The 239,012-nt window shown below is 37.5% G+C and overlaps 21 protein-coding genes, 2 long non-coding RNA genes and 6 pseudogenes across 39 annotated transcripts; 11 read left to right on the forward strand and 18 right to left on the reverse strand.

The window, feature by feature from the left end:
* Positions 1 to 1,460: 1,460 nt before the first annotated feature.
* LOC103926711 lies at positions 1,461 to 2,829 on the reverse strand (annotated as a pseudogene).
* Positions 2,830 to 7,392: 4,563 nt separating this feature from the next.
* LOC103926716 (alpha-1,3-mannosyl-glycoprotein 2-beta-N-acetylglucosaminyltransferase-like) lies at positions 7,393 to 12,913 on the forward strand. The gene is made up of 18 exons (XM_009335532.3): positions 7,393 to 7,719; positions 7,867 to 7,917; positions 8,276 to 8,363; positions 8,491 to 8,553; positions 9,294 to 9,405; positions 9,513 to 9,558; positions 9,663 to 9,725; positions 9,815 to 9,881; positions 9,954 to 10,022; positions 10,117 to 10,186; positions 10,308 to 10,369; positions 10,826 to 10,916; positions 11,018 to 11,111; positions 11,636 to 11,698; positions 11,806 to 11,844; positions 11,924 to 12,094; positions 12,318 to 12,446; positions 12,546 to 12,913. The coding sequence occupies exons 1-17, from the start codon at positions 7,651 to 7,653 to the stop codon at positions 12,432 to 12,434; spliced, it is 1,335 nt and encodes a 444-aa protein (XP_009333807.2). The 5' UTR covers positions 7,393 to 7,650; the 3' UTR covers positions 12,435 to 12,446; positions 12,546 to 12,913.
* A 523-nt stretch (positions 12,914 to 13,436) lies between these two features.
* LOC125470310 lies at positions 13,437 to 19,867 on the forward strand. The gene is made up of 3 exons (XM_048569203.1): positions 13,437 to 14,356; positions 18,805 to 18,922; positions 19,335 to 19,867. The coding sequence occupies exons 1-3, from the start codon at positions 13,785 to 13,787 to the stop codon at positions 19,815 to 19,817; spliced, it is 1,173 nt and encodes a 390-aa protein (XP_048425160.1). The 5' UTR covers positions 13,437 to 13,784; the 3' UTR covers positions 19,818 to 19,867.
* A 6,593-nt stretch (positions 19,868 to 26,460) lies between these two features.
* Positions 26,461 to 31,207, forward strand: LOC125470311 (annotated as a pseudogene).
* A 341-nt stretch (positions 31,208 to 31,548) lies between these two features.
* On the reverse strand, positions 31,549 to 32,053 carry LOC125470313. Its single transcript, XM_048569206.1, has 2 exons — positions 31,817 to 32,053; positions 31,549 to 31,773 (listed from the first exon to the last, which is right to left on the reverse strand). Exons 1-2 carry the CDS (start codon positions 32,051 to 32,053, stop codon positions 31,549 to 31,551), a joined length of 462 nt encoding a protein of 153 aa, XP_048425163.1.
* Positions 32,054 to 38,810: 6,757 nt separating this feature from the next.
* LOC125470315 lies at positions 38,811 to 49,661 on the reverse strand (annotated as a pseudogene).
* On the reverse strand, positions 43,212 to 44,968 carry LOC125480780 (trihydrophobin-like). The gene is made up of 2 exons (XM_048591887.1): positions 43,739 to 44,968; positions 43,212 to 43,565 (listed from the first exon to the last, which is right to left on the reverse strand). The coding sequence occupies exons 1-2, from the start codon at positions 44,448 to 44,450 to the stop codon at positions 43,525 to 43,527; spliced, it is 753 nt and encodes a 250-aa protein (XP_048447844.1). The 5' UTR covers positions 44,451 to 44,968; the 3' UTR covers positions 43,212 to 43,524.
* A 1,300-nt stretch (positions 49,662 to 50,961) lies between the features above and the next one.
* Positions 50,962 to 54,501, reverse strand: LOC103926709 (receptor protein kinase CLAVATA1-like). The gene is made up of 2 exons (XM_009335527.3): positions 51,870 to 54,501; positions 50,962 to 51,481 (listed from the first exon to the last, which is right to left on the reverse strand). The coding sequence occupies exons 1-2, from the start codon at positions 54,463 to 54,465 to the stop codon at positions 51,165 to 51,167; spliced, it is 2,913 nt and encodes a 970-aa protein (XP_009333802.3). The 5' UTR covers positions 54,466 to 54,501; the 3' UTR covers positions 50,962 to 51,164.
* A 15,750-nt stretch (positions 54,502 to 70,251) lies between these two features.
* Positions 70,252 to 77,474, forward strand: LOC125468943 (alpha-1,3-mannosyl-glycoprotein 2-beta-N-acetylglucosaminyltransferase-like). Of its 5 annotated transcripts, none has more exons than XM_048565762.1 (13): positions 70,252 to 70,571; positions 71,396 to 71,572; positions 71,661 to 71,880; positions 73,966 to 74,095; positions 74,347 to 74,769; positions 74,867 to 74,928; positions 75,386 to 75,476; positions 75,579 to 75,672; positions 76,197 to 76,259; positions 76,367 to 76,405; positions 76,485 to 76,655; positions 76,879 to 77,007; positions 77,107 to 77,474. In XM_048565762.1, the coding sequence occupies exons 5-12, from the start codon at positions 74,756 to 74,758 to the stop codon at positions 76,993 to 76,995; spliced, it is 651 nt and encodes a 216-aa protein (XP_048421719.1). In that variant the 5' UTR covers positions 70,252 to 70,571; positions 71,396 to 71,572; positions 71,661 to 71,880; positions 73,966 to 74,095; positions 74,347 to 74,755; the 3' UTR covers positions 76,996 to 77,007; positions 77,107 to 77,474. The 5 variants fall into 5 exon arrangements, with proteins under 5 accessions (XP_048421719.1, XP_048421730.1, XP_048421737.1 ...); XM_048565773.1 differs by having other exon boundaries at positions 74,347 to 74,723; XM_048565780.1 differs by having other exon boundaries at positions 74,347 to 74,705.
* Positions 77,475 to 78,344: 870 nt separating this feature from the next.
* On the forward strand, positions 78,345 to 79,319 carry LOC103926724 (ESF1 homolog). Its single transcript, XM_009335540.2, has one exon. The coding sequence runs from the start codon at positions 78,345 to 78,347 to the stop codon at positions 79,317 to 79,319; it is 975 nt and encodes a 324-aa protein (XP_009333815.2).
* A 1,677-nt stretch (positions 79,320 to 80,996) lies between these two features.
* On the forward strand, positions 80,997 to 85,693 carry LOC103933518 (annotated as a pseudogene).
* A 341-nt stretch (positions 85,694 to 86,034) lies between these two features.
* Positions 86,035 to 86,539, reverse strand: LOC125470325. The gene is made up of 2 exons (XM_048569233.1): positions 86,303 to 86,539; positions 86,035 to 86,259 (listed from the first exon to the last, which is right to left on the reverse strand). Exons 1-2 carry the CDS (start codon positions 86,537 to 86,539, stop codon positions 86,035 to 86,037), a joined length of 462 nt encoding a protein of 153 aa, XP_048425190.1.
* Positions 86,540 to 93,405: 6,866 nt separating this feature from the next.
* Positions 93,406 to 96,065, reverse strand: LOC108865506 (annotated as a pseudogene).
* Positions 96,066 to 98,273: 2,208 nt separating this feature from the next.
* Positions 98,274 to 101,980, reverse strand: LOC125468951 (receptor protein kinase CLAVATA1-like). The gene is made up of 2 exons (XM_048565787.1): positions 99,182 to 101,980; positions 98,274 to 98,793 (listed from the first exon to the last, which is right to left on the reverse strand). The coding sequence occupies exons 1-2, from the start codon at positions 101,775 to 101,777 to the stop codon at positions 98,477 to 98,479; spliced, it is 2,913 nt and encodes a 970-aa protein (XP_048421744.1). The 5' UTR covers positions 101,778 to 101,980; the 3' UTR covers positions 98,274 to 98,476.
* Positions 101,981 to 111,402: 9,422 nt separating this feature from the next.
* LOC103933521 (probable protein phosphatase 2C 27) lies at positions 111,403 to 121,498 on the reverse strand. Of its 4 annotated transcripts, XM_048565795.1 has the most exons (6): positions 121,340 to 121,495; positions 120,336 to 120,760; positions 120,040 to 120,234; positions 119,728 to 119,933; positions 118,524 to 119,105; positions 111,403 to 111,634 (listed from the first exon to the last, which is right to left on the reverse strand). In XM_048565795.1, exons 2-5 carry the CDS (start codon positions 120,612 to 120,614, stop codon positions 118,547 to 118,549), a joined length of 1,239 nt encoding a protein of 412 aa, XP_048421752.1. In that variant the 5' UTR covers positions 120,615 to 120,760; positions 121,340 to 121,495; the 3' UTR covers positions 111,403 to 111,634; positions 118,524 to 118,546. The 4 variants fall into 4 exon arrangements, with proteins under 4 accessions (XP_048421752.1, XP_009341484.2, XP_009341485.2 ...); XM_009343209.3 differs by lacking the exon at positions 111,403 to 111,634 and having other exon boundaries at positions 118,330 to 119,105; positions 121,331 to 121,498; XM_009343210.3 differs by lacking the exon at positions 111,403 to 111,634 and having other exon boundaries at positions 118,330 to 119,105.
* LOC103926723 (probable protein phosphatase 2C 27) lies at positions 111,611 to 113,633 on the reverse strand. Its single transcript, XM_048569243.1, has one exon. It carries the CDS (start codon positions 112,172 to 112,174, stop codon positions 111,611 to 111,613), a length of 564 nt encoding a protein of 187 aa, XP_048425200.1. The 5' UTR covers positions 112,175 to 113,633.
* LOC125468092 (probable protein phosphatase 2C 27) lies at positions 112,267 to 113,154 on the reverse strand. The gene is made up of 4 exons (XM_048569248.1): positions 112,954 to 113,154; positions 112,658 to 112,849; positions 112,399 to 112,452; positions 112,267 to 112,305 (listed from the first exon to the last, which is right to left on the reverse strand). The coding sequence occupies exons 1-4, from the start codon at positions 113,152 to 113,154 to the stop codon at positions 112,267 to 112,269; spliced, it is 486 nt and encodes a 161-aa protein (XP_048425205.1).
* Positions 121,499 to 129,431: 7,933 nt separating the features above from the next.
* On the reverse strand, positions 129,432 to 131,241 carry LOC103926722 (probable protein phosphatase 2C 27). The gene is made up of 4 exons (XM_048569258.1): positions 131,200 to 131,241; positions 130,512 to 130,568; positions 130,063 to 130,268; positions 129,432 to 129,873 (listed from the first exon to the last, which is right to left on the reverse strand). The coding sequence occupies exons 1-4, from the start codon at positions 131,239 to 131,241 to the stop codon at positions 129,432 to 129,434; spliced, it is 747 nt and encodes a 248-aa protein (XP_048425215.1).
* Positions 131,242 to 134,238: 2,997 nt separating this feature from the next.
* LOC125468962 lies at positions 134,239 to 138,328 on the reverse strand. The gene is made up of 2 exons (XR_007251303.1): positions 138,010 to 138,328; positions 134,239 to 134,474 (listed from the first exon to the last, which is right to left on the reverse strand). It is a non-coding gene; the product is annotated as an uncharacterized LOC125468962 (long non-coding RNA).
* Positions 138,329 to 151,390: 13,062 nt separating this feature from the next.
* LOC103933524 (glutamate receptor 3.2-like) lies at positions 151,391 to 155,717 on the forward strand. The gene is made up of 6 exons (XM_009343212.3): positions 151,391 to 152,177; positions 152,325 to 153,664; positions 153,882 to 154,156; positions 154,267 to 154,298; positions 154,382 to 154,776; positions 155,021 to 155,717. The coding sequence occupies exons 1-6, from the start codon at positions 151,829 to 151,831 to the stop codon at positions 155,555 to 155,557; spliced, it is 2,928 nt and encodes a 975-aa protein (XP_009341487.2). The 5' UTR covers positions 151,391 to 151,828; the 3' UTR covers positions 155,558 to 155,717.
* An 822-nt stretch (positions 155,718 to 156,539) lies between these two features.
* On the forward strand, positions 156,540 to 157,862 carry LOC103926707 (homoserine kinase-like). Its single transcript, XM_018642405.2, has one exon. It carries the CDS (start codon positions 156,562 to 156,564, stop codon positions 157,669 to 157,671), a length of 1,110 nt encoding a protein of 369 aa, XP_018497921.2. The 5' UTR covers positions 156,540 to 156,561; the 3' UTR covers positions 157,672 to 157,862.
* On the forward strand, positions 157,695 to 158,789 carry LOC125468969 (annotated as a pseudogene).
* Positions 158,790 to 158,814: 25 nt separating this feature from the next.
* Positions 158,815 to 163,579, reverse strand: LOC103933526 (monosaccharide-sensing protein 2). 3 transcript variants are annotated; one of them, XM_048565804.1, is made up of 7 exons: positions 163,440 to 163,579; positions 162,463 to 163,204; positions 162,137 to 162,359; positions 161,278 to 161,844; positions 159,923 to 160,854; positions 159,646 to 159,833; positions 158,815 to 159,437 (listed from the first exon to the last, which is right to left on the reverse strand). In XM_048565804.1, the coding sequence occupies exons 3-7, from the start codon at positions 162,213 to 162,215 to the stop codon at positions 158,993 to 158,995; spliced, it is 2,211 nt and encodes a 736-aa protein (XP_048421761.1). In that variant the 5' UTR covers positions 162,216 to 162,359; positions 162,463 to 163,204; positions 163,440 to 163,579; the 3' UTR covers positions 158,815 to 158,992. The 3 variants fall into 3 exon arrangements, with proteins under 3 accessions (XP_048421761.1, XP_018499579.2, XP_048421763.1); XM_018644063.2 differs by lacking the exon at positions 163,440 to 163,579 and having other exon boundaries at positions 162,463 to 162,566; positions 162,754 to 163,327; XM_048565806.1 differs by lacking the exon at positions 163,440 to 163,579 and having other exon boundaries at positions 162,137 to 163,327.
* Positions 163,580 to 176,165: 12,586 nt separating this feature from the next.
* Positions 176,166 to 179,199, forward strand: LOC103933528 (mitochondrial phosphate carrier protein 1, mitochondrial-like). Its single transcript, XM_009343216.3, has 6 exons — positions 176,166 to 176,595; positions 177,360 to 177,709; positions 177,787 to 177,830; positions 178,306 to 178,520; positions 178,612 to 178,736; positions 178,824 to 179,199. The coding sequence occupies exons 1-6, from the start codon at positions 176,458 to 176,460 to the stop codon at positions 178,879 to 178,881; spliced, it is 930 nt and encodes a 309-aa protein (XP_009341491.2). The 5' UTR covers positions 176,166 to 176,457; the 3' UTR covers positions 178,882 to 179,199.
* Positions 179,200 to 187,340: 8,141 nt separating this feature from the next.
* Positions 187,341 to 190,206, reverse strand: LOC103933530 (TMV resistance protein N-like). The gene is made up of 4 exons (XM_048591903.1): positions 189,314 to 190,206; positions 188,077 to 189,183; positions 187,702 to 187,948; positions 187,341 to 187,607 (listed from the first exon to the last, which is right to left on the reverse strand). Exons 1-4 carry the CDS (start codon positions 189,386 to 189,388, stop codon positions 187,555 to 187,557), a joined length of 1,482 nt encoding a protein of 493 aa, XP_048447860.1. The 5' UTR covers positions 189,389 to 190,206; the 3' UTR covers positions 187,341 to 187,554.
* A 10,704-nt stretch (positions 190,207 to 200,910) lies between these two features.
* LOC103926719 (disease resistance protein RUN1-like) lies at positions 200,911 to 205,990 on the reverse strand. The gene is made up of 6 exons (XM_009335536.3): positions 204,979 to 205,990; positions 203,596 to 204,697; positions 203,199 to 203,501; positions 202,187 to 203,086; positions 201,441 to 202,089; positions 200,911 to 201,288 (listed from the first exon to the last, which is right to left on the reverse strand). Exons 1-6 carry the CDS (start codon positions 205,491 to 205,493, stop codon positions 201,050 to 201,052), a joined length of 3,708 nt encoding a protein of 1,235 aa, XP_009333811.2. The 5' UTR covers positions 205,494 to 205,990; the 3' UTR covers positions 200,911 to 201,049.
* A 3,646-nt stretch (positions 205,991 to 209,636) lies between these two features.
* On the reverse strand, positions 209,637 to 210,238 carry LOC125480792. Its single transcript, XR_007261057.1, has 2 exons — positions 209,978 to 210,238; positions 209,637 to 209,703 (listed from the first exon to the last, which is right to left on the reverse strand). It is a non-coding gene; the product is annotated as an uncharacterized LOC125480792 (long non-coding RNA).
* A 6,120-nt stretch (positions 210,239 to 216,358) lies between these two features.
* LOC103926704 (calcium-dependent protein kinase 26) lies at positions 216,359 to 220,674 on the forward strand. 3 transcript variants are annotated; one of them, XM_048565832.1, is made up of 9 exons: positions 216,359 to 216,649; positions 217,036 to 217,927; positions 218,206 to 218,349; positions 218,440 to 218,592; positions 219,132 to 219,247; positions 219,408 to 219,575; positions 219,708 to 219,932; positions 220,159 to 220,325; positions 220,452 to 220,674. In XM_048565832.1, the coding sequence occupies exons 2-8, from the start codon at positions 217,153 to 217,155 to the stop codon at positions 220,291 to 220,293; spliced, it is 1,716 nt and encodes a 571-aa protein (XP_048421789.1). In that variant the 5' UTR covers positions 216,359 to 216,649; positions 217,036 to 217,152; the 3' UTR covers positions 220,294 to 220,325; positions 220,452 to 220,674. The 3 variants fall into 3 exon arrangements, with proteins under 3 accessions (XP_048421789.1, XP_048421784.1, XP_048421796.1); XM_048565827.1 differs by having other exon boundaries at positions 216,360 to 216,649; positions 217,080 to 217,927; XM_048565839.1 differs by lacking the exon at positions 216,359 to 216,649 and adding an exon at positions 216,774 to 216,795 and having other exon boundaries at positions 217,080 to 217,927.
* Positions 220,675 to 221,568: 894 nt separating this feature from the next.
* Positions 221,569 to 227,749, reverse strand: LOC103933534. 6 transcript variants are annotated; one of them, XM_048565863.1, is made up of 7 exons: positions 227,368 to 227,748; positions 226,253 to 226,893; positions 225,675 to 225,875; positions 225,207 to 225,309; positions 224,359 to 224,410; positions 223,440 to 223,558; positions 221,569 to 222,615 (listed from the first exon to the last, which is right to left on the reverse strand). In XM_048565863.1, exons 1-4 carry the CDS (start codon positions 227,609 to 227,611, stop codon positions 225,265 to 225,267), a joined length of 1,131 nt encoding a protein of 376 aa, XP_048421820.1. In that variant the 5' UTR covers positions 227,612 to 227,748; the 3' UTR covers positions 221,569 to 222,615; positions 223,440 to 223,558; positions 224,359 to 224,410; positions 225,207 to 225,264. The 6 variants fall into 6 exon arrangements, with proteins under 6 accessions (XP_048421820.1, XP_048421823.1, XP_048421815.1 ...); XM_048565866.1 differs by having other exon boundaries at positions 224,293 to 224,410; XM_048565858.1 differs by lacking the exons at positions 224,359 to 224,410; positions 225,207 to 225,309 and having other exon boundaries at positions 221,569 to 221,953; positions 222,513 to 222,615; positions 227,368 to 227,749.
* Between the last annotated feature and the right edge of the window lie 11,263 nt (positions 227,750 to 239,012).

Raw genomic sequence — 239,012 nt, forward strand, 5'->3', positions numbered from 1 at the left:
ATGTGATAATCAATAAAAAGAATGATCATCAATCATAGTTTATAAACCTCAAATATAAGTTCGTAATTATGAAAACATAGTCAAGTCTCTAAAAACTCAGAAGGAGTCACCCAGACATCCAATGGCTTTTCCAATTCAAACCACAAAGATTCTCAAAAGCTATCGTTCATAAATACACTAAAATCTAGGGCTAAAGGGACGCAGTTCGACCGAAGCCTACATAAGTAACCAAACAGGAAGTGGCCCCTCATAGCGAATTAACCAAGCAGAGCCACCCCTGAGTAACCATGTAGGTAGTGACCCCCCATCGCGGATTAACCAAGCAGAGTCAGTCCCACGAATTTGTTAGGCAGTGATCACCCATCGCGGATTAATCAAGCATGATCACCCCTAAGTATGTATGGCCACAAGGATCGCCCATCGCAGATTAACCAAGTGCGATCCATAAATAATATGGTCCCCCATCGCGGATTAACCAAGCAGGACCATCCATGTACCATTGCTACATGGTGCAGACTCGGTGTCACCTAACCCCGTGACACTAGGGTAACGGTCCCCTACTAGCCTTCGCATTTCTCAACATTTCAAATGTATATTTATAACACAATTCATAAACATTTCAATATGCACATCAAATCACTTTTTTCACAAATATTTCCAATCTAGGAATCAAATCACATTTAATAAAAATAGATCGATGGCCAATTATCTAAATCACATTTTAACAAAAAACACATTTATAAGACCAAGTCATATCCACAAAGGATACTAATATAAGAAAACAAGGTAATAACCATATCACATATATTAAAGTCACTCTCCAAGACAAGTCCGCAAAGCCTCACTGAGTCTCTAATAATACTAATTTTAGTAATTCAAATGGTTAAGTCAACTCTCAGTCAACGGTGGGATCCAAACCCTAGTAATTTAATCTGGAAGATTCGCACATCGTATTTCGGATCCGTAACTTTCTAAGGTCCACATTATGCTCATAGAACAACATGCTAAATTCTCATCAAGATCTGACGGCCTGATCTCCGCCAATTTCTAGAATTAGGTGGCGGTCAACAATTAGTTTTACAAACGTAGAAATTCAATTCAGGAAAATCCGTACGTCGGATTCCCGATCCGTCAATTTCTAATGTCCTCAAATATTATGTGCTATAACGCATTAAAGTTTGGAGACGATCCAACTATCGGATCATCGATTCAAAAAATGATCAAGTGATGTATCATAATGAAACTAGGTTATCAAATCATGTTATTCAGATATCAATATGAAATCAGGGCATCTAATTGGACTTAGAAAGACATCGTCGGTCTACGTTAAACTGTATAAAATTCTACAAACATCACACCTTTAAATAATTTGCAATCAAACCGTGATAACAAATCTTTTAGTTATACAGATAGAATCATTCAATCTATGCTAATCAAAATACACACCAACTCGTATAATCCTAATATACTTTGGCAGCAAAGATCTCTAGCAGAGCAGACCAAGTTCCTGAAACCGCAAGAACAACCCCCAACACCAAAATACTCATATCTGAGCACCATTGTCCCCACCCCATCTCTCCCTTGAACACGATCAGATGAAACAGAGTCGGCACAACAAACCCTAATGCACAACACACACCACTCCCCACCAACGACATGAAATCCGTGAAATTGGGGACCGACAATGCTACCAAGCTCACTGCCAAAACCAGCACCCATCTCAGCCACAAGCAAGACCTCCCACCCCAAAACCGCCTTTCAACAATCTCATAAACCGGGTTCATCATTATAGGCAACGTGAAGAACAGATTCACCACAAGGCCAAGCTTCACCAGGGTACTAATCAATCTCGCACCATAATTAGCCGTGATCATATCCTTGGTTTGTTCCCCAAATGCAAAGTAACCAAGAGCTCCAAAGCTTCCATACATCAGAGAAATGAATGTCATTGTCCAAGCAAGAATCTTCCCAAACTTGTCCTTGTCTTTCGCCTCAGACTCCAATGGCAGAACCATCCCAAACCCTTCGAAGGAGTAGACCGCCACGCCCAGCCCGTAAAAGAACAGAGAAAGGTCTCCAAATGCCTTCACCTCTGGCATTTTTTGCAACATAACCACCACATCCTTAACCATCACAACCCCCATTGCTCCGAGATCAATCACATCAGCAAAAATACTCAAAGGGGCCAAATGGGTCAGCGTTGCAATCGAATTCAACCCCAATTGGAAGGGAAAACACCCCCAACTGTAGTAGCTTTTGGGTGCCAACCCCAATATCTTGGGTGTCAAATCGGATGCTGTGGGTGCATTGAGCAAATGTGCTAAAGTATTACCAATGAAAATTATATACCCGACGCAGAACCGGGCCTGAGCGAGAATGATCAGAACATTCACCAGCAACCGCCCCCAAATGTCGCAAACGGCGAAACCCAATCCCCAAAAGACGGGATCTTTGTGAACCCATAGGAAGACTCGAGCTTTCTTCTGGTGTAGACCAGCAGCATCATGCAATGGTGGGTGAGGAACGCGACGAGGAGGAGCGTGAGGAGGCTCATGAGCCACCCGGTGCGCTTGAAGGAATACGGCAGACCGAGAACACCGGCGCCTACAACGGCGATGAAGACGTTGGCAAAGGTTTTGGATTGGGAAGACAATGGCTTGGTGTCGCCGATCAGCGGCGTGTTCTCCGTCGGGGGCGGCAGCCTGAGACGCTGGGACGACGAGGTTGCCTCCTTGTCGCCACCCATGTTAGGTTGATCCTTGTCTTGATTCTTAACCCTCAATTAACAAAGATCAATATTAATAAAAGTCGAGAGCAATTCTGGAATTGTGTTTTGATTTGATCGTAAGTTTTTGTGGAAGTGGTGTGGTGGGGGAGAGTTTTGAAAGATTTATTTATACGTTTGGAATTTGCCAAAAAATTGGGGAAAAAATAAGAAAAATTAATGTAAATGATTTAAAAAATTTTGAATTTTAAGGAAAATAACAAAAATATTGTAAGTAAATAGTATCAACATTAACTTTTTAAAGTAAAAATATAATTTTTTTTTGTTAAAATAATCAGTACTCACAACTTTTCTTCCAAAAAAAATATGGGAGAGTTACGAACGACAGTAATGTTGCTTAGTTTGTTTTTGTTTTAAATTTTTACCTGACTGCTGTACTGGATGTTTTGTCTTTTTGATGGTTAGGAAGGAAATTAATTATTTTTTAATTTAAACGAGAAAATAAGGGCCCATGATAACTGACAAGTAACCAATTATTAGCAAACACAATTTATAACTGAAAAACAAGTCTCTAGCAACTTGATGATGCATATATCTTTTATATCAAAACAACCAATTAACCTCTCCAATCGAATGGTCCAGAAGATCGGATGGCTGAAAATAATTCGAAAACCATCTCATACTGAGGACTAGGCCAGAGGGTTATGAAATCTGAGAGGGCTCCACGGAATCAAAGAGGGTTAGAGGGCTGGCTAGAATTCAAATTAATCATGTCGGTTAAAACCGACAGGATTGATTTGAATTTTTTTTTTACAGTTTTATTATTATTTTTTATTTACGAAAAGTTTCCTATAACTTCTATTTTTCATTTTTTTTAATTCTAATTTTTTCCTATAACTTTTATTTTACAAAATTTGTAGTTTTTAACAACATTTAACAAATTATTAAAAACATTTCTAGTTTTTCATATTTGTTAAAACAAAACATTTAACAACATGAAACTTAAACAACATTTAAGTTGTAGTTTTTAAATAATAAATTATGTTTGGCCCTATGGCCTTTGGTTAGAGACGATTTTTTGTGATAGGGTTAAAACGAGCCATCTGGCTCTTGATTGGAGATGGAAACAAATATGGTCTTGTATTATTCATATCTTGGAGAATCTTCAAGAGCCAGAGGGCTAAAACGAGCCTTCTGGGCAGCCATCGGTTGGAGATGGCCTTAGGTTGTTGGTGTGGGAACACTCTTTAATCCTTTGACCGGATTGAAAGCTTAGGCAAGATTTTTGCACACTATCCTTAGGTTTCCTGTACATTTTATTCTCAGTTCAACAAAACAAAATATCTTTGTTTGGGCCAGCTAAAATAAATAAAGAAATTGTTAAAGTTGCTCTCTTTCTCCTCCAACCTTTCGTCTCCCCAATCAATGAACTCAAACAATCTCTCTCTTCTCTACCATGTCTTGTCTCTCTTGCCCAATGAATCTAGTGAATGAAAATACTAATAAGTCGTAACTCTAATTGACCATATGAATAATAATACTATACTGTAACACTAATCGGCCATGTGATCGTAATTATGTTTGCCTAAAATATTGAGCAAATGTTGAAAAAGGGGGGCAAATTAGACCATCAACCATACAAATTCAAACATTTACATCTGAGTGTAGATAACTCAACCAAAAAGACGCTCATGTTCTCTTCCCTCTTCGCGCATTTGCACCTTGACGAACCGGTATGTCGATTCATCATCTCCTTCTCCAACCCAGCTGGCGGCTGGTTCATCTTCTTCTCCAACCTAAGCTCTATTATCTTCTCTTTCTTTCTCCCTCCCTCTCTCTCGTTCTCCAGTCTCAATCTATCATTTGTTTTTTTTCGCAGATTAGAATCTTTTCTTCCTTGTTTTGTGTCTTCAATCTAGTTAATAGTATTATGCTTTCTCAGATTTGTTTAATTGATTGTATAATTTCAGTTTGAATATAAATTAGGTTTACTATTTGCTGCGATTTTCTCAATTAGCATTTGGACTGTGGAGTCTAGTTTTGTTGTGATTTCTCCTCTGTTATCAGCAGCTTTTGTTTTTGTTGCTGTGTGGGTTTTATGATTTCTCGCCTTTAGGATAAGTTTGTGTGGAATGAAACTTTGAATTTGGAAAAAAGAAAAGAACAAATTGGTGGTCGTTGGATTGGCTTGCTGCTTGTTGGATTATAATTTCTAATCAGTTTCCCTCCCAAATGTTGGCGTTGGCATGGCTATCTGGAAAAATATTGGTGGTTGTGAGGGCTTTTCTACATCCTCAATTTTGTAATCATTCAACTAAATAATATCAACATTAATTTTTATGAACAAAAAATAACAACAATTTGGAAAACTTCTTATCCGGTATGGTAGCAACACAGGACAAAATAGTTAGTTGTTAGTCCGGTACTGTACTAAACGACTAATTAATTTAGGCATTATTATCTGGTGGCAGATTATCATATCCAACTAAAATAGTCAGTATAGTCTAAGTTGTCAAACAATGCCTTATTATGCTTGTCACTGACGGTTAATATCAACAAAAAAATTGAATAATGTTGTTATTCAAATGTATGCGTGCATTAAGGAAACTAGCATTTATGAGTGCCTGCAGAAGACAGTTTTTGAATCACGGCGTGCTACGCGCGACTTATACGTCTTAAATGTATTTATATGCGTGAATTGACAAAATGAAAGAAACCACTCACAAACCAATCAAAGCAGCAAAATCACATAATAAAATAGGTCTTTCAATTTCCATCTACGTTCTATTGAATTTACATTAAGAATAGAGAAAATAATATTTAATAAACAACTGATTGAATCATATTATTGCTAGCCTATTGTGAGGCTAAGGCCACCCCTCCCTCTCCCTCTCCCCTTTAGAGCACTTCCACCGTGTGCTCCAGCCCGAGGGACAGGCGCAGGAACAGGGCCAAAGAGCCCGAGTGATGAAGTCCAGCGTGTGCTGGCGAGCAAGCCCGAGCAGGCCCGAGCGAGAGGCCAGGCAGGAATCGACAGCCCGAGAGCCTGAGGGTTGTGTGACGTGTGGCTGATGTGTGGCATCGGTGCATGCACCGACCTTGCATCTCCCCGTCCTCCTTCCCCTCATTTGACCTGGATCTACACACCCAAACCCTCAATTCCAACGAAAAACATCAACTAAGCAGAATCAATTTCAAAAAATTAAATTAAAATTTCCAATAAAATTGCGGTTCTAAAACCACCGCATATAGGATCAAATTCGATCGGCAGCAAATAAATCAAACCAGAAATTAAAAAAAAAAAAGAATCATCGAATTGCCGCTATGTGTAGAGAGAAGGGAAGTGGAAGAGGGAGGGAAGGGAATGAAAGCAGAGAAGAGGAGAGGAAGACAGAGATTGGGGAAGAAGGAGAAACCGAGGAGGGAGGGAATGAAAGCAGAGAAGAGGAGAGATGATGATGGTGGAATGAGGGAAAAACGTAAATGAGGGGAAGAAGGGAGAGAGAGAGAGAGAGAGAGAGAGAGAGAGAGAGAGAGAGAGAGAGAGAGGAAGAAGAACCGGTCAAACAAAAAAAAAGGGAAAGGGTGATGAGATGTTTGATGGATTGGATGAGAAAAAAATTAATATTTTATTATCCATTGCTAGAGCTATTCAAGTGCAACGGTGGAGATGCAAAAGGTGATTACTGTTCATTAAGGGCAATTACTGTTCACTAGGTGGATTAAATAGTGTATTGCCTGGGGGGAGGGTTCCCACACTGGAACTGCTCTTAGTGTAGATAATATTGTTTGTTCAAAAAAAAAAAATCATTTGAAAACTAATTTAATCACATTATTATGTGCGTACAAAAGACTTTTTTTTTATAACTGGTATTACACGTCTCTTAAGATGTTTTGAACGTGTTTAAAAATAGAGAAAATAATATTTAATGAATAGCTGATTGAATCACATTATTGCTAGCCTATTGTGAGGTACTAATTTAAAAAAAAAAAAAAAACTGTACAAAAAGAATTAATTATTAAAAAATATTGTTAAAATGACAAAAATACCCCTACATTATGTGGTGCATTATTTTGGGTTGCTTTTGAAATTTTTTATTTTGAGGGCATTTTTTGTCCAAATTTTTTTGGTGAAACTTGTGACCCCGAAAGGGGTTGTTGGCATTATATATAAAAGATTGAGTTTCTAATCAAAAGATTGTGACGAAGATGAAATTAAGATCCGTGTTAAGTTTTTCCTATGCCTTGTTTTATAAAAGACTTCACATATTTTGTTTATGTATGCCAAACAATAACACAAATGGATTGGCTCTTAGTTCAATTTAGTCTGCAATTCTCACATAGATATGTTTACAGAAATGTAAAGACTATACGAAAATGAAAGAATAGAAAGAAAATTATGTTAAATACTTAGCAAATATCCAACTACAAAGCAATAACCTGAAAGAAATGAAAAATACAAAATATCGGGCAAGTTTAAACATATTTGAGCTAACTTTCTTGCCAGCGGCTCGCGCAACTAGTTATTGGATCGGGGTGTGTCATAATCAAATAATTAAAAACATTTATCCCCAGCTAGGGGTCGTAAAAAAGGGACCCATTGGGCCTTATTAAACTCAAAGCCCACTTTACCTTCTTTCTTTCGGCACAAAAAGGCCATTTCACATTTCTGGTCCCAACAAAGAAAAAATGGGACACTGTCGTCACTGAGAGCACCGTGCAAGAACAGCCGGCGCAGGTTAGCAAGGTCATGGACCTTGACTGGCAGTAAAGTAAACGCGATCAAAATTCACCAAACACCAAAATTTATGAAGAAAAGTCTCTGCAATCCTTAACCCTTATAATTCCATCTGATTCAAATTCGTACGTAATTTCTGAGATCGGAAGCTCCCGTAATTTCTTTTTTCGCACCAAAATTAAACAAAATGAAGAAAATTCTCTGCGATTTTCGGTTCCTCCTGTTTCTCGCAGCTGCGGCGTTCATCTATATCCAGGTGGGCTCCCCAAAAACCCTATTTCTCTCACAAATATTTGGAATTGAAATGTATGTGGAGTTCTTGTTGTTGCTGTTGCTGTTGCTGAAAGAAATGACTGAATCGATTTTCTTCTACTTCGTGTTTGGTGTTTCTGTTTGGTTGCAGATACGGCTTTTCGCTACGCAATCGAAGTACGCTGATCGCCTCGCCGATGCGGTATGTCGAAATTATGAGTAGTTCATGAGTAATTCGTCTGCAATGGGAACTCTTTTCATTTATTCGTTTGATGATAATTTAGGTGCACATTGTTTAGTAGGATCAATTTCTGTTGTTAGCTTATTGCCTACTTAAACAAATTGAGCAAAGGAAGCAGTTTTTACACAATTTCACATCCATATTGTGTAATTTTTGATGTTAAACGTTTCTTTGTATGTCTTTCTTAATGTTACTTTAAGACCAACCAGATGGGTCATGCTTGTATTTCAGAACCGCAAGGCGTATTTATGCATTGGAAGCTTCTACGGTTGAAAAGTTGGTTACTTTATCTTGAATGACATCTGTTTTTGTTTTGCAGATAGAGTCAGAGAACCAGTGTACATCTCAATTGAGGACTCTTATTGATCAAATAAGCTTGCAACAAGGACAAATTGTTTCCCTTGGCGGTGTGATATATTTCTAGCACATGAGTCTTTTAGATGTTTGTTTATACATTATATTGTGCCCAACGATGACATACTTCTTTTATTCCTTTTTTTTTTAAATTCTGACACTAGACTGCTGCAATTGTAGAAGAAAAGCAACGGCTAGAGCAAGAGTGTGAACAACTGAAGGTCCTAGTTCAAGAACTTGAAAGTAGGTGGTTATTAGACAAAATCTTTTTTTTTTTTTTTTTTTTTTTTTTTTGAGTGAACTGAAAAAGCACCCCCATTTGCTTGTTTTCTAGTCTTGGAAGATATGTTGTGTGCTTTCAGGCCATGTATATAGTAATAGTCTGTTAGAAGAAGAAAAGCATGGGTTTCGGTGATTCATGGTTTATACTATATAATAATATAAAATCCTTTCCGTAAACCAGAATTAGGCTACTTGAATGTATTTGAAGTGGATTTCATATAACTATAGATGATGAACCATTTCAAGCCCATGTGTTTTGTTCTGCAACCAATTTAACTAATTATATTAATTAAACTTTTAGATTGAAATCCCCTTTCTCGTTTCAGTATGATTGAGCTGTTCGGCAAATTGCAGATACTTATTTTTTGGCCATAATACATTCCAAAGAACTTAGTGTTGACTATCACTTACAGAGACAAAATGCCAACTCAGCTTTAGTCTGTTGAGATATATGGTTATGCGGTTAAGATAAAAGCTCAGCTTGTAAGGAAAGACACAGCAGCTATATAAGCTGCTATTCTCTGTAATAATTGGTGCGAAGCATTTCATTCATACAATACAAGATTACATTTTTCCTTTGTTTTCTCTCTACCTCCATAGCTTTCTTGTTCTTTAAGCTTGCTACTATAACTTTCTGTATTCTTGTTCTATATCGTCAACACTTAGAATTATTCTTTTGTCACCCTTTTTTTTTTTTTCAGGAAAAGGCCTAGGTCGGCTGATTGACAAAAACCAGGTGCCAGTGGCAGCAGTTGTAATTATGGCATGCAATCGTGCTGATTATCTGGAAAGGACTGTTAAGTCTGTTTTAAAGTAAGTTCCTTGTTCTTGTCACATAAAAAGTAAGTTTCGTACTTACACCGCACATCACAGTTTTTAGATTTGTACTGACTCACTGGCCTAATTATTCTAATATCCAGATATCAGAGTTCCGTTGCATCAAAATTTCCTCTATTTGTCTCCCAGGTATCATGTGTTTAATATATGGTAAAACATTATGGATGTCATTGTTATTTTTTAGATTTTATCTAGGAGAGAATCAATGGCTCAACAGGGTTCATTTTTTTTAGGACGGATCGCATCCAGCTGTCAAACAAAAGGCTTTGAGCTACGATCAGCTTACCTATATGCAAGTAAGTTGTACATTTATAATCAAACTGTGTATCCTTGATGTTGGAAGCACACCAGGATAGCTATCAACTCTGACTTGAATGAATTGCAGCATTTGGATTATGAACCAGTTCATGCTGAAAGACCTGGGGAGTTGATTGCATACTACAAAATTGCACGTAAGGATTCTTTGCTGCTTCAGTTATATTAGCTTCACTACTACATCTCACTATTATATCCCGCTTTTTTAGGTCATTACAAATGGGCACTGGATGGATTGTTCTACAAGCATAACTTCAACCGCGTAATCATACTTGAAGGTTAAAACAGAATATATTTTGGATCTTTTTATTTTATTTTATTTCATTTTATTTCCACTATAAGTATGAAACAATCCATCATCCTTGAACACAGATGATATGGAAATTGCTCCCGATTTTTTCGATTATTTTGAGGCTGCAGCAGCTCTTCTTGACAAGGATAAGTATGTCTTCTAGATGAATCTGAGGTCTTATGATTTGAATACATATTATATAAATGTTCTGGACTCCAGAAATTCTGACTTTTCCTCACTTTTTTTTATTTTGTATATTGAACTGTGGTAGGTCTATCATGGCTGTTTCCTCGTGGAATGACAATGGGCAAAAGCAGTTTGTGCATGATCCTAGTGAGTTCTTGTTAATTTTTCAAGTTAGTCTTCCTAAGATTGGAATCAAGCATAATGCAATATTTATTTTTTCAAGACCAATTACATTAATTTAATAATAAGATCACTATCCGACACCTCCTTTTTGTTGTCCTTCGTGACTGGATAGAGAAAATGTTTTTGTTTTTGTGGGAGAACCAATGCTTATTTAAGCACGGTTGTTCAGGTTCCTGGCTCATGTAGGTTTGTAACATATTGCTCCTATTTTTAAGGATTGACAATGATCTTTGCATCTTGGTCTTCTGCTACATTATCTAACCTTATCAGTTAACACATTACATTACTATCATCTTACCAACAAGTGCATGCATCCTCAGTATTTTCTGCCGATGTTTGGGCACAAGACATTGACAGCTATCAGAAATAGAAACTCAGAGCCACTATGCTTTCTGATCTGCTATCTGATTCACTGTGCAGAAATACTTTATAGATCGGATTTCTTTCCTGGACTCGGGTGGATGCTGGCTAGATCTACATGGGATGAGCTATCACCAAAATGGCCAAAGGCATATCCTTGTTGCTGAAATAGTTTTATGTTGATTTACACTTCTCTATGCTTTTAGAATTTAGATCCATATCCTCTAAATGTTTTCTTTCACAATGCTTCACTTACTGGGATGACTGGTTGAGGTTAAAAGAAAATCATAAGGGTCGACAATTTATACGGCCAGAAGTGTGCAGAACATATAATTTTGGAGAACACGTATGTATTCTTACTTTTTCTTGTTCATTGCTTCCCAACCTCAAGCGTTATATAGTGCATGCAGTCATGTATTTATTTTTGTATAAATTCAGTGATTTAGTGTATTGATTTCTGCACTGATTTTATTTAATATATCTCCCGGAAGTCAGGAAATCTTATCTTAAAGTGGTTCTTTGTTCCTTGAAACTGCAAACATTGTCAGGAGAATAAATTTCATAAAATTCTGAGTTATCTTAAAGTGGTCCTTTGTTTCTTGAAAATGCAAACAGTGTTAGAGGAACGATTTTAATAAAGTTCTGAGTTAAAGTGGTTCTTTGTTTCTCCTCCCATCTTTATATTGCCGTATAATTTCTTTTAAGTAATCCCTATATAGTTGTTTTGCATTCTGATTAACTTAATCTAAGTGATTGTCAAATGTCAAGCGCAATGGCTTGAGAATGTAATAGTGCTAGTCTCTTCCCCCTCCCTTGTAGGATTGTGAAATTTGTCATGCTTCAATTCTCATGTCTTGTAATTTTATGCAGGGTTCTAGTCTGGGACAGTTTTTCAAACAATATCTTGAGCCAATCAAGCTAAATGATGTCCTGGTAATTACTAATCTCTCTTCTGTATCATTCCATCTAATCTAAGTTTGTACTTATCGTTATTCAACATTTTCATATTGAATTACTCTTTTCTACCTTTTGCTTCTAAGGTTGACTGGAAATCAATGAATTTGAGCTACCTGATGGAGGTAATGGATGCTTTAATACTTTGGTCAGAATGCTCTTTCTTTTCATGTATAATCAATACATTTTTCAACCCGTTTGCAGGACAAGTATATAAAGCACTTTGCTGACATTGTGCAAAAAGCTAAACCTATTCGTGGATCTGATCTTGTACTAAAGGCACGCAACATTGGTAGTGATGTTCGCATACAGTACAATGACCAGCCAGACTTCGAATACATTGCTGGCCAGTTCGGTATTTTCGAAGAATGGAAGGTGAATTTTCTTTTTTATTGTACAACTTTCCTCCAATTATCATTGACATTAGGAATAACGCATTTGATTTTATGAGACTGCAGAATCTTCGATGCGATAAGTCCTGTCGTCCATTAAGTATGCAAGTAGCTCTGGAAATAAGATGCTCTAAGTGCCTGGCTTTAAACCCAGTTGTTAAATTATTAATCTGGAGTTGTTTGTTTGTGTTTCCTTCGTTTTTCAGGATGGTGTGCCACGGACAGCATATAAAGGAATAGTTGTTTTCCGGTACCATATCCCACAACGTATATTCCTTATTGGTCCAGATTCTCTCAAGCAGCTCAGAGTTAATGATTCTTGAAGCAAGGTTGAGGTTAGTATGGTTCAACTTGCCGCTATTTCTCTGCTCAAAGTTCTGAAGTTTCACAAATTAATAGTATCTGAGATTTTTCTTCTCTTGGTTACCGGACAGAGTTCACAAGGAGAAAACATTGTTTCCAGAGTTCAAGATTTTGAGGACCATGCTCTTGAAGCACAAACGCAAACTCATACCAAAATCGATAACCAATGCTAACTAAACCTAGATGAGAGCCAGGTGCGTTTTTCGTGATTTGAGTTCTGCAGCCGGCCATGTCTTCAGTCTTCTGTAATTTGAGTTTTTTTTCGGAAACTTTACCGAGTCACCACATTCAACATGTAGCAGTCTCCATATTCAGTTTGCCCTTAATAGATACCATTCCCTTCTGAAAGTGTATTGTAATCCTAATTCTTGAGATGTATGATATTTTGACAAAATGTACTCATATAGTAGCATACAGAAGTCCAAAATATTACTTTTTATTTCTTTGTTAAAATTATTATTTATTTTATTTTAACAGACTTGTGGACTAATAGAAAAAGTGTCATGACCTACTTTTGTTAATTTACTAAATTTGTAAAAGAAAAAGAAAAAGACCATTTCGTACTCAATTTTTGTTAGGACAAATAATATTTTACATTAAGAGAGAAGGAGGGTTTGAAATTGGAACGCAATGCCCTAATCACGAGGGCTTCACCACTTATCCAAATATATTTTAACCGAGTAAAAATATTGTCTATTCCATTAAAAAACATTTTTTGGTCAAAATGGTTTTTGAGATGGGCATAACTCTTTATTTTTGTCCCTAAGTATGTCTGCCCTCAATGAAAAATTTTCGTAAAATAAGGACCAAAATGACAAAAAAAAAAAAAAAATCGTCAATTTATGTCATTTGATCCTTATTTAACGAAGATTTATTACACAAGGATTAAAATGATTGACAGTCGACAAACTCAGAGACCACTTCTAATGATCTCAAATCTTAAAAACTAAAGTGAAGAATTATGTCATTCTCAGGAATCATCTTGGCTAAAAAAACCTTAAAAATAAATTGAATTTAAGAAAAATAAACAAATAAGATGTCTCTGTTTACGTACTCTCCTGTTTCTTAGGACATCAGTTTCCCAATCCTATTGGGATTAGGAAAAAATCCTAAACCGCCGTAAAATGAAAGCACCGCCAATCCCAAACCTCAACTATAAATAGAGACTTTTCCCTTCCATTAATTACATTACAAGCTACAATTTCCAGTTCATTCGCTTTCCGCATTCGATCACTCTGTCAAGTAGTAGTTGCTTAGAAAGCAAGTTAGGGTTTCCAAGTTAGAATTCTACGACTTTGGAATCGGAAGAGATGGCTGCTCTAGTTACGCGTCCTGCCAAGACGGGGCAATTCGACTTCCTTCAACTCAGGCAGCAACTGAAAGATCGCATTCGCATGAAGAAATCAGGAGGCTCTGCTGCTGCTCAAGGCTGCTCGGTTAATAGTACTACCGAAAACTTCGGATCCTTTTTTGGTCCCTCAGAGCGTGTCATGGCCAAGAGAGTGCACGAAGAGATGAAGGATTTTGTGCCGGAGTTGAAGAAGTTGGCGTCTAGGGTTCTGAATTCCGGTGACAAGGCTAAAAGCACCGCAAAGAGTCCTGCCCCCTTGAGCAAGGCATTGAAGTGTAAAATCATCAAGGAGTCCCGGGATTATTCCTTTTTGCAATCCGACAGTGCAGAAATTCCAAAGCCGTCTAAAGGAGAGCCTGAAGAAGTTGGCAAGAGCAAAACCTCCTCGGCAAAATCTGAATCCTCTTCAACAAAGCAATGCAGCACAAAACCAATGCCGAAACAAAAGAAATCCGTCTCGAAACATCCAATCAAATATCACGTGAAGGAGGAGCGTCCGGAGGCTGTGATTGGCAAAGCCTCCTTGGCAAAGTCAGAATCTTGTTCAACATGAAAGAATTTAAGCTAGGATTGTAAACATAGATTGTATAAACTCAACTCAATTAATTATGAGTGAGGTATGGACTTCATTATATAGAGATTACAAGATGAGGTTGGTTACATATCATCTGATTACATTTGAAATTCAAAACTAAGTTACACATGAGTTTTAGATAAGGAAGAAGTGTGATTCCTTGCTATCTGTTGAAGAGGTTGAAGAGTATCCAACTTGTGTGGCTGACTTGGAGAGACGTTTACCATGCATTTCGGACGTGGAGAGATATCTTGAATAGTTGGTTTATCACGCCCCCGCAAGCTGAGTGGACGTTGACAAACAGGAAGCTTGGAGATGAGATAACTAAAACGAGCTGTGGACAAACCCTTGGTTAAGAGATCCGCGAGTTGGTCAACGGAAGAACCATATCCCACAACTAGTTCTTTGCGAATTACTTTTTCTCTAACATAATGATAATCAACTTCCACATGACGCATACGAGCCTGATAGACTGGATTGGAAGCTACTGCCAAGGCACTGATATTGTCACACCACAATTGTGGTGGATTTAGAGGGAGATGAAGATCGCGGAATATGTGGCGGAACCAAGACAAGGTGGCAGAGGTATAGGCCATTTGGCGATACTCAGCCTCTGTACTTGAGCGAGACACACCTCTTTGTTTTTTAGAACTCCAAGAGATCAAGTTATCCCCTAGAAAAATGCAATGGCCACCAGTGGAGCGACGATCATCGGGGTCACCAGCATAGTCGGCATCGGCAAAGGCTGTGAGGGACAACGAACTGGGTTTGTAAACGATACCGTGATTATGAGTGGCTTTCAAATAGCGAAGAATGCGCTTGACTGCAGCCCAATGTGTAGTTGTGGGTGAATGCATATATTGACAGACTTGATTTACAGCGAAAGCAATGTCAGGCCGTGTGAATAAGAGATATTGGAGAGCCCCAACAACACTGCGAAAATTTGTACCATCATCCAAGGGCTCACCCTCATACAAACTAAGTTTGCGGCCAGGGAGGGCTGGAGTAGACAATGGTTTGGCGTCAGCCATGTTAGTTCGTTTGAGGAGGTCCAGGATATATTTTGACTGGGTTAAATACATGGCCGTCGGTGTTCTCGTAATTTCCATTCCCAAAAAATAATGCAAGGCCCCAAGGTCCTTCATTGAAAATTTGTTTCCCAATTGATGAATCAAGGTGGAGATGTGAGATGGATTATTACCTGTAACAAGGATGTCATCAACGTATATGAGTAAATAAATAACAGTAGTTCCATTGAAGTAAATGAACAGTGAAGAATCTGCCATTGATGCATGAAACCCGAGCTCTTCCAAATGTTGAGAGAAACACTGAAACCAAGCACGTGGAGCCTGTTTTAAGCCGTATAAGGACCGTCGAAGACGACATACATGTGCTGGAAACTGTGGATCGACAAAGCCAGAAGGTTGGTGCATGTAGACTTCCTCAGTTAAGGAACCATGGAGGAATGCGTTTTTGACATCAAGCTGGCGTATTTGCCAATTAAAATGAAGAGCCACGGAGAGAATAAGTCTGATGGTTGCATGAGTGACGACAGGACTAAACGTCTCGCTGTAATCAAGTCCTTCCTGTTGACGAAAACCATTGGCAACAAGACGTGCTTTAAACCTTTCAATGGAGCCGTCAGATTTACGTTTAATACGGTACACCCATTTATTTGGGAGAACATTCATTGTGGAATGAAAAGGAACCAGGGACCACGTTCCTGTTTGTTGCAGAGCATTGAACTCTTCTGCCATTGCCATACGCCATTCAGGGAACTTATTTGCCTGTGTAAAACAAGTAGGCTCAACAAGGTCATTAGTCACATCAGAAATAAGCGCATATTTGGGATTGGGTTTTTGAATGCCATCCTTTGAACGGGTGACCATGGAGTGAACAGGTTGACTGTGGCGTGGAGAGGAAGATGAGACAGGAGCAACACCTACTGCATTCGTAGAGGATAGAGGTGGGGAAAGGACAGGTATAGAGTGTACAAGTGAGAGGGGTGATTGGGATGGAATAGGATTATTTAATATAGGTGAAGAGGTAATATGTGGTGGTGTTGATGATGGAGTGGAAGGAATGGTGGGGTTCGGATGTAGTGGGAAATTAGGTGGAATAGGGGTAGGTTGAGTGGAAAGTAAGGTGGGATGGTGCGGGTTTTGGGGAAAAGTAGGAGAAAAAGGGTTAGGTTGAGTGGAAAGTAAGGTGGGATGCGGATTTGGTGGGAAAGTAGTGGAGCTAGGAGTCCTAGGGGGATTTATTAAAGGATGGGAATCAATGGTCAGTATTGTAGATGACGGGGAGGAGGAAGGCTTTGTAGAAATGGATTCTTTGTAGGGGAAAATGGTTTCATCAAATAAGACATGACGTGACAAAAATATGCGACTGGTGGACATATCTAAACACCTATAACCATGTTGATTTAATGAATATCCTAAGAAAATGCAACGTTTGGAACGAAATTGTAACTTATTAGTATTATAGGGACGAATATAGGGAAAACATGCACACCCAAAAACTTTAAGAAAATCATAGTTAGGAGGTTTGTGAAACAACTTTTGAAAAGGAGACTCATCATGGAGAACTCTAGTTGGTAAACGATTGATCAAATAAGTTGCTGTATGAAAAGCATCATCCCAAAATGAAGTAGGTAAGGATGAATGAGCAAGTAGGGTGAGGCCAGTTTCAACTATATGACGATGTTTTCGTTCAGAAATGCCGTTTTGTTCGGGATGATGTGGACATGTAAAGCGATGGAAAACTCCATGTTGAGTTAAAAAAGTTTTAAAAGTATTGTTGACGTACTCTCCTCCTCCATCGGTTTGGAGTGATTTTAGTTTAGTATTAAACAAGTTTTCAACCAGTTTCTTGAATGACACAAAAGTAGAAAAAACATCGGATTTTAATTTTAATGGATATAGCCAAGAGTAGCGGGAATAATCATCAATGAATACTACATAATATTTAAAACCATTTATAGAAAATGAAGGTGAAGTCCATACATCGGAATGAACCAATTCTAATGGAGACAAAGACCTAGAAGTTGACAATTGAAAAGGTAACTTGTGACTCTTACCCATGGGACATGAGTGACAGAACTCACTAGTGACAACGCCTTTAATGGGCAATTTATTCCTAGAAACCAAACTTTGTAAAATATGAGAAGATGGATGACCTAACCTAGAGTGCCAAATTGAATTGGACACTCTAGTACCTAAAAATGCAGACACGCCTTTATTTGTTGATGAAACACCAGAGAAGGGGTAGAATCCATTTCTACTCGGGCCTTGTAAAAGCATCCTCCCCGTGTGAAGATCCTGAACAGAATACGAATTAGGATATAGGGTTAGAGAGCAATTATTTTCTTTGGTAAAGCGATGGATTGAAATAATATTGGTGGATGCATTTGGACAAAGTAGTGTATTAGGTAAGCTAAAGGTGGAGTGAGGTGTACGAATGCAAGTGGTCCCTATGTGTGAAATTGGCAAACCTGTTCCACCAACTCCATTGACTTGGTCCATGCCATTATAAGGATGAGTATTCGAAAGACTGGCAGAATTATTTGTGATGTGAGCATTAGCCCCTGAGTCAAACAACCACTCCTGTATGGCAGGTGCTGTGGCAGAGGCAGAAGGTGCCGTAGCAGCAAACGCTTGCAAGCGAGGTGCAGGAACGCGTCCCTCATAAGACATGTTTAGGCGGTTGAAGCAGTCGATCGCAGAATGGCCATGACGACTGCATATTTGACATTGAATGCGTCCAGTAGTGAAAGGACTGTGGGAAGGAGCTGGGCCGAGAATCCCATCATTTTGGCGAGAGTGGGAGCCTGGGTGAGGGTTGGACCCGTGGTGAGAGTGGGATCCTTGATTAGAGGGAGATCCTTGGTGAAAGTGAGGAGAGTTGCAGTGGCGATTTGAAGAGCCACGACCACTAGGAAAATGACTACGACCGCGAAACCCAGTAGAGGAGCCTCGACCCCGAAAAGATGCAGGTGCACGGTTGCCATTGCGGCCTGCTACAAGGGCAGTGAGGCCGTTGTCAGTACCAAATGCAGTATGCATTTTCTGTCGTCTTTCAGCGCCAAGGAGAAGTGCTTCCAAAGCACTGTAGGTAATGGCCTCATCACGAGCTTGGGCGGAGGCAACGGTGCTTTCATAGGCAGGGCCTACGTTGTTGAGAATGATGGCAACAACATCGGAGTCTGAAACAGGAGCACCAGAGAGAGAGAGAGTATCTGCGAGACAATTAACTTTATCCAAGAATTCAGAGATGGAAGAATCACCTCTGTGAGTATTCATCAACTCACTGCGGAGTTGGAGAAGGCGACCGGTTGACTGAGAAGCATATCGATCACGTAGGGTTGTCCATGCAGAATGGGAGCTAGTTTTCCCAATTAAAGCAGCAAGTACGGTAAGGTGAACAGAAGAGTTGATCCAGGACATAACAGTGGCATCCTGTTGGATCCAAGTATCGAAGTCGGGATTGACTTTGTCAGTGATGTTGCCATTATCATCTTTCAAGTATGCTGGAGGACACAGACTGGTTCCGTCGACAAAGGAAACAAGATTACGACTGCGGAGGAGAGGTAGCATTTGGGCGTGCCAGAGGGGGTAGTTGGTACGATCAAGTTTGATCGTGAGAAAGTTGGAGACATTTGGGAGGGGAATGGGAGAAGCCATGTGAGAAGAGAAAAAAAATAATCTGTCGTTAGACTTTTAGCTCAGAGATACCATGAAAGAATTTAAGCTAGGATTGTAAACATAGATTGTATAAACTCAACTCAATTAATTATGAGTGAGGTATGGACTTCATTATATAGAGATTACAAGATGAGGTTGGTTACATATCATCTGATTACATTTGAAATTCAAAACTAAGTTACACATGAGTTTTAGATAAGGAAGAAGTGTGATTCCTTGCTATCTGTTGAAGAGGTTGAAGAGTATCCAACTTGTGTGGTTGACTTGGAGAGACGTTTACCATGCATTTCGGACGTGGAGAGATATCTTGAATAGTTGGTTTATCACAACAAAGCAACGCTTGAAGCAAATGGAGCAATCTGTTGAGCTGAAACGCACAGCAAAACCGATACCAAAACCGAAACTATCCGTCTCAAAGAATCAGGTCAAAGACCGTGTCAAGGAGGAGCAATCACTTGATGTTTCTTCTGTGATCCAGGCGATATTTGGGCATAACCGCAAGCGCCCTAGGGCGGATGATGAGGATGATGATGGAGATGATCGTGCGATGGTGTCCAGTTTTGATGACATTCTGAAGGAAGAGAGGAAGAGTGCAAAAATCGCTAGGGAGGAAGATGAAAGAGAGCGGTTGCTGCTCGAACAAGAGGAGAAGCAAGAAGAAGGATTAAGAGCAACAAAGAAGCTGAAGATTAAGATCAAATTATCCAAAACATGATGTTGTTCCATTTAGATTTTGGAGATTTCATTTATTCAGATAATTGGATTTCAATTCCTTAATATCAAGTTCTTTTAAGGAAATTGATCTTAATGTAAGATTTTTAAGGAAATTATTGATAAGAGTAGAAGTTTCGAGTATTTTTATTTGTGTTTATTGGTTAATGATTCGGAAAAATCCGTAAATATCTGCCCTTCATCACTTTTTTTGGGTCATTTGTCCTTTGTGAAGTGAACTAGTTGCTTTTAGAACAAGTTAGGGTTTCAAAATTTGAAATTTAACTCTTCTTCGGATCGGAAAACATGGCTGCTGAAATTTTGTATCCTGCTGGCGTGGAGCAGTTCTTTCTCCAGCTGAGGCAGCAAATGAAAGAGAGCATTAGAGAACCTAACATGTAAAAATTAGGAGGCTCAGCTGCTGATCAGGGCTGCTATGTGTTGGAAATTCAAATCAAAATAGGTTGCTATTGTTGAAAATCAATGTCAAAGTTAGGCATTGAAAGTTAGGCAATGTTAGGTATGGTTGAATAAAAATTATTAGGTGCAATTAATGTGTTTTGTGTGGTAATAAATAATCTTAGTTTAATCATTTGGTTTGCTATAAATACCCAAGTTCTCAAGCATTGTAAATCATCCCATCCTAATCCCACTTCCAATTGTGAAGAAGCTTGTAAGCTTTCTTATTCCAATAGTTTGTAAACCTTTTCATATATCAAAGTCCAAGTGTTTAGCCAAAGCTTGTTGCTTCCCTCCTTTCTCTATTTCTTTCTTTGTCCAATTTTATTTGAGAGTGCAAAGTGAAAGAGGTGTGATAGAGTTTGTAAACTTATCACCCACATATTTTGGTATTGAGTTAGTAAACTGTCAAATACCAACAATTGGTATCAGAGCCAGAATACCATTCTGGCAGGTGCAGCAGTTATGGCGTCCAACTTAGTGCAACTCCAAGTTCCCACATTGAAGAAAGAAAATTATGAAAGATGGTGCATCCAATTCAAAGCATTGTTTGGATCACAGGAGCTATGGGAAGTTGTCAGTAGTGGGTATGTTGTACCCACTGCCGAGCAAGAAGCCGTATATACTGCGGATCAAAGAAACACTCTCAAGGACTTACGAAAGAAGGACCAAAAGGCGCTGTATCTTCTATACCAGGGTTTGGAAGATTCAACGTTCGAGAAGGTTGCAGAAGCAACAACGAGCAAGCAAGTATGGGATACACTCAGTACAATCTACAAAGGAGTAGATCGAGTCAAGAAAGTGAGGTTACAATCACTTCGAGCAGATTTTGAAACTGCTCATATGAATGAAGGGGAGAGCATCTCCGACTATCACTCAAGGCTCATTGTGATAGTAAATCAGATGAGGAGAAATGGCGAGAGACTCGATGAAGTACGAGTTGTGGAGAAGATACTCCGGTCACTCACATCTAAGTTTGAGCATGTGGTGACTGCCATTGAGGAATCCAAGGATTTGGAGGTGATGAGCGCAGAAGAGCTACTAGGATCCCTCCTAGTTCACGAGCAACGCATTCAGAAGAATGCAAGCCCCACAACGCTAGAGCAAGCTTTGGAGTCAAAGTTGAATATTGACAAACCAAATAAAGGTCGTGGGCAGTGGAACTCACGTCGTGGGAGCTCATCCAACCGTAGCCGAGGACGAGCCCGAGGAAGAGGTCGAGGCTATGCACAAAATCAAGGTCAGTCTCAGGAGTGGAGATCTACTCGAGGAAAGGCGCATATCCAGTGTCACAACTGTAAGCAATATGGACATTATGCCAATGAATGTTCACATAAAAATGGTGAGCATGTCAACATGGCAGAATCAAGTGGAAATACAGATGAAGAACTTACAGTCTTACTAGCACACCATGATTCCAGTAGCCAACAAGATGTTTGGTATTTGGACTCTGGTGCAAGTAATCACATGTGTGGAAAGAAGGAGTTTTTTGCCGAACTCAAAAAAGGGGCCTATGGATCTGTAAGTCTTGGTGACTCCTCAAAGTTGCCAGTTGAAGGCAAAGGGAAGATCAAGATCATCCAGAAGGATGGAAGAGAAGAATACATCTCCGATACCTACTACATACCAGGTATGAAGAGCAACATTCTGAGCATTGGTCAACTGCTCCAGAAAGGGTACATTATACATATGGAGAACATGCTTCTCACTCTCAGGAATGCAAGGAGAAAGCTTATTGCACGTGTTCGAATGTCAAAGAACCGGATGTTTCCGTTGAATTTGAACACAAAGATTGAAAGCTGCAACATCGGTGTAATGGAAGATGAGTCATGGAAATGGCATCTTCGATTTGGCCATCTTAATTTCAATGGCCTAAAGTTGCTGTCAAGTGGAGGAATGGTTCGTGGTCTACCCCAGATTGAAGCCACACGCCAAGTATGTGAAGGTTGTGTGCTTGGCAAGCAAACACGACTATCGTTCCCTGTTGGTGATACATGGAGAGCAAAGGCACCACTGCAGTTGGTGCACACAGATATATGTGGTCCATTGGATCCCATGTCTTATGGAGGTAATAGGTATTTTATTACCTTCATTGATGATTTCAGTAGAAAGACTTGGGTCTATTTTCTCAAGGAGAAGTCAGCTGCCCTAAAAATTTTCAAGGAGTTCAAGGCACTCACAGAGGCAGAAAGTAACCACAAGCTTGTGGCTGTGAGATCAGATAGAGGTGGAGAGTACACCTCCAATGCTTTCCAAGCATACTGCAAGGAGCAAGGAATTAGGCATCAACTTACTGCTGCCTATACCCCACAGCAAAATGGGATAGCCGAAAGAAAGAATCGAACCATCCTTGACATGACAAGGTCCATGCTTAAGGAGAAGAATTTGCCAAAAGAGTTATGGGCAGAAGCTGTAGCTTGTTCGATTTATTTGTTGAATCGATGTCCAACAAAGAGTGTCAAGAGGATGACACCACAAGAGGCTTGGAGTGGATACAAGCCGAATGTTACACACCTAAGAATTTTTGGGTGTGTTGCATATGCTCAAGTTCCAGAAGCCAAGAGGAGGAAACTTGATGATAGAGGTGAGAAGTGTGTGTTTGTGGGCTATAGTGAAGAGTCCAAGGCATACAAGCTCTACAACCCACTAACTGGCAAACTAGTGGTTAGTAGAGATGTCATCTTCAGTGAGGAAGAGACATGGACGTGGAACAACAAAGAAGTCAGTAAAGAGAAGATCGTCTCCACTGATTTTGAAGAACCAGAAGTTGTACCACCGATTGAGCAACAGCCTGCTCAAACAATCACAACAACTCCAGTGCACAGAATTGCAAGGAGTGGTCCTACATCTAGTGAGGAAAGCAGCTCCTCAACTCCAGTGAGGTTAAGGAGTCTCACAGAGATTTATGGACAAGAAGAAGAAGAAGAAACCAACCTTTTCTGCTTGTATGCAGACCACGAGCCTTTCTCATTCAATGAAGCTGTGGAAGAAGATTGTTGGAAGAAAGCCATGGAAGAAGAGATCCATGCCATCGAGAAGAATGACACTTGGGAGCTGACAAAGCTCCCACCAAATCAGAAGGCTATTGGTGTCAAGTGGGTTTACAAGATCAAACGCACTGCAGATGGGAGTGTGGATCGATACAAATCAAGGCTTGTAGCAAAGGGCTACAAACAGAAGTATGGAGTGGACTATGATGAAGTCTATGCTCCAGTTGCGAGACTTGACACGGTAAGATTGCTAATCTCTCTTGCCGCACATCATAAATGGAAAATTTATCAACTAGATGTCAAGTCAGCCTTCCTTAATGGAGTACTTGAGGAAGAAGTGTACGTGGAACAACCGGAAGGCTTCCAAGTACAAGGAGAAGAAGATAAGGTGTATCGTTTGAAGAAGGCTTTGTACGGCCTCAAGCAAGCACCACGAGCTTGGAACTCAAGGATCGACAACTACCTTCACCAAAATGGATTTCAGAAATGTCCATACGAGCATTCAGTTTACATGAAGAATGGTGAAAAAGGGGAGTTCTTAATTATTTGTCTCTATGTAGATGATTTATTGTTTACAGGAAACAATGAGGCAATGTTCCATGAGTTCAAGCAATCCATGTTCAGTGAATTCGAGATGACTGACAATGGATTAATGTCATACTTTCTTGGCATAGAAGTGAAGCAAGAAAGTGATGGTATCCACATCTCTCAACAAAGGTACATGAGAGACATATTGAAGAAGTTCAATATGGACAAGTGCAACACTGTCAATACCCCAGTCGCAACTGGATTGAAGCTGTCCAAAGGAGGAGAGGGTGAGTTTGTAAACTCAACAGTGTACAAAAGCCTCGTTGGAAGCCTAAGGTACCTTACAATCACAAGACCTGATATAGTTTATGGTGTTGGACTCGTGAGTCGATACATGGAAACACCAAGGGAGTCTCATTGGCTGGCCGCCAAGAGAATTTTGAGGTACATAAGAGGTACTCTAAACTATGGTCTATTTTATAATTTTGGTGAAGATGCAAAATTATTTGGTTATTCAGATAGTGATTGGGGAGGTGACCAAGATGAAAGGAAAAGCACAACTGGCTATGTGTTTTTTCTAGGATCAACAGCTTTCTCATGGACTTCAAAGAAGCAATCAATTGTTGCTTTGTCATCATGTGAAGCCGAGTATGTTGCTGTAGCCTCAACCGTGTGTGAGGCAATTTGGTTAAGAAATCTGTTGAAGTCAGTGTGTCATCCACAAGTGGAATCGACTGTGATTCATGTAGATAACGTGTCTGCAATCAAACTTGCAAAGAATCCTGTTCAACATGGAAGGAGCAAGCACATTGATACCAGGTTCCATTTTCTAAGGGACCATGTGAAGCAAAAGACAATTGAACTTGTCTACTGTCACACCAAGGAACAAGTGGCAGACATCTTCACAAAGCCATTGCCAATTGAAACATTCCGGCTACTGCGTGAAATGCTAGGAATGAAGGCGTTTTGATTTGAGGAGGTGTGTTGGAAATTCAAATCAAAATAGGTTGCTATTGTTGAAAATCAATGTCAAAGTTAGGCATTGAAAGTTAGGCAATGTTAGGTATGGTTGAATAAAAATTATTAGGTGCAATTAATGTGTTTTGTGTGGTAATAAATAATCTTAGTTTAATCATTTGGTTTGCTATAAATACCCAAGTTCTCAAGCATTGTAAATCATCCCATCCTAATCCCACTTCCAATTGTGAAGAAGCTTGTAAGCTTTCTTATTCCAATAGTTTGTAAACCTTTTCATATATCAAAGTCCAAGTGTTTAGCCAAAGCTTGTTGCTTCCCTCCTTTCTCTATTTCTTTCTTTGTCCAATTTTATTTGAGAGTGCAAAGTGAAAGAGGTGTGATAGAGTTTGTAAACTTATCACCCACATATTTTGGTATTGAGTTAGTAAACTGTCAAATACCAACACTATGGCAGTAACGATAACAAGAAATTTCCTTTCGACAACTTTGGATCCCACTTTGGCCCCTGGAAGCCTGTCATGTTGAAAAGATTGAATGAAGGGATGAAAGCTTTCATGCCGGAGATAAAGAGGGCGGCATCTAGCCCTTCAAATTTGGAGACTTGGTATTCCTCCTTGCTAGAAGTACTGGACCAAAAACCATTCTTGAACGATAATCAGGTTAAAAACAGTATGATTAAGGAAACATAAGGACGCAATCATAAGCGACATAGGCAGGATGATGACAGCAAGAACTGAGAAGGAGAGTGGCAACAATCAAGAAAACTCCATCTTCATCTTGTTCCAGCATTCCTTGTGCCACAAGCAATGTTGATGTTAAACAATTGGAAAAATGTGGAGGACTGTTTCGTCTTAGATTTCGACCCATCTGAGCCGCTGACTCCGCTATCCAAATTATCCGTGATTTCCGATGATATTTCTGTTGTTGGTGGTAGAGGGCGGGCTGCTTGTAGAGATTACCGCATTCAAGGCACCTCTGTGTGAAATTCCTTTTCAGAACAACGCCTCATGAATGCTACCGCCAAATGTGCTGCTGCTACGTTTTTGATTCACCCGCTCCGTGCGGGTTTTGGAAACCAACACGTTGTCATACTTCTGAGCACATTGGTGACTGGAAGCCCAGAAGGAGGTTGAGGAACAGCAAGTGACCCGGGGACGGCGCCGGCTAAGAAATGAACAAACTTGTTCATTAGGCCAAATACATTGCAGTTAATGGTGGTAAGGTGCAAGTAACTTTGTTTATACTTCTAATATGTATGACTTCGGAAGATGTAGTAGTAGTTACTACTGAATTTCTTTCTGATATATATGTCCAATCGAATTCGATTTGTTCAGTTGATCTTACTATAAGCTTTGTGTGTAACGAAACTATTGACGTAAGTTGTCTATTTATTTAAATATTTTTGTCTGTAAAAATAAGAGTTATTTTTGTTCATCTGATCGTTGGGAGCGAGTTGGTATGCTTTTTTATTGTTGAAAAATTGTGCATAAGAATCAAATTGAAAATCAAGAAGGCAAATTTGAAGGCAATGCCTGAGGACACAGTTATTTTTTTTTTTAACAGAAAAAAGTGTGCGTGTATATATATATATATTTATATACCAACCTATTACGACATGTCGTTCTAAGAGAATTGAAGTCGTCTCGCTCCTAAAACCCTAAACCCTCCTCTACACAGTCCCCTTCGGTTCCGTTCCCGCCGAGCTTTTAGCAGAAGCAGCCATGGCCTCAATCCTCTCCAAGAAGCAGAAGCAGAAGCAGAAGCAAAAAGCCACCAAGCTTTCCGACCTCAAAACCCTAGGGAACGAGCTCCTCTCCTCTCGGGCCCACATCAACAACCTCCCCAAGCTCCTCTCCTTCGTTTCCCCGGCCTCGCCGCCTCAGTACATCGTCGAGTCCCTCCTCTCTCTCCAGTCATTCTTCACCCCTCTCCTCCCCGACCTCCCTCCCTCCTCCTCCAAGCCCTCCGCCTCCGATGGCTCCCACGACGACCCCGACTTCATATACCGGACCTGGCCCCGCTCCAAGTTCGACGAGCTCGTTGAGGCCCTCGTCGAAGTCCTGCTTTCTACCCAATCTGATGAAACTCTCAAGGTCGCTTTTTGATTTTTTGAATGTCAGTTCTTTTCTCTTTTGTTTTTGTACAAGTATGATTTCAATTTTAGAATTCGATTCTCTGAATGTGATTAGGAGGTGGTGTTGGACACGATAATGGAATTTGTGAAGTTCGGAAATGGCGGAAAGGTTCACTCTGCAATGTACCATAGACTGCTTCGTAGTATTGTAAGTTGTATTGATTCTCCAAAAGCTTAGTTTGAGTTTTATTTTTCATATTTCTCTGTTGTAATTTCAATAGTAAGTTATAATTTTTTTGTTATCGCTGATAGGTTTACACTCGTCAGCAGTTGATTTGTTGTTAGACTTGCTCTCATCCGGTAAGATCACATTCCGTTAATTTTAGGAATTATGATATTTCTTAGGAACTTCTATTATTTGTTGGAACCTTTATTGTGGAAATTTGTGGTACTGGCCACTTAAAAAGTGTTGTAATTGTTGCATCTATTTCTTGCAGTTATTTTACCTACATTAGCTTGGAAAAGCTTTCCAAAGTTCTGGATGCAAATGGGATTTCTGGTACTTTCTGCTGTGTTTCTTACAAAAACTTATGTTTTTCATCTTTTCGAGTGAGGGTAGTGGCAATGTTATAGTTAACTTAGTTGGTTTGTTGATTAGTTAACTTAGTTGGTTTGTTGATTAGTTATCTTAGTTGGTTTGTTGATTTCTATCTCCCTCTTAGAGGATAAAAACGTCAAGACAGACGGTAAAGATGGGGAGCATCCTATTGAAAGGTTAGTATAATGCTATCGCTTAGGAAATTTCTGTTCTCTTATTCTCTCATTGAACTTCTCTTGTTAAGAGATGTACATGACCCTAATATAGAATGTGTTGCCTTCTGTGATCTGATTGAGTCGGACATAATGGCAAGTGTTGAAGTTATTGTTACATTCTGCATATGCAGATTGTTGACAATATGTGTAGATGTTTTGGTTTCAGATCAAGATTTCTTGGAATTAAACATTTTACTTTTACGTTACTTGGATCTTTGTATGCCTCTATGTAATATTGGATTCTTCTTTGACTCAAAGTCCATTTTCATCTGTGCTATTCTTTTATTTTGTGATTGAGTCAATGAATTTATGTTTAGCATGCATACGTGTTGGATTCTTTAATATGTTGATGTGTTAACTTATTAGCTTTTGATGGCTAAAATTATTTACTTGCAGCATGGATCAATTAATTCACAAGATTCATTATTTGATATCACACATCCCCTCTCTGGAAAGCTCAGTTGATAAAACTGATCATGAGATCTGGAGTGGATCAGGTTAGTGTTCCCTGCCTTCTCACTCAGTAATTAAGCAGTTGAACTCATACTTTGCTTCCTTTTAATACTTTTTCTTTTGGTGGAGGACTTTGTTAATGATGATGGATAAGTTAATCACCTACCGAAACGGAAAATAGAGTATGCATCAGTTAGTCAATCCTTGCTATGGGCTCCAACATGATTATTGCCCAACATTCTTATTTAACTTAATGAAATGTAAAGATGCTATTTTCAGTTCATTTGACTGTATAAGTAGTGGAATGAGTGAGTAATACATGGATAATTATTTCCATAAACATTGGAAGGAAGTGTTATCTTTCTTTTCTTTTTTTGTATGTTTCCGTGATTAAATGATGGCATGAGAGAAAAGTTTCTTCAAGTCCTGACAATTTACTGCCATTTCTGCTTCAAGACGGTTCTTCTAATAGACTATTCTCATAGTTTCACCATACAAGTACACAGTGATGTATGTGAGTGAATGTGTGGTTTTCCTGTATGATTGCTTAGCATTTTTTTTTATTTTTTATTTTTTTTTACTTTTTTAGAGTATCTGCATGCCTTGTCTGAATTTCATACTAGTTAACATGGTGATAAGTGATAACTATGAGCACTAGTTTCTTCCCTGTTTCCTATTGTATTTCATCTTTTACTTTTGTGATCATTTGAGCTTTTAAGTTTTCTTCTTTTATCGATGAGATTTTTGTATAAAGGTGAATATGAAGACCTTTCTGGGAATCTGAAAGCAGATGGTAAACAGCACAAGACTGAGAAGCATAAGGATAAGGTAATCTAGATGTGTCAATTCAACTATCAAAATTAATTGTGTATTCCCTTCACTAAGTTCTCATCTATACTTTTCTTATGATATTAAAATTTTAGATTCCTAATGATTCACAATGTCTTCAGGTGTTGTCTGCAGCCAATATTGCCAAAAAGATGAAATTAAAATTTACCAAAGCATGGTTATCATTTCTAAGGTTACCACTTCCAGTTGATGTGTACAAGGAGGTAAGACTCATACGCGCTACTCCATTAGTTCTCTCCCCTTGTATCTGAAGCTCTTCACATCTCAACTCTAATTAGAATTATACTTGTTTTCTTTATCTGGAAAGCTGTTCTAGTATGTAGAGGCAGTATCTGCTTTATGGTACTGCACTTCTCATGCGCTTTGGTTTTGTGACTTCTGCCTCTTGAGCCTCTAGCAAAAAGACTAAATGTTATTTTCCTCTAGTTTGTCTGTTAAATACGTTTACCTTGCAGTGATAGTTTTCTGCTTTTATTCTCTACTATTTTCTGACCAGGCTGTGTTTTGATGCTCAGGTTCTTGCTACACTCCATAAGGCAGTCATTCCTTTTCTAGCTAACCCTGTCTTGTTATGGTAAATTTACTTCCGAAATGTGTTTTATTTATGTTTTCAGTTTGTCTTTTGTGACTTTGATTGTAGTTCATTTCTTGACAGCATGCTGTGACTTCTCTATAAAATCATATGACATCTCAAATATTTACAATGTGCAGCGACTTCTTAACTATATCGTATGACATTGGTGGTGTTATCAGCGTCATGGCTCTTAGCAGTCTTTTCATCCTCATGACGCAACATGGTTTAGAGTACCCCAACTTCTATGGGAAACTTTATGCATTACTGGTTCCCTCTATTTTTCTGGCAAAACATCCATCGAAGTTTTTTCAGGTAATACTAATCATTACTGCAGTAACAGTTGGTCTAAAGTTAAACTTCTATAACACAAGCCATATAGGACTAATTGGTTTTGAATATTCAGATTGAACGAATTGGTTAATTTACAATTGTTCTATTTGATTTGCAGCTTGTAGATGCTTGCTTAAAATCGCCACTTCTTCCTGCATATTTGGCTGCGGCTTTTGCCAAGAAATTGAGTAGGCTGTGAATTTCAGTTCCTCCGTCTGGAGCGTAAGTTATTATTGCGCTGGTTCATAATCTTCTACGGAGACATCCTTCAATCAATTGCTTGGTGAATCGGGTATGACAACAATCTTTAATTGTTTCTTTGTCAATGAATTTACCATCCTCTTGATCTGAATTAGTGAGTATTATATTTGTTTTTCTTGTTTCATTCATGTATATGAGGAGATTGATGTTTGTGCAGGGAGGTGGCGGTGAAACTGTGAAAGATGATCCAGAAGCAGAACAGAGGGTTGCTGATGGCGCGGATGGCACTGTAACTGGTTCGGCAGATAAGTCAATAAAAAAATCAGGCATTGATCCTTTTGATAATGAACAAACTGATTCTATGAAATCAAATGCCATGAGTAAGTATTTATTTCCCCCCAAATGTGATTACCTCATACCAAATCTTTTCAATTTTTCAGCTTCACTTATAAAATAACTTTTACTTGTTCATCTCTTTTTGAACAGGACGTTCACTGTGGGAGATTGATACCCTCCATCACTACTACTGCCCTGCTGTTTCAAGGTTCATGGTCGAGTCCTGATCATGTGTGATTATTGTATGGTCATTTATACCTTTTGACTTTTCCTGATATCTATTTCTTTGCTCTTAGGTTTGTTTTGTCACTCGAGAATAATTTGACAGTTAGAGCCAAAACTACTGAGATATCAGTTGGAGATTTTAGCTCAGGTTCATATGCGACAATATTTGGAGAGCAGGTTTGTTACCTTGTCTTGGAATTCCTCGAGTATATATTAGAATTTATGCATTCCTGAAATTTTTCGTTAAAAGTAAAAAAATATAGTGGAAACTGGTACTTGCATCCCAAGAAGTTAAGTTGTAGAAAGCTACTGTTGGTATGCCTTTGATGGTTTCATTCCGAGGCATGTTAGTTCACTGCATTGACTCTATATTGCAGGTGAGACGAAGAATAAAGTCGGCTCCACTAGCATACTACGAAGCAGCTCCGACCTCTCTGTTCTCAGACTCAGAGACTCAGTTTCTCGGTTGGACGTTCAAGTCTGAAGACAGTAAGCGAAAGAACGAAAGCGCTGATGAGAATGGGAAAATAGATAAAGAATGCGACGATAGTCTGGTAAAACGACAATGAATCAAGTGCTGTTAACCAAAATGTACTCTCTCAAGGCGGCAGGAAAATGCTCGTGAATTATAAGATTGATTTCAAGCTACAACGCAAGAGTTATAGGTCTAGATTTTCTTCACTTGAAAGGTGCAACAAATTTCGACCTATTTATTTGATTGACAAGTTATCCTTGTACATGTATTTTTCTTGATGTATCCGTTGTACCTTAAAATTCCACCAAATTTAATCATTTTTCATGGCACAGTTCATCCCTTTCTATTTTTGTTAAAACAAGTTTAGCAAATCTAATTAGTAATTTTAAAACATTTTTTGGTATTCCCTAATTATATCTCCAATCAGAAAATGCAACAGAAAATGCAACATCAGCTTTTGGAAAATTTGGTCTTAATCTTCAGCTTCTTAGCTGCTCTTAACCTTGCTTCTTGCTTCTCATGTTCGAGCAGCAACCACTCTTTTTCGTCTTCCTCCATAGCAATTTTTGCACTCTGCCCTTCTTCCTTCAGTATGTTATCGAAACTGGACACCATCGCAAGATCATCACCATCATCGTCTGCCCTAGGGCGCTTGTGATTGTGTCCGAATATCTCCTGGATCACAGAAGAAACATCAACTGATTGCTTCCCCCCTCACACGGTCTTTGACCTGATTCTTCGAAATGGATTTTTTCGGTTTTGGCATTGGTTTTGCTGTACTTTTCGGCTCAACAGATTGCTTTGTTTGCTTCAAGCCTGTTTGCCTCAAGCCCTGCTTTGTCGAAGAATATTCTGACTTTGTCGAGGAGGCTTTGCCAATGACATCCTCTGGACGCTCCTCCTTCAGGCGATAATTGATGGGATGTTTCGAGACAGATTTTTTCTGTTTCGGCATTGGTTTCGTGCTACATTGATTTGTTGAAGAAGGTTCTGACTTTGCCGAGGTGTGTTTGGTTTTGCCAACTTCTTCAGGCTCTCCTTCTTTGTGCACCGTCCGATTGCAAAAAGGAGTAATCCCGGGACTCCTTGAGGTTTTTACACTTCAATGCTGTGCTAATAACAGGGCTATTTGCAGCGGTTTTAGCCTTGTCACCGGAGTTCAGAACCCTAGACGCCAACTTTTTCAACTCCGGCATGAAATCCTTCATCTCTTCGTGCGCTCTCTTGGCCATGACACGCTCCGAGGGGCCAAAGAAGGATCCAAAGTTGTCGAAAGTCAATTTCTTCTTGTTATCATCAGTAGTACTATTAACCGAGCAGCCATGAGCAACAGCAGAGCCTTCTGATTTCTTCATGCGAATGCTTTCTTTCAGTTGCTGCCTGAGTTGAAGGAAGTCGAATTGCTCCGCCTTTGCAGGACGCATAACTAGAGAAGCCATCTTTCCGATCCCAAAGTTGTAGAATTCTAACTTGGAAACCCTAACTTGCTTTCTAAGCAACTCCTACTTGAAAGAGTGATCGAATGCGGAAAGAGATAGGAATTGTAGCTTGTAACGTAATTAATGGAAGGGAAAAGTCTGTATTTATAATTGAGGATTAGGATTGGATGTGCTTTCATTTTACGGCGGTCTAGGAATTTCCTAATCCCAATAGGAAAATGGGAGTGGATTTTCCTAAAAGGAATAGGAGAACGTAAAATAATCATCGAATCAAATGGATATAAACAAACTACATCTAGGTCTTTTTATAACGTTTTTCTATTTAAACACCACAACAGGAAGTGATTTGTAGCTCACTCGATTAAGAACATTTGTATTTGAACCCAAGTTTTTCTATTTGAATCACCCTTTTTATAGTTTTGATGAGTTTAATGTAGATTATTCTATCGTCGGTTAAAAAAAATAAAAAAATAAATTAAACACCACCACCTTTCTTTTTTGAGTTCACTCCAATTTCAATCTACACCTCATTAAAATTTTGAATTTTAAATTTTTACAAAAACAACACACTTTTCACTAAATTACCCTGAAATACGAACACACCACTCCCACCAACAAAAAAAGAAAAATGACAAGACTGCTCCACACCCACCACACCAGCGTGTTCATGGTGGCACTAGGTCTTGATCACAACAAAAGAATATGAGATTTTTAAGGATGAATCTCATTTTGAGGTCCTCATGTAGTAGCCTCCCTTGCTTGCTTGGAGTTTCGGACGTTGGTGTTTGGGATTTTTAAAGATCACAAATCCTATTAAACTAGAATGTTCCTTCCAAATTGATTTGTCAATCAATCCACTCAAAGACGTTAAGGGGCCGTTTGATAATCATCATTCAAGAGAGTAGGATCTTAAGACTACACACTTAGGAGCTGAGAACATGATCGTCTCTAAGATTTCGGGGCCTTGTGCCAACTTTTCATGTTCCTTTTAGTCTTTTGTCGTTATAGTCTTTATTTATCTTCTCTTTTTGGCTTTGGCCCTTGATTTGGTGCCCTCGTCTGAGTTTTTGTCTTAATTTTATGAGTTTGTCTCAAGTCTGGGCTTTCATGTCTCTTTCTTACTCAGTTGTCATTTCATGTCAGTGATGTCATAAGTCTTCAACAATCAACCTCTGCTACTTAACCTATCGAAGGCCTCTCTTCAGTAGCGCACTTTGGTGTTGTGTGTTGTTTAAGTGTTTTTAGGACTATTTGGTAAGATCATGGGAGCACTCAATGCGCAAGTGGCTTGCTCACCCCCATATTCCGTTGATGCAATTGTTTTGTTGGTTTGTTCTCTTGGTTGTGGTAGCCTTGCGATCGTGGTGGAACTAACTTGTTAGACGCTGCTGTTTCCTCTCCAAATTTAGAGCATCTCCAGTTGAGTCCCTATATAGGGACAACCACCGTATAAAATGAGTATAAAATAAATATAGGGACAAAATGAATCTCCAATGGATCGGAAAGTGAGTCCCTAAAGTATAGGAACTTGCCGGATACTTGGTGTATGTACCCATATTTAGGGACTCTATATGGACTGAAATGGTGGACCTAATAGGACAATTTAAGTAAAAAAACAGGCATGGGTCCTAGTCACATGGCATTGTCTTTTTTTCTTTTCTTTTCAACCGTTTAAAATGGAAAGGTTCAAATTGATTCTTGCTTTTCAAATTTTTTTACCATTGAAAGATTAACAGTTCCAATTAAAAAAACCGTTTCAATTTAGGTTACTCTCTTATGTTAGTTTTCAAATTCTTTTGTTTTCTCTTTTCATAATGCTTTTGTTGAAATATTAATATTTTCAATTTGGGTTACTCTTTCATTTTGTTCTCTCATCATTCCTATAAATACCAAATTATCTAACCAAAACTTACCACAACTTCATCTCAGATACTCAGTTCACTCGTACTCAATTCACTCATTCTAGTTACGTTTTTGTGAAGAAAAAAATTAGTGTTAGAATTTGAATTTTTTTTGGTTAAAATATTCACAAAAATATGTTACGAGAACATAATGTTAACATAAACAAAAATGTGCACCTAATCAAATTATCACATAAAATTGTAAAAACCTCAAATTTAGGGATTCTACTATAAGGACTCTCCCATTTGAGGCAATATTCCTTTAGGGACACAAAGATTCCCTTCCTTAAATGAGTACTCAAAGGTGGTGGTAGAAGTCCCTAAGACCATCTCCAACCTTTGGGCTAAAAACCAAATTTTTTAGCCTGGAAAATATAGTTTTTAGCTAAAAAATTTGGCTTTTAGCCCAGAAACAACTTTTCTGCTCTAATCATTCTGGCCTAAAATTTTAGCCCGGGATTATTAAAAAATGAACTTAGGCTAATTTTTTTTTCTTAAATTTACTTTAAAAAAAAAAATTATGTAGACTATCACAAATTAATTTTATGAACATTTTAATCTAAAAATATTTAAATTCCGATAAATATTGAAAAATCACTAAATCGATACATGAAACTCATGAAACACTATGGAAGAATATGAAAATCATGATAGAGATGAACACAAATTACATAAAACACACAAGACACATATAACACATGTGAAACACATACAAAACACATGATAGAGATGAAACACACACAGAACATATGTGAAACACATGACACACACGAAACACATACAAAATACATACAAAACATATGAAACGCATGAAACATAAACCTACGCACATGAAACTGAAACCTTCAATCATCCTTTATATAAACACAAATTGAATATCAGTCAAGGTTCTAAAAAACGTTAGGCGCTAGTCGGGTGGCAGGCTAGCGCTTAGCGCCTATGCATCTAGGCGGCTAGGCGGATTTAGGTAAATTTCTTGTATATCTTGTAAATAGGTGCATATTGACACTTACAAAAGATTATACTTGTATGAAATCCATGGATAAGATAATAAAAGAATGATGAAATGCAAAAAGAGTATCCAACAAGTCCAAAATTTAAAAACACATTAAGCATATATGCCATATAACCATATTGAGGAGTATTGTAGGATGACACATGTACAACAAGTTCACAATTTAAAACAACATAAAATGGAAAATAGGAGGAAAATAAGGAAATTTAGTAATGTAAGATACTTATCTTTAGCATCCCGGAATTTAAGTTGATACACAACACACCTATTCTATAAAATTAACAAAATTTCAAGGTATAATTAGAACTTAGACATTAAAAAAATTTCAAAAAATTTCAAAAAAAAAAAAAAAACCACTTAGCCGCCTAAAGTCACCTCAATTTTTCTAGCCGTTTTGCACAAAATCGTCTCGGTTCCAAGGCGCTGCCTAGGGCGTTTTTTAGAACAGTGATATCAGTTGATCACACAATCTTTCAACCTTTAATCATCCTCTATATTCACCAATCTTTCAATTTTCAAAGTGTTTTTGTTTCCTAAAAATCCTCAATATCTTATCAATGAGTGATAGAAGAAGACATAGCAGGGCAATATAGATAACACAATACCAAGCAAGCCTTGACATTGAGGATGCAGAAATGATCAACGTAGAAGCTGAACTTGCAAACTCCCTTATGCAATATGAGCACCATGCCTAATCTAGCTATCGTGGTTCTATCATGAGACATTCATTTGTGCAGCGTAATAGAGAAGAGTGTCATGACCGAATGATGAAAGATTATTTCATCGAGCGTCCAAGATTTCCTGCTCATGATTTTCGGAGACGGTTTCGGATGAGGAGAGAGCTTTTTGAAAGCATCTTGAACGCAGTTGTCAATCACGACCACTACTTTGCAAGAAAGATAGATGCCGTAGGCCGACAAAGTCTATCACCTCATTAGAAGCTCACACATCTGCATTTCGGATGCTAGCTAATGTGTGCTCTACGGGGAATGCAAAGCTGACCTCTTCCTCTCCCACAGTTTGAACAAATACATAGGTATGTATAGAGTTTTTTGGTGAATTTTGAGTTAAATATATTTTTTTAAATTATTTTAGCAGTTGGATTTAAATTTGGGTCATTAAATCTTTTTTTTTACCGTTAGATTTGATTATATTCGATCTCAACCGTTGGATTCAATGTATTTTAAAATAACATTTAAAAAAAAAAATTGAATCTGGACCGTTGATCAACCAACGGTCCAAAAATGTCAGTCGGCAGATGAACAAAAGAACCGTTGGGCTCATGATTGTGGCTGACAGTGGGTCCCACCCTGTCGGGTGCTGAAAGCTTCAGCCCACGTGGGGCGAGTTGAGCGCATGACCGGGCCAAGATTGGGCGAGTCCACGCACATGTGAGCTAAATCTTGGGGGGAATTTGGCTTGGGTTTAACTTTTAGCATTTAGCTCAAAGATTTGGCTTGGATTAGATTGGGTTGGGGGGGAGGGGGGGGGGCGGAAATAAATGAGGTAATTATGAGCTGACTCTTTTTTGAGTTTTTTTTACTGTATTTTCTTTCTTGCAATTGGGTTTGTATTTAAGTTGTGGCCTGTTTTTTAGATCTATTTTTCTTGTACTAGTCTTTTCATTTAATATAAGTAACTTGGTTTGACAAAAAAAAAAAAAAAAAAAATTTGAACGAGGTGGCTAAGGAATTTGAGCTATTATTTTCGGTACTTGTTTAAACCAAACTCCAAATGATTCGTAGAAGGATGAAAAGTTAAAAATAAATAATAGAGCAAGTCACGATGATCGAATACGTGACCGTTTCCATTATATAACAAGTAAGCAAAACTAGCTCTGCAAGTAGGATATTTTGATAAGAGTTTTTACAGTCGGATAATGTTAGGGAAATCAAAATTTTAAACTCAATGATGTATCATTAATAGGAAATAAACACGTTAATCAATACTAAAGTAATAATCTAGTCATCAACATCCACATCATTTAGTTTGTAAAATTTAACTTAAAAATTCGGTCTTCCTAACATTATAACGCCAGAGTCGTCCACCAACATGAATGCGGGCCTCCTCGCTCTCACTAAAGCATTCAAAGTAGAGCATTATTGCCATTGAGGATTTGTTTCATCTCTCATTTTCACTCAATTAGTGATATAAAGGTTGATGTTGGATAACGTTCTAGACTCACCGCACGATGTCAACAAGAAAACAGAAAATAAATAAATAAATTAGGCAACAAGAGAATAAAAAATTAAAGAACCCCCAATTTTTAATTTCAAATAAAAGAACTCAGAGAAGGCGGGAGAGAGCCGGAAGTGGACGGCGGAGCTTGTAGGAATCACAGCTGATAGTTAGAAATGAATCGTGGGTTTCTTTACTTTTTTTTTCTTTTTTTTTTTAACAAAGAATATTATTTACATTACAGGAAACGGGTGAACTTAATGTGCCACTTACTCTTCGGGGTCCCGGCGGTCGTCTTGCTAGCCCTGAATTAGAGTCGGCTCTGATCATGTTTAAATAGAAAAATTATTTTTCTTTTGGGAAATATACAATCAACACAATTAAATTAACAAAATTGCTAAAGTTATTCAAGAAAATGTGCTAAAGTTAGTCCAAGTCATTGAGTCAAATCCTATCCCAACATGCGATCTTTAACAAACTTTTAAGAATTCCATTCATGTATACCAAAACTTTACATAAAGGGAGGGATGCACGAGTATCATGTGTGAAAGCGAAGTGATTCAAAACGAGATGTAATCAAATGATGTTACCAAGACACACATCAATGATAAACATAACATTGTTGATCATCTCCTTGATATAGATAGACGTTAGTCTTCACTATGGTAAGAGAGACGTAATTTTACTATAATTGTGATCAATTAGAAACAATAACCTAATTGATATTTGGAGACACTACATAAAAAGTGAGCAATAGCTACCCGTGGTGCAACTATTACCTACTTTTTGACTTTTTTTGTCATGTTCACCACTCTATCTAATTAATAAAGTAACGTTACATTCATCACATTTTATATATCACATCCCTACTCTAATAAAGTTATGACCCACTAGTAGTCTAGTATGAATACGTCTCACCTAAATTAGACGTTAGGAATGTAGTACAAATGTGTACAAAATGAAAGAATAAAATGCACCTTCACAACTCAACTCTGTTGAATGAACAAAAATAATCACTTTCACAACTCAACCCCGAATTTATTGTTGTGGATTCACTCGCCGATGTTACAATCAAACTTCCATAAGAACAAACTGGGAAAATTATAATTTTGTGCTTCAAATGTGTGAAGAGAATGAATAATATTTATTTTGGACCAAAAAGAAAAGAAATTAAAAATTTCAAAAGAAATATCTGAATTCCATTGCATTATATTTTTTAATAAAATTTTGTATTGTGGAGACTGATACAACAGTGGTACAAATTGCAAATTTTATCTTTAACAACTCCAATTTAACACACTGATATTCTATTGGTAGCCTTTTTATCTTTAACACCTCCAGTTTAACATCAAAATTATGATTGACTATGCTTGGAGAAGACTATGTAGGAGGATTACTGATCAGGGGAACTACTTCCCTCATCGTAGGTCTTGCAGAGCTGTCGTTGTCGACATACAGCATTGCCAGTTTGAACAAATGTATGACAGCCGCCAAGGGGTATCCGGCGAGATTTGGATCCACCACTGCTATTACCGATGATGAACTGGACAACGACTTGGTAGTTTTCCTCACCCAACCCACTATGTTTATAGCGTCTTCATAGTTCATCACTGCTTTCCTCCCTGTTATGAGCTCCAGCAAAACCACACCAAAACTGCACACGTCTATTTTCTCATCCACTTTTAGCGTATAACCGTACTCTGTAAGTTTGCACCATCATATAACAAAAAATTATTGTTAGTGGAAGTGGACCAAAAAACAGGTCTAGCTAGATAGATGCTCGACTGACAAGAAACTTGATTATATTTGACGTGTTTTGGTGAAGGTAGGGGCTTTTATAACCATTTCATTTACATCTTTTATTTTTATACAAATGAAATCTGATTTTAAAATCAAGTCAGAAAGTAAAAACTCACAAAAACATATTTTAGATTTTGGTTTTAAGTTTTTATTTTTCATATTTTTTTTATTTGAAAATTAAAAACTGTTATCATACAAGTTTTGATTATTTTTCGATTTTAATGAAAGAAAAAACTAAAAACCCTATAAACTGAAAATTAAAATAGTTATCAAACAATTCTTTAATTAATTAATCGAAGATGAAATAGATTACGGACCTGGGGCGATGTAACCGAGAAATTTTTAGTTGTGACGGGAACACAAGTGGTACACCACGTGTTTTAATAGGAATGGAGGGAAAAATTATTTTTTAAGTTATTAACTTTTTAGCACACATATTCCACCATTTGTTTAGTGACACGTAGTGTACCACCCTGTGTACCGGTCACACTGAAAAATCTCTCGATGTAACCGAAGGAACCAGCAATTGAGGACATGCAATCAGCTGCTACTCCATGAAAGTACTTGGCGAGCCCAAAATCAGCAACATGAGCCTCAAAGTTTGAATCCAACAAGATGTTATGGGACTTGACATCTCTGTGTATAATCAGGGGTGAACAGTCATGGTGCAGATAACACAATCCCTTTGCAGCCTCCACTGCAATTTTATACCTCCTCTCCCACTGCCACTCCCCTCCATTTCCCCATGCAATATTTTTCCCAAGCTACCATTAGGTGTTGAATTAATCACCTTGAGCTTGAAGAGTATCAATGGAGTTTTAGAGAGAGAGAAACTGTAAGTATAGAATGTAGAGAGAGAGATAGATCGAAGAGAATGAGAGAGAGAGAATTGTACTGTTTGTTATTGCTTATTTCTGAATGGATACAAAGCTCCTATTTATACACCTTTCACTACTTGTACATTAAGTAACAGATCTTTAACAAACTAACAACCACACTACTTAATCTCTTGACAGATGGCATCTTCTTGACCATTGGATAGAACTTGCTTATCTATAGCTTTACATCCCCCCTCAATCACAGGGTTGGTAGAACCAAGCATGAGATTGGCACAATGATATTGGAACAAGGATATAGATAAGCCCTTTGTAAGGATGTCAGCAAACTGGTCAGTAGAAGACACATGATGAACAACTAAGTCACCTCGAACTACCCTTTCGCGTACAAAATGATAGTCAATCTCAATATGTTTTACCCGAGAGTGAAAAACGGGATTAGACGACAGGGCTATGGCAGATATATTGTCACAATACAACGTTGGAGGAACATGTAAAGGAACCTGTAAATCACACAGAAGTTGTCGGATCCAAGCCATTTCAGCAGCAGCTATAACTAAAGCTCGATATTCTGGCTCAGTGGAAGATCTAGAGACAGTATGTTGTTTCCTGGAAGCCCAAGAAATTGGACTTGTACCTAAGTAAACAATATACCCGGAAGTCGATCGACGGTCATTGGGATCCCCCGCCCAATCAGCATCACTATATGCTTGTAAGGACACTGTGCCAGACTTAAAATGAATACCATAATCCATTGTACCACTGAGATACCGGAGAATTCGCTTTACTGCAACTACATGAGAATCCATGGGATGGTGCATGAACTGACAGCATTGATTAACAGCAAAAGCAATATCCGGCCGAGTGAAGGTGAGATATTGCAAGGCTCCTACGACACTGCGATACTGATCAGGACTATGATAGGGCTGCCCGGCTTCCTTGAGGAGCCTGTGAGATGGGAGACAAGAAGTAGCAAAGCTTTAGCATTTTGCATATCAACCTTTGCCAACAGATCCTTGATATATTTTGATTGTGACACAAATAAGCCATCAGACTGATACTGGACTTGTAAGCCAAGAAAATAACTGAGTTGTCCCAGATCCTTCATATCAAACTGTTTAGTAAGAGCCAAGATCACTATGGAAATAGCACTTGAACTACTACCAGTGATAATGATGTCATCGACATATAGTAATAACACTACAATACCATGCTCAGAATGTTGCACAAACAGAGAGGGATCGGTAAGAGAACATTGGAAACCCAAACCGGGAAGAAAACTGGTGAACTTCTCATTCCAAGCGCGAGGAGCCTGTTTTAAACCGTATAACGATTTTTGGAGCTTACAAACATAGTGAGGTGGATGATCAACACTGAGAAACCCGGGATGTTGAGCCATATATACCTCTTCATGTAAGTCACCATGCAGAAATGCATTTTTGACATCCAATTGACGCAAGTCCCAATGAAACTGAGCAGCAAGAGCCAGGATTAAACGTACTGTAGTTGGTTTGACCACTGGACTGAAGGTCTCACTATAGTCAATCCCCTCCTCTTGGCTATAACCCTTGGCAACCAAACGTGCTTTGTACCTGGAAATAGATCCATCAGGATTCTTTTTAAGGCGATAAACCCACTTGCAACCAACAAGATTTTTGCCACTGGGAAGAGGAATAAGATCCCAGGTCTTTTGCAGATGTAGAGCAGTGATCTCTTCTTGCATAGCTGCTTGCCATTCTGGTATTTTACTAGCAGCTTTATAAGTGGTAGGCTCAATAATAGACGGCTCACAGGAAAGGACAGTAGCTGAATATGCTTTCCTTTTAATAATCCCACTCTTAGAACGAGTTTGCATGGGATGAAGATTGATGGAAGAAGCTGGAATCACCACAGTAAGATTTTCAGATTGAAAATCAGGATCAGCAGGGATTGGGGACTGTGCACCTGTGATAGAGTCTGGAAATAATAAGGGTGAAGCTTGGGATAAGGTATTAGTGGCAGACATGGTAGGAAATGACTCTGGAGTGGAACGAGGTTGATGCAAAGACTCTGACGTTCTAGTTCAATCAGTGAAGGACTCTGATGCTCGAGGTGGGACGAATGGAGATGATGCAGGTGATGAGGATGAATAAATGGAGGGTGATAGTAATGTGGACTCAGATGATGATGGTGGACTTGAAATGACGGTATTGTGTTCTGTGAGACATGGAACAAGATGTGAAGAAGGACATTGGGAAACACTCGCCAATGAAGGACATTTAGAAACCAGAGTTATGTAAGGAAAAGTAGATTCATCAAACATAACATGCCTGGACACATAGAACTGACTTATGTTTGGTTGAAAACAAATGTAACCTTTGTATTGGCCTGCATAACCCAGAAAAATACATTGGGCAGTTTTGGGTTGGAGTTTATTAGTAGTGTAAGGTTTCAGTAAAGGAAAACAACTACAGCCAAATGTTTTCAAATGGGTTAAGACAGGAAATGTACCAAATAGACGAAAATAGGGAGATCGCATAGATAAAGTGGTACACGGCATTCTGTTGATCAAATAAACTGCAGTGGTACAGGCATGAAACCAAAACTGAGAAGGTAATTTGGAGGTATGGAGAAGAGTAAGGGCATTGTCAACAATATGCCGATGCTTTCGCTCAGCAAGGCCATTCTGTTCAGGGGTATAAGGGCAAGATTTTTGATGAATTATACCTTTGGTAAGTAAAAACTGTTTGAACTTATGACTAGAAAATTCACCGCCACCATCACTTTGAAAGACTTTAATTGCACTGGAAAACTGAGTAGACAAGAAAGCATGAAACTGCACAAATGTTTGAAACACCTCACTCTTATTCATTAATGGAAAGATCCAGGTAAACCTGGTACATTCATCAATAAAGGTAACATAAAACCTGAAACCTTCTATGGACAATGTAGGAGATGGTCCCCAAACATCACTATGGATGACTTCTAAGGGTTGTACAGTCTTATTTGCAGGAAAAGTAAAAGGCAATTTAGTTATTTTGCCCTCTAAACAAGAGATACACACATGCCTAGATTGATCTAATGCAATTGGAACCTGAGATTGATTCAACATTCGTGCAGCAACAAGATTTGATGGGTGACCTAATCTGTTGTGCCAAAGAGACATATTGACATGATGACCAAGAAGACAGTGGTGTTGTTTAGAGAAGTGAGATGCGTGATATGCTTGCTTGAGGAGGAATTGAGGTATGTGAAAAGGAATCGGGTACAATCCAGCTCTACACAGCCCCTGAAGAAGTGTTCTCCCTGTGATCTTGTCCTGTATCCAGAAGCAAAACTCATCACATATAAACCTGCAATGATTATCTTTACAAAGCTGATAGACGGACAACAGATGTTGGGACAGCTTTGGAACATGTAGAATTTCTTTCAACTGAAATGCATATTTAGGAGCCCTTAAAGTAGAAGAGCCAGTATGCGATATTTCCAAACCTGAGCCACTAGCTGTGGTGATAATATCATTGCCTGTGAAGGGAGTTGCAAGATTGAGATTGGCCAAGTCAGAGGTCATATATGATGTAGCTCCAGTGTCAGCCACCCAAAACTGTTCATGTGGGGCAGAAGGTTGATAAGTGGCATTCATGGCAGTGAGAGTTGGAGACGGTGACCTTCCTTGATAAGAAAAGTTAGCTCGGTGATAACATTGAATTGCAGAGTGACCAAATTTCCAGCAAATTTGACACTGGATGGAGGAGGACGAGACTGGTGTAGGAGAGTGCCTTTGAAAACAGTCAGAAGCAATGTGGCATCGTTTGGCACAAATCTGACAGATAGGCACGTCATTGCCATGCTCAGAGCAAGTAGACACATGAGATCTGGCAGGACCAAGAATACCAGGACCAGGATTGTAATGAGGACCAGAGAAACGTGAAGTCCCAAAATTATTTCTACCGCGAGATCGGCCTCTGAAATTAGATCCTCGAAATCCGCCAGAATTGTAGTTATTGCCACCATGAGTATAGCCGTCAGAGCTATAGTGTTGTCCTCCATTGATAAAACCTCCAGAACTAGAGTTGTGACCACCATTATTGGAAGAATAAGAGCTTCTAATGTGATATTGTGATGACGGATTACCAGTGGTAGGAGAAGAATCCTCTGCAAGTAATAGCCCTTTCCCATTAGAGCCATGTCCTTGAGCGAGCATAGCAGGAACAAAAGAACTGGAGAGTGTAGAGTTTTCAAGTGCAGCTTCCTCGGCAAGCAACTGAGCTCGAAAGTCTTTAAGTGAAATAACATTGTCGCGCCCGCGAATCACTGTTCTAAAGGTATTGTACTCAGAAGATAACCCTTTAAGAGCAATGATAACAATATCATCATCATCAAACGAGACACCAGCAGCAGCCAAATGATCACGAGCATCCTTTATCCGTTAGAGATACTGAGAAATTGAGTCAGTACCCTTCTTAATATTCTGAAGCTCAGTTTTCAATTGAAATATTCTAGCTTTTGTGACAGTGGAAAACCGATCTCGAAGACTCATCCACATTTCACGTGCATTCACACAGCCAATTATACAAGACATGCCAGTAACAGATAAGGTTGCAATGATAAGCTGCATCAAAGCACAATCATGCATCTTCCATATCTGATATGCTTCAGTTTCAACACCTTCAAGATCCGGATTATCAAGAAACCCAGTAGGACACTGTCGAGAACCATCCACAAAGCCAAGAATCCCATGACTTTCAATAAGCAATTGCATCTGATAATGCCAGACTAGATAATTTGTATCATCCAGTTTCACAGTCACAGAAGTGGACACAGTAGGGATTAAATTCGTAATTGGAGATTGCACAATTTGTAGCTGCGCAGCAGTCACCATATTTTCACAAATTGTATACGAAATCAGAATTTCTTGTAAGAATTAGGGTTTGAAGACCAGTTTTGATCAATCTTGAGACGAAAATCAGAGGCAATTACACAGAGAAGATTTTCACAGAGAAAAATTCACATACACAATTCATCAAACACCTGATGTGCAAGGATCAAGCGTCGAAATCAAGAGGAGAAGACACAGATGCTATAGCACTGTAGAAGGAAAGATGCATACCAGATAATCACAACCATGAATACAAAACCAGAAATCGTCAGAAATTTGTATCTCAGAAGGCGGAAGCAGATCAGGATCGAAGAGACACCACAACCGGCGATGATACCATGTTGAATTAATTACCTTGAGCTTGAAGAGTATCAATGGAGTTTTAGAGAGAGAGAAACTGTAAGTATAGAATGTAGAGAGAGAGAGATAGATCGAAGAGAATGAGAGAGAGAGAATTGTACTGTTTGTTATTGCTTATTTCTGAATGGATACAAAGCTCCTATTTATACACCTTTCACTACTTGTACATTAAGTAACAGATCTTTAACAAACTAACAACCACACTACTTAATCTCTTGACAGATGGCATCTTCTTGACCATTGGATAGAACTTGCTTATCTATAGCTTTACATTAGGCATGTACTCGTACAACAACAACTTAGAGTCCTTCTTGTTCGACATGTATCCCAAAAGCCTCACTATGTTTCGGTGTTTGATTCGTCACAGCGTCTTAATTTCCGCTGCAAATCCATGATCCGTTTTTGCTGTATTACTTGATGATCCTACTAGCTGTTTGATTGCTATGACGAGGCCGCTTGGCATGGTTGCCCGGTAGACAACCGTCACAACCCCAGCACCACCTTTGCCTATAATGTTCTCTTGCTTGAAGCACTGTAGCAAGTCCTCGACTTTGAGATCGAGCTGCTGGAACAATGTGAGCCTCCAACCGCTAGATTTTTGAATATTTCTTCCTGTACAAACCTTTATCAGTATGAATACAGAAGTAGGATAAGTAGGGAACCGAGAACCCCAGGTAGTCCAACGATGATCGTAAGACCGAGACTGGAGGAACCAAACACATTGTGGTCTTGAGATTTCTTGTCAATGAAGGAACACGGGCGTGAGACGTTGGTACAGAGATAGGGGTTCCCACGAAACGAGGCAATGTCCAGAAAATGACCCCTGGTTGGGATTCTAACGGTGAAATTGTTATAAGTGTTGTGCCTTGGCCCGTTCGTTAGTGCGGAACCGAGATCCAGATTACAACCTCACCAAAATCACACACAGTTGAACAAAATAAAATACAAGAAATAAAGACATAGAGAAATTTACGAGGTTCGGCAAAAAACTGCCTACGTCCTTGGAGAGATATTGCTCTTCACTATGAGAATAACAGTACAAGTATACATGAGTTAAATCGACATAACCCAATCCCATATCCCTTGTACACCCACTCACAGAATTTTCCCAAGAGCCTCACTCTACCCCAAGAGTTCTTTCACTAGAATATTTTTCACTCTAGCTCTCTTGATTTTCTCTCAACCCATGTCCATAGTAGAGCCAAATGCTCACACCATCTCTTTGGATGCTTTCCTTCTCTCATCCGTATCCTTGTTTTGCCAAATGCTCTCTTTTTATGCTTTTCTTAATCCAAGCCTTCTCCCACAAAACATGGCTTTGAAAAAGCCACAAAACATGGCTTTGAAAAAGCCACAAAACATGGCTTTGAAAAAGCCACAAAACATGGCTTTGAAAAAACCACAAAACATGGCTTTGAAAAAGCCACAAAACATGGAGCAATTTAAGCCACAAAACAAGCCACAAAACAAGGAAACATTTGGCCATTATCCAACAATCTCCACCTTGGCCAAATTGTACCAAAGTCCATTGGCCTTACGTACCAGCATGCACACTCTGAATCCACCTCATTGGTCCTGTTCCGATTCAGTTACTGCCAATGCATGTGCAGCTGCTGCAAGCTAAAAATCACCATTTAGCTTCAGACAGGATCTCAACACATCCTCGTCTCCTCCAGCAGGTTTTCCTCTTCTTCATTGTCTGCAACCTGGAAATTCGTCAGCGCGCCTATTTCCAGCAACAACCCATCGAGCCAGACAAAATTCCCACACTTCCTCCTACCTCAGGACCTTCTCATCACCTGTGAATCCCATAGCTCCACCTGCTGCAAAACCCCTGCAACACTTGAGACTAAACATCACCAGGATAAGTGTTGCTTCGAGTACCTAGAGGGCATACTCAAAGTCTTCCACCATAAACTTGCTAACCCGGCCTTGCACCCGTAGCACTGTGGACCCTTGCCTCCAGAACCGGATCCGAACCTGCTGTCTCTCTCAGATCCTCTTTCCAATTTTCTTCCACGATTTCAACCTTGAATAACTTAAGCAGTCTTGTGCCCACCATCATCCATGGTCTCTTGTGTGTATCATTCCACACCAAAGAAGCTTGCACCTGCTCCAAACTTACTGTTTCTTTCCTTGCAGTAAAGTTTCACAAGGTTCTCGTACAAATCTGAAAGTGAGGTAAGAAGAAAGAGGCCTTTGTCTTCTTCCTCAACATCAACTTTCGCAGTTGATCCAAGCATCCCTAAACACGGCTTCCATTTCTTCAGGCTTCCATTACTCTCCTTTACCAAGAGCAAAACCGCCTCTCCCTTTAAACTGCTCAACTGAAAATTCCATGGTGTACAACAAATCTGGACCTCCCACGAACCAAAGCCCCCAACGATGCTCTGATACCAATTGTTGTGCCTTGGCCCGTTCGTTAGTGCGGAACCGAGATCCAGATTACAACCTCACCAAAATCACACACAGTTGAACAAAATAAAATACAAGAAATAAAGACACAGAGAAATTTACGAGGTTCGGCAAAAAACTGCCTACGTCCTCGGAGAGATATTGCTCTTCACTATGAGAATAACAGTACAAGTATACATGAGTTAAATCGACATAACCCAATCCCATATCCCTTGTACACCCACTCACAGAATTTTCCCAAGAGCCTCACTCTACCCCAAGAGTTCTTTCACTAGAATATTTTTCACTCTAGCTCTCTTGATTTTCTCTCAACCCATGTCCATGGTAGAGCCAAATGCTCACACCATCTCTTTGGATGCTTTCCTTCTCTCATCCGTATCCTTGTTTTGCCAAATGCTCTCTTTTTATGCTTTTCTTAATCCAAGCCTTCTCCCACAAAACATGGCTTTGAAAAAACCACAAAACATGGCTTTGAAAAAGCCACAAAACATGGAGCAATTTAAGCCACAAAACAAGCCACAAAATAAGGAAACATTTGGCCATTATCCAACAATAAAAGAGATCCAAAGTTGTAAGGGTTTCCATGGCGGGTATTCCATCAGGTATTTGGCCAGTGAGTTGGTTCCGAGACATATTTAGAAGAGAAACTAGTTTCAGCTTCTCTATCCCTCTTGGGATTTCGCCGACCAAATTGTTTCGACTCAAATCAAGGGACTCTAGAGACGAACAATTAGAAACAGAAGCTGGAATTTCACCACCGAGCTTGTTGACGCTGATGTTGATCTTTGATAACACTGTCAAGCTGGTATTTATGTGCTACATCAGCGCTTAACGGAATTTTTAACAGAATTTTGACGAAATGACCACATTGATTTGCGACATCTATTTTCAAGGACTACATTGATTGATTTTTAATTTTAGAGACCATCTTGATGATGAGGGTCAATTTTAAAGACTATTTGTGATATAAACCCAAAAAGAAATTGAAGAACCCCCAATTTTTATTTCAAATTAAAGAACTCAAAGAAGGCTGGAGAGAGAAGTCGTGGTAGGAGCTTGTAGGGATCATAGTTAATGGTTAGAAACGAAACGTGGGTTTCTTAACTTTTTTTTTTTTCCTCTTAGTTTTTTCAATAGGGGTAAAATTGTATTTTAAAAGATAAAAAAAATAATGGATGAACTTGGAGCATCTTCAAATGAGATGTCAAAAAGTCCATATCAACATTAACAGTAAAAAATGACATAATCAATGTTCTCCAACCACAATGTCAATTCATATGTGACCTGACATGTAATAGCAGAAGGGGGAGTTGCTGTCAAATTTGACAACAGCTTCAAATATGTTTTTTTATGATTTTTATTATTATCTTTTGTTTTAAAACTACTAATTATAATTATAAAACGTAAATAATGTAATAAATAATAGTTTAAACTTGACATATCGGGATGAAGAACAAAATTTAAGTGAAAATCAATGTGCCACAACCTTCAAATTAAATTTTAATGTATAAAATTTGACATTTCCTTTTCACTTAGTAATACGGTTTAATGGTATTTTACTTGTAAGTGAGATGTCTTAAGTACGATTCTCGCTTAAGGCGAATTTGAACCACATTATTATGACTCGCCCATTGTAAGCCTTAGTCGATTCTCTCATCTGCTTAATATAATAATATCGTTTATTTAAAAAAAAAGAATTTAAACAAGATGGTCTTAGTTGGAAAATGTCATAATGGTATGTAAATAGAAACATAACCTCATATTAATAGAAACTTAATAATTACGGTGCCCTGATTTTCTGGGGACCTAGGCGGCCATCTTGATAGCCTGAACCAGTGCCAGCTAGTGTTTAAGTAGGATTTTTATTTTTTTGGGAAAATATACAATTTATTTTTGTAACACAATTAACTTAAGATAATTTCTTAATTTCTTCAACAAAAAAATGCAATAATTTTTTTATTAATTTGTAAAATAAAAAAAAAATAAAAAAAACTAATACAAAAGGTTTCATTTAATTAAAAAATTAATTTATGGTCCAATCATGTTTCTTGTCTAACTGCACTCAACTCTGGACAAAATTGAGTCGTGGCTAAGTCTATTCAAGTAAATGTGCTAAAGTTAGTCAAAGTCAATGAAGTCAATCCTATCCCCTGAAGCATATTACCCTGCAGCATCTAGGACGGGATCTTTAACAAAACTTTTAAGAATTCAATTCATTTACACCAAAACTTTACGTAAAGTAAATCTGCAAAACTTTTAAGAATTCAAACCAAAACTTTACGTAAAGGGAGGGATGCAATGTTTTCATGTGTGAAAGCGACGTGATTCAAATACGAGGCATAATCAAATAATGTTATCGAGACACACGATAATGATAAATATAACATTGTTAATCATCTTTATGATATAGGTAGACGTTAGATTTGGACTCATTTTTACTGAAATTGTGATCAACATTATGATCAATTAGAAACAATAACCTAATTAATTTTTGGAGACACTACAAGAAAAGTGAGCAATAGCTACTCTAGTTAGTGACTACTGTGGTGATTGTTGCTAGGTGATAATGGTATTGCCAATGAGGAAATAGTGATAAAAATTCAAATATATCTATATTGATTCATTTGTCGCCATTGTGGTGTAACTATTACGTACTTGTTAGTTTTTTGTAACACTCATCACCATAGTAAAATTACATTCACCACATTTTGTATATACCACATCCCAAATAGAGGAAAGAATCCACTAGGCCACACATATATTAGACATTAGAGGGATGTAGTACAAATAAAAGTGTACAAAATGAAAGAATTAATATAATGCACCTTCACAAAACAACTCTGTTTAATGAAAAAAATTAGTTACTTTCACAGCTCAAATCTATTTTTACTCCAACAAGTTTTGGTAAAATGCCTATGGTACGTAATAATATTTACACTACAAGAAAAAAAAGCCTTTAAGGACTAGGGTTTTCATCACAAATGTATTGAGGCAAGAACCAACATGTGCTTTTTTTAAGGTGAACTAACATATGTTTTGTTTCATACAAAAGGTTTCAGTATTATTCGTAGTGATACCATTTATTCATATATTGTACCTTAATTTTTAAAGTTTTAACGTCATTTTACACATTCTTCAACAATACCAGTTTAGACAATTCAAATATATGAGCATTATTCTGCTACACTACAACTCGCTCAAAAATTATAGTTCTTTAGATCCTAAAAACATATCTAAATTAAGGTTGACTATGCTTGAAGAAGACTATGTAGGAGGATTACTGATCAGGCAAACGACTTCCCTCATCGTAGGTCTTGCAGTGCTGTCGTTGTCGACACAAAGCATTGCCAGTTTGAACAAGTGTACGACAGCCGCCAAGGGGTATCCGGCGAGATTTGGATCCACCACTGCTAGTACCGATGATGAACTGGACAACGACTTGGTAGTTTTCCTCACCCAACCCACTAGGTTTATATCTTCAAAGTTCATCACTGCTTTCCTCCCAGTTATTAGCTCCAGCAAAACCACACCAAAACTGTACACGTCTATTTTCTCATCCACTTTTAGTGTATAACCGTACTCTGTAAGTTTGCACCATCATAACAAAAATATATTATTGTTAATGGAACGAAAAAAGGTCTAGCTAGATGGATGCTGGACTAACAAGAAACTTGATTATATTTGCCATGTTTTGGTGAAGGTATGGGACTTCTGATAACCATTTCATTTACATTTTTTATTTCATATAAATGGAATATGATTTCAAAATCAAGCCAGAATGTAAAAACTCACAAAAGAAGATTTTAGATTTTGGGTTTTAGTTTTTATTTGAAAATTAAACAGGTACCAAACAAGTTTTAATTTTTTTGATTTTTCTATAATGAAAGGAAAAACTAAAACCCTAAAAATATAAAATAGATGTCAAGCAGATCCTTAATTAATTAATCGAAGATGAGATAGAATACGGACCTGGGGCGATGTAACCGAAGGAACCAGCAAATGAAGACATGCAATCAGCTGCTACTCCATGAAAGTACTTGGCGAGCCCAAAATCAGCAACATGAGCCTCAAAGTTTGAATCCAACAAGATGTTATGGGACTTGACATCTCTGTGTATAATCAGGGGTGAACAGTCATGGTGCAGATAACACAATCCCTTTGCAGCCTCCACTGCAATTTTATACCTCCTTTCCCACTGCAACTCCCCTCCATTTTCTCCATGCAATATTTTTCCCAAGCTACCATTAGGCATGTACTCGTACAACAACAAACTAGAGTCCTTATTGTTCGACATGTATCCCAAAAGCCTCACTATGTTTCGGTGTTTGATTCGCCCCAGCGTCTTAATCTCCGCTGCAAATCCATGATCCCTTTGCCCTCTATTACTTGATGATCCTACTAGCTGTTTGATTGCTATGTCGAGGCCGCTTGGCATGGTTCCCCGGTAGACAATCCCAGCACCGCCTTTGCCTATTATGTTCCCTTGCTTTATGCACTGTAGCAAGTGCTCGACTTTGAGGTCGAGCTGCTGGAACAATGTGAGCCTCCAACGACTGGATTTTTGAATATTTCTTCCTGTACAAACCTTTATCAGTAGGAATACTAGAAGCAGGATAATTAGGGAACCGAGAACCGCAGGTAGTCCAACCATGATCATAAGACCGAGCCTGGAGGAACCAAACACATTGTGGTCTTGAGATTTCTTGTTAATGAAGGAACACGGGCGTGAGACGTTGGTACAGAGATAGGGGTTCCCACGAAACGACGCGATGTCCAGAAAATGATCACTGGTTGGGATTCTACCGGTGAAATTGTTATAAGAGAGATCCAAAGTTGTAAGGGTTTCCATGGCGGGTATTCCGTTAGGTATTTGGCCAGTGAGTTGGTTCCGAGACATATTCAGAAGATAAACTAGTTTCAGCTTCTCTATCCCTCTTGGGATTTCACCAACCAAATTGTTTCGACTCAAATCAAGGGACTCTAGAGACGAACAATTAGAAACAGAAGCTGGAATTTCACCACCGAGCTTGTTGACGCTGATGTTGATGTTTGATAACACTATCAAGTTAAAGATTTCCTCAGGTATTTTCCCAGAAAATCGGTTCATCTCCAGCGAGAGAGTTTGTAAGTGGTTGAGGTTTCCAATTGCGGGTGGGATCCTCCCGGAAATCTGATTCCTAGAAAGCGAGAGGATTGCGAGTGTGCCCGCTGTCATTTGTGTTGGAAGTTGACCGGACAGGCAGTTATCATTCATCTCAATCATGCCCAAGCTCTGCAAGTTGAAGATCCCAACAGGAATAGTCCCGCTGATTCTGTTTTTCATCATTCGGATTTTGACAAGAGACTTGCATTGGCCGAGCTCCAACGGAATGGGCCCAAAGAAGTTGTTATCCGTCAGAATCAGCGTCCTCAGCCTCCCGCCTAAGCACAGATTCCGAGGAATCAACCCGGTCAGGTGGTTGCTGGTGACATCCAAATCCGTAAGCCTGCCGTTCTGGCCAAGACTTTCGGGCAGTTCGTATGTAAAGTTGTTCTCCCACAGCTGAAGAATCTCCAGATGAGGAAGATCGCCGATGAACTTGGGTATGGGACCGTAAAGGTCGTTCCTGTACAGATTTATTAACCTAATGCTCTTCATCGCTGAGAAACTTTCGGGTATTTTTCCAGTGAGTTCGTTTATGGAGAGATCCAAGTTCACGAGGTTTGCCATGCTCGAAAGCTCCGGTGGTATAAAACCACTGAGCTGATTTACTTGTACAAACAACAAGTGCAAATTCTTCAAAAGGCTCAGACTCGTGGGAATCTTGCCAGTGAGTTTACAGCTTGCCATGTCGAGCACTTTCAGCAACCGCAGGGACGCAAACTCCGGTGGAATCCCACCATCGTAACTGTTATAGTACCCGAGGTACAATTCTTTGAGGTTCTTTAACCGTGCCAAGGTGGCCGGGAGCTTCCCGGTGAGCAAATTGCCGTTGAGGCCTAAATACTCCAAGCTCCGGATATTGGAATAATTTTCGGGAATGTTTCCCGTGAAGTAGTTGCCTCCCAGATGAAGATGTTTGAGCTTTTTACAGCCGGCGGCGAGCTCCAGCGGCAGCTGTCCCGTGAAGGCGTTATTGTAGGCGTCAAGGACCTCAAGCTCCGTCATCCCGAGCGTGATTTCTCCGGGGAACACGCCGCTGAAGAAGTTGTTTGAGATGTTCAAATGCTTTAACGCCGTCAGGTTGGCCATCTCCGTGGGAAGCCTCCCCGAAAGGTTGTTTTCAGCGAGCTTGAGGTTCACGAGATTGTTTAGAAGGCCGATCTCTGCTGGAATCGAGCCTCGATCCTGCACGGGCGGCATATTTGAGACGTTAAGAGCAACCACTCGTGATCGCTGGTCGCATGAAACTCCAGGGAACGAGCAGTAGTGCTGGGCGGAGGGCTCCCACCCGGTAATATTCATGGCCTTCTTGAGCTTCAGTAGCGCGTCGAGGTCGCCGGCGCACGGTGATGATGGGAACAAAAGGAATATGATGAAGGAAATGTAGGCGGATCTTAGCATCTTAATTTTTTTGTTTTCCATCGTGAATCACTGATCAGTGGCCACTAGCTAGTTGGTTCTTCTTAATCTTGATTAGTTTATAATTTATGTTACTTACATGCAAGTTATATATACTAGCATGCAAGCGAGTGTGCATGAGATATTTTTTGAATCACGGCTAGCTACGATCGAGTTACATGTTTTAAATGTATTTATATGCATAAATTGTCAAAAGGAAAGTCAAATATTTAAAGTAAATGAATAATCTTAAATTATGCTAGAAAAAACCTCTCATAAACCAATTAAAGCAGTTGAATTCACAAAATAAAATCATTTCTATGGAATTTACATTAAGAATAGAGAAGATAATATTTAATAAACAATTGATTGAATCATATTATTGCTAGTCCATTGTGAGGTTAAGCCTACCCCCTCCTAGATAATATCGTTTGTTTAAAAATAATAATCATTTGACAACTAATTTAATCACATAATTATCTGCCTGCGAAAGATCTTTTTTATAACTGGCATTACACGCCTCTTAAGATATTTTGAACGTATTTAAAAATAGAGATATTGAATCACATTATTACGAGCTTATTGGGAAGTACTAATTAAAAAAAAACCCACGAAAAGAATTAATTTTAAAAAATACTATTAAAATGAAGAAAATACTATTGTCATATTTCATGTATTATTTTGAAATGCCTTTAAAAAATTTTATTTTGAAGGGCATATTTATCCAAATATTTATATTAAAGTTTGGTACCACCAAAATACTATTCAGCTTTTTCATTGTCTTTATATGTAGAAGATGGTAGTACTTTATATGTGACGGGAAAGGTTGTAAGTCTGTAAGTGGGTTGGTAGGAGTAGTACAAAAAAGATTATTATTATAACTTCATTGTTTTGGCCACTAATTTTCACACTGCTGGTCTGATTTTCACACTGAAGTCGGTCAGTATATGGAGCTTTTGCTCGTGTTTCATCTGACATTGCCCACTTTAATCTTGGTAGACCCAAATTTTTCATGATAAAATCCTTGTCAAGATATTTGAGGCTGCCAATTTGCATGTTGGAAGAAAGAGAGAATTGGATACTGATTAGTATTGGCTGATTTAGAGACTTCTAAAGCAAAAGATTCCAGTTTGTTTAGATAGAAATAGCGGATGAAGTGCTGTTTGGATAAAAAGTTACATCGTTGATCCGTATAATCAAGATCGTTGAGTGAGCATAATTTTAGACCGTTAGATGAAGAAGTTAAGATAAATTTTATTATTAAGAAACAATATTATAGTTTTCTATCATAATGATTATTTTTTAATAACAAATTATCTTAAATTGATATTTTCTTGTCCAAGATAAACGGAATGCAGAGAAATTAGAGTATAATCCTTGAATAAGATCAACTTGTGATTAATACCTGGTATAAGATTAAGAATTGAATTTAGTCATTTGATCCGCTTTACATGTCATCATGCATATTCTACGTCATATTTACCCATTTTACATTGATCTTATGGTTTTCTTTCTTCCAATTCTATCCCCTGTGAACAATAATTGTTTTTATGAGAGATGTTGCAAAATTTATTACTCATTTGAAATTCAAATATTTGCATTTATTTATTACTCATTTGAGAAATTTTGTAGAATTTATTACTCTTTTGATATAAGCTGATGATCCTCTCTCTCCCTCTCACTCTCCATCTCTCTCTCACTCCCTCCCTCCCTCCCTCCTACAAGATAGCCACCCATACTGCTCCATGGCGTCGGCCAAGGGCTCACATTATCTCCATAAACTCCTTTTCAGTCTCCGAAATAAAATATTGGACTTCATGAATTTTATTTTTGCATCTTCTAGTTTGAATTGCCTCAAAAAAAATTCTAATATATAATCTGAATGGAACTTTCCATTTAGTGATTGTTATACCTAAATATATGAAACCTTTTTTCCATTTTTCACAAAAATAGTGATCTCAACAAGAAGCCTTTTTTCGTATAGCTACATCATACTTTTGAGAACTATACAGGTACATACATTTTGGTACATATATTTCGTACAATGTTTCGATATATATGTTTTGGTACATATATTTCGGTAGACATGCTTCGGTACATATGTTTAAGTACTATATTTCGGTACATTTATATACTTCGATACACATATTTAGATACAATTATAAAATAATTGTTTGGTATGTACTTTTTACTTTGCAACTTGCATAACGATGACTTTTATGTATTTTGCATTTTTTTTCTTAACGTTTCTTTAATACTTTTTTGTTATGGTTTTCCATTCAGGTACATTTATTAATAGAAGAAGTCAAGGATGATGGCAAAAAATCTGGATCAAATAAATCAAAATTTTAGTTTGACAAAAAAAAAAAAAATCAAATATTTAATATGGGCATTTTGGGAATGAAAAAAAACGAATTTAAGTATCTAATAACTATTAATTATGAATTTAAATATAAATGCTTATGTGAATATCTAGTCAAAGGACTATAATTAATATTTAATCTTACCTTAAGTTTTAATTGAATTTCAATCTTACCAAAAGGATTAATATTCAATTGCCCCATATCTCTAACCTACAATTCAAATTAATTGGGGATATTCGGCATAGGGGCGTTGGCAGACTCACATGGCAATGTAGCTATTGATGGATTAATTTCATGCAATTAATCCATGCATGGGGTAAAGGTGAAAATAGTGAGATGGTGATATGATGTGATGTGATTAGGATGATTGTATCTAGACAAAAAAGGTAGTAGGCTTCAGCATATGGACATGTCGGGAAAACAATTTAACAGAAGATAGTGACGTTCAGTCAGATATGGTGTATTTAAATATTAAAAATTTGTGGCATAAGGAGACTCATGTATCACTTCTTGGTAGTCGTGACACATCAAAAGACTAAGGGATTATTTTCTAGGGAAAGGGATCCTCTCCAGGTCATTTTCCATCTAATTCACCTAGTTCAGGATCCGGGCCGCTGAAATTTGATCCAACGGTCTTGAGTGATGCTTTATTCATAGGCCGGAGGTGGCGAGCGTTAGATTTACAGGTACTTGGTGATGTCATGTGTCGATCCTGGACGTATGTCAGGATCGGGGCGTGACATTAAGATTCTAAAACCTATTTACTTTGATTTCATCATAATAAGGTATACACAATCATCACCACTACCAATCTCACCATCATATTATGGTGAAATCAAACATCATATCATGGTGAAATCAAACTAAACTAATCTAAATGATACATGTAATATTCTATTAAGTCATTCATATAGTTATAATACGGGTTAATTATACATACATCCTCTGAGATTTTTCATGTTTTCACAAAACCCCATAAGGTTTTCCATATATCACAAGCATCCCCTAACGTTTTAAAATCATTTCACAAAATTCCTTCTGTTAGGGTTCCGTTAATTTTATGCTGACATCAGCATAAAAAAAATTAAAAGGACAAAATTGACCTTGTATATTCCAGTTAGGAATATGATATTCCACTTGTAGCCAAACACCCCAATTAACCTTGCAAATGACTGACATTTTTTCCACCGGATATTTTTCTCCCCAAGGAAGATTTTGGAGATGTTGAAAACCGAGTGCCGATTGGGATCTTGCTAACCAAGTGATTGCTTGAGAGGTTCAAGAATGCAAGGAAATGGATTTCACCTATAAAGCGTTGTTGGAGAAGTTGAGGATATATAATGATCTAAATGCTCCGACATCCATATGTATTTGACCGTAAAAAATTGTTACCTGAGAAGTCAATCGCGGTGAAGATAGAATCTTTTCCTGGTCCATTGGCAAATCTTTGCTCACAATTGTTACTGAGCTCCGATAGTAAATATTATCATCGTTTCGATTCACATACAGAAGGTGATTTGCATCATCTTGGTTAGCCATCATAGCCTTCCATATTGTCAAAGACCCTCCTGATATTTTACTATTGTCAAATATCATTATGGTTTTTAAAAGATAGGTCGCCATACATTATTTTAACTAGGGGTGGTTCGGTATGGGATCCCATACCGAAACCCTTGTCCCGATTCCCAAACCGAAATTTTTGGGAATCCCAAATTCAATACCAATTCCAAACCAAATTTTCAGGAATCCCAATTTTCGGGAATCCCGAAATAATTTCGGGATTTCGGGACAAATCGGGAATCCCGAAATGCTTTAGGGCTTTTGGACTAAAATTTGACATATTATGTTTTTGGGCTAAAATTTGACATATTATGCTTTTAGGCCCAAACTGCCAATTTGTTATTTCTACTAATTTGCCCACTGCCCACTGCACAAATTTGATATAATTTCATAAATTAAGTTTCAATCTACCCACTACCCATTTGTGCACAAAGTTTCAATAATAACAAAGTTTCAATCTGCCCACTATATATGCATCATGCATGCAATAAAAATAAATTAGGTACCAAACCCAAAAGCAAAAATAATAGTTACAAGCCAAGGTTTTAAAATAAATAAAGTAACAAACTCAAAAGCAAAAATAGTAGTTACAAGCCAAGGTTTTAAAATAAATAAAGTAACAAACCCAAAATCAAAAAAGTTAGTTATGAGCCAAAGTTTCAATAATTAAGTTACAAACCAAAAGCTAAAAAGCAAAGCTTAAAGTCTATAAATATTGTTGGCCTCTTCGGCCCTTCGTCCCCTTGATCTTGTTGATGCTTATGGTTGCTCCCTTCTTGTTGGTACTTGTACTCTTCCCCTTGATGTTGATGATTGAGTCATTCCCCTTGCAATGGGTGGTCGTGGAGGTAGTGATTGATTTTGAAGTTGTTGAACTTCAACTTGGAGTGGTCGAGGAGGTGGAGGTGGCATTTCATTTTCTTGTGTTGTATTCTCCTCACCTCCCAAATTAGCCGTGCCTAAAACAATAAACCACAAATCATTTACATTGAATTATAGTCTAATAGATAATAAATACTAAGAAATTAAAAGAGGAAATTAAATTGTTTACTTACTTCTTTCTAAGCGTTCAAGCTCCTTGTAGAAATGGAATTCGTCAAGTGTAGGCTCCTTGTAGAAACAAAATTCTTTTCCTCTAAGCCAATCACTAGTACACACTAAAGCCTCAACCGTTTTAGGTGTTAAGGAAGTTCTAAAAGGATCAACAACTCTCTCACCAAGACTAAAGGCATTCTCACTAGCAACTGTGCTACTAGGAAGGGCCAAAACATCCTTAGCAACTTTACTAAGAGTTGGATATTGAGCACAATTTCCTTTCCACCAATCCAAAAGATTGAAACCCTCATATGTTAGGCTTTGATGTGGATCATTGAAGTACATATCCACTTCATTGGCTATCTCATTTTGTTGTGCCTCCGCTCTCTTTCGTTGGATCTTTTTTGTCATCCTTGAAGCAACATCAATATCTACAATCACACCCCCCACATCATCTAGTACAACACTTGATCTTTGCTCCACATTTGAGGTAGCACTACTACTAGTACTACTAGTACTACTACTACTAAGGACCACTGCCTCCTTGTATGCATTATACAACTCGGTTACATAGCCTTTAACCCTTACTTTCTCCTCCCTTATTTTGTCCCATCCATAGCCGAGCTCTTCTAGATTTGTCTCCAACATATCAAATTTGTACCTAGGGTCGAGTACTTGGGCTACAAAGAGAATATGATTCACCTTTTCAATGTGACCCCAATATTTGTCAAACTTGAGCTTCATTGAGGTAGCCACACTTTGCAAAGTGGCATTAGAGGCGTTTAAAATTTGTTCTTGTATCTCCACTTGCAAGGCAATCACTGTGCTAAGTATTAAGTGTGACGTTAGAGTAAGGGTTGCACTCAATGTCAAGGTGGCATCATAAAACTTTTTAAGAAAGTGAGCAAAACTCATCGATCTTTCCCAATCATCCACCTCCGGAGGACCCACCCGCTTGGTCTTTGTTATCACCCCATCAACCTCTTTCGAGACCTCCTATTTAAAGTAAGCAATAAAAGAGTCACACTCAAAGGCCATCTTAAAGAACACTTCTTTAAACTTGAAAGCACTATTAAGCATCTCATATGTGGCATTCCACCTTGTGACAACATCACAAGGGATACTTGACATCCTATCAAATCTCAACAAGACACAATATTCCCTAAAAGACTCCAACCTTGCCGGGGATGAGTGTATAAACTTCACACAATTTCTTATGGCATCAATTTCACAACTAAGCTCCGTCATTCCATCCTTAACTATCAAATTGAGGATGTGACAAGCGCACCTCATGTGCAAGTGAGCCCCGTCAAGTAAAAGAGTACCATTTGACTTGAGTCTTCTTTTCATGTATGCAATGGCGGTGTCATTTGCACTAGCATTGTCAACGGTAATGCTAAACACCTTGCCAATGCCCCAATCATTCAAGAAAACCTCTAGACATCTTCCAATATCATCACCCTTATGAGAAGTAACTTGGACAAAGTTTAGGATCCTCTTATGCAACCCCCAATTAGTGTCCAAAAAATGGGCCGTGATGACCATGTAGTTTATCATTTGAATTGAGGTCCAAGTGTCGGTTGTAATACTCACTCTCAACCCCTCAATCACACTTTTTATTTTAGCCTTCTCTTCAACATACAACTCCAAAACCGCTGCCTCCACCTTATGCCTATTAGGAAGTTTGTATTTTGGATTCAAATCACGAATAAAATCTCGAAAGTCTTCTTGATCAACCACCCTAAAAGACATCTCCGCTATTATAATCCACCTCACACATCTCCTATCAAGTCTTTTTTTATTGAAAGTGTGAGTGACAACCGGACCTCCCATCCTCGCTTGTGTCAATGTAGGTTGCTTCGGATCCACATTCTCAAAGAGACTAGAACCTGGGCATTTCCTCAAATGCTTAAGAATTCCCGTCGTCCCATGAATTATAGGGTGTGCCGGTACTAAGAGTTTGCAATGCTTACATTCGGCCATGAAAGATTTTTGCCCATTATTATCGGTGATCATTACCCTCTTAGCATCATTCCACGCCGGACTTGGACCCTTTCTCCTATTGCCCTTTTTTCGAGGAAGACCCTCCCATTGTCTCACTACTTCTTCTTCTTCTTCTACTTCCTCTTCCTCTTCCCCCTCTTCCTCATCTTCTTCTATTTGTTCTAATGCAATATCCTCCTCCATATCCGGATCATCATCCCAACAATCTTCATAATAATCATTATGCAAATAATCTTGAGGTGAGGGAGTGCCTAGTTGAAGGGTACCAATAGGTTGGGTTTGTTTTCGTTTTCCTAATACCGAGACCATAGGTGTACTAGATTGGCTACTAGACCCGTCCATCCTAACAAATAAAATAACAATGCACATTAATATATCACAACCACAGTTCAGCATATATCCAAATTCCAATAAATAAATAAAATAAATGGTTCAAAAATCTGAGCATTCAACATAGAAAATATATGGTTGTGAGAAAAATAACTCAAAATATATAACAGAAATCAAAAGAAATCTGCCTATTCAATACTTTCATGTATCATTCAATAACAAATAATCAATCAAATTGAATATCGTCTAGGCATCCATAATTCATCAAATAAGCAGTTCGCTACGAGAAGATTAACATTGATTTGTTCAAAGACTCTTTATAATGAGTACTGTTTAGAGATATTTTTGGATATAAACAGTATACATATTACCGGTCTTTATCTCATATTCCTTCGCAGTGGTTGTCGCAGTAACATAGATATTATCTATATTTGGTCTTCAAATAAGCATACAAAACTACCTCTATCCGCATGCAAACTTAAATCTTTGGATTTTCCTAACTTGTTTCGCAAACAGTTGTAACACTCGTACTACTCGCAATCACAGGACACACGATGACAAGTGAAAAGGTAAGAGAGATTTTACATATGTTGATACAGGAACATACTGGAGTTGTGATGGTATGCAGAAGCAACAGACGCTCGTGGAAGTTGCTAGGTGTGCAAAGCCATGAATAAGTTCTGCTTACGGGCATGCTCTGGAATAAGTCGGTTGACTATGTTTGTTGAAATTCCTTGAAGCTCTATCAAAGAGAATATAATGAAGCATAAAAGGAGCATTAGAAACATGGAAACCAAATGTAAAAAATTCTGGTGAATGCAAAACTGCACGTTTGTAGAATAAGAATAAAAAAGGACATAATCGAGCCTTTTTATTGACATTAGATTAAAGAACTTGCAATTATCATAATTACCATGAAGCGGATAAACTTACAACGCCGTCTTAAGAGTAAGCTCGTTATAAAAACAATTTTGCATGCACACTTGGGCCTAAAAGATTTGAACCCACCTCAGAAAGCATAATACACTAACAGCACCAGTACTGTACACACATATTGGAACTTCAGATTTGGAAGGGCCGCAATAGATATTGATACACATTTGAGTTCCTGTAGCCTTCAGCACAACCGCGTGTTGCAATTGCATGTTTAGTCCTCTGCTTTAAATATATAATTCTATCTATTTGTAAGTTAAAATTTAAGGGAAAGTTGGGAGACCATCCCAGAATTCACTGAAACTTCAGATTAACCATATTAACAATAGGGTTGCAGAATTGATTCATTCATTATAACAATCAAGATTAGCGTTCGTGCTTAGGGTTTAGAGATGTTAACATTATCAAATCTCAAATCCGTATCTCCTCTCCGTTGTTTGATTAAAAGGCTTAGACCTAGCCTTACACAACGACATATACAAATTGGCCTCTGAAAGAACCGACACCAAGTACGAAACTTAGAAAAACGTTACAGAAGTAAGAATAAATCTATCTGCAACTGGGTAACTGGGCAACTCCCAAACTCATCCCAGCCACTTAATACAGCTAACAAACAGAGTTACAAACAGAGTTACAGATGAAGAGCTCATACAAAACTCAATACAACTAACAACTTAATACAAAAACTCATCCCAAAAGCTCAACTCAATACAGCTAACAAATAGAGTTACAGATGAAGATGGAAGAAATGTATAAGTTATTAACACACACAAAGAAAATTGCCAACGGCATAAATTAATTACCTAATTTGGGTGAGAGTGAGACTCGGACTCAGTGCTAGATTGAGAGTTCTGTCTGTGAGGGAAAATTGCCCGAGAGAGAGAGATCGCAACTCGCAAGTCAGAGACGATTCGTGAAGGAAGGTTGGGCCGCTGAAGAGTCAGAGACGATTCGAAGGAAGGCAAGCTAGGTGGTGATTCTGGTGAAGCCGTGAAGGAAGGCTGGTGGCAGTGGCACACGCACAGCGGCTGCGTTTTCAACTTCAAGCTCACAGACAAATTGAAATGGGTGATTCAGTGATTCTGGTGAAACCGTGAATGAAGGCTAGTGGAAGTATGGAACGGAAGTGAAAATTGAAATGGGGGATCTAACCTAAAAACAAATGAACGGCACAGATTAAATCTAAAACAATGAACGGTTGAAATAATTCTCTTATAATTAAAAAATAATATATATATATATATAATATTTATTTCGATTCGGTATGGGAATACCGAAAAAATGGAGATGCAATACCGAATCCCATACCGAAAATTTCGGGAATTTTGGTTTGGGATTTTTTTGGTTTGGGATTGGGATTTTTTCGGTTTGGTTTGGGATTTTTGGGATTTTTTTTTTTGGTATTTTCACAACTTCTTTCATGGCTGTTATGGTTTTTTTTCCTCATGAAATAGGGTTTGTGAAATGATTTTAAAATGTCGAAGGTGTTTGTGATATGTTGAAACATGAGGGGTTTTGTGAAAACACGAAAAACCTCAGGATACACATAAAATTTTTGTTTTCTATGTCTCAACCTTCACTCTTCTTTCTTCTTTGCTACCAAAAAGATGATTTTCTTGTACCACGCATAGGATTTTTAGAAATGGATCAAAACTAACATGCAATATAGAGGTTCTGCTTTTCACTTGCTTATTGATTAGATTACAATCTAAGCTTGAGAAAAGTATCCCACGAGCTGAAAAAACATAGCTAAGAAAAGAAAGAAGCTCGTTACTTTGCTTTCATTACTAGTTGTGAATTTACTCGGAATAGCAATTGGATAAAAAGATATTAAATTCATAAATTGTACAACATGAAACAACAAATAAAAATGTTGTTTTCTTAAGAAATATAATGTTAAAAAGATCACTAACGATTGAAGTCAAATACAATTGTGGGTGAGTCTTGCTGGACTCGCTTTTGGGGCGAATCCGGCTACCATTCTCCCTTGGCAAATGGTCTTCCCAACAACGTCATTATCAAATCTAATCATCAACCTTCATTTTTGGTTGAGCCAGTGGCAGTTTTGAAATATCACGACAATACAGTACCCTTTTCTCACAAAAAAAATCAAAAGGAAAATCGATTAACGACCATCGTTTTTTCCCTCAAACTGTTGGCGACTGTTAATCGGAGTAGAAGGGCAACCAAATCCCCGCTGTCCGTCGTCGTTTTCTAAGGCATCGAAATCTTCGTCCTCCGAATTCGTGGTTTTCTGATTCTCCTCGGCGCTCCTCACGCGCACGGTAGCCGGAGCGCGCGGCGCTCTCGATTGATTCCATGGTCTGGTCTTTTGCGAATCGCAATCCGACGGTGGCGATGGCGTCGGCGCAGAAACAATCGGCGAATGTGGATCTCTTCGATGCGTATTTACGACGAGCCGATGTGGACCGCGATAGGCCGGATTAGTGGCAGTGAAGCCGTCGCTTTCTTCCAGGCGCTCCGGTCTCCCCAAACAGGTCCTTGCGCAGGTAAAAAATGGGGGTTGGTGGTCAATGTTGAGTGCTATTGCTTGGGAGTTGGTCGGTGTTAAAGTGATAATAACAAAGAAATTAGAAAATTTGATTAGTTTTGTCTTGGTTGTGTTGGGACTTGATTATTTGGGATTTGATTATTTCTTGATTAGGTTTGGGATTTGATTACTATTTGGTATAATTGGGTTTGGGATTTGATTATTATTCGGTTTTGTTGTTGTTTAGGATTTGATTATTTTGGGTTTTTGGCCACGGGAATTGCCACATATAATTGAAACCCACAATCCTTGCCACATAAATTACACTTTCATACGAGGGAGGGGGGATTATGGGTTTCAATTAATATATGTGTCATCCACATCAACACTTAACGAATTAATGAATGGAAAATATAACAGATGTATTATTTTGAAATAAAATAGTACTTAAGGTATGAAAGTAAAATGTTTTGAAGATGTTGTAAGGAATTGAAATAGACCCCAAACTTGAGGTATGAAAGTGTAATTTACCCTTTCAGTTATTATTATTATTTTGAGAAAATTCAGGTTTTTAAAAAAAAAATTAAAAAAATTATTTTATTTGCCACGTGGCAGACGTTTTGCAGCCACGTCAGCATTTAACGGATCAATGGATGGAAATGTAAATTATTTTGAAATAAAATAGTAGTTAAGGTATGAAAATGAAATGTTTTAAAAATGTTGTAATGAATTGAAATAGACCCTAAACCTGAGGTATGAAAATGTAATTTACCCTAAAAAATTAAAAAATTAAAAAAAAACTAATGAAAATAAGTTTTAACGAAAATGATAAAAAGATGTTGTAAGTGAATAGTATTAGGATTAATTTTTTATAGTAAAAATATGATTTTTCGTTAAAATAAACACTATCAAAAGTTTTTCGTTGAAGTTTTAAAAAAAATATGGTACTACTTTAAAATTTTCTTTTAAATATATGCTTTAATTAAAATAAATATTTGTCCAAAACATTTTCTGTAAGGCATATTTCAATAAAATATACACACAAACGAAGCTAAGGTAAATCATCAGAGATTAGACAAAAAAAAACATAAAAAATGTAAAGGACGAAATTGCTCAGCACTTTCGTTGCAGAAGCCATGCGTGTTCAGACGGAATAAAAGGTTATAATATATCCTTAGTGGAGGATCTCCGTCGGAAAAGTCAAAGATGAGTGAGAGACAAACAATCACAAAAGTAAAATATGGTGCACATGCGATGAGGGCTTCTTTACGCGTTTTACGTACAAAGTTTACGAATATTTTAAGTTAATTGACAACAATTTCTTTCGGTAAAGTCGACAAAAGGGGCACATGGGATGGGCCCTCACTTCAAGTGCTTTACCTTTGCATACAAAATTACAAATTTTTTCAGTTAGTTAATGAACAATTTCTTTTAAGAAATTTCCAAATACTTTCTATTGAGTATTTTTTTTAATTCCAAGAAAAAATAAAAAACAAATAAATTTCAAACTACAAAATCACGGAAAGATGTCATTCATTGAGAATCCTCATATTTAGGATTATGGCTTGCCTTCCATTGCGCTCAATGCCATTAAGATGTTTTTATTTTTAAAAAATATCTTCTAAAAAAATCATGGAGGGTTAAGAATATAGATCTTCACTATTAGAGATTATCTAAGATTTGGAATTATTTTTTCAACCACATGTGACAAATCAACCTATTGAGTTATTAATAGGGAACTATTAAGTATCCAAGATCTCTTTAGTGTGATTTTACCATCACACAATCATTACCACTAGCATGCAATTTAATCTCAACAAGGACTAACCTACACAAACAATTCACCGTAGCATCTAGGTGGTGCACTTATTAGTGCATCGATAGTTTAGAATGTCAAGGTGGCATAAGTAAGATAAAACCAATCTGAAGCTTATGAATTTTTAAATCAACAAGTGCGCAACCTATGAATAGAAGGATTCAACTAAAACATTATGAACTGTCAACTTATTTGTCATAGTTGATTAACTAAATGACATTAGTTTTAATTGATTTTTTTTTTTAAGAAACGATATTTTCAAAGTGATTTATAGTTGAACGACTTCAACTATAAACACGAAGTTTTGTGAATTGAACACGAAGCATCCTCCTCAGCCTTGAGAAGGCAAGCATTATTCTACTTTGACATGGCCAAATAAAAGAAAAGAAATTTACACACAACAAAAAAGTCACTACAATAGTTATAGTAAGTCAATCACACACTATTAATTAGGTCATAAACCTCATGGTAATTATATCATAGACTTGTGCACAACTAACAGCTTCATAGGCCATTGACTATAATTAAAACCCTTTTTTTTCTTTTTTTTTTTCTTCTAAAAACTAAAGGTTAGATTTGGAGAGATTTTTTCGATTAAAAGTTGGGAGAGTTCACTTGAAAGTTCGATTAAAAGCTGAGAGAATTCACTTGAAAGTGAAAGGTCTTAAGTTTGATTCTCATCAAAGGTGAATTTGAATCATATTATTACTAGCGCATTGTGAGGCTTAGCACACTCCCCCTTATCTTAGTGTAGATAATCTCATTGTTAAAAGAAAAAAAAAAAAAAGGGATGGTGGCTTATTACTCAATCATAGGCTTGATTTCCGATGACAAGAGGCGCAACTACACCTCCTTGCGTCTCTGTAGCCTCATCGGTGCTTCTCAACAAGCCAAAAACATAATAAATTTCAAAGTACGACGTGTCAAGCAAGGCACTCAATGTTCAAACATTATCTATGCATCATGCCAAACCAAAAACAAAATAAAATCACAAAGTGTCAAGCAAGCTCCTCAATGGTTCAAACAATGCCCATAAACATGCCAAACTAAGAATGAGGCATGATAAATTACAACATACCATTGAAGCCGAAAAATGAACCCAATCAAATAGATTGTGCCATCCTATCCTATCCAAGCAAATCACCAAGTGTAAGAACACTCCTAACCTACCACAACAACTATCACTGTTATTAAACACCATTTTCCAATTCAGATGACGACTAAAATAAGAGATACAAATACAAGTTCGTGATTCGTAAATGTTAAGTCAATGCACATGCTTAAATGTTAAGTTTCCAACTACCAAAATCATGAACGAAAGTAGAAAATGGGGCACATGGTATGGGGCCTCCCTTTAATTACGTGCTTTTCGTACATGTAAATTTTCTCAGCTAGTCGGTCACCAATTTCTCTTAAGAAATTTCGAAGTGCTTTTGATTGAATACCTTTTTATAATTTTTGAAAAAAAAAAAGAATTTTATATTACAAAATCATAGAGGGCTAAGAATATAGTAGTTCACTACTAGATAAAAGTCAAACGGTTTATCTTACCGACACCGTTCACTCATCTATCCATTTTGTTCGTTCATGATTATGTTGATTTTTTTTTTCCAGGTTAAATGTGTTTTATTCATGTGGTTAAGACTGGTGTATTCAAGTCCTGCAACAATGCGCATGCATTTTTACTAGTAATTCCTAAAAAAATAAAAACAAGTGAATTTCACACTACAAAATCATATAGGGCTAGAAATATCTCTTCACTATTGGAAATTGTCATTTGTAATTGTCTTTTTAAGCACAAGTGACAAATTAACCTATTAGATTATTAATGGGTAACAATTAAGAGTCTAAAACTTATTTAGTTTGATTTCACCATAATAAAGTATACACGATCATCACTACTACCAATCTCATCTTCATATTATGGTGAATTCAAACATTATATTAAAGTTAAATTAAACTAAACTGATCTTAAGAATTATCCATTAACAATTGATTTGCCATGTCTATTTTGGAGGCTATCAAGAGATTACAACAGAGTTCAGAATTCTGCCTAAAATTATGTGCCTTGGCCCAAGTTAGAGATCATGATACACTCCATCTCTCTCTTTAGGCACTAAACTAAGCAAAGACAGAGGTAGAAATTGGGAAGCAAGGGAGGGGAGAGTAGTTGCCGAGACTAGATCAGATTTAAGTTCTGCAATTGTATTATTTGACTTGACTTGACAACTTGCACAAAGTTAATGAAAATTTTATGGTGCTCCGAGTACGAAGCCTCCAAGAAAATATCCAAAGAGATGATGAAAAAATGAAATAAAATGAATAAGAAAGACAAATTAAGGGCACATCATCATCATCATTTCATATCCTTTATTTAAATAAATAAACAAGCACCAAACCCCACGCGGATTTTAAAATTTTGTTAAATGTGTAGGACATGTTAAATTTTATTTACATCTTTATGTTCAATAAGAAACAAATGATACGTGTCATAGAGTATATTAAGCCGTTTGTATAACAATACGAATAAAAATATCTTGTTTTCTACGTCCAACTTTTCACATTATTATTTCATACTTCACTCTTCTTTCTTCTTTGTTGCGAAAAAGATAATTTTCTTGTTCCCATGCATAGAATTTTTAGACATGGATCAAAACTAACATGCAATGTAGAACTACTTTTCACTTGCTTATGGATTGGGTTACACTCTTAAGCTTGAGAAAAGCATTACACGAGCTGAAAAAAACATAGTTAAGAAAAGAAAGAAGTTAGGTACTTTTCTTTCGTTACTGGTTGTGTACTTACTCAGAATACCAATTGAATGAAAATGTATTAAATTCATGAATTGTATGACAAGAAACAACAAATGCAAAGATTATTTTTCTTAAGAAATATAAATATAAATTATAATTTTCTTATGTAACTTTTATTAACAGTGGGACGTAAGGAACACTAACAATTTAAAATATACGTGGCGCGTGAGTCTTGCTGGACTTGCATTTGGAGCGAGTCCGGCTAGCATTCTCCCTTGGAATCGTCCTCCCAACAAGGCCATCATCAGATCCAATCATCAACCTTCATTTTTGGTTGAGCTCAATTTTCATCATTGACAACTAGTTGGGTAATACATAATGGGCCGGGCTCATTAGAGCCAGTGGCAGTTTTGAAATATCACAACAATACAGTACCATTTTTGTCACAAAGAATCAGAAGGAAAAATTGATTAACGACCATCGTTTTTTCCCTCAAACTATTGGCATCTCTTAGTGTCTCCGTCTGTCTTCTGATTATCCTCCTAATCGAAGAAGGGCAACCAAATCCTCGCTGTACGTCGACGTTTTCTAAGGCATCGAAATCTTGGTCCTCCGAATTCGTGGTTTTTTGACTCTTCTCGGCGCTCCTCTCGATTGATTCCAAGGTCTGATCTTCGGCGAATCACAATCCGACGGTAGCGATAGCGTCGGCGCAGAACCAATCGGCGAATGTGGATCTCTTCGATGCATATTCCGACGAACCAGTTTGGACCGGCTGGATTAGTGGCAATGAAGCCGTCGCTTTCTTCCAGGGCTCCGGTCTCCCCAAACATGTCCTTGCGCAGGTACTCTCTCTCTCTCTCTCTCTCTCTCTCTATGTATGTGCTTGTAGATATATGTATAATTGGATGAGTATTGTAGTGTGTATGAGTATATTTGTGTAATTATAGTGGTTGATCGGGATTTGATGCTGGTGGAAATGTGTTCCAAATCAATTGATTTTGAATTTGTAGTCTAATTGTAGTTGAAGTAGTTAATGCGAGCTCGGGATGTCGTAATTCTCTGATCTAAGCTGAGATTTTTATTTCGTGTTGGTATAATTATAAATGTGGAATTGATGTTAAAATGGTAGAAAATAAGTAGATGAAGGACATATACCACAGATAGTGAGGTTAAGCGAGTTATGTTATCAGTTCATTAATTTACTTCTGGTGTGTCCGTTCGACCTTATGTGGTAAGCAGACTTTAGAAATGTGTTATATGACCCAAGAATTGACCTAGGATTGGTTATTACATTACAATAATGTAGTTGTAATGTAACTGAACTGATGCATCTTTGCAAAACTTGTACTATCCCTATCCCGGAGTTGAAGTTGTTTATTCTTCGTCTTCTGGGTGGTGGATGATTGACAATGTTTAGTTTGTGGCATTTAGCTTGAATTCCTGAACATAGCAGGCTAGATCAAGCATATTTTTCGGTGAGATGCTTTGCCGCTGGATTGTCATTCTTTGCATGATATTTTTGTATTTTGATGTAAAAACTTACTTGATGCCAAAAATATTTTGTAGATATAAAATTTTATTTGTAATTGGGAGTATTTTTTTGCCGGCCAATTGACATACAGTCATCCATAAATACTATTCAATTGAGTCATGTCTGAATGTGCAGTCTAGATTGATAGAATTACTACCCATCATGCCACATGATCTTTGATGGAGCGGTTTTGGGAGGGACGCCCTCTTCCAGCAGTGCTACCAAGCAATGTTATGTTTGATTTGTCCAATATTTTTCAACCTGCAAATAATCACTCCAATGCTGGCAATGTAGCCTGGAGACCTGCTTCTGGTAGTCATCCATAAAACAATTCACTTTTATTTTTTGAAACCATGTCTTTCTTTGATGGAGAATAGTTTCTTATTTTGCACTTTAAAAGGCTTTCAACAACAGCTACCGATGCCCGGTCCTGGTGCTTGGCACATGGCAACCCAGCTGGAGGAAGGCCACCAAAGCCAGTTGCTCCTTCTCATGCTGAGGAAAATCAGCAGGAACCTAGAGTACCAGAATTGGAGAAACATCTTGTAAATCAATTGAGTACAAAGTAGGTTAACTCACTGAACTCAAAGTTCAAAGAAGCAACCGAAGCTGATAAAAAGGTACTTAGAACTTTTTTGTATCCCCAATTTTTTCAGCTTGAGAAGCAAAGTTATGTGTGCATGTTTCTTCCTGATAAGCGTCAAATCATAACAAATATCCCAAAGACTTGGAATTCTTGTGGTTGGGGGTTTTACTTTGTTCTTAATATCGCTCATTTCCGTGGAGAAGATTATGATCAAGTAGGGAGACTGTTCGGGTTTTGAAGCTCACGATCAGTTCTTTTATATTAGTAATCTTAATGATTGGCACTTCATATGTTTTTAGTGCATTGCAGTCATTATACTTTCTTTGTGATTGTGGGGGACAACTTAAACGAAGAGATTGCTTTTTGTTGAGGAGATTGGGTAGGCAATTAAAGCATTCCTTCTTATGCACCATAATGGTGATGAAATAAAGATCCAAATTTGGTTGAACGGGAACTGGGGCATGGGAAGAATTTACCTTGTGTATGAATTTATACCACTTTTTTAGAAGATAACTAGAAAATGAGCCTGTGCGGTGCTGTGGGTCTTAAAATGTCAATCCAAGTACGTAGAGTTGAAGAACTAACAATTGCAGCAACGTTGGGTTTTGCAGTGCCAAATTCGATTAAGTAATACTCCTGAAATTATACATGATTGGCATCTTACATCATATATACTAATTCTATTTACATCCTTGGTTTCATGAAAGGGAGTTGTTAATGATACTGTAAAAAAGTTATTGCATTGTCAGCTGAATACGTATTTAAAACAAAGCAAAGTGCAAAGACACAGTTTAGTAGTCCAATGAATTAAAAAAATCAGAAATGTGAGTTCTAATTGAATTCATTCACAAACAATTACTAAATTAATTTGAAAATTAAAATGGGTGTATCCACAAACTGACCATCCTAAATCTCCTGCTTAATTCTGTGAGCCACATTGTTTGATATCTGCAGTCCATTGTCATTCGGCTTGACACATGTTTGAGCAGGGGACTCCATGAAAGCTACAATGTACATAAAATGTAATTATTACTAATTATAAGTAATGTAATCAAACATACATAAAATGGTATGATCTAGTTTTATTCCTTTCCACAAAGCTCTCATGTTCGACTCTTTTGAAATGTTGAGTTCGATACAAATTATTAATGATAGAAATACTCCAGCATCCTTTGAGTTTAAGTAATACTACTTAAACATGTTAACACACCCATAAGCTGACTAATTCTAATTAGTATTTGATGCAATTTCAATATATTAATATGAAGAAGAACCAACAGAGTGAGTAAAAACAAATTCTTAGAAAAAGAATTAGCTAATTAACAAGTACTAATCAAACTGCAAAAGGAACATATGAGTTTTTCTGGCTTCAAAGTTCAAACATAGAACCAACAGAGTCAAAGGTCTTCATATGCATTATGAGAAAAAACTCGTTACGGTATCAGAAATCATAACTTAAAGCTAAACTAAAAAAAGTAAGAGACACACATTTGATGTTCTTTATGTCCATCTAAGAGATGGGCAAGTAAATTTTGTGAAGAAACACCTGCTGGTTTGTCCAACCTGAGAAGATATTAAGTTCTCATTGAAGATTCATTGTTTGAGTGGTTTATTTATTTAAGTGATTTCTATTTTTTTCAAGAAAATGATACCGCCATAAAAATAAAAATAAAAGAAATAGATAACAGCGCAATCGAATCATTTTTTTATGTCCTATACAGTCTGGTAGAAGGTGCCCGAGTCAAAACAAAATGGATATTTGCACACATGCTTGCTCTAAGGACACAACGATTTCCAACTTTAGTAGAATCACATCCAACTCTATCAATTACTTCTGAAATAGTAAAAAACCATGAAATTGTGCAGTCACTAAAGACCTAAATACTGAAATCGCAGAAGAAAAACAACCCAATTCATAAATTAATGAATGAAAGGAGTATAAAGTTCAATTATAAACTAAGAAGATTTCTCATAAGAAAATTTGTATACAATAATAATTTAGTCCTTCTCAGGCTTAAAAATACCATGTACTACACACATTAATGTAATCAATCGCTCAGATAATTTAGGAGGCGAAAACCAAAAGCTAATTTTTTTTCATTTCATGCCTTGAAAACAGATTCTTCAGTCTATACAGTCCAAAAGGATATAATACTACCTGAGGACCCTCAGATCACTTTGAAGTGTATCCCAAGTGTGAAGGCTGTCAGCGAAATTGAACTCCTTGGTTATGAGGAGGGCGATGAAATGTAATTGAAAGCTTACAGTGTACAAATCAATTATTCAGAAATATAATTGAAAGCTTACAGAGGAAGTTTCCAGTTTCTATATGATACAAATGCGAATTTCAAGATGCTGTTGGACTTGGTTAAAGATAAGAAATATGACATTACACACACTTGTCCACAACATTGTGCTTTGTAATGTAAAAACAATACTAAAATAATAAGAGCCTTGCCTGTTTGTCAGTCTTATTTATTGAACTTGCCACTCTCTTCAGCGCCGCACAGCCTTCAGCGCCGTGCAGCCTTCAGCTTCAACATTACATTGCATTGGGAGTTCTGGCAAAGATTGAAGCCACTTGCAGTTGACTATGTTGAGTTCAGACAACCGAGAAGCTTGTTTGATGCTTGCAGGTATGCTCCTAATCTTGGTTCCAGACAGATACATACGTTTCAATGAGGTTGAGCAAACGAGACCACCAGGGATTTCCAATATACCGCTGTCGCTGAGATCTAGTACTTCTAAAGAGGGAAAACGTTTAGAGCTGGAAGGCAATCTTTCAAGTTCCCGACAGGCTTTAAAGTTGAGACGTTTAAGTTTGGTTAAACGGTAGATACTTCTACCAACAACCTTGAGGTGCTTGCAGCCACTAAGGTCTAAAGTTTGAAGCCCAATTACATTTCGAAATGATGAATCTGAGGTCTTATGATTTGAATACATATTATATAAATGTTCTGGACTCCAGAAATTCTGACTTTTCCTCACTTTTTTTTATTTTGTATATTGAACTGTGGTAGGTCTATCATGGCTGTTTCCTCCTGGAATGACAATGGGCAAAAGCAGTTTGTGCATGATCCTAGTGAGTTCTCATTAATTTTTGCAAGTTAGTCTTCCTAAGATTGGAATCAAGCATAATGCAATATTTATTTTTTCAAGACCAATTACATTAATGTAATAATAAGATCACTATCCGACACCTCCTTTTTGTTGTCCTTCGTGACTGGATAGAGAAAATGTTTTTGTTTTTGTGGGAGAACCGATGCTTATTTAAGCACGGTCGTTCAGGTTCCTGGCTCATGTAGGTTCGTAACATATTGCTCCTATTTTTAAGGATTGACAATGATCTTTGCATCTTGGTCTTCTGCTACATTATCTAACCTTATCAGTTAACACATTACATTACTATCATCTTACCAACAAGTGCATGCATCCTCAGTATTTTCCGCCGATGTTTGGGCACAAGACATTGACAGCTATCAGAAATAGAAACTCAGAGCCACTATGCTTTCTGATCTGCTATCTGATTCACTGTGCAGAAATACTTTATAGATCGGATTTCTTTCCTGGACTCGGGTGGATGCTGGCTAGATCTACATGGGATGAGCTATCACCAAAATGGCCAAAGGCATATCCTTGTTGCTGAAATGAGTTTTATGTTGATTTACACTTCTCTATGCTTTTAGAATTTAGATCCATATCCTCTAAATGTTTTCTTTCACAATGCTTCACTTACTGGGATGACTGGTTGAGGTTAAAAGAAAATCATAAGGGTCGACAATTTATACGGCCAGAAGTGTGCAGAACATATAATTTTGGAGAACACGTATGTATTCTTACTTTTTCTTGTTCATTGCTTCCCAACCTCAAGCGTTATATAGTGCATGCAGTCATGTATTTATTTTTGTATAAATTCAGTGATTTAGTGTATTGATTTCTGCACTGATTTTATTTAATATATCTCCCGGAAGTCAGGAAATCTTATCTTAAAGTGGTTCTTTGTTCCTTGAAACTGCAAACATTGTCAGGAGAATAAATTTCATAAAATTCTGAGTTATCTTAAAGTGGTCCTTTGTTTCTTGAAAATGCAAACAGTGTTAGAGGAACGATTTTAATAAAGTTCTGAGTTAAAGTGGTTCTTTGTTTCTCCTCCCATCTTTATATTGCCGTATAATTTCTTTTAAGTAATCCCTATATAGTTGTTTTGCATTCTGATTAACTTAATCTAAGTGATTGTCAAATGTCAAGCGCAATGGCTTGAGAATGTAATAGTGCTAGTCTCTTCCCCCTCCCTTGTAGGATTGTGAAATTTGTCATGCTTCAATTCTCATGTCTTGTAATTTTATGCAGGGTTCTAGTCTGGGACAGTTTTTCAAACAATATCTTGAGCCAATCAAGCTAAATGATGTCCTGGTAATTACTAATCTCTCTTCTGTATCATTCCATCTAATCTAAGTTTGTACTTATCGTTATTCAACATTTTCATATTGAATTACTCTTTTCTACCTTTTGCTTCTAAGGTTGACTGGAAATCAATGAATTTGAGCTACCTGATGGAGGTAATGGATGCTTTAATACTTTGGTCAGAATGCTCTTTCTTTTCATGTATAATCAATACATTTTTCAACCCGTTTGCAGGACAAGTATATAAAGCACTTTGCTGACATTGTGCAAAAAGCTAAACCTATTCGTGGATCTGATCTTGTACTAAAGGCACGCAACATTGGTAGTGATGTTCGCATACAGTACAATGACCAGCCAGACTTCGAATACATTGCTGGCCAGTTCGGTATTTTCGAAGAATGGAAGGTGAATTTTCTTTTTTATTGTACAACTTTCCTCCAATTATCATTGACATTAGGAATAACGCATTTGATTTTATGAGACTGCAGAATCTTCGATGCGATAAGTCCTGTCGTCCATTAAGTATGCAAGTAGCTCTGGAAATAAGATGCTCTAAGTGCCTGGCTTTAAACCCAGTTGTTAAATTATTAATCTGGAGTTGTTTGTTTGTGTTTCCTTCGTTTTTCAGGATGGTGTGCCACGGACAGCATATAAAGGAATAGTTGTTTTCCGGTACCATATCCCACAACGTATATTCCTTATTGGTCCAGATTCTCTCAAGCAGCTCAGAGTTAATGATTCTTGAAGCAAGGTTGAGGTTAGTATGGTTCAACTTGCCGCTATTTCTCTGCTCAAAGTTCTGAAGTTTCACAAATTAATAGTATCTGAGATTTTTCTTCTCTTGGTTACCGGACAGAGTTCACAAGGAGAAAACATTGTTTCCAGAGTTCAAGATTTTGAGGACCATGCTCTTGAAGCACAAACGCAAACTCATACCAAAATCGATAACCAATGCTAACTAAACCTAGATGAGAGCCAGGTGCGTTTTTCGTGATTTGAGTTCTGCAGCCGGCCATGTCTTCAGTCTTCTGTAATTTGAGTTTTTTTTCGGAAACTTTACCGAGTCACCACATTCAACATGTAGCAGTCTCCATATTCAGTTTGCCCTTAATAGATACCATTCCCTTCTGAAAGTGTATTGTAATCCTAATTCTTGAGATGTATGATATTTTGACAAAATGTACTCATATAGTAGCATACAGAAGTCCAAAATATTACTTTTTATTTCTTTGTTAAAATTATTATTTATTTTATTTTAACAGACTTGTGGACTAATAGAAAAAGTGTCATGACCTACTTTTGTTAATTTACTAAATTTGTAAAAGAAAAAGAAAAAGACCATTTCGTACTCAATTTTTGTTAGGACAAATAATATTTTACATTAAGAGAGAAGGAGGGTTTGAAATTGGAACGCAATGCCCTAATCACGAGGGCTTCACCACTTATCCAAATATATTTTAACCGAGTAAAAATATTGTCTATTCCATTAAAAAACATTTTTTGGTCAAAATGGTTTTTGAGATGGGCATAACTCTTTATTTTTGTCCCTAAGTATGTCTGCCCTCAATGAAAAATTTTCGTAAAATAAGGACCAAAATGACAAAAAAAAAAAAAAATCGTCAATTTATGTCATTTGATCCTTATTTAACGAAGATTTATTACACAAGGATTAAAATGATTGACAGTGGACAAACTCAGAGACCACTTCTAATGATCTCAAATCTTAAAAACTAAAGTGAAGAATTATGTCATTCTCAGGAATCATCTTGGCTAAAAAAACCTTAAAAATAAATTGAATTTAAGAAAAATAAACAAATAAGATGTCTCTGTTTACGTACTCTCCTGTTTCTTAGGACATCAGTTTCCCAATCCTATTGGGATTAGGAAAAAATCCTAAACCGCCGTAAAATGAAAGCACCGCCAATCCCAAACCTCAACTATAAATAGAGACTTTTCCCTTCCATTAATTACATTACAAGCTACAATTTCCAGTTCATTCGCTTTCCGCATTCGATCACTCTGTCAAGTAGTAGTTGCTTAGAAAGCAAGTTAGGGTTTCCAAGTTAGAATTCTACGACTTTGGAATCGGAAGAGATGGCTGCTCTAGTTACGCGTCCTGCCAAGACGGGGCAATTCGACTTCCTTCAACTCAGGCAGCAACTGAAAGATCGCATTCGCATGAAGAAATCAGGAGGCTCTGCTGCTGCTCAAGGCTGCTCGGTTAATAGTACTACCGAAAACTTCGGATCCTTTTTTGGTCCCTCAGAGCGTGTCATGGCCAAGAGAGTGCACGAAGAGATGAAGGATTTTGTGCCGGAGTTGAAGAAGTTGGCGTCTAGGGTTCTGAATTCCGGTGACAAGGCTAAAAGCACCGCAAAGAGTCCTGCCCCCTTGAGCAAGGCATTGAAGTGTAAAATCATCAAGGAGTCCCGGGATTATTCCTTTTTGCAATCCGACAGTGCAGAAATTCCAAAGCCGTCTAAAGGAGAGCCTGAAGAAGTTGGCAAGAGCAAAACCTCCTCGGCAAAATCTGAATCCTCTTCAACAAAGCAATGCAGCACAAAACCAATGCCGAAACAAAAGAAATCCGTCTCGAAACATCCAATCAAATATCACGTGAAGGAGGAGCGTCCGGAGGCTGTGATTGGCAAAGCCTCCTTGGCAAAGTCAGAATCTTGTTCAACAAAGCAACGCTTGAAGCAAATGGAGCAATCTGTTGAGCTGAAACGCACAGCAAAACCGATACCAAAACCGAAACTATCCGTCTCAAAGAATCAGGTCAAAGACCGTGTCAAGGAGGAGCAATCACTTGATGTTTCTTCTGTGATCCAGGCGATATTTGGGCATAACCGCAAGCGCCCTAGGGCGGATGATGAGGATGATGATGGAGATGATCGTGCGATGGTGTCCAGTTTTGATGACATTCTGAAGGAAGAGAGGAAGAGTGCAAAAATCGCTAGGGAGGAAGATGAAAGAGAGCGGTTGCTGCTCGAACAAGAGGAGAAGCAAGAAGAAGGATTAAGAGCAACAAAGAAGCTGAAGATTAAGATCAAATTATCCAAAACATGATGTTGTTCCATTTAGATTTTGGAGATTGCATTTATTCAGATAATTGGATTTCAATTCCTTAATATCAAGTTCTTTTAAGGAAATTGATCTTAATGTAAGATTTTTAAGGAAATTATTGATAAGAGTAGAAGTTTCGAGTATTTTTATTTGTGTTTATTGGTTAATGATTCGGAAAAATCCTTAAATATCTGCCCTTCATCACTTTTTTTGGGTCATTTGTCCTTTGTGAAGTGAACTAGTTGCTTTTAGAACAAGTTAGGGTTTCAAAATTTGAAATTTAACTCTTCTTCGGATCGGAAAACATGGCTGCTGAAATTTTGTATCCTGCTGGCGTGGAGCAGTTCTTTCTCCAGCTGAGGCAGCAAATGAAAGAGAGCATTAGAGAACCTAACATGTAAAAATTAGGAGGCTCAGCTGCTGATCAGGGCTGCTATGGCAGTAACGATAACAAGAAATTTCCTTTCGACAACTTTGGATCCCACTTTGGCCCCTGGAAGCCTGTCATGTTGAAAAGATTGAATGAAGGGATGAAAGCTTTCATGCCGGAGATAAAGAGGGCGGCATCTAGCCCTTCAAATTTGGAGACTTGGTATTCCTCCTTGCTAGAAGTACTGGACCAAAAACCATTCTTGAACGATAATCAGGTTAAAAACAGTATGATTAAGGAAACATAAGGACGCAATCATAAGCGACATAGGCAGGATGATGACAGCAAGAACTGAGAAGGAGAGTGGCAACAATCAAGAAAACTCCATCTTCATCTTGTTCCAGCATTCCTTGTGCCACAAGCAATGTTGATGTTAAACAATTGGAAAAATGTGGAGGACTGTTTCGTCTTAGATTTCGACCCATCTGAGCCGCTGACTCCGCTATCCAAATTATCCGTGATTTCCGATGATATTTCTGTTGTTGGTGGTAGAGGGCGGGCTGCTTGTAGAGATTACCGCATTCAAGGCACCTCTGTGTGAAATTCCTTTTCAAAACAACGCCTCATGAATGCTACCGCCAAATGTGCTGCTGCTACGTTTTTGATTCACCCGCTCCGTGCGGGTTTTGGAAACCAACACGTTGTCATACTTCTGAGCACATTGGTGACTGGAAGCCCAGAAGGAGGTTGAGGAACAGCAAGTGACCCGGGGACGGCGCCGGCTAAGAAATGAACAAACTTGTTCATTAGGCCAAATACATTGCAGTTAATGGTGGTAAGGTGCAAGTAACTTTGTTTATACTTCTAATATGTATGACTTCGGAAGATGTAGTAGTAGTTACTACTGAATTTCTTTCTGATATATATGTCCAATCGAATTCGATTTGTTCAGTTGATCTTACTATAAGCTTTGTGTGTAACGAAACTATTGACGTAAGTTGTCTATTTATTTAAATATTTTTGTCTGTAAAAATAAGAGTTATTTTTGTTCATCTGATCGTTGGGAGCGAGTTGGTATGCTTTTTTATTGTTGAAAAATTGTGCATAAGAATCAAATTGAAAATCAAGAAGGCAAATTTGAAGGCAATGCCTGAGGACACAGTTATTTTTTTTTTTAACAGAAAAAAGTGTGCGTGTATATATATATATATTTATATACCAACCTATTACGACATGTCGTTCTAAGAGAATTGAAGTCGTCTCGCTCCTAAAACCCTAAACCCTCCTCTACACAGTCCCCTTCGGTTCCGTTCCCGCCGAGCTTTTAGCAGAAGCAGCCATGGCCTCAATCCTCTCCAAGAAGCAGAAGCAGAAGCAGAAGCAAAAAGCCACCAAGCTTTCCGACCTCAAAACCCTAGGGAACGAGCTCCTCTCCTCTCGGGCCCACATCAACAACCTCCCCAAGCTCCTCTCCTTCGTTTCCCCGGCCTCGCCGCCTCAGTACATCGTCGAGTCCCTCCTCTCTCTCCAGTCATTCTTCACCCCTCTCCTCCCCGACCTCCCTCCCTCCTCCTCCAAGCCCTCCGCCTCCGATGGCTCCCACGACGACCCCGACTTCATATACCGGACCTGGCCCCGCTCCAAGTTCGACGAGCTCGTTGAGGCCCTCGTCGAAGTCCTGCTTTCTACCCAATCTGATGAAACTCTCAAGGTCGCTTTTTGATTTTTTGAATGTCAGTTCTTTTCTCTTTTGTTTTTGTACAAGTATGATTTCAATTTTAGAATTCGATTCTCTGAATGTGATTAGGAGGTGGTGTTGGACACGATAATGGAATTTGTGAAGTTCGGAAATGGCGGAAAGGTTCACTCTGCAATGTACCATAGACTGCTTCGTAGTATTGTAAGTTGTATTGATTCTCCAAAAGCTTAGTTTGAGTTTTATTTTTCATATTTCTCTGTTGTAATTTCAATAGTAAGTTATAATTTTTTTGTTATCGCTGATAGGTTTACACTCGTCAGCAGTTGATTTGTTGTTAGACTTGCTCTCATCCGGTAAGATCACATTCCGTTAATTTTAGGAATTATGATATTTCTTAGGAACTTCTATTATTTGTTGGAACCTTTATTGTGGAAATTTGTGGTGCTGGCCACTTAAAAAGTGTCGTAATTGTTGCATCTATTTCTTGCAGTTATTTTACCTACATTAGCTTGGAAAAGCTTTCCAAAGTTCTGGATGCAAATGGGATTTCTGGTACTTTCTGCTGTGTTTCTTACAAAAACTTATGTTTTTCATCTTTTTGAGTGAGGGTAGTGGCGATGTTATAGTTAACTTAGTTGGTTTGTTGATTTGTATCTCCCTCTTAGGGGATAAAAATGTCAAGACAGACGGTAAAGATGGGGAGCATCCTATTGAAAGGTTAGTATAATGCTATCGCTTAGGAAATTTCTGTTCTCTTATTCTCTCATTGAACTTCTCTTGTTAAGAGATGTACATGACCCTAATATAGAATGTGTTGCCTTCTGTGATCTGATTGAGTCGGACATAATGGCAAGTGTTGAAGTTATTGTTACATTCTGCATATGCAGATTGTTGACAATATGTGTAGATGTTTTGGTTTCAGATCAAGATTTCTTGGAATTAAACATTTTACTTTTACGTTACTTGGATCTTTGTATGCCTCTATGTAATATTGGATTCTTCTTTGACTCAAAGTCCATTTTCATCTGTGCTATTCTTTTATTTTGTGATTGAGTCAATGAATTTATGTTTAGCATGCATACGTGTTGGATTCTTTAATATGTTGATGTGTTAACTTATTAGCTTTTGATGGCTAAAATTATTTACTTGCAGCATGGATCAATTAATTCACAAGATTCATTATTTGATATCACACATCCCCTCTCTGGAAAGCTCAGTTGATAAAACTGATCATGAGATCTGGAGTGGATCAGGTTAGTGTTCCCTGCCTTCTCACTCAGTAATTAAGCAGTTGAACTCATACTTTGCTTCCTTTTAATACTTTTTCTTTTGGTGGAGGACTTTGTTAATGATGATGGATAAGTTAATCACCTACCGAAACGGAAAATAGAGTATGCATCAGTTAGTCAATCCTTGCTATGGGCTCCAACATGATTATTGCCCAACATTCTTATTTAACTTAATGAAATGTAAAGATGCTATTTTCAGTTCATTTGACTGTATAAGTAGTGGAATGAGTGAGTAATACATGGATAATTATTTCCATAAACATTGGAAGGAAGTGTTATCTTTCTTTTCTTTTTTTGTATGTTTCCGTGATTAAATGATGGCATGAGAGAAAAGTTTCTTCAAGTCCTGACAATTTACTGCCATTTCTGCTTCAAGACGGTTCTTCTAATAGACTATTCTCATAGTTTCACCATACAAGTACACAGTGATGTATGTGAGTGAATGTGTGGTTTTCCTGTATGATTGCTTAGCATTTTTTTTTATTTTTTATTTTTTTTTACTTTTTTAGAGTATCTGCATGCCTTGTCTGAATTTCATACTAGTTAACATGGTGATAAGTGATAACTATGAGCACTAGTTTCTTCCCTGTTTCCTATTGTATTTCATCTTTTACTTTTGTGATCATTTGAGCTTTTAAGTTTTCTTCTTTTATCGATGAGATTTTTGTATAAAGGTGAATATGAAGACCTTTCTGGGAATCTGAAAGCAGATGGTAAACAGCACAAGACTGAGAAGCATAAGGATAAGGTAATCTAGATGTGTCAATTCAACTATCAAAATTAATTGTGTATTCCCTTCACTAAGTTCTCATCTATACTTTTCTTATGATATTAAAATTTTAGATTCCTAATGATTCACAATGTCTTCAGGTGTTGTCTGCAGCCAATATTGCCAAAAAGATGAAATTAAAATTTACCAAAGCATGGTTATCATTTCTAAGGTTACCACTTCCAGTTGATGTGTACAAGGAGGTAAGACTCATACGCGCTACTCCATTAGTTCTCTCCCCTTGTATCTGAAGCTCTTCACATCTCAACTCTAATTAGAATTATACTTGTTTTCTTTATCTGGAAAGCTGTTCTAGTATGTAGAGGCAGTATCTGCTTTATGGTACTGCACTTCTCATGCGCTTTGGTTTTGTGACTTCTGCCTCTTGAGCCTCTAGCAAAAAGACTAAATGTTATTTTCCTCTAGTTTGTCTGTTAAATACGTTTACCTTGCAGTGATAGTTTTCTGCTTTTATTCTCTACTATTTTCTGACCAGGCTGTGTTTTGATGCTCAGGTTCTTGCTACACTCCATAAGGCAGTCATTCCTTTTCTAGCTAACCCTGTCTTGTTATGGTAAATTTACTTCCGAAATGTGTTTTATTTATGTTTTCAGTTTGTCTTTTGTGACTTTGATTGTAGTTCATTTCTTGACAGCATGCTGTGACTTCTCTATAAAATCATATGACATCTCAAATATTTACAATGTGCAGCGACTTCTTAACTATATCGTATGACATTGGTGGTGTTATCAGCGTCATGGCTCTTAGCAGTCTTTTCATCCTCATGACGCAACATGGTTTAGAGTACCCCAACTTCTATGGGAAACTTTATGCATTACTGGTTCCCTCTATTTTTCTGGCAAAACATCCATCGAAGTTTTTTCAGGTAATACTAATCATTACTGCAGTAACAGTTGGTCTAAAGTTAAACTTCTATAACACAAGCCATATAGGACTAATTGGTTTTGAATATTCAGATTGAACGAATTGGTTAATTTACAATTGTTCTATTTGATTTGCAGCTTGTAGATGCTTGCTTAAAATCGCCACTTCTTCCTGCATATTTGGCTGCGGCTTTTGCCAAGAAATTGAGTAGGCTGTGAATTTCAGTTCCTCCGTCTGGAGCGTAAGTTATTATTGCGCTGGTTCATAATCTTCTACGGAGACATCCTTCAATCAATTGCTTGGTGAATCGGGTATGACAACAATCTTTAATTGTTTCTTTGTCAATGAATTTACCATCCTCTTGATCTGAATTAGTGAGTATTATATTTGTTTTTCTTGTTTCATTCATGTATATGAGGAGATTGATGTTTGTGCAGGGAGGTGGCGGTGAAACTGTGAAAGATGATCCAGAAGCAGAACAGAGGGTTGCTGATGGCGCGGATGGCACTGTAACTGGTTCGGCAGATAAGTCAATAAAAAAATCAGGCATTGATCCTTTTGATAATGAACAAACTGATTCTATGAAATCAAATGCCATGAGTAAGTATTTATTTCCCCCCAAATGTGATTACCTCATACCAAATCTTTTCAATTTTTCAGCTTCACTTATAAAATAACTTTTACTTGTTCATCTCTTTTTGAACAGGACGTTCACTGTGGGAGATTGATACCCTCCATCACTACTACTGCCCTGCTGTTTCAAGGTTCATGGTCGAGTCCTGATCATGTGTGATTATTGTATGGTCATTTATACCTTTTGACTTTTCCTGATATCTATTTCTTTGCTCTTAGGTTTGTTTTGTCACTCGAGAATAATTTGACAGTTAGAGCCAAAACTACTGAGATATCAGTTGGAGATTTTAGCTCAGGTTCATATGCGACAATATTTGGAGAGCAGGTTTGTTACCTTGTCTTGGAATTCCTCGAGTATATATTAGAATTTATGCATTCCTGAAATTTTTCGTTAAAAGTAAAAAAATATAGTGGAAACTGGTACTTGCATCCCAAGAAGTTAAGTTGTAGAAAGCTACTGTTGGTATGCCTTTGATGGTTTCATTCCGAGGCATGTTAGTTCACTGCATTGACTCTATATTGCAGGTGAGACGAAGAATAAAGTCGGCTCCACTAGCATACTACGAAGCAGCTCCGACCTCTCTGTTCTCAGACTCAGAGACTCAGTTTCTCGGTTGGACGTTCAAGTCTGAAGACAGTAAGCGAAAGAACGAAAGCGCTGATGAGAATGGGAAAATAGATAAAGAATGCGACGATAGTCTGGTAAAACGACAATGAATCAAGTGCTGTTAACCAAAATGTACTCTCTCAAGGCGGCAGGAAAATGCTCGTGAATTATAAGATTGATTTCAAGCTACAACGCAAGAGTTATAGGTCTAGATTTTCTTCACTTGAAAGGTGCAACAAATTTCGACCTATTTATTTGATTGACAAGTTATCCTTGTACATGTATTTTTCTTGATGTATCCGTTGTACCTTAAAATTCCACCAAATTTAATCATTTTTCATGGCACAGTTCATCCCTTTCTATTTTTGTTAAAACAAGTTTAGCAAATCTAATTAGTAATTTTAAAACATTTTTTGGTATTCCCTAATTATATCTCCAATCAGAAAATGCAACAGAAAATGCAACATCAGCTTTTGGAAAATTTGGTCTTAATCTTCAGCTTCTTAGCTGCTCTTAACCTTGCTTCTTGCTTCTCATGTTCGAGCAGCAACCACTCTTTTTCGTCTTCCTCCATAGCAATTTTTGCACTCTGCCCTTCTTCCTTCAGTATGTTATCGAAACTGGACACCATCGCAAGATCATCACCATCATCGTCTGCCCTAGGGCGCTTGTGATTGTGTCCGAATATCTCCTGGATCACAGAAGAAACATCAACTGATTGCTTCCCCCCTCACACGGTCTTTGACCTGATTCTTCGAAATGGATTTTTTCGGTTTTGGCATTGGTTTTGCTGTACTTTTCGGCTCAACAGATTGCTTTGTTTGCTTCAAGCCTGTTTGCCTCAAGCCCTGCTTTGTCGAAGAATATTCTGACTTTGTCGAGGAGGCTTTGCCAATGACATCCTCTGGACGCTCCTCCTTCAGGCGATAATTGATGGGATGTTTCGAGACAGATTTTTTCTGTTTCGGCATTGGTTTCGTGCTACATTGATTTGTTGAAGAAGGTTCTGACTTTGCCGAGGTGTGTTTGGTTTTGCCAACTTCTTCAGGCTCTCCTTCTTTGTGCACCGTCCGATTGCAAAAAGGAGTAATCCCGGGACTCCTTGAGGTTTTTACACTTCAATGCTGTGCTAATAACAGGGCTATTTGCAGCGGTTTTAGCCTTGTCACCGGAGTTCAGAACCCTAGACGCCAACTTTTTCAACTCCGGCATGAAATCCTTCATCTCTTCGTGCACTCTCTTGGCCATGACACGCTCCGAGGGGCCAAAGAAGGATCCAAAGTTGTCGAAAGTCAATTTCTTCTTGTTATCATCAGTAGTACTATTAACCGAGCAGCCATGAGCAACAGCAGAGCCTTCTGATTTCTTCATGCGAATGCTTTCTTTCAGTTGCTGCCTGAGTTGAAGGAAGTCGAATTGCTCCGCCTTTGCAGGACGCATAACTAGAGAAGCCATCTTTCCGATCCCAAAGTTGTAGAATTCTAACTTGGAAACCCTAACTTGCTTTCTAAGCAACTCCTACTTGAAAGAGTGATCGAATGCGGAAAGAGATAGGAATTGTAGCTTGTAACGTAATTAATGGAAGGGAAAAGTCTGTATTTATAATTGAGGATTAGGATTGGATGTGCTTTCATTTTACGGCGGTCTAGGAATTTCCTAATCCCAATAGGAAAATGGGAGTGGATTTTCCTAAAAGGAATAGGAGAACGTAAAATAATCATCGAATCAAATGGATATAAACAAACTACATCTAGGTCTTTTTATAACGTTTTTCTATTTAAACACCACAACAGGAAGTGATTTGTAGCTCACTCGATTAAGAACATTTGTATTTGAACCCAAGTTTTTCTATTTGAATCACCCTTTTTATAGTTTTGATGAGTTTAATGTAGATTATTCTATCGTCGGTTAAAAAAAATAAAAAAATAAATTAAACACCACCACCTTTCTTTTTTGAGTTCACTCCAATTTCAATCTACACCTCATTAAAATTTTGAATTTTAAATTTTTACAAAAACAACACACTTTTCACTAAATTACCCTGAAATACGAACACACCACTCCCACCAACAAAAAAAGAAAAATGACAAGACTGCTCCACACCCACCACACCAGCGTGTTCATGGTGGCACTAGGTCTTGATCACAACAAAAGAATATGAGATTTTTAAGGATGAATCTCATTTTGAGGTCCTCATGTAGTAGCCTCCCTTGCTTGCTTGGAGTTTCGGACGTTGGTGTTTGGGATTTTTAAAGATCACAAATCCTATTAAACTAGAATGTTCCTTCCAAATTGATTTGTCAATCAATCCACTCAAAGACGTTAAGGGGCCGTTTGATAATCATCATTCAAGAGAGTAGGATCTTAAGACTACACACTTAGGAGCTGAGAACATGATCGTCTCTAAGATTTCGGGGCCTTGTGCCAACTTTTCATGTTCCTTTTAGTCTTTTGTCGTTATAGTCTTTATTTATCTTCTCTTTTTGGCTTTGGCCCTTGATTTGGTGCCCTCGTCTGAGTTTTTGTCTTAATTTTATGAGTTTGTCTCAAGTCTGGGCTTTCATGTCTCTTTCTTACTCAGTTGTCATTTCATGTCAGTGATGTCATAAGTCATGTCATAAGTCTTCAACAATCAACCTCTGCTACTTAACCTATCGGAGGCCTCTCTTCAGTAGCGCACTTTGGTGTTGTGTGTTGTTTAAGTGTTTTTAGGACTATTTGGTAAGATCATGGGAGCACTCAATGCGCAAGTGGCTTGCTCACCCCCATATTCCGTTGATGCAATTGTTTTGTTGGTTTGTTCTCTTGGTTGTGGTAACCTTGCGATCGTGGTGGAACTAACTTGTTAGACGCTGCTGTTTCCTCTCCAAATTTAGAGCATCTCCAGTTGAGTCCCTATATAGGGACAACCACCGTATAAAATGAGTATAAAATAAATATAGGGACAAAATGAATCTCCAATGGATCGGAAAGTGAGTCCCTAAAGTATAGGAACTTGCCGGATACTTGGTGTATGTACCCATATTTAGGGACTCTATATGGACTGAAATGGTGGACCTAATAGGACAATTTAAGTAAAAAAACAGGCATGGGTCCTAGTCACATGGCATTGTCTTTTTTTCTTTTCTTTTCAACCGTTTAAAATGGAAAGGTTCAAATTGATTCTTGCTTTTCAAATTTTTTTACCATTGAAAGATTAACAGTTCCAATTAAAAAAACCGTTTCAATTTAGGTTACTCTCTTATGTTAGTTTTCAAATTCTTTTGTTTTCTCTTTTCATAATGCTTTTGTTGAAATATTAATATTTTCAATTTGGGTTACTCTTTCATTTTGTTCTCTCATCATTCCTATAAATACCAAATTATCTAACCAAAACTTACCACAACTTCATCTCATATACTCAGTTCACTCGTACTCAATTCACTCATTCTAGTTACGTTTTTGTGAAGAAAAAAATTAGTGTTAGAATTTGAATTTTTTTTGGTTAAAATATTCACAAAAATATGTTACGAGAACATAATGTTAACATAAACAAAAATGTGCACCTAATCAAATTATCACATAAAATTGTAAAAACCTCAAATTTAGGGATTCTACTATAAGGACTCTCCCATTTGAGGCAATATTCCTTTAGGGACACAAAGATTCCCTTTAAGTCCTTAAATGAGTACTCAAAGGTGGTGGTAGAAGTCCCTAAGACCATCTCCAACCTTTGGGCTAAAAACCAAATTTTTTAGCCTGAAAAATTTAGCTTTTAGCTAAAAAATTTGGCTTTTAGCCCAGAAACAACTTTTCTGCTCTAATCATTCTGGCCTAAAATTTTAGCCCGGGATTATTAAAAAATGAACTTAGGCTAATTTTTTTTTCTTAAATTTACTTTAAAAAAAAATTATGTAGACTATCACAAATTAATTTTATGAACATTTTAATCTAAAAATATTTAAATTCCGATAAATATTGAAAAATCACTAAATCGATACATGAAACTCATGAAACACTATGGAAGAATATGAAAATCATGATAGAGATGAACACAAATTACATAAAACACACAAGACACATATAACACATGTGAAACACATACAAAACACATGTGAAGGACATACAAAACACATGATAGAGATGAAACACACACAGAACATATGTGAAACACATGACACACACGAAACACATACAAAATACATACAAAACATATGAAACGCATGAAACATAAACCTACGCACATGAAACTGAAACCTTCAATCATCCTTTATATAAACACAAATTGAATATCAGTCAAGGTTCTAAAAAACGTTAGGCGCTAGTCGGGTGGCAGGCTAGCGCTTAGCGCCTATGCATCTAGGCGGCTAGGCGGATTTAGGTAAATTTCTTGTATATCTTGTAAATAAGTGCATATTGACACTTACAAAAGATTATACTTGTATGAAATCCATGGATAAGATAATAAAAGAATGATGAAATGCAAAAAGAGTATCCAACAAGTCCAAAATTTAAAAACACATTAAGCATATATGCCATATAACCATATTGAGGAGTATTGTAGGATGACACATGTACAACAAGTTCACAATTTAAAACAACATAAAATGGAAAATAGGAGGAAAATAAGGAAATTTAGTAATGTAAGATACTTATCTTTAGCATCCCGGAATTTAAGTTGATACACAACACACCTATTCTATAAAATTAACAAAATTTCAAGGTATAATTAGAACTTAGACATTAAAAAAATTTCAAAAAAAAAAAAAAAAAAAAAACCACCCAGCCGCCTAAAGTCACCTCAATTTTTCCAGCCGTTTTGCACAAAATCGTCTCGGTTCCAAGGCGCTGCCTAGGGCGTTTTTTAGAACAGTGATATCAGTTGATCACACAATCTTTCAACCTTTAATCATCCTCTATATTCACCAATCTTTCAATTTTCAAAGTGTTTTTGTTTCCTAAAAATCCTCAATATCTTATCAATGAGTGATAGAAGAAGACATAGCAGGGCAATATAGATAACACAATACCAAGCAAGCCTTGACATTGAGGATGCAGAAATGATCAACGTAGAAGCTGAACTTGCAAACTCCCTTATGCAATATGAGCACCATGCCTAATCTAGCTATCGTGGTTCTATCATGAGACATTCATTTGTGCAGCGTAATAGAGAAGAGTGTCATGACCGAATGATGAAAGATTATTTCATCGAGCGTCCAAGATTTCCTGCTCATGATTTTCGGAGACGGTTTCGGATGAGGAGATAGCTTTTTGAAAGCATCTTGAACGCAGTTGTCAATCACGACCACTACTTTGCAAGGAAGATAGATGCCGTAGGCCGACAAAGTCTATCACCTCATTAGAAGCTCACACATCTGCATTTCGGATGCTAGCTAATGTGTGCTCTACGGGGAATGCAAAGCTGACCTCTTCCTCTCCCACAGTTTGAACAAATACATAGGTATGTATAGAGTTTTTTGGTGAATTTTGAGTTAAATATATTTTTTTAAATTATTTTAGCAGTTGGATTTAAATTTGGGTCATTAAATCTTTTTTTTTTACCGTTAGATTTGATTATATTCGATCTCAACCGTTGGATTCAATGTATTTTAAAATAACATTTAAAAAAAAAATTTGAATCTGGACCGTTGATCAACCAACGGTCCAAAAATGTCAGTCGGCAGATGAACAAAAGAGCCGTTGGGCTCATGATTGTGGCTGACAGTGGGTCCCACCCTGTCGGGTGCTGAAAGCTTCAGCCCGCGTGGGGCGAGTTGAGCGCATGACCGGGCCAAGATTGGGCGAGTCCACGCACATGTGAGCTAAATCTTGGGGGGAATTTGGCTTGGGTTTAACTTTTAGCATTTAGCTCAAAGATTTGGCTTGGATTAGATTGGGTTGGGGGGGGGGGGGGGCGGAAATAAATGAGGTAATTTGACCTTTAGCCTAGGGTTGGGTTTGGTCTAAATAGGGACTCCCGTTGAAGATGGTCTTAAGGTTTTTTGTAATTATGAGCTGACTCTTTTTTGAGTTTTTTTTACTGTATTTTCTTTCTTGCAATTGGGTTTGTATTTAAGTTGTGGCCTGTTTTTTAGATCTATTTTTCTTGTACTAGTCTTTTCATTTAATATAAGTAACTTGGTTTGACAAAAAAAAAAAAAAAAAAAAAATTTGAACGAGGTGGCTAAGGAATTTGAGCTATTATTTTCGGTACTTGTTTAAACCAAACTCCAAATGATTCGTAGAAGGATGAAAAGTTAAAAATAAATAATAGAGCAAGTCACGATGATCGAATACGTGACCGTTTCCATTATATAACAAGTAAGCAAAACTAGCTCTGCAAGTAGGATATTTTGATAAGAGTTTTTACAGTCGGATAATGTTAGGGAAATCAAAATTTTAAACTCAATGATGTATCATTAATAGGAAATAAACACGTTAATCAATACTAAAGTAATAATCTAGTCATCAACATCCACATCATTTAGTTTGTAAAATTTAACTTAAAAATTCGGTCTTCCTAACATTATAACGCCAGAGTCGTCCACCAACATGAATGCGGGCCTCCTCGCTCTCACTAAAGCATTCAAAGTAGAGCATTATTGCCATTGAGGATTTGTTTCATCTCTCATTTTCACTCAATTAGTGATATAAAGGTTGATGTTGGATAACGTTCTAGACCCACCGCACGATGTCAACAAGAAAACAGAAAATAAATAAATAAATTAGGCAACAAGAGAATAAAAAATTAAAGAACCCCCAATTTTTAATTTCAAATAAAAGAACTCAGAGAAGGCGGGAGAGAGCCGGAAGTGGACGGCGGAGCTTGTAGGAATCACAGCTGATAGTTAGAAATGAATCGTGGGTTTCTTTACTTTTTTTTTCTTTTTTTTTTTTAACAAAGAATATTATTTACATTACAAGAAACGGGTGAACTTAATGTGCCACTTACTCTTCGGGGTCCCGGCGGTCGTCTTGCTAGCCCTGAATTAGAGTCGGCTCTGATCATGTTTAAATAGAAAAATTATTTTTCTTTTGGGAAATATACAATCAACACAATTAAATTAACAAAATTGCTAAAGTTATTCAAGAAAATGTGCTAAAGTTAGTCCAAGTCATTGAGTCAAATCCTATCCCAACATGCGATCTTTAACAAACTTTTAAGAATTCAATTCATGTATACCAAAACTTTACATAAAGGGAGGGATGCACGAGTATCATGTGTGAAAGCGAAGTGATTCAAAACGAGATGTAATCAAATGATGTTACCAAGACACACATCAATGATAAACATAACATTGTTGATCATCTCCTTGATATAGATAGACGTTAGTCTTCACTATGGTAAGAGAGACATAATTTTACTATAATTGTGATCAATTAGAAACAATAACCTAATTGATATTTGGAGACACTACATAAAAAGTGAGCAATAGCTACCCGTGGTGCAACTATTACCTACTTTTTCACTTTTTTTGTCATGTTCACCACTCTATCTAATTAATAAAGTAACGTTATATTCACCACATTTTATATATCACATCCCTACTCTAATAAAGCTATGACCCACAAGTAGTCTAGTATGAATACATCTCACCTAAATTAGACGTTAGGAATGTAGTACAAATGTGTACAAAATGAAAGAATAAAATGCACCTTCACAACTCAACTCTGTTGAATGAACAAAAATAATCACTTTCACAACTCAACCCCGAATTTATTGTTGTGGATTCACTCGCCGATGTTACAATCAAACTTCCATAAGAACAAACTGGGAAAATTATAATTTTGTGCTTCAAATGTGTGAAGAGAATGAATAATATTTATTTTGGACCAAAAAGAAAAGAAATTAAAATTTTCAAAAGAAATATCTGAATTCCATTGCATTATATTTTTTAATAAAAGTTTGTATTGTGGAGACTGATACAACAGTGGTACAAATTGCAAATTTTATCTTTAACAACTCCAATTTAACACACTGATATTCTATTGGTAGCCTTTTTATCTTTAACACCTCCAGTTTAACATCTAAATTAAGATTGACTATGCTTGGAGAAAACTATGTAGGAGGATTACTGATCAGGTGAACTACTTCCCTCATCGTAGGTCTTGCAGAGCTGTCGTTGTCGACACACAGCATTGCCAGTTTGAACAAATGTATGACAGCCGCCAAGGGGTATCCGGCGAGATTTGGATCCACCACTGCTATTACCGATGATGAACTGGACAACGACTTGGTAGTTTTCCTCACCCAGCCCACTATGTTTATAGCGTCTTCATAGTTCATCACTGCTTTCCTCCCTGTTATGAGGTCCAGCAAAACCACACCAAAACTGTACACGTCTATTTTCTCATCCACTTTTAGCGTATAACCGTACTCTGTAAGTTTGCACCATCATATAACAAAAAATTATTGTTAGTGGAAGTGGACCAAAAAACAGGTCTAGCTAGATAGATGCTCGACTAACAAGAAACTTGATTATATTTGACGTGTTTTGGTGAAGGTAGGGGCTTTTGATAACCATTTCATTTACATCTTTTATTTTTATACAAATGAAATCTGATTTTAAAATCAAGTCAGAAAGTAAAAACTCACAAAAACATATTTTAGATTTTGGTTTTAAGTTTTTATTTTTCATATTTTTTTTATTTGAAAATTAAAAACTGTTATCAAACAAGTTTTGATTATTTTTCGATTTTAATGAAAGAAAAAACTAAAAACCCTATAAACTGAAAATTAAAATAGTTATCAAACAATTCTTTAATTAATTAATCGAAGATGAAATAGATTACGGACCTCGGGCGATGTAACCGAGAAATTTTTAGTTGTGACGGGAACATAAGTGGTACACCACGTGTTTTAATAGGAATGGAGGGAAAATTTATTTTTTAAGTTATTAATTTTTAGCACACATATTCCACCATTTGTTTAGTGACACGTAGTGTACCACCTGTGTACCGGTCACATTGAAAAATCTCTCGATGTAACCGAAGGAACCAGCAACTGAGGACATGCAATCAGCTGCTACTCCATGAAAGTACTTGGCGAGCCCAAAATCAGCAACATGAGCCTCAAAGTTTGAATCCAACAAGATGTTATGGGACTTGACATCTCTGTGTATAATCAGGGGTGAACAGTCATGGTGCAGATAACACAATCCCTTTGCAGCCTCCACTGCAATTTTATACCTCCTCTCCCACTGCCACTCCCCTCCATTTCCCCATGCAATATTTTTCCCAAGCTACCATTAGGCATGTACTCGTACAACAACAACTTAGAGTCCTTATTGTTCGACATGTATCCCAAAAGCCTCACTATGTTTCGGTGTTTGATTCGTCCCAGCGTCTTAATTTCCGCTGCAAATCCATGATCCCTTTTTGCTGTATTACTTGATGATCCTACTAGCTGTTTGATTGCTATGACGAGGCCGCTTGGCATGGTTGCCCGGTAGACAACCGTCACAACCCCAGCACCACCTTTGCCCATAATGTTCTCTTGCTTTAAGCACTGTAGCAAGTCCTCGACTTTGAGATCGAGCTGCTGGAACAATGTGAGCCTCCAACCGCTAGATTTTTGAATGTTTCTTCCTGTACAAACCTTTATCAGTAGGAATACAGAAGTAGGATAAGTAGGGAACCGAGAACCCCAGGTAGTCCAACGATGATCGTAAGACCGAGCCTGGAGGAACCAAACACATTGTGGTCTTGAGATTTCTTGTCAATGAAGGAACAGGGGCGTGAGACGTTGGTACAGAGATAGGGGTTCCCACGAAACGAGGCAATGTCCAGAAAATGACCCCTGGTTGGGATTCTACCGGTGAAATTGTTATAAGAGAGATCCAAAGTTGTAAGGGTTTACATGGCAGGTATTCCGTCAGGTATTTGGCCAGTGAGTTGGTTCCGAGACATATTTAGAAGAGAAACTAGTTTCAGCTTCTCTATCCCTCTTGGGATTTCGCCGACCAAATTGTTTCGACTCAAATCAAGGGACTCTAGAGACGAACAATTAGAAACAGAAGCTGGAATTTCGCCACCGAGCTTGTTGACGCTGATGTTGATCTTTGATAACACTGTCAAGCTGGAATTTATGTGCTACATCAGCGCTTAACGGAATTTTTAACAGAATTTTGACGAAAGGACCACATTGATTTGCGACATCTATTTTCAAGGACTACATTGATTGATTTTTAATTTTAGGGACCATCTTGATGATGAAGGTCAATTTTAAGGACTATTTGTGATATAAACCCAAAAAGAAATTGAAGAACCCCCAATTTTTATTTCAAATTAAAGAACTCAAAGAAGGCTGGAGAGAGAAGTCGTGGGAGGAGCTTGTAGGGATCATAGTTGATGGTTAGAAACGAAACGTGGGTTTCTTAACTTTTTTTTTTCCTCTTAGTTTTTTCAATAGGGGTAAAATTGTATTTTAAAAGATAAAAAAAATAATGGATGAACTTGAAGCATCTTCAAATGAGATGTCAAAAAGTCCATATCAACATTAACAGTAAAAAATGACATAATCAGTGTTCTATAACCACAATGTCAATTCATATGTGACCTGACATGTAATAGCAGAAGGGGGAGTTGCTGTCAAATTTGACAACAGCTTCAAATATGTTTTTTATGATTTTTATTATTATCTTTTGTTTTAAAACTACTAATTATAATTATAAAAAGTAAATAATGTAATAAATAATAGTTTAAACTTGACATATCGGGATGAAGAAAAAAATTTAAGTGAAAATCAATGTGCCACAACCTTCAAATTAAATTTTAATGTTTAAAATTTGACATTTCCTTTCCACTTAGTAATACGGTTTAATGGTATTTTACTTGTAAGTGAGATGTCTTAAGTACGATTCTCGCTTAAGGCGAATTTGAACCACATTATTATAACTCGCCCATTGTAAGGCCTAGTCGATTCCCTCATCTGCTTAATATAGATAATATCGTTTGTTTAACAAAAAAGAATTTAAACAAGATGGTCTTAGTTGGAAAATGTCGTAATGGTATGTAAATAGAAACATAACCTCATATTAATAGAAACTTAATAATTACGGTGCCTTGATTTTCTGGGGACCTAGGCGGCCATCTTGATAGCCTGAACCAGTGCCAGCTAGTGTTTAAGTAGGATTTTTATTTTTTTTGGAAAATATACAATTTATTTTTGTAACACAATTAACTTAAGATAATTTCTTAATTTCTTCAACAAAAAAATGCAATAATTTTTTTATTAATTTGTAAAATAAAAAAAATAAAAAAAAAACTAATACAAAAGGTTTCATTTAATTAAAAAATTAATTTATGGTCCAATCATGTTTCTTGTCTAACTGCACTCAACTCTGGACAAAATTGAGTCGTGGCTAAGGGCTGGTTTGGTATTGCTGTGCTTTGAAAAAAAGCTGCTTCTGCTGTGCTGTGAGAATAAGCAGCTGTGAAATAAAGCAGCAAAGTGTTTGGTAAACTTTTTTGTAAAAGTGCTTTTGAAAAAAAAAAACAGTATTATAGTGTTTGGTAAACTTTTATGTAAAACAGATGTGAAAAAAAGCCAGTTTTTCAAAGCTGGGTTTTGCAGCTTCTTGTTTTTGGCTTTTTTTCACCCAAAACTGTGAAAAAAAGCTGAAGCTGAATGTTTACCAAACACAAAAATAGCTCCCAGCTTTTTTTGATATCAGCTTTTTTTGATACCAAACCAGGCCTTAGTCTATTCAAGTAAATGTGCTAAAGTTAGTCAAAGTCAATGAAGTCAATCCTATCCCCTGAAGCATATTACCCTGCAGCATCTAGTACGGGATCTTTAACAAAACTTTTAAGAATTCAATTCATTTACACCAAAACTTTACGTAAAGTAAATCTGCAAAACTTTTAAGAATTCAATTCATTTACACCAAAACTTTACGTAAAGTAAATCTGCAAAACTTTTAAGAATTCAAACCAAAACTTTACGTAAAGGGAGGGATGCAATGTTTTCATGTGTGAAAGCGAAGTGATTCAAATACGAGGCATAATCAAATAATGTTATCGAGACACATGATAATGATAAATATAACATTGTTAATCATCTTTATGATATAGGTAGACGTTAGATTTCGACTCATTTTTATTGAAATTGTGATCAACATTATGATCAATTAGAAACAATAACCTAATTAATTTTTGGAGACACTACAAGAAAAGTGAGCAATAGCTACTCTTGTTAGTGACTACTGTGGTGATTGTTGCTAGGTGATAATGGTATTGCCAATGAGGAAATAGTGATAAAAATTCAAATATATCTATATTGATTCATTTGTCGCCATTGTGGTGTAACTATTATGTACTTGTTAGTTTTTTGTAACACTCATCACCATAGTAAAATTACATTCACCACATTTTGTATATACCACATCTCTAATAGAGGAAAGAATCCACTAGGCCACACATATATTAGACATTATAGGGATGTAGTACAAATAAAAGTGTACAAAATGAAAGAATTAATATAATGCACCTTCACAAAACAACTCTGTTTAATGAAAAAAATTAGTTACTTTCACAGCTCAAATCTATTTTTACTCCAACAAGTTTTGGTAAAATGCCTATGGTACGTAATAATATTTACACTACAAGAAAAAAAAGCCTTTAAGGACTAGGGTTTTCATCACAAATGTATTGAGGCAAGAACCAACATGTGCTTTTTTTAAGGTGAACTAACATATGTTTTGTTTCATACAAAAGGTTTCAGTATTATTCGTAGTGATACCATTTATTCATATATTGTACCTTAATTTTTAAAGTTTTAACGTCATTTTACACATTCTTCAACAATACCAGTTTAGACAATTCAAATATATGAGCATTATTCTGCTACACTACAACTCGCTCAAAAATTATAGTTCTTTAGATCCTAAAAACATATCTAAATTAAGGTTGACTATGCTTGAAGAAGACTATGTAGGAGGATTACTGATCAGGCAAACGACTTCCCTCATCGTAGGTCTTGCAGTGCTGTCGTTGTCGACACAAAGCATTGCCAGTTTGAACAAGTGTAAGACAGCCGCCAAGGGGTATCCGGCGAGATTTCGATCCACCACTGCTAGTACCGATGATGAACTGGACAACGACTTGGTAGTTTTCCTCACCCAACCCACTAGGTTTATATCTTCAAAGTTCATCACTGCTTTCCTCCCAGTTATTAGCTCCAGCAAAACCACACCAAAACTGTACACGTCTATTTTCTCATCCACTTTTAGTGTATAACCGTACTCTGTAAGTTTGCACCATCATAACAAAAATATATTATTGTTAATGGAACGAAAAAAGGTCTAGCTAGATGGATGCTGGACTAACAAGAAACTTGATTATATTTGCCATGTTTTGGTGAAGGTATGGGACTTCTGATAACCATTTCATTTACATTTTTTATTTCATATAAATGGAATATGATTTCAAAATCAAGCCAGAATGTAAAAACTCACAAAAGAAGATTTTAGATTTTGGTTTTTAGTTTTTATTTGAAAATTAAACAGGTACCAAACAAGTTTTAATTTTTTTGATTTTTCTGTAATGAAAGGAAAAACTAAAACCATAAAAATATAAAATAGATGTCAAACAGATCCTTAATTAATTAATCGAATATGAGATAGAATACGGACCTGGGGCGATGTAACCGAAGGAACCAGCAAATGAAGACATGCAATCAGCTGCTACTCCATGAAAGTACTTAGCGAGCCCAAAATCAGCAACATGAGCCTCAAAGTTTGAATCCAACAAGATGTTATGGGACTTGACATCTCTGTGTATAATCAGGGGTGAACAGTCATGGTGCAGATAACACAATCCCTTTGCAGCCTCCACTGCAATTTTATACCTCCTCTCCCACTGCAGTTCCCCTCCATTTTCCCCATGCAATATTTTTCCCAAGCTACCATTAGGCATGTACTCGTACAACAACAAACTTGAGTCCTTATTGTTCGACATGTATCCCAAAAGCCTCACTATGTTTCGGTGTTTGATTCGCCCCAGCGTCTTAATCTCCGCTGCAAATCCATGATCCCTGTGCCCTCTATTACTTGATGATCCTACTAGCTGTTTGATTGCTATGTCGAGGCCGCTTGGCATGGTCCCCCGGTAGACAATCCCAGCACCGCCCTTGCCTATTATGTTCTCTTGCTTTATGCACTGTAGCAAGTCCTCGACCTTGAGGTCGAGCTGCTGGAACAATGTGAGCCTCCAACCACTAGATTTTTGAATATTTCTTCCTGTACAAACCTTTATCAGTAGGAATACTAGAAGCAGGATAAGTAGGGAACCGAGAACCGCAGGTAGTCCAACCATGATCATAAGACCAAGCCTGGAGGAACCAAACACATTGTGGTCTTGAGATTTCTTGTTAATGAAGGAACAAGGGCGTGAGACGTTGGTGCAGAGATAGGGGTTCCCACGAAACGACGCGATGTCCAGAAAATGATCACTGGTTGGGATTCTACCGGTGAAATTATTATAAGAGAGATCCAAAGTTGTAAGGGTTTCCATGGCGGGTATTCCGTCAGGTATTTGGCCAGTGAGTTGGTTCCGAGACATATTCAGAAGATAAACTAGTTTCAGCTTCTCTATCCCTCTTGGGATTTCGCCGACCAAGTTGTTTCGACTCAAATCAAGGGACTCTAGAGACGAACAATTAGAAACAGAAGCCGGAATTTCGCCACCGAGCTTGTTGACGCTGATGTTGATTTTTGATAACACTATCAAGTTAAAGAATTCCTCTGGTATTTTCCCAGAAAATCGGTTCATCTCCAGCGAGAGAGTTTGTAAGTTGTTGAGGTTTCCAATTGCGGGTGGGATCCTCCCCGAAATCTGATTCCCCGAAAGCGAGAGGATTGCAAGTGTGCCCGCTGTCATTTGTGTTGGAAGTTGACCGGACAGGCAGTTATCATTCATCTCAATCATGCCCAGGCTCGGCAAGTTGAAGATCCCAACAGGAATAGTCCCGCTGATTCTGTTTTTCTTCATTCGGATTTTGACAAGAGACTTGCATTGGCCGAGCTCCAACGGAATGGGCCCAAAGAAGTTGTTATCCATCAGAATCAGCGTCGTCAGCCTCCCGCCTAAGCACAAATTCCGAGGAATCAACCCGGTTAGTTTGTTTCCGGAGACATCCAAAACCGTAAGCCTGCCGTTCTGGCCAAGACTTTCGGGTAGTTGGAATGTAAAGTTGTTCCCCCACAGATGAAGAATCTCCAGATGAGGAAGATCACCGATGAACTTGGGTATGGGACCGTAAAGATTGTTCCAAAACAGTTTCATGAACCTAATGCTCTTCAGCTCTGAGAACCGTTCGGGTATTTCTCCGGTGAGCTCGTTGTTGGAGAGATCCAAGGACACGAGGTTCACCATGCTCGAAAGCTCCGGTGGTATAAAACCACTGAGCCGATTTCCTTGTAAAAACAACGAGTGCAAATTCTTCAAAAGGCTCAGACTCGTGGGAATCTTGCCAGTGAGGTTACAGCTGCCCATGTCGAACACTTTCAGCAACGGCAGCGATCCAAACTCCGGTGGAATCCCTCCTTCATAACTGTTATAGTACCCTAAGTACAATTCCTTGAGGTTCTTTAACTTTGCCAAGCCGGCCGGGAGCTTTCCGGTGAGCGAATTGCCGCCGAGTTCCAAATACTCCAAGCTCCAGATATTAGAATAATTTTCGGGAATGTTTCCCGTGAAGTAGTTGCCTCCCAGATAAAGATATTTGAGCTTTTTACAGCCGGCGGCGATCTCCAGCGGCAGCTGTCCCGTGAAGTTGTTATTGTAGGCGTCGAGGACCTCAAGCTCCGTCATCCCGAGCGTGATTTCACCGGGGAACATGCCGCTGAAGAAGTTGTTTGAGATGTTCAAATGCTTTAACGCCGTCAGGTTGGCCATCTCCGTGGGAAGCCTCCCCGAGAGGTTGTTTTTGGCGAGGTTGAGGTTCACGAGCTTGTTTAGAAGTCCGATCTCTGCTGGAATCGAGCCTCGATCCTGCACGGGCGGCATATTTGAGATGTTAAGAGCAACCACTCGTGATCGCTGGTCGCATAAAACTCCAGAGAAGGAGCAGTAGTGCTGGGCGGAGGTCTCCCACCCGGTAATATTCATGGCCTTCTTGAGCTTCTGTAGCGCGTCGAGGTCGTCAGCGCACGGCGATGATGGGAACAAAAGGAATATGATGAAGGAAATGTAGGCAGATCTTAGCATCTTAATTTTTTTGTTTTCCATCGTTAATCACTGATCAGTGGCCACTAGCTAGTTCTTTGGTCTGTTACAGTATAGATTGGGAAAATGGAAGTTGTTAACGGAAATAAATGAAGAGTTTTAGCGTAAACGAGTCTTAGTGCAAATGAGAGGACAAAATATAGGCGTGGTTTGAACTACAGATAAAAACAATGAAAATAAGTTGAGGAGTTTTGCCTTATAGAAGAAAAAAGGTTCTAAGCTTCAAATCCTATATGAATACAAGCATGTTATATATATATATATAGTAGTACTTTATACGTTGACGGGAAAGGTAGCAAGTGGGTTGGTGGTAGGAGTAGTTGAAAAAAGATTATTATTATAATTTCACTGTTTCGGACACTAATTTTCACACTGTGCTGGTCTGATTTTCACACTGAAGTCAATCAGTATACGGAGCTTTTGCTCGTGTTTCATCCCACATTGCCCACTTTAATCTTGATAGACCCAAATTTTTCATGATAAAATCCTTGTCATGATATTTGAGGCTGCCAATTTGCATTTTAGAAGAAAGAGAAAATTGGATACTAATCAGTATTGGCTGATTTAGATAATTCAAAGCAAAAGATTCAAGTTTGTTTAGATAGAAACAACGGTTGAAATGATGTTTGGATAAAAAATTACATTGTCAGCCTATATAATCAAAATCGTTAAGTAAGTATAATTTTAAACCGTTAGATAAAGAAGTTAAAATAATTTTTTAATAACGAATTATCTTCATATGGGCGTCGACGCAAGGCAATGTAACTACTACTGGATTAATTTCATGCAATTAATCCATACATGGGTTAAAGGTGAAATTGTGAGATGATGATGTGATGTGATTAGAATAATTGTATCTGAACAAAAGAGGTTACTAGCTACAGCCTATGGACATGTTGGGAAAAACAATCTAACAGAACATAGTGATGTTTGGTCAGATATGGTGTATTTAAATATTGAAAATTTGTGGCATAAGGAGACTCAGGTATTACTTCTTGGTAGCCGTGACATATCAAAAGACTCAGAGATTTACGGCTTGGCCCGAACACTTGAGGTCGGATGATGCAAGGCTAACGTCAGGGTGACATCAGCCACGTTATAAAAAAAATTTGCGTCAAGCGCATGTCGCACACGTGCGCATGGGGCCGCGTCACCGACAATCGGTGGGGCCCGCGGTTTGATTTATGAAATGTTACCGTTCCCTAGGGGCTTGTGGCATCTTCTCATCTGTTGGATTTCAATAGATATTTTTTCTGGACCGTTGGATTTCCAATGGTAAAAAAAAATTCAAATATCCCCAAACGGCTAGATGACATGGCACAATATCAACCGTTCGATTCTAGATCAACGGTCCACGTTATTCACCTTTAAAAATAAGAAAAAGATCATAAATATTACCGTTATGCCACGAGGCACAATCTGGAGGGTTGGATTTCAATTTTTTTTTAATCCAACGGCAGAAATTAATTAAGTTAATAAAAAATTAATAAGAAATGTAAAAAATTAATAAAAAATTTAAAAATTGAAAAAAATATTGGTTTTACTTTTCTATAAATACCTTCTCATTATCTACCTTATTACACCACAATTTCATATTTTCTCAAATACTTTCAACCACATTCCAATCTCTCTCAAAGTTTCTATGTACTTTTGTTTCCAACAAAATGGCTAATGATGCAGGTATGAATTGGACGCTTATTGAAGATGTTACACTCTGTCTAGTTGGGTTGAAGTTACTTAAGATTCGATTACGGGTAATGAGATGCCGTTGCGAGAAATGTGGAGCAATATTAATACCCTTTTTCTTGAGAAAATTGGTGGGAAAAGAATAGAACAATCGATCTCTAGTCGTTGGAGAATATTCAGCCAATCGTTAACTCATTAGAGAGACGCCTTGGCACAAGCTAGTACTAATATTCGAAGAGGGGAAAATTTCGCGGATCAGATAACAATATATTATTTATTTGTTTGTACTATACCCAAATTTACATTAGCTACTTTGATTATAATTATTTCTTCTACCGTATTGTTAGACACTTCAAGCACAAGCATGGTATAATGCCAAAAACAAAAACAAATCATTCACCTAGTGGGAATGTTCGAGTATTGTTAAAGATTGTCCTAAATTCAAAGTTGTGCCAGTCGGTTTAGAAGTTGTCATCAATAGCACCACTCTACACTCTATGCCCGATCATGACTCGCATGTTCATGAAAGTGAGATAGAACAAGTGCCGGAAGCGACCCCTGAACATGGGTCGAGGTCGACCCATTATCCAATTAGGCCTCAAGGTAAGAAGGCTTCAAAAAGAAAAGGGAGCGCTTCCAAGAATAATTATGAAAAATATATAGAACAACTTACTCGCCAAAGTGAATTGACTTTGCCGCAGGAAATGGCTAAATTTGAGGCTGATAAGGCTAGAGATGAGGCAAAACCTACAGCTACTGAGAAATTATTTCAAGCTAACGAGAGAGAAAGAAAGCTACTTAGACAAGAAAGGGAAGAGCTTAAGGAATAAAGAAGGGCTTAACAAGATCGTGACATTATGAAGGAGCTTGTAGAGGCTATGTCTCCACAAATTGGTGTGAAGAAGGCATTCGGAGAAAGCGGATATGGTGTGAAGAAGGCATGCAAAAGAAACGAAAGCAAGAGGAGATAGTCCTAGCACCACAAATTGGTTAGGTGATGATTTTCCATTCACAAGGGACTAGGGAATTTGTTTTTAATTGGAGCCCATAATTTTCCAATCACTTTGGGTTGTAATTTGTTCTTTATTGAATATAGTACTTTATGTAATTTCCAATTTATTGAATTTAGTAATTTATTTAAACTAATAGTATATTTATTTAATTTGGTACTTTATTTAGACTAAGAGAATCTTTATTCAAAGGATATAGACACACCAAATAAAATTACATAAACATACCAAATAAAATTACAAACACACCCCAAAAAAAAAAAAAAACCCACTAAATGAACTTAAAAAACACATCAAATAAAATTACATAATAGCACCAAATAAAATTGCATAAACATGCCAAATCAAAATTACAAACACACCAAACAAAAAAACCACACTAAATGAAAGCTTGTTTCAATTCCCACCAGTACTCTATCAAGTCAATTTGCCGGGCATTGTGAATGTATGAGGATTGAAGTGAAGTATATCATTGAATGAGCCTTTCATTGTAACGTCCATCCCTTTCTACTGGCTCATGTTGCATGGGTTCTTTGGTAGCGTCATGAGCACAATATATTTGTGTTTTGGAATTGTTCATTGTGTCTGGCTCATATTCATCAACGGCATCATAATCATACTCATCTTCCACAATCATGTTGTGAAGAATGATACACGTCATCATGATGGATCGAAGCGACTCTAAATCAAACAATTTGGCAGCACCCCTGACAATCACCCAACGAGCTTGGAAGATACCAAAATAACGTTCCACATCATTCCTACACCCTTCTTGACAGCGTGCGAAGTGTTTTTCCTTTTCACTTCGTGGACGTGGCATTATTTTGACAAACGATGTTCACCTTGGGTAAATGTCGTCTGCTAAGTAGTATGGTATGTGGTACTTATGTCCGTTGACCCAGTACGTGGCTCTTGGTGCTTTTCCTTGCAAGACATCATTGAACACTGGGGATTGGGCAAGGACATTGAGGTCATTTTGAGCTTCCTAAACACCGAAAAAAGCATGTGAAATCCATGTATCAAATGATGCCACCGCCTCTAAAATGATACTGTTTGCTCATTTTTTGCCCTCATAAGCTCCTTGACATACACCTGGACAGTTTTTCCAGGTCCAGTGCATACAGTCGATGCTTCCAATCATCCTAGGAAAACCTCGCATCTCACCATTCTTCAGAAGCCTTTGCAAGTCCATCTCTGTAGGTTTCCGGAGGTACTCTGTGATGTAGATAGATTCGATTGCAGAGCAAAACCTCATCAGGGACTCAAGAATGGTTGATTTCCCCATCTTCACTATCTCATCCACTTGGTCTGCAGATACTCTATATGCAAGCATCCGCAAAGCAGTAATGTTTTTTTTGCTTCGGAAGGAGACCCATAACACCAAAATCATCATTCTTTTGCACAAAGTAAGAATCATGGTTGTAAACAACAATCATGATTTTGTTGAACAAATGTTGTTCCATTCTAAAACGACGTCTAAAGTATGTATCAGGATGTGAAATCCCATTTCCGGATTTCACTGTTATAATCTACATATTTGTATTATTGAGATTTTATATTATTTTTCAAGAATTTATATTAATTTATTTGAAATTAGATTTCAATTAAATTAGTTACGAAGAGTGAAGTTTGGAAAATTATTATTTACTCGTTGACCTTTTGAGGTCACAAGTAACGTTTTCGAATAGGTCTCGAAGCCACGAGCGCATAGGCGACGAAAGCTATTTGCGAGTCTGGGTTATAACGGTATAGTTATGGACATCTGAAGTGGTGTTTCTAAACTATAGACTTTAATTTTCTTTAAAACTCCCACTAGGTGGGAAGGGGAACGAATGTAAGGCTTGGCTTTTGGCCCAATCACTTAAGGAAGAAAAGAAGGACCAAGAGGGAAAAAAAAAAAAAAAAGGATATTTTCCCCTCCATTCCCGTGGATCCATTTACACGCGCCAACCCGAAGTGGTTTTCGGCCACTTCCACCATTTTTTTAGGTAAAATTCAACTATCCATCACCTGCAACCTCTTCCACCATCTCCCATCTTCCACCCCAAGTTGAGGGTTTTTAGGTCCAAAACCGTGTAAAAACCGTGAGGTGACCCATGGAGCTTTGACGGCAATTATGCCGTTCTGGTGAGTTTCACCACCCACCACCACCCTTAGTCAACTCCCCTTGAACCCAGGAACAAGACCCAATAGGTTGTAGGGGCGTTGGGACACCAAGGAAGTCGAATTGAAGAACACCTACCTTAGGGTTCCGGAGGTTCGTGGCCAGTTTGGGGTGTTTTTCGGTCAAATTGGCCTTGACCGCAGGTATAAAGTTTAATCTACTTGTTGAGATCTTCATTCTTGTAAAATTTGAGAATTTTTGGAAAAAGTCGAATTTTCCTATATGTAACATTCGATTTATGAAATACTGTTGGTTGAGTTTATTTTTGATAAGGTCCGCTACTTGAATATTGTAACAATTGACGATCTTACCATTGAATTGACACCAAATTTTAGTATGCTATTGTAGATATGGTTTAGGGATTATTATCTTAATTTCTTATATTAGTATCATTTGTAAATATGAATTGGTCTTATAATTATGATTTCTATTGAAATGTGAATTTTATATATTTAGCCATAGACCTATGCTGATTAACTATGATTTGGCTTGTGTACTGATGATGTTTGTGATATATATGTGTTTAATTATCTTTTTAATAATGTGAATGATAATTATGATGAATGTTATGACAATTATGGGATCTAAATATTGTTTGATAATTATTTGGTTATGCTTGCCAGCTGAATACCTATTTGAACTTGGCATTACTACCTAGCATGAGATGGAAATGGAAGTCAAGAGATGAGTTAGGTACTTTATTAGATTTTTAGTAGAAATAGTAATTAAGGGATTCCTTGTGTTGTGCTCCATCTGACTTGATGCTGGTTGATATGTGGAATCGATAGCATGTGTGCGTATAATTATGTTTAATGTGTGATGATGAGATTGCACCACGTAGTTGTGGTACATGAATGGTCCTGCTTGGTATATCCGCAATGGGGGCACCGTATGTATTCATGGGTGATCATGTTTGGTATATCTGTGATGGGGGACCATACACATTCTAGAGGTGATGATGACTAGTTGTACATGGTACATTTTTAGGCGATCATATTTGGTTTCGTTCCGTTGAGTGGTTCGGAACCCGAGCTTGTTGGATTTTGTTGAGTGGTCTGAAATCCCATTATTTGGAGAAGTAGGCTTGGCCTAACTGTGTCACTCTAGCCTTAGTTTTATATATATTTATGTCAATGGTTTCAAGAATCTTGTGAATTGAGTTAGAAAAGATGTTGGACGTCTGGGTGACTCCTTCGGGATTTTCTACGATTCGATTATGATTTCATAAGGTATGAATTTAGAAGATATGAGAATGATTGTTATTACTTTGATCAAATTAATTAATTAATGTGGCTAGAGAATGGTTTTGTGTTTCGTCGGTTCTTAAATATGATGTATGTTGTGAATTGTGCTATCATGATGAGACATAATGATTTATATGTTGGATGGAAGAGAAATCATGATTTCATGAGGGTTTGTTATGTAGCCTGAGCCCAGGAATTTCATGCTGTCAAGTTATAATAAATGTTTAAGGAATGTTATGTTTTTCTGCTTGAACTCAATGGGAGAAACGTCTGATTTTGTGAATAGTGAATTATGAATGGCTTGATCCCTATTGAGGGTACGTAGGCAGTCTAACGAGGAGGTTAGATGCAGCCATAAAGTATATGAAAAAATTATTTGCAATTTGATTCTCGAATTGTGATTTGCCATATCCCAGAGACGGGGTATATGAGATATACGAGTATTTAGGTGACGTCACGTGTCGATCCTGGACGTATGTTGGGATCGGGGCGTGACATAGGGAATGCACTGTTACAGAAAAAAATAATCGTCAAGAGATCATTACCTCATTGTTGCCTGCTTCAATCAATGTTTGCGGAATGGCTGGGCCTGGAGATCTGAGCCACAACTTGGATGACTCAACGAGAATGTGAGGCTCTTGGGCTTCTTGCTTCGTCATCTCTCCTTTTACGCTCCTCATCCTCATCCTCTTCCATCTCATTTTCGCCCCCTGGAGATTGAACATTTCTTCCCCTTGCTTAAACAATTATCTCTCTTGCTCATCGATTTCCCACAACAAACTTGAAGAAGACATTGTAAGAAGAAAGCAGAAACTATGAATAAGGATAAAGATTTTGATTTTGGTGTGTGATTTCTTAGGATGGATGGTGGGTTATATGGAGGAAAAATAAAGGATTAGGTTGTAGACAATGCCACGTGGCACGCCGTCATTCGTTAAAAATCTGATAGAAATTTATTCTCAAATATTGTAAACAGATTGTGAAACGTGGCGCGACATGATTGGTTAAAAATCTTATTGGAAATCTATCCTCAATGATTCTAAAAAGGTAACAACACTTGGCGTGACGACATTGGATAAAAATCTTATCAAAATCTATCACCAAAAATTGTCTTTTCGGATAATGAAATGTGGCGTAACGAGAACGATTAAAATCTTATCCGAAATTACAAATAAAATTATTTTGTACTATTCTATAAAATAAAAAAATTTCTAATATTTTATTGCATATTGCCATGACTATTCAGTTTAGGGGTGGAGATGCAAAAGGCAATTACTGTTCACTGAAGGGGATTCAATAAGCAGTTGCCCATTCCTACAATAGAGTTGCTCTTATGCACAAACTCTCTTTTATGCGAAACTTCTTAAACATCTTGAGATTTTTATTTTACTCTTTTATAGCCAACACATCTTTAGTTTAGAAGAGGTCATCTTATCAGGCTTCTCGACGAAGTGAGGTGTTATCAGATTAGGACATTCGGCACACTGAAGGCCGAATCTGATTTTGAACTTCGCAGAACTAGCAGCTTTGTCTTCAAGCTCTAGAACCCGAAGGTCGAGACGTGTTCCTTCTTCGACTGCAGTCTCAAGATTCAGAAGTAATTAGTGCGCCCAACACCACATCAACATTCGTTTTGCTCCTCGGCCAAGCTCGGCCGATGAGTTAGCACGCTCTGCATTCAACCGAATGACGTTGTTAGCTTATTAGCTATTCGGCCTATGTACCATATAGGCTAAGTAGTTTTTAAGTTCAACAAATGCGCAAACATTTTATCAATTAAGGAATTGTTGTCGTATGACAAATCATGTTGCGTACATTTTGAGGTAACAAAGTAATTTATTAAGTGCTCTCAAATGCCCTTATCGAGTGTTATTGAGACCTGAGTTCTGCCAAAATACGTTGAACATATATTACATTGAATATTTGATGGACACAAAAGGGCTTTACATCAAACATTTTGAGGAGTCCTTATAAGCATGATTCCAAGTTTCCGTGGGTCCCAGGACCACGTATTGATACCTCTTGTATCGATGACAGTGTTCTAAAAATCGGTCTAGGGGGCGCCTAGGCGCTAGGCGGTGGCCAACTGTCGGGATTAATGCAAAATCGTTACAGGGATTACGCGGGCGTCGAGGCGGCCTGAGTGGCCTAGGCGGGCATCTGGGTGGCCTAGGCGGTCTGGGAATTTCAATTTTTTCTGTGTTCGAACTTGAGAAAGGATGAATGCTTCTAGTTTGTGTTCTAGTTTTTCAGTTTCTGGACTTCATGCTTCTTGTCTGTGCTCTTGCGAAGAGGAAGAAGATGAGAGAAAGTTAGTTTCTCTCTCTTCCTTCAACACCCACGTGATCACTTTTAAACTATTTAAATTTTTTTTTTTTTTTTGTTTCTGTCCATTCAAGTTTGGACAACTAGCATCTTGACTTTTCTTAAAGTAAAAAGGCTATCAGTTCATCCATAGCATCAAGTGCTATTAATTTTTTTCTCATTAAAAAAACATAGATCGTTAGGCTATCGGTTCATAGTATCAAGCGCTATTGATTTTTTGGACTTGTTAGATACGCATTTTATTATTCTTTTAGTATCTTATTCAAGGATTTCATACAAGTATAATTTTTTTGTAAGTGTCAGTATACACTTATTTACAAGATATACAAGAAATTTACCTAAATCCGCCTAGGCGCTCGCTTAGACCCCGCTTAGCCGCCTGACTAGCGTTTAATATTTTTTAGAACCTTGATCCATGAATAAAAAACTCCACAAATCCTTCGTCAGACTCATAAGAGTGTTTTTCAAAAGGATCGGATCGAAACTAGGCTTCCATTCGATCCGAGATTTCAAAATTGGATCGGATCGGAACACAATTTTCAAATTAACATTTTCGAAAATTTAGTAAGCTGAGTAATCTTCTAAAATTTCGGAACTTAATTCAGAAATTCAGATATTTCACAAGTTTTTAAATATTATCCATCTTTTTATTACATGTAATTTATTTGGTGGTATACTAGTATGATTATCCATTTTAATATATAAAAGTACGTTTAATATAAAACAACGAACAAGATATATTTAAAGCAAACACTAAAATACAAAAGTTGGTAACAAAGTACGTAATTTGGGTACACAATTATAAGAAATCAGAATGTTTCGAAAGTTTTTTTTTATCGGAATCAGTTCGAAACAATTTAGCATTAGGAAATTTTAGAGTTGTAGGATTCGCTAAGTGCGTTCCGGTTTTCGTTGCAATAAAAATATTCGAATTCGAAGTTTTCGTGTTCAAATTCTGTAATCAGTAACCCATTCCAACCTGCACCCTGCTTCGTCGGGAGCAAGGGGTCTCTCTGAATGCTTATCTTGAGTCTCCTTCCCGGGTCAGAATCTTTCGCGTTCCAGTTATTATAACTGAATACAGGAGAGCTCCGCTGTAATTATCCGGTTTTGAATCTCAGCAGACGATCCGAGTCGCAATTTGTGATTTGATGATGCATTTATTATTCATTTAGAGATATGAGAAAGACCAAAAAATCGAAGAAAAAAACAAAGAGCTGATTTATTCTATATTATTATGTACAACAAATTTCAATCAAAAGCCAACAGAATTAATTCGATCCCAAGACAGATCAAAACAAGCAAAGATTGGCTGATTGATGGCATTACGAATAAATAAATAAAAGTGAAAAAAGAAACCTGATCATTCAATATCGTCCACAAACTGTGATTGATCATCGAACCTGATCATGATTTACTATCTAGTACCTCCTGCAGAAGATTCAGGCCTTGCGCCGATATACTCCTCTTGAATTTTAACTTTGGGATCTCAAGCAATGGGGGTGGATCTGCCGAGAAGCATACCACAACCACCGTCAGGTTATTACACGAATTGCGCTTGAGTGCCTCCCGAACCAGCTCTCTTGAGCATCTCTCGGGATCATTGTGGATCATTAGTTCTTTCCTTGCCATTGTGACTGCACACTGGCTGCTCATCACATCCCACAGCCCGTCACAGCCTAGGATTAAGAATTCGTCTTCCTCACTCAGAATTATCTCCTCGAGCTCTGGCTCTGCACTCAAGGGACACAAGGAACCTTTGGAGCCTTTCATGTCTTTCACGTGCCAGTCCCCAAGAGCTCGTGCCACAGATAATTGACCGTTGAGGTGGCCATCAAACACCACGCCTCCCAGTTTCTCGATTCTCACTCTTTCGGAGGCACAATTGGGTTTATGGTCTTTGGAAAGCTCAATTGCCCGAACTCTTCTTCCCAGAACAGCTCGGCAATCTCCAGCATTTGCAATTAGCATCGTCCTGAAAAGGAGAAATCATATGTAAATCACAATGATGCCACTTGTAAAGACACAACAGGAAGAAAACTCTGGTCAAATCCTACAAGCCTTCAATACATTCTTCTTACAGAATAACTTGTCAAGTTTACCTGGATATGACTTATATGTTATAGCCAGACATCTATTGCACAATGGAAGCGTTTAAAAAGTGACCCACTGCCTCCAACTAAAACGTTTATTACCATGTTACAAGCCTCTATATTGATTCCAGGAGTTGTACAGCCATGAAAGTATTCCTGGATAAAAGCACATTGGATGACAACAGAAAGAAGTGTGGTTGGAAAAGATGAAATTTTACCTGTGGACTTCGCATAATAAGATAGCTCATAACATAGAAGGATCACAATAGAATTCAAACGTTACATTAACCAAAATTACACATTAGCAATTGTTCAAAAATTTGTTTCCAACAACCCAAAAAAAAAAAAAAAAAGAAATCACATAGAATGCTCCAGGAGAAGTGAAGTTCGCAGTTGCACGTAGATGATCAAGAATATTGTCTATACAAACATACTCATCCTCCATATATGGCTTCGGTCCAATCTCCGAGCAGCTTCCAGAGCGAAAAACGGGTACAAAAGCTGAGTTACTATCTGATGGAGACTTTGAGCTAACAATCCCAACATCCAACTCCTAAGCAAGGAGTGAATAGGCAACATCAAATTTCATGCCCATTTAATATGAAATGAACGATAAAAAAAGCTGCAATTGTTATAGCAGATAGAAGTCAATCTCACCACTTCAGCTGCAGGAGACAACTGGGCAGAGCTTACGCAACACCTAATAGCTGAGAGGTGACGAGGAGGTCTGCCAATGTTCGGTTGCTTCAAGTTCTCAAAAGTACTTGATTTCCCGTCTCTTGTAACAGTAACGTTCTCCTTTCTATAACTGCCATCCAACATGGAAAGTGCCTGCAGGTAATCAGTCCCTGCAGCCATTTTCTCCCCAAAACATAATCCACCACCGGATAAATAACTGGACCTCAAGTATACCCTTTCAAACACTCCTTTTCGCATAGAACAAGTTCGAACTTCAGGAGCTTCGTACTATTCTCAAGCAAACAAATGTTCAATGCCAGGAACAGACCCAGTATAATACCACGCAAAGCTTCAATTATCCGTCTTCCTTTTGCGTTGTTTCTTCAGATTATTTGTTGGGTACCTGAGCAGAAAATTACCAGAAAATTCTCAACTCACTTCTCAATAACTTGTTGAGCTAAAAGTTAGAAGATCAAACAGCCCAGTTAATCAATATTGAACCACAAGTTACAATCTTAAATTGTACTGGAAACTGTAAACTCCCTAAAAAGCATACAACCTTGAAATTTCCAGACTAACCGCAAATCCACATCTCAACCAAACCACCAAATCAGCCACAACCTTATCAAATTTCAGGGTATAAAACACAAAAATTTAAAAAAAAAAAAAAAAAAAAAAAAAAAAATCATGACTTTATTCTATTTCTGTTAAGCACAAAGTCCAAAGCTATTATTTTTACAAAACAAATCATATAACTCATAGATTCAGAACTACAAAAATCAAATCCTATCGAGTGTTATTGAGAGCCGAGTTCTGCCAAAATACGTTGAACATATATTACTTCGAATATTTGATGGACACAAAAGGGTTTTACATCAAACATTTTGAAGAGTCCTTATAAGCATGATTCCAACTTTCCCTGGGTCCCAGGACCACGTATTGATAACACTTGTATCCATGAATAAAAAAGACAAGTTTTAACGAGAAGTCGGTACTATTTATTTTAACGAAAAACCACATTTTTACACTAAAAAATCAATCTTGTACTATTCACTTTACCCTTTATTTTGTTATTATCGTTAAAACTCAAAGTTTTCAAGCTCTTTTCATTAGTTTTCCTTAAAAAAAAAAAAAAAAAAAAAAAACTCCACAAATCCTTTGTCATGGATAGGCCTGGCAATTTCTGACACGACCCGATAACCCGACACGAAATTAACAGGTGTTTGGGTCGACACGATAACGAATCGGGTCTTATCGGGTAACCCGATAAGCACCTGTTAAGATAACGGGTTGGGTCGGGTATACACGTGGGTAAACACGATACACGATAAGCAGAATATTATTTTTATAATTTTATAACCCTAAAAAAATACTGTAATAATTATATACATTAATTTTACAATTTTATACCCCTAAAAATTATAATAAATATATATATATATATATATATATTAAATTAACTATAAAATTTATAATAATTATAATAATTATATATACTATAATTATTATACTCCCAAAATATTAAGTCTATCTATACTAATTATATATATATATATATATATATATTAAATTTTATAAAAACTATAATAATTATTAATTAATAATTTAATATGCATGATCATGCATTGCATATTTGCATGATTTTGCATCCATTGAAATTTGATGCGTCAGGACTCAGATGTGATTTGTTTCCATTCTCAAATTTCAATAATCAATTTCTTACCATTGCCATTTGCCAACTTGCCGCCCTTTTTGAAAAAAAAAATGGAGGGAAAATGAAAATGTTAAGAAAAGTTGAAAATAAAACAAAAAAGTGAGGGAATTAGGGAAAGATGTTGGAGGGAAAAGTGAAAATGATAAGAAAAAGTTGAAAAGGAAACAAAAAAGAGAGGGAAAAATGAAAATTAATAGAAGTGGTGAGAAATTTTTTTGTTTTTTTTAAGTTATTAACTTTTTATCACACACATGACTGTCATGACATATCTCACTATTTTTATAATGACACACGTGACACGTGATGTATGTACTATTCCGTGTACCAGTCAATTATAATTTATACGTACAAAATAAATAGATTTAAATCTACTTAATAAATATATATATATATATATACACACACATACACACACGGAACTTGATTGATGGCATACGAATTCTCCAAAACTAATTTCAACGATCCCAACCGTCAAACTTGTTTGTATATGCTTTGAGATCACATCAACAAAAAATCATAAAAAATAAACATTCTGAGATCAAGTAACGGGACAAAGCTTTTCAACGGTTATAAAAGAAAAATCACGATTTAACGGTTATTTTAACTCTGATTTTGATGATTTTTTATAACTACACTCCTTGACCCTATATGAATACAATGAATGAATTCGATCTTCAATTTAAAATATTTACACAAGTGGATACCACAAAATCTTTTGTTATACTTAATGAAAGTATAAATAAACTCTAAGTGTTAGTCAATCTATCGTTTTACGAATTCTCCAAAACTAATTTCAACGATCCAAACCGTCAAAATTGTTTGTATATGCTTGGAGATCACATCAGCAAAAAATCACAAAAAAAAAACATTCAGAGATCAAGTAACGGGACAAAGCTTTTCAACGGTTATAAACGAAAAATCACGATTTAACGGTTATTTTAACTCCGATTTTGATGATTTTTTATAACTACACTCCTTGACCCTATATGAATACAATGAATGAATTCGATCTTCAATTTAAAATATTTACACAAGTGGATACCACAAAATCTTATGTTATACTTAATAAAAGTATAAATAAACTCTAAGTGTTAGTCAATCTATCGTTTTACAAATTCTCCAAAACTAATTTCAACGATCCAAACCGTCAAAATTGTTTGTATATGCTTGGAGATCACATCAGCAAAAAATCACAAAAAAAAAAAACATTCAAAGATCAGGTAACGGGACAAAGCTTTTCAACGGTTATAAACGAAAAATCACGATTTAACGGTTATTTTAACTCCGATTTTGATGATTTTTTATAACTACACTCCTTGACCCTATATGAATACAATGAATGAATTCGATCTTCAATTTAAAATATTTACACAAGTGGATACCACAAAATCTTATGTTATACTTAATGAAAGTATAAATAAACTCTAAGTGTTAGTCAATCTATCGTTTTACGAATTCTCCAAAACTAATTTTAACGATCCAAACCGTCAAAATTGTTTGTATATGCTTGGAGATCACATCAGCAAAAAATCACAAAAAAAAAACATTCAAAGATCAAGTAACGGGACAAAGCTTTTCAACGGTTATAAACGAAAAATCACGATTTAACGGTTATTTTAGCTCCGATTTTGATGATTTTTTATAACTACACTCTTTGACCCTATATGAATACAATGAATAAATTCGATCTTCAATTTAAAATATTTACACAAGTGGATACCACAAAATCTTATGTTATACTTAATAAAAGTATAAATAAACTCTAAGTGTTAGTCAATCTATCGTTTTACGAATTCTCCAAAACTAATTTCAACGATCCAAACCGTCAAAATTGTTTGTATATGCTTGGAGATCACATCAGCAAAAAATCACAAAAAAAAAAAACATTCAGAGATCAAGTAACGGGACAAAGCTTTTCAACGGTTATAAACGAAAAATCACGATTTAACGGTTATTTTAACTCCGATTTTGATGATTTTTTATAACTACACTCCTTGACCCTATATGAATACAATGAATGAATTCGATCTTCAATTTAAAATATTTACACAAGTGGATACCACAAAATCTTATGTTATACTTAATGAAAGTATAAATAAACTCTAAGTGTTGGTCAATCTATCGTTTTACGAATTCTCCAAAACTAATTTCAACGATCCAAACCGTCAAAATTGTTTGTATATGCTTGGAGATCACATCAGCAAAAAATCACAAAAAAAAAACATTCAAATATCAAGTAACGGGACAAAGCTTTTCAACGATTATAAACGAAAAATCACGATTTAACGGTTATTTTAACTCCGATTTTGATGATTTTTTATAACTACACTCCTTGACCCTATATGAATACAATGAATGAATTCGATCTTCAATTTAAAATATTTACACAAGTGGATACCACAAAATCTTATGTTATACTTAATAAAAGTATAAATAAACTCTAAGTGTTAGTCAATCTATCGTTTTACGAATTCTCCAAAACTAATTTCAACGATCCAAACCGTCAAAATTGTTTGTATATGCTTGGAGATCACATCAGCAAAAAATCACAAAAAAAAAACATTCAGAGATCAAGTAACGGGACAATCTTAAAAACAAAAACTCTTTATCCTTGCACATTTAATATTTGTAATAGATTAGTAGTGTAAGTATTATTTTTTTTATTAGGCTTTCATTTTCGAGTGTAGATATAATACTTGAACGAGAAATGTTTTAATGTTTTCAAGTAATATTTATGTCGCAATGTGTGGTATGTGCAAATTTTAAAAAAGTATATTTTTTTCTTAACGGGTCATAACGGGTCGGGTCACTTTACCCGTTGGGTAAAGTGATACGACCTGTTAAGGACCCGTTAAGATAACGGGTGTGACACGACACGACCCGTTAAGATAACAGGTGTTACACGAAAACGACACGAACACGACAGACACGACCCGTTTGCCAGGCCTAGTCATGGACTCGTAAGAGTGTTTTTCAAAATGATCGGATCGAAACTAGGTTTCCATTTGATCCGAAATTTCAAAATTGGATCTAATCGGAACATAATTTTCAAATTAACATTTTCGAAAATTTCGTAAGCTGAGCAATCTTCTGAAATTTCGGAACATGAATCAGAAATTCAGATATTTCACAAGTTTTTAATATTCTCGATCTTTTTATTACATGCAATTTATTTGGTGGTATACTAGTATGATTATCCATTTTAATATATAAAAATGCATTTAATATAAAAACAATGAACAAGATATTTCTGAAACAAACACTAAAATACTAAAGTTGGTATCAAAGTATGTAATTTGGGTACACACTTATAAGAAATCAGAATGTTTCGAAATTTTTTTTATCAGAGTAAGTTCGAAATAATTTAGCATATAGGAAATTTTAGAGTTGTAGGAATCGCTAAATGCATTCCGGTTTTCGTGTCAAATAAAAAATATTCGAATTCGAAATATTCGTGTTCAAATTCTGTAATCAGTACCCCATTCACCCTACTTCGTCGGGAGCATGGGGCCTCTATGAATGCTTATCTTGGGTCTCCTTCCCGGGTCAGAATCTTTTGCGTTCAAATTATTATAACTGAATACAGGAGAGCTCCGCTGTAATTATCCGGTTTTGAATCTCAGCAGTCGATCCGAGTCGAATTTGGTTGTTTTAACAGAAGCGCTGATTTATTCACTATATTATTATGTACAACAAATTTCAATCAAAAGCCAACAGAATTAATTCGATCCCAAACAGATCAAAACAAGCAAAGATTGGCTGATTGATGGCATTGCGAATAAATAAATAAATAAAAGAGAAAAAAGAAACCTGATCATTCAATATCATCCACAAACTGTGATTGATCATCAAATCTGATCATGATTTACTATCTAGTACCTCCTGCAGAAGATTCAGGCCTTCCGCCGATATACTCCTCTTGAATTTTAACTTTGGGATCTCAAGCAACGGGGGCGGATCTGCCGAGAAGCATACCACAACCACCGTCAGGTTATCGCATGTATTGCGCTTGAGTGCCTCCCGAACAAGCTCTCTTGAGCATCTCTCGGGATCATTGTGGATCATTAGTTCTTTCCTTGCCATCGTGACTGCACACTGGCTGCTCATCACATCCCACAACCCATCACAGCCTAGGATTAAGAATTCGTCTTCCTCGCTCAGAATTGTCTCCTCGAGCTCTGGCTCTGCACTCAAGGGACACAAGGAACCTTTGGAGCCTTTCATGTGCCAGTCCCCAAGAGCTCGTGCCACAGATAATTGACCGTTGAGGTAGCCATCATACACCATGCCTCCCAGTTTCTCGATTCTCACTCTTTCGGAGGCACAATTGGGTTTATGGTCTTTGGAAAGCTCAATTGCCCGACCTCTTCTTCCCAGCACAGCTCGGCAATCTCCAACATTTGCAATTAGCATCGTCCTGAAAAGGAGAAATCATATGTAAATCACAATGATGCCACTTGTAAAGACACAACAGGAAGAAAACTCTGGTCAAATCCTACAAGCCTTCAATACATTCTTCTTACAGAATAACTTGTCAAGTTTACCTGGATACGACTTATATGTTATAGCCAGACATCTATTGCACAATGGAAGCGTTTAAAAAGTAACCCACTTCCTCCAAGTAAAACGTTCATTAACATGTTACAAGCCTCTATATTGATTCCAGGAGTTGTACAGCTATGAAAGTATTCCCGGATAAAAGCACCATGGATGACAACAGAAAGAAGTGTGGTTGGCAAAGATGAAATTTTACCCGTGGACTTCGCACAATAAGATAGCTCATAACATAGAAGGATCACAATAGAATTCAAATGTTACATTAACCAAAATTGCTTATTAGCAATTGTTCAAAAATTTGTTTCCAACAACCCAAAAAAAAAAAAAAAAAATCCTGTATGCTACAAGGAGTCCTTACAAAAACTAATATACAATCATAGACAGAAATGCAAGGGCATGATTGTGTTTACGCCAATACAATTTGAAATCACTTTACCAACAAAAGATAAGAAAAGACACGGTAGAATAATAGTAGGTCTCACCTTCCAGAGATGAGGGCCGTAAGTGCAGTGGTACCAGAGGAACTATCAAGACCACCGGTAGCAGCAAAAACAACGTCAGCATTTAGAAAAGCGCTCTTCATAGCCTTCTTAGTACATAACGGGAAATGCGGATCCTCAACTATAAACCTTAAAATGTTCTCTCTGATAAACGAAGCTGCATCAGTACCACCATGGCCGTCAAAAACCTGTGATAAGAGGAAAGGTTGACACATAATGGCATGTCAGGTAGTTGTAGACACAGAAAAATCACATGAAAGTAGCATTAATGTTTATGATCACAACTTTACACACCCCATAGAATGCTCCGGGAGAAGTGAAGTTCGCAGTTGCACCCAGCTGATCAAGAATATTGTCTACACAAATATGCTCATCCTCCATATATGGTTTCGGTCCAATCTCCGAGCAGCTTCCAGAGCGAAAAACAGGTACAAAAGCTGAGTTACTATCTGATGGGGAATTTGAGCTAACAATCCCAATATCCAACTCCTAAGCAAGGAGTGAAAAGGCAACATCAAATTTCATGCCCATTGAATATGAAATGAATGATAAAAACTGCAATTGTTGTAACTGATAGAAGTCAATCTCACCACTTCAGCTGCAGGAGCCAACTGGGCAGAGCTCACGCAACACCTAATAGCTGAGAGGTGACGAGGAGGTCTGCCAATGTTCGGTTGCTTCAAGTTCTCAAAAGTACTTGATTTCTCGTCTCTTGTAACAGTAACGTTCTCCTTTCTATAACTGCCATCCAACATGGAAAGTGCCTGCGGGTAATCAGTCCCTGCAGCCATTTTCTCCCCAAAACATAATCCACCACCGGATAAATAACTGGACCTCAAGTATACCCTTTCAAACACTCCTTTTCGCATAGAACAAGTTCGAACTTCAGGAGCTTCGTACTATTCTCGAGCAAACAATTTTTCAATGTCAGGAACAGACCCAGTATAATACCACGCAACAGCTTCAATTATCCGTCTTCCTTTTCCGTTGTTTCTTCAGATTATTTGTTGGGTACCTGAGCAGAAAATTACCAGAAAATTCTCAACTCACTTCTCAATAACTTGTTGAGCAAAAAGTTAAAAGATCAAACAGCCCAGTTAATCAATTGAACCACAAGCTACAATCCTAAATTGTACTGGAAACTGTAAACTCCCTAAAAGGCTAACAACTTTGAAATTTCCAGGACTACCACAAATCCGTATCTCAACCAAACCACCAAATCAGCCACAACCATATCAAATTTCAGGGAATAAAACACAAAAACCAAAAAAAAAATCATGACTTCATTCTATTTTTGTTAAGCACAAAGTCCAAAGCTATTATTTTTACAAAACAAATCATATAACTCGTAGATTCAGAACTACAAAAGTCAAATCCAAATACAGAAACCATCACAGACCAAGCAAAAAACTTAAGCAGAAAAAAAAAACCCAAATTAACAAAACTGTTTACTCGAAACCCCCAATAACTATCACACACCATAGATTGCAACTCTTCAACCATAAAGATTCAAACTTTAGACATAAAAAAGATAAAATCTGGAGAAAATAGTAGGTGGGTGATGAGATTATGAGATGAAAAATACTTGCCGTACTGTTTTGGTTAGCTTGACAAAACCTCCAAAGATCCTGAAAGAGAAATTGGAAATTGATGGGAACAAACAAGCCCACAAAACCCTCGAAGCTTTCAACTCAAAAATTGGAAAAATGGTTTTTATTTTTTTATTTAGAAAGATTTTTTGGTTTGATATGTTTGTACGATTTGATGTTGAAAGAGTTTGATGAATGAAGAAAACAAAGGGCAACCGGCTACGTGTGCTTTTCAACCGGTAATTGCGGGTCGCCCGGTGGATTCGTAGATACGGACAGCTGCGAAACCGACACGTTGCGGGGGTGGGGTTTTGATACTTCGGTTGGTAACCGGATGTTGGGAAGCGAGCGTGGTGGGAGTTCAACAATTGCGGCTGGGTGTTTTTTCATCCGTTGGATTAGAACAGTTGGTGATTGACGGCGAGATGAGGACTGACGGTTTTCACCAAACGTGGAAAAACTGGTAGTTGACGGTCGTTGACGGCGCCGATCTTTTTATTCATGTTTTCAAAGCGGTAAAACTGGAAAATAGGTTTTTGCAGAAAGTGGATATTCTAATTCCTAAATATTCCACACCAATGCCATCCAGACACATCACATTATTTGTAATTTCATTTTTCATGGATTAGATACCTTAATTTCTCTAATTATATTTTGGCTTTTTAGGATTTTTTTTAGCACACAGATATTTTTTACATTAAGGGAGAGGGGAGTTCAACGGGTAACCTAATTTGGTATCGAATTTGCTATCCACGAGATTCGAACATAAAACCTCTCACTTCCCATAGGGATAGCTCCAGATCATAGTACTGACTGGCGACTTTTTAGGATTTTGATTATCATGTTTCCTTTCAACCACAATAAATAGGAAAGTGTCATTCACACATCCATTTTTTCTTCCCACACACTCTTGTTAATTTTTTAATAATGATTTTCTTTAATTTATTCAATCCGACGGTTGAAAATTAAAAGAGATATATGAGAAGTAAAAATGAATGTATGAATAACACTGCCCTGAGATGTTAAAGAGAAAGGCCTTTCACAATTTCATTTTCACATTAATGAGCCCAAGAAATTAAAGGGCATTTTCATAGTATATTGTGTGTTTGATAGGGGAGATTGAGACAACTCACCAACACAAGAAATTCTTGGATATCTTCATTGACACAAGATAAATTCATCGACAAAAAAATCCATCTAAATTTCTCAATCCTCACATGTTGAAAGTTTTAGGTGTGGCTAACCTATATGCGATTTCTAACCCGTTATGAATGAAATCTCCACATTTGAAATTGTCTAAATTATATATAGGTAATTCATCCATGCCACAATAAAATGTTACATTTTTTTATCAAGGGTTGATGAGCTATATATGTCATTTACTCAAACTTGATCAATTCAATTGTGTCCATACCTTTTTTCAAGTTCTTTTTAGTAAGTAAAACATGGTTTTTGATTCATATTTACAATTTCCATGGATTTTCTTCTATATTAGAAAAAACTTAGAAATGTTCATAACTGTGCACATTTTTTTTGTGAGTATAATATGTGGAATATTTTTGCAAAGCTTTATATGATTGTAACTTTAACGTTTCATCAGCACATGCATTTGCTATGTAGAAAGAGTAGGCTTCTCAATTGCATACACAGCAGCAGCCGATGCAGCTGGTGAGTCAATCCAGCAGAGGCACCATCCTCTCCACATTCTACTATGGCTACACCTGTTCCCAATTAGTCCAGGGAGGAATGGCGGTTCAGAAACTAGGAGGACAATCCGCCCTCCTCCTCTCATTTGTCACATGGTCTCTAACATATGCCTTCATCCAACTAGACCCTAATCGTGCCACGATCATGTTCCCCTCTTTCCACTCTGTCCACACGGTGGTTACCGCCTCACGAGCGGTCTAGGGCTGTTTCTGTCACACTTCTGGGATGTATCTCAGTGCGGCTACAGCAATGCTTGTGGTTCCAAGCCTTGTGAGACTGAAAAGCCCCCAGTTTGTGGTTGTGATTGAAGCAACTGTGTGGACTATTTGGTCTTCGGTCTGGTTGAACTATGCATTTGAGTTTGGACGTTGTGGGGAGAGTGAATCCTATATTTAAATAGAGATATATTTATACATAACTCATTTTCTAAAGAACATAAAATGGGTGAAATCGCAAGAAAAAAAATAGGGAAATTGACAAGAAATGACAAGGCCACACGTGAGATTGTGAGAGTAGGAGATCAAAGCATTACCATGCACTAAATAGAATCGAGTAGTATAGGTTAAGTCAATGGTAATGGCAAATGTTGACATGATATATGGGTTAGATTACGGGAAATTAGTAAGCTGGAAACATATTAGGAAATCAGAAAGAGCAAAAGTTGTTTGAAAGTGAAAATTTATTTGAATTCATTATTTTGTTTCTTTATAAAGCCCAAAAGTAAATTAATCTCAAATAAAGTCATCCTTTGAATAAAAAGTTTTTGTCGTGATGTGATCTGATAATTGGATATCTACGTAGAACATCAAATTATTTGGGTGGTGAGGTTTTGTCAAAAGACTTAATAAAGGAGAAAGACTACTTTTGCAGGCAGAGGAGCCTTGGGAATGGGTGCATGGTGCGCGGGAGAGTTTGAGAGTATCATTAATGGAGTTAGCAAATTTATCTTTTTTTTTAATTTTTAATTTTATTTTTTTTACAGAATCGATGGAGTATTTTAGTAAAATGAGTACATATTCTTTAATGATCATTTTTTTTTTATCAAGAGACAATACATATAAATTGCAAATAATTTTAAACCTCTATACAGGCACCGCAAAGACCACTGGAATAAGTAGCAATGCCCTTATAAATATAAAAGGTTAGTCGTTACCTTTTCAATTCAGTAATTGAGTTGCTACTTTAGAGACTATTTCTTCCTCTGTTGCATAGCAAATTTAATTTGTTACTCATTTGCTACTTTTATTGGAGATGTTCTTAGAGATGACTCATGATTCCTACACCACGTTCTTTCTGATGTAGCCAATAAATTGGATTATTTAATACAATAAAGATTAAAATGAAAGAAGTGACATTTAATAAAAAAAAAAGAAATGATTGAAGAATTGGTAACTCATGAGTTAAAGGATTGTTTACTTTTGTCATCTCCTAAAAGTGGATGTTATCGTTTTTTCAAGTTGTTCAACTTAATGTAACTTTGATTTGTTGTGCTAGTTTTGGCCTATAGAGCATGAATTCAAGAGAATGATGAGGTCTACAAGCTTCATGCAAATCAAGAAGCTGGATTAGAATTCGACAAAATAATGTTTAATTAATGAAAACGAGATTTAAGTTTTCAGGACTATAATTTTCATTGTTATATTATTTGTTTAATTTTTTTTTTTTATATTTGAACTCTAAGAATTATAAGTACCACCTTTATTACAGTGCTAGGTTTGTAATCTTTCATACTTTCAATCAATATTGTAAGTACCACCTTTAGAGTGCTAGGTTAGTAATCTTTCATACTTTCAATTAATAAATTTTAAACATTTCTCTATTTTTTTGTATATTTTTTTACTACTAATGGATTTCAGTGCATGTATTCGGATTTTATGTTTGTTGATCTTTTTTTGTTGTATATTCTGTTGGGTCAATTTTAAATACTAGTATGCAAAAAATGTTATAATAAGAGTCAACAGCGTTTTAGAAAGGTTAACACTATGATACATAATGCTATAAAAACAATTGAGGTAATTGTCGATTTGCTCCTTTAAACTTATAACCCACTGCCAATTTCCTCCTTCAACTTTTATATTTACCAATTTTCCCTGTAAAACGTTTATTTATACCACTATCGTTAAATTTTGAATTTTCCATCCAAATTTATAACATGGCAAACACATGAGCCATTAATAGGGGATTAAAAAGGGTGATATCAACGCTCATCTCCTAATCCAGCGTTCCCAACTTCATTCCTCCATTCACCATCCACTTCTTACCTAATTCCCCCAATATTAAGCTCCCAAATTGTTCTTATACGAGCGAAGTTGTGGTTTCAATGTAAATTTGGTAAACAGCATTGAAGGGACAGGGAGGAACTCATCCAATCAAATTAAAAATAAGATGAACTAAATTGAGATAATTGAATAGCAGTCCGAGACATGGATGACTTCCTTCACGAGGATGCGAGCAAAGAAAGCTTATTCCTAAGGTCATGGAAGTAAACTTAGCTATGAACATTGCAAACCCAAAACTTACTTCAGTTGCCTTGCCCATAACCTCATCGTACCCGCAAGCAAAATTGCAAACCCAAAACCACAATTATGTCAGTACACTCAAAGCAACACAAGTTACTCTGAAGGGCAGATTGAGATGGAGCAGCCGGAGACTCTTGGACGCACCAGTGCGTGCAAGTTGACCCAGCTAGACCATTTCCCTCAATATCGCCTCTGAAGTTTCGATATTGGCGCTAAGCTATCATATTAGTCGGGCAAACTCACATTTTTACATTAAGTAATGCTGCATACGAGTAATGCTACATTTTTCTCTGTTGCTTATAGGGTATTTTATAGCACATAAGGTGACATGTGATGGACAATTAACATCTAGTTAGATAAATACGACATTATAACATTAAATGAAATAAATGTCAACATTCAATGAGATAACATCATAAATTAATGTGACGGTTACAATCACTTGCCACTTCATGTGGTATGGAAACCAAACTCATGTTAGCCGCCAAGCGAGCCAATACCATTGCTCATCACTTAAATTGCTTACCTCTCCATGGATTTTCGTTGTCGGTTTGAGGATCCAACGGACCTCGTATCGGAAATGTCATCAGATGATTGTTGTGATTATTAACCAATTGACATTTGTCAGTTGTCTATTGGTTATAGTCACCATCACTCAATTAGTTAATACTGTTAGAGAGTTAGTTACAAAGGGTATTCTTGGAATAATCCGTGTATTTTGGATACTATATAACACATTGTAAAGGCTTGTGATAGAAATACAAAATCTTTTCCTTCATCCCTAAGCTTCTATCCTCCTCCTTCCATTTCTTCGTTTCTCAATGTCTCAGTGTTATGAGTAATTAGGTGGCTGCGTTTGCTTTGCTGCAGCTTTGTTGTTCCTTTGTTGCTATCGTTTCAACTGATAAAGAGTACGTCTTTCTCTGCCTTTTGAGTGTTTGCCAAATCCTCACCACGCCACCAAAATAAAAATCTGTTTGCCTACGTACATCCGATCACGCCAACACAATAACTTTTTATTCACAGGTTAACAAAATAAAATGGCATGTCACGAAGATCACGTTGGGTTTAAAGAAACAAATGATGGATTAAAATAAATACTCTTTAAATAATTAGCATGCAAACATTAATGTCGACAGCTTTTGGGCATGGAATTTAAGATTTGCTCTCTTTGGTCTCTTAATATATTTCCAACATGCTTCCTTCCCGTGATCTAACCTGTACATAGGTAATGCTTGACCCCTACTATCAAATTCTCTCCTGTGGCCATATCATCTTCTTATCTTTCTCCCTAACTTTCTCTTGTGATTTATTCAGTTCTTCACTAATTGTTTTATTCAAGATTTCTTCAATCAAGAACCATGGTCCCTGACTCTCAGTTAAAGATTCTTCAATCTCCGATTACGAGTTTGATTCCAAAGTCCTAACTTTTGTAGAAAGGGTCTCAAAACTATGACTGAGTATCTTCAGAGAGTCAAGCTGCTGGCAATCCCAATCCCTTAACTTCTGTTTGGGTCCATTGTTCACAAACTAATGCTCATATTCCTTGTGTTAGGAAAGGCAGAAAGTGCCAATCTTTCGTAGGCAATGCTTATGTAATTAGCGAAAGGTCTTCTTCTTCCTGGAGTTTGTCAAAGAGATATATCCTCTCCCTCGCTGTGGTCTCTATACACACACACACACACACATACACACATACGCGCGCGCGCACACACACGCACACACACACACACACACGCACACACACATATATAATATCGATCTCTTTGAAATGTTAAATTCTTATTTTTGAATATGCTATTGACCATTTTTGTGGTGTCATTAAGGGTACATTACATAATTTATCTTGTGGCTAGCTCAACAAATTAGTGTCGCTATTTGATCTTTAATCATAAATAACATGCCAACATTTTGTAGATTTTTAATGGTCCTGGTGGTGGAGCTGCAGCTTCTATTATCAGGGAGCACATTTTGAACTTCATGGTTGAGGATAAAGACTTTGCCTTTACATTAAGAAGGAAATTAGGGAAGCTTTCCAAAAAGCTGACCATGATTTTGTTGGTACTGGTACTCCTGATAGTTCCTCCATCACCAGTGCATTTATTGTCCTGTCCTGTCTTGGGAAGTTAGTATTCATTGAGATTGAGATCATTAATCTATGTTGTAATTTATCACATCTTGTTGTACCAAAGCCCGGCCATTGGTAAAATTTCATGTTTTGTGATTGTATATATAATTCTTTGTCAACTGTCTATTCTTACTTGTTCAAATGTGATGCGATCTGTATGATGTTCCTCCTTAGGAAGATGCTAATTGCAAATGTTGGGGTTGTCAATTTGTGATGGGAAGAAGAGGTAAGGAAGTTGTGCTGATTTCCGAAGACCTAGAAGGCTTCAAAGGTTCCTCAGGTCCCTTGCCTGCACAACCAGACATTCAGGAGATATTTATGAGTGAGGAAGATGAGTTCTCGATCCTAGCCTGGAATAACTATGATACTTGCAGCCCACATTTATTTGCACATGCAAGGAAAGAATTAATGGATAACAATGATTCGGAGAGATGCGCAAGAGAACTTATTAGGAAGGCACGCCGTTGGAGGTGGGGTACCAACATGAAGGATGTGGTGGTATGCTTCTCGCCCAACACACCGCCACCTTTGTCACCTTAGTTTGAGATTTCTGAACTCAGAATCTCAAAACTCAAAATCTCAAAACCATGCAAGTTCCGGAATTTGTTTTAGTTAGTTTATTTCTTTCTTTCTTTTTTTCCTTTTCAAAGTTTATAAAAGGTAATACGACATCTAACTTCTTTTGCAGGCTACTGACCTAGGTTGGATGCTTTTAATCACGGCCCTTTGCTTGGAGACACTTTCCATTTATTGTGATCAAATTTCCTCTCCACAAGCCAAAGTATGCAATATACGGTCTGGTGTTGACTTTTCAAGCTCTACTCGCCAACATGTCTGATCACAAGTGCAGAAGGAAAGAGTGGAATTTAGGAGGTGGTGGTTCTACTATCCACTCCCCCCTCATAGGCCTTTCGGTGATGTAATGGATTTTTCTTCACCAGCTGGTGGCATCTCCCAGTGCGTTTTTGCAACATTTCAGCATGCTTACATAATCCGGCACACCAAAGATCCTATCAAAGTTTTCATCGTGCCTGCGATCATTATTATATGCTTGATCATTTTTCAAAATTAAGAAAGCTTCGAAACAAGACCCGTGGGTACTATCACTCACAGATTGAAGAAGGGAGGAGAACTACGCTTAAGGGGCATATACCATAGGTTTTATACATATTATCTTTCTTACAATAGTTAAGAATTAAGAAAGATAATATGTATAAAACCTATGGTACATGCCCCTTAAGCGTAGTTCTCCTCCCTCTTGTGAGTGATAGTACCCATGGGTCTTGTTTCGAAGCTTTCTTAGTTTTGAAAAATGATAGAGCATACAATAATGAACGCAGGCAAGAGGAGAAGTTTGATAGGATCTTCGGCGTGCCCGATTATGTAAGCATGCTGAACTGTTGTGAAAACGCACTGGGAGATGCCACCAATTAGTGAAGAAAAATCCATTACATCACCGAAAGGCCTATATGGGGGAGTGGATAGTAGAACCACCACCTCCTGAATTCCACTCTTTTGCTTCTGCCCTTGTAAATCATCTCAGACATGTTGGTGTGTGGAGCCAGAAAAGTCAACACCGGACCGTATATTGCATACTTTCGCTTGTGTGGAGAGGAAACTTGATGACAATAAATGGAAAAGGTCTCCAGGCAAAGGGCCGTGATTAAGCATCCAACCCAAAAGAAGTTAGATGTCGTATTACCTTTTATAAATTTTGAATAGGAAAAAAAAAGAAAGAAAGAACTAACTAAAACAAATTTCGGAACTTACATGGTTTTGAGATTTTGTGTTTTGAGATTCTGAGTTCAAAACCTCAAACAAAGGTGACAAAGGCGGCGGTGGGTTGGGCGAGAAGCATACCACCCCATCCTTCATGTTGGTACCCCACTCCCAATAGAGTGCCTTCCTAACAATCTCTCTTGCGCATCTCCCTGGATCATTGTTATCCATTAATTCTTTCCTTGCATGTGTAAATAAATGCGGGCGGCAAATATTATAGTCATTCCAGGTTAGGATCAAGAACTCATCTTCCTTGCTCAGAAATATCTCCTGAACTTTTGGCGGTGCAGGCAAAGGACATGAGGAACCTTTGGAGCTTTCTAGGTCTTCGGAAATCAGCACAACTTCCTTATCTCTTCTTCCCATCACAACTAGACAATCCCCAACATTCGCAATTAGCATCTTCCTAAAGAGGAACAACATATGGATCACATTACATTTGAACAAGTAAGAATAGACGGTTGGCAAAGAATTATGTATACAATCACAAAACATGAAATTTTACCAGTGGCCGGGCAACAATAAGATGAGATAAATTGCAACATAGATTAGTGATCTAAATCTGAATGAAATTCAAATTGCCGTGCATACTAACCTTCCCAAGACGAGGACAGAAAGTGCACTGGTGATGGAGGAACTATTAGGAGTACCAATATCAGCAAAAGCATGGCCACCTTTTTTGAAAGCTTCCCTACTTGCCTTCTTAATGGTAAAGGTGAAATATGGATCCTCAGCTATGAAGTTAAAAATGTGCTCCCTTATAATAAAAGCTGCATATCTACCACCAGGGCCATTAAAAATCTACAAAATGTTGTCATGTTATTTATGATTAAAGATCAAACAGCGAAGCTACTCTATTGAGCTAGCTACAAGCTAAACTTATGTAATATACCCTTAATAACACCACAAAAAATGGTCAAGAGCACATTAAAACAAAATTTGACATTTCTAATAAATCGCTGTGTGTGTGTGTGTGTGTGTGTGTGTGTAGAGAGAGAGAGAGAGAGAGAGGATATGAGCAGTATAGTTTGTGTGCAAGTGGACCCAAAAAGCAGATAAGAGATCAGGATCGTTAGCAGCATTATAGTTTTGAGACCCTTTCTACAAAAGTTAAGACTTAGGAATTAGACTCGTAATTGGAGATTGAAGAATCTTTAACTGAGAGTTAGGGACCATGGTTCTCGATTGAAAAAAGCTTGAATAAAACAATTTGTGAAGAACTGAAGAAATCAGAGGAGGTATGTTGAGTCGGGAAAGATATTGAAAACTTCTGTGTGGGAAATCATGTGAATTTACAAGAGCGAATTCATATGAGTTGTCAAATTATGAACTGCAGCAATACTGAGTAAATGAGCTGGCACACAATTTGCTCAAAAATTCCTACTCTCAAACATCTTAGATCCCTCACTCAACCTTATATTTCTCTCATTGCTTTCAGAATTCAGTGTGTATATGTATGTATATGTATATATATGCTGACATGTATAAGAAGACATTCACATATGGTAAAGGACGGTAGAATGCTTTAATAATGGAATAGAGTCGAGATTATGGTGAGAAAGGATAGTAAATAGCTATCACTATGTAAATGAATTCAATTAGAACTCACTTTTTTGTTTTCTGTTTTGTAGCTACCTTTAGTTGGTGATCTCTTGTATTGGAATTTCCTCGTTTTTTGAGTTTCTGAAAAAAGAGAAAATGTTAATGCATTTATATGTGTGAGTATGCGCACGCTCTTCACTGATATTTCATTCTCATTTCTGTTCTCCCTCATTCATATGTAAATGCTTTGTTGTATCTTGTCCTCTGCCCATTGGTCATAAATATAGTACCTATGCTTTCTTTATCTTATTCTTGAATACCCACGTTGATTGGGAGATCATTTATTGTTTCAAGGTTGAAGGTGGTCTACATATTCATGAACTTGTCAATTTAATATGTTCTTAGTTGAAGTTGCAGAAGGGTTGCAGTGAATTTGTGGAGATTTTTGTATGGTAAATTATGACTGCAAACCCCTTGAAAATCTCCTATTCCCTGGTATTTATATGATCATATCTCAGTGTTGTCCTCAACTCTACTCACTTTTAGTTGGACTTGAGTTAACGTTTTTCTTACGAAATTTGTGGGTTTGATTTTGGATGCAGGCTACAGCTGATGATCAGATTCAAGTTATTGAGATGATTAAGCTCTTGGAAACAAAGGGTTCGAAGACTTTTTAAAGTTTGGTTCCAACATTTGTACAAAATTCTATAAAATATCAGTTATGTAAATTTATAATTGTATTCTTATATTTTAATGATATAACAATTTGTTTTCTCACCAAAAATAGAAAAAGAAATATGATACTCCAATTTGGGTGCCCACGCAGGGCATCTTTTTTTTAAATATTATTTTGCAACTTTGCCACCGATGTGAATTAGGGTGGCACTGCAGGAAATACACCAATGCAATATTGGTAGCCATTGTTACAATAGAGTCCTCTACATAGGCCACACTCTCTAATTTAGTGGGTGCTTGGTGGTCATAGAGGTTTGCCACCAATGTGAGTGGCAACACTTGACAATAGCCACCAATGAAAAGGGTGGCTTATAGCCAAATTTCTAGTAGTGAACCAAGATAAGACAATGACCATCAAGCTCGATATGGCAAAGGCTTATGACAGAGTTGAATGGTTGTTTCTGGAAGAGGCTATGCTTAAATTGGGGTTCCATCTGCGTTGGGTAAGTAGAATCATGGAATAGACAATCTAAGGGGCTAATATCCCCGGAACGTGGATTGCGCCAAGGTTGCCCTCTTTCTTCATAATTATTTCTCATTTACGTGGAAGGTTTCGGAAGTCAAAGAGAAAATTTGTGGGGTGTGGATGGCTGCTAGGGCACCTTCCATATCTCACCCTTTTTTTTTTTTTTTTTTGCGGATGATAGGTGGATGATAGGTTTCTTTTCTTGAATGTCACAAGGGGTTCGTGTGAAAGTGTTAATGAAATTCTCTGGGTATATGAAGAGGTGTCTGGGAAAAAAGTTAATTTTTCCAAATCCACGATTGCGTTGAGCCCTAATACGATGAAGAATCTAAAATCATGGTTGCTTCTTACTTGGAAATGCGAATTGTGCAGTGCCATGAGAAATACTTAGGCTTGCCGATGGTGGTGGACAAAGGACAAAAACAACTATCTGGGGCCATCAAAGACCAAGTTGGGAAGAAAATATGTGGGTGGAAAGAAAAGCTCATTTCTAGAGCGAGTAAAGAAATTTTGATCAAAGCCGTTTGGAAGGCAATACCTATATATACAATGACTTACTTTTGAATATCCAAGGGAACGTGCAAGGGGATCCATGCTCTTCTAGCAAATTATTGGTGGTTCAAAGCGAAGAATGAGAAAGGTGGGAAAATTTATGTCGGAGCAAGTGCAAGGGTGGCTTGAGTTTTGGGGATTTCAAATGTTTCAATCAGGCATTCTTGTAAAGCAAGTATGGTGGCTCTTTACTAATAATGGGTCCTTGGTGGAACAAGTTTGTCGTGCTCGCTACTATCCGACTAATACACTTCTCCGAGCGGGGGTGGGTGTTCGATCGTTTTTCATTTGGCAATCTCTTGTATGGGGGAAAGAGTTATTGCTAAGGGGATTACGTGGGCCTATTGGTAATGGGATTGCCGTGTCCGTCTACAATGGTCCTTGGATTCCATGACCAATGAGTTTCAAAATACGTTCACTACCTATTTCGCGGACCCATTGTCGAGTTTTTTATCTAACGGATGCGAGGAGTGGCGGGAAGAGATATTATACTCGGCATTTTGGCAGGAGGAAGCCGAGGCTATTATGCAAATTCCTTTGGGAACTCAACAAGGTGTAGACAGTCTCATCTGGCATTACAAAAAACACGGACGATACGCGGTCGAAAGTGGGTACTCGCTTGCCCGGTTAACAAAGGACCGCGAACAAGGATCGGTGGAAGGATTTATTGGTCGAGATAAAAACGTATGGTGCATTATATGGTCTCTAGTAGTGCCAAATAAGATCAAATCCTTGATGTGGAGAGCTATATGTAATTTCGTTCCAAGCAATCAAGTTCTTTTCCAAAAAATAAATAAAAAATATTGGTTTCCTCACGGACCTTACCTGTATGTTGTGTGCGTGGAAGGGCAGCGGAAACGCTGCTACATGCCGTCTGGAAATGTGGCAGTGCAAATGAAATTTGGGGTTCTACAGGTTGAGCGGACGTCCACGTTGAATGGAAACTGATGGAGTTTAAGGATTTATGGATCGATGAAATTCTATCAGGTAACAAAGAGGATCATAACTACTTTGCTATGTTGGTGTGGAATATTTGGGCAGCAAGATGTGAGGATCTTTTCGATGGGGAGAAGTGTAGTCGGGTAATTCGGAATCGAGCAAGGAATCTTCTTCTTGATTTTCAAGATTCCACCAAGATTGATCAAGTGCGGGACGATGAGGCTATGGAGGAACAGTGAAGGCAGCATCCACCAAGGGGCGTATTCAAAGTTACTATTGATGGAGCAATATCGTTTAAGGGATTGAATAGAGGTGTATGAGTTATTAGAAATGACGATGGTTGTGCAACACAACGCTATGGTTATTTTGATGCTTTAACAACCTAATCGCGCGTGGCAAATGAGGGGTTATCGTTTGCATATGATGCGGGATTCACTTCTATTATACTGGAACTGTTATTCAAAAGCATAGTGGATTTAATTGTTGCAAATGATGTTTGTCTTGATAAGGATAGTAGAGTATTGTAGGCGATTGATGTTTTGAAGAAGAGGTTTCTCTTATTTTTCATGCAAATGGCAACGACGTGAAGGAAACAAGGTGACTCATGAATTAGCAAAATTTGGCCTTCATAATGGAGGTCTTCATACTTGGGTGGAGAAGGAGCCACTTTGGCTTGTTCCTTTTCTGGAAGTAGATTTGGAGAATGATGATTGAATGTAAGCGGGGAGCATCTTGGCGAAGTACTCTTTTTGCCCTACCAATCTTCTTGTACTCTGTTATTTTTACAGAAATAAAAATTCAGTTTCACATCATTATCCATCTCAAAATATATTGTGGGGTTCAACAAGTGCTTGTGTTAATAGATGTTGGGTGAATAAATAAACAATTTTTTTTAATAGAATATATTGCAAGATCCAATTTGCTAATTAGAATAAGTAGCAATAAAAAAATCAATTGTTACTGTTTCAGTTTGCTAATTGGGTTGCTACTTTTGTTGGAGACGATTTTATCCTATGTGGCCCAGCAAATATAGTTTGCTAATCCTTTGCTACCTCTACTGGAGATCCTGTGAGAGATGGCCCATGGCTCCCTACTATACACTCTTTCTGATGTAGCCAAGAAATTAGATTATTTTAGATACAATAAAGATAAAAACAAAAGAAGTGACATTCAATTAAGAAAAATGATTGGAGAATGGGTAATTTATAAGTTAAAAGATTATTTACTTTTGTCATATCTCAAAAGTGAATGTTACGGTTTTTTCAAGTTGTTCCACTTCATGTAACTTCGATTGGGCGTGCTAATTTTAGGCCTATAAAGCATGAATTCAAAGAGAATGACCAGATTTTAAGTTTTTAAGACATTTGAATTTCAATATTATGTTATTTGTTTAATTCTTTTCATATTTGAACTCCTAGAATTATAAGTACCACCTTTAGGGTGCTAGGTTTGTAATCTTTCATACTTTGAATCAATAAAGTTTAAAGTTCTCTCTATTTTCTAGATATTCTTAATTACTAATGGATGTCTTTTTTTTTTTTTTTGAATGAACGACATTATCTACACTAAGGGGGTGAATGAGTTAGTTAAGTCTCACAATGTACTAGCAATAATATAGTTCAAATTCGTTTTTACCGAAAATCAAACCTAAAATCTCTCATTTATAAGTGAAGATGAATGATACTCACACATCCTATTTTACTTCTCATACACCTTTTTAATTTTTGGCCGTCGGATTGGAAGAATTGAAGAAGATCAACGGACAGAAATTATCAAGAAGTATATGAGAAGTAAAATAAAATGTGTTGATAACGCACACCATAAGTGAAAAAAAATATCACTAAATCGTAGTTGGCAATTACTAATTGATTTTTGTGCATGCCTTTGGATTTTATGTTTGTTGATCCTTTTCATTGTAAATTTTGTTGGGTCACTTTTAAACACTACAAGACAAACTGGCATTTTATAGTATGCCAAAAATGTGATAACAGGAGACGAACATTATAGAAAGGTCAACACACGTAACACTATAAAATATTGAGGTATTCGCAGATTTATCCTTTTAAACTTATAGCTCACTGCTAATTTTCTCTCTTCAACTTTAATTTTAGTCATTTATCCCCGTAAAAGTTGATAAATACCGCCGTTGTCAAATTTTGAAATTTTCCACGCATATATATCACATGGCAAACATATGAACCATTAATAAGGATTAAAAGGGTGAAATCAACGCTCATCTCCTAATCCAGCGTTCCCAACTTCATTCCTCCATTCACCATCCAATTCTTACCTAATTTCCCCAATATTAGGCCCCAAATTGTTCTTACATGAGCGAAGTTGTGGTTTCAATGTGAATTTCGTAAACGGCATTGAAGGGACAGGGAGGATCCAATCCCATCAAATTAAAAATAAAATGAACAAAATAGAGCAGTTTGAGACATGGATGATTTCCTTCATGAGGATGTGAGCAAAGAAAGCTTAATCCTAAGGTCATGGAAGTATACTTAGCTATGAACGTTGTAAACCCAAAACCTTTTTCAGTTGCATTGTTCATAAATCATATCGTACCCCTGAGCAAAATTGTAAACCAAAACCAGAATAATGACAGTTCACTCAAAGCGACACAAATTACTCGGAAAGGCAGATTGAGATGGAGCAGCTACAGAGTGTTGGATGCACCAGTTCGTGCAAGTCTACCCAGCTAGACCATTTCCCCCAACATCACCTCTCATGTTTCGATATTGGCTCTAAGCTATTATTTTAGTGGGCAAACTCATCTTTTTACATAAAGTAATGCTAATGCTCAAGGTTTTTAAAAAATGCTAGGCACTAGGCGGGTTGGAGCCTAGCGCCTAGGCGGCTAGACGGATTTAATTAAATTTATTATATAACATATAAATAAGTGCTTACTTATACTTTAAAAAATAAATAAATACTTATTGAGAATTTAGGAAAGTTAAAACTTAAGCGATATTGCCAATTTGAAAATTCACTAATTAAGTAGGTTATTCAAAAAAACCTTTAACGAAATTAAAAATAAATAAATAAAAACAATGGAACTGCCTAGCCCGCCTAGCCCCTACTTGATTTTTCTCAACGTTTCGGCCTAAATCGCATCGGTCCTCCACCGCCTAGTGCCTAGGCGGTCACCTAAGCCGATTTTTAGAACATTTGGAATAGGAACATGTGAGAATTTACGTACATAACGGATGAATTCGCAACATGAATGTGAGAGTCTTCTTTGAGCATTTGAATCAAACTCTTAATGAAAGCACCAATTTGTGGTAACAAGAATCCACCGTCTTCAATCTTAACGAATTTGTACCAACAAAACAATCAACACCTTTGATCAAGGTCAAAGCCTCATGCGCCCACGAGGAGTGGGAGTGTGGCTAATGGATCTCCGATGCTTAAGTCAACCTTGAAAAGAGTAAGTGTTTAGGGCTTAGGTGCATAGCAAATGCTTACTAGTAAATGGTGGAGATAAGGTATTTATAAGGAGGTGGCTAGGCCTAGGGTTAGGGTTTTTCCTACACAACGGTTTCCTATTGGCCAAGGTTATGTCATCCTGAATGAGAAAATAATATTCCCAAGATGTTACTTGAGAGATAATATCTTGGGATGATGATGGAGATATCCTTGATTGATTGTGATGAGGATTCCTTACTTGTGTGAGTTGATCTTTAATTGAGAATGTATTAAAAAAGATAGAATTTGATGATTAATCCTAACTTTAATACCTTTGATTTTTTCATGCCACGAGCAGGAAAGCTTTGAGCTGTCATGGTCAGCTGCTTGAATCTTTAGGGATGTTAAGCTGCACGTGAGAGTATTTGTGAGGCATGCCTATTTAATGAGAATAATTTTATCTTCTTGGAAAAAATTTCATGTGTTGTCTTCTGAATTTTTAGGATTATTTTTTGCTCAATACATATCAATAAGAGTAAGAAGTATGGCTGATTCGGTATGAGATACCAAACCAAAAACAACATACCGAATCCTGAATCGACCATTTTCGGATGGGAATCCAATGACCGATCCCGAACCGAAATTTCGATAGTCCCGAAATGTTTTCAGTATTTCGCTATGGGATCGAGACTGGGAAGCAAAACTGACGGTCCAATTCCAGATAAAAACAATTAAGTTCACTTCAAAATCCCTAATTCAGAAGCACAAATTCTGAATCCCTAAATTCAATTCAAAATAAAAATTAAAACTTCCAAACCCTAACCCACAAATTCAAAACGAATTTGAAATCAAACAAACTGTATGAACTGTGACGGAGCTACAATTCTAGAAATTCCTTACCTTGTGCAATAAGGAGTGAGGCCTGAGAAGCTTCGAGACTGAGACCGAGATCATGACCGAGAGACCTCCAATTTCAACTTTCGAGGGGGAGAATCAGAGATGTGGTCATGTTCAGTGGATGTGGTGTGTGACCGTGACTATGGATTGGTGGTGTGGGTGGATTCAGGCGATTGAGTTAGGGGAGGAAGACTGGAGGAGTGGTCAAGTTTTGGTTGGGTTTGGGCGGACGAGAGGAGTCGAGAAAGAGACTGAGTGAAAGTGAGGTGAGATCAAGAGAGAGTGGGGGTTATTTCGAACGAACAGTTGCGATTAATCTCCACCAAATCCAATGACCTATACTAATTAAAATTATACATGTAATAATAGGATTTAATTATATATATTATTTTTGCTTCTGTACGGGATGACCTAACAAACCTATACGGGAGACGAATGTCAAATCTGGATTTTTTTCATTTCGATGTCGGTTTGGTTCGGTTCGATTTCGGTATTTTTAGTATTTTTTTTCCACCCCTAGTAGGAATGTAACAACTCATTCTTAATTTTACGGTTTTTATGATTTTAAATGTATGATTTTACAAAAATACCCCTAGAGGTGAGTTTTTTACTTTCGTTGACTTTTGTGTCGTGAATCATTTGATCTACTATATTAGCATATTCGTGTAGTACTGTATAAGCTTTTTAAAACAAGAGCTTAGTATGTTTAGAAAGAAAATGGTTTTACTTAGTATTATTATTATAAACTTTGGTCCACTCACATTTCTATTTTGCGCCCCCTTCAGAACTTTGAATCGAGACATACGATCCTAGCGTCAAGGTATTCCTGTATACATACCTTCGAGTCCTCTAGGTGTAGGACCCACTTTCTTTGTAATCCCATTGTTATATATATATTACTTTCTTAGTATACTTGATTAGTTGTAAGCTCCGAATACGTTCATGCGTTACATATATCATTTTATTTAAATTTACATATTTTATTTATGTTCGTTCTTTCTTCATAACTTGCATGCATATTAAAATGGCTTTATCACCCTCGAGTGTCGGCCAAACACGTGTCCATCCTGGTGTTTGGAAGACATCAAGATCAGGGCATGTGAAGGAACCAAAAAAATCAAAGCTATTCACATAGGGCAGCTGTCAACACGCAAAGACTTTCTTGGTCGGAAAGTTTTGGAGGTAAAGGGTTAGGGTTTCTTCCAAGACTTTATCTGCATGGTCTATGATATTTTCTATATTTGGATTTAATTTATGATTCTTAACCGAAATATTACCACAAATGCAATACAATCAAAGGTTACCCTTTAGGTAATTATATTTTTTTTTAATAAAAAAATAGGGGACCATTTGGATAATTGTATTGACAATCCACAATTTGTTTAAAGTCACCCTCACCTCAGCAAACTTCCAGCTTTACCCCTTGTACTATTTTATCTTTCACCATATGAAGAAATGAGTTGAGAATTTTCTGATAGTTTTCTACTCATTAGCAGGGTAACTATAAAAGCATATGAAAATTTTAACCTTTTTATAATAATAAAGGCATTTCTAACATAAACACTTATGAAAAGTATTTTATAAGGGACACTAGGAATAATTATTATTTTTTAAATTCTACTGAAAGTAAAAAAATAAAAATTCGAATAAAATGGTTATCAAACCAATTTTTCAATCTAATAAGAGGGTGAAAACAAAAATTGAAAATGAAATGATTATCGAAGGAAGAATAATATAAATACCACAAACTGTTTGCGCTTTTCAAGTTTGCCTTCCAAAAGACTTTTCAAGTTTGAAATACATTATACCGCCTCTTTGGCTGTTTTCACTTAGAAAAATGGCTCCAGGTACCAGCAAATCAGAGACTATATTACCACTGTATCACTCGAAAAAGAAGGAAGCAGGGGCGGGAAAATCAGAGAGTACATTAACAGTGCGTTACTCGAAAGAGGAAGCGGGGACTAGTAAATCAGAGAATAAATTACCAGTTCAGCAATCGAAAACCGATATGCTTGTCAGCAAATTCGACTACGTTTTTCGCTCTGGAAGCTGTTCCGGAGTTGGAAGAGAGTCTGAGGAGGATGGGCTTTTCTGTATCGATAACCTTAAGGAACATCTCGGCATAACAGGGCACTTTCCTTTTCCTGCAGCAGCTTTCTACGGGGTCAGTAATCTAGCTAATCACTAATCTCATAGAGTTAGTTTGTTAAGTCTGGTTGTTATGTTAGTTAGGGAGACATATCCTCTCTCTCTCTCTCTCTCTCTCTCTCTCTCTCTCTCTCTCTCTCTCCACACATTGCTCAGTATTCTGTACACTGTAAATGAAATCACTTCTTCATTTCTGCCTCTATCATATCAAATTCTTTCTGAATGTGCTCTTGACCATTTTTTGTGGTGTCCTTGAGGGTACATGACATGATTTTAGCTTGTAGCTAGCTTAACAGATTAGCGTTGCTGTGCCTGTGTGATCTTTAATCATAAATAACATGCCAACATTTTGTAGGTTTTTAATGGCCCTGGTGGTGGAGCTGCAGCTTCTATCATAAGGGAGCACATTTTTAACTTCATAGTTGAAGATAAATATTTTACCTTTACCATTAAGAAGGCAATTAGGGAAGCTTTCCAAAAAGCTGGCCATGCTTTTGCTGATAGTTCATCCGTCACCAGTGCACTTACTGTCCTCTTCTTGGGAAGGTTAGTAGGCACGCAACTTTGAATTTCATTGAGATTAAGATCGTTAATCTATATTGTAATATATCTCATCTTATTGTACCAAAGCCCGGCCACGGTTAAAATGTCATATTGTGTGATTGTATAATTATTTGCCAACTGTCTATTCTTGTTCAAATGTGATGTGATCCATATGATATCCCTCTTTAGGAAAATGCTAATTGCGAGTGTTGGGGATTATCAAGCTGTGATGGGACGAAGAGGCAAGGAAGTTGTGCTGACTACCGAAGACCTAGAAGGCTCTAGATGTTCCTCAGGTCCCTTGCCTGCAGCGCCAAAAGTTCAGAAGATAATTCTGAGCGAGGAAGATTAGTTCTTGGTCCTAACGTGGAATGACTATAATATGTGCAGCCCGCATTTATTTACACATGCAAGGGAAGAATTAATGGATAACAATGATCCGGAAAGATGCGCAAGAGAACTTGTTAGAGAGGCACTCCACTGGAAGTGGGGTACCAACACGAAGAATGTGGTAATATGCTTCTCGCCCAACCCACCGCCACTTCTGTCACCTTTGTCACCTTTGTCTGAGATTTCAAACCCAGAATCTGAAAATATGGAACCTAAAAATACAGAATCTGAAAACCATGTAAGTTCCGACATTTGTTTTGGCTAATTCCTTTCTTTCTTCATTTTCCCATTCCAAGTTTATAAAAGGTAATACATAATCATACTTCTGTTGCAGGGTACTGACCTAGGTTGGATGTTTTTAGTCACGACCCTTTGCCTGGAGACCTTTTCCATTTGTTGTGAACAAGTTGCCTCTCCACACAAGCCAATGTATGCAATATACGGTCTGGTATAGGCTTTTCTGTCTCTACTCGCAAGCATGTCTGAGATGGTTTACAAGGGCAAAAGACAAAAAGTTGAATTTAGGAGGTGGTGGTTCTACGATCCACGCCCCCCTCATAGGGCTTTGGGTGATGTGATGGGGTTTTCATCAATAATTAGTGCCATCTCCCAGTGCGTTGTCGCTTCGCTTCAGCATGCTTACATAATCCGACACCGCGAAAATCCTATCAGAGCTTCCCTCTTGCCTATGATCATTACCGTATGCTTGATCGCTTTAAGCTTAATAAAGCTTAGAAACAAGACCCGTGGGAACTATGACTCACAAATTCAAGGAGGGGGATAACTACGCTTAAGGGGCTTATATCATAGGTTTCACTAGAAGTTTAGCCGCGCGTTGCAGTATGAATGTGAAAAAAAGAATTATAAATATTGTGCATAGATATGTAAAAACTATTTATATAAAACGTGTACAAAGATTTTACATAAAATATAGTATTTTACCATCTACACCAATATTATATACATACAAAGAATTGTTCAAAATATAACTACTCTTATTTTCAGGAATGTACTCCTAAAATTGTGGTGCTTTGACCACTGAGCAGCAGAGCCGGCCCTAATGGTGTGCAACAGGTGCCACCGCACAGGGCCCCTGATTCGGAAGGGTCCCCAAATTTTCATTACATGTATATAGATGCATATAAAATAGATTAGATGCAAAAGACAATCTTATTTGTGGTTCTATCGCTAGCAGTTTAGCTCTTCTTTCTTATAGCTCATGTGCTGGGTTCGAATCCCTCCAATTTGTATCGAACTCAGGACCTTTGAAGATAAGGAAAAACACCTAGCCGATCAAACAACTTATTTTTGTTGCAGTAACTTGTAATATTTTACTTTTATAGACGAAAAATTTGAAAAATAATAATAATAAATAAATATAACATTAAAAAAAATGAATGACCTCCATCTAAGTTTTGCATAAGGCCCCTAAATACTCAGGGCCAGCCCTGCTGAGCAGCAGTTGTAGCTAAGACTATTTTTGCACAACTTGTTGAGTGTTGATCTTCAATGCTATTCTACAATCGAGAGATTCATTCCTTTTTTTCTTTGGGTCCTCTGTTAGAATTCGGATCAACCAAATAAAGAATCTATAACTTAATTTCCAACCCACTATAACAAGGAGCTTCAAAACAGCACCATCAATATCATTTTGACCCAACTCAAAGGAAACTAATTGTATGTCATTAGTTTATAAACACGCAGAAAATATCCAACAAACTGATTCTATTTCATAACTAAAAACACAATTGAAATCCATCAAACAAAACAATCCTACAATTTAAATCGTTCAAACTTATTGACTCCTATAAATTCAACTAAATACTATCAAACAAAAATCCACTCTACAAAATGCCCAATAAAATTTTCACATGATTTACATCAGTCCAACCATGAACTGAAACTTTAAGCAATGGGACCCCATGCAGCGAGAATAGGACCTTGGGGTAGAATAACACTGCTTTAAAGCTTCTTCCCCTCCACCATTGCAGTTCTTCCTACAACAACTACAAATTCACTAAACATACAAAGAATTCGCTCGTATTCTAACTTATATACAACTCAGACTAGGAAACGCTAAAAACACAACCCCTAAATCCAAACTGAATCAAATTTAAAACAAATTCGAATATAATTTTCTAATATGAATGAGGGCAAATGGTTGATATTTATAATTTTGTTCACTGATCCATAATAAAAACTAAAAGGACGAAACTACGTACAAATTATAAATATTTTTCTATTTTTGGGAAGCAATTGAAAAACTTGACATTATAATCAAAGCTTTGGCATTCATCTTCAAGCCATGGCTAGCTATAAATCCGCACATTATTTTCATAAGAATTGTTTCTCTACTAACATATTAATAATGCTCAATGGGAATGTCAGAATTGAATTTTATAGAAATGATTTAATGGGTTACCCTTTGTTCGGCACAGTGAAAACCTAATTACTAGTTATTGAACTTCACAATGATCTAGTAATCTTGACTTCAGGTTCTAGAATCCAAGACAGAGACACATTCCTTCCTTGGCCGTAATTGCTTAGATGCAGAAGTCAGCATCACATTTAACACCACCATCACATCTATTCTACTCGCTCAACCGTGCTCGATTGCGAGGGGGTACACCCATATTTATAAGAAGAACGTAATTAGCTCATAGTTACTTGGTCTGCGTGCCACATAAGTTTTGTAATTTCTAGAGTCAACACTTTCAAAAATGAACAAAAGAAACTACCTCATAGGCAGCATATATTTCTGTATTAAAGCCAATCTCCTCGCCGTTTTCATTGGTGTCAAAACCCCTAGATCCTTTCCAAAACACATACCTATTGCAAGCAAAACCACGACTGACTTGACTATTTCAAGTGAAAAAAAAAAAAAAAAATTCAACACAAGAAATTTTATGAAGTTGGTTACTAGTTTAAATTTAGTACACTAACCTCCACTGAGCTCTTTTACAACCATAAGATCAACCCGTCGGCTGCTTCTCTTTTCAAAAAAGAAGATCTGAGGAGTGCAGTTCAAAGATTTAGGAATTAGGGTTATAGGAGTAAAAACAAAGATGTAGTTTTCAAGTTCAGTTCGTTCCGGAGTCCGAAACAAAACCGAACCAATCGATTTCGGTTTGGTTTTTTTTGTTTGATTCGGCGTTCAGTTTGATTTTTTCCGGATTTCATTTTTCGGTTTTTCGAACTACCCCTAATAAATACAAGTATTTGTAAGGCATAAGAAGTAGAAGTTGTGACACACTCCGACCAAAATCAAGGCGTGACGGGCAGGGTGTGCCAAGTTGTTTGAAGTATAATATTAAATTTTGACTTGTGAACTCATTTTAAGTGCCTTCTTTAAGAGTTTGTTAATTGTCTATGTCGTAGGCTCGTACTAAAAGCAATATTCTTAAGGTTTTCATGCATCGCCTTGCACTATGAGATAGTGGATTCTATCTATTACTATCTATTTATTTTATTTTCAACTATATTCCCACCATGTTTCTCCCTGTATCAGTTGGTACTAGAGATTGAGTTCTTACGGTTTTCAAGTCTCTTCTCGATCTATGTATTAGTTAGTAAAGATTTATTATTAAATGACTTATATACTCTAATATAAAATGACTATTCAGTCTCCATAAATTAAAAATAATAATAATTAATTTCTAAATATACCCCAACTATTTTCATTGTGTATATTTGTTACACCCCACCCTTGATTTTAAAGATAGTTTTGGGTTTTTATTTAAAAATTGTTTTTAGGGCCTTAATAGGTGTGCCCAGGGGGGCCACCTTGTTTTTGTGTCCCCCAAGCTCTCTTTATCCCTTATCTATCCTTCTCGACTCTCTCTGCAACCTCTTCTCCCCAGCACTTCACACACACACACACGCAAGCACCCAATACCTCCAGCGAGCACCATCAACCACCACCCAGACCCCCTTAGTCGCGACCCCGGACCACCAAGGTTGTCCACCTCCTTCCCCTCTCACGGGACAGTGACACCGTCACTGTTCAAAGTGTGCTCAAGCGAACCCCAACATAGGTGAGCTTCGAAACCACTCTAAAACTTGCCCTTTTTATCCTCATAATTCATTTCTAATCGTATCTGTGTGTTTTGGTTGTCGAAACTACGAAGAAACATGTCAGGGAGACTTTCTCAGATTCCGACGAGGAACCCGTCACTTTCAAGCCAATTTCCGGCCAAACCACGACGGGTTGGCCGACATGCAAGGTATTAATCTCTTTGTCTCGCTGAGTACAACTTTCTTTTTGTTTCACCCAATTTCGTTGAGTATTGAAGAAGTTATATTCTTTTGAATCTTACCCAGTTTTCGGCGACCTACTCGGCTTTCAAGGTGTTTTCCGGCCAAACCATGGCGAGTTAGACGTCGTGCGAGGAACCATTCTCTTAGTTTTATCGAGAACTATGATTTCCATTTTTGAATCACTCGATTTCGTTGAATATTGACAAAGTTATGAACGTTTAAAGTTTGTCTAAAATTCCTGCCGAATTCAACCTTCTTCTTTCCTCGAATCTAGCGACCCGCAAGTCCAGTAAGCCCAGGCCATTTGGGTTGTTTAGAACTTGGCTTTAGGCCCATTAAACCTAACCCTTTTTTTTTTTCTTTTTTTATTTTTTTCCTAAAACCCAAAAGGCCTTGGGCCATCTTGGTTAAGGCTTTAGGCCCATTCCCTCTAAAACCCAAACCCAAACCCTTTTTAATTATTAAACCCCAAAGCCCTTTGAGGCCAAAACCCTAGGCCCAATCAGTGTCCCTTTAACCCTTTACCCTAGGCCTTTGGGCTGGCCTACCAAGCCAGTAGCAAGGCCAGCCCAACCTGGTGGAATATTCCGAGGAATATATTCTCTGGAATATTCTTATGTTGATTTTTGGAAAATTTAACCGGGACTCTTCTTAGGGTAATTCGACATCTTGAATCCGTTTATGAAGTCCGTTTTACCAAATTCAAGTGTTTGAGCATAGTTTTATTAATTGTACCCTTTATGTGCTTAGGTGCAATTAATAATGGCGGTTCCGTTATTCCATTTGGCATGGCTTTGCACCAACGGTGTACGGTGAGTGTACCCCTTCTAAAAATAAATGTTTTAATAGTAGAAATGCATACATGGAAAAGCATGATTTAATGATTATGTTTTATGAAACGTTTCATGAGATAACATGCTTATTGAGGCTAGTTTGAATTATTACTATTTTTCCTATAACCCATGTTCTTTATAGGATATCTGATGGATGACAATATAATATTTAGAACATGTTTTGAACACTTCTTTATAGTATAGATGATGGATGACTTTATACTATGAAGATGTTTTTCAAATATATGTATATTCAATGGTTTTGTACTTACCTAATGGTCCCTATTCCGCTACGAGGCGAGGGATAGATTCCGTCACGGGCGAGATTACGGTGTTGGCATAGGGCCTGAAGGTGATTTTCCTCTGGCGAATTGGCACAGAGACAGGGAGCTGGCACGGGGCCTGAATGTGATTTTCCTCTGGCAATTGGCATAGGGACGGGGAGCTGGCATGGGACCTGGTGGGATATTGGACATTCACTAGTGATTACGATATATATGAGTTATGTTTTGAGACATTGCACAACATGCTAGGTTTCAGAAAACCTATTTTATTTATCACGCTATTTGTGTTTTCATAAAACTTGGGGGTTAGTATGTTGATAACTGTTATATATATATATATATATATATATATATATATATATATCAACTTGGTCCACTCATGTTTGTTTTACGCCCCCTTCAAGACTTAGAATCGAGGCATATAATCCCCCCGTCAAGGCACTTCCGCATCGGCACCTTCGAGTCCTCTCGGTGTAGGACCCATTCCTTTGCTCATTCCATTTTATATTAATTCTTTTAGTGTTTAGAGTTAGTTGTATGTTCTGAACATGTTCCTCATTTGCACATTAATTATATTTAAATTCCTTTTATCTTATTCATATTTTAGTCCTCATGCATTCAATAAATGACTTTCGTCACCCTCGAATGTCGGCCAGCACGTGCTTATCCTGGTGTTCGAGGAATATCGGGATCGGGGGCGTGTCAATATTCTTCTTCTCCAAACTCTCAAAGTCACTTCCCCTCCCCCTCCCCCACCCCCACCCCCCACCCCCACATCAATGTTGAACAAAACCCTAACCACTTAAAGTATAAATACGTAATTTTCAAATCTTGACAAAAAGAAAATAATTTCTTTTTCTTCCAAAAGGAGATTTCGAATTCATCTTTAGATCTCATTCTCACAAAACAAAACAAGAGAAGAAGGAGTAATAGTATTGAGATATGAAGCATCAATAATACAATATTGTCAGTCTATTATCTCAAAATAACTCCATTATTGATCTATGTCATGGAGCTCAAAAAAGTGAAGAAATTGATGTTTAACCATAAAACCAATTAGCAATATAGGGAATAACTCAATTTACTTATGAGCTCATGCAAAGTCTCTGCTCCCATCAAATTTGGGATTCACTCTTAGCATGTCCGTCACGTGTGGTCAATTTTCAAACCTAATATGTGAACAACACAACTATTGATGTGGAGCAGAGACAATCTGCTATGATACCGTAAAGAAGTTGAGGTTTCATCATAAAACTAATTGGCAATATGGAGAATAACCCAATTTACTTATAATCTCATACAAAATTCTTTCTTTCATCAAGGTGGAATTCACTCTTAACAGAAATGATGGGTTTTAGTTTAGTTAGTCAGACCGAGTGTTGTTTTTCATTCACTGTTTGTTTTATAGTAGTTTATGTTTTTCATTCTCCAAGGCAATCCTTATGTAGTAGTGTTGTTGAAGGCGCACAAACTAAGGGTGGGGAAACGGGTCCAGGACCCACGGGTTTGGGTGAGTACTCACAGTTTGGGATGGGTAAAGGACAGGTCCAAAATTTCATAACACCAAATGGGGCTGGGCAGGGCGGGTATACGAATTTAATGGGGCGGGGCGATTCTTAAAATAGAAGTGAACGGGCCTTCGACCCAGCCCATTTCTAGCATGTCCTGTGTACAATTTATTATTGTTTTATGACTCATATCACATCCCACTTTCTCTCTATCTCCTTAACCCATGCCACCCCCACTTCCCTCTGTCTCCCTTTAACCCATCCCTCTGTCTATCTCTACCCACATCATCTCTCTTTCCCAACCAAACAAAATCATGTGCATATCTCTTACCTCTCTCACTCATATTAGATATGATATTTTCTTTCTTTTTTTTCTTTGAAAAACACCAACAACACTCATGCCTCTCATCAACAATCACAAAGCCATCGTCCATCCTTCCATTTCTACCTTCGAAACCTTGAGGCCGCAACTCTCTCTTTCAAACACTCTCAACTTTTAGCCCATATTTCTCCACATATCCGTTGCTCTACGAGCTCAGATCCGAAACCCAGAACCCACCACCACCAAACCTGCAACCCCCACACCTTGGATCTGGGAAATTAAAACCCAGAGACTTCCAAACTCGAGCTTGAGAAATCAAACCCAGAATCTTCAAAGCCATAGACGTGACATACACCAACCCATCGTCTGAGCAAACTGATCTGGGAAATAAAAGTTGAACTTTTTGACCCCAAAAAAAAAAAAGTTTCTGTCGAGTTTGGAGCTCGAATTGTCACCGTTGATGGTCGTTCCTTCTTGTTTTCTGTTTGGCTACTGAGAAAATAGAATTTCCGTGGTGCATTGGGTTTATGGTTTTGCCAGATTTGGAAACAGCACAGCAAGCGGATGTGGATCTTGATGTTGGAGACTGAGTCAAAGATTTGGAGGATGGCATGTCCGGGAGGCTATCAAAACAAGAAAAAAAAAAAAAAGGACCCATGGACTCGTCTCGAACCAACCCGTTTGAAACAAGCAGGGTTAGGTGCGATTTCAGTGATCAAATTTGCAATACCTAGACCAGCCCGTCCTATTTCCTTTATAAGCGAGTCCGGTCTAGTCCCTTCAAATTTGAGCCAGGCCCGGCCCGTGCCCACCCATAGCACAAACTACTGAGAAGGGAACATAACAAACCCCAAATTATGGAATACACAAGGTTGATGTAGAGATTCGGGTGTATATTAGGTGTAGAGTGTGAGGTATGAGTAGTAGGGAAAAATATGCGAGAGGTACTAAAACAAATTTTAATTGAAAAAATAAATGCTCATGTATTTAGTATGGATAAGCATTACCCATTTAGTATATTTATTCAACAACGTGAGGTGTAAATAAAATAACTCTCAAATAAGTTAAAATACTTTTATTGTACTAAATAAGTTGGCGTGCTATATCAAAAATGCCACAATAAATTTATAAAAATGCGTTCTCCTTAATATTACTTTTTATTCACACGATAACAAATTAAATGTCACGTGGGCTTTAAAAATACAAATGGCGGATTCAAATAACTTTTCCTTTTCAAAATTAGCATGCAAACATTTATATATTTCCAACATGCTTCTTTCCCTTGATCTAACCTATGTATATGTATTTGTCATTACCATTTACTTAACCTGTACTACTCGATTTAAAGTGAAATTTTCTTTGGAGTATCCTGCCACGCCCTAAAGCATAATGGTAATGCTTGACCCCTGCTCTCAAATTCTCCCTTGTAGCATTATTGTTTTCTTGTCTCTCTCTAACTGTTTCTTGAGATTTTACACATTTTATGTAGTTTTGAAATTTCAAGTTCCTTCTAAATTTCAAGTCTTTTTGCTCTGTCGAAAATTTGACTTCTTTTTGTAGACTACTGTGATGGTGTGCAAACTTCTTTTAGTCATGACCGTCTTCCTAGAGATCTTTTCAGTGGCTTGTGTTCAGTCTTCATCCCCAAGAAAGCCCCAGTATGCACTATTTGGTATGCTGTTGGCTTTTCTGGCTACGGTCACCTTCATCTCCGCGTTCATTTGCCAAGGTAGAATGGAGAGGGTTGAATTTCGGAGGAGGTGGTTTTATTATCCACGCCCCTCTCACAGGCCTTTCATTACTTATATGGATGCATGCGCAGTACTTAGTTGCATCTGCATGTTCATTTGCCCGATGGTTCATTATGTTTGCTACATTCGGCATGTTGTAAATCCTATAAAGCCATCACTTTACTCTGGCATCATTTTGATTTATCTGTATGCTTCAAGGGCATATAAGATGCGAAAAGAAATGAGAGCCGCGCGGAACACAAGGATACAGAATATAGAAGACCCTGAGGAGATGAATAAACTCTGAGTAGCCACACAGATGTGTTTATTTGTGGTTATGTTCCTGTTTGTATAAGAAAATTAGTAATCCAATTTTATTTGCAGTACGTAATAAGTTTTGCACAAACTGCTAATGTGCTTAAAAATTAAAGGTAAAGAATAATGAGTCAATGAGATTTAATTTTTATATGTTCAATTCATTTACACATCATTACATGGAATGCGAACTCTTCCAAATCCAATTCTCCATCAGAAATCTTAAGCAAAAGCAAAACTCAGTAAAAAATCCTCTCCCCAGTTGAGAAGACTAAACTCTAGTGAGATGAAAATCACCATGAACAACTCTTCGGATTCGAAAGATCCAAATGTGAGCAGATTTAGCAGCTTCAAGAAGCTTCCTTTTGAATCAACCCCAATTATGCCAGCCAACGTTCCAGCGTGCTAGACACTCCTATCACAATCCCCTGCATAGCTTGGAGCAAGGGTAACAATTAAAAGAACAAATCGCTGCTCAAATGTAAGTTCTACAAAATTAAGTTTGAGGTGAAGAATATTGTTGCGGTGGACTGGGGAGAGTCCAAGCGCTTCCTGGAGGCAGTCACAGACAAGAGCCGTCACTCCAAGTGAAAAGTTGAAAACCCACATAACTTTTGCCAAAGTAACTCAGAGAGAGCGCATCTTCAAATGATCTCTTCACCCAGACATGCTATAATCAATGGGACAAGTACCCAGCTTAAACCTTGTTCTTTTCCAACTTCTTGCCTTTTGTAAGGAGAAGAAAATATCTTCACCCTGTCGTTGTTAGCCCCTTCTTTGATAACTCAAGCTTTTGAGGTTATTAGTTGTCTAACATGTTATCACAGTATTCAGAGTGTAGGCAGATAGGGCTACACTCTGAATACTTCTCCATGCCGAATATTTAAGCTTTGAGGGCTAGTGATTGTCTACACGGTTACACCTTCTGGCTTATAGGCGAACCTTGTACCTCACTAATTACTACTGCCTCCCACTAGCTTAAAACAATTCAACCATGCCATTGTTTTAAAGAGTGACTCGTACAAAAGAGAAGCAAACTCATGACCCCTTCACCAAGACCAATTGGAAATCCATTTGCCCAAGTTGCTCTCTTTCCCTTGTTCGAAGTATTCTCATCAGAAGAATTAAGGAACTAGCTTTGCCTCACCCCCATTCTTTCTTTTGAGTTTTGCACACTCTAGCTAGCTTTACTTTAGGGACTGTTCATTTTTCCTTTTTCCAAATTTATATATTCAATTCTTGTTCCCTTTTTTTTCTCTCTTTTAATTAATGTCTCTTTTTTAATTGATCGGTAGCTAGAAAAAATAGATAAAGTGCAGAGGGACAACAGTGGCCACATGAACTTTTCACTTTTATTCATGCTTTGAGTTTGGTGGGCATTCCTTATATATCTAAATCTTGCTTTAGCGAGACAGATTTGTGCTTTTGGTTTGCCCAAATTGTTTCTCTGTCAGAATTTCCAAAGGTTTTTCTTCTTCTTTATGTTTTCTGAATGAAAGTGTCCTTGAATGTCAAGCTTCTTATGATTATTTCTTTTGGCATTTTGTTTCGATATACAAAACTTGGTGAGGTTCTCAGTCTTAGTACCACAATGAATCTAGTTTGGCTTGTGTCGATACTCCTCATCTGCAGACAAGGCTCCATAGAAGCGGACTCAAGACCCGCTGTCGTGAATGTTGGCGCAATGTTTGCAGCGGGCAGCATCAACGGAAGAGTCTTAAAGATTGCCATTGAGGCGGCTAGGAACGATGTCAATTCTGATCCAAGCATTCTTCATAAAACTAAATTATCCATATCTTTTCATAATTCCAACTACAGCGGATTTCTTGGACTCATTGGAGGTAAAAAAAAAAATTTTGGCTTTGTGTTTTTACTACAAAAATTCTCTCTGCAGTATGCGCATCAGTATTTATACTTATGTTGTCGAAACTGCATTAATCACGTGTACTTGAATTTGTACGTTGTTCTTATTTCTTTGTTGATCACAGCGTTAAAGTACATGGAGTCTGATACATTTGCTATAATTGGTCCACAAAATTCTGTGATGGCTCACATACTCTCACATCTTGCCAATGAGCTACGTGTCCCGTTATTGTCAGTCACGGCGCTGGACCCCACCCTAGCAAGTCTGCAGTACCCTTTCTTTGTTCAAACTGCACCGAATGATCAATTCCAGATGGCTGCTATTGCAGACATTGTTAGTTATTTCGGTTGGTCAGAGGTAGTTGCGATTTTCACAGACGATGACAACAGCCGAAATGGTGTTGCTGCATTAGGTGAGAAACTTGCAGAAAAACGCCACAAGATTTCATACAAGGCAGTACTTCCACCTGACCCGGAACCAACTCGAGAAGATGTAAAAAATCTGTTGATAAAGGTTCGAATGATGGAGTCTCGAGTGATCGTTATACACACATTCTCCACATCTGGTCTCCTGGTTTTTGATGTTGCTAAAGAACTTGGGATGATGGAGAGTGGATATGTTTGGATAGCCGCAACTTGGCTGTCTACTGTTTTAGATTCAACTTCACCTCTTTCTTCGAAAACTGCCAGCTCCATCCAAGGTGCTCTGACTCTTCGTCCACACACGCCGGATTCTAAGCAAAAAAGGGATTTCATATCGAGGTGGAACGAGTTGAGTAATGGCTCTATCGGGTTGAACCCTTACGGTCTGTATGCCTATGATACAGTTTGGATGCTTGCCCGTGCTATAGATTTGCTTTTGGAACAAGGAAGCAGCATTGCCTTTTCCAACATTACTAGTATAGGACCTATTGGCGGTCTTAAAGGAGGGACTTTGAACCTGGGTGCATTGAGCATTTTTCAGGGTGGGAAGCAGTTGCTGGACAATATTTTGCGTACAAATACAACTGGTCTGACTGGTCGGGTAGCATTTCATCCAGATAGATCGCCATTGAATCCTTCATATGAAATCATTAACACAATCGCAAATGGATATCAAAGAATTGGATACTGGTCTAACTACTCTGGTATATCTCTTGTTGCCCCTGAGAAATTATCCAACCGGTCTAATGCGAACCAACGTTTGGACACTGTTATATGGCCCGGAGGGACAACAGTTAAGCCTCGGGGATGGGTTTTTCCAAACAATGGAGAGAAATTGAGAATTGGAGTGCCAAATCGAGTCAGCTTTCAAGGCTTTGTGTCACATACAAGTGGTACTGATGTAGTTGAAGGATACTGCATTGATATATTCATTGCAGCCATAAATTTACTTCCTTACGCAGTTCCATATAAGTTTGTTCTGTTTGGTGATGGCCTCAAGAACCCTAGCTACAACGAGCTCGTAAACATGGTTGCTTCAGGTGTAAGTAACCTTCAATTATTTCTTCACACTATTTTTCTCTATTTGCACGCCCCTTGTTTATTCCTGACCTTTGGATTGAATAAATCTATAGATTATAAGGGACATAAATAAAGAGGGGCATGCGGAAATCATTTTCCCTTGACTTATTTTGGCACAGAGAATATTGGTAAGCACAAAGTTTCCAAATTTGCATCTGATTTGGACCTTTGTTCTGCAGAAGTTTGATGCTGCGGTAGGTGACATTGCAATCGTCACTAACCGGACAAAGATTGTGGATTTCACTCAGCCGTATATAGAGTCGGGGCTAGTTGTGGTGGCTCCAGTTAGGGATTCGAATTCAGCTTGGGTATTCTTAAAGCCATTTTCTTCATCAATGTGGGGTGTAACGGCATCCTTCTTCCTAATCATTGGATTAGTGATATGGATTCTTGAACATAGAATAAACGATGAGTTCCGAGGTCCTCCTAGGAACCAGATTGTCACAATTTTATGGTAAATGCTTTGTAACTTTAACATTCCGACACAGATTTCGCATATAGATACTGATTTGCAGTGGCATGAAAAATTGTAGACTCATCTGCCTTCATTCTGTTGTTTTTCAGGTTTAGCTTCTCTACTATGTTTTTTGCTCACAGTAAGTTCAATTTTGGCACATTATATTGTGTTCTTACCAAGAAATTGATAGCAAGTTTAAAAGATCAATCTTTGAACTTTCAGGAGAGAACATCATCAGCATGCTAGGCCGCATGGTGCTGATCATCTGGCTTTTTGTAGTTCTAGTGATCAACTCAAGCTACACGGCTAGCCTGACATCAATGCTCACAGTACAACAACTATCATCTCCCATCACCAGCATCGATACCTTGATAACTAGCACAGAACCTATAGGATTCCAAATCGGATCTTTTGCTCAGAACTATTTGGTTGAGCAGCTCGACATCCCAAAGTCCAGACTAGTTCCTCTTGGCTCGCCAGAAGCTTATGCAACCGCGCTTAAGGACAAAACTGTTGCTGCTGTGGTTGACGAAAGAGCATATATAGAACTCTTCCTCTCAGAAAACTGCAAGTTCTCGATTAGGGGGGCAGAATTCACCAAAAGTGGGTGGGGATTTGTAAGTACCTCAACATAACTAGTTTTGGTCTTAAATTGCTTAATCCGCCATCTTTTGTTTTGAATTTTTCTCTTGTCGAATAGTCTAACATGTTATACGTTATCATACTTCAATCTAGACCACTAAATCAAGTGAAATCTTGTTTGGATGTTTAGCTCATATTTTCAATTTGACAACATAACATGTCAGATATCTAAGACCGATCATTTAACTGTTTCGAATCATGCATCTGTTTTTTTTGTAGGCATTTCCAAGAGACTCTCCTTTCGCAATTGACATGTCAACTGCCATCCTCACTCTATCTGAAAATGGTGATCTCCAGAAAATTTATAACAAATGGCTCTCCAGAAAGATTTGTGCTTCAGAGAGCTCCAGCATCGTATCCGACCAGCTTCAACTACAAAGCTTCTGGGGGCTATTCCTAATCGCCGGCATTGTATCTTTTTTTGCTCTACTCATTTACTTGTTTACCACGCTACACCAGTACAAACGCCATACCCCCGAAGCTGAAGATCAAGCCGAGCCTTCGAGCCAAGAAAACATCAACTCTCACTCTACCTTAACACGCCTCCTCATGTTCTTGTCCTTCGTGGACAAAAAGGTAGACAAATCGAAGAAAAATAAGTCGAAAAGAAAGCGCAACGAAAGCGTAGTACCAAATGGTCCAAATGTGATTGAAAATGAAGATGATCAATCAGTAAGGAATGCTTCCAAGAGAATACAGATCGACAACCCTCAAGAGATGCATAATGCTGACAATGACATTTGGCTAACTCGTTAATTAAACATGATTAAGTAGTTAATCATATCGTGTTTTTCTGACCAAGAAAGAATCATATCATATTTTGTCTTCTACTCCCTTGTACTAATTTTAAGAAAAATTGATCATCAAACTTGGTAATGTATTGTCATATTTCATTTTTCAAGAATACATTGCTATTTCGTTTATATACACTTTATTTGATTAATTTGGTCATGAAATGGAATGTTGATATGTTATTGCTGTTGTCAGATTATTACCAACAATTTATACATACTTGATATCAGTACATTTATAACAAGAGAAATATTAGGGGCCCTCTCAAAAGTGGAATTCTCCATGAATTCTCTGCATCTCATGTTTTTATTATAATGTTGGCACGATAATTGACGTTAAACCGTGAGAACTCTTTCATAATTGGGACTTTCTATAGACAATTTGTCAGCTCACAGTTTAACGTTAATTCACGTGTCAACATTATAAAACATTATATTAAAAACATGAGATGCCGACACTAAACCACATCATTGATTAACATAAAAGTTAACGATCAAGCTAAAGTGAGAGAAAAAAAAATAATGTTTCGAGAACAGAAAGATGAAATGCATTAAAAAAAAACTTTTTTTTTCTTAGAGAAATGATCTTTCAAGAGTGACTCTCTATAAATTATCTATCATCTTACAATTTAACGTTATTTTCTATATCAACATTATAAAATATTATACTAAAACAAAAGTGGAAGAGTCACTTCTGGATGAGTCATCATAGCATTTCCATTTGTTTTTTATTTTGATAGGAGCCGAAACGTATGAAATTTTGAAAATTGAGAAACTGGAGGAAAATTAGAAATAAAAAAATGAAGTGTCTTTTCAATTTCTCTTTGCAGTGGTTATGTCACTACCTATCCCCACGGCCAGCCCATATATTTCATCCAAAAACCCAAATCCCTACAATTTTCCAACAAGCATCTTCTCCTCCGTCCTAAAACCCCCCCACACTCCCTCAGCTGCTCCCTCCGCCCAGCAATGGCGATCTGCCCCCAATCTCCGTTCAAGCTCTTCACCGCCATCCCATCACAATCATCGAAGCCCAAACCCCTCCACCTCCGATGCAATTTCTCCCTCCCCTCCCGACCCCCCCTCACCTTCACCGAGCCCGAACCCGTCTTCACCTCCGTCAAGGCCTTCGCCCCAGCAACCGTCGCCAATCTAGGCCCGGGATTCGACTTCTTGGGCTGCGCCGTCGACGGCCTCGGCGACTTCGTCTCCCTCACCATCGACCCCCAGGTCTCGCCTGGCGAGATCTCCATTTCCGAGATCTCCGGTGACCACAACTCCAAAAAGCTCAGCAGAAACCCTCTCTCGAACTGCGCCGGAATCGCCGCCATAGAAGTCATGAAGATGCTTGGAGTTCGATCGGTAGGCCTTTCCCTCACTCTGGAAAAGGGGTTGCCTTTGGGCTCCGGGCTCGGATCCAGTGCGGCGAGCGCGGCGGCGGGTGCTGTTGCGGTCAACGAGATTTTTGGCGGGAAATTGGGGATAGAGGAATTGGTGATCGCGGGGCTAAAATCGGAGGAGAAGGTGTCTGGCTACCACGCCGATAACATAGCTCCGGCGATTATGGGAGGGTTCGTGTTGATTCGGAGCTACGAACCGTTGGATTTGATTCCGTTAGTCTTTCCGGATGGTAAAGAATTGTTTTTTGTGTTGGCAACGCCGGAGTTTGAAGCTCCGACGAAGAAGATGAGGGCGGCTCTGCCGGCGGAGGTCGGGATGGCCCACCACGTCTGGAATTCGAGCCAGGCTGGGGCGCTGGTGGCGGCGGTGCTGCAGGGGGACGTGCCAGGGCTTGGCAGGGCCTTGTCGAGCGATAAGATAGTGGAGCCGCGGCGGGCCCCTCTGATCCCCGGCATGGACGCGGTTAAAAAGGCGGCGATCGAGGGCGGAGCATTCGGGTGCACAATAAGCGGGGCGGGGCCCACTGCGGTGGCGGTCACGGATGATCCCGAGAAAGGAAAGGTGATCGGAGAAAGAATGGTGGCGGCATTTCTAAAGGAAGGGAAGTTGAAGGCGGCGGCGAGTGTGAGTAGACTCGACCGGGTTGGTGCCAGGCTTGTCAGCACCATTCCAAGATAGAAGTATCACTAAACTAAGAGCTAGTCGGTTTTAAAATGATTGGAGGGAGAGTTTGTTTTGTTGGGTAAGGATTTTAGGTGGTTTTGTAAACAAATGTACTAGGAAGGAAGGTGGCTTCTGTGTTTGTGTTGCATTTTGTATTCACATAAAACTAGTGAAATGCGTAATGAAGTGTTTTGATTAAGCACTAAGTTTTGGCTCTCTTGTGTCATCTTCGTTGCATGGTTTTAGAACCAAAGCGATTTCCGCACTCTTTTTTCCATTTTGTTTTGTTCTTTTATTCCGGTTGAAAATAAATAGAGTGCGGAAATTATTTTTCTTGATACATGCTCTAAAGTAGTCTACTTTAGAGTTGGATTTGGATGTTTGAACTCACAGTTGGTGGTTAAGGGTTCCAGCTGGTCTTTAAATGCTCAATGATTTTCTACCTTGTGTCGGTCCTTTAAATCCTCTCTTTTGGGAACTTGCTATTCATCATTCTCTCATGGCTTTCCATTGCAGGTTTATCACCGGAAAAACTCCCCTTCTTACTCCGTTCTTTTGCATCTTAACCTTCATCATTGTCCTCATCACTCCATTCTTGAGCATCTTAACCCTTGTCGTTGTCATGATCGTCCGCCCGGTGCTGTGGCTTGCTGCATTGTTCGACCGTCACATGGCCAGATCTAGCGCTTCCACGCCTCAGCCTCCCAACCCTTTGCCTGACCAAGGACTCGATGAAATGATTATATGTCGCTTCCTAGCGTCTCGTATAATGCAGAAGCGGATGCAAGACTAGCAGAATGTGCAATCTGCTTGATGGAGTTTGTGGATGGAGATGTCACAAGGGTGTTGCCTCGTTGTGGTCACGGATTCCATGTGAGTTGTGTTGATAGGTGGCTGAGGTGCCACTCTTCGTGCCCGTCTTGTCGCCGCAGCGTGGTTGCGGAAGAGGGGTGTTACAAATGAAGTTGGTATCGAGCTCATGGATTCGGAGTTTGGAGCTCTGAACAGATCATGTAAAATGGCCTGAATCATTAACAGTTTCATTCAAGCCGCTGCAATTTTCATTCAATTCGAAGCAAATGTAAAATTTCAACATGTAAACTAGTAAAGCAATCACCTTTCCCATGAAGTTATCCCAAAATTTTCGTTCCGAAGAGATTGGACATTGAACTCTAGTCATTTTAATCAGGTATAACAAATGGGGGATAATTATACAATAACCCCTTCCGTAAGGATCAATCGTACCAATTCCAAAACAAGTAAAGAAAATGTAGATTCGATGCAAAACTAGGAAGATTAAACAGCTTTCAAAACTTTTAACCCACTATGGATCAAGTTAATTGTTCTTGGCAGCTGCAGCCTGCTTTGCACCAACAGAGAAAAACTCGGTAATCACTTCAAGGGGCATGCCTTTGGTCTCGGGAACTTTCAAGAAAACAAAGATAAATGCTATGACGCACACAACTGCGTACATGCCAAAAACACCAGCAAGGCCAACAGATTTGAGCATCACCGGAAGTGAGTAGGTGACAATGATATCACCAATCCAGAATGTGAGGGCGCAGATGGCAATGCAGAGGCCTCGAACTCTGGTGGGAAAGATTTCTGCACAGAGTATGTTGGGGATCGGACCAAACCCCATAACAAAGAAACAGAAGTAGAGCACAACGCTGACAGTTGAAACTGATGCATTTACAACACTTCCCATATTCACAAGACTTCCGAGGACTAGGATGACCAGAGACACTATCAGGACAGGGATTGTGCCGAGCAGCAAACTCCTGAATTAAGAATGGTTCCAAATTGTTAAATTAGACAATACACAAATTTAACATTGAAAACTTAACCGAAACATAAATGATGCTAAACATCTTATTTTGAGGATCACGAAATCGTGCATGCTAATGCAAATGAAAAATTACGAAGCAGTAAGTGTTCAGCTGGCCATTCGAGCAAGATGTCAAGATATAACCAAAAGAATATATTTACCTTCTGCCGGCTAAATCCATGAGCCTCATGGCAATGGCTATGCTAGGAAGCATCAGCAAGGTTGTTACTGCACTGATAAGCAGAGATGCAGAAGCTGAACTAATGCCCAAGTTCGAAAGAAGAACCCCAACGCCCGCCTGCTCAAGAATTTGAGGCGTGTAGTAGAGAACCCCGTTTATGCCAGAAAACTGCATGAAAAAGAAAAAAAACATAAAAAGTTGGAATCATTATAACACAAAAATTAATGGAGGTTTCTCAGTAAATGAATTTTCATTACCTGCTGAAGTATCTGAATTCCCACCCCAACAACCAAAGCATGCTTGACTCCGGGTTCGAAAAGGTCACTCCAACTTGGTCCTTTTGCAGGAGTTGCAGCTGGGTTAACCATTGCCGGTCCAACCGGATGCTGATTCATAAGCTCACGTGAATAAAGAGCCGGTTCACTCACCAAAGCAGCAGCCTGGAAGAACTGACCATCGTTCAGTGCATCACCACCAGGAATCGAAACAATAGATCCACGACGAGATGCAGCATCACCCTCCTGGTGTAAATAAATTCTTTTAAACCCTCCTTCCTTGTGTCCATCTTGGCCTTCTCTCTCACACCATTTCCACGCCAGCTGCCAACCGCCACCAATCCCCGTGCTACTAGCTCCCTCTCCACCAATGAGACTGCTGTTTCTTATGCTAGCAAGGCTTCCATGTGGAGGTGGGCCAATGTCTTTTTCAAGGCTTGTTGCCTGACGCGAGATCAATGGACTCTGCAAATTGCCATCAGAATCACCACCAGCTGCATCAGATGCATAACCCTCTCCTTCTCTGGCAAGGCTTTCCTCGTCCCACTCTTCGTGTCTAGGCTGATTCCCTCCCACACTAAACATGCTGCCAAAGTGCGGAAAAAGCATACTTCCCTTACTTCCTGTATCGGGGAGCTTCTCATGTACACTGCCAAAGAGAGAGACAAGAGGATCAACAATACCGCTTTGATTTACCATGCTTGCATGTCGAGACACAAGTCCAAGAGTGCTTTGCCCAGTTACAGGTCTGGCAACCCAGGATTGTCCTTGTTCAGGCCCATATAATCTGATTTTATCCTTTTCAGCGGATAAATCGTGGTCATCAGCGAGGTCATCCTCTGGGCCAATTATGTACTCCTCAAAAGACGTTTCACCCCCAACTCCAAGACCCTCAACAAGTAAAGCCATTTCACCTGTTGGTCAAATAAGGATCAAACACCATTCAAACAATGCAGGATTGCAAATGAAATAGTTAGTTTAGGGAAGCAAATATCACATACTTTCCTACTAACAAAGATTATGCAATCTGAAGTAAGAACAGGAGAACAAAGCAACTTTATGCTCGCTCAAAAAAGGTTTGGTAATGTTATGGCTAAAAAGAATGCACAAAGGACTTTAACTCGAAGGACATAACGACCCAGAAGTACTGGATTCTCTTCCGGATAGAATGAAAATGCAGTCCTTTAAACATGACGACTCCAATTAAAAACTGACCCTTGAAACAAACCACTGGTTCTCTGATTTAATTTTTGAAAGTTTTACTATTTAGGTTGAACTAAAAATGACTTTACTAATAGTGACTAAATATTCAAAGATATCAGAATAAAATCACTAACCAGCAACATCTTCTCTTCCACGCAGCCTCTGTAGAACTTGTTTGGCCTCAAGCATCCGTCCCTTACTCACAAGCCATCGTGGAGACTCAGGCAAGAAGAACACAGTCAATACAAAATAAACAAGAGAAGGAATAGAGAGAACACCAAGCATCAACCTCCAACTTGGCGACTCTGTCAACGACATCCCAAAAACCATGCAATATGACAAGAACATCCCACCGGAGCCAGTAAACTGCGGAAGGGTATTCAACGATCCCCTTATCTCAGGCGGGGCTGTCTCAGATATATAAAGTGGTACCAAGGTAACCGCCAAACCAATCCCAAATCCATCTAAAAGCCGCGCCAAGAGAAGGATATAAACATTGGGAGACCACAGCATTACAATACCACTAAGAAAGTAAAGGACAGAAGAGATTATAAGCATAGGACGGCGGCCTAGCCAGTCTGCTACGGCTCCAGAACAAAATGTAACCACAGTTGCGCCTATAAGCGACATGGCCACAATCAGCCCTTCCACGGCGGGTTCACTTTCCAAGTTGAATTCCCTCTTTATGTACAAAACAGAAGCTGCAGGAAAAACCGAAAAGTTCACTCATAAACACAATCAAGCACCAAAATCGCATAAGCTTAACTTATAATCCAAACTTCTCAAAGAAAAATCGAATTATAGACCGCAAATGAAGTAAACTTCAGGCTAGACCGATGAAGTAAACTCTATTATAAACCAAGACAAAGCTAAAGAACCAATCTGTGAAGCATCTAAGTAGACAATTTTCCTCAATCTTAAAAGCATCAAACTTTCAAATGTTGAAAAAAAGACAGACATAAAGCTCTTGATACTAAATAGTTAGAGATTTACCTGCGATAGTGGCGTTGTCCCATCCTTGCAACAAGTTACCAATTGCAGCAGCAACAGCAACAAGAACAGCTCCACTCATTTTTCCACTCAAAAATCTAAACCAATTGGAACCCTCTTCACAAAATCTCACCAAAATCCAACCAATCGAATAAAAAAAAAAAACAAAAACCCAGATCAAATATCAACGAATCGAACCAGTTCTCGACCACCCAATTCAGCAATCCTAGCAACAAAGTGACCCCATTGCATAAAACAACACAAAAATCAAACACAAAGGAAAAACATGGGCAGGCCCACAAGACAAGAACAAAAGGTCGAGGTTTTACCAGATTGATGGTGTGTTTGTTCTGTTGTGTTTGTCTCCGAATGCAACGACGCCGTCAAAAGTTCGAGACTTTGAGTCTTTGCAGATGATATTTTCACTCTTTTTCTATAATTTCCACGAAAACGAAACGCAGATTATTTATAAAAAAAAAAAAAACAAAATCCTATTCGGTGAGAGAAAAAGTACTAAAGGAGAAGCCGACAAGGAGAAAACAGAGGTAAGCAGTTTCGGAAACAAAGGTGGTAATGGAGAAGAAGACAAGGAGAAAACGGAGTTGAGCAGTTTTACGAACAGAGCGGTGGCTGTTGGACACCTGGCCTTTTCCTCCTCTCCTGACCCTGCACGTCACTTCCCTCCCTGCTCAGCCTCCTGTGACATGTTCCATCATCCTCTAAACCCAACTTTATCTCGACTTCAGATTACCAATCTCCAACTCTGATTAGATTAGAATATCGCTCGAAGGGATGAAAAGCCAATAAACAGAGATGCTCTGTTTTCTTTGAGAAATAAAGAAGAAGAGTATCTGAGAGAACTGATGGGGTTTTCGGAGGAGAGAAAACTAACCAAGTGAACCAAGGCCGTCTAGGTTAAAGAAATAAACTTAAAGAATTTGCTAAATATAAAATTAAAAGAATTTCTTAACAAATGGCCTCCAAGCTCAGCACAGCACAGCACAGAGCACAAACAGCAGCAACCCAGCTCAGCTCTTGAATATTCCCACCACCAATTAATGAAATTATTAGCTAGTGGACAAGAAGAATAAACAAATAAATCAAATCAGAAAACAGATGTTTAATAATTTAATTGGGATTTGTTTGTGTATGTTGCAGAGTCCTTGTTTGTGTTGGAGATGTATTAAGTTTGATTAATCTTGTATTAGGAAAAGAAGAAGCACTAAACTAAAAACAATGATTGGGAGGTGAAGTAATCGAATCGAATCGAATCGAAGCGGATCGCATCGGATCGGATTGTATTTACCTTGTTGTAATGGAACACAAGTAACTAGAGGACGAGGAGTCCACAAGTCAGTGTAGTTCCAATGGGCGGGGGCACCTCCTGCTTTTGGGATGGCTCAAAGTTGTCTTTGCTTCTTTTTTCTTCCCTTTGAGTGAAAAAAAAATTTATTCTAGATTTTTATCACAAATTCTCTCTTCAAAATTGATCTAACATTTTGGTCATTTTAGTTCAAAATGGATCCTTTTTCATCCTTGAAGTTCTTTATCGCACATTAATTTGATCTTTCCGTTGGACTTTTGTTATAAAATTTGTTAGTTTGATTATGTTGCACACAAATAAGACCCACTGCTTCAATAATATCATTAGATATGAAATACACAATAAATAAATAAATTATGAAGTGTTTTAAAGTTTTGAAATCCATTGAAAACATAATATAATAATTGAATTTTGAATGTGCCAAAATAACTTAAACATTTGGGTCTAATAATATAGGAGTGGAGGTAGTTTTCGTCATGCATAAGATCGGCCATTATTAGAGACTGTTTTGATTACCAGGGGAAACATCATAAATGTGGAAGTTGAACAAGATTTTTTCTTTTAGTAATTTTCGTTTGGATGTTGTTTTTAACTTTTCAAGTTTGGAGACTAGTTTGGGGTTTCTTTATATAACCATATTCGTCTATTTTCTTAACTACAAATAAATGTATAATGATTTTGCATTTGCCTAATTTTTTGCAAGAATAATGTATATATGATGTTCTAAAAAAAATATGTGTTGATAGTTAAAATATATTACAAAGCGGCGGACCCCACAAAAACTTGTGCCAAAAGTTGTATAAAAGAAGTAGTGCCACGAATCCGTCTCCTTTATTTATTTATATACGGTTCGATCATTCGTACACTAGAAGCAAAACAAGATCCATTCTGTTCTAAAGACAATGAGGAAGAGGTTATGGAGCCTGAAGTTTCATACCTTAATGCAATCAGACGCTTTATTGTACTTAGCTCAATGCACTAGACCGGACATATCCTTTATTGTTAATCTTTTGCAAAGATATAGCAATGCGCCAACATGTAGACACTAGATTGGTGTCAAAGACATTTTTGGTTACCTCAAAGGTACTAAGGACTTAAGCTTGTCCTATACCCCTATGCATCCTCCGGTAGGGACGTCGCTCCCTCGGATTTTGTGTTGATTCTCACCTTGTTGGTTATGTTGATGCAGGTTCTGTACAAGGCAATTTCTCAAATGGGTTATGTATTTACAATTAGAGACACTGCAATCTCTTGGAGGTCAACCAAACAAATCTTAGTTGTTACTTCTTCTAACCATGCTGAAATTCTTGCCTACATGAAGCTACACATGAATGCTTCTAGCTGAGGGCCTTAATGGAGCATATCCGAAGCATTGGCAGACTTTCTTCTGTCAAAGAAGACAACACCACATATATTGCGCCAAAATTCTTATTTTCACATCAGCAACAAGAGCGTCAAAAGATTGAAGTTAAGCAAATCCATCCCTAGGACAACCTTGCCAACCCCTTTACGAAATCACTACCGAAGTCTACTTTCTAGAAACTTGTACAAAAAATTAACACGCGTAATTATCTCATTTGAATTGCTTGTAGTTCTCATTGAAAGCTTTGCCAAACTCATGAAGCCTGTAAACCTAAAACTGAAAACCCAACACGTTGGAACCAGCTCACTCCGTGAACCAAAATTTTTATTTTCAGAAACACACCCCTGACGGCTGACGGAAGACCGTTTCCGTTTAGCCACTTTTCTCTTAATTAAAGTTGAATTTAATTACGAATGTGCCACTGCACATTCAGCCCAAAACCCTATTTTTTAATTTTTTTTTTTTAGTATATCAATAATTTTACATTAAAGAGAGGGGGAGTTCAGCAAAACCACACAATAAGCAGCCTAATTTGGTATCGAAGTCGTCATCCACGAGATTCGAACTTAAGACCTCTCACTTCCAAATGAATATGAATATCATCAGACCGTAATATTAAGTGGCAGCCCAAAGCCCAATTTTAAAAATAAAAAAAAAATACAACACACAACGGAAGCAAAAGGCACAACCAAAGAATGAATAAGGATCCTCTCCGGATCCATTTGGTGAGGATCTCGGAGATCCTCCAATCGTATCCATTCACCGTACATCTTGCGGTCATAAATTATTGTAAATTTTTTTAATTAGAATGGACTGAAGTATAAGAATCACGGGTACCCGGATCGGCCCGTTTGTAATTAGAATGGACTGACGAGATTGATCTCCATCCAATCTTAATCGTTGGTTTTAGGTTTCCTCGTCCTCGACCTATCGAATTCAACTCTGTCACTCGAGTCTTTCTTGCCGTCTCGAGTGCATCGTCCCCTTCCCTCCACCACCCCGACATCACGACGGCCCTGGTGACCACCATCTTCTCAATTTGTCACCTCTCTATCACCTCTTTCTTGCCGTCTCGATTTGACATCCCAAACTTACATAACCTAATCACCCTATCACCCATCTTCTCAATTTGTCACCTCTCTCTCGCCGTGTCGAGTGCATCATCCCCTCCTCTCCACCACCCCGACATCACAGCGGCCCAGCAACTTCGACGACATCTCAGATTTACAGAACCTTGTCACCTCACCACCAATCTTCTCGATTTGTCACTTCTCTCTCAATCTCACAGGTAAAAACCAACCTCTCACAGGTAAAAACCAACCTCTATGTATATAATTGATCTGCATTTCGAGTTCTCTACTATATTTCGGGTGTTAAATTCCTAAATATTATGTGGGTCAAGTTTGATTTAGTTGTTTTTCAGCATTTCGTTGTAATCTGAATCACATATTGTGTTTATTGTGCTAACTAATTACCAGATTAGGTCAATTTTATGTGATTAGTGCCAGCATTTTAAGGATCTGAATCTGATACTCAGTCTTAGAGGTAAAAACCAAACCCCTATTTTCTTCTATGATTTATCAAATTTTGTTTTAAAATCAATTGAATTAAACCTGTATTTGTTCATGTGAAATGTGGATGGATATGTGGAATTCTTGATTACAAGTTTTAATAGGAATGTAAGTTGTTAGAAATGTAAGTTGTTACCATTGTTATTCAACTTCTTGTTAGAAATGTAAGTTGTTAGAAATGTAAGTTGTGTTGTTTCTTGTTATTCAATGCCTTTGTATTAGTTTCATGTGTCTTTGTATTAGACACATGAAACTAATACAACTGTGCCAACTGTGCTGTTTCTTTTCGTCCTTTTTTTCTGGTAGTTTATTAGTTTTGGTTGATGATGCCTTGGGGCATCAACAATATTATTTCATAGACAAGTTTGCAACTTCAATGAAAAAAAGAGTGCAAGAAAGACAGAACAAGGTGTCATCTTACTTAATAGTACCATAAGTCTATGTTACATACAGTGAGATTATGAGAAGGGTGCACCATTGACTAATTTATTTTAGGTACCATAATTCTATGTTGATTACAGTGAGATTATGATCATTCTTCTTATTTTGGGTTTTTTCAGTTTGCCACATCATTAACATCAAATGATATTGATGAAATACAAAAGCTTCTTGATGTTGTTGTGATTCAAGGTATTCACTCCATTCTTTTGACTTTTCAGGGGGCATATGAATGTTATTTTGAATGTCTTGGATTTAATGTTTCGAACGATGTTAGACGATGTAATGTTGTTAATATATGAACTTGAATTTTGGACTTTGTATTTGGATTGGATGTGATCTGTGCAGGGAGTAGTGCAAAATCTGCATTGCACATGATATCTGATAGTGAAGTGAACTGTGAATGTGTGCAAATGTGAACTGCTAGGAATGAATTTAAATCTGTGCAAATGTTAGTTTATATATATATATATATATATATATATATATATATATATATAACCAAAAAAAAAAAACCAAGGACCTGTGGACCCGACCTATTTCAACCGGCCCGGGTTAGGTCTGGTTCCTATATTAGAATCTACTATCCCCGGCCCAGCTTGGTCCGTCTCCTTTGCACTTGGGTCCGGTTTGGTCTCTCCAAAATTGGGCCCAGCCCGGCCTATGCATACAGTTGGCTTTTAAGGGGTGTGACCGATTTTATTGCACATGACCCCAAAATAGTTTTTTTTAATATAATAATATATAAAATAATATTATATTATATGAATATAATAATAGTTTTTTTATTGAATCAAATCAAAATATATATATAAAAAAATCTGATGGGCCTAAAAGCCATAAGACACCTACCTAAAATCTGTACGAAATTATATAAAATTATGATTAACAAAGCTATGTTTGCAAAGGTAATCAATTAAAAGGGGAGAATCCCACTGAGGCAAACAATTTAAAACTCAGAGTCCCCTTTTCTTCTCTCACGCCAAAGTCACATCACTGCTTCCCACTTTTCTTCTTTCACACCAAAGTCCCAGGCGTTAGAATCCTGGGCGCCATTACCATTGTCCTAGTCTACTTTACTTTTCTCTTCGTCCCATTGCTCTTTTTTCCACAAATTATTAAACCCTAATTTATAAGTTCATGAAATTGAAGAGAAACTTCAGAATCATGAAGACAATTCAACTTATCAAAGTGATGTAGATTTCGATTAAAGTAAGATATTTACTAATTTAAGTATATTGACTTGGAATTTGAAGATTTAGATATTTCTCATTTATAATGATTTTTTTTCTTTTGTACTTTTCAGGGCAAAATCAAGATGAGAGCAGTCACAAAAAATCACTAGACGCACACGTATTGCAGACTATCAGGTTTTATTGTTCATACTTATTATAATTTTATTTTGATCTTGTTTGAGATATAAAATATGGTAACTACTAAAAAATATTCATCTGGCTACTTGAAGTGTCAAAGAAAAAGAAAAGTTGAACAATTGACTCAATCTAAAAAATGAGCTATTGATAGGTTCTTTTTGAAAGAAAAAGAACCACAAAGTTCAGTGGATGATTTAATTACGGAATAACAGGATGACAATGAGAAACTAGTTGATGATTTGGGCAATGATGAAATTGATGATGACCTTGATGAGAATGACAATCATAAGGATGCTCCAATTGTCACTGATCAACCAAGTGAGTTCATTCCCTCAAACATTTATGATCCTCAAATTTGGGATAGTCTTGATCCTCAAATTTGGGATGGATTGATTTGTTGGCCAAAAAAAGGTCTTGCAAGAGATCTATCAATTGAGAAAGGTCCCAAAAATCAGTTTAACAAGCGTTTTAATGCAGCCTTTTACACTCGATACTTATCCAATGGAGAGAAACATGATAGAGATTGGCTAGTCTATTCAAAAAATGTTGATTAAGTGTTCTGTTTTTGTTGATTGTTCAAGAAAAGGCCTCTCAAAGGTCAATTAACAAATGAGAGCTACAAAGATTGGACACATCTCAATATGAGGCTTAAAGAGCATGAAAACAATTTTGATCACATCTCGAGCAGGATTGATTTGCATCTTAGATTGCAGAAAAACGAAACAATTGACAAAGTTGTGCAAGACTAGATCAAGAAAGAAAAAGAGCATTGGAGGGAGTTACTACGAAGGTTGATTTCCATTGTGAAATATCTAGCTAAATACACACTGACTTTTCGTGGAAATAACGATAAGCTTTATCAAGAAATTAATGGAAATTTTATGGGCCCAGAGTTTAAATGATGGCTAAATCTGATCCATTGATAAACAATCATCTTCAACGCTTCCAAAATAATGAGATTCGTTATCATTATCTTAGTCATACCATCCAGAATGAGTTGATATTGTTGATATCTTGTGAAATCAAAGCTGCAATCATTCAAAAAGTCAAAGAAGCTAAATATTTTACTGTGATACTTGATTGTACTCCTGATCTTAGCCACCAAGAACATATGACCTTGATCATAAGATGTGTGGATGTGAACAGTACTCCAGTAAAAGTAAAAGAATACTTTTTGCAATATCTGCTTGTGAATAACACATTAGAGCACTTCCATCGGGGGTGGGATAAGCTGGCACACAGCCAAAAAAATACCCCGGCACCTAGGGAAGTCTCTCCAGCCCACAGGATTGCCTGGCACCCAGCCCAAGCTGGTCTCCAAGCCAGCCAAAAATTGACAGACCTTGGGATTGGCCCGTATGACGCCGTGCTGAGGTCAGGGATGGAAGGAGTGACGGAGGGAGAAGGCAAATGGCTTGAAAGTGAAGGCCTGAATTCGACGAAAAATCTGAAAAAAAATGCACCGACAACATGTTTGCATCAACACAAGGGTTCCCAACACGATTTATATGTTAGAAACCATAAGAATAGGATTGAGAACTTACCTAGGTGAAATGCAAGAGATTTCACCGAGATTGGACCTTGAACTCGTCGGAGTTGTCCGTTTTCCTTTGTCATAATCACATGCAGGGAATTAAGCCCTCAAATTAACCACAAAAATTGCAACACAACAGGATTTAAAGCTCAAGAACACAATACAGTGATAGAAACATCACCTGGGTTAGAGATTGAGAGCTCAAGCTCTCGACTTCAATGGTAGGACCTCGCACCGATGCCGCATACAAGGCCATGGTTGGGTTCCTTGAGCTCTAGGGATTACAAAAATAATATTTTGTGTGTTGATTTGTTGAAGGTTTTGAAGAGGAAGGAGAAGGAGAGCTCACGGGAGTGAGCTGGAAAAGAGAGAGGGAGAGAAAATAGAGAAAGAGAGAAAGAACCGGTTGGGGATGTAGAGGGAGAGTATAAAGGGTTAGTGGAAAGGTTCTGACTTATCTCTTTTTTTTTATACAATTATTATTTTTATTATTTTATAATAAATAATAATAATATTTTAATAAAATTGACTAGGCTATTTTTTTTAGGGGTGGAGATGCTCTTGGCCTATTATTGTTTATTAGGGTCTATCACTGTTCAATGAGTGGATAAATGCGCTGGGTGCTGACACAAAGTCTTTAGGGGTGGAATTGCTCTTATGAGAATGACTGTTTGAAGAGTTGCAGAATGTATTAAAAGTTCTTGCTCTTGATATTGATGATGTGAGAGGGCAAGGTTATGATAATGGATCAAATATGAGAGCGAGACACCAAGGTGTACAAAATAGGCTTTTGGATATAAATCCTAGGGCAATGTACACTCCATGTGGTTGTCATACTCTTAACTTAACACTTTGTGATATGGCAAACTCTTGTGGCAAAGCGAAGTACTTCTTTGGAACAGTACAATGTATTTATAGCTTATTTGCAAATTCTACAAAACGATGGCTAATTCTGAAAAAAAATATAAAAGGATTGACTCTCAAATCATTGTTGGCCACTCAATGGGAAAGCCATGCTGCCAGTGTTAAAGCAATTCAATTCCAACCTCTACAAACAAGAAAAGCTTTACTCCAATTAGCAGAAAGTGACAATGACTTAGTAACAAGAAGTGCAGCTAAATCTTTGGCAACATACGACATTGGGAGTTTTTAGTTTTTATTGGGCATGACTATTTGGTATGAAATATTGGCTGCTGTTAATGAGATTAGCAAAGATTTGTAATCTAAAGACATGCTTATTGATGTTATTATAGAACAAGTACAAGGATTGATCGAGTATTTTGAAAAGTACAAAGAAACTAGATTTGCGGAGGCTATGATTAATGCTAAAAAACTTGCTATTGAAATGAAAATTGATCGCATGTTTCCAGAAAAGCGTCAAGTTCGCAGAAAAATACATTTTGATGAGAATGAAGGTGGGACCAACTAAACAATTAGCGGAAGAATCTTTTCGGGTTCATTACTTCTTGTATATAATAAATCAAGCTATTGGTTCACTGAAGAAAAGGTTTGAAGAATATCAAGCGTATGATGATATATTTGGGTTTTAGTTCACTTCATAACGGTTGAATTCGATGGACAATGATAAATTGAAAGATTTTTGTGATCGGCTTTAAAACTTTCTTAAGAAAGATGAGCTCCTTGATGTTGATGGGGATGCATTATTAGTAGAGTTGAAGCTTTTACGAGAGCGTTTGCCAAAACGATTGAATTCGATGGACAATGATAAATTGAAAGATTTTTGTGATCGGCTTTAAAACTTTCTTAAGAAAGATGAGCTCCTTGATGTTGATGGGGATGCATTATTAGTAGAGTTGAAGCTTTTACGAGAGCGTTTGCCAAAACGATTGAATTCGATGGACAATGATAAATTGAAAGATTGTTGTGATCAGCTTCAAAACTTTCACAAGAAAGATGAGCTCCTTGAGGTTGATGGGAATGCATTATTAGTAGAGTTGTAGCTTTTACGAGAGCGTTTGCCAAAAGAAATAAAGACATTCATTGACATATTGAACTACTTGAAGAAGATGCGTTGTTTCCCGATTGCAAGCATTGCATACATAATTTTGTTGACTGTACCTATTACCGTTGCATCTGCAGAAAGGAGTTTCTCAAAGTTAAAGTTATTAAAATCATACTTGCGATCAACCATGTTGTAGGAAAGGTTAAATTAACTTGCTTTGATATCGATTGAAAGTGATTTTTTTTGACAAAATTGATTATGAAGGTTTAATTGATGATTTTGCAGCAAAGAATACACGAAGAGCAATCTTTAAGTGAAACTTCAATGGTAGACTTTTTTAAGTTTTGTTTATTTGGTTTTTTTAGATTGAACTTATTGTTAGTTATTAGTACGATGGTTACTTTGTAGCTTTCTCTACATTTAACAATATTTAGAAATAGATGGTTAGTGAGTTTTAAAGTTTATTTCGATATTGCTTTTTAGCATCAATACATTGTTTAATTTTTTTTTTTTAAAATGTCTTATAAGAAGGGTTCTTTTTGTGAATTTCTCACAGGACCTCTGAAATCTTAAAGATGACCTTGCGTCAGACAAATAGGTATACGATAAGTATACATAGAAATTAATGTGAGTGAGCAACCATGCACCCTACGATACGTGAAGGAGATCACATAGTAACCCAATTTTGTAGTGATATTGTCGTTTGGGCATGCGACTGAACTTGATTCTGTTCTTTTCTATTCAAATCTGTCGTATTTAGGGTCATGAGTTATGACTGTAACATTAAACATACTAGAAGAGGACAAAAACTTCTTGACAAAGAGATTTACTGTTGGACAAGCTATGTGGATCTAAGACTAAGGACAATCATGCAGGCCTCGCATACAACTTGGACCTTCCTTTGTAAATTAGAAGATATAATGTTCAAGCCCAAATAATATAATGCTAGAGAAAGTCTTTCAAATTTTATTTTATGGTCCGATAACCCCTAGAATGGATACGAATAGAATGCGAACAGAAAGTTCTTGCATACTACAGTGACATATTTGCGTACATGAAATGAAATGACTCAGAAATGTTTACTTGGTTACCTGATGATTAGGAATTAGATTTTTTTTTTTAGGAAAATTAATGAAAAAAATTTGAAAATTTTGAGTTTTAATGATAAAGACAAAATAAAAGGTAAAGTAAATAGTACCAGGATTGACTTTTTAGTGTAAAAATGTGGTTTTTCGTTAAAGTAAATAGTACCGTGAATTTTTCATTAAAACTCGTTTTTTTTTTTATCATAAATGATTCTTGAAATTAATTCATCCTAGCAAGATGATCATTGAAATTAAAAGTTAATCAATATAGTTCCTGAAAATAGACGTTGTAAATCAATGTGATCATTCCATCACAATTTTGTTAAAAATTATATTATGTGCTGATCTGGTATCCCACAAGTCTAATTAAATATTATTTAAATAATAAAAAATAATTTTATTTTTGAATAATTAAAACCAAAAAAATGACTTGGGAATTCTACGGAGCTCGCTGCCTCGGCAACAATGGCAGCAAAATTGGGTTCCTTCAATTACAATTTCCAGGAGAAGAGAAAGCGGTTGCTCTTCGTCCAGAAGGGTTGCTCCTACTCCGAGCTGGGTGGCTTCCTCCACATCGAGGAGCAAGACCCGTCGTCGGGATTTCCCCGCTGCTGCACTTTTCGATCAGTCTCCGACATAATCGTCGTCTGGTGTCGAACCGTGCAACATGTCTCGAAACAGGCGGTTCAGATGGTTTTGTCACTTTCTCTTTCTGTGTATTTTTGACCCTCTCTATGTCTCTGTCATCTCTCTCTCAGCTTAGTTCTCATCAATACCCCTCTGAGGAATCAAATCCTTTTGGAACTCTATTTCTACCCTTTTCTTTCTTCTTTGGCACCCTGTTCAAATCATCAATTCCATCAGTTCCTGGTTCATTGGTCACTATTCAATCTTCGTTCACATCGGTCGCAGAAGAAATTCCAGAATCATGAATTCCAGCTCGGCTTCATCCCTGCTGCTCATGACAACAGAGGATGAAGAGTTTGTAAGTTTAGCAAAGAGAATGTCAGAAAAGAGTAAATATCATGGATAACCTTTCAATGGAATTGGAATCGGGCCGCTAGCTTTTTTTAGGAAATTTTATTTAAACCATGGAATCTCTTTTCACACCTAACTTAAATTTTAAAGGTTAATTGTCTATTTTACTCTATTGCATAATTACTATTAAGTACAAAATGAAAATAATAATAAAACTCAAATTTATCAATAAACTCAAACACTATAATTAAACCCTACGATCATTTTTTGTTTATTCTATGTTCATTCTGGTTAAAACTTTAATAGACTTCAAGTTTTTAACATGTACATTCTTAAAATTTTATGTACTAAACTAGGATTATAAGATTGATGAGAACTGAACTCAATTTGTTGTCTGCAAATGTGGGTTAGACTAGTTGGTCTCCATGTACCTAAGTTCGAATCTCCTTCCCGTAGATTATAGTAGTTTTAGATATATGGTTTGCTTCTGGCTCTGGTTTTGGTCATAGGCTCACAGTTGTTGTTATTGGAATCAGTTTTGTTGAAAAAATTATTATTTTTAGCTTAAGAAAGCAAAACTGGAGACATGCATGCTTGTTCTGTATGAGTTCAATTTCAAGGAGGAAGAAGAAGAAAAAAATAGTGTAATTAATCAATCTTAAGACTTAGTTTTAAAGAAATGGTGTTCAATATTCATCTCTCAGCTTGAAGAGATCATGATTGGAGCTTTTAATTGCCAAAATTCAATGGTTCTATAACTTAACTCAGGAGAGACCAATAGTTATGAGTGTAAAAATAAATCCACATATTGAATTGGGTTTATGGAGGTATATTAGATAATAAATTAGCATTTAAAGAGATATTAATAGTTTAGTTAAAAATCAAATGAGTGCAAATAGTAAGTTGAGTGTAGAAATATTTTACATGGGTTTAAATAAAATTTCTCTACTTTTTCCCGTCTGGAAGTGGAAGAGTTCCAAGGTCATCACTTTTTTTTTTCTTTTAGTTTTTTATTATTTAAATATTTTTAATCCACGTGGTAATATTTAATTAGACTTATGAGATCCAATTATGTGCCATATCTGCACATAACATAACTTTTATCGGAATTGTGATGAAATGATCATATTGATTTGCAATGCCTATTTTCAGGGACTACGTTAATTGATTTTCAATTTCAGGGATCATCTTGATGAAATGAGTCAATTTCAAAGACTATTTGTAATAAAAATGCTTAAGAATTTAGTATCCACGGTGATCTATGAATGCACTTTTAATGTTTTAATTCACTAATAGTGGATGGTCATGAGGTTTTGTACACTAGGTGTCTGAGACTCTGGAATGTCTACTGAATCTATTCGAATTCTTGAATTCAATTCTTTTACTAGGACATGAATATTTTTACTAATACATGTAGAACAAAAAGAAATGACGCATAAAGAAGAAGCAATGTGGTTTAGAGTTGGATACACTAAGATAATGGGCTGAAATTTTATTTTTATTTTTTCTTGAAAGGAAGTTAACTGGTGGCAAACCATAGTTATCCACCACTTTCGGGAGCCAAGAAGACTCACAGAAACATTTCAGCATTCTGCTGGCCATAAGTCTAGCTTCCACACCAGTAGCGGGTTTTGAACCCGAAACCTCCAGTTTTTAGTTTGAAGAAAACATCGTAATCCGTCATTTACAACTGGACCATCAAGTCATGAATATAAATGGGCAGAATGGGATATTAACATGTAATCCCACCATTTTGGTCATGTGACCAACATATGAGAAGGAGATGGAATAATGATGTTTGAAGAAATGTTTCTTTTGGATTAGATAAGAAATTTGAACTCAAAACATCTTTTTCTATATTAAGAACTTAACATAAAAAAATATGTTTTGAGTTCGAGTTGGTAATTTGAATCTAGTCTCAACATTCAGTTCATTTTGTGACTTATTTTTATGTAGCCTCATTATTGAGGAAAGAAAACCTTAGCTACAAAACGACTTTCACAAAAGCAAGAGTCTCTAGTATTCTAGTTATATTTAGACTACACAAAAACCCACTTGATATTGAAGTTTTTCTAGTTATGCAGTCGTGTCGAAAATTCTATCAACTATACATAAAAGAATGGTCTAACAAAGAGACTCCAAATTGAATGCAATCACGATCGGCTTGTTGCCCACGCCATAGAGAACAATAATTTGGTGTAGTTGAGACGGCTTAATTAAAGCAAAGCCATATATTTGGACCTGTAAACGTGGACGCATTGCAAGCAAGAGAAGTCGTCCATGGCATCAAACTTTTTGCTCAAATCCCCGCTGCCACGTAATCCAAGAACGTCCTTTTGCCCTTTCCTTGTTCCTTTAACGCCCTGAAATCCGAGAGATTTTTTAGTGTAAACGTGAGACGGAGCGATATTTCATGTGTAGTTATATAAATAGTAAAATACATACATTAAAAAGTTAATATCTTTAAAAATAAAATTTCTCATAACTTACGTAAAAATATTTGTAAAAATTTCTCCTGAAATCCTCTCTCTCTCCCCCCATTTTGCCCTCTCTGTTGGCACCGCCGCTATTCGATATTTGGCGGGGCTCTGGCCACCGACCCGAGAATCTGTCAAATGGGTTTTTCTCCTCTTGGGGTTGGAACTTAGAGGAACGTGAGATTTGGAAGTGAGGGAGTGTCGAGCTTGTCGAGATAATGAGAGGGGTTGAAGGAAGATTTTGTGAGGAATTCTCACCTGCATATTATGGGCTGTGTACTGTTGGAGGAATGCTCAGTGCTGGCGCTACCCATCTCGCAATCACGCCACTTGATGTCCTGAAAGTTAATATGCAGGTTAGTTTTCGTTGATTTTTTCTGGGTTTTTGTCTTTAACAATTTTTTTAGGTTGCTTTCCAATTTTCTTGGATGTTTTGTGTGTTAAAGTTGAGAACTTTGCCTTTTGGTGACAAATGTTTGGTGGGGTTTTGTTGCTTTGTTTTGTCTGGCATTGCTTGCTGTTTTTGTTCTCGAATTAAAGAATTAATATTCAGCTTTTGTGTTCATGGGGTTCTTTTAGAGGTCCTTATTGCAGTTGCCCTGTTCATCACTGTGATCATTCAAGTTTTGTTGTTTTTTGTTGTGTTGGATGTTTGAATAAAAGATTCGTGCTTAGTTTACTTTTCAAGAGTTAGAAGTTTCCGAAAAAGGAATAGGGGTTACGCTTTTGGGATGTATCTCCTCGACCAAAACATCGTGAATGGATCTTCATGGTGCTGATGGGTTGTCACGACATATTTAATACTTTAAATGGCATGGGTCTCAGGTTAGTGTAACCAACTACATTGCATCCCAAGCATATAATTCGTGCTTTAGCTCATATCTTTGAGTGACGTACCAAATGTGAATCTCTGTTCGTTCCAGTGATGAAACTTCATGCGGTTGCATTGATTTTCATATGTCCATTTAAATTTTTATTTCCGTTACTGGTGGATGCAAATTCATGTTTGAAGGGATTGATCTCCCTTAGTTTTGTCTCTTCTGAAATTCGTTACTCTTTTGATAGTCGAGAACATAATTAGTCTCTAAAATGCTCTAATAATTTAGCTTGTCCAATTCAGGTAAATCCAATTAAATATAACAGGATGGGTACAGGGTTTTCTACTCTTTGGAAAGAACAAGGCCCTTCTTCTCTTTGGAGAGGTTGGTCTGGAAAGCTTTTTGGATATGGTGTTCAGGGTGGCTGCAGATTTGGTCTCTACGAATACTTTAAGAAGCTTTACTCAGATGCATTGATAGATCATAACAAGAGTACCATATTCTTCCTCAGCAGTGCATCTGCTCAAGTATTTGCTGATGTGGCTCTCTGTCCTTTTGAAGCCGTCAAAGTCCGAGTTCAAACACAGCCCTACTTTGCAAAGGGCTTGGTTGATGGGTTTCCAAAGTTATACTCAGCTGAAGGGATAACTGGGTAAGTTACCCCAAAAACTTGATGCCTTTTCTCCTGTTAGTTTCTCAGTTATCCTTATCAGCTTATCTACACTGCAGTTTTTACAGAGGACTTTTACCACTATGGGGTCGAAATCTTCCATGTAAAATCTCTATCTCTGCATCGCAAAAATCCTTCATTTGCTTGTTTAGTGGGATCCTTTCAAATTTCACTACTGACATACGATTGTTAATAAAAGGCTACTTGATTTTATCTCATTGCTAGTTGATTAGTTTTGTTTTACCCTACACGCAGAATATTAAGGTTATCTATTTCACTTAACAAAACCTTCCTGCTTTTCTAGTTATCACTTTGGGTAAGAGTTATTATTGAACTTGTCAAAAAAGAAAACAAACCTGAATTATTATGAACGGTAAAACATTAGGTTTTTGGCACTTTACCTTTGAGACTTTATGTCATGCCTGAATCATGCAATCAGCCAGTTGCTGGTTTTTGCATGTCAGAGTTACTGTATTTTCCTAGTTATTGTGGTCAAGCATTCAGTACAGAATAGAGACTTTTGTTGTCAATTTGAAGTAAATCTTTATTAACTTTGCTCATGTGAATATGTTGTTCAGTCTCGATGATAATGTTCACGACGTTTGAGCACTCAGTTGATCTGATTTATCGCAAGTTTATGCAAAGGAGGAAAGAGGAATGCTCAAGAGCCCAACAGCTTGGCGTGACATGTTTAGCGGCCTATGCTGCAGGAGCTGTTGGTACCGTTGTCTCCAACCCTGCAGACAACATTGTTTCCTCTCTTTACAATAAAAAGGCTGCCAATGTGATGCAGGTAGCCCTTTGAATTAAGCTTTTTCTAAGGTTTGTTTCTTGTCTTTCAAGGTCAAAACATCATTTGCTTTGGCTTTATATCTTATCTTCAGGCTGTGAAGAACATTGGGCTCGTTAATCTGTTTACTCGAAGTCTTCCTGTTCGAATTACACTTGTCGGCCCTGTTGTTACCTTGCAGTGGTTTTTCTATGACAGCATCAAAGTTCTTTGTGGATTGTAAGTACATTTTACTTGATTCACACACACCAACAGATTATCTTTCCTCTTTCCATCTAATTACAAGTTTCTCTTTGAACCTTTTAGGCCATCTAGTGGAGGGCTTACCGGGCGTCTTGAAGAAGCTAACCTATCAGCTGAATAACATAGATTAGATAAAGAACAGTTCAGTCGGATCAATCTCTGAGGATGAGGGAAAGTCCCCGCTCGGGGACAGAAAATATTGTTCATCGCCGGTTTTTCAGCGTTGACACCTCGTCATGCTATGGTTCATCCCGGTGTCGGTGGCAATTGAGTTAACAGTTATGTTATATCCGGTTCTATATCCATAATATTTCACGGATATGCAGCCTAGCTCCGTGATACTTCATAATTTCGGTTACATAAGATGTAAATAGATTCTGCTGTACGATTTTATGTTAATGTGCAGCAGAAGCAATTATAAAATGTGGTTTGGAAGACATTTTGTGTACTTCAAATCTTGTTTTTTTGTGGCAATAGACATCTACAGGCACAACGCTAACATTCATGCAGAAGATGCAAACAATAAATAAGCGCGTCAGAACCTATGCACCCGTTTGATAACTATTTTGTTTTTCGTTTTTAATTTTGCATAAGAAGAGTATGCAAAGTGAAGTAATGTTCATAAATCATGATGATCAACAGTCTCTAACAATAATGCATGGACTAAATCCAAGCTTTTGGATCTACATCTTAGATGAATAAATGTTTACACAGATTTTTCGGCCGAAGCCTCCAAACAATTACAGCAGCGAATGCGTTTTACCAGAAACATGGCTGATCTTTTGAAGCAGTTCACCCTGTTAAGTGCCAAATCTGTCATATCGACTGGCTTCAGATTCTTCTTGTCCCGTATCTTCTTCTCCTTTTGGTTCCGCAATCATGACATCGGATTTCAATTTCTCAGCATCTTCGGCATACAGCAGGCAGATCTCACACATATTAACCATTAGACTGAAATAGTAGAGGATGGCGGGGAATGAATCCAGTTTGCACAAGTCAACAGAGACCTCAGCGACAAGTTTGTAAAAAACAGTGGAGCACTCTAACTCCGATGCCTCTATGAGCTCAAAGGCATTATACCACACAAACATGTGATCTGCATTGCAAGCGTCGATGGCTGTATGAATCCCAGTACAGTCTAGAACAAGGACAACTGAATTCGCAGCTTTCACCATTACTAGTTTTGAAATTTACATAACATGCAAACTCTAAATCGCAATCAACAGCATAACCGGATGCAACAGTACATAGAGCGAAACCCAAGAAACCTCTACGAACCCAGTTTGGAGGAATCTTGATATTTAGTGAAGATCCCTTGTTTTGATAGCTGAACCAATTTGGAATTTCGTTTCCCGGGCATACAATGACAACTGAAACTTCTATCTCACAGTGTCCCTGTGCCATGGTCCATGGATAGACGACACGATTATTTTCCGTAAATCTAGTTACTGAATTTAACACGTGTGTCTCTGTGTGTGTGTGAGAGAGAGAGAGAGAGAGAGAGAGAGCGAGCTGTACATACCTCAAGGTAACAATAATTGTTGATATGTACGTTTTGAGAACGCAGTTGCATATCGCATAATTCCACAATGTGCATCAGCCATTACGGTGGTACATTCATTCTGATCCAGTTTTAGGCAATTGGAAAAGGATAGGAGAAGGATAAGTATTATGTGCCTGCAAGAAACTAAGTGGGTCGGTCTTAAGGCAAAGGATCTCGAAAACTCAGGTTTTAAACTTTGGTATTCAAGCACAAATAGAATGAGAAATGGTGTTGGCATCATCGTGGACAAGACCTTGACACAAGATGTTGTAGATGTCAAGAGGGTAGGAGATAGAATTATGGCAATCAAGATTGTAATAGGACAATAACTCATCAATGTGATTAGTGCATACGCACCTCAAGTAGGGTTGGATAAGAGTTTGAAGGAGAAATTTTGGGAAGACCTTGGAGACTTGGTGCAAGGAATCACTCAGATGGATCAGGTATTTATAGGAGGAGATTTAAATGGGCATGTGGGCAAAGAGAGGCAACTATGGAGGTTTTCATGGTGGCCATGGTTTTGGGGAGAGAAATGAGGATGGGGAAGCCATCTTGGATTTTGCAATGACATTCGATCTCTTCTTAGACAACACCTTCTTTAAGAAGAGAGAAGAACATGTGATCACATACAAGAGCGGGTTGTCAAAAACACAAATAGATTTTTTTCTAATGAGGAAGGGAGATCATATAACTTGTAAGGATTGCAAAGTTATACCAGGAGAGAGCTTGGCTAATCAACATCGCTTGTTGGTGATGGATGTACATATCAAAAGAGAGAGAAAAAAAACTAGACCTTGAAATGCCCAAGGGCTAGATGATGGAATCTAAAGGGAGAAAAACAAGCCATTTTTAAAGAGAAAGTAATCACCCAATTCGCTTGGGATAGAGAGGAGGAAGCCAGCCAAATGTGGGATTTCATGGCTAGTTGTATCCGAAAAGTAGCAAAAGGGGTATTAGGAGAGTCCAAGGGTTTTGCTCCACACCAAAAGGAATCTTGGTGGTGGAAGAAGGAGGTACAGACAAAGGTTAAGGCTAAGAAGGAATGTTGTAAAGCCTTATACAAGGATAAAACCGATGAAAACGGTGAAAGCTATAGAATAACGAAGAAGGAGGCGAAGAAAGCTATGAAAGAACTTAAGCTAGCGTCTTTTGACGATATGTATAAGCGATTAGATACCAAAGAAGGAGAGTTAGATATCTATAAACTAGCTAGAGCAAGGGAAAAAAAGACAAGGGACCTAAACCAAGTGAGGTGCATCAAGGATGAGAATGGAAAGGTTCTTGCTACAAATAACGGGGTCAAAGACAGAAAGGTTATTTTCATAATGTTTCAATGAAAGACATGAAATGAGTACTTCTTTAAGGGAGTTGAGTAACACAGAAGAGTGTAGAAACTACTTTTACTGCCAAATTAGGAAGGAAGAAATGGTTGTAGCATAGAAAAACAGTGGCCCCAAATGATATACCAATCGAAGTGTGGAAAGTCTTGGGAGAGAGACTGGTATAGCATGGCTCACATACCTTTTCAATAGGATTTTGAAAACGAAGAAGATGCCAAATGAGTGGCAAAATAGCACTGTGGTGCCTATCTATAAGAATAAGGGTGACGTACTGAACTATAAGGATATTAAGTTAATGAGTCATACAATGAAGCTCTGGGAGAGAGTAATTGAGCATAGATTGAGGCAAAAGACACGGATCTCGAACAACCAATTCAGGTTCATGTCAGGGTGCTTAACCATGAAGGCAATCTATCTCTAACGAAGATTCATGGAAAGATATAAAGATATGAAAAAGGATTTGCACATGATCTTTATAGATTTGGAAAGAGCGTATGATAGGGTCCTAAGAGACATTCTTTGGAGGATTTTAGAGAACAAAGGAGTACGGGTAACATATATCCAAGCTATAAAAGATATGTATGATGGAGCAATGACTGCCGTAAGAACTCATGAAGGACAAATCAAAGCTTCGCCATAACTGTAGGGTTACATCAAGGCTTATCCTTAAGTCCTTACCTTTATGAATTAGTAATTGATGAGTTAACGAGACATATTCAAGATGATATTCCTTGGTGTATGCTTTTCGCAGATGATATAGTGTTGATAGATGAAACTCAGGAAGGAGTAAATGCGAAACTTAACCTTTGGAGAGAAGTGTTGGAATCTAAAGGTCTTTGCCTAAGTCGGTCAAGGATAGAGTATATGGAGTGCAAGTTCAATGCAAACGGAGGCTCAAATGAGTTAGGGGTGAGGATTGGAGATTAGGAAGTACCAAAGATCGACAACTTTCGTTACCTAAGATTTATCTTGCAAAAGAATGGAGACCTCAACCATAGAATACAAGCTGGATGGATGTAGTGGAAGAGTGCATCCGACATGTTGTGTGACTGTCATATGCCATTAAAGCTCAAGGGAAAATTTTATAGGATGACAATAAGGCTAGCAATGTTTTATGGCACTAAATATTGGGCGGTAAAGCATCTAAAATGGGTGTAGTGGACATGAGAATGCTTCGTTGGATGTGGGGGCACATGAGAAAGGATAAGATTAGGAATGAGGATATCCAAGGTAAAGTAGGAGTAGCTGAAATTGAAGGAAAGATGAGAGAAAATTGGTTACGGTGGTTTGGATATGTGAAACGAAGGCATACAGACGCTCCGGGTAGAAGATGCGATTACGGGACAAAAGCCTAGGGTCGAAGGGTTAGAGGAAGACCTAGGAAGATCTTGGAAGAAACTATAAGAAAAGACTTAGAGTACTTGGACCTAACAGAAGATATGACACAGAATCGAGTGGAATGGCGTTCTAGAATTCATATAGCTGATCCCACTTAGTGGGGAAAGGCTTTGTTGTTGTTGCTCTACACTTAGTTGCTCAACCATGGAGGCAACCTATCTCTTACGAAGATTTATGGAAAAATATAGAGATATGTGTAAACATGTAAATTTTGTTGCATACAAATGATGTATCATAAAGCTCCACGTGGCATATGACTCATCACAAATGGACAAGTCATCAATGACATGTGGCACAAATCAAGCAAAGGAAAAATAAAACTTCCCCAAAATTCGGCGAAAAGGGGAATCTCTCCTTAAAATCCACAAGGGGTCCAAATGGCTCTTAAAACCAGAAAGAAAGCTAAAGCATCTTCACAAAACAAGCAAGAATTGAAGATTGCTCACAAAATAGGCAAGAAGGCCTATAAATTTCGGCCAATATAAGGAAAAGTAGCTGAAATTAAGACACAAAACATACCTAAATTCTCCCATGGACGAATCAAGACACAAATCAAGGCCAAATCCATCCAAAGGCATGGCTTTGGAAGTATATAAATATAAGGCCCTAAGACACACATAAGGGTAAAAAATTCTACATTCAGAAGAACCTCTGCACAAATCTTTGAAGACTAAATACGCTGCCAAAGCTCTCTTCAAAGAATGCACAACCAAAGTCGAAACTTTCTTTCGACCAAAGTTGAAGCATTCCCTTAAATAATCAACAAGCATTTGTGCCAATTCCTTCAAGACTTTGTTGGAAGCTCCAAACTTGTAACGACGTTCGTTTCAAGATCAAGTCGCCAAGACCCTTGAATCGACGAAATCCTACATCAACATCACCTTTGCTGCAACCCTAAACTTGAGGTGAAGACCATCCACGCATTGTTTCAAGCTCAAAACTTGAAGCAATTGTTTAACCATTCATCCAAGATCAAGTCATCGCGACCCTTGGATCGACAACCTACACATCTGCATAAAATTTGAAGATTGAATCAAAGGAAAGTTGTAAACAGAGATTGTAACCCTACAAATTCATCAATACAAATATACTTTGTACACGTGTTCTCGTTTCATTCGTTATAGAATTTTTGTGTTTACAATATGAAAAATGATTTGCACATGGTATTTATAGATTCGGAAAAAGCGTATGATAGGATCCCAAGAGACATTCTTTAGAGGATTTTCTATATATCATATTACAACATTCTCCCTTTGATGGTTACAAATCTTCGATTAAATCATTAACATTACAAATCTTTGATTGAATCGTTAAAATTTGATTTGTTTTCGATGCTCCACCTAATGAGTGATTCCCTTTGATTTCAAATCCTTTAGGCTGATGTTTTCCCCCAAGATGATGTATCATTTTCACTTACCTTTGATTGATTCTTCAAAACATCAATCAGCGACTCATCCTTGTTTAGCATCTTCAGTGTAAAGAGCCAACATCATATCAACTATTATATTTGCTGAAGAAATTTGTGACCTACTACAGTTGTAGATAAGTACTCGACTGCAATGCAAGGCAAGTAATCAGGGGAATGGGGGTTCCAGGCAATCGGTTCCAGATCGGAAGTTTGATTCCAGAATCCGATTGATTGCTTTATTTCTACTTGTCTTGTAGGTAAGAAAAAGGACAAAAAAAATGATAGGGAAAAGGCATGAGATGAGATAATTTTGCTTTTGACCCTGATGATATGAGATACTTTTGCTCTTAAAGAAAATGGTAGAAGATTTTGATGCTAATATAAAACTTCTAAAACTATTTTCTTGATGAGGAAATGAGTTGAGCATTTTGAGTGACTTGGCTGAAGAGGTGTTCTTGGAAAAAAGGAAAGTAGAGCATTTAAAGATACTTTGTTTGAAGATGCATTCTCGAAGAGAAGAGAAAGAGTTGGGCATTCTTGCAGGTCTGTCTTTCCATAGAGGTAGAGTCGACATATATGGGGTTTACCCAATACCAAGTTGTGGTGCTATTCTTTTACTCTTGTTAGCAACAATAGTGTAATTAGAACAGTGAAATTCACGTGTTTCAAATCTTTGACAAAGTTGCCCATGATATCCAAAAGCTGAGATTGTGTTTGAAAAGTGACAACGAACTATATTCCATAAAATCCGGCTTTTGACAATGGTAGCTAGGAATATTCTCACTAGAAAGGATAACGGGATACTCTCAAAACGGTCTAATGAATTGGTTGTTCAAGAGTTATTGGCCTTCAGTGTTCAGTGTGCAGGCTCTGTATCCAATATAGGCCAACGTCTACTTGCTCGAACTCGCGAAGTCGAATCATTGATGGTGGAGATGGCAAATCTTAGACAAGAAATCATAGGGCTCAAGTTTGAAAATAAAGAGTTGCACATACTTGCAAATAATTACTCAACGATCATGAAAAGAAAACTTGACCAGCTGGAGGAATCCGAAAGTCGGATTCAAAGTGACCATCAGAAGTTTGTGGCTTTATTCCAAAGACACCAATTGCCTTCGTCGTCTAGAGTTTTACCAAGTATTGATGCACCAAATAACCAAACTTTTGTGCCTCTTCTTTTTGGAGTTACGCCAAGTACTGAGGCGTCGCATGATCCATCTTCAGTACCTTCCCCTTCTGGGGTTTTGCCTAGTAAAGAGGTTTCATATGAGCAACATTTGTGAAGGTTCCCTCCTGTTTGTTTGTTTGTTTTAACTTATGTGTATGCACATGTCTGTAATTTATCGGAGATGTCAATAAATTTTAGTGCATTGTGCTAAATACAGCATGACATATACTTCACTAAGATATGGTACTTCTGGACCAAATATCAATTTATCCTTACCCTCAAGAAGATAAATGATCACTCTTAGTGTCTAAAATACTGGATAAGTTCATTTGAGTAATCAACTCATAATCTTCAATCCATATGGTTCTTTAATATCATAAACATCATGGATCAGATTTGTGTTGCATAAAGTTCAATCCATGTGGGACGGCATTTCACATTATGCCTCGTTGGATGTGTGGGCACACGAGAAAGGATAAAATTATGAATGAGGATAAATGAGGACTGAGGTAAAGTATGAGTAGCCGAAATTAAAGGAAAGATGAAAGAAAATCGGTTGCGGTGGTTTAGACATATGAAATGAAGGCCTCCTGACACTCTGGTTAGAAGATGCGATTACGGGATAGAGGTTCAAGGCCGAAGGGGTAGAGGAAGACCTAGAAGGACTTTGGAAGAGACTCTAAGAAAATACTTAAGTGTACTTGGATCTAACGGAAGACGTGACACAGAACCAAGCATAATGGTGTTCTAGGATTCATATAGCCGACCCCACTTAGTGAGAAAAGGCTTTGTTGTTGTTGTTGGAAAATATAATAAGTTCCTGGAAATAGTAGCAGTCCCAACTGTAAGTACTGCAGTCTTCGAACGTGACACTGTGTAGGGAGGTGCAGCCATGTGCGTCAAGTAAAAGTAGCAATAGGGGGAGCTCTGGTAAAGATACAAGGCCCTTGCAATTGTTAAGCGCAGACGAAATAGTTCAGAAGCTTCTTTGATGCTTGCCGGTATGCTCTTAATCATGGTTCCAGTTCGATGTAAATCTCGTAATGAGTTTAAGCCAAGGCGATCAGGAATTTCTGATTCGCCGGTGTATAAAAAATCCTTCCCAATGGTAGAATTCAAATGAGAAGGGAGGCAATTTCACAAGCAGTTTCAAACAGCCACCGATTTCGAGAGTTCTAAAACAATATAAATTGTAAATGCTGTTTGGGACAAACTCAAGGTTCTTGCAACCTGACATGTTTAATCTTCTAAGTCCAATGAGATTCACAATTGATGAGAAGAGCTCCTTAACTGCTATTCTTTCTAAAGAAAGATACTTCGGATGTTCCATTGGCTCCAAGATTTCTGGAAAGTATTTCAATGCAGAGCAACCAGTGAGATCAAGTTCCTCAAGATATTTCAACCTGCAAATGCTAGTTGGGAGACTCGCAAGTCTTTTGCAATTTTGCAGTTGAATTTTGACAAGGCCAAAGAGACACTCGATTGATGATGGCAGTTCTACTATTGCTATACCAGCCAAATCTAACCGTCATATATACCTAGGAAGCTCCGAGAACTTTACAAGACTTAAACGCGCCCTTAAGCAACTTTGAAAGGAACGGTAAAGCGATATTTTGAGCTTATTTTCAAGAATCGTATTCTTATTCTTCGTCCAAATCGAAAGATTCTCAAGGCTGTTGAAAAATAGAATTTCCAAGGACGGAACTTTTTCGTGAGGCCGAAGTGATGAAGGCAATCCCGTTATTGCGGTCTGGATTATATCTATGGATTCAATACCGTATGGCATCTCCGGAAGGTTTTTGAGCTTCAAGCAGAATCCCAGATTCAGATGTTTAAGCTTGTCAAGATATTAAATATACAAAGGAAGTTGAACCAAATTTGTACAGGCAAAAAGATCTACATGCTCAATGCTTCAACTTTGAGAGAGATTTGGAAGTTTAGTCAGACGTCTCGAGCAATGAAGATCGATCACTTTTCAGTTCCCAAGATTCTGTAACAAATTTTAGACAAATGATAAGAATTAATAACTCAGCCTAAATAGCTCCATACTCATTTTATTGAAGAACAAAAATAAGAATATATGCCTGGCCTTCGTTCCACATTAGCTAGATTTTGTAGAGAAAACTTTGTTGGCAACGATTTCAAATGGTATCTCTCCCCGTAAAGAGATCTAAGAGCAGTGGGGAGAGACTCAAGATCTTGAGAAATGTACAAAGGAGTAGTAATCTCCAACGAGTTCAGATTATACATCTTTTTGAAGGATTCAGGACTCAAGCGTAGGTTTCTATTGTTAGACCCGTTGAGGACTATCGACTGAACTGTTGCACTTCCCTGAAAAATGAAGAGCAATTTACGTTATAAATGAGAATACAATAGGAAATAAACCACAGTTGTATACACATCTGACAAGTTCATGATATTGTTTTTCTTTCAAGAAAGTGAAAGCATTTGGCTCTTACTGCATTATTTTCCAAAACCCGATGGATATCCTCAGCATCGAACAACCTATTGCGTTTTCCAGGGTCATCACAACATTGTTCACGTACAATTTGCTGACCCATCTCTTGTATCATATCATGCATCTCTATGCATCCCCATTTTGAAATTGATATGAGAGACTTAGCGATGAGAGCTTCAATTCCAGTCAGATAGAAACCACGAATCTGTAACCTTCTTTTTACATAGTCCACTACCATGCCTCTATGAAAACATGCTATATCAAGAAATATCTCCTTTTCATTGTCGTCCAATCCATTGTAACTCAGTCTCAACACATTCTGAATATTTTTGTCGGGATATTTCTTCAATTTGTTCCATACATCTTCCCATTCTTCTTTTCTCTTGCAGGGAAAAAATAAGGAACCCAAAACTTTGAGACCTAAAGGAAGACCATTGACATAATCTAACACCTTTCCCGACAATTCTGCGTAATCTGTTTGAGGAGTGCTATTTCCGATAGCATTCAAATTAAATAGCTTAAGAGCTTCAGCAGAAGGTAACCCTTGAACCCTGTATATCTTAGAATCATGAATATTCTTTTTCTCAAGTAGACTTTTATCTCTAGTCGTGATAATGATTCTGCTTCCAGGGCCAAACCAAGCATCATCTCCAGCCAGAAGCTCTATGTGGTCTATTTTATCCACAGCATCAAGAACAACGAAGACCTTTGTACGGTGTAGCCTCTCTTTTACAAAAGTTGACCCTATAGATGGAGTGTCGACACTTAGATCCTTTTCCTTTAGAAGCTGACGAAGAAGTTTATGTCGCACGTGATTTGGTCCATGTTTTGCATATTCCTCGCTAACATTTGCAAGAAAACAAGATGCTTCAAATTCACAAGAGAGTCGGTAGAATACAGCATCAGCAAGGGTGGTCTTGCCAATACCACCCATGCCCCAAATACCTATCGTCAAAACACTTGGTGAATCAATGCATAGTAACGATTCAACAACCTGAATGCGACTTTCAATTCCAAATAGGCCCTTTAAATCACTTGACGAATTGCGACTCAATTGTTTCAGAACATACTTGACAATTATGTCAATTAAAACTGCATCCGTCCTGGAAAATATGATTATGAAGGCAAACGACAGAAGGTCAGTGTTCTCTATGCCTTAACTAATCTGCTCATGGATCAAACGATCACAATTCACAAGTCACTTAATATACAAATTACATAGTTCTTAGTTAACTAGTTCTGTTTGAATTATCAAACCCAGATAGATTGGCTGCTTTCGTCAAAGTATCCCGCCAGTTGTGCACCTTGTCCATATTGTCCTTGAAACGTTCTTCAAGTTGAGCAAATGCATCTGCATAACTCCCCTGCTGCTTTCTTACATGTGATGGATCAATGTCGTAAAAAATGGGTAAAACAAGCTGCCCATTTCTTTCCTTCCATCCAAGTATGTGCGCAAGTTCATCCAGATACCAAGTAGAAGAAGCATAGTTTTTCGAGAAAATGATAACAGAAAGCTTTGATATCTTCGAGAAGGGTAGGTGAAATTTCGTTTCCTCGCTCAAGTATGTCGTCTATGTAGGTGATCTTCTTCCCCGTTAAAGCAGCCTAAAGATGGCTGGTAAAAGTATTGCGGGTGTCCTCACCTCTGAAACTTAGAAACACATCATACTTTTCTTGAGGGGGTATAGCAGCAGCAGCAGAAGCAGCAGTCATTCTTAACCTGCAAATCCACAAATCATATAAATCATGCAAATGCGCCTGGCCTAGAAATATATTCCTAAAATATTATCCATATTCCAGAATTAGAAATCGTAAACTAGAAAATCTAACAGATTAATTGACGATCTTCGTACCCTGAAATGTCAAATGTTCTCGTGTAGCTTGAATTTTCGCCGTGTAAATGTAATTCTCATGACTAAAAGAAAGAAAGTCTATGAACTAAGAAGTGGTCTGCTTTCAGATACCAAAAGGGGTAGATGCTTAGGTCAAATTCCACAACCTTCATATTGAAGAGGGAAATAAAGTAGTTTAGGTGATCATCACTAGCTAAGGTACTAATTACAAATTCCTGATGACAATACAATCTAAAAATATATTAAAGATGATCAGGTAAAGTGATTTATATTACCAAAAATTCTAATATGCTCCGATGTATTCTATGCCTAATTTTTGGCCGTTAGAACTTGGCACTAAAAGTCTGTGTATAGAATTCTCGTATGTACAAATACAAATAAACTAACAAGCCAGCAATAGAGTGAGGGATTAGTAAATCGCAACAGCGCCTGCCGAGCCCTTGTTACAGGCCTTTGATCGAACACTGTATGGAGAATATCAGGAACTACCCAAGAACAAGTTAGAGAATTGCCTCCAGTCCCCAGATGGAGAAGAAATAAGTAGGTTGTGGAGAGATTAATTTTGCTTTTCTATTGTCTCTCACTAGTCCATGCCTGTAAGTATATAAACGCTCGAATTAGACGGGAATGACCAAAGGAGTTAATAGGTGAAATATGTTTTTTTCTTTCAAATTTCACCAAATAATTGATACTTATGGACATAGAACCTCAAGCTGATCTTATTTACGTGACAAAATCTTCCTACTTTTCCAGCAATCATTTTGGGTGAGAGTTTTGATTTGGAAATGCTAAACAAGGAGGAAATAGTCCTGAATCTATCCTCAACTTTACCTTTGAGACTAATTGTTACACCCGCCCCTGCTTATAAGTGTAATTCTGTAATTCTCCCTAAAAATTTATAAAATTATCACTTTAGTCCTTAAATTTTCACCCAATCAAGATTGGAAAAAAAGATTTGTCCCTATTCCTAAGCTGCCACGTGGCAGTCCCCCAACACACCTCTCTTTTCTCTTTCTGTCCCCTACCTGCCGTGACCCTTTCTCTTTCTCTTTTTCTTTCTTCTCTCTTTTTCTGTACTCTTTCTTCCTTCTGTCGAAACTTTCTTGTCTCTCTCCCTCTCCTACACCGTGACCATGCACACGCACCCATAGCTGCACCTGCTCGGGGAGATCACCATCATCATCGCCATCAAACCTCATCTTTCTCTCCCTTGCTCTCGTCGCCATGAGGACGTAGGAACCGAGAACTCTCCGGCGAGTTCCTTTGTTTTTCCGGTTTGGTAAGCTTTGATTCCTCCCTTTATCCATGTTAGTCGTTGCCTGGATGTGTTTTACTGAGTTTGAGCTCATTATTTCCAAGGTTTTAGAGTGAGATCGGCACGGGTGAAGGCGCACCCATCTCCGGCGAGTTTCATGGTTGTCGAGGAGTTTTCCGACCACCACAGGCCGTTTTACGGCGAACCAAAAGTATAAAAATACTCATTTTGTCTAGTACTTCATTTTGATACCTAGATCGGGGTCTAGAGTGCACGTTTGCAGTTGGCCGAAGCTGTAGAAGCTCCAGCGTTCTCCTCCCGTTCGCACTAGGCCTTTCAGGCCGTTTCTCCACCCACGGGCCTTAGGCCTGTTTTGGTTTCAGCCCAAAACCCTAACCCTTTTCTTTTTTATTTTTTTATTTAATTTCTTAAGACCCAAAGGCCTTAGGGCCGTGTTAGCAAACCCAAAACCCTTTTTATTTGGGCCTTGGGCCTGTGTGGTTTAAACCCTAAATCAGCCCACCTAAAATCTAAACCCATTTTCCTAACCCAAACCCTAGGGCCCAAACCCGGATCCAATACCCAAACCCTAAACCGGGTTAACCCATAATCCGTTGACTTTGACCCATTGACCGTTGAGTGGGTCAACTGTCATCGTTGACTTTTGACTTTGACCAGTCAACGATCAATGTTGACTTTGACCTCGGGGTTGACTTTTTAGGTTTTCGTACGGGACCCCTCCTAGGCTAATTTCTTTGTCCTGAACCCGTTTTCGATGTCCGTTTTCCCAAATTCAATCGTTTTAGTAGAGTTTGACTGAAGGTACCATTTGTGTGAATAGGTGCGATTCATAGCAGTGATTCCGTTATTCCTGTTTGGTACAGCTTGCACCAATGGTGTACGGTGAGTGGACCCCTTCTAAAAATGCATGTTTTAATGGTAGAAATGCATACATAGAAAAGCATGATTTCACAATTATGTTTTATGAAACGCTTTGAGATAACATGCTTACTGAGGCTATTTTGAATTGTTACTATTTTTCCTATAACCCATATTCTTATAGAATATCCGATGGATGACGATATGATATTTAGAACATGTTTAGAACACTTCTTTATAGTATAGATGATGGGATGACTTTATACTATGAAGTTGTTTTTCAATGTATGTATGTTCACTGGTTTTGTATTTACCTAGTGGTCATTTTCGCTACGCGACGTAAGGATAAATCCAGTCCGTCCCGGGCGACGGTTTGGTGTTGGCATAGGGCCTGAAGTGTGTTTCCTTTGGCTTTTTAGCACAGGGACGGGGAGCCGGCACAGGGCCTGTAGTGTGTGTTCCTCTGACTGTATGCTGAGAGACGGGGAGTCGGCATAGGGCCTGAAGAGTTATCGAACATTCACTAGTGTTTATTATTTATACAAATTACGATTTGAGACATTACATGGCATGCTAGATTTCGGAAAACCTATGTTTATCAAAATATATGTGTTTTCATAAACTTGGGGGTTAGTACGTTGATAACTGTTTTACTATATTTATTTATCAACTTGGTCCACTCATGTTTGTTTTGCACCCCCTTCAGGACCTATGAACGAGAAATACGATCTGAGTTACGAGGCATTCCCCTACCAGTGATATTGTGCTATATTCTCTCTGCTTTGACATCTATTGTAATAGCACTTCTCTATCTTAGTTTCTGCTTGTACTCTGTGATAGACTTATGCTCTGGACGTGTTGTGTATTTTCCTAATTTCAATACTTAGAAGTTGAACTTTTATTTGTGTAATTATCCCCTATTGCATGTTTTAGCTTATTTTCTCAACTTTTGTTTAAATTAAATGGCTTTCGTCACCCTTTGGGTGTCAGCCAGCACGTGACCATCTTGACGTCCCCAGGACCTCGGGGTCGGGGCATGTCACTAATCGTACGCTGTTAACCTATGTCATGCCGACTCAAGAAATCAGCCACTTTCTTTCTGGCATTTAGCATGATAAAGTTACTTCTAGTTGATGTGATCAAGCATTCAGTAGAGGCTACTCATTTTGTGTTATCAATTTGAAATCTTCAGTCTTGATGATAATGTTCACGTTTGAGCACTCAGTCAATCTGATTTATCGCAACATCATTTAAAGGAGAGAAGAGGATTGATCAAGAGCCCAACAGCTTGGTGTGACATGTTTAGCGGCCTATGCTGCAGGAGCTGTTGGTACCGTCATCTCCAACTCTGCAGAAAACATTGTTTCCTCATTTTACAATAAAAAGGCTGCCAATGTGATGCAGGTAGCCCTTCGAATTAACATTTTTCTTCAGTTCCTTTCTTGCATTGCAAGGTAAACTTAAACATCAATTGCATTGGCTTTTCTTATATCAGGCGGTGAAGAACACTGGGCTCATTAATCTATTTACTTGAATTCTTCCTGTTTGAATTACACTTGTCGGCCTTGTAGTTACCTTGCAGTGGTTTCTATGACAGCACTAAATTTCTATGTCGACTGTAAGTGCATTTTACTTGATTCAGATTTGAGACACACCAACACAGTTGCTTTCCTCCTTACATCCAATTATAAGTATCTGTTTGAAATGTTTTTAGGCCTTCCAGTGAAGGGCTAACGAGGTGTCTTGAAGAAGCCAACTTATCAGCTGAATAACATAGATTAGATAAAGAGTAGTTCAATCGGATCAATCCCTTCGAGTATGAGCTTAGTCACTACCTATACTATTGTTTTCTTCGGCTTCTCAGCTTTGATCCTTCGTCATGCTACGCGTTCATCACCGGCATAGGTTGCAATTTGAATTAATAGTTTTGTCATATCCTATTTCACAAATATGCATTCCAGCTTCGTGATACTTTATAATTCAGGGTGCATAGCAATAACTGGTGGCCGAAGCCCACAAACAATAACAATAACAGCAACAAGAATCTGCTACCACATTTTGTTCACCATAAACATGGCTAATCTTGTGAAGTAGTTCATCTTGTTCAGATCCAAAACTCCGTATCTTCTTCTCCTTTTGGTGTCCAAATCATGATATTTGATCTAAATTTCTCAGCATCTCCAGCGTACAACAAGCAGATCCCATACATTTTACCTGTCAGGCTCAAACAGTCAGGCGCTGTGTGGTGTACCACCTGCCCTCCTCAGCAGGGCGAGAGTATGTTCCAAACATCATATAACCTGACAAATCTCCCGAAATGACATGAGGATAAAAAGGATCATCTGCGGTCTTGTCTTGGGTGCTTATCATCTTCTCTTCTAGCTCACAGTACACAGCCTGGATTCCCCATTACTTTACCCGATACTCTTTACATCTTACGTATACAGAAAAATTTACCTCATTGCCACCTTCCAATTTATTCCCAAATTCCAATGTACATCACCTGGAACACCAAATAATGATGGCCCGTAGATCCACTTCAGAGTTCAGACCGTTACTCTTATTACTAATCTGGCACATTATTGTATAATCTAAACAATGGTGTTAGGAGAATCGTTGCTGATGGATTTTGCATAGACAGAGAAGGTGTTCAAGCCTAGGATCCTGCGATTCAGAAGTACAAAGGCACAGTAAAATATATTGCGGACCATCGTATACTTTCATGGCTATACTAGCCATAGTGAGGAACATCATAATTCCCAAGAAGAAATGTACTGAATGTGCTGTATTCATACAGTCCCTATACACCATGGAAACCAAAACATTAGTAACGTACTACTGCATGTGTATGTGATCAAGAAAAATGTGTCTCTGTGTGTGTGTGTGTGAGTATTATAGAGATCTAGAGAGAAAAACACCTGGATGACATGACGTTCCGCATTCCAACCATGCAACCGATGTATTTTGTACAACATTAGGGTTTGTGTGGAATACTTCAAGTTGCTCAAACCCAAAAGGTTCATCATGTCCACATCAACTCTTTCAATGGGCTCTATCTCGTATTTCGACTCATACTCCAGTAGCGTGTCGGTGCCACTGTGTTGCACGGTGCACCCCTGACCTAATGGTTGAAATGTTATCTTTTCCAATGCTTTGAAGTGTGTGAGTACCAAATATCATACACTTGGTAGCCCCGCTAGCAATTTAAGTCTCGTACAACCCCAAAAAGAGGGAGTATCAAGCCCAGTAACACCTTTGAAGAAATCACGGTTGTTGACATTCAAATCTCATTGATAGAAATTTGGTAACAACCGTGAAGAAAGCACAACCATCTAGTATTCTAACAATGACATCTTTGTCCATTCCGATAAAGAAGCATGCAATATGAAGGTATACATCTTGGTCGTGGCTATCTTGCAAGATTTGACCATTTGGAATAGCTTCCAATTTGCGTAGTGCACTTCAAGTATGTATCGAACTTTTATTGTATATATTTATATGCTTGACTATACAATTGAACTTTGTATAGATATCTTGTTTGATTCAACATTGTTCAATTTTGAATAAGTTCCAAACTTCACTTGAACCTTATCGTGTGGTATTGTTTCTTAATAGGTTTTATGAACTAGTATTTTTCACCCGAGACCATGTGACGGCCTTTATTGAGATCTAGCAAAGTTTATGCAGACATGTCAAATTCTAAGTTATCAATGAGAAGGAAGAGCAAGACCATATTAGCTATTACAAGGGCAAGTCACAGCTTATTTACTGAGCATAACAGTCTATCTTAATCCCTTAGATGTGATTTTGTTAAGACTGTTCCTGTTATCCTCATCAAAAGGTACCAGCAAAACAAGATCACCCATTTTCTCCTTCCTATCTTACTGTATTGGAAGAAAGAATGGCAACTAGGGTTAGGTTAGGTTGCATGTTCACCGTACAAAGGATTTTAGGGTGATAGATAGTGTTGTCAATTCCCTTAATTCAAGGGATGTGTCTCTTGTTGTCAATTTCCTCAATTTGTCATATTTGTCTTGTCAATTCCCTTAATTCAAGGGATGTGTCTTATTTGTTCTTTTTTGTTAGCTTTAGACGTAAATCAAGGAGGGATAGGTAGTCTTGTTTTCTTCCCTCTAGCACATATATATTGCTATCTCTTGTACCTGATTGTTTTATGATGAATATACCATTCACAAAATACAATATGGTATCAGAGCAGTGACCCTAACCGGCCTGTCTCTGTGGTGTTCTCTTGAGAGATTTGTGAGCTTCTTGTCTTTCAATCATGGCTGAAGAAAGCTTAGTAAATTTGGAAGGAGACGGCTTTCATGCTACTCCACCATCACCACACTCAGATATTGATATCAACCCAAATCAACGTCTTAGTTTTGTCTTGCTAAATGAGTTTAACTATCTTCCATGGGAGAGAGCAGTTTCTCTTGCTCTGGGAGTACGATCAAAGCTTGGTTATGTTAATGGTGCTATTCCAATGCCTGAGACTACCTCACCGGAGTATGATGCTTGGCTATGCAAAGACCAGTTGGTCATGTCATGGCTACTCAATTCCATGGATCGTAAGATTGCAGAAATTTTTAGCTATGCTGAATCCTCCATGACTCTTTGGAAAAATCTCAAGGAAATGTATGGAAATCAGAACAATGCAGCTAGAGTGTTTCAGTTAAAGAAGGACATTGCTGGTTTGCAACAGGAAAGGAAGCCATTTGTGCAACATCTTGGAAAGCTGACCACTATGTGGAACGAGCTGAATGTGTATCGACCACACACCATCGACACTGTTGTGCTAACTAAAAGAGCCGAGGAAGACAAAATATTCCAACTCCTAGCAAGCCTGAGCCCTGAATTCGAAGATCTTCGAAGCCATATCCTCATGAATCCCGACCTGCCTTCTTTTTCAAGTGTGTGTGCCACAATTCAAAGAGAAGAGGTTCGAAGGAAAGTCATGACTTTGGAAATGAAGGCAAATATACCAGAAGCTAGGGCTTACTTCTCTAACCAAAAACTTGGTGAGGAGAGAGGCTACAAAGGAAAGAAAACTGGCTTAAAATGTAGCCATTGTGATGTTGGTGGGCACTCAAGAGACCGATGCTGGATTCTTCATCCAGAGTTAAAACCAAAGTTTCCTAGGGATAACAAAGGTGTCTCGAAAGGCTCGTACAACCCTTCTTACAAGGCAAATCATGTTGCCACAACTTCTTCTGATGGAGCACTGAAGTTCACCACTAATCCAGCTGCACTGATCAACGAGTTTGCTATGTTTCTTCACAAGAAACAAGGTCTTAGAGATAGTGAAGGACCACTAAATCAATGTGACAACAATCAAACTGCACTACTAGGACAGTTTGCTGGCTTCCTGGTTGGAAATGAAGGCATGGTACAAAGGGACATCCCAGGTATATTACACTCCTTCTCAACTGCTCTCAACATTGGTAATGTGCATGATTATTGGATTATAGATTCTGGAGCCACTGATCATATGACTAACAAGTCTACAAACTTGCATAAATTTGAAAAATTTTCTATTCCATCTCAAGTGTCAGTTGCCAATGGAAAAAATGCTATGGTTGTGGGAAAAGGAAAAATACATTTGATCTCAAGTGATGTCGAGTCTGAGGCTCTTTATGTTCCCTCATTCCCTTTTCAACTTTTATTTGTTAGCAAGATCACAAACTCATTAAATTGTCTTGCCATTTTCTCTCCCAAAAATGTGATTTTTTCAGGATGTAGTCACCAAGAAGACGATTGGTGAAGGATTTTTCTTAAATGGTCTCTACTATCTTTCCAAGCATATTCAAGTTCCCAAGGTTTTTCAAGTCACTTCAAGCTTAGCTCAAGAACAACAACTTTGGCACCAACGTCTAGCACATCCATCTGAAAAAGTTCTATCCACCTTGTTCCCAAATATGTGCAAAGTTACAAGTCCTTGTGATGTTTGTCATTTTTCTAAGTTTACTAGATTACCATTTACTTCCTCTTTGTCTAGGGCTAGTAACCCTTTTGAAATCGTGCATTCCGATGTTTGGGGACCAACTATAGAGTCTTTTGATGGATACAAATATTTTGTAACTTTTGTGGATGATTTCACAAGGATTACTTGGTTGTATCTTTTGAAATTTAAAAGTGAAGTGATGGAAGTTTTTCAAGATTTTCATAGAATTGTGGCCACCTAATTTGCTTCAAAAATTCATACTTTACGATCAGATAACGGCACAGAATATATGTCTCATAACATGTCACACTACTTGAGCACGCATGGTATATTACACCAAACAAGCTGTGTTGGAACACCTCAACAAATTGGGGTGGCCGAGAGGAAGAATAGAGATCTACTTGAGAAGACTAGAGCTCTTATGTTTCACATGAATGTGCCTAAGAAGTTTTGGTCTCAAGGAGTCCTTACTGCGGCATATCTCATCAATAGATTGCCTAGTAAAGTGTTGAATTTTAAATCACCTTATGAGGTCTTGAAAAATAGAAAGATCAACTTTTCCCATTTGAGAGTCTTTGGGTGTACATGCTTTGTTCACATTCAAACTCAAAATCGTGACAAGCTAGACCCAAGGGCTGCCAAATGTGTCTTTCTAGGTTATTCATCTACCCAAAAAGGTTACAAGTGCTATAATTCAACAACTAGAAAAATGGTTGTTTCAAGGGATGTTAAATTTGAAGAACAAGTTCCTTACTTCTCACAATCACTGGATTACTCTAGACAGGGGGAGCATTTGATGGACTTATTTCCTTTTCCATATCCAAACGGAGAAGATGCAACATGCACTCCTAGTGATCATGTGCCGGATGATGTTAACCTTCACTCGGTGGAACATCTTGAAGATGAAAACCCTTCCTCATCGGAGATTCACACTGCACCCTCCAGTGATCCTTCCAACCATGATGTTGTTCAAATACATGTAGTTCAATCTCCTACAGTTCGTCGCAATCCTGCACGAGAGAGGAAACTTCCATCCAAGTTGCATGATTATGTGACCTACACTGCCAGGTATCCCGTGACTGATGTTATTGATTATAGCAAAGTCTCATCTTCTTTTGCTACATTCCTAAGTGCCATTAATGAAGCTCAAGAACCTCAAAGTTTTCAAGAAGCCAATCTTCACAGTGAGTGGAGAAATGCTATGGCAGATGAGCTTCAAGCCCTCCATGAAAATAACACATGGACTATAGTGAAACTTCCAAAAGGAAAGAAGGCAGTGGGGAGTCGTTGGGTGTACAAAACTAAGTTTCATTCAGATGGTACAATCGAAAGGAATAAGGCTCGCTTGGTTGCTCGAGGTTTTACACAAACCTATGGCGTCGATTATAAAGAGACATTTGCTCCGGTGGCAAAAATGAACACTGTTAGAGTATTGTTGTCGGTTGCAATTAACAATGCATGGCCTCTCTTTCAAATGGATGTTAAAAATGCTTTCCTGCATGGTGAACTTGAAGAAGAGGTTTACATGAAGCTACCCCCAGGTCATCCTCAATCAAACAATCCAGAAATGGTGTGCAAACTCCATAAATCCATTTATGGTCTCAAGCAAAGTCCACGTGCATGGTATGCCAAGCTCAGTCATGTTCTGGAAAGGGTTGGTTTTTGTCGAAGTATTGCGGATTCTTCCCTATTTGTTCGTTCCAGCTTAGTGGGTAAACTAGTTGTGCTCATTTATGTTGATGATCTAATTGTGACAGGTGATAATATGTCAGAGATTAATGCTCTTAAACAGTATCTCAACAACAAGTTTGCTATCAAGGATCTTGGCACTCTCAAATACTTTCTGGGCATCGAGATGGCACACTCTCACAAGGGTTTCTTCCTCAACCAACGCAAGTATGTCATGGATCTTCTTCACGAAGCAAAAATGACAGATTGCAAGCCTGCTCGTACCCCCTTGGATAGCAACTTGAAGCTAAAAACTCACGGTGATCCAGTTCCCAATTTAAGTTACTATCAAAGAATGGTTGGCAAACTCATTTATCTGACTATCACACGTCCTGATATATCATATGCTGTCAACATTGTTAGCTAGTTTATGCACTCTCCAAGCATGGATCATTTGAAGATTGTTCATCGTGTGCTACATTATCTTAAGGGTTCCATTGGTAGAGGAATTCTTATGCGCAACAATAGTCACACTCAGATCTCAGGCTATACCGATGCTGACTGGGCAGGTAATTCTCTCGATCGCAAGTCTACCACTGGGTTTTGTACGTTTGTGGGAGGCAACCTAGTTACCTGGAAAAGCAAGAAACAAAGTGTTGTTGCACGCTCTAGTGCAGAGGCAGAGTATCGTGCTATGGCGTCCACTGCTTGTGAACTTATTTGGCTCAAAAGCCTTCTGTTGACTTTAGGTTTTCCTCATCAACAACCCATGTCCCTACACTGTGACAATCAGGCCGCGATGCACATTGCATCGAATCCTGTATTCCATGAGCGAACTAAACATATTGAAGTTGATTGTCACTACGTCAGAAATCAAGTTCAGTCCAAGGTGATCGACACTCACTACACGCGCAGTCATGATCAACTTGCGGATATTTTCACAAAAGGATTACCCTCTGCTGATTTTCAACGTCTTTTGTTCAAGCTTGGATCAATTAATCCCTTTGATCCAGCTTGAGGGGGAGTATTGGAAGAAAGAATGGCAACTAGGGTTAGGTTAGGTTGCATGTTCACCGTACAAAGGATTTTAGGGTGACAGATAGTGTTGTCAATTCCTTTAATTCAAGGGATGTGTCTCTTGTTGTCAATTTCCTCAATTTGTCTTATTTGTCTTGTCAATTCCCTTAATTCAAGGGATGTGTCTTATTTGTTCTTTTTTGTTAGCTTTAGACGTAAATCAAGGAGGGATAGGTAGTCTTGTTTTCTTCCCTCTAGCACATATATATTGTTCTCTTGTACCTGATTGTTTTATGATGAATATACCATTCACAAAATACAATATACTGACACATTATCGAGGCTCTAAGTTACCTCATGCGCCATTGTTACCATCTTCCAGTGACAAACATTTGTGCAACTGAAAGCATCTCAAGAAGAAAGTGGCCATCGTCATTATACTCAGTACCACTTTCCAACCTCTGTCTGCACCATTGCTATCGATACTATTGCTATTGCTACTGCTGCTCTCCTCATGTTCTACAAGCGTGCATTCACTTTCCCGATCTTCTTCTTGCTCTATCAGGTGAATTTTAAGTCCCAAAGATCCATGGCCTTCGGACAAAAAAAACAAAAGATCAATGGCCTTACAAATAATAATTAAAAAAACTTGTGAACATCTATCTACCTGATAAAGATCAATGGTTTCATAGCTGGAGTGAATTACACACACACACACACACACAGAGGACATACGAACCACACACCTGTTATTTCATTACTGTTGTGCTTGAACCAAACATAACTAAGCACATCCCTTCTTTCTAATACTGGATTATGGCAGAGAAGGTATGCTCCTGATGATCCTGGCAGCAGATAATGTGACAAATCTCCGGCAATGACACGTGGATAAAAAGGATTATCTGTGGTGAAATTTTCTTGGGCGGTGACTGTCACTTGCTCGTAGTACACAACCTGGACACCAAACTCCTTTACCTGAAACTCATCATATATCATATATGATGATGTTAATACTGAAACAGTCAGCTCATCACCACCTTCCAATTTATTCCCAAATTTCCAATGGCTTAACCATATCACATCTTGATCATCACTTGGCATTCCGAATAATGCTGGCCCGTAGATCCACTGCAGACCTTTACTCTTATTTCTAACTTCTGTCATTATTGTATAACATAAACCTTTCATATTTTTTACTCTGATGTTAGGAGATTCATGGCTTTTGGATTTTTCATAGACAGAGAAGATGTTCAAGCCTCGGATCCGGCAATAGGGAAGTACAGGCACAGTAAAAGATATTGAGGGCCCTTTACTTTTATGGCTAAATGAGTCATATTGAGGAACCTCATAATTCCCAGGAAGAAATGTGCTGAATATTCCAAATTCATGCAGTCCCTATACATGCCATGGAAATGTATAAAAATTAGTCAGAGTACTCTTGCGGGCATACAGTATTATGATCGGAATGAGAGAGATGTAGAGAGAAACAAACCTGGATGGGAAGACGCTTTTCTATCCATCTGTGGAACCGCGCGGGTATCTTGTACTTCATAATGGATTTTGTTGAATATTTCAAGTTGCTCAAACCCAAAATGTAGATCATTTCTATATCAACTCTTTCAATAGGCTCCATCTTGTACACTGACTCAAACTCAACTAGCTTATGGTTGCCACGGCATTCGATGGAGCGCATTCTAGAGTACACCTCGCTTAATGATTTAAATGTTACCGTTTCCAACTTTTCACAATCAGCGATTATCAAGTGTCCTACAGTTGGTAGCCTTACAAGCGATTTGAGCCTTTTACAATACTCAAAAGAGAGTCTACGAAGCCCCGCAACACCTCTAATGCAATCTGGTAGGCTATGAATTGGATTACCCCCCAGATTTAAGCTACACAACGCGGATAAGTTTCCAAATTCTCTGGGAAAATCATTGTCACCAAGATTGCAGTTTCTAAGACTCAAGTCCACTAAATTGCTTGGTAGGTAAGAAGCCCAAGTAATTTCTACACTTCGTCTTGGCCACAATGTGACCTCCTCGGTAGCAGTGAGTAACTGATGTATTGGAACACCGTCAGCTTGAAACACTTTCAGAGATTCCATCTTCCTCATGTCTGTGGGAAAAACGCTGAGGCTTGAGCAACCAGATATAATAAGTGTTTCGAGGGAGGTTAGCTTAGAAATATTCTCTGGAAGCTTCTTAATACTTTTGCAATATTCCATATTCAAATGCACAAGTCCCTGTAGGTTTCCAATGGATTCATGGACATCAACCAAGCTTGAACAATCTTTAAGAATCAGCCATTCTAGATTGGGGACCAGAGAAAAGTCCGGGGTTTCGGTGAGGTCATTGGAATGGCTAAGATTTAGAATCTTTAGTGATGGGAGAAACTGTTCAGAAAATTGAAACAAGGTAGAATTATATTTTTACTAATGTGCAACTAATCATTGAAAAACCTAAAAAGAAAAGGGAAATTATAACATAGTGTGAAGAGTAGCAAACCTTTGTTCCCGTCCAGACTTGCCTCATGCTGCTGTAACACATTTCCAGAACAACCAAATTCTTCAAAGAAAAATCAGAGGGTATAGAACCCTTCAAAAATTTATGCCAACACAACCATCTTAAGCTTGTCGGAAATTCTTCATAGGATCCATTGAGTTCTATATAAGTAAGCTGCAGAAGTCTTAATTTGTGCATCATTGAAAACGTACCCGTTTCAAAAACTACCTGATTTGAATTTCTTGTAGAAGAGTATTCTGGGTGGTTTTGCATGTTGAGAGCAAGACCTTGAATTGTTTCCGTTCCCTATTTAACATAGAGAAGAAAGAAAATTGGTTAATTAGCTATGACAGAACCAAAAGAAACATGAACACATATTAGAGGAGCATATGTTTCTTACATTCTTTTCTGCCAATACTGCAAAAGAATCCTTATGATGCCATAATCTACTACGTTCCCCAGGCTCCTTTGATTCCAGACGAACAATTCCTCTTGCCATGTCACGGATCATGTGATGCATCTGCACCATATTATCTCCATCGAGTCTTACCAAATTTCTATCAATGAGATTTTGAATTCCAACAACTGTGAAAAAATCACAGGCATCTAGTATTCTAACGATGATATCTTTCTCCATTCCGATAAAGAAGCAGGCAATATGAAGGAATAAATCTTGGTCATGGCTATCTTGCAAGGACTCATAGCTTATTTTGAGTTTTTTCAAGATTTGACTGTCCGGAATAACTTTCAGTTTGCTTATTGCACTTTCCCATACTGCTATATTCTTTCCTGCCATTGAAGAACCCAAAATTTTAAGTGCTAATGGAAGTCCTCCACAGTGGTGCACAAAGCTTTTTGAAACATCGCTATAGCTTTCAGTGGGATGGTCTTGCCCAAAAGCATGCAAACTGAAGAGCTCTAACGATTCGCTGTTATTCAAAGTTTGACAACTATGAAACTTAACCATATGGTGGTAGGAATTTAACAACCCTGCATTACTTGTTGTAATGATGATTTTACTTCCCGGATAAAATTGATCTTGCATCCTTAGCAGTCCATCTAACTGCTCCATGCAATCTACATCATCGAGGACAAGAAGAACTCTTTTAGAGCAAATAGCATCTTCAATCTTAGCCATTCCTTCACTAATACTATGAATTTTCACTTTCCTCCCATTCAAAATATCATGAAGAAGCTGTTTTTGTATCTGAATCAAGCCATTCGATTTTTCTGAAAAGTCTCGTATGTTCTCTACGAAACTGTGTCTTTCAAATCTTTCAAAATTTGATCCGTAAACAAATTTTGCAATGGTTGTCTTTCCAATTCCGCGCATTCCATGAATTACAAGTATACCAACATCCTTTGATCCATCTTGTAACCATAAGTTGATGTCCTTGACTCGAGACTGGATTCCAACCAGGTTGGAGTCAACACTTATGGGCCTCCTCCTTAGTTTGTCTTCAATCACTTTAACAATTTTCATGATAAACTTGGATTCATGCCTGAAAAATGCAGTGAAATTGAATATTAAAACCTAATCAAATATGCAATGAGCCATGACTTCGATTAATTACAATAATTAAGGCAACAGATATCGAAAGAATATATAGTTTGGAAGTTCAACTTTATATGCATATGTGTGTGTGTGTGTGTCAGAGACTCAGACAATCTCCTAAAATTTTGCTTTTGTACTCCTGTATCGGAGTTTGGAATTTTGACTCAAAAAATACCTGCAATCAAACGTCATAAAATCGACTTAGCTATTTGTAACGAAATTACGTACCCATCTTCTTCATTTTGTAAGACCATCCCTGCCAAATCTGCAGCTTCTGCGAGTGCTTCCCTCCATCCCTTCACCGTGTCAAACGATTGAGTTTTTTGGTGTCTAGCAAATGCTTTTGCAATGCATCCTGTCTGCTTCCTCAAATGGGATGGATCGACATCGTAGAAGACCGGTAAGACTACATGGTTGGAGGTCTTTCTGCGTTTGAGGATCATCACAAGCTCATTAAGGCACCATCTTGAGGACGCGTAGTCTTTTGAAAACACAACGACAGAACTTCGTGATTGCTGGATGGCTTTCACGAATTCTAGCTTAATATCTTCCCCTCTCTCAAGTTCATCGTCATCTCGGAAAGTGCGAAAGCTTGCGTTGACAAAGGCTGTGTAGAGGTGATCCGTAAATGTCTTGCGAGTGTCTTCGCCTCTAAAACTCAAGAAAACGTCATAACTACATCGAGAAGTAGAACTGTTGGAATTGGAAGAGGAGGATTCTTGTGTTCCAATTACGAGAGCCATTGAATTCAGAAGAAAGCAACTAAATGTGCCCGGGGAAGATTAGGAAATCACTTCTTGCCTGTTTTCTACATCAGGGGATGCTCAAAATCAATTGATCTTGGGCAGGCAATTATGTCCTACTTGTGATAAATTATCTTCTTTTATTCATTTATCTCGAGCAGTGGACTTTTGATTTTTAATGTTGTTCCGTATTTGACTTGGCATTTCATAATTTGGACTTCTTTTACAAGTTTTGCATTCGTCAGTCTTCTTTGACTTGGCATGGGTGGCCTTTTCAACAGTTGCAATTTTATCACAAGTGGGTAATGGCCAAAGGGACATAAAAACTTCTCCATCCATACATTGATAAAGTGATTCAGATTTGGACGCACACTCATTTTCTCTTTTTGCGCTCATGTGATTGAATAAATTAAAGAAAAATGAAAAGACAAAAATATACACTGGTGTGCAAAATCATAATTTCAATCACTATGCAAGGACTACACGTATTGCAAATGAAAAGAGGGAGCGTCAGAGGGAAAATTTTCTGGGGCATATCCATCCTGGTGAGGGAACAAAATTCTTTACCTAACAACCCTCCCTATATCCACCTTTAGGGTTTGGACATAACTCCAACGTATATAATACGAAACTCGAAATAAAGGACCCCAAAACACTTCAGAGTTTTATTTTATAAGTGCTCATTTTTAGGACAAAAACACTCGTTTAGTTGTATGACCAACTGCGTGTTGATTTAGCATCTCCAATCACTTCAAACTACACGAGCTCTTGTTTATAGAAAGAAACCACCTGTAAAGTTGTATGACCAACTGCATACTGCTTACAAAGCTCAAGACACTTCGTAACTATACAATACTTGTTTTTAGGAAGAAATTAAAGTCTCATGCAATTGTATGAACAATTGCGTGCTACTTCAGAACTACACAAGTACTTATTTTTATGAAGAAACCACCTGCGCAGTTGGTTTTTTTGTGGCCATAAATTAACATGACCTCTAAACACTTCAGAACTACAAAAACACTTGTTTTTAGAATGAAAACACTCATGCAGTTAGATGAACACTTCAGACTTGCACAAGTACTTGTTTTTAGGAAGAAAACACTCGTGCATTTGTATGACCAATTGCATGCTGCTTGCGGACCAAACACTTCGAAACTCTACAAGTACTTGTTTTTAGAAAGAAAACACTCATATAGTTGTATGAACAACTACGAGCTGCTTTAGGATCTTAAAACACCTCATAAATGCAAAAGCACTTGTTTTTAAGAAGAAAACACTTGTGCAATTATATAAACAATTGTGTGATGCTTGCGAACCTCAAAACAATTCAGACTTGTTTTTAAGGAAAAAAAATACTTGTGCATTTGTATGGCCAGCTGCATGCTACTTGCAGACCACCAAACACTTCAGAACTCTACAAGTACTTATTTTTAGAAAGAAAACACATGTGCACTTATATGACCAATTGTGTATTGCTTGCGAACCTCAAAACACTTCGGAGTTGTACAAGTACTTGTTTTTATAAAGAAAACACCCCCACGATTGATATTTTTAGTGTCAAACGTAAGACCAAACGGGTGCTGCTCTAGGACCTCCAAACACTTTAGAACTACACAAGCACTTATTTTATAAAGAAAATACACATGCAGTTATATGACCAACTGCTTGTTGCTTTAGCACCTCCAAGCACTTTAGAACCGCACAACCACTTATTTCCTCCAAGCACTTCAAAACTGCACAGCCACTTATTTTGAGGAAAAAAGACACTCATGCTATGACCAATTGTGTGTTGTTTTAGACTCCAAACATTTTAGAACTGCAAAAGCACTTATTTTTATGAAATAAACACCCGTGTAGTTATATAACCGAGTGTTGCTTGCAAACCTAGAAGAAAACACTCGAACAGTTGGTTTTATAGTAACCATAAATTGACGCAACCTTAAAACACTTCAAAAATTTCAGTGTCAATAACCGTATTACCAACTGTGCGCTGATTTAGAACCTTTGAACACTTAAAAAATGCATAAGCACCGTTTTTGAAAGAAAACACTTGTGCAGTTGTAGACCAATTGCGTGCTATTTTAGGACCTCTGAACACTTCAGAACTGCACAAACACTTGTTTTTTTTCTGAAAGAAAACAATCGGGCAGTTGAATAACCAACCATGTTTTGTTTTAAGACCTCCAAACACTTCAAAACTGCACAAGCACATATTTCTATGAAATAAACATCCATGCAGTATGACCAATTACTTACTGCTTGCAAACTTCAAGACACTTCAGAACTAGTTCTTGTTTTTAGGAAGAAAACATTCGCGCAGTTGGTTTTATAGTAGCCATAAATTGATATAACCTTTAAATATTTGAGATTTTTATTGTCAATAAATGTACGACCAACTGTGTGCTCCTTTAGGATCTCCAAAACTTCAGAAATGCACAAACATTTTTTTAAGAAGGAAACACTCGTGTAATTGTATGACCAACTGCATGGTACTTTAGAACTTCCAAACGTTTCAAAACTGCACAAGCACTTGTTTTTAGCAAGAAAACACTTCCCAGTTGTATGACCACCATTCATTTCTCAATTGTACAAGTACTTGTTTTAAGAAGGAAAACACGTGTAGTTATATGACTAGTTGTGTGTTGCTTGCGAACCTCAAAACGGTTTAGAGTTGTACAAGTACTTGTTTTTAGGATGAGAACGCCCATGCAGTTTTATGACTAACTGTATGCTGCTTTAGAACCTCAAAACACTTCAGAATTGCACAAGCACTTGTTTTTAGAAGGAAAACACTCGTGCAGTTGTATGACCAACTGCGGTATACTTGCAAACCTCAAAACACTTTAGAGTTGTACAAGTACTCGTTTTCAGGAAGAAAACACCCGTGCAGTTGTATGACCAAGTGTGTGCTAAGTTAGGACCTCCAAACACTTCAAAACTGCACAATCACTTACCCTTTTTTTTTTTTTTTTTTTTCAATGATTTTAAATGGCTATTGTTTTCACATATTTGACTAAAAGTAGCACCATTTATTTTTGGAAGTTTTAACGAAAAGCCCGCGGTACTATTCACTTTAACGAAAAACCACATTTTTATACTAAAAAGTCAGATTTGGTACTATTCACTTTATCCTTTATTTTGTCCTTATCATTAAAACTCAAATTTTTCAAGCCTTTTTCGTTAGTTTTCCTTTTATTTTTGTGGAAAAATTCGTATCATTCACAAATTTTTCAGATGCGGGCCTTGTGAGTTGTGGCTTCATTTTACAAACTTGGTACTTGCAACATTTTGTTTTCCTATTTTTATAAGTAATGAAATTTAACAGTGTGAGAATTCGAAGTGTTTTAGGTTGAATTGTTCATAAAAAAAATTAAAATATGTTTAAAAATTAGCTTAAGAAAAGTTAACATAAAAAATAAAATTACTACGTAATCAAATGACTACATAAATAAATATATAGCTCCAGAGTCCAGATAGCGCCCAAGAGTTATATAGTTCCCCGTTGGTAGAGATTTTCTTTTACAGCATCAAAGAGTCGAGCTCTAAAATCGGCTATATCCACACTTTTGCAACCTCATATAAAGCCCTTCATTAGGAATGTTGTAAGCAAGGATAAATTGGTGGATCTTATTTACTTAGTCCAGGGCCGGTCCTGAATTTTTGGGTGCCCAATGCGAAAACTCAAAATGTGCCCTTTTTCAATACGGAAACATATGTTTAAAAAAAATATTTAATTAGCACTGGAACCCAGTTGAAGCTGGAGGGCTAGGCCCTCACAGCCAATTATATTACTTGAGAAAATATATAACGGGGGGACATAGTACCTAAAGCTCGACAATAAAAAATACAATCATATACAACCACTCCTAGCAAAGCTCCTTGAAATTTCAACCTTTAAGAAATAGTATTCTGGCATTTTTTTAAGAAAAATCATCAATTATATCATCATACTCATTTTCATTAACATCTTTCTCTACATAACCACCAATTTCATGATCATGAGACTCCCCAACAACATTTTGTGACTCTTCACCAACATCATTTTCTCTCAAATTTTCAACCGACTCATCCATTATAGAGAAAAATTTATTAAGAGATCCTTTTAAACTTTCGGCAATTTCGTTATCCTTTGCCTGTTTTTTCCTTTGCATATTACCAGAGAGTTGTTTCTTAAAAGACATGGCTTCGATAATTTGTTTGCAAAAATTACCTACACATGATATAACAAAATTTTCCTATCAAAATTATCATTCCAACACATATTATATATTATTAAAACACTAAAACATAGTCTAACATATAAAAATTGATAAATTTGAACCTAAAAATTGGGTTTGAAATGAAATCAAATAATTCAATTAATCAAGAATTCAATTCATCAACAACAACTATTCTATACATCAATTATCATATAATTCTGTCACTTAGCAAAGTTTTATATTAAATTATGAATTGATAATTCAAATTTTACAAAATTAATTTACCTCAAAACTCAAAAGGGTTGGTGGTGAGTGAATGCACTTGCAGCCAAATTCCAATGCCCAATGGTGAATGACTGAATGGTGTTGAGTTGAAGAGGATGGACCTCATGTCTGGCTGCGCGCAGTAGCTTGCAGTTGGTCAGGGTAGGACAGCAAGGCAGTGGGGGAAGTGGGGAATAATAAATCACTCACTTGGTCTTGCGGCCAATGGGATTGAGAGAAAAGAAAAGGAAGTCAGGGTGGGACGGTAGGGCAGTGGGGGAAGTGGGGGAAGTGGGGAACAAGGGAGGGTGGGGAATCGGGAAAGGGTGGATGTATTTGTTGGAAGTTAGGGTATTGGGGACAGAGTGGTCCCTGTAATGATTTTTTTTTTTTTTTTGGCTTTAATGCCCAAAATTTGGGCCCTTTTTTCATCTTTTGTCAAACTTGGACAACCCCTATTTGGGCTCTAGTCTTTTTTTTTATATTTTTTTTTTAATACCTAGTTATTTGCGTTTTTTTCAATCAATATATAGATAAAGAAATCTATAATCGAAACTGTTTATACAACTTCTATCAATATAATTTTTTTCTACATGCATTTGAAAAAGTAACATGATGGGTGCTAATGTTTAGGTGGGCTATTTCAAAGTACCAACGAAGAGTAAAGTGAAGAGTGTTCTTGAAGAGTCAACAAAAATAAAGAGTGATGAGCCATGACATAATGAAATTAACGAGCTAAATAGTCGAAGTCAGAAGTTATAAATTCATTTATGCAAAGCAATTTGGCTAATGTTCCTCTTATATTATGTTTAAGCATAGTTGTTATAACGGCTAGTGTTTGTCAAAGTTTTACACGCTCCTAAGACAAACACTAGACACACTAAGGATAACAAGAATGCTCAAGTTTCTTTTACAAGAACAATAGAACTTTGGTTTTTCAATGAAAAAATGGAAGTGTTAGAAGGCTATTTAGACACTTGGCATGTTTTTAGCAGATCTTGTTGTGCTTATTTTGTTTTTCTGTGACATGGCTCACTTATACTGTCATGCAGACTTTTCACTATAGCCTTCTTGATGTGTGCAGCCCACTGATTCATGCTGAGCTGATTTAAGAAGTGTGTTTGTTGAAAAATCCAACCCTACATTAAAAACTTGAAAAAAAATATATTATTATGTTTATAAATGAATGGTTTCACAGTTCATTATTATATTATAAAATTATATATAATATTGAGTTTTTTTTCTTTCATAAAACCTAGGCTAAATATACAAAATGATCTATGAGATTTGCATAATCAATAGAAATGGTCTTTAAGATTGAAAATCAATAGAAATGGTCCCTGAGATTGTCCATCATCTATGATTTTGATCTTTCTGTTAAAAACTCTTTGGGCAAGTTTCAAAGTTTTGTAACTCAATTGTTCTTAACCAAATTTGACTCTAATATATCAAAATGAAGATAGGAAAGTGTATAACAAGATTATACCTATTTGGAAGCCCAATGGTTGCTGGAGATGACCGGAAAATAGCCTAAAATGTGACTGGTCCGCGGGAAAACTTGCTGGAAACTGAGTAAATTTTAAACGTTCATAACTTCTTCAATACTCAACGAAATAGAGTGATTCAAAAATGAAAATCATACTTCTCGACGAGACGAAGAGAATGGTACCTTTCTCGACGCTAAATCACCGTGGTATGGCCAAAAAAGGCTCGAAAGTGGGTAACTTGAAAATGGTTAGCCAATTTCGAGCCGTTTTGCAGCCAAACCCATGGCAAGTTAGCCGTCAACAAATGTACCATTCTCTTCATTTCGTCAAGAAGTATGATTTTCATTTTTGAATCACTCGATTTCATTGAGTATTGAAGAAGTTATGAACGTTTAAAGTTTACCCAGTTTCTAGCGAGTTTTCCAGTTTTCTCGCGGACCAGTCACCTTTCAGGCTATTTTCCGGCCATCTCCAACAACCATTGGGCTTCCAAATAGGTATAATCTTGTTCTACACTTCCCTATCTTCATTTTGATATATTATGGGTCGAATCTGTTTAAGAAACGATTGAGTTACGAAGTTTTGAAAATTGCCTAAAGAGTTTTTAACAGAAAGACCAAAACCATGGATGGTGGACAATCTCAGGAACCATTTCTATTGATTATGCAAATTTCAAGAACCATTTTGTATATTTAGCCTAAAACCTAACATATGTCGAGTTGTACAAATAATAAATTGAGATAATATTAGTGTGATTAGTAGTAAACTGTTGACCGGACTTTGAGATCTTAAGAACAAGCAGAGATATAGTAGTGAGTTTCCTGGAACCTACATAAAAGCTTAGGTTGCACTTTGATGCATGCAAGCCGTGAGTCTTGGTTGTAAAGTCTACCAACACGGTCTTGACATTTGAGGGACAAATTGAAAATGCATTTTGGTAAAACGAAAGGCAAGATTACAACCAATTCATTTTGTTTATAAAGGGACAACGAGAAAATGCATTTTAGATTTTCAGTCTATTTCCACTAATTATTTTACTCACCCTCACCGTTAGGCTGACACTAATTGCTTGATTAGGATCCTTATGTTCTACTTGGAAACTTTTAATTTAATCGATTTGGCCTTGCTGTTTTATGACGTTAATTTTCTTGTTCAATTTGCTTTAGTTTGATGTTAATTTATTTTGACGTATGTAAACAAATTAACCACTGCATTTGGATCTAATATTAGTAGTACATAAGCTCTTTATACCGAAAACAATTTATATGACACAAATATCGTAATTGTGACATTTCATGTCACTGTATAACGTTATTTATATAAAACAAAACTTAAATATATCGTTATATTATTGATACAAAAACTACAACACTAGTACATTCAGCCCAAAGGCCTTATGTCTAAGAAGACCGTGGAGAAAATGTCATGGACCAATGCATCAACTAAAACAAGTCAAAGACTGATATGGCTGCTAAGCTTGCACAGTGTCCGGTTTGCTCTATGCATCTACTAAGTCAAGTCAAAGAGTCATATATGGGCGGGTTGACTGCAAATTTCTACTACAAATTTTGGGGCCCGCTGCAACCGTAGGTATTCAACTTCTTTCTGCCTGTTTACAGCTGTCGAAGAATAAGATTCATCTGCTCGACGTGAATTTGGACTTGGTCATCGACTTAGCTCGCAAGATCTCAATCCGGTATGTAGATTGTTAGCCCTCTCATTTTCATACTCTTTTGATATTTTTTTATTTGTATAATTATAATTAAATTACGTTAATATTTTATATTTTTATTACTTTTTATTTTATTATTTTTATAAAAATTTAATATAAAATATTATATAATTTAACCGTGATCACACATTACAAAAAGGTATAAGAAAAGTATAAAAATAAGAGGGCAGACAATCCACCTCCATCTTCTTTAGAACTTCTCCTTGCGACAGTAGTTGACGATGGCCTTCGCCGGAGAAGCAGCGGGGTATCTCCGAGAGACGTCGTCAACCTCGTTTTGCAGTGTGGCCTTGAGGTTTCTGCGACGGAGGGCTGCTGCTTGTTATTGATTCCTGGCCGCACGATCTTCTTTTGAAGTATTAAAACATTTGGCTGGATTATTGTGGACCAGTCACCAAACCCACCTTCCCCTCTCATTTTAGATTCCCTCACTCGGGGCGCAGTTTGATGAAGACCAGGGGGCACGTGCACCCTTTTGGTTTTTTTTTTTAATTTTAAAAATACACATTTTAAGTTTTAAGAAATTTGCCAAAATTATCTTTAAAATTTTTTTTTTTTCAATTTTTCTTTGAACAGACAAGTTCAACAAAAGTTAAAAAACATCAACATTTCTCTAATTTAATTCTATCACTCAATTCTCATTCAAGATTACTAAATAATTAAAAAAACGTATATATATTTTAGTAAAACAACACTATTTTTTAAGTTAAATTTAAAATTAGTAATTTTTATCTAACTTCGTCCTTGCCCTCACTTACAAGCTAGCCAACAGAAAATAAAAACTATTGCATTTATAATAGCAAAATAGTTTGGTTTAGTTATATGTTTACCTTTTTAGGGTTCGAAAATTGAGTCTTGAAAAATGGTTAAATGAACGGCAAGCACACCGTCATGGTGGAAGTTCACTAGTTCCGTTTGTTTTGCAAAATTTTCTATAATTTTATCCATCAAATATAGAAGCTCTTTAATCTTCTTTTTTTGATAAAATAATTTCACATGTATTAAAAAAGAAAAAGAAAGCTGTTCATCTATAGTCAAAGGCCCTTTGGTCCCCAATCACACCAAAAAAGAATGATGCGTGTAAATTTGTGTTGGCCTTTTTTGTTGTTTTTATCAAATGGCATTGTATATTAAATTTGGTTTTTTTTTTTTTTTTTTTCGGAAAAGTTGTATATTTTAATTTTGAAGTTTAATAAATCACAAACCATAATGAAGGATAAAATGGTGATCTTGTTTAGTTAATAGAAAATTTCATTTTAATCCTTGGTAAATATGACTTTTTGATTAAAACCATGAGTAAGATCAAAATCTAATTTTAGTCCCTTGATACATTAATAACCTCATTTATTAATTATATTTTGATGTTTTAATTATTTATCTTTTTCTTTCTAATTTTTAATGTATTAATTTTTATTTTCATTTCATTCATCGTAATATATTTTGATGTGAACATTTAGATAAACTAATTTTTGTTATACAAATGTACTTTATCTTCTTCATTTAGGTATATTAAATTCATTATAATATATTTCGGCGCATACATTTAGGTACATGCATTTCGATACAAACATTTAAGTACATTAATTCAATATAATACATTTTCGGTACTAACATTTCGGTGCATACATTTCGGTACACACATTTAGGTATATTAATTTAATATTAATACATTTTAGTGCACATATTTAGGTACATACATTTCGGTACTAGCATTTAAATATATTAGTTCAATATGATATATTTCGGTACTAACATTTAGATACATTAATTGAGTCTTTCAAGTTTGAAGAATGTTAAATAAAATTAATAAATTAAAAAACTTTTTTTTGGTAAAAAAAAATAAATTAAAATTTGTGTATTAATAAATTTAAATATTTAATGGGAGACATTAAATAAAATGCACATTAATTATTTTGAATTAAGGACACATTAGGGACTAAAATCAATATTCAATCTAACACCAGGTTTTTTTTTTAATTTTAATCTTCTTGAAGGATTAAAGTTCAAAAATCCCTTTAGTTGACCACCCTTTCATATATAAAACTTCATCATATTTATAATGGAAAACTAATGAAAATAGCTTGAAAACTTTGAGTTTTAATGATAAGAATAAAATAAAGGGTAAAGTGAATAGCACCAGGATTGACTTTTTAGTGTAAAAATGTGGTTTTTCATTAAAGTGAATAGTACCGTGGGTTTTTCGTTAAAACTATCTATTTTTAATCTATATATAGATTGATATAGGAATCTGTAATTGAAATTGTATGTACAACTTTTATCAACATACCTTTTATTCAAGCATATGAAAAAGCAACATAATGGGTGTTAACATGAAAAGTTCTTAAATATAGTGTTTGGGTGAGGTACCAAGTGAAATGAAGAGGGTTCAAGTTTCAGAGTCGACAGGTTAAGAGTGACGAGATCGAGACAAAATGAAACTAACCAATTAAATAGTCAAAGTCGAAATTTGTAAAGCTACTATATGCAAAGCAATTTAACCAATGCTTATTTCATATCCCGATTAAGTATAGTTGTTATAAGGACGAGACGTTTGACAAAATATTTTTAAAAGTTAAGGCAAGATGAGTAACCGAGACCAATAACAACAACATATTCTGGTTAAGAAGTTTGTCAAAATGTTTCAAAAAGTGCGGAAGAAAAAAAAAAATTCTAAAATCGCCAGTGAAAACGAGCATTTCATAAATCATGATTATCAATCAATCTATACTTCTCCTTTTTTTCATTGAACAACGAAAAAAAAACTGGAGCAACAACGGTCTATAGTTTTGCCTGCCCACAAAAAACAAAACAGTGTAATTTGTCCAGATAATCGAAACACCGCTACTGACCAAAGCTGTCCGTATTTAGCTGCTAGATTTATCTACCCAGAAAAACCAGCTCGAACATCTTGACCAACACTCACCGCGCGTGCTCTCCACGTACCAATCACACTCGCATTCTCGGAACCAATCCCCCCACCCATAATCTCGGAACTCAACACTTTCACAGCGGATCCACCGGTAAATCAAGGTGGTAATTTTTGCATTTTTTAACCCCCGCCCAGTTCCTCGAAACCGCCTATCTATACATTGTCCAGATAAAAATATATGAATAGCAAAAACGCGTTTATAAATTAGCTGTTATGCGGTTTTTTTATTTAATTAAATTATTAAAAAAATAAAAAAGAAGAGAGAGAGAGACTGAGGAGTGAGAGGGGAGGAGAGGTTAGAATAGCTGGTCAGCACTCACCTCCGATGTTTCCCAGTAGCACCATCCTAAAATAACGAAAAAATATATAATTTTGGAAAGCCCCCAACAGCTTTTTGATTGATTTTTTAGATCACCAACATCCAATCTTGCTAATCAACATAATTTATCGCTTTGGAGAGTTGTTTGCATCATTTTCTTCTTCTTCTCCTCCTGCCCCTTTGCTTTGATTCGTTCGACCATCCATTCCTTTCGTCTTTTCAACTGGTAAAGTGTCCCCATCTTCTCTTTCTCTCTCTAAAAAATGTGTCTGCTTTCTTGCTTTAATCTGACCTTTTGTATCTGAATCTTGGGTTTTTTGCTTTTCTGGATGATGGGTTGTTTTGTTTGTGCTTAAAGATTTGATCTTTGTGGTTAGTTGTTAATCTATTGCTGATTTATTTGCAATAATCTTATGAGTTATGGATTTGTATGATGGAAAAAGTAGAGAAAATGAAAAGTGTTTTTCCTTTGGGTGCATGAAAATTTCAATTTCTATACTTTGCTTGCTTTCTGGGTTTGTGATTATAGATTCATACGAATCTGTGGGGCCCATGTTTCTGATCTGCATATTATGATGGTGTGATTTTCTTGGATTTGGTTTTTTGTTTCAGCCATGATTGTTGATTGTTTTATGCACTTTTTGCATGGTGGACAGTGTGAATTGATGAGAAATCAATTGGGTGAGGGAAAGTCTGTTAAGAAGTCCTGAGGGGATTTGTAATTGTTTCATGGGCAACACATGCCGTGGATCTTTCAGAGGGAAATATTTTCAGGGCTCCAACCAGCCCGAAGAGCAATCTGCTTCCATTTCCAAGCGCAACACGTCGTCTGACCATACCAATTCTGATCACTCCTCGTCCAGTTTGAAATCGCAGCACCGCGGTCAGCAAGAATTCTCCAAAGACAGCCCCAAACCCAAAACCAACAATAGTAATCCACCCCTCATTAGTCCCAGCAAAGATAACATCATGAGGAGAAGTGCTGATAACCAAAGTTATTATGTGTTGGGTCACCAGACCGCCAACATTCGTGATCTTTACATGTTGGGTCATAAATTAGGACAGGGACAATTTGGGACTACGTATTTATGCACTGAGATTGCTACTGGCAGTCAGTATGCGTGTAAGTCTATCTCCAAGAGGAAGTTGATCTCGAAGGAGGATGTGGATGATGTTAGGAGGGAGATTCAGATAATGCACCATTTAGCTGGTCACAAGAATATTGTGACAATCAAGGGTGCTTATGAGGATTCACTGTATGTTCACATTGTAATGGAGCTTTGTGGCGGGGGTGAGTTGTTTGATCGCATTATCCAGAGGGGACATTACAGTGAGAGAAAGGCAGCTGAGTTGACACGGATTATTGTTGGTGTTGTTGAAGCTTGCCATTCACTTGGTGTCATGCATAGAGATCTGAAACCTGAAAACTTCTTGTTGGTTAACAAGGACAATGATTTTTCTCTCAAGGCCATTGATTTTGGACTCTCAGTTTTCTTCAAACCAGGTAAACAAACAAAAATAATTTCATTTCGTTTTGTTGATTTTAGCTATGATGTGAGTTTACTTCACTTAATATTGATCAAATAGTAATATGGCATATCTTATATCGTGTTCACGTGGATTTTAGTAGCTGGACTTGCGTTGCCTGTATATAGTAATAAAATTTCATTTATTCTTGTTTATTGCTACTGCCCCTATACAATTATTGAACTGAAATGCATGTAATGTCCTCCTTGTCATTTAGAAACCAATGTTTGTTTAACACTATTACGTCCTTTCCAGGTCAAGTTTTCACTGATGTGGTTGGAAGCCCATATTATGTTGCTCCCGAGGTACTCCTCAAGCATTATGGACCAGAAGCAGACGTGTGGACTGCAGGAGTTATACTGTATATTCTGCTCAGTGGTGTGCCACCATTTTGGGCAGGTAATGGTGGCTTCTTATTTTAATGAAACAGAGATTACTCCATGTTTTCTGCTACTGAATAGTTTTACCTGTTTGGTGATTGGTATACAGAAACCCAGCAGGGGATATTTGATGCGGTCTTGAAGGGATATATAGACTTTGAATCAGAGCCATGGCCTTTAATATCTGAAAGTGCAAAAGACCTAATCCGGAAGATGCTATGTTCTAGGCCTTCAGACCGCTTAACTGCACATGAAGTGCTATGTATGTTTAACCTCTCTTAGCAGTTTAAGTTATTTTAGTACACTATTGCGCACGATTTAGTGCGACCAGAAATAGGTAGCTTATTTGTTAATGGTTCTCCGTTTCTTTTCTTTGGATGGATCATGTCATTACTACTACGTGCACAACATTTGTTGATAAATTATGCCCCGAATTTTGTTAAGCAGCTGGGACACCAAAACATGGTTGTCTAAGCTCAAGCCCTTTTGAGTTTATTTCTGAATTTGAATTTGGCACATTCAATGTTTAAGAGAAACGGCTACTTTTTCTGTAGCGAAATTTTCCATAAAGAAATAAACTTTCAAAGTCTGCCTTGATTTTATCCATTTGAAGTGTATGGTGTGGGAAATTTTGCTTCGTTTTCAAGTCACACCAATTTCTTAAATTTCCTTTTCAATGTGAGGGTTCTCAAATTTTAGGAAATGAACAACCAGAAAGATTCTGTTGAAGTGGAATTAACAATAATTGTCCAGTATATGTTGCACACTTTTTGCTTTTAAGTGATGAATTTTCATTTTTAGGTCACCCTTGGATTTGCGAAAATGGGGTTGCTCCTGATAGAGCACTAGATCCAGCTGTACTTTCTCGTCTCAAAACGTTTTCTGCTATGAACAAGTTAAAGAAGATGGCTTTACGGGTAAGTGCATGGGAGACTGGAACACCTTGTTTGGCATTTCTATCAGATTTAGTATTTTCTTGTAAAGAAAAATTTATACGTGACGTTGACTTTTGGCATGCCCCTTAACTAGAATGCTACAACTTATGCTTAAGGTTTTTTTGGCTTTATGTTATGTCAGGTAATAGCTGAAAGCCTATCTGAGGAGGAGATTGCTGGACTAAGAGAGATGTTTCAGGCTATGGATACTGATAATAGTGGTGCAATAACATTTGACGAACTTAAAGCTGGTTTGCGGAGATACGGCTCTACCATGAAGGATACAGAGATACGCGATCTTATGGATGCGGTAAGATGCTTGTTTCCAAACAGAATCATCTGTAGCTGGCTTGCCTACTAGTCTAATTCTCAATTTTGTGGTTATTTATCTTCAACTTTGTTTATGTTTCACAAAGCTAAGCATTTTTTCGTTCTTTCCCAGGCTGATGTGGACAACAGTGGAACAATTGATTATGGGGAATTTATAGCTGCTACAGTTCATCTTAACAAACTAGAACGTGAAGAACATCTGGTTGCAGCCTTCCGATACTTTGATAAGGATGGAAGTGGTTATATTACGGTTGATGAGCTCCAGCAAGCTTGTACAGAACATCACATGACTGACGTCCTTCTTGAAGATATTATAAAAGAAGTTGATCAGGATAATGTAAGTCGCCAAAATTTCATAAGGGAATTGCATCGTTCTTCAAATACTTGAATCATCTTGATATTGTTAAGCTTATATGAGCAACCAAATATATTTACGACTCTTATGGCCATGTGTTAGATCCCCAAAAATAGTTTGATGGAGCATCATGTATTGTACAATCGTCTTTGTAGATTTAGACTTGTTATTGGTTTTACTCAAAGGTTCAATTATGTCCCGCATGCAGGATGGAAGGATTGACTACGGCGAGTTTGTCGCCATGATGCAAAAGGGCAATGTGAAAGGCAACATGCCAATTGGAAGACGGACTATGAGGAACAGTCTAAATTTGAGCATGAGAGATGCACCAGGAGCTCATTAGCTTCCAACTAAGCACGCCAGCATCATGTAGAGGTATTCTTCCCGGCATATCTATGTATACTGATAACTTCAGTACAGAATATTGTCCCAAACAGATGCTATGCCTTTTTCCTCTACGCTTAACGCTATGCGATTAATCTTGGGATATCCTGTTGGCAGGTTGTACAGAGAAGTCAGAAGAAGAGGAGATTTGGTGGTAGAAGATTGAGAAGCAAATTTGAATTCCTCAACACCAAATAGAGATTCGAATAGGGAGACGTAACATTTTGAGAGTTGGGAGATTTCTGTTGTTTTTTTATTTTGTTTAGTGATGCCCTTTGTATTGCTGTATGATCAAACAATATTTGGACGGTGGGAAGTGTTATTTCAAGATTCTAACTTATTTGTGTGTGGGTGAAGAAGGTAGATAACTCCAGGCTCCCAGCACATAAATTTACTGTCATCGTAGTCTCCAGTACTTATTATACTATTTCATGAGAAGATACAGTTAGAGGTATCCTACAACGTGCATCTAGATGATGATCTTGAATTCATGATGCAATGAATCTATTATCTAAGATGATTTTAGAGAATATTAATAATGATACAGTGCAATTTGTCTGATTTGGTGAAGGTATTCGAGGAATTTAATGCAATTTTCAAGATTTATAGCGACAAATGGACAGACCCAGATTGGATTCCTTTGAACCTGTCTGTCTCTGGAATTTGTCTTCTCCCTCCAATTAACAAATTATACTAACTGAATTTTTATATTGTTTTCTAAAATAAGAGATCCAAAGTTATTTAACTGTTATATCTTTGTTGAAAAAACAAAAATTAAAATTTAATTATTAAAAATTCAGGAATATCCCATAGGGGTGTGATATCCACAGATTCCATTTTACTTCTCACACCCCTTTTTAATTTTCGGTCATTGGATCGAATGAATTGAAAAAGATCAACAAACAGAAATTATCAAAGAGTGTGTGAGAAGTAAAATGGAGTGTATGAATAGCACACCCTTATCCTATACTCTGTAGTACCATAAAGGTGCGTTTGTTGCACTAGACTATCTCGGACTGGACTAGCTTCTAGGACTAAGTTGGATTGGCTTAGACTAAACTAAGCTGGACTGACTTATTAAAGCGTTTGGTACAATATCAGACTAAGAGGCAGGATAATGAAAATAAATCTATTTTAATTTATTTTTTTATTAAGATATTATCAAAATTAATATTATTGGATGAATGAGATTCAATAAAAAAAAATATACCAAATTTAGAAAAGAACTCATGAATACCACAAAAGAAATGTGTATTTGGAATCTCAAAACAAATAAACTGGTTATGCAATATGAAGTTACAACTTGTTTAGGATAATGTTACAAAATTGCATGAAAACCTTTTTTTTTTTAATCTCGTCATACAAAAATTTTCACCATGTAAGGCTTTCAAGCTTGTAACCTAATTTCCTATAGTAATGATGAGTTCCTACTCCCGAATAACAGCAATCTTTTTCGATCTATGCTTCCTGTTTGAAACAATTAGGGGATGGAGTTTGATGAGGCAGAACCTGCTCACAGGGCAAAACTCAAGCCATAAGGCTTTGTCACGAATCAATATGCAAATCAGAGAAACAGCAAGTTCTGGAATGGTGAAATCCTAATGCAATAATCCGGCCTCCTGCAAATTAAAAAGTTACAATCAGACTAACTGGTCAATGGGTGGTAAGTTAAAAGGGTACTGTCAATACAAGAAGTAAGCTTTCCACAAAGATACGAAGATGCAAAATTACTTGGTCTCAGTTTTTAAAATCAGTGGTCAATGGTGGCTGAATACAATCTTACCCAAAATTACAAAGCAATTGTGCGTGATATAATCTTTGCGTGCTTATATTCATGTGCATGATTGCATTCTCAATCCTAAATTGCACAGATGATCATCATTGATATGTCACAAGTAACTAAATAACTAAACTAAACAAAAAAAAACAACTGAGCCAAAACAAACAACTGAACCCAGAGCATCAGACTAGTGCCATTGCAGAGTCATTGCAAAGTACATATACAGACAAACAACTAATTAATTTAGCATCAAATTGTGGACTTGATAGGAAATAGACAAGAGCATCCCATGCTGGGGCACGCAATTCTTTGTCCTTAATATTACTTTTCTAATCAAAATTTGAATGATCATTTTACTTTTCTCATGGGACACCTAATTATCATTTTACTTGGCCCACATTCAGAAGCTCCTTGGATGCTGCCTCCTTCGTGGAGTTAACCATATCATTTTGAGACTGAAGAACTTTAACATGAGAAGCATTGAGCTGCATGGAGTACTCACTGCAACAAACCGATAAAAAAAAAAAGTTACAGCTCACATATGTGGCATTCGTGCACAACTGGAATATATAAACAAAAGGAAAGCCTTCCATCGAACCACCCAAATCTGAACCCCGCAGAAACAGAACTCGTTTTATTTACAATAAGATTTGAACCTCGTTCTACTCAATTCCCTAACTAGTCCAATACCCTTTGAGCTAAGGCTATGAGCTTCATTAAAGTCTAGTTTCTCAAAATCCTAATACAACAAGCACATAATTTTCAGGGTCATTGAAATTCAACAATCATTTCATACACATCTGATCACGACAATAAGTTATCTCAGAATAATTCTGTAATTATGCATCTGATCACGACAATAAGTTATCTCAGAATAAAACTGAGAGCATACAGAATAATCATTTCATACACATCTAATTATGCAAAACTGAGAGCATACAACCATGTTATGAAAAAGAGGGGTCATTCAATCGAAGAGGTTTCCTGCAGCGTCCTCACTTTTTCTCTTAGCTATTTCATCAAACAGTTTAGATGCACACAAATCCTTCTTCACAAACTTACCCACAAGATACCAATTAACCCATCCCAAAATATGATAACATCAAATTTCTAGCAAAACTAAAGCAGGGAATGAAGAAAAAAATCACTTCAACATACAAAAACTTATCAATCAATTCACAAAAGGAAAAATAGCAGATAAATTGAAAACAAATGGGTAGCATGTTTCGTCTTGTGCATCCCATGGAGTTTACAATCGGGACAATCGGGAAAAATAGTAGATAAATTGAAAACAAATGGGTAACATCAAATTTCCAGCGACTTACTTAGCAGGCAATCATCCCCAGGGAGTTTACAATCGGGACAACAACCATCAAATGCCATCCTACAAATCCCACATGTTTCGTCTTGTGCATCCCATGTCCATGAAGCGACAGCATGCCACCTGCAGGTCCAAAGGGATAAGAGTTAGAGCTCCAAAGTAGATGAAATAAAACATATCCCAGAAAAAAAAGGGCACATCAAATTTACACTTGACACATTCACACATGCAGCAATTGATTATTTCCAATTGATTAATGAGCATAAGAGATAGAAAAGAGGTAAAAAAAACATACTCTGTTTAAAATCCGCAGCAGATATTCGCAAAGAGAGAAGGGTCAAGAGAAAACAGTTACGATAAAATGCATAATACGTCCATTTCCCATCAAAGATGTTTCAAGTTAAAACAAGATCACCGAGCAAATGGGATTGTCAAATTATGACGATTGTTGTTAAAAAGATAATCGCACCAAATCATAAACAGGGTGAGCATATGCTAGAGATTCGTGACTAACATAAGAGCTGATCTTGTGATCGCCATTCGTAACATTAGACTACAATTAAGGTAGCAAAACTCTACAGCTCATTAACTATTCATAGTTCCAGAGGATGACAAATCATAGAAATTCAATACCGTCAAGCTGAAATTCATTCCACCACGATTAGATGCAACAGTTTGAAGACGGGAAAGAAAAGAGCATTACAAAAGCTATTTCTAAATGGTATAAACTAGTAAATTTGAAAGAAAGAACAAAATCAAAATCATAGGAATTTGAAACTATCAAGCCAAAATTCAGTCTACCATATGATTAAATGCAACAAAGTTAATATCTTGGAATAAAAGGTATAGAAAATTACATGAGCTAGTTGCAAATGGTATATAAACTAGAGTAGTTTGAAAGAAAGAACAGGATAACATAATACGCAAGATGTTGACTTTCATCTTCTCCTCCTGCAACTGCAAAACCCCAAAACCCTACATTTCAGAGCAATGAATTAGAACAAATCCCCAATATTCCCAGAATTTCAGTAATTTCAAATTCGATATTTTGATTAGCTAATTGTAAAACCCCAAATCTACCTACCCAATACAAATTCCTCGATCAAAACTCAAGGGTGATCGCAAACTGAACCCTCTGGGGACTGAAAAGTGTGGCAAATCACTGCAAAAGTTCGATTCTGATTCCGATTCCGGTTCCCATCTCGAATCGAGGTCTTTGTTCATGATTCAGGGTTGGCGACGAGGAGAGAGGGAGAGAACACAAGCAGAGAGGAGAGTAGAGGACACGAGCAGAGAGCGATCAAAGGGATTAGCTAGTCCTATGGTTTGCGACGTCTCTCGCTATGACGGTCTAGCATGGTCCTTAGTCGAGGAGAGTCCGGATTACTCCCACTAAAGCTAGTCTCGTGAAGTAACAAACATGGGACTGGACTAACTATTAGTCTAGTCCAGTCCAACGAGGGCTAGTGAAGGGAAACAAACACACCCTAAACGTCCATATTTAAGGAACCTTGTATGTTTTGTTTACTTCATATCTAATCAAACCTACCATCTTGTTTGTAAATAAGCTTGGAAATCATTTGTACAAAGATTTCAAAGCATGTTGTATACTATGAATTTGAAAAAAAATGACACAAGTTTTCTACATTCATGTGGATGCCTTTATTGCTATACATTAAATCAAAAATATCCCCCCCCCCCCCACCCCACCCCCACAAGAAAAAAAAAAAAAAAAAAAAAAAAAAAACAGGAAGAGAAAAACTTTAGATACATTTCATGAGTCCTATATCTGTGTTTGCATATTGCGAATTTGAGTTAATCCAAAATGTCTATGTGCCCTTCAAAACTGCAGTTTCATTCGCTACTGAGATTTCCTGTAAAAGAAGATGATGAATGATGTCAAAATAAGCATGTCTACACTGTACGCGAGACACTGAATGTTCAGAATTGCAGATTGACTTACGTGACTAAACTCAAAAACAAAAAGGATATGAAGACAAAAACTTATTCGGAGCAAAATAATTCTATTGAAACGGATGAATTTCACCAGGGAAGCTATAAATATGGAAGTAATATCCAAAGATGAATAGATGAACCATCTCTCAGAACCTATTTACGATGATCAAGTCAAATATGTTGGGACAGAATCCTTAGCTGGTTTGTTCTCGTCATTGGATGCTGACATGCTGCACCAAACATTGAAAACCAATAATAAACGAGTCTATACATGCTAACTTGCCTGTGGCGTTGCTGTGCTTGAGAATGTGCATCTTGATGTGATGGCACGTCCATGATCTAACAGCCATCCTACCTCGCTGCAAGTATCACCATCTTTACTTTCTTTTACGGAACACCACAGCCGCTTGGGAAGCAATACGAGACCACTTTCATCTCTCATGGAGCTCTGCTCACCGTTGACTAAAAGTTCTTGAAAAACATTCTGTTCATCAAGTTCACATTATATACTAATTAGACCAGGGAGTTACAAAAAATCTGACAAATAAATGACTATCTACCAAATCAATGGATAGGAGGCCATAACTTCAGAAAATATCAAAGAAAAGATATTAAAGAGTGACACAAAATGATCAATGAAGATTCAATGAAAGAAATATGTCGATGTTTTGTGATGCCCACAGTGACAAAAACAACAAATGAGGTGAATGTACGGAGTGAGCAAAGTGCCTAACTTTTAACCAAACAAAAGAATGTTTTGAACCGCTTCAGCAGACTTAAAAGATATTCAAGCATTTTTGCTTAGGTTAAGCATATCATACAAATATACACACATAACCAAAAGGGGGAGGATCAACTCACATTTTGAGTACCACGGAAATTGGCAACAGCACTGAGACCCCGCCAAGTTCCAACAACTTCTGAAGCTTCCAGTGCAGCCGTACAAGCAAAAGCAGAATCACAGATAGCACATCCACCTAACTGATCCCCATTTCTGAATGGCCCATACCAATTCTCACAGTAAACTCTAATATTCTGCAGCATCATCTTCTCATTCTCTATGCGGATGACCTGAATTATTCTCACCCGAGACTCTTTATCTTGAGGATTGATCAAGCAATACTCCAACTCCTGTAACTTATATGTACCCTTATCCTGAATTGGCAAGACAGACACATAACATCCGCTAGACTGATATGCAAAGGCAAAAACTTCGTTACTCAGACCACCAACATTCTTCTCAAAGACTCTATATCGAGTAGCAGCATCAGCTTCACATCCAACAGTCGGAAGTAGCTCTATATTCTTGTATAAAAGAATGTGCTCATCTGGGTTAGCAAGAGTGGGGCATTGAGTCTGCCAATCGAAAACCTTAACCTCCCACTCCCTGTAAGCTTCAGGCACTACATTCTCGGGAAGTTCTATTGGGTACCCTTCCTTTGTGAAGTCCGCTCCATGGCCATCCCATTCACCGGACACATTTCTGGCAAATTCGGACCATGCTTGAACACGTAAAAGAAATAGATAAAGAGAAATTGAATTATAGTGTACCTTAAATATATTAACTTTTAGATTCTACACTTCAAATAGTTAACATAACGAATGGAAACTTATCCATCATATCTCTTACCCGGTGCCTTCTCTACTATAAATGAAACCGGGTATTAAATAACTGACTTTTTTAGATTGGCAGATTGCAGTTTCTTTGGAAATTAATCAGAAAAGTTATACATTTCATTACTCAATTTCCCATTTATCCTCTTCCAATCGTCTGCTATGCAACCCTAATCCAAAGAACGGAATTTTACACACCAAATCTCTTATCCAACTCTACATTGCTAGGCTGAAAATACTTAATAACATGCAAAGATGCGAACTTTTTTTATGCTACAATAACAATCAGATGATTCAACAGAACCCAAAGAAATCCAGAACTAAATAAGCAGATTTTTGGCAAAAGCGCTTAAAATACTCACCAGGAGCAAACGTGGAAGTGGGATTGAAGCCATTGCTGTGGTCCTCCTCCTGGAGCTGCGGCTTAACATCTGAGACGGCGGTGTTGGGGGAGGAAGAGGCGGCGCTCTGGACAATCGGACCGCTTTGGCGGCGGTTGTGAGGCTGTTGAAATTGGGGGCTGGAGGGCATTTTGGGAGAGGGCAGAGAAGTGCTTAGGCTTAAAGCTGTGGTGTGGGGGATTATGCTGTTTAGAGCCAATGCCATGTGGGTTGGTTTTTTCGTAAATATGGGGTGGATTGTGGTGGCCGTCCGTCTCTCTGCTTTTATCCTCAGCCGCGGGAAAGAGGTGGGGAAGGACAAAGGCGCAGTTTGTGTTGTGGCCTTCTTGTTCTTGGTTGCACAGACTAAGATACGGAATATTCTTTTGAATCTCTTGGCAGGCAGTGAACCAACTGGCGATAATTACTTAGACTGGCCTTCAGCAAAACGATCCGTATTAGGTTATGTATTTCCTGTTAAAAATGCTAAAGAGATTCTTCCAAAATTAACTCTTCGTAGACTATCTGCTGTCTCATATTTTTAATACAATCAACCTTTAAATTTGGCCCTTTTTCCTTTACCAGACGTGAGGTGTCATTTTTTTTAACAATGATAAAATCATTGAGGTCTTATTTTATGTGTACAAAATGACAAGTGGTATTTGATAAAGTGTAAAAAAGTTCAAACGCAAAAGTATGATGTATTTTTACTCACTACCCTCTCAAATGGTAATAATGATCTTACGTATTACCATTGGATGAGTTTAAATTTTGAAATTTGTATATCTACTACATGAATTTTGAAATTTAAACTCATTAAATTATGATAAATATGATAATGAATATCAATATCACTTAAGGACCGCAAAAATATTCCCTTAGTGCAAAGGTTGTTAGCACTCCTCTACTCCAATTTAAAGTCTTGGACCTCCAAAAGTTGGGTGAGTTTAAGAGGTGCCACCCAAGCCCATCGATATTGTATGTGCAACTTTGTGTAATACATGTCAAAATACAAGTTACAATCACAACAGGAGCCCTCAGATTATTTGATCATATAACGGAATCTAACGATTTGTTATAATGTGTAATTTAGATGTGCGTCTTTGATGTGCATTGACAAAAACACAAATGTACTAATTAGGAATGAGAAAACAGCCCGTTTTGTTTGATTCAATTGAAACTGAAATTGAAATAGAACAAAAGAATATAAACAATGTATGCTAGTATTAAAAATAAGACACCTATTAAAAACAAATTTCAAAAATAAATATCAACCCAAATAAGTTCGGATAAAGTCTAATTAGTAGAGTTCATATAACATAAGTAATAAGTATGGGTGAAGCTTAATTCAACATCCCTAACGTGGAAAACACTAGCTTCTCGTGACACATCAAGTACTACACTTAGACATGTTCTTATAATAAATAAGTAGAAACTTAAAAAAATTAAAAAATTATGACGGATGCGTTTTGAAGTGCTTTCTACATAACGGGTGTTTCTAAAACTCAACAACAATTTTAAGGTATAATTAATAAGAAGCGTTTTATTATAAAAAATTATTCTTCTAAAATTTGTTACAAATATTACATGCTCTTTACTTATCTTGTAACTCCACGTGTATACAAGTATATCTCGTATTTAAGGTCTAATTCAACACTATCCTAACAACTAATTTAATTTTGATTATGGTTAGTTGAGGAAGTTTTCTAATATTGGTTAATGCTTCCCATGCACGTCTTATAAATTTATAATATCAAGTCCGTCCTGGGATTAAACAATAATAAAATATAGTAAAAGGGTTAAAGGAATAAAAGATTGATGATTAATTAGCATTTGGCACTTGGCAGCTCAGCCATTACCTCCAGTCCAATAATTGTCAACTATTTAGTCGGTGCGATCATGGGATCCATGTGCTAATCCATGATTTGGTCAAAATACTAAAACACATAACTAATTAGTTGGGTTTATATTCGTCCTGAAATTGATTTAAACCATCAAAATGATTATTGAACTTGAAAATTAATTAATATAGTCTCTGAAAATTGGTGTTACAAATTAAAAAAAAATTCCATCGTAATGTTGTTAAAGATTATGTTATGTGCTGATGTGGCACATAAATAAGACCCACATGGTGTAAAGTTTTTATAACAAAATGATTCTGCAATTGACTTATACGATCAAAATGGTGTGGGTCAATTTATACTAAACTAATTAGTATTTTGGCTGAGATTCAATTTCATTTGTGTCTCGTATTTGTAATGGTGTTGCTCACCCGTTTAACTAAGTTCTCCCCTTTAATTGTTCATGACTTGGTTTGGTTTGAGAATCTTCTCGATTTTAACCAGGATGTTTTCTTCCAAGACTCCTCTTTCATTTCATACCCTTTTTCCATGTGTGTTTTTTTTTTTTTTTTTTTTTTTTGGGACGGACCGTTGGTTATTTTTTTATTGGAAAAGAATGAGAAACCAAATATATACACCGACACTTTTCTGCTTGGCTCCGGTGAAAGGGGATATCTGGTCCTTATATTTTATGCATATGACACTATAAAGTCCTCCTACTATTCTTACTTTTTCCAAAAATCCAAAGGAATTTAATTCTTACAAAACATGCGAACCCCACCATGCAAAGTTAGATACGAATTCCAGGAGACTGTAACAAGATAATCTTTGTCTGTAGAAGTTTGATCATCGTCTGTACTTTTGCATTAATACTGAATTTTGTATGCTTCTCGTCCGTTTAGTATTAAAACCAACCTACATTATTACGTATCAGTACTTTCAAAATGCATTGATAATTTGTTGGTACCTTCTCTGGAAGACAATCACGTTGACGCGTTATCAATGATATATCGACATTTGGCTCTTGGATAAAGAACGTACATCTGTTTCATAACCTAACCGTCCAACGACAATGGTTTAGACACTTTCGTTTCGACTACATCACCGACGCTCCATCCCTCCCTGGCCATATTGCTTTGTTTTTGGTATTTATTCTGACCGGTTACCAAAGAAACAAAAAACAGAATCTTAAAAACATGGTCCATCGCTAAAAGAGATGAAAACGAGTCGTGAACTCAAACGTTGTTTATTTCAACCTTTAAAAATGCAGAAACATCCGTAATATGAGTGGCTAAACGTTGGTGTTCGAATTTATTTTAAAAATATTATATGTGTAGAGATTGTCCTTTTTTTTTTTTTTTTTTGGAAAGAAAAAAGGAGGAGCAAACTTCAGTCCAAAGGCATGCATCCGGCCACGTCTTAGATCTACCAATATTGGAATTGACTTTGCATCACATAAAAATCCCCAAGTTTCTTAATACACAAGATTAAGAGTTAATGAGTCATTTAGTACTAGTGGTATTCCTCTTTTCTTAGAATAAATAATATCGTTTGTTAAAAAAAAAATTAAAAGCTAATGAGGATTGAATTGAGCAAAATCTCAAGGAAGAAGAAATAAGAGCTAATTTATAAATAAATATTCCATTTACTAGCAATTAACTAGGACATAAATTAACACTTGATACAAATATTAAAAGAGAATCTGCAAAAATAATTGCTTTGTAATTAAAATAATAATAATAATAACATGATAGATATTTAGTATTTACTAATCAATAAAATGCTCCCTAATTTTATGATGATAAGCAGCAACCTCTGCAATCTCCATTGTTGGATTAAATCTCAGTACCACCACCACCTCTGCCTTGCCCACCACTCCTTCAACTTTCCACAAATTGCAGAGAAACCCCTCAGACCACCATTAATTTTTCAACCCCACCCCTCTATAGCAACAATCCCACATGACACAAAAAATAAGAACATCAAAAAACAACAAACATAGTCTAATTACATTGGTACACTGATCTTCATGTTTGGAACAATAACAAGTAGTATTTTTGATGATCTGGTATCGAATTTTCGGACCGTTGGATCTCTTATTATTTCTATAAAGGCCCCAACTTTCTTGATTAATTTCAAAAACCAACACTTACCCATCAAATCTCAGCCGTAAACTTTCTTGGTTTTGGTCCTCCCATCATCAAAATCGTACCTGTAAGTTTGCGGCAGGTTTCCGACATCAGAACCCATGAGTTTCTTGAGCTCCGACCGGACTTTGTAGAACACATGCCTCCAGCTTCCTCTGTTGTCGGATCCGAGCACTTTGGTTTCTTCCTCGTTCATCTCCAGATCCTGGGCAAAAATGGGTTTTCTGGACATGATCCATGCCCAGCTCTGGACCCACCATTTTCTTATGGATCCTCCGGCGTACTCTCCCATGGCGGAAACCGACTTCGACCGTCTTAGTGCCCATGAAGTTGCAGGGGAGGAGATGGGCTGGAGCTTGAGGGACAGAGACGACAGCCGTCTGCGCAGCCCCGGCTGCTCTGTTAATTGCTCCTGAGAAACTGGAAGTGAATGATTTGCGGGCATTTTTCTCTGAATTCGAGCTCCGAGAAAATGGAGAAAAACAGAGGAGAACAGAGGAGGATGGGGAAATGTGGTTCGTGGGGGGTTTTGTTTTTGTGTTTTTGAGGAGGTGGGGTGGTGAAATGTAGCGTTCACAGCTCCATACAGGCTGTTGTTATTCGTGATGTGTGGGGCCACGGTGGGGGTGGTGGGGTCCATGGAGTTTTTGTTAAATTTCAAATTCTTCTCTCTGCATTTTACAGCATTTTCCTTCTCCTCCTGTGATGGGGGACATCTCGCCGGACAGGGTGTCTGGAGAATTTATCAGAAATTGGCTTTAAGTCCAAAATAATCTTCTTAAATTGGGTGATGATTAGGATAATTTTTAATTTAGCTGGAGTTTATCATTTTGTCTTCTTTAAATTAGACTTGTTGCAAATATAGCGAGTATTTGTTTACAGCTTGTCAAGAATTAGAGAGAAATTATTAGGAATAGTATTTTATTTGTATCTTTTGATCATATTATTAAAAGTAAGAATCCACCGTACAGTCTACTTGCCTCACACATTATATGTCGTGTAATGTCAATCTCACTTCTAGTTTCTTCAACTTGGTTCTATTTATTGATATTTCGATTATTTAGAATGTTGAATCATCGTTTATAATTTAGAGTTTTAGAGTTTTAGTCTCAGATTAGTTAATCGCTCACATTTTTGGCATTTGATATTTATGACTAATCTAAATCTTAGAAACTTTAAAATTGAGTATCAGTGAGAATTTTTGGACGCATTGATTGTTAACAAAAAACGAACATCATATGAAGAGAATCTCCTATTATACATACTATATAAACATGTACATAAGTTTTTCTACTTATCTTGAACTTCACATCATTCACTCAGATTATAAGACGTATACAATAATTCTAACGTGCATTATAAATTAAGTGAACATATTACCATATTGTCATGTCACATGTTTAAGAATAAATTGTGTTGGGCCACCCAGATCAATTATTTGTAAAACTCTCACAAAAGGATGGGATCTTCGTGTTTTAGTCCAAATCTACCTCGTGCTAATCATATCTAGTGTGAGAGTTACTTAATCAGACAGCTTTACTGAAGTTTCCATCTACACTTTCTTATACCATCGCTAAGCAATCTATCTTTTTCAATTTCTTGTTTTGCATTTTTAGGTCAAATTTCTTGTTGCTTTAGGGTTTAAAAAGGATGGGTTGTTGCTTACCCAATCATTGTGATCAGGATGCAGTCATCATTGTAAATATCATAATCCATACCGACATCTTAAGTTACTACAAACTACAAAAAATGTAACCCAATTTTTTGGCATGAAATGATTGGTTGATATAAAAAAAACAAACAGAAAAAAAAAAAAAGAATAAAAAAAAGAATAAAAAGAATAAAACGATAACTTGGGAGTAGGAGTAGGAAAAGGCAGAATATGTTAGCAAATTATCACTTTGATCCCTGAAACATTGGCTGGAGGTATCTAAGTGCATACATGTTAGTAGTATATAGGAGGACAAGGACGAGGACGAAGAAAATACATTTTTAGCATGCGGAAAACACGATTTAATGTATCAAATATTATAATATAAGTCGATAGATACTTGAAATAAAAATATCCAACTACTTATAATATGAGATTTGGTGTTGAAGCCGTATTCCAAGGAAAAAAAATTTCGAGGAGGAGAAGAAGCCATAGTGTGAATGCAGGGACCAGCTTTTCAGTTGTCAGTTGTAAAGTCTGGATCTGCTGCTTACAAATTCCGTGAGTCATTCTCCCATTAATCCCTCTCCTTATCTTAACATTGCTTGCGATTTTGTTTAATTACTGACTTAAACATGATTATTAATAAGTATTAACATGCGTCATATTAACACGAACATTATATAGAAGCACGCTGCACGACCATGGTTGACATTGTGATTTACGAACGATTACCCGTATTCGATGTTCACATTTAAATACGGTTGACAATTTGTGTTAATGTGCTTCATAGTTGAGATGTCGACTCATTTATAATCGTGTCATGTTTAAATCAGTTCTTTTGTAATCGTGTCGTTTTTAAATTTAATCTTTGTGTCAAGTAAATGAAAACTTGATGTTAACTTTCTTTCCTTTAGTTCTTAATCCGACCTTGTATTTATAATTAAAGTTCACATAATTATAATGAGAATGTTATGTAAAAGTATCTCAAGTCAATCACGCATTGTTATATATTTAAAGATTCTCAAATAACAATATATAATTGACCTGATATACCGCTACAGTGACATTCTCGTAACATGAAAGTCAATTGAAAATTTCAAAACGTATCAAAGATTCAAAAAAATAATGGTAGTGACAAATTGAAAAGGATACAAAACACGTGTTTTGTGCCTATTTTGGTTGCCTAATAAGTGACAAGTAAATTTCAACAAACAGCAACACATTATTATGCAATTTAAAAGGGCTGAAAACTACGTGAAAATTAAACAACGAGCTACAAGTTTTCTTCTTCCTCCCTAATTTCTGCCGTATCTCTCAGGTCTCTCGCCTCTCTCTTTCGGGTCCCAAAACAAAATCTTCAAGTTCACACCGGTTTTGATTCATTGCTATTTTCTAATTAACATGTAATTTGACATTTAGTAGAGTATACTAAAATAAATGGGACTTTTAAAGGGGATGTCATTGACCTTTTCGGCTCTTATTTCGTAATACAATGTTGCATATGTTGGAACTTGAGTTTTATGTGGGACTCCAAGTCCCACATCGCCCAAACCACTTTATAACTTCTTTCTTTATAAGTGAGTTCACTCACTTATAGTTTGAAATGAATTGGGCCAAAGTCATGAACATTGGGTCTTAGACTTGGAGGGTTTGGGTGCATATATTAAATGTCAAAGATGGGTCTTGGGCCTTGGGACTCGGATGGACGAAAAACCCAAGTATTATTTTTAGGTTTTTTATTTTTTCATTCAGTTTTTTATTTTTTTTCTAAAATGATAAAACCGATCACATCTTAAAGATAAATATGAACGGTTTCAACTGCTCATTTATGCCATTATATATGGCTGTCGGATCAGAAACAAGAAGAACAATCTTCCATCAAATCCTTCACAGTTCACAGAGAAACACCACAACCAATTCACCAAGAATCCGAGTTCGAGTGCAAGAACTTGGATTAGATAGTTGTATCCTGCAAGATAGACGTCCATTGAACTGCTGCACTGGTGTAGGGACGAATTTTTGTCTTAGGAGATTGCTTCTGCAAGTCTCTATCTTCAAGAAACAAGTCAGTGATTTGTGATTTTATATATAATCTCATTAAGTGTTTATGTTTTAATATATTGTACTTGTCGTTGAGTTTTTTTTCCATTTGAAATAAAACTGTGCAAATTGTTATATAATATACACTTGATATTTGATTGGTTATAACAGCATAATGATTGAAACCATTTACCTTCTAGAAAATTGACAGTTTAGATCATTATACAACGTTTCTCACTTTTAGATGCACAAAGTATTACCCACTACACTCAGCATTCAAAAACAGAAAAATACAAAAACTTTCATTCAACTCCTTCAACCTCTTGTTGTAGGTACGTACATAGTTAAAGAAAGAAAAAGTCAGTCGTGATATGCCGAAGGAGCCATGGCCTGCCATCTTAAGATACTAGGATGGCATCCGGTCAAGTCGAGGTCGAGTAATCGAGGACTCCTTGAATGTTGTGTTTATTGATCGAATCAATTAGGCGTGTTTAGGATTGGTTTGGATATGATAAATAAATAGAGTGAATGAAAGTTGAACAAAAAATAGATAATGCTTGCTTCCCTCACTGGGCGAATGCACATATTGCACCTTTGAGAATGTATCTTCATCATATAACTTTATAATCAAAACCGTTCCATCTATTAATCTTCGTTTGAAGATCATCCTTAAAAGTTTCATTGGAATTAGAAATCATTTAGTAATTCAAATTTATAGAAGAAATCGACAATATGAATACCAAGTAATATATTTATGATAAGTTGTCCATTTATTTAATGCATTTGGATGAATAAACTGACACGCCCCGACATTGATATCCCAAATATCAGGATGGGCACGTGCTGGCCGATACCCGATGGTGACGAAACCATTTTAAAATGCATTCAAGTGGTATCAGTAAATAAAAGTAAATAAAATATGCAAATATAAAGAAATACGCAAATGCGGAAGCATGTTCAGATCTTACAAATAATCAAGAATAATGTGAAAAAATTACAATAAAAAAAAATGTACGAATAAAGGAATGAGTCCTACACTAAGGAGACTCGAAGATACCTATGCGAAAGTGCCTTGACGCCGGAATATTACTCCTCGATTCTAAATCCTGAAGGGGGCGCAAAACAAAAGGTGAGTCGACCAAAGTTTATAATAATAATACTAATAATAAGAAAACCATTTTCTTTCTGAACATACTAACTCTCTATTTTGAAAACGCATATAGTACTATATAGTAGGCTTTCTGAAAGCTCTAGCATGCCATGAAAAACATTCATAAATCATGTACATGTGAAACAATGCTCAAAATGGTAATATAGTCGCGTGAAGGTAAATTCATAAAACATCCACAACTCACATCAATGATGTACACAATTAGGAGTATCATAGTTGCCCGGAGGTATAACCATCACATGAAGGTGAAGCTGTACGACACTGGGTTATGTCAGTGAAGAAATGTGGTAGTAGGGGTGGGCGCGGTGCGGTTCGGTGCGGTTTCGAATGAAACCGCAACCAAAACTGAAACTTTTTGCAGTGCAGTTTTGAAGCCAAAACCGAAATGAAATCAAACCGTTTGGTTCGGTTCAGTGCAGTTTCAAATGGTTTCGGTTCGATTTTAAAAAAAAAAATATACAATTTAAAATATACACTTATTTACGTATAAGACGGTCTTATTTTCCTCATATATTAATTAATGAACCTGCAGCAACGTCTGGTATTGAAACTGTCTGGTATTAAAATCGGGACAGAACTACCCCACGCAGCATTTCGTTTAGAATTCTTAGCTGACATTTCAAAACTCATGTCATAAGAAAACAAACTTGGGTATACGTTGGTCTTGCGATGATCAGTCTTTTTTTTTTGGCACAAACTGCTTACTTGTTTGGTTTTGGTGTACTCATACTGCACACTAGGAATTAGAACCCTTCCAATGTCATCCCGAGGACTTTCGAACATGATCTTTTCAAAGTAACCCGACTTTATCACATTTTTGTTGCTCCAAATCTCCCATTCCATGCTACTTGTCTTTCTGATTGTCTATACTGCAGGAAACCTCAAGGTAATTCTTGTTGAACAATCACCAACACGAGTATAGTTCCAAGAACCTGCTGCATCCAAGAATCAACACGTAACACAAGACAATTGATTTTTCTCTGCATTTCATAAGCCTTGTCCAATAAAACTTGTATTGGGATCGAATGGCCTTCGATACCAGACGCTGCTGCTATCTACAAATTCCACCAGAAATCTCAACCTGAATATATGGCGCGGTTTCAGTGTTGGTGTGGTTTTGAAAACCCAAAACCGAAATCAAACCGTTTTCTTTGCCACAGTTCGGTTTCGAAACCGTAACCATTTCAAAATCGCAAAACCAAACCGTTTAGTGCGGTCTGATTTGATTCATGTTTTGGTTTCAGTTTCAGTTTTCGATTCCAAGTGCCCACCCCTATGTGGTAGGTCTATCACCGGAAGGTGAAGCTGTATGACTCTGGGTTACGCCAAAGAAGAAACATATACATAACATAACACACCGACACTAGCAGTGGCTAGTGAAGCTGTCCAACACTAGTTTCACCAGTGAAGCTGGGAGTATGTCATAAATATCCTCAACTGTGTCCTATGGTCATAGACATCTACATACTCGTGTTGTGTGTATGTGTTGTATGATAACCCACTAGATATGCACAGAAAACGTATCTCAAAATATCATATCAAATCACCGGAGCTCAAATGCTGAAAACATCAATTCATAAACCATAGATAAATCATATTCGTAAATCCGTAATATATCATACATGTACATCCAATAATTCATAACGTTTTGTAAAACATAATTCGATAAATCATAAATAATGCATAAAACGTAAAATCATGAAATCATGCTTTTCGTGAATGCAAGCCTAATTTTTTATAATAAAAAATGCAATTTGAGAAGGGGTCCACTCACAAATACTCGAACTAGGGAGGACGAGGTCACTTCCAACCAACGCACCTAACCACAAATAGAGACCAATTAATAAAAATCTACTAAAACGATCGAATTTGGGAAAATGGACAGTGGATTCAGATTCAGCACGTACCTAAGAAGGGACATTGGGTTCCCCCATGCGAGGCCACGGGGCGGCGACCCGGGTGGCCACACGCAGAGATGGGTTGCCTGAAAAGTCATCAGCACCGTCGTGGTCGCTGCTGTGGACAACGAAGCATAGTACCTCCGGTGAAGGCGCGTATACTCCACGCGCCAAGCATTGCAGCCCATGCGCAGCCTTACACGCCCACAAGTACAAGTGTACTCGCCTTCCTCGCCAAGCTTGAGGTTGGCCAGTTTCTGGGCAACATTTCCAGAGCTCCATTCGAGCTCATTTCTCCACTAAATTCGATGTTCTACCTATGGAAATGAAGCTGGGAATGAGGAGAATAGATTCGTACCAAAAAGAGGCCGAGAAGTGGCCGGAGTTGGCCAAAAAACTCATACAAAAGTAGGTTCATTCGCTGGAAAACTGAGGAAGGTTTTCCCCCTAGGTTTCTGTGTCTATGAGTCATCAAATCAAACCAAAAACGTCATAATCTCACTCATAAATACAATCTAGAAAGATCTAAGTAGTTTTCAAGACTTACCTTAGGAGAAAAAGGCGAGAAATCATTGGAATCCGTCGGGGAGGAAATGTGAACAGTGGCAGCCATAGTTCACCGTTAGAAGGGGTGATGTCAGCTCCTCGGTTTAACATGGGAGAGGTCTAGTAATGGTGGTGTCATTGTTGTTTATGTGTGTATGTCCATACCTTAGAGAGGAGAGGATGTGAGAGTGCAGATGTGAGAGGGAGAGATAAGAAGAAAGAGAGTTATAAAGGGAAAGAGAGACTTCACACGACGAGAGAAATGAGATAAAATAGATGGAAAAAGAGAAAGAGGGAGAGAACCGGGGAACCAAAAAACGCAAAGGGTGG

Source organism: the organism of the source record quoted next, unplaced genomic scaffold (assembly GCF_019419815.1).
Source record: "Pyrus x bretschneideri cultivar Hongxiangsu unplaced genomic scaffold, Pyrus_bretschneideri_v1 Contig10, whole genome shotgun sequence".
Classification (NCBI taxonomy): Eukaryota; Viridiplantae; Streptophyta; class Magnoliopsida; order Rosales; family Rosaceae; genus Pyrus; species Pyrus x bretschneideri.

Excerpts from the sequence above, each read along its gene's own strand:
- LOC103926704 (XM_048565832.1), top strand. The coding sequence starts at position 217,153 with ATGGGCAACACATGCCGTGGATCTTTCAGAGGGAAATATTTTCAGGGC. Across the intron at positions 218,350-218,439 it reads TGTGCCACCATTTTGGGCAG|AAACCCAGCAGGGGATATTT; the intron begins GTAATGGTGGCT and ends ATTGGTATACAG. Across the intron at positions 219,933-220,158 it reads AAGAAGTTGATCAGGATAAT|GATGGAAGGATTGACTACGG; the intron begins GTAAGTCGCCAA and ends TCCCGCATGCAG.
- LOC125468951 (XM_048565787.1), bottom strand. The coding sequence starts at position 101,777 with ATGGAAAACAAAAAAATTAAGATGCTAAGATCTGCCTACATTTCCTTC. Across the intron at positions 98,794-99,181 it reads CTTCGGTTACATCGCCCCAG|AGTACGGTTATACACTAAAA; the intron begins GTCCGTATTCTA and ends GCAAACTTACAG.
- LOC103926719 (XM_009335536.3), bottom strand. The coding sequence starts at position 205,493 with ATGGCTCTCGTAATTGGAACACAAGAATCCTCCTCTTCCAATTCCAAC. Across the intron at positions 204,698-204,978 it reads TTACAAAATGAAGAAGATGG|GCATGAATCCAAGTTTATCA; the intron begins GTACGTAATTTC and ends TGCATTTTTCAG. Across the intron at positions 203,087-203,198 it reads AAGTCTGGACGGGAACAAAG|TTTCTCCCATCACTAAAGAT; the intron begins GTTTGCTACTCT and ends TTTTCTGAACAG.
- LOC103933530 (XM_048591903.1), bottom strand. The coding sequence starts at position 189,388 with ATGGACAAGGTGCACAACTGGCGGGATACTTTGACGAAAGCAGCCAAT. Across the intron at positions 189,184-189,313 it reads GGTTTGATAATTCAAACAGA|TCCAGGACGGATGCAGTTTT; the intron begins ACTAGTTAACTA and ends ATAATCATATTT. Across the intron at positions 187,608-187,701 it reads TAATGTGGAACGAAGGCCAG|AATCTTGGGAACTGAAAAGT; the intron begins GCATATATTCTT and ends AATTTGTTACAG.
- LOC103926709 (XM_009335527.3), bottom strand. The coding sequence starts at position 54,465 with ATGGAAAACAAAAAAATTAAGATGCTAAGATCCGCCTACATTTCCTTC. Across the intron at positions 51,482-51,869 it reads CTTCGGTTACATCGCCCCAG|AGTACGGTTATACACTAAAA; the intron begins GTCCGTATTCTA and ends GCAAACTTACAG.
- LOC103926716 (XM_009335532.3), top strand. The coding sequence starts at position 7,651 with ATGAAGAAAATTCTCTGCGATTTTCGGTTCCTCCTGTTTCTCGCAGCT. Across the intron at positions 8,364-8,490 it reads ACAAATTGTTTCCCTTGGCG|AAGAAAAGCAACGGCTAGAG; the intron begins GTGTGATATATT and ends CTGCAATTGTAG. Across the intron at positions 9,882-9,953 it reads TGCATACTACAAAATTGCAC|GTCATTACAAATGGGCACTG; the intron begins GTAAGGATTCTT and ends CCGCTTTTTTAG.
- LOC125468943 (XM_048565762.1), top strand. Across the intron at positions 75,477-75,578 it reads TCACCAAAATGGCCAAAGGC|TTACTGGGATGACTGGTTGA; the intron begins ATATCCTTGTTG and ends ACAATGCTTCAC. Across the intron at positions 76,406-76,484 it reads ATTTGAGCTACCTGATGGAG|GACAAGTATATAAAGCACTT; the intron begins GTAATGGATGCT and ends ACCCGTTTGCAG.
- LOC103926723 (XM_048569243.1), bottom strand. The coding sequence starts at position 112,174 with ATGCTAATTGCAAATGCTGGAGATTGCCGAGCTGTTCTGGGAAGAAGA.
- LOC125468092 (XM_048569248.1), bottom strand. The coding sequence starts at position 113,154 with ATGGCTGCAGGGACTGATTACCTGCAGGCACTTTCCATGTTGGATGGC. Across the intron at positions 112,453-112,657 it reads CTTCTCCTGGAGCATTCTAT|GAATACTTTCATGGCTGTAC; the intron begins GTGATTTCTTTT and ends GCTTTTATCCAG. Across the intron at positions 112,306-112,398 it reads ATATAGAGGCTTGTAACATG|GTAAACTTGACAAGTTATTC; the intron begins GTAATAAACGTT and ends AGTCATATCCAG.
- LOC103926724 (XM_009335540.2), top strand. The coding sequence starts at position 78,345 with ATGGCTGCTCTAGTTACGCGTCCTGCCAAGACGGGGCAATTCGACTTC.
- LOC125470313 (XM_048569206.1), bottom strand. The coding sequence starts at position 32,053 with ATGCCGAAACAGAAAAAATCTGTCTCGAAACATCCCATCAATTATCGC. Across the intron at positions 31,774-31,816 it reads AGAATCAGGTCAAAGACCGT|GAGATATTCGGACACAATCA; the intron begins GTGAGGGGGGAA and ends TCTGTGATCCAG.
- LOC103933534 (XM_048565851.1), bottom strand. The coding sequence starts at position 227,611 with ATGGCATTGGCTCTAAACAGCATAATCCCCCACACCACAGCTTTAAGC. Across the intron at positions 226,894-227,367 it reads CACTTCCACGTTTGCTCCTG|CATGGTCCGAATTTGCCAGA; the intron begins GTGAGTATTTTA and ends TACGTGTTCAAG. Across the intron at positions 225,876-226,252 it reads ATTTCCGTGGTACTCAAAAT|AATGTTTTTCAAGAACTTTT; the intron begins GTGAGTTGATCC and ends CTTGATGAACAG.
- LOC125480780 (XM_048591887.1), bottom strand. The coding sequence starts at position 44,450 with ATGCTCGCTCAAGGACATGGCTCTAATGGGAAAGGGCTATTACTTGCA. Across the intron at positions 43,566-43,738 it reads CACCACAGCTAGTGGCTCAG|GACAAGATCACAGGGAGAAC; the intron begins GTTTGGAAATAT and ends TTCTGGATACAG.
- LOC103933521 (XM_048565795.1), bottom strand. The coding sequence starts at position 120,614 with ATGCGAAAAGGAGTGTTTGAAAGGGTATACTTGAGGTCCAGTTATTTA. Across the intron at positions 120,235-120,335 it reads TGGCTCCTGCAGCTGAAGTG|GAGTTGGATATTGGGATTGT; the intron begins GTGAGATTGACT and ends CTCCTTGCTTAG. Across the intron at positions 119,106-119,727 it reads ACGGCCCTCATCTCTGGAAG|GACGATGCTAATTGCAAATG; the intron begins GTGAGACCTACT and ends TCTCCTTTTCAG.
- LOC103933528 (XM_009343216.3), top strand. The coding sequence starts at position 176,458 with ATGAGAGGGGTTGAAGGAAGATTTTGTGAGGAATTCTCACCTGCATAT. Across the intron at positions 176,596-177,359 it reads TCCTGAAAGTTAATATGCAG|GTAAATCCAATTAAATATAA; the intron begins GTTAGTTTTCGT and ends TGTCCAATTCAG. Across the intron at positions 178,737-178,823 it reads ATCAAAGTTCTTTGTGGATT|GCCATCTAGTGGAGGGCTTA; the intron begins GTAAGTACATTT and ends TGAACCTTTTAG.
- LOC103926722 (XM_048569258.1), bottom strand. The coding sequence starts at position 131,241 with ATGAGGGAGAACAGAAATGAGAATGAAATATCAGTGAAGAGC. Across the intron at positions 130,569-131,199 it reads ATGAAATATCAGTGAAGAGC|AAAGGGTCTCAAAACTATAA; the intron begins GTGCGCATACTC and ends TAACTTTTGTAG. Across the intron at positions 129,874-130,062 it reads TCTGTCCTCGTCTTGGGAAG|GAAGATGCTAATTGCGAATG; the intron begins GTTAGTATGCAC and ends GTTCCTCTTTAG.
- LOC125470310 (XM_048569203.1), top strand. The coding sequence starts at position 13,785 with ATGGCTGCTCTAGTTACGCGTCCTGCCAAGACGGGGCAATTCGACTTC. Across the intron at positions 14,357-18,804 it reads GGCAAAGCCTCCTTGGCAAA|CAAGTACGGTAAGGTGAACA; the intron begins GTCAGAATCTTG and ends CAATTAAAGCAG. Across the intron at positions 18,923-19,334 it reads TTGCCATTATCATCTTTCAA|AGGTTGAAGAGTATCCAACT; the intron begins GTATGCTGGAGG and ends TATCTGTTGAAG.
- LOC103926707 (XM_018642405.2), top strand. The coding sequence starts at position 156,562 with ATGGCGATCTGCCCCCAATCTCCGTTCAAGCTCTTCACCGCCATCCCA.
- LOC103933526 (XM_048565804.1), bottom strand. The coding sequence starts at position 162,215 with ATGAGTGGAGCTGTTCTTGTTGCTGTTGCTGCTGCAATTGGTAACTTG. Across the intron at positions 160,855-161,277 it reads TGGAAGAGAAGATGTTGCTG|GTGAAATGGCTTTACTTGTT; the intron begins GTTAGTGATTTT and ends TTTGACCAACAG. Across the intron at positions 159,834-159,922 it reads GAATTCAGATACTTCAGCAG|TTTTCTGGCATAAACGGGGT; the intron begins GTAATGAAAATT and ends TTTTTCATGCAG.
- LOC103933524 (XM_009343212.3), top strand. The coding sequence starts at position 151,829 with ATGAAAGTGTCCTTGAATGTCAAGCTTCTTATGATTATTTCTTTTGGC. Across the intron at positions 152,178-152,324 it reads ATTTCTTGGACTCATTGGAG|CGTTAAAGTACATGGAGTCT; the intron begins GTAAAAAAAAAA and ends TGTTGATCACAG. Across the intron at positions 154,777-155,020 it reads CCAAAAGTGGGTGGGGATTT|GCATTTCCAAGAGACTCTCC; the intron begins GTAAGTACCTCA and ends TTTTTTTTGTAG.
- LOC125470325 (XM_048569233.1), bottom strand. The coding sequence starts at position 86,539 with ATGCCGAAACAGAAAAAATCTGTCTCGAAACATCCCATCAATTATCGC. Across the intron at positions 86,260-86,302 it reads AGAATCAGGTCAAAGACCGT|GAGATATTCGGACACAATCA; the intron begins GTGAGGGGGGAA and ends TCTGTGATCCAG.